This window comes from Mirounga angustirostris, unplaced genomic scaffold (assembly GCF_029215605.1).
Source record: "Mirounga angustirostris isolate CCGP_5_RB_7025 unplaced genomic scaffold, mMirAng1.0.hap1 SCAF_8, whole genome shotgun sequence".
Taxonomy (NCBI): Eukaryota; Metazoa; Chordata; class Mammalia; order Carnivora; family Phocidae; genus Mirounga; species Mirounga angustirostris.
The window spans coordinates 144,456,544-144,744,901 of record NW_026991716.1 but is presented as its reverse complement, the minus strand read 5'-3'; the positions used below and the strand labels follow the sequence as shown (position 1 = coordinate 144,744,901).

General features: G+C 51.3%; 1 protein-coding gene across 4 annotated transcripts; it reads right to left on the bottom strand.

The window, feature by feature from the left end:
- Positions 1 to 72,984: 72,984 nt before the first annotated feature.
- SMOC2 (SPARC related modular calcium binding 2) lies at positions 72,985 to 231,842 on the bottom strand. 4 transcript variants are annotated; one of them, XM_045865902.3, is made up of 13 exons: positions 231,624 to 231,842; positions 182,961 to 183,132; positions 170,752 to 170,858; positions 164,991 to 165,090; positions 153,982 to 154,029; positions 150,835 to 150,918; positions 149,291 to 149,365; positions 116,924 to 117,110; positions 111,822 to 111,904; positions 83,372 to 83,471; positions 81,284 to 81,558; positions 77,128 to 77,165; positions 72,985 to 74,426 (listed from the first exon to the last, which is right to left on the bottom strand). In XM_045865902.3, exons 1-13 carry the CDS (start codon positions 231,705 to 231,707, stop codon positions 74,409 to 74,411), a joined length of 1,371 nt encoding a protein of 456 aa, XP_045721858.1. In that variant the 5' UTR covers positions 231,708 to 231,842; the 3' UTR covers positions 72,985 to 74,408. The 4 variants fall into 4 exon arrangements, with proteins under 4 accessions (XP_045721858.1, XP_045721859.1, XP_064454442.1 ...); XM_045865903.3 differs by having other exon boundaries at positions 150,835 to 150,885; XM_064598372.1 differs by having other exon boundaries at positions 81,311 to 81,558; positions 231,624 to 231,841.
- Positions 231,843 to 288,358: the final 56,516 nt, after the last annotated feature.

The window sequence follows — 288,358 nt, the reverse complement described above, 5'->3', positions numbered from 1 at the left end:
AATGAGGTCATATGATACATGTCTTTCTCTGATTTACTTATTTCACTCAGCATAACACCATCCAGTTCCAATCACGTCATTGCAAATGGCAAGATCTCATTCCTTTTGATGGCTGCATAATATTCCATTGTATATATATACCACCTCTTCTTTATCCATTCATCTGTCGATGGACATCTTAGCTCTTTCCACAGTTTGGTTATTGTGGACATTGCTGCTATAAACATCGGGGTGCACGTACCCCTTTGGATCCCTACATTTGTATCTTTGGGGTAAATACCCAGTAGTGCAATTGCTGGATCATATGTTAGCTCTGTTTTCAACTTTTTGAGGAACCTCCATACTGTTTTTCAGAGTGGTTGCACCAGCTTGCATTCCCACCAACAGTGTAGGAGGGTTCCCCTTTCTCCGCATCCCCGCCAACATCTGTCGTTTCCTGACTTGTTAATTTTAGCCATTCTGACTGGTGTGAGGTGGTATCTCATTGAGGTTTTGATTTGGATTTCCCTGATGCCGAGCGATGTTGAGCACTTTTTCATGTGTCTGTTGGCCATTTGGATGTCTTCTTTGGAAAAATGTCTGTCATGTCTTCTGCCCATTTCTTGACTGGATTATTTGTTCTTTGGGTGTTGAGTTTGATAAGTTCTTTATAGATTTTGGATACTAGCCCTTTATCTGATATGTCATGGCCATGGATTTTAAGACTCAATTTTTTTAAGATCTCAATTGTCCACAAATTTATCCATAGATTTAATGTAACTCAGTCAAACCCTAGTAGTGTTTTTTACAGAACTTATTGAGCCGATTTTCAAATTTATTTAGAAATTTGAAGGAGACAAAACAGGCAAACTTCAAAACAAGCAATGTTGGAGGAGCCACACCAGGTGATTTCAGGACTTGCTACAAAGCCGCTGCATTTGAGACAATGACCACTGAAATAGGTCACAGGAGAAAAGGACTTTTTCAATAAACGTGTTTGACCATCTGTATAAACATGGAGAAAATTTAACTGCAACCCCTTTCTTAGAACCCTACAAACATGAACTCAAGATGAGTCATAAAAATTAAAACTATAAAGTTTCCAGAAGAAAACACAGAAATATCTTTTCATCATTCAAACGGGAAAGGTTCCTTAGGGTAGACACAAAAAGCACTACAGATAAAAGGAAAAGTTGATAGATGGGCCTTCATCAAAAACAAAAATAAAACAAAACAAACACTTCTGTTCATTAAGTGACATATTTAAGAAAATGACAAGGCAAGTGACAGAATGGGAGAAAATACTCACAAGGCATATATCTGATAGAGGTCTCATATTTAGAACATACAATGAGCTTCCACAAATAAATAATAAAAAGACAAACAATTCAATCAAAATGGGCAATAGCCTTGGACACTCCTCAAAGGAAGATACAAAGATTGCTAATAAACACTTGGAAACAGTATTAATCATCAGGGAAATTTCAATTAAAACTACAATGAGATACAATTTCACTAACCTCAGAATGGCTAAAATTTAAAACTGGTCGTATTAAATGTTGGTAAGGTTGTGGGGCAACCAGAATTCTTCTACATTGCTGACAGAGGTATGAAGTGGTTGAACCACTTTGGAAAACTGACAGAAATCTTACTCTTATGTTTTTATCCAAATGGAATAAAGATATCCACCCATAAAAGAACTTACATGATATTTTTTATAATAACCCAAACCAGAAACATCTCAAACTTCAGTGGGATTGAGGAGCAAGTGGTGGTATCTTCACATGATGGAACATGACTCAGCAGTAACTAGAATGAACCGATTCACATAACGACCTGTTTGAATCTCTAAAACACTGGAGTGGAAGAAGGCAGACACAGACGCATTCATACGGGGTACTTCCATATGTATGAAGTTCAGGAACAAGGAAATATCTTCTACAGTGCTGGAAAGCAGAAGAGGGGATGACCACGGAGGACGGGAATAGGGAATTCCTGGGATGACTGGCAGGTTCTACATCTTCACTGGGGTGGCGATTACATAGGCATATTGGTTTAGCAAGTTGTCACAGTCTTTGCACTTCATTGAACACAGATTTTATCTCAAAGTATAAGCTGGAGAAAGATATCTATAACTGGCAGGACATACCTACTTAAATTGCAGAAGCAATGCCTTCAATGATCAGAAAGAAAATGTGAAGGAAGAACACTAGGCAAAGAAATATGTCCTATTAGAAAGGAAGAACTAAGTTCAAGATTTTTCGGGACAGTTTGGGAAACTTATTTTGTAGGAAAAAATAATACTGCAGTGATTCATATCTTCATTTTTAGAAATTTAGACGTTACTGCCATGTTGAGGCATTACAAGAAGAATGACATTTTATTAGAGACAAAATGTCCGTTGTATGCAACTGACCACACAGGAACAACCAAAAACATTGCCTGTGGTTTGACTTTTGACTGTTGAAATGAAGTGCATGTCACATGTTATGAGCAAACCCTTAGCTGTAACGTTTTCCATCACTATGTCATGTAGCAGAATTATCCTACATAATCATATGAGCCACTTTACACACTCCACAATGGGTTTTAAGGTGTTTGCTGCCTGATATCTGAACCCTACTAGTTTCTGAGTCTTTTCTACCTAAAACAAGGGTCCCGCCAACTACATGGGATAATTTAATCTTGCTCTACATTTATTGCTAATTTGTGCCTACATTGCACAGCATTTTATTATGATTTATTTCTATTCAACACTATGTTGGTTCAGTCTCTCTAGAGTCTGGCACCTAACATTAAGCCTTGGTGTAAATGTTGGGATTTTACTTGCTGTCTCCCTGTGTAGACAGGTAGATAACTGAATTCTGTTCTTTACATTTCCTAGTGATTGGACTCCATCCTTCAGTGGACGGGTTCAATCCTCAACCCCAACCATGACCTGAACCATTACTCACATCCTTCTGTTTAGATCTTCTTTGATACCAATCCCTGACTTCACTTGGCTGTGGATATTTCTTTTTGGATGGTGGACAAAGTCCTCTTATTTCCTCACTTCACTTCTACACAGGGGCTACTACTTGAAATTTCCACCTCTGGTTTCTTCCCAGGTGTGATTTCCCCAGCTTCCTTGTAAACCTAGAAAATTAACCCCTGGCCTCACTGGGTCTGAGGCTTTCCTGAATTGTAACTGTGTTGCCCACATCCCAATAGGTGGCCTGAAGAGATGGTAGGAGAGGACAGAGCAGGGAAGAAGCGTCTGGTTTCCCAGCCACTGTCAAAACTATCCTCAGGGTCATATGTGCACCATAAGCCCAGAAAGATCCATGAAAGACAAATGTGACTGCCTCTTCCATCTCACTGTCTGCTCCTGTGTTATTCTTGTTCCTTTTTAAAAAGTATCTTGAATTTTCTTGGAAGATGAGAGAAGAAGGAAAAAAAAGAACAACTGGACTACTTTACAAACCTTCACAACAGAAGATACTGAAGAATTCCTCAAACCTGTAAGATGTCATGGTTGGTTGAGATTTTGTTTGGTTTTAAATTAGATGCCATCTATAGGCATCACTCTGTGATCATTGGCACAACAGTTATTTTCCTGATAAAGGGAAATTTATTAAGATATCTATGTATTCTTGGGTAGCTTAAAAAGTCCAGCTATTTACAAAGAAGCTTTCAGGAAATAAGACAAGGATAAATTATAATTACTTTAAATGTACATTTTGGCTAATAAATTGAGCTAATTTAGCCAAGGTTATTACTATTTTTTGATAGGTTGCATATATTTCTTTTTTAATTTTTAAATTTAAATTCAATTTAGTTAACATATAGTGTATTATTAGTTTCAGGGATAGAATTTAGTGATTCATCAGTTGCATATAACACCCAGTACCCTCCTTAATGCCGGTTACCCAGTTACCCCATTCCCCCACCCACCTGCCCGCCAGCAACCCTCAGTGCATTTCCTATAGTTAAGAGTCTCTTATGGTTTGTCTCCCTTTCTGCTTTTATCATATTTTATTTTTCCCACCCTTCCCCCTATGATCCTCTGTTTTCTCTCTTAAATTCCACATTTTAGTGAAATCATGTATTTGTTTTTCTTTGACTGACTTATTTCACTTAGCATAATACCCTCTAGTTTCAACCACGTTGTTGCAAATGGCAAGTAGTCCATTTGTTCTTCTTCATTCTTTTTGATGGCTGAGGAGTATTCTATTGCATATATATACCACATCTTCTTTATCTGTTCATCTGTTGATGGACATCTGGGCTCTTTCCATATTTGGCTATTGTGGATAGAACTACCCTATAACCCAGCAATTGCACTACTAGGTATTTATACAAAGGATACAAACATAGTGATTCAAAAAGGCACATGTAACCGAGGTTATTATTAATATGTGATGGGGTAGACTTACCTTTTGATTTTATGTATTAGCAACTAATATTTAATGAAGATATGTAGTATGATGCCATGTAGTGACTTTGTGGTGTTACAGTGCTACAATTCATTATAATTTGTCTCTGTAGTCGTATTGTGTTATTATGCAAGAATTACTTGAGTTTCTATTGAGGACAAGGCCCCCAATGCTTCATCATTCTTATGGAGCAGAATACTATCCCATGCTCTAGAGTTTCTGGAAGATACTGCAATGAAAATTAGAACCGCTTATACATTCTTTCAAATCTTGTATGTTGGATATTAAATGGTATGAACATATGCTTTTGTTCAAATATTTGTAATCACTGTTTCCAAAAGCTCATCTCTTAATTTCTCTTCACAGTGTTTCCCATTTGCCATGGTCCCCTCCATGTCATTGAAATAAATCTTGAGGCACCTGGGTGGCTCAGTTGGTTAAGTGTCTGAGTCTAGATTTTGGCTCAGGTCATGATCTCAGTGTCATAAGATGGAGACCTGTATAGGGCTCTGCACTCAGCAGGGAGTCAGCTTAAGATTCTATCCCTCTGCCTTTCCCCCAACTCTCTCTCTCTCTCTCTCTCTCTGTGTGTCTCAAATAAATAAATAGATCTTAAAAAAAAATCTTGTGAAGTCCTCAATAACTTCAACTTTTTTCATCTAATTAGTTCTCAGTACTCATCCTACACAACTTCTCTGAAGGATTTGACATAACTGATTAAGTCTCTTTGTTAAAAAATTCCTGTCTCCCTGTTTTTCTTCCTACCTTCTCAGTCTTTGCTATCACTTCTTCTTAACTTATCCTGCATATCCTAACCCCCAAATATGGGAGCAGTTCAGGTTCAGTCCTTGGCCCTGTGTTCTTCTCTACACTTACTCATTGAGTGTCTGATCCAGCATATTCATTGGACACCACCTGGACACTGCTGTCTTCTGGGTTATCTGCAACCCTCTGGTCTGTGTGCACATTCAATAAGGGATACAAACACTGCATTTCTTTCTTTCTTTTTTTTTTTTTTAAGATTTTATTTATTTATTTGACAGAGAAAGACACAGCGAGAGAGGGAACACAAACGGGGAGTGGGAGAGGGAGAAGCGGACTCCCTGCCGAGCAGGGAGCCCGATGCGGGACTTGATCCTGGGACTCCAGAATCATGACCTGAGCCGAAGGCAGTCGCTTAACCAACTGAGCCACCCAGGCGCCCACAAACACTGCATTTCTAACAGAGGCTCTTGACGTCCACTCCAACCGTGCCCTGTCCTTAGTCTTCCCCACATCAACAAATGACAACACCATTCTTCTGATAGCACAAGTCAAAACATCAAGTTTAATTCTTTAACACCTTGTCTTCTTGATAACCACCTATCTCATAACCAACTCAGTGTGTTCTGTTGGCTCACTTCCAAACTATGCACCCCATTTCACCCCTTCTCACACCTCTGCTGTCCTGCCCGGCTGCCATCATCTCTGAGCTGGCCTCCTGTGACACCCCCCGACGCCCCTGCTGCTCTGACCACCTGCAGTCAGCTCCCGCACAGCAGCCACGTGGTCTCCAGAAAGCATACACTAGGCATATCATCCTCTCATTTTCAAAGTTCAAGTGACTTCTTCCCCCAATCTGACTCAAACCCAGACTTTTCACCTTGGCCATGGGTTGCTTCTTTTACCTCATTTCCCACTGGGCAGCTTTGCCCCTGCCATCGTTATAGCTTCTCCTTCCTGGGACTCTGAAAAAGGCAAGCTGCACATTTCCACTGCCCAGCCTCGGCTGCCTCTGTTCCCTCTGTTGGGAATACTATTTTCCCAGATCTATGCATTGATTATCACCCCCCCACTCCACACACACACATACACGTTTAGGGCATGAGCTCTTTGAAGATGTGCTTGCTATGAACTGTTCTCTAAGCTCTTCATAGCTCAACACTGGGGACCTAATGCGTGCTTGATCAATCATTATTGATTCATATTGCAATTAATATTAGTTAATATTAATATTACTTAACATTTGCCAAGGGAATGGAAAGACATTCTTCATACCGACATGGACTCACTACAGTGGCTCTGGGCCAACCTTCGAAACAGTTGGCATATTCACTATTGCTGGAGATAATGCCTTGGTGAGGCGAGGGATGGGTGTAACCCAATGTGGAAACACACTCTCCTCTCTAGCAGTGGTCACCCAGTGAACATTCCCAGGTAGTTACAAGCATCTTGCCGGTGCTAATGGCAGCTTCTTCATTTTTTATGGGCAATTGGAAATGAGTAGCAGCTGAGACTGCAGTCAGGTACTATATAGCTAATGGCTTAAGATGGTGGGCAGGGCGGGGCTGGGAGCTGGGCAGGGCAGGCTGCTCCCGGAGGGATGAGAGGCTAAGGTCCAATAGGCTGCAGGACTGGAAGACCAAATATAAGGAGAGTTTGATGCTCAGTTGCGGATAGGTAGGAGTTGTTTTATTTTATTTTATTTTTTAATTCAGCTACCTTTAAAAATAGAGAGGGAGGGAAAGGAGGATGGAAGGAATGAAGGAAAGAAAGAAGGAAGGAAGGAAGGAAAAGAGAGGGAGAGTAAGGGATATTTTGACAAAAGAGAACTTATAAAACAATAAGAGCAGGACTTTTTTAGATGAAATTTATAAATGGAACAAAACTTAGACATCTTATTTAGAAAACTGTCTGAAATGTTAGATACAAAAACAAACAAAATGATAAGTATTTACCTGGAGAAACCCACACATGTAACTTCATGAACCTGAAAAATCAAACACCACACAGAGTTCTTTTTTACTGATACAACATGGAATCCGATTCCCTTAATTGAATTATTAAGATATATCTTATACAAAACTGCAATTATTAGGTAGTATCAATTCCAAGACAAGGAATATTGGTTAAATCAACAGATTTCCAACTTTGACATTATAAGGAGTCAATAAATGAATTTAATATATTTGGGCTAAAACAAAAAAAATAATGTGGATATTTACACTGTTTATTTGTAGAATTTGTAAAGCTGCTTAATAATCTCAATAACAATGTTTATCCTTATCTTTTTTATCTGAAGATAGTTAAATTTTGAATTTCGATTTACAATAGTTGCTATGAATTATCACAAGAAATGTGTCTGCTGACCTCTGAGAGATGAGAAGAAAGAATTACTTTCATCAAGGAGTAAAGATTCAACAGATACTGGTCTTTAATCTGAGTCTTTAAAATGGGGGTGGAGACATTGTTGAGGGTAGGAGGCCGTTTGGGAGGATGAAGGCATCAGCAGAGGAAGGAAGTGCTCAGCAAGGACTCACGTGTGTGGGTGACAGAAATTTAGAGTGTGTGAGGAAGGGCAGCCTGGACACATCCCATGAGAAATTCCTTTGTCATGGAAGACCTTGCATTCTCAGTTAGGAGTTTAAACTTTATCTGGTAGACCAAGCTCTTCAGAAGCAGGTCAGTCTTCCCTTGCCTCACCTCACCTGCCTGATGGCCATGGGCAGGATGTGGAGGCCCCAGGGCTGGAAGGGCCACTCTAGGGGATGAGTCGGGATGCCAAATCACTGCATTAAGAAAAGCTACCAGCAACGTGGGAAGTCCTTCACTGAACTTCTAATATATTGTTATCAACTGTTTTTCTTTTACACTGAAATGTTATGGCAACCACCATCACCCAAGCCAGCTACTAAGACACGCTGTCACCTCGTGCTCACAAGGTGGCTGTTTCAGTGCCAGGTTTATGAGACAAAGGACTGAAATGGACCTGACACTCAAGCCCCTCCTCTCAGGGACATCGGATTGAATCTCGTGGACAAAACTGGTTACGTGGCCACCACAGATTGCAAGAGATACTTTCACCTGGCCACAATGTCCCCCAAACACAATCAGGGTTCCGTGAGACCTGCACTTGGAAAATAACAGTGTCTGTTAAGCACGTTCTTCCAACAGAAGAAGCCCACCAGGGTGTCTGCTGGACATACTTTGCATTGCGTTCTCCTTCTATCACCCTCTGTACCCACGAGAGAAACATGGTGTATGGATCACATGGTGTTTTGAAGTCACTAGGTTAACAGGTAGAGATGAATCACTAACAAGAGGTATCTGCCCTGTCTCACACAAAAAAGTGATTATTTGATGTGTTTCTGTTTCCCTAACTAGATGTAGAGCAACAGGAGGCCAGGGGCCGCATCACCTTCTCTCTATCACCCAACAACCACTGAGTCCCTAGTGAGTGAACAATGAATTCAGGATGGGTGGTTAAGTGGGTAAACACGGTGGACGGACAGGAAACACACAGATGGGAAGATGCTGTGCGTCCCAGCTACAGGAGGGGGTCAGCAGATGATTAAATGCCTAGGCTGCATGGCTGTCTTGATAGTTATGTTTAAACAAGACTAAGCAGCACAGAAGGAGGAGTGGGCTTCCAGGATAAAGGAGACAGGACTTCACCATCCCCTTCACTGCCATTCCCTTATCAGTGCCTGGACTGCCATCTACAAATGCCACATGGCCGAGTGTTTCGGAGCCCAGCTCCAGGCGAGAGATGTTTGTACCATACCACTCAGCTCCGGATCAGGACCCTTTCATGTCCCCCAGCCTTCCCCCTGGGGCTGGACTGGCAGGAACTGTTGTGCAGACATAGGGATCTAGTGAGAAAACCAGGGAATGAATCCACCATCCTCCACATCAACCTGACTGATAAAGATGAGAAGAACATGAGATTATACCAAAGGAAAGATGGAACAAAGCCACGCTCTTGGCCGCATCTAAAGGGCGGGAGTGAGGAAGACTGCCCAGAAAGCCCATCAGAGTTGCCACATGCTAAGCCCGGACCTTCTGCCAAGTTGTCCGATATGGTGACCACTCATGACATTTGGCCATTTAAATTTAACTACAGGAAACATCAGTAAAATAAAAGATTCGGGTCCTCACTAGGCACATTTCAGATGCTTCAAGCATCGACATGTAGAACATCTCTACCTCTCCAGAATGGTCTGCCAGATGTCTCACCTCAGAACTTCACAGAATCAGAGGCAGCGCTTTTCCAGAACATGTGGCTAATGTCCTGGTCAAGATGGGGAGACTTGGGACTGGTGGTTAGGATTTCCAGGGGGGCCATCAGGGGCTTCCTAGTTCTTCCAACAGGAGACTCCTGGAGAGTACTTAATCCCTTTCTGGTTGACCCCACGTACAATGAATAAGCACTTACTAAATGTGCAATGTGGGGACTGCCACAGAACATCAAAGGTGGCTGGTTCTCATGAGGTACTGAGACCTCTGGTTTGTGTCATAAAAGAGTAACCTTATTTTCTTGTAAATCTGAGTTTAATTTTCAATTAAGTCACAATACCTCCTGTGGCGAAAATTTCACCTACTCACTTCCAAATAAAAACTGTCCAGTCATTGGACCTTGAGTCATTTCCATTGGAACTTAGCTGATTCAGAGGCTGGCTCCTGATTTCCTCCCAGCGTGATGTCTGGGTGTCTCCCATGTTTGCAGTGGGAAGAAACGTCTGGTCTGCTGCACTCCTGGGCATCCCCTGGGGTTGCTGAGAGAAATTCACACTGTCTAGCCTTTGGTCATTAGCATCCACTTCTGCCAAAGCTGCAAAATGCCCATGGTGCCCCTGCAGGCATGGGCATGGGTCCACCCAGGTCACGTGGACTCCTGTGCTGTCCAGCAGACCATCTCTGTCTCCCACTCCCCAGCCCCTCTCTGAGGGTGGGATTGTGTGGGGCTGTGGGTCACTGTAGTAGAACCTGCCCAGTCCCTGGTGAGGCCCCCCTCATTGCCACTTCTGTTCTGTGGCCACCGCACCAAGGGGACAGAGCTATTTAAGGGTTGCTTCTTGCTGCACTTCACCCAAGGAGAGGACAGGTCCCCTCAAACCTAACTCCCCTGTCCCAACCTAGTCAGTTCTTGTCACTTCCTCCAAACAAGGACTCAACTGTTTGGAGTGTTGGGGACGGGGCAGAGGGGACAGGGCCACTGCTCAGGACTCACACTGGTCTGCGCCGTCCCTCCCGCACTCCCCTTCTCCCTTCTGGGAAAATGTCCATCCAGTCTGTGAGAGCAGAGCAGTCTGGCTCCTCTTCTAACCCTTTGCAGCCTTCAGGACATACACTGTGCTCAGCTTTATTCCTGGATTAACTGCTTGAGGCCAAAATGCAAGGCTCTTGCAAATTAAAGTTGTTCCTACACAATCTGCAGGAGCCTGTCGGAGCTCAAAAGAATCCAAGTCTGAGACGTAGAGGCTGCATCGCATCCTGCCTTCACATGATGCTTCCGGAGACCCTGCAGGCCAGGGGCCCCCCACGAGAACAGCATGGTGGTGGATGGGTGGGGTACCAGGGAAGAAAGTGCGGTCGGTGTATGAGCGCGATCAGGCACCCGCTCACGAGCTAGATGCGCCTTTTATTACTGACCTCACTGGAAGCATATTTGCAAGATAGCTATTATTCTTTTTTTTTTTTTAAAGATTTTATTTATTTATTTGAGACAGAGAGAATGAGAGAGAGAGCACATGAGAGGGGGGAGGGTCAGAGGCAGAAGCAGGCTCCCTGCCGAGCAGGGAGCCTGATGCGGGACTCGATCCAGGGACTCCAGGATCATGACCTGAGCTGAAGGCAGTCGCTTAACCAACTGAGCCACCCAGGCGCCCGATAGCTATTATTCTTATAATCATGTAGAATAATTCTGGCCTATGGATTAAACAGCAATTTTTGTAATTCTCCTACACCAGGAGAGTCTCTGATGGCCCCTATCCCTGCCTGGAAATTCTCACAGTGGAGGGATCCGTTCTGCTTTTCTTTGGGTATTTCCCCAGTTTAGACAGAAGAAATATTTCAAATGGGATTCAAGACACAAGGTTAATTATGGTGTGAAGAGATTTAACAAAGCAAATTATTATGAATACCTTAATATGGGTTTTAAATTCATAAATAACAGCATTATTTTGCATTCTACATATTTTTCATGATTTTACCCATCATTTTCTGTATTGAGAATCTGTTTTACCTTAAAAAATGCAGACAGATCAGCATTGGCTGTGAGAACCAAAAACATATAGATTCATACATATCTGTAACTACAAAGATAAAAATCTTCTGATTTCTTTCATAATAAACTTATCAAAATCATAATCAATTTTTATCAAATGTATCAGACTAGTTATTTTGCCTTATGTCTTTATAGGTTTGCAAGTTTAAGATATTAACATATAAAAAATCCATCTTTTATTTAATGTAGACAGTGATTACAGGGCTCAGATGACTTCTCAGAATTTAAAAATGAATAACATAAGTAAAATGTGTGAAATGTATTTACACTGAATTAGAAAACCAAGTGCAGAGAGACCTATGCCTCGTCCCACTCTGTCCTGCATCACGGGTGTGGCACTGGGGGCTGGGTTATTGTACATATATTGGTTCTGGGCTGTGGGAAAAGAGAAAAATAAGTACCATGAGCATTCTTTAATAACTAACTGGCATAAATTTCACAGTTTCTAAAATAAACATAGCAATGCATAAACATTTCAAAATAGGGCTTTTTGTGTTTATTTCCAGCAGTGTGATGCAAAACACTGAGCAGGGACCACATCATCCTCTGTCCTCCGTGGTAGACAGAAGCCAAGCCACACTGAAGATCAGACTCGGCAGTAATTCTTGCCTTCCTCAAAATAAAAAACCTGAAATCCTATTAGTTTTTCCTATTAAATGGTAATCACAAAGTCCTTATTCAGATGTTCTCAGTAAAAGAATTAAAAAGGAAAAATATAAGGATAAAAACATTTAAAATTCATGAGTATACCCAGTTGCAATTTTTATTATTAAAATACCATTAAAATAGCACAAGGGGTTGTAAAATAGCCAAGTGCTTTCTCTCACTCTCCCAGCTAGGAACAAATATCTTTCAGTCTGATGTGATGAGGACACACATGAACCGCATTCTGATCACAAAAATCATTTGCTCTTCCTTCTCAGCCAGTATTTAGCAGATCACAAATTACCTGTTCTTTCTTCTTCAGGTGAAAGGAAACCTTGGTTATAACCTGCTTCATTTCCTTCAGATTCACATGTGTTAGAAGGCCAACCCTGCCCTTCTCAAACGTGAGCTGGGGCAGCGAGGGGTCCTGTGCAGACAGATCCGCAGACGCTCCCGTGCCCGTAGGTCAAGGTCAAGACTCAAGGGAGCCTGGAGACACAGTTAAACTCCATTGTACCCATGTGTCAGCACAGAAGGTTCTCGTCCAATTTCTCTTTCAATTTCTCTGCATATTTTGTCTTTATAGTGCTTTTCTCTTAGTTTGGGGAATTTGGAAACTGGAGTTTCAAAGGCATAAAGAAAATGTGTTAAGAAAATGCCTCTGATTACGAGGGGAGCTCATTTTGTGCAGTCAAGAGCTCTACTCTGAGCACGTAGGGGATTTGTGCACATTCAGATACATGTGGGACTGTGCCTCTGAATCACTTTGCCATCTCACCATCGCTACTTGTGGTTCCTAAGAAACGAGGTTGTTTGTATATAGGACACCCTGTGTGACGGGAGACTGGGGTGGGGGCCCCTCAGGCCCTAGGCAGGATATACAGATTTTCCACGTTGCCACATATCAGGCCTTAATGTCATCCCAGGATGGTGATAGGAGAACCTCAATGGAGAAATGTCATTTTTATCAAGTAAGCTGGAGAATGAAGCAGTTGATGTTATAATGTCTTTTAAATAAGCTTCTAAGGTCCCTGGCTTTCAGAGGTAGAACAGGCAATGGCTTCAGCCACCCCTGCTTATACTTACTCACCTTACAATGTTTTCGTTTGTTGGTCATTACCACAGATGATGAGCCAGAGGGGATAAAAAAAGAAGCAACCGACTCATTTATTTGCCTCAAAATCAAACCAAATATTTGTTTGAGGTTCCAAATATTTACATAACTTGCCCACTAATTTTTATTTTACTTCATGTTTTGCACATCCTTTTCCAGAACCACAATGCCCCTCACTCCACTTTATTTGTTGGTTTAAATGTCTTCTGCAGAGGGAAACAGTCACAGATGGACTTCTTGAAATGAGGACACTATTGTTCATTCGTGCCGAGTGAAAACACTTTATTTTTTCTCACCTTTTCAAATATTTTCCTTAAGCCTCATTTTTAGCATTATAAGTAGGATGTGTCTACACAATTTTTTTTTTTAATAGTTTATCCTGTTTGTGGATCACTGACTTCTTGAATCTGTAAAATGTTGTCTTGCACCATATTTGGGGAGGTTTCACAAGGACATGGTTTGACTTCCAGCATACATAAATAATCCACTAATTCAAATAATTGCTCTCCAAGCCTGGGACCCTCTCCCCCTGCCAATCTGGGCATACCAGGGATGTGGGTGTTAGACTTTGGATATTGTCCCCAGGGGTCCTACAGTTCTGCCACTGTTTCAGTTGTCTTTCCTCTCTGTGATGCACGTTGGATAATTGCTATGGGTCTATCTTCAAATTCACGAACTTTCCATTGTCTGCATTCCACGGATGAGCTCATCCAGGGAATTGTTTTATTTCACCTACTGTAAGTTTCAGTTCTGAAATTTCTGTTTCATTCTTTTTCATAGTTTCTCCTTCTTTCCTGAGAGCTTCTGACTTTCTCTTCAGTATCTACCCTGATATCAAGGAGTGTAGTTATGATAGGTAGTTGCCTTAAAGTCTTAGATAATTTCAATATCTGGGTCATCTTGGGATCAGCCTCTGTTGATTATCTTTTCCCTTGAATATTGGTTATCATTTTGTGACTCTTTGTATGTCAAATAAATTTGGCTTCTATCCTGGGTATTTTTTAATATTTGTTTTAAAATTTCTGGCTCCTGTTGAAATCCTCTGGAAAATGTTAAATTTCATGGGTTTTGTTTTAACGGGCAATCAGCCCTGTTAGGCTGGGACAGCCTCAGTTTTATGGGCAGAATTCCAGTCTCACCACCTGACCATCTTGCTGTGCGGAGTGGATGTGTCCTGTGCACTGGCCTCTCAGGGGTTTGTCCAGGATGTGGGCGATGGTCTCTGGTGTGGTTCAGTGCTCAAAGTTCAGTGCTTTACTGCAGTGTGTGGGTCTCTTCTGCACACATGTAGTTTGGAGGCCAGCCTAGGACTTGTGTCTGTTCGGACACAGACTTGGGAGGTTCCCTTGCCAAGGTGTGTCCTCTGACACTGCCCCCAGCTCTCACAGCCCTCGGGGTCTCCCCTTGGGGTGGGAGGCGGCTGTGTACAGCCACTTGGTGCAGCGGAGACAAGAGAAGAAACAATGAATCTTAGACTACTGGGGCCTCTTACCCAGTTTAATGTGGCTGGCCAGAAAGACAAGTTTTCTCTTAGGGTTATGGGTTCTCCTATTGTCACTGCTTCAGGGAGCCTGGGGCTTGAGCTGCCACAGGACAGGGCCAGTAGGGAAAAGACGCAGCCAAAAAAGGAAAGAAAAGGGAAAAGAAGAAAATAAATGATTTCCTCCCATACTCTTAGCTTCTCAGTCTCTTGACCCCACTCCCGGTCCTCAGACAGGTAGATGGTAAATCTCAAGACTTTGCTATCTGTGCCTGCCTGTTGCTCCTGACTAGGAAGTCCTTCACATCAAAGCTGGAACATAAAAAAGGAAAGTCAACCAGTGAGGCTTCTTGAACTGTGACTTCCCTCCATAATATAGCTGTTAATGAACATTCAGAGTCCTTGGGTAATTGCTTTTTGGATTTGTTAAAAAACAAAATTAACGGGCGCCTGGGTGGCTCAGTTGGTTAAGCGACTGCCTTCGGCTCAGGTCATGATCCTGGAGTCCCGGGATCGAGTCCCGCATCGGGCTCCCTGCTCGGCGGGGAGCCTGCTTCTCCCTCTGACCCTCCCCCCTCTCATGTGCTCTCTCTCATTCTCTCTCTCTCAAATAAATAAAATAAAATAAATAAAAATAAAAAATAAAATCAGTGGGCGCCTGCGTGGCTCAGTTGGTTAAGCGACTGCCTTCGGCTCAGGTCATGATCCTGGAGTCCCGGGATCGAGTCCCGCATCGGGCTCCCTGCTCAGCAGAGAATCTGCTTCTCCCTCTCCCGCTCCCCCCTCTTGTGCTCTTTCTCTCTCTCACTCTCTCTCTCAAATAAATAAATAAAATCTTTAAAAAACAAAACAAAACAAAATTAACTGAGTAAAATTGGTACATCTTATTGGCTTTATTAAACAATTCATGCACTGGGCAGCATCCCATCTAGCAAACAGAAAGGAGTTCCTAAGAGTGAAACACAATGAACATATTTCGTAGGCAGAAGGAGGCAGGAAAAAGACATTTGTAACTAAGAGTGAATTGGTTCAGTCAAGGTCACCTTCCTACAGGGACAGAAGGGGTCTAGCAGGCTGGTGACCCCACTAGCACTAACAAGGGGATGCCACATGGATATTCGGTGAGGGCTGACCCTGCAGTTCGGTTGGGTGTTAAGTCTTGGTTTGCTGATGTAGGACTTAACACAAGTGACTCCATTTGGGGCCTGTTGTTTCTTTCTTGACAGTTTTAATTAGTGGGGTGTTTGGGTTTGTTTTTTGTTTTGTTTTGGGTTTTTTTGGTGTTTTTTTTTTTAAGATTTTACTTATTTGTGAGAGAGACAATGAGAGACAGAGAGCATGAGAGGGAGGAGGGTCAGAGGGAGAAGCAGACTCCCTGCTGAGCAGGGAGCCTGATGTGGGACTCGATCCTGGGACTCCAGGATCATGACCTGAGCCGAAGGCAGTTGCTTAACCAACTGAGCCACCCAGGCGCCCTGGTGTTTTGTTTTGTTTTTATAATTAGTAGGAGAGGCAGGCTGCAGGGTTTGCTGCCTGGGCAACACCACAAGTATTTTTTCTCATATTCTAAACCTCTCAAGCTGTATCTATATATTGATTATGAACTACAGTTAGACTGTGGGAAGACAGGAAGGAAGGGAGGAAGGAAGGAAGGAAGGAGGGAAGGAAGGAAGGAAGGAAGGAAAGAAGGAAAATAAATAGAGAGGGAAGAGGGAGGAAGAAAAGCATTTGACGTTTTGGGGGGTAAAGGAGATCCAATGACATGTTCTCTCTCCTTCTCTATCTGGTGTAAAAAGGATGAGAGTATTGTCACCCTGAATGAGGAAGTCAAACCAAGGAAAATCTGAGTTTCTTCCTCTCACATGAAAATACAGATAAAAAGGAAGCCCGTCTGTGCTCACGAGTTCCGTGGCATATGGTCAGTATGTGCCATGCTGCATCGTGAGCCTGCTCCCCATCCAAAGAGACCAGACGGCCTGGGGACCCACAGCCCCTCAGAGTTTCAGTTTGCTCATTCGGGGGAAGTAGGTGATAACCCCCAGCCTCCTATCTGACCGTGGGGCTGTGAGAGTCCACGAGATGCCCTTTGACCTGCCACGTGGGATATAAAGAGATGCACATATAAGGTGCTTGAATAGACAACATACGTTGCCACACATGTGTGAAAGTGAGTGTCACCAAAGACACCAAACTTCGTTAGAGAGACCTTCCCTTGTGCACTGCCAGCAAGTCGGGGCCTGGGGTTGCTCAGGGCAGAGTTTTCCCTTGTGACAATTACTACCCTGACTTTAATATTAGCAAAGGGCTGTACGGCTTGTCATTGAGCGACCAATGAGGGGTCCTAGGCATACGTGAGGTGCTTCTCTTTTCAGCCAAGAAGGGTTATTGTCTCTCATTCCCGTTGACACTGAGAATGCTTACAAAGCAGCATTGCAAAATAGACCGATGCCTCGCTCTGCTCTCGCGCGGACCGCAGGGTGCTCCCAATCTGCCTGCCGAAGGGGTCTTAGCTGCAGTCAGACATACAAGGAGAAGAGAAAATGCAAAGCTCTGTCCAGAAGCATCACCCAAGTACACATCCAATGAGGAGGTTTGTAAAAATCCTTTCTGAAGTGATAACGTAACTCAGTACAAAGACTACGGGCGATCATAGCCTTTGCTTTGCGTAGATGCCACACGGGGATGCCTCCTTGTCTTTGTATTTGTTCGTGCGTCTGCTTCTAAGAGGCCCGTGACTGGCCCCTCCGAGGACGGTGCTGGGAGCCTGTCCACCACACACAGCGGAGCAGATCCTGAGGTTATAAAAACCAAAACGGAAACTGAGGACAGGATAGGTTTTTAACTGTCACAACACATGCCTTTAGTCAACTCTATACCTCTCCCAAAGTATTTACTGAACATCACAGAGTAATGTGTTTATTGGTTCAATACAGCTATGTCCACAGGACAACAATTAATTGCTTCAGTGAGATCAGTCATTTCTGTGAAAATAAATTAAAACCGTCATAGAACAAATTGTCGGGTTTGCCCATAACGACTTCTGTAACAAGGTAAACTAGGGTACATTAAAGAAATTAAGAGTTTATTTATTAAAAATCAATTCTAACGGGCCAGCGCCCAACCAGAAGTGGTTAGTAATGCTCCGCTCACGGGCGGAAGCCAAGCGAGGAACTGATGGAAGGGCTGCCGCTGAAAGCCCAGTTGGCTGTCGGTGATGGGTTGTCCTTACATTTTGATTTTGTGACCTTGAGGCATTTACAGGCTTCGATTTTGGTTTGCTTACATGGGCCACCAGGGCACCCACACCACCTCAGGCCAGTGTTCTCCTTGTTGAATTACATTAACACTTCAATCCTTTTTGTTTGCTTTCGGCTTTTGCAAAGCCGTACTCTTGGTCTGTACAATGGATTTACAGATTCACTGTGAATGCTTTTATACAGATGTTTCTCACAAAACTCACCCGGAAGAGTCAACCCTGAGTCCCTAAGTACTGACTGTTTGGCAGGTAAACTTTTACCCAACAAAATGTGCCATCAACAATGGTGTGTTTCGAGATCTTCTTGATTCTAAGAATATTAAATAAAATAAATGTTGTTGGAGTTTATTACTTAGAATAAGTACCCTTTTTATGAGAGACAATGGCTTGGTGTGGTTTACTTATCATCACAGGACCCTGCACAGATCTTCCTTTGCTGGTGTTGATTTTGCGTTCTGACTTCTGTTTTTATGAAAGATCTGCCTTTTTTGTTTTTTAAGTAGGTTCCACGCCCAGTGTGGAGTCAAGCATGGGGCTTGAATTCATGACCTGAGATCAAACCTCAGCTGAGATCGAGAATTAGACTTAACTGACTGAGTCACCCAGACGCCCCAAAAGATCTGTTTTTAAAAAAAGTAAAACTAGTATTGATGATATTTGATAGATCATCCATGTTCTTTGCGTCATGGAACAAAATATCTGCCCTGTACAAATCCAGTTTCTAGGGAACAAAGTACTGTTTTGTTTCATTTGATCTCTTGCAGATGAATTTGAAATGTTCTTATTCCCCAAAGAGGAAAAGTGTTTGCATAATTTCATAGAAAATTTAGAGATGCTGTACCACCCAAGTGAAATGTTTGATTCTGTTATCAGAAAGCACATGGGACTCCTGGGTGGATGCCTTCAATGTCCCACTCTTTGGTTTCTTTTTTCAAAAGTAGAATGATTATTTTTTATAACAGAAGACAAAAATTAAATAGATTAGCATTAAAGAAATACAAAATTCTAATTTGATTTGCTAACATGGGAGGGGCACTACTGCTCAGAGAACTTTCCAGGTCATAGGTGTGAGAACAGAGATAGGATGGGATCATGATGAGGGCCCCTGAGACATTTGCTGTAAGGGCCATGGGCTGCAGAGCTCACAGGACTCCAGGCAAATAAGAGGGGAGGAAATGAGTAAGACCTGCCAGTGCCGATCACGTTAACACATTTCTATGATTAATTTTCAGACTGAATCTTTGAGGCAAAATGAAACTCAGAGACATTCAGTAACAAGCCCCAGTTCATATTAGTTAATAAATGGACCAACGGACCAAGATTCACAGTGAATACCCCAAATTCAAATTCACTTATTTGAACACATACATGATATTTTAATTGTTCTGTGGCAAAATAAAGCAAAAGAATGCTAAATTTACTCAATGTAAAAAAATTATTGATACTTAAAATTTATACTTTCTCCTTTTTGGATTATTTTTTCCCTTTCAAATGAAATAATGATGATAATAGATTGCATTTCTTTATAATGTCTAATCAGTAAATAAATACAAATATGAACCATGTGTTGGTCTTCCAATTTATTAGGCAATTCTGAATGTCTGAGATCTCAACTTTAAGGAGCTGCCCATGTCTTATACTCGTGATATAAGCTATCTCTAACTAAGATCTATCTCAATCGACAACAGGCTTTTTTAGTTCAATCGGAATGCAAATGTGAGAATTATTTCTTCCATTGTATTCTGTGTGTTTAAAAAAAGACTATTCATACCTACTTTGGTACTATGAGTCAGAGACTTAGAATGCCACCCCAAAACTACACTCTTGGAATATGAAATAGTCTTCAAAGTCTCTAGAGAAAGAGCTCAAAAACACGGCATTGGCTTAAAACCACAATCATATTTTGCAGGAAAATATTTTTAGCTACAAAAAATAATTACTACTTTCTTGTACTTTCTTGGTAGAACCGCCCTCTCCACTTACAAAAACGTCGGGCAACCACTGAAATTCCTAATCAGAAGATCAAGATACTAAATCCATTTTTTAAAAATTTTTAATAAGATCATTGATTCATACAAAAACATGTATTTTTTTTTTCCTAGAAGACCATTTTGGTAAGTTTTTGAATCAGAATATTATTAGCTTTGTAATCCTGACTTTTCGCCCTATTCCTTTAAAGTGTGAGAAAAGTGCAGTCTTTCTCCCCGGTGACAAAGCCCCTTTCTCCCAGCGGCAGGCCTGGTGGCAGGGGCTGTGGCCTGGGCGCTGATCCTGGTGGGGCCGCCGGGGCCACCGTCCTCAGGCTCCACGCAGACGGCGCCAGGGCTGTGTAGCTCTCTCTGTTACAGAAGCTGCAAAACCAGGACAGGCACAGAGAAAATCTGGAGAGTCTCAAGTGAGAGAAAATTCTAGAATGATTTACGCGAGTACTTTTTCACTTCAGAGCAGAGTCCACGAACGCTGATTCCAGTCCAGCACTGGCGGGGATGGCACAGCCTGGAAGGCGCCCTGGGCGTGGGCAGGATGGGCCTGAGGGACACAGAGGAGGTGTCTGGGGGTCTGCTCGGCTCGGGGGGCCTTGCCCTGTTCGCTGTAACTCATCAAAAATGGAACCTCCCACCCGTGGCAAAGCCTCTGAGGTTTCCAAGGATACACACAAGCAACGTTTTGGTTTAAAAATGGAAAACTGAATTAAATGTTCATTTTTTTCCCCCCAATCTTACTCATTTCCATTCAGCCACATCAATTTTGCTTTTGGTCTTCTATGGAATTTAGGTTGAACTGGAAAATATTTGTGGTTAAGGCAAATATGATTTTATTGGAATCATCAGCAAAGGGCTCATCAGGAATGCTTCCCAACTATAAATGTTTAAACAGGCTTTACCTCCTGGAGGTTTCATCATTTCTCCTCACGCACCTTATGTTCACGACCCTAGGCTGTCTTCCCCGTGCCGTGATTTCTCTATTCCTTCCGGGAGAGACCTGCACGTGTGTGTAGGTCACGTAGCTAGACGGATCGCCGCCCTTGCTCCGAGAGCATAACCGAGTTGTTTTCCTAACACGAGTCTTTCCGAGCCTGCGCAGAGTCGTGCATCCTTCATCTGCTGGCAGCGGATGCGGTGTCGGGCGGGCACGTGCCTGGGCCCAGGCTCTGGGAGAGGTGAAGCTGCGGCTGTGTGTGGGGATGCTGGGCAAGGGGAGAGGACGCAGGAGGGAGAAGAGGGGGAGACAGGACCAGTGAAGGCTGGGGAAGGCAGGATGCACAGGCTTCTAGATAGGACTGCTTCCCGACACCTGGAAAACCTTGCCCCACAAGGCTGGCAGGGGGCTTTGTTACTGGATGCAAAGCAGGGGAGGGGCTGAGCTCTGCGGGGTGGGAAGGGGTCTGTCTGACCCGGGGGATGTGGAGGCAGAGACCCGGGAAGGAGACGGGGGCTCTGGGCAGTCGCAGTCTGTGAAGCTGGGAGCCAATCCCCGTCCCATTCTGAGTGGCTGGGGAGGGGAGTGGGGTGGCTGGTGGCCCTGTGATGGGCAGGAGGGGACCCACGGGCCTGCTGTCCTCACATGCTCGCCGCTAGGGGCTCTGCCCCCTCTTGTCGCTCGCTCTGTGCGCAGTAGGACCAGCCACACAGGGGAACCCCCAGGCTGCCCCTTGCCTGGCTCTTGGGATCCGAGTGTCTGGGCTGATGGCGGAAGCCGTCAGGAGGGGCGGACACAGCCTGTGCGTGTTCTGGGAGAGTCGTGTCCGCAGAAGGCACTCTGGGGCATTAACCCCAGCCACTGTGAATGTGATCGCGTTTGGAAACAGAATCTTTGCAGATGTGGTCAAGTTAGGATGGGCTCATCTGGACCCTGAACCGACATGACCGGGGTCCCTCCAGGAAGAGGAGATGAGGACCCCGGTACAGGGGGAGACAGAGGTCAGGGGTGCGGCCCAGCCAGCTACCCTCAGCCCCTGGAGCAGGAGGCTGCAGGAAGGAGCCTCCCCAGGGGCTCGGAAAGGGGCATGACCTGTGACCCGTTGGCTCCCGCCAGACCTCTGGCCTCCTGAACGAGCTTAAGAGAACAGATTTCGGTTGTTTCAGACCACACTTTGTGAGCTTCGTTTCTGCAGCCCAGGACCCTGGTACAGGTGTGACGACCGCACAGAAGGTGGCAAAGAGGGGGATAAGGCGATTCTGCGTCTCTCCTCGTCACTCACCCACAGAGCGTCATTTCCCACACCCTGAGTCATCCTGCTCCCAAATGCTGAAGTCGTGGGTATTTGTTGTACATACATTTACATTTTAAATTTTTTAAATGTGCATAGAAAAGTAGGTGTTTTATTGAAGAAAATCTTCTAAGAGCATCCACACGGTAAAAATAAATTGCTCTTACATCGCTGTTGGTAATGTGTCATGTAGTGTTCAACCGAGGGGTTTTTTTTTTGAGCAAACAACTAGACATGTTTATTGAACTGGTAGTTGTTTTCTTTGACACATGGGGTAACTCTTTGGTAGGATCGACAGCCACACCCAGCCCCCACCCCAGTGGAGTAATGGAGGTGAGGATTTCTTAGCGGACACACTCAGGCCTCAAGGACACACATGAACCTGATTATTAGGGAATAGTTTCCCCCATGGCATGAAGACTACAGTCTAAACAAGTGTTTCCCATTGTTTAGCACTTATTTTAAGTTGTAAAATGGAGATTTCTCTCGTTAACACTCATATACTCTTGATTATTGGGATTCCATGTTGGCAGCTCAGTGGTGGGTTGAGTTAAGAACGTTGTCTGATCTCCATTGACAGCAGTTGGTTGGTTGGTGGACACAATGTTCACTACCTGCGTCTTCTTTAAACCTATAAAACAGAAACCATGAAATCCATCTTCCTCACCTCAAGAAATGTGTGAAAAACAGATATAGTTGGTTCACAATCTTCCTTAAGCACCTAGAACCCTCCAACATGATAGAGGAGTCCGGGTTTCCACAGCCAAGACAAGGATGGGACCCGAGCTGGTTGAACGGAGGCTGGACCCGCGCCTGCACTGGGCTCTGGGCCCCAAGAGCTACTGGTGAACAAGGCGCTGACCGATGACCATTGGCCCCGGAGATGGGGGTCGGCCGCTGAGGCTGGGGAGATGGGAGCGGTGCTGCTTCTTCCTGGAATTTAGCGGGACTGGAAGTCCCCTCCGGCTGGAGCTGGGGGGCGGCCGGCCATGTCCCCCTCCCCTTCACTGCCAGCACCCTGTCACCTGAGTTGTCCCCGGACGGTCTTCAACTTCTTTGGGGAACAGAGATTTGTTGTTTGCTAGGTCTCCTTTTTTTATGTATATGCATGTAACTTTTTGAGATAATTGTCAAATTTTTGCTGTAGATTTGGCCACTTTTAGAGTCACATCAATGTATTCCAGGTGGTTCAGTTCAAGCCCTTCTTGGGTTGGTGGGTACTGTGACCAGCAGGCCCCTGCAGGGCCCTGGAAGGCGGCTGGCTCCTGCTGAGCTCTGGCCCCGAATCTGCTGTGTGTGTGAGTGTGTGTCAGCTTCCCCCTGTTTCTGCCTTTTCAGCACTTCTTTCTGACAATTTTCTGCTTTGCTCCAACCGACAGAGTCCATGCACAGAGTCCCAGAAGCTGCGTTCATAAAGGGACGGCAGGGGACAGCGAGTGGAGGTCAGAATTCAACAGTAGCTCCTAATCTTTCAGGCAGAGATTCTCCAAACACCAGGTGCCTGAAAACCTCCGGAGTTTGCTGAGGGGCGAGAGGTCGAGCTGCCCGGAGACCATCATGAAGGAGGGAGGGATCCGTGAGTTCCTCTGGCCTCCCCGTCCTGCCACACGTGGTCAGCGCTGCCGAGGACCGTCCCAGAGCCGTGACCACACTGACGGGGGCCCTGGCACCTCCTGGGCGCTGACAGACACGTGTGGCCCAGGAGGCCCCCCACTGGCTAGCGCAAACTTGGCGGTGACCACAGGTGACCATAAATTATAAGTGTCCTTCCTAATTACAGCTGAAGCATAAATAACGGTGTGCAGGGAGAGTGGTCAGCTGGGGCTGGGGCTCAGCCCGCCTCGCCCTTCTGGAAGTGTGGCCGCGGCCCCCTGCTCTCCTCCCCACGGCACACGGCACCCACTGCTCCTCACAGTGGTCGTGGAAGAAACGTGACGGCCGCTTTGTGGGTGACAGAGAGACAGAGACAGAGAGAGAGACAGAGACAGAGAGAGACAGGGAGCAGGAGACAGAGACAGAGAGCAGTCTGCGCATCACGCTGTTCGAGCCCGTGTGGCGGAGGATGGAAGGCACGTTGTGTGGGGCCCGCGGACTGTGTCTGGAACGTTGCTCTTCTCGGCACCCCCCACCCCAGGCATGAGAACATGGCCCCTCCCCCTGAGCCAGGACCGCCTCCGACGTCCTCCCAGCACCGAGCGCCTTCACGGCCCGGGAAGCCTGTCCTGGGGCCTCAGCAGGGGACACCCTCACGGGGCTGGTCCGAGCGGCCCCCCCCACCTCCACAGCACGGCGTCCTGCCCACCGTCCTCCCCGCCTGTTCTGAACAATGCAAATTGCTCCACAGGACCCCAGGATCGGCCTCCCTGTGGCACCTCCTGAGCTCATTTAGGGCGCGTGGCCTGTTGCGGGGGGGCCCGCGTCCAGCGCCCGGCACCGCTGGTCTGGTGTTAAGTGGGAAATACCATCGCCAGGTCGATCCTGTCACTCCCGTTACTTCCTGGGAAGAGTCAGCCTGCTTCGACACCAGAGAGCGCTGGAAAGACCCTTCTCGTCCCAGGCCTTCGTGTCTGTGTTCGGAGCTGGCCCCCCTGACCTCCCCAAGGTCACCTGGAGCCCCACTTGGGATCAGGGTCTGGCTCGGCGAGGAAGGAGGGGCCGGGCATGGAGTCTCTTGCTGGTGTCTCTTCCTCCGCAGGCGGGAACGGCACGACTTGAGCAGACGGTGTTGTTGAGGAGGTGGACGCTCCCCGTGTCACTCTGGACGGAGCAGAGGTGGGAAGCCTGCTGCACGTTCACACACACCGGGCCTCAGCACCCCTCGCGCCTGCCGCGGCCCCCCAGCCTCGCGCCTGGACCCCAGGTGCGCGGGGCCTCCACGCCAGGCACAAGCCGCAGCGGCCCTTATTGACTCTAAACAAAAGGAGAAATATTAAGGGGGAGGAGAAAAACGCTGACCAAAATGGATGTGTTTGCTTTTTCCATTTCAATCATATTGGGCTGAGAAAGAGCAATTATGGGAAACAGCAGGGAAACGAGCTTTTCTTGTAACTGTTCCCCTGATTCGCCGAAACGCTTCCACCGCACACAGGACCTGCTGCTCCCTGCGGAGGCACAGAAGCTGCAGGAACCCGGGTGGTCCGGGCCCTGGCCTCGTGGCCCCCAGCATTCTGAGACTGGCTGCACGTGTGGTTGGTACCAGGACAATTTGGGGTTTATGTAGTGTGGTTTAATTCACAAAAGAAAATTCCTTTAATCAGGCAAAGGGAATGCTGTCCTGCGCTGTGTGTGCACCGAGGACCCAGTCCGATGAGTCTGCTGCGTCTGTGGGGGGCTGGGGCCCCTCCCCGGCCCCTGCTGCAGACACAGATCTGCTGCGCCCCCGTCCCTCCACGCCTTCGCTGCAGGCTGGCCACCTGGGCTGGGCACGGGCTTCTCGTAGGAAACACACCTGTGCGGGGCCCCCGAGTCCACACAGGCCCAAAGCGCAATGTGGGCCGGTCCCATCACCTAGGTGCCAGGCGGGGCCTCCACCCCTCCTAAGACGCACGGGTGCAGGGGGTTGTGCCTTTGTCCCGAGCCTGCCTGGGGGCAGCGCGGCGAGGCGGGGGAGTCGGGTGTCCGATCTGCACCGGCCCCGTGTGGAAGGCCCCGGGAGCACCAGCCTCACAGGGAACCGTGCCGGTCGAGGCCCGACCCGCAGGACGCACCTGATGTGCGCAGGCCCGCCGTGGACGGGCGCGGGATGACAGGTGCCTCCCCAGAGCTTTATCCAGGTTGCCAGTGCCAGTTTTCAAACACTCTCGGCGGATGGCAGGGCAGCCTGGCGGCCAGGGCTCGGGCACCACAATATCCCCGGGTGGTCAGCGCACCGGCTCCCGAATGGCACACGTGACTTGTTTGTGTCGCAGACGGTGCTGCCGGGGTGCGTTCTCGGAGGAGTTGACCCTGCGGCCTCTGGACGGAGGGCTGCCTGGACACATCTGACAGGTAACCCCTGGCTTTGTGAGGTGGGAAACACATTGTCCCAGAAAAGCTTGTGCTGTTCTTAGGACGAAAGTTATTTCTACAAAACTCGTTGAATATAGGTGATGGCCTGCCTTTCTGGTAGGAGCTTGCCAAAACCTGGTAGGAGTGATGCCAAGGATAAAAGAGCAGAGAGAAGGAAACAGGGACTCCAGACTCTGAAACCCCCTCGCGTACCGAGGTGCCATCTTGGTCAGCAGCGGCGAGAAGGGGGCGGAGGTCTGGCCACGTCGGCTGCTGGGTGTCCTGTAAGAGCACTTGCTTTCCCCCAGTGGCGTTCAGAGGGAGGGCACAGAGGTGTTTAACCAGGAGAGAGGCCCCGGTGGTCAGAGTCACGTCCATGTGGCTGAACCTCTCACAGATGGGTTTAGGAAAAGATACTGGAAACATATACTAAGTTGGTTAAGAAGCAGAACTGGAAAGGGCGCCTGGGTGGCTCAGTTGGTTAAGCGACTGCCTTCGGCTCAGGTCATGATCCTGGAGTCCCGGGATCGAGTCCCGCATCGGGCTCCCTGCTCGGCAGGGAGTCTGCTTCTCCCTCTCTCACTCCCCCCTCTTGTGCTCTCTCGCTCTCTCTCTCAAATAAATAAATAAAATCTTAAAAAAAAAAAAAAAAAGAAGCAGAACTGGAAAGAGAGGAGCACCTCAACTTCAAACCCATTCTTTCCTCCATGCGTCTTGCTGATTGAACTACGTTTCTTCCTGGGCCGCCGGGGCGCGGGGAGGGCAGGACGCACGCTGGGCTCGGGCAAACCTCTGGGCTCACACAGCCGCTGCAGGACGTGCCCTCCAGGGGACTGTGCTGTCCGCGCTCCCGACGGGCTCACTGGTGGGCGCGCTTTGGGTCAAAGCAGGTGTGCCGTGGAAGAGGCACAGTCGTGTTCTGGCTTCTGTTCCCGGGGCCCCAAAGCGCTGCGGCCTCGGTCAGTGCGGGTGGAATGTGCACCAACAGGAGCGCGTACCCCCGGGGCCGTTTGCTGTGGCTCTTGACCTTCACCGCCTGAGTATTTGTTGACGGGATGGAAGCTGGGCACAGGCGGCGGGCTGTTTTTAGCCCGAGTGTCAGTCCTGGACCTTTAAAGCCCATCACAGACCGAAGGGTCCGTGAGGAATGTTCTCAAAGGTGTGCGGCGCCGCATGGCGGGCGGGGGCGTCCCTGAAGGAGGTGCAGCCTCGAGCCGCGTCATGGGGTGAGAGGCGAGAGCGGCCCGCACCAGGACCCTCGGACCTCGGAGCGCCCTCCGCTGAGCCCAGCTGGGGTCAGAGCGAGAGAGCTGGAGCCCGCACAGGGACATTTCCTCAGCCCACCGGGTCCTGTGAATTCCTCACTGTTCAGCTTCAACTCGAAAGGAGGTGCCCGAAGTCCTGTTACGACCTGGGGAGCCCTCTCCTTCTTTCTTCCAGGCTTGCAGCTTTCCCTTGTCTCTGCCCAACAGAAGTGGGAAAATGCCAGCCCCTTGTGCCTCAACCTGAGTTCTCAGTGTTCCTAAAAGACTCACGTTCCTGGAGGAATTTTAAGTGTTGTCATTTCAAATTGGTGCTAATCTATAGCAAATTATTTTTACTAGGTATAAAGACAAAACTTTTTTTCTGCAGTGGTAACCTGCATTTAAAAATATGTGAGTGAAATCATACGGTATTTGCCTTTCTCTGACTGACTTACCTCACTCAGCATCATACTCTCTAGCTCCATCCAAGTCTGCAGATGGCAAGATGTCATTCTTTCTGACGGCTGCGTAATAGTCCATCGTACATATGAACCACGTCTTCTTCATCCATTCGTCAGTCGATGGACGCTTGGGCTGCTTCCATAAGTTGGCTACTGTAGATAATGTTGCTGTAAATATTGGGGTGCATGTACCCCTTTGAACTAGTATTTTGTTTTCTTTGGGCAAAGTGGGTAGAGAAGAGTGGGAGACGCAGGCTTCCGGCTATGGAGTGAAGGAGTCACAGTGTGGGGAATATAGACGAGGACACTATAGGGGCGAGTGTGGGGACAGGAGGTGGACACACTCAGGGTGGGCACATCATAAGCTGTGAACTTGTCAGTCCCTGGGTTGTGCACCTGAAGCTAATGTAGCATTGTGTGTCAAGTATACTCAAATAAAAAAATGAATATATATATATATTAACACAGACTAACCTTAAGCTTCTTACATACTCTCAGGGGTTCTAGAGAACTTTCTCTATGAAAGGTCTATACGTGCTCTGAATTTAAAAAATGCTGTCTGTTGTATTCCCACAGACCCCATCCTCCTGGTCACTACTCGGCACTCAGCTGTTTCGGAACTGTGGGGTTGGGGTGATGGTCACCGAGAGCTGGTCGCCCGCCGAGGGCCGCGCGGCGGCCCCCGCGTGTGCTCGCTGCCCCGAGGGAGGTGGCGGCCTGGGAGCTTCCCGGGGCTGCCGCGCCATGAAAACCAGGCAGCTTCACACGACAGATATGTTGTCTTGCAGCTCTGGAGGCCCAAAGCCCCAAATCCAGGTGTGGGGACACATGTCCTCTCTGACGGCTCCGGTGAAGACGCTTACCTGCCTCTTCTCGCGCCTGGCGCACCGGCAGTCACGCTGTCCCTTGGCTTGTGGGCCCGTCCCTCCAGGCGCGTGACTCTTCTCCCCGCGTGCCTTCCGCCATCTGCCTCTGGGCAGGTCTGTGTCCGCGTCCAGATGTCTGCTGCCCATAAGGACTCAGTCACACTGCCTAAGAGCCCACCCTAATGACCTCGTCTTAATGTGGCCACCATCCCAACAAGGTCACGTTCTGAGGTTCTGGGGGTCTCCAACACATGAACGGGGGGCCCAGGTAAGGCTCTATTCCCCGGGGAAGAACCGAGGGTCAGAGTGTTTGTGTAATACCCTCCGCTGAGGCGACCGAGTCTGCGGAGGATGATAGCGACACCCTTGTCGTGACAGGCCCTGCCCGCTTCTGGATTCTGCAGGCCGCACGTGTGTCCCTGTGTGCACACAGAACCAGGCTCCCAACCTGGGGCACCAACCTCGTGCCCTGTTCTTGCGCCTGAGACTCGCGCTGTGCACTCGTGGACCGTTCACGGTGGAGGCTCTTCAAGCTCCAACCTGACGAGGAAACCTCTTTCTGACCCTGAGGTCTGGGCAGTGTCGGGAGTGTCTGTATAAGCCGCACGGAGACCCCGGGGCATGGCCGCCGCTGGGGGACACAGCCAGCCAGGCAGCGAGCGGTCCGTGGGGGCCTGGGCTGTGATCAGCTCTGCTTGGCCCTCTGAGGGCGCCCTGATGACACACCAACAGTGGGCACCCATTACGGGTGTGCAAGCGCATGCTGTCAGGGTCGGAGAGCCTAGGACATCTCCCTGCCCACACCTGTCGGCAGACCAGCGACTCAGTACTACTAACCATGGGAAGGAGGAGAAGGACAAGGAGGAGGACAGATCCACGGGTTTCCTCCTCTGCGGAAAACTGACCTGCGGGACAGGAGGGGCCGGACCCGCACAAGGACGCGCTCACGCTGCTTTCCAGGAGCACCGGCATCTCGGCCTCACACATTCTCCCCTCCCCGAAGTCACCCTGCGAACGTTTCACTCTTTGACGGGTAACCACAAGTGGATGAACACGGTAAACCAGTCCACACTAAGACAGCTAGCATGTTATCACGTGTCAATTCATGTTAGTCTGGTGACAAAGCCCGTGGCCCCACTTCAGGAAGCCCAGACGCTGCGGGGGTGGGGGGGAAGCAGGGGTAAAGAATCCTGAACACCTGGCCCCCGGCCCCAAACAGGTAGGCCTTCATCTGTGAAAACGACCAGCGCAGTGATCCAGTCAGATGGCTCCCATTCCATCCTCCTCCTCAGAAAAGAAAATACGGTTACCCCATTTGGTTTACTGAACGCCTCCAGCCATGACCTTTAGCCGCAGTGGGACAGCCGGCCTCACCCCGCCCAGCTCTGCAAAGGCCAAAGCAACATGACAGATAGAAAGCAAGTGTCTGAGCAGCCTGTTCAGCCGCCATCCCCAGAATCCTCTAAACAGAAACCCACCACCAAGGTACCAAGAGAGTATCGTACACATGAGCACCGATGCTTGTCCACTAGGTTCTACGGATTCTTCCTTCTGGACCCCACGGGCTTTGTCACTGATCAGAACCAGGTTCTGTCAGAGGAAGCACCGTGTGATTTCGGACATGTGGCATTCCTGTCATAGTTCTGGAAGGACGCTCCCATCCCTTCTTGTTGTTCTTTTTTTTTAAAAAAAGATTTTATTTATTTATTTGAGAGAGAGAGAGAGAATGAGAGAGAGCACGAGATGGGGGGGGTCAGAGGGAGAAGCAGGCTCCCCGCCAAGCAGGGAGCCCGATGCGGGATTCGATCCCGGGACTCCAGGATCATGACCTGAGCCGAAGGCAGTCACTTAACCAACCGAGCCACCCAGGCGCCCTCCTTGTTGCTCTTGTTTCTCATCCCCCACCTGTGGGAGCTCCTCCCGGCCTCCTGCACCTGCTGCACTGCCACACCTGGGAACGTGGCGCACGTGAGCTCCTGCCTGCACACCTGGGGACCGTCTGCCGCGCTCCTTTCTCCCCTGAGGCAGGCCGTGCACCTGCAAGGTGTCCGGAAGGAATGCAAGTGATCTTTGAAAACAATTGACTATTTTCTTCTCTGAAGCTTCTCAATGACTTTTCATTCTTGGAGAACAACCCTACCTCCTACAGCACACCTGCCGCCTTAAGGTGACCACAGTTCTGTGAAGCAGACATTTGAGAATGTGTTCCGTAAGGAAGACACTAGGTTAGGGGCTTATTGTTACCATCAGTGTGAATGAGGACACACTCAAACCTGTTCTGGGCTTTCTCTCCCAGGAGGGACCTCCGACAGGGGGACCGAGGGGGTGACCGTGGCCTCGCCACATCTGTGGCTGGGGGCCGTAACCAGGCATGGTCAACCGTGTGGGTTAAAACAACAGAAATTTGTTCTCCCACAGATGTGGAGGCCGGGAGTCTGAGACCAAGTGTGGGAAGCTCTGTGTAGATTCCCTCCTTGCCTTTCGAGCCCTGGGGGCAATTCCTGGCGTTCCTGGGCTTGAGGATGCTTCACGCCGTCTCTGCCTCCTCCACACAGGACTTCCACCGCGTGTGCGTCTGGGCCCAGACTTCCCATTTATAAGCACAACAGTCTTGCTGGACCAGGGCCACCCCAACAATCTCATCTTAACTTGAGCACATCTGCAAAGACCCTGTTTCCACATAGGGTCCCACGGCCAGGTCCTGGGGCCAGGTGGCCCCTCACGGCGATGCCCTCAGTCCTGCCTTCGGGGGCGGTTTCAGGCAAGCAGACCTGTGTCTTTCCCACAGCGTCTGTCGCTGCTCTCTCAGAGATCCCTAAAATCAAAACAAAGCAAAGAAGAATACTCCAGAAGGAAGCCCATATTTTTCTGTAACTTTTTACCTTAATAAACTAAAAAATCACACGAAGCAGCTAAAATGTGAATTTTAGCATCATTTCCTGTGAGCCGATGTCATGAGTCCAAACTTCTGCACAAGAACCTAATATTTGTGAACTTTGACCCCATAAAACTCTAGGATTCAAGAAAACGTCCATCAATCAGGTAAAGGCACGTGAGACTTGGCCACTACATTCCTTGTAGTTTTATGAAATAATAAGTTATTCACAAGTTCGATAAGAGGAAAGGGCCACTTCGTGATGGGACAGCCTCGGTGTCATACCGCCTGGAGAAAAACAGAGTCTGAGCATGTAGATACAGAATGATCTCAATTATACAAATATATGCATAAAAAGCCTGAAAGAAAATACATCCAAATGTTAACAGTAGTTCGCTCTGGGTGGCAGAAATAGGAGTCATTTAGATTTCTTCTGTATACTCTGTTGTATTTTCTTAATTCTCTACAGTAAATATAAATTATATTTATATAGAACAAAAAGGCAGGAAGCATTATTTCAAAATAAATACAGGTTATTTTCTGACAGCCACAAAAAAAGGGGAGGCAATCAGGACAATTTTGGCTTCTGATGGTTCTTCTTAACAAGCACATTGTGTGAGAGCCCGGGGATTGAAAGAAAGCCTCCGAAAATGCGCAGAGCAAGGCAAGTTGAGAAAAATCAGTGGAAAAAAAAAAATAGGGACTCTGGGGCCATCTTGAAACACTTACCTTTTATGTTTTAAAATGTTACTTGAGCAAAATGAGTCCGTGGGGGTGTGAGGGACAATGATGCATTATGTGGCATATGTGATAATGCATGTAACTGATCCATTTTCCGGCTGTGTGTATTTCAGAAATAAACATTTTAATGCCATGGTGCCATAGGACCTACCTGCCTCCGGATGCCGCGGGCCGCATGTGCGCTTCTCCAAGTGGGCGCCGTCCCCGCGCTCCTCCAGGTCGTGGGCACATGCGGCTCTTCCGGCCACGCTCCTGGGGTCGCTGCACGCCAGCCCCCGGCCACTCAGCCCCAGACGCCCTCTGGGACCAAAGTCCTCAGCCCATGGCCTTTCCTCTTCCTGGCACCAGGGGCACCAGGCGCCCCCAAGCCCACCCCACAGATGCCCCTCTCCCTCTGATCTCAACGGCAGCCTCCCCTGGGGGACGCGGACTGTGGATGAGGAGACCTAATGGTCCCTTCGAGAGCCGTCCCCGTGGCGCCCTGTCTCTCTGCAGCGAGGGCTCCCGCCATCCACCCAGGGCCTTGGCAAGTCAGCATGGAACACACCTGAAGTCCTTCTTTCGGTGCCAACAGAAGCTCTCACCTTAAAATAATGGTGGGCCCTGCTCCCCTGCTGCCTCCCCTTGACAACAGAACTGGGGGGAGCCTGGCGGCTTCTATTTCCTTCAGCCGCTTCATCTCCATCCTCACGGGGGCCCTGAAGCAAGGGCCCCCTCACCCTCCCTCCTCAGGCATGGTCCTCCCTGGCTGCCCTCCGGGTGGGTGGCACACAAGCCCCGGGGCCCGCCTCGTCCCCAGTTCTTCCCAGGGCCTCGCACCAGTGCTGGTCCAAGCGGCTTAAACCTGTCTCCTCACCCACGGCTCTCACGCTTGTATCCCCAGCCCTGACTGTACCCCAAGTACCAGACCGTCTACCCGCCACCGCCCCACTACCTCCACCCGGACAGCGAGTCTCCGAATGGCACGCTGTCCCCCTCCTCCACGTCCGCCTCTCCTGGGCCTGGGGGTTGGCTTCGGGCCTGGATCTCGAGCTGCACCCGCCCCGCACCTCCCAAGCTGCACGGACGGGGTCACAGAGGAGCATCGCCTGCTCTCCAAGTCCTGACGCTGAATCAGGACGACGGGATTTCCCGGAGCCGTCTTGAGTATACACTGAGTCCTTACGCTGAAAGCCCCGGGCACTGTGCCCGGCATACAGTAAGTGCTACCTAAGTGTTCACTCTTGATCACCATCACCATATTCTCCACCCAGTTCCTAAAGAAAAGCCTGACAGTCCTCCTTGAGATTCGCCCCATCCCCACCGCCCACGCCCAGCTCACCAGCAGAACCGCTCTGGACACCTCTCCACTCTGCAAGCCTCCGGGAACGGCCCCCACGCACTCCCCCAGGCGGCCCCAGCAGCAGGAGTCCTGGGCTCCTTCCCGAGCGGTGGGTGCGTCTCCCAGACAGTCCCCAAGCAGCTGTGTTTAAACACATGCTGTGACTGCCAAGCTCAAGCTGTGGGAGCTTGAGTTCTGTGGCCACAGCCCTCTCTTCGTGCCACGGCAGGGCCCTTCCCCTCCTGCACCCCGGCCCCCCGGCCCCCCATACGCTTGTCCCACGGTGTGGCCTTGGTGCCTGCTCGAACCTCTGCCTGGCACGACTTCCTAATTCCATACTGATCCCATCTTCCTTGAATTCAGGCCCAAAGTCACCTCCTCACAGAGGCCCTTCCTGATGACCCTGAAATCTCCCCCCGCCACCCATTAGTCCCGGCCCCACTGTCCTCCTATTTCCCGTTTCCCATTACCGCACTCTCTCCCACGTAGGTCCATTTGTGTGTCTGGGTGGTTTCTGTCTCTTTCCTCTGTAACGCCAATTCCTTAAGGTCGGAGACGTCTGGGGCATATGCTGCGGTGTCTCCAGCTCCTAGAGGAGAGCTTGGCCTGGGTGGGTGGGAGATGCTTGTTTGGGTGGGGGAGGGAGGACGGAGGACGGAGGAGGGAGGGACGACCCAATAGGAAGATGAAGAGCAATACCTGGGGGCCAGGCTTCCTCGCGGACTCTGCGTCCCCGCCGTCCCGCCACCGCCCTGCCTCGCCGCCCTGCTCTGCTCTCCGCAGCTCAGCTCCCCGTCAGTGCATTTGAACTTCATCTGCATTAGTCTGAAAACTGTCAAGTGCTGTTATCAGGGAAGAACTTTTAAAACCAGAAGGGACTTCTTCAATCCTGGTTTTGGGAAACAGTTCGTTGTGTTTGAAAACTCACGTGGTTATGAGCCTGGGTGTTATTCCGAGGCCGCAGACACCCGCAGACCTTCTGCTTCAGGGAGAAGCCTGAGCTTCCCTGAGAGCTGGCGGCCTGGAGTCTCGCTCAGAGCATCTGGGGCGACAGCCTGGCTTGCGCCCCAGGTGCCCAAGGTGGAGTGTTGTCACGTTCCCCGAGGACCAACCCCCTCGGCTTTTCCCTCCTGAAAAACCCTTTGTAACAAAGAAGTCTGTGTCGCTGGTTGAGACGAGCTTGTCACCTCCTCACGTCTGCAGGATGAGACGTCCGTCCCACTGGCGTGGACACTCAACAATTTGGGGGTCTTGAGAGACGTCGATCGATGCTTGCCAAAGTCCGCGGCCAACACAGCCGATGCACGATGCTTGCTCCTTACTGCACCTGCCGAGCCTCCCGCACGCCGGCTGTCCAGACCTGGGACTGGCAGGGGTGATGGGACACTGGGGTCGGGGTGACGGCGAGCCCTCCGGGCCGTACCCGTCACCCTGCAACACGGAAACGTCCGCACTCAGAGCCACTGGAGGTTGGGCGCATCTCACTCTGGAAGGGACTGTAGATACAAGTACACAATCCAGTTCTTTAAAAAACATGAACAAATAAAATCTGAGATGTTTTGAGTTCCAGGCTTGTTATCAGGATTTCCTAAGAGAAAGGTGTTTTTCTGAGACTTTGGGTCCCAGAGTTGGGGTTCTAGGGGCCAGGGGGCAGGGGTCTACCAAAATATATTTGCCGTTCAAACCCTTTCGCTATGGCCCTCGGGGTGGAAGGCGGACTCCATGCGCTCCCACCGTTTTTCATGTGCCCCCCTCCCCCAAGCAGTGCCATCGGCGACCCATGCCTCACACCCTGGGCTTCCTCACAGAATTGAGTTTGGAGAAGGGATGTCATGGCAGAGATGTCTGAAAAGCATGTCTGAAAAAGGGCTGATGATCTTTTTTTATTTTTTAAAGATTTTATGTATTTATTTTGAGAGAGAGAGAATGAGAGAGAGCACATGAGAGGGGGGAGGGTCAGAGGGAGAAGCAGACCCCCTGCTGAGCAGGGAGCCCGATGCGGGACTCGATCCCGGGACTCCAGGATCATGACCTGAGCCGAAGGCAGTCGCTTAACCAACTGAGCCACCCAGGCGCCCAGGGGCTGATGATCTTTAAGGTTGCATTTCATCCTGGGATTTGACCATCTTGTAGGTGGTTTCTTAGATACTCACCGTCAAGGATTTATTGTTTTCCAACCACAAGTGTCCACTCTGTCCCTTTGTCACCGAGCCGCCATGAAGGGCAGCTACGCTGGGCACCCGGCATCCCCGAAGACACACAGAGAGGGACAGTCACCCCAAATAACCTACAGGGAAGAAATCCACGTTTCCCTTCAAAGAAACTGCAGGTAGAAAATGGAAGGCTTCAGATGGCCTTTGAAACTAAAAGGTGTACTTTTTAATGAAAAGAGCTTAGAAATGCAAATTGCAGCGAGACTAGAAATGAGTAGGTGGCCACGGTCGGTCACTGTGCACGCTGGGCTCCGACTGGCTGCTGGGGTGGACAGGCCTCCGCCTGCACCGTGTCCAGAAACATTAGCTACAGAAGACGGGCCGTGGAGAGACACGGCTCCCGGGACTGACAAGTGCTGGGCACCCTGCTGTGGACACGGGGTAACGAGCACAAAGTTCTCATGGTGGCAGGGTGCCGTTGGAGAAGGAAGGATCGGAGTCTGGCGGGGCGGCCAGCGAGTGGAGCTGGGAACGGGACCCGGCCGCCCCGGTGCCTCTGGCGGGGAGGGCTGACTGATTTCTTTAATGTCGAAGGATTCCATGGACGTTGCTCAAAGCTCGTATTCGGCATCCGACCTCTGGAGCACCTGGAATATTCAGAAGGTCACTGTTGTTTTGTATGAGCCCTCTTCTTAAAGTTTATTTTTATTCAAAATTTAAAATTATTAAAAACAATTTAATTCCTAGATTTAATGTCTCATCGGAGCGAGTTTACTGAATTTCAGAGCAGTGTTTTCCAGCTTTCTCCAACAGTTTAGCCTTAAAGCACATTTGGCGCCTCTGGAGAGACATGAATTTTTCCTAGACAAGGTTTTTATGGTTTCATTTTGTAACATTTAACTACATGTTTGATGAAGAAACCACAAAACCTCATGAACCTAGATGCAATAATGTCAGATGGAATCCACTGATTCTGTTCTAGGCTTCAGCACAGCCATATGACTTTAGTCAAAACCATGCCAATTAAGACAAGAGCTGCACTGGAGGCCAAATGGAGGGTTTGGAGGCCGCGCCAGCCCGTGTGTGTGGGGGCCGTGGGGCCGCGTCCCACAGCCCCAGCCTGACTCGCTGCTGCCCGTGATGCCCTTTCTAGAAAGGCAGCCCACCCCGGGCTGCGACACGGCCCCAGTCGTGAGATTACAGAAAATTATCTTTAGGGCGCCTGGGTGGCTCAGTTGGTTAAGCGGCTGCCTTCGGCTCAGGTCATGATCCTGGAGTCCCGGGATCGAGTCCCACATCGGGCTCCCTGCTCAGCAGGGGGTCTGCTTCTCCCTCTGACCCTCCTCCCTCTTATGCTCTCTGTCTCTCATTCTCTCTCTCTCAAATAAATAAATAAAATCTTTAAAAAAAAAAGAAAATTATCTTTAATAAATGTTCCGGGAAGTATGAAAACCCAGCAGGCAGGATTTTTAGACCCAGCCAGAGCACCCGCCGCACCAGCGCTGTCCGCCCAGAACCTCGGGCCATGCCCGGCTGGCCCAGCTCCCTCGGAAGGGGAGGACAGAAAATGGGGGCACAAACACTCCGAAACTCCTGTTTCCAGGACGGTTGGGCACATGCTTTCCAAAGGCAAAAGCTCGTTGGAAAGCTCGCCTCCAATTATTAACACTGAGTTTGGCCGTTCCTGTGAGCAAATGGAACTTGGATCACAATCTGGATCTTCTGTGCACATAGCCCAGCTCGGGCTCGCTATGAAAACAGTGACCGCCCGGACACATGAGACCCTGTTCACACCTTGAAATTGCTGCACTCTTTTTAGGTCTAGGATCCCAGAGTGAGAAAGGTGGATTTGGACACCGGTTACTTGAGTTAGTGAGTGAGGAGATGTCCACACTATGCAGGGATCGGGACAGCATGTTCTAGCCACTGAGGCAGGGCTGGGGCCTAATTATGGGAGGAGAAGCTCTATGAATTTTACGTTTAGGTTACGAATTCCGGTACTCCGTCAGCTCCTCCTTGGGGCGCCCCCACCCCGCTGTGCCCCTGAAGCCTTGGGAAGAATCCCCTAAGATCTCACACTCTGGCAAGACTCAAGCTCAAGCCCTTCCCAGTGTGTCGGTCTGTCCGCTTTGCTCTTTCTCCCTGAACTCAGAAACGATCCCTTCACGCCCTAGAAATCTCGTTTCCAGCTAAGACCCTCCTGCTGGTCCTTCCATTCCTGTTCTGCGCTCTCAGGAATTCCATCCTTACGTGAAGAAGAGCAAGCAAGAACGTTTCCTTGACATTGAGTGAAAGGTAAGTCACGTTACGTGCTGTTCTCCTTAGCAGGCGAGAGTCGACTGTTCCAGCTTCAGGGAAGTCGGAGGCACCGTAAACTTGCATCATGCTCTGGCACAGACTCCAACATACAATCAGGATGTTACTGTCAAACCAAATGCAAAATCTAACTCATGCCAGGGTGCCTGGGTGGCTCAGTCGTTAAGCATCTGCCTTCGGCTCAGGTCATGGTCTCAGGGTCCTGGGATCGAGCCCTGCATTGGGCTCCCTGCTCAATGGGGAGCCTGCTTCTCCCTCTCCCTCTGCTGCTCCCCCTGCTCGTGCTCTCTCCCTCTCGCTCTCTCTCAAATAAATAAGTAAAATCTTTAAACATTTTCTTTAACTTGTGCTGTGCCATGGTAGGGAGCAGAAGGCCAACTGCAGAGCCAGTTTGCGTTGGGGGGACAAGGACGTGAGAGCTCAGGAACACTCAGAAAGGCGTGCACAAAGAAAAGCCCCTCCAGGAGACCGAACCCGTTGGCCGTGGGCGATGCTCTGTGGGGCAGCAGGCGTCAGGGGTGAGTGTGCACGAAGATGTGCCCTGTGATGGTTTAGTCTCCCATGAGCCAGCGTGCCGGCTGATAGACGCCGAGAAAGCAGGGCCCCTCTGAGGGCACCACCACCAACACCCTTCTCTTCAGGTCATCCAGGGGCTGCTCCCAGTTCAAAAACACCCCGTCATAGGTTTTGGTCATCCCCATCAGCATCCGGGTGGCATTTGACAACACTGACAAGTCCTTTTGGGATAATGATTCCCACTGATCCAGCTGTGGACCAGATATGGCAGGCACCAGCTGCTGTCCTTTTGATGAAGCTACAAGAGGACAGAGCTGTGTTTGGAGACCGGAACGCAGTCATGGTCACAGGCCACGCACGGCCGGAGCTCAGCAGAGCAGCCCGCCCTGCCCCCGCTACGGCACAAGGCCCCTTATCCAACTTCTCTGCGTCCTTGTTTTCCATGAAAATGGGTGGTCCCCACAGCGTTTGCCCCCCACCTGCCCGGCCCTCCCCTGGCACCTCCAGCCGGTCGGGCTGCCAGAGCGCAACACCACAGCTGGCCAGACACTCCCTGTTCCCACTGCTGAGGCTGGAAGGCCCAGACCAGAGGGCCGGCAGAGTCAGGGTCTGGTCTGGGCACGGTTCTGGTGCAGAGAGCCATCTTCTTGCCCGCCACGTCCTCATGTGGGGGAAGGGCAAAGGAGCTCTCCTGGGTCACTTATAAAGGCCCTGATCCCACTCGTGAGGGCCCCACCTCGTGACCTGCCCCCCCAACAAGCCCCACCTCCTCACACCGTCACGTCGGGGTTGAGGTTTTAACATGGGGATTCAGGACCCACAGCCTCTTTCCTGCATCAGGTCCCCTGCATGTCTCCGTGAGGCTGCCACCCCCAGTCCAGGCGTCCTGGTGACCGGTCACTGCACACAGCCCCCTGTCCTGTCAGCTCCGGCCTCTAGTCCACACTCGGCCTCATCTGTTCTCCAGGGAACCTTCTTTACATTCCGATTATGAACTGATTACATTCCGTTTCCTTGAAAGAGCATTCATTCTTATTTATGTTACAAAATAATAAGCCTAGACTTTCAAAATAATGATGTCAAGCACAGGTCCGCTATCCTAATAAATGTCAAAAAAGATAACGCAAAGAACAAGGCACGTAGTAATGTCACTTCTTAATTCCAAAAGCCCTGCTGTGGTCCATGTTCTAGTCAAAATAATGCGACCGCCTTGTCTTGCTGACCTGTGTTCATCATAAATACTGTTTTTCGAGTTCTTCGGATGGCCCTCCGTTGACCGCCATGACTTCCTTCTCACAACAGAAATACCAAATCATAGATAGGACTCCAGAGGGGTGCACGATAAATAAACAGGAAACCCCAGTGAGTTAAAGGGCGGCTCGGTTAAGTACGGATGCTATGATGGAGTAAACTGATGGGTTCAGTAAGTTTCTCGCCGAACTTACTCCCGGGGATGTGTTAATACTTTAGATACTGAAAGATTTAGAATTAAAGAGTAGATACAATGTGTGCTGTAATTTTTACAAGTCAATATTTTAATAACCACAATCATAAGGCCTTCCTTACATTTATTAACACACTTAAACTATTCTGGCACTCTTTTGAGTTCTATGAACTACTTAATCGATTAAATTTTTAATATTAAATTTTAAATTTTATTTATTAAAAATGTGGTGTCCCCACGAGCCTGTGGAGTAGGCTCGGTTTGCACTGCAGGTGCACGTTTGCTGGTGCATTTTCCCTGGCCGAGTCGCCACCATGTCCTTGCGCTCTGTGCCCAATGCCCAACGCTCCACCTTTCCTCACAATCACCCAGACCATTACAGCATTTAGTCACTGAGTCAAAGGGGCGACAAAAAAGAGAAATTTCCAGAAAAGTGCATAACACAAAATCTTTTTATTTAAATAACTTCCTTATTTTGTTAAAATGATCATGCCATTATAATAAGTCACAATGATACAGGGAAGACTTCTCCCCCAAAGTCATTGCCAAGAGGTAAGCAAAGAGCAAACTTTAGTATCCACCATGGTTTCCTCAAACCAGAAATTCGTCCTGGAAAGAGGTAGGGCCTGTGAAATCCTCTCATGATTTTGTGTCGTGTTCCTTTGGCTCTCCCTCCATCGTGTTTTGCTATGACTTAAGGGCGAGCTTAGAAGTAATGTTTCACACAAGAAGGGACAGCATTTGAGCGTCTTCTTGCACCTGTCTGTTTTCCTTCCCATTAAGTCCTTTCCTGGGGACCAGACAGGATCCTGTCCAGGGCGGAAGCAAACCACAGCCCCCTGGAGGCCCTTGTGCTCAGACCCGCGCTCCTCAGAGGAGGAAGCCTGCAAGCATATTTCGTTTCTGAAATCCTGGCCCTGGAGGGAGTGAAAGGGTTAAATCCGTATCCTTGAGCCTGGACCTCTCCCTCTAGGGCAGGACAGATGGGAGCAGGCGCATCCACAGTGAACCCCCGCCACCCCCTCGCCCGTGGGCCGTGTTGCCTAAACGTGTGGGCCGTGAGAACGCAGCTGCGTCCTGACTGAGGCTCCCCGACTCTTCAAAGGAAGCCCACAAACACCCGTATCATCCCACTCGGATCTGCACGCGGGCCATTGTTTAAATGACAAATGTGGAATTCCCTTTATATTCACAAAGTTCCATGTGCACATGCAACCGAAGCAGATGTAAAAATCACAAAGATCGAATAAAAGCCCTCGATGAAACCACTTCTTCATGTCTCAGAAAGTAAAACAACAGCTTCTAATAGAAACGCTGTTTTCATAATCATCTGTCAGAAAACCTTCGCCTGCAGCAAGCCGCGGAGCCCAGGAATGTAAGCTCAGAAAGCCTCATGAATCACTTGAGACATGCTCGCTTTGGCGGTGTCTGCGGAGAGCCGTTCCAGGTTTGGGCTCGCAGGTCCGGGAGGCGAGGTCAGACTCGGTGAAGAGGAGCAAGGGCTGCTTTGGAGGGGGGCACATCGAGAGCTGTGCGGGCAGGTCCCATGGAGGGCGGGCGACCCCAGCGCTCAGGGGCGCGGGGGGGTTGGGGGGTGCAGCCCCACAGGCACCTGGCCAGGCCGAGTCCTACTTCCAGACGCTGACCGCTTGTCACAGGCCAGCTTGGCGCCGGGGTTAAGAGAGTGTGGCTCCTGGGCCTGCCCGCTCCTCACGAAGGAGCCACCTTGGCCTCGCGGAACGAGGGTCCCAGCACATGTACACTAAGAACTTTTCTCAAGGTCCCCCTGGGCCTCTTCATCCTCCACAAACTGGGCAGGAGGAAAGGATGGCCCAGGCCATTCAGTGGGTCCGGAAGCATATTTGGGGAGGAATAAGAGTGGTTCGTTCAACGTGTCATTGCCAGACTTGCCACTATGTGTCCCCAAGGAGCATCCTGCTGGGTCACAGTGGGTGAGATCACCACGGGCCTTGACCACGTGCACCCAAAGCAATTTGCAAAACAAGATGGCGTTTTTAGCTCTTAACTCCATGTTCGCCATAGAGCTCATCTTTGCTGAGGCTCTAGGACAAGTCAGGTGAATAGATATTCTCCACTCCATAGTCAAAGGCACAGAGAGTGTTAAGAGACCCCAAATCCCCCAGAGCTGCCCGGATACGGTCTGTTCCTCAAGCAGCAGAGTCTTCCCCGGAACAATGATGTAAAAACTTCACCACCCCTCGCTCGATGCTCCCGTGCCCGGTCAGCTTCCTACAGCTGCGTGAAGAATTAGTGCTCTCGTCTGCAGGAGGGGGGCATCGAAGGAACCAGCCAGGGCCCAGCGGTGGCAGTGAGAGCCAGGACTCCACCCAAGCCAGTCCGCTCTACGCTAGAGCTCCCGCTGCCCATATCGGGCGTTCCGCCGCCGCTGCGACAGGCCACTAAGTGGCCACGGAAATGCCCCGGGACCGCTCGGCGATGCTATTTTTTGTCTGTAGTTAGGTGGGTTGGTTAACATGCACCTTTTAAAGACGAATTGTGGTCAGAAGAAAGGAGCCCGTTTCCTAGCCGCGGCTCTCCAAGCGAGGCAGGCGGCAGGCGGTGTCTCCCACGGTAACTCGGGGGCAGCCTGGCCATCCACGAAGCCAGAGGGCCTAGAATGAGGGGCTCCAAGCAGGCCCTCCACGGGTCAGGCCACTTGCGTTCGAAGACCGGGGGGTCCTCCACTGCCTGCGGCATGAAGTAAATTTCCACTGCTTACAGCTCCTTATAGTTTTCTCATCTGCAAAACACAGAGAATCATACCCATTCTAGAGACGCCCAGGGCATCGGAGACAATTAGCCGAGTGTCCTTCAGTGTCAGTGCTGCGTGCCGGGGGTGGGGGCGCGTCACTGTTCCGCAGTTTTGGGGGAGGCGAGTGCCTCAAAGCAGGGACCCATCGTAGAGCCTGTGGGGGCTTCTCTACAGGTCCTCGGCAAAAAAGCCGCTGACTGAGGGAATCCTTAAAACCAGTTTTCCTTCCTCGTGAAGATCACTGCCGTGCTCAGCGGGTCGCTGTGCGTCAGCCGAGGGGCAGTACCCGGGGTCTCCCGCGCCGACGCTTGAAAACAGCAGCATGCGGACCTCTGCCCTCCGGAAAGGACGTGCAGATGCCGGCCCCCCCGGCTGCAGCCGCTCCCCAAAGCAGCAGGCTCCGAGTCCCCAGCTGCCAGGCCTGCACGGGGTCACCTCAGACTTAGCCGGACAACTTCCCCTAAAGCACAGCAGTCCCAGAGGCCTAGCGAACACTGCCCAGGCCCCCGAGAGTCACAGCCACACCCCAACCCTCCTCACACCCTCATCTCACAGCTCTGACACCCCCACTTCACAGCCCACCTCATGCCTCCACCTCACACCCCCATGTAACACCCCCACCTCAGACCCCCACCTCACACCCCACCTCACCACCAACTCACACCCCCAACTCACATCTCTAACTCAATCCTACCTCATACCCCAACTCATACCCCACCTCACACCACCAATCACACCCCACCTCACACTCCCACCTCACACCCCCCTCACACCACACCTCACACCCCCACCTAACACCCCAACCTCACAGCTCTGACACCCCCACTTCACACCCCACCTCAGACCCCCACCTCACACCCCACCTCACCACCAACTCACACCCCCAACTCACATCTCTAACTCAATCCTACCTCATACCCCAACTCATACCCCACCTCACACCACCAATCACACCCCACCTCACACTCCCACATCACACCCCCCTCACACCACACCTCACATCCCCACCTCACACCCCTGTCTAAAACCCCAACCTCACACCCCACCTTACACACACACCTCACACCCCCACCTAACACCCCAACCTCACAGCTCTGACACCCCCACTTCACACCCCACCTCATGCCTCCACCTTACACCCCCATGCAACACCCCCACCTCAGACCCCCACCTCACACCCCACCTCACCGCCAACTCACACCCCCAACTCACATCTCTAACTCAATCCTACCTCATACCCCAACTCATACCCCACCTCACACCACCAATCACATCCCACCTCACACTCCCACCTCACACCCCCCTCACACCACACCTCACACCCCCACCTAACACCCCAACCTCACAGCTCTGACACCCCCACTTCACACCCCACCTCAGACCCCCACCTCACACCCCACCTCACCACCAACTCACACCCCCAACTTACACCTCTAACTCAATCCTACCTCATACTCCAACTCATACCCCACCTCACCCTCCCACCTCACACTCCCACCCCACACCCCCACCTCACACCCCCACCTCACAGCCCACCTCACACCCAACACAGACTCCCAGCTCATGCTCCCAGCCTGTTTTCTTTTTTCCTTCTTCCTGGTGTGTGTGGAGAATGCCTGTAGTTAAACATTTACCAGCCCCACTGCTTGTACCCCACAGCATGACCAGCCTTAGAAATGTGTACTTTTGCTTATGCCACGTGGAAAGCCCTCGTGTCCTCATGGTCTCACAGTATGAGTATTGTATAACTGTGGACGTTAGGAGAGGTTTGGACTATTGGTTTTAAACCAAAGATTGATGCCTTATTACCAAACCATTTTAGAGATAAAAATAATTATCTCAAACCTAAATTATTTTACCCTATCTTAATATGACCATCTTCATCGTGGATAAAAGAGCACTAAGTGACCCCAATTGATTGGCGCTATTCCAAGACCCGTTCTCCTTGGGAGTGAGTATAGATGAGTAGGTGTGGCCGATTGCAGTGACGTCTGCTCCTTTATCATTCTTGGGGTATTTTCCATCTACCCGCAGTGTCCTTCACTTAGGAGGGAAGACACCCCACTGTAGGCCTGGCACTGGGCCCTGTTTGGCCAACACTGTCTCAGCAGGAGTGACGCAGCCAAGGTCTCAAAGGCGCTTGTTCACGGGGCTCTCTCTTCTTCCACTGCCGGGAGAATGCACGCGTGTTAGCCTGCTGGAGGATGAGGCATGTGGAGCAGAGCCAGAGTGCTCTAGTGATCCTCGTAGCGGCGCCCTCCATCAGCACGTAGTCGGACATCCCAGACGTGTGAGCACGCCCACTGAGGTCAGCCGAGCTATCCCACCAACCACCATACACAGGAGCCATGTTCTCTTTGGCAGATGTCACCAAGTTGTGATGGTGTCCAGCTTTCTAGTCGCAGTACATGACTTACACGGTAGGGTTCTGCAGAGCTCTTCACTGCTGATTGGAGCCCAGTGCCCCTGACCGTTTTTAAAGACGATGCTGCCCTTATTTTTTTAATTGCTGCATGGAACAGGTATTTCCACATGCTCTCGTTTCTTTTACGGGCATCTTAGAAATGATTGCTTTACTTCCCACCTGATTTTCTTCTCTCCATAGTACAATATAATTTTTTCTTACTATTGACTTCCATTGAAATTCCCTTTTTTGTTGTTTTTTGCCTTTTTTCTGTCTTTTTCTCCAGTGTTGGCTGGTTAGTGCTATTACCTGTCTCATGTGCCCTTGCCTACTTGCTGGGAGTTCCCACCCTCCATTGTTTCCTCATCTGAATCAGTGACGGCCTCCAGCTCAGTTGAGCCCTAGTGTCTGCATTCATTCACTCTGATCTTTATTCTCAGGAAGAAAAAGTAAATAAACCTCATGCCATACCCGAGCCTGCCTCTTTAGTGAGGAAATAACATTCACACTAACATGTGCTTTCATAACAAACGGCAATTACCACAGGAAATCCGACGAAGGCCTGGAAAGACATGGGATCTCATCTGAACGAACACTGGGCTGCACAGTCGCCTCTCATCAGCACTGAGGACCAGAGGACGATATAACCGAGCTGCCCCTGCCCCGCGAACACGAGAGTGACGCTCTGCAGTCTGCACCACGTTACACACGGGTGAGGGCAGACAGCCAACAACCCGCTCCAAGTCTGCGACAGAGGTCCCAAACGCCGGCCTGGTTCGGTGATTTCAGATGGACAATAAGCCATATTTCTATGTGAGAGCAGAGGACAAAAATGGGACAAGAAGGAAAGAACCAGCACGAATGCTAATTTTCCACCTACCCTCTTGGTTCTTGGTTCTAACATAATAAGGAGAGTTTCATTTTTTAAATTTTCGCTCTTTAAGAGACGTTTCATGTAGGATTTTCTCAGTGGTTTTCTACGGTATGTGCTGACTAATGTTTACTTTGGGAAGGTGATGACTAGTTTAACTGATGCAAAATATATTTAAGAAAGAAAAGTTCTTGGGGAGCCTGGGTGCCTCAACTGGTTAAGCGTCTGCCTTCAGCTCAGGTCATGATCTCAGGGTCCTGGGATCGAGCCCCGCATCGAGCTCTCTGCTCAGCGGGAGCCTGCTTCTCCCTCTCCCTCTGATGCTCCCCCTACTTGTGTGTGTTCTCTCTCTCTGTGTGTCAAATAAATAAAATCTTAAAGAAAAAAAAAAAAGAAAGAAAAATTCTTTCAAAAATCAAATAAAAGACTGCAAAGCCACATAGAGTCAGGGTCATACCCACTTAGTTATCAATGCCACACCCACTTTACATCTCACATCCACACGTATGCACACACACTCACACCTACAGAGGTCAGTGGTCTCCTTGGGTATTTTTAAATACTCTTGTATGTTAGCAGTAAACATTCACTATCTCTTAACATTTCACAACTTGAGAAGTTCCCAGTATGTTTACAGGTCAAAAAAATTAAGCTTGCTCATTCAGCATTGACTTAAGAGTTAGCTGCTTCTCGTGCTTCTAGTGAGTGTCTTTACCAGTTCTGGTAAAGAAATGTGATAATTCCTAATAAGAAATACTTTGACTTTCAAAGGTATGCCCTCCACCTTCACTCCCTCGACTCATGCCCCAAAAGCAAGTAAGGACGTCAGCATCAGCAGCCAAAATTTATCACAAGAATAAGTGACTTAATGTTGATTTTAGAGTTCAGGAATTGCTGTCTCTTCTCACATAAAGAAAAGGTCCTGCAATCCAAGTAATTAATCCACCAGTCTGTTAAAATATTACAGTTTTACTACTTCTCAAAATAGACTTCTAAAGGTGACACAAGTCACACACGGTGGAGCAGGCTGTGACCTGTGGCACAGAAGGAGGTCGTGTGGGTACAAGACTGGCCATCAAACTATTTTCATTGGATTAATAGCAGCACATTGTGGTCTGGGACAGAATTATTCAGGGGACACTCAAAATTCAGTTTCCAACAAATTGTGCAGGGGTCAAACCTCAGCACTTGCGTGTCTTCCTAGGTCATGGGTTTGTCTTATTTACTCATCTAACGGCAAGCCAGCCTTGATGAGTAATTGTCAGCAAGATAATTGCATCACGTAATAGAATTAATTGAAAATATGAACTAGTTACAGTATTGAGGTTTATTAATTCCTAAAAACATTCCTTCAGAAATCTCTTTTATGCTTTATTAAATGGAATTGTATCTTCAAAACAAAGATGAGAATCTATACATAAATATTTACCAGTAAGGGAAACATACTGTTTTCAGAAAAAAAAAAACTGTGTTTTAATTTCTCATAACCTGATAATGTAAATCAGCTATGCATTCTCTAAGGAAACTTACACCAAGATGAAGAAATAACTATACTTAACATTGCAGAAATGAATTGAGAAGAAGAACTAAGAGTTCAGGCAAATGGGTCTGCTGAGCTCCATCACCTGTATCTTTGGAATTTGAAGGAAACCGATTCATTTTTGATTGCCAGAGAAATAATGAAAAAAAGAAAGATAATTTTCATGTTCCAAAATAAAATGAAATATGGTTCGACTTGGGGATTTGGAAACCTATCGCGTCATAGAGCATAGAAAATCTATGAAAAGATGTTGTTAACATAAAATAGAGAAAGGATGTGTAAAACCTTAGAACAGAACTGCGAAGATTTAGATTTCAGGTTCTATTAAGATCAGTACTTGAAGTCAGACCTCCTTCAGCTTCTTAAGTGATTCCCTGGGTCTTTTTGAAGGACTAATATATTTCCAAATCACCTCATGACCCAACACGTCCTAGCTCACTAGTACTGATAGGCAGAGCCCCGTCTACGCTGAGTACTGGGACAGGAAGCTGCGGGAGAAACCAGTAGGACTTGTCTTTTCCAACCAGGAAAGTATCAGACGCAGAGCAGATGACCTGCCAGCTACCCGCCCCCTCGGCCTGCTGGTCAAGGGAGAAGTGGTCCCCGGAGGGGCTGACATTCTTCCTTCTTCGAGAAGCTGGCTGGACTGCATTTCCCTGTGTAAGTCTCCACTTGGAGGAGCTTTCCCAACACTGAAGCCCATGCTTTTTGTATCCAGATCGTACTTGGTACCCCAACACCTCAGACCTTTGTGGTTGACACTCCTGATGCTTCTTGCCTCTTCCTCGTCCTCTGCTCACCCCTGGGGTACACGGAGCCTGGCTTCATTCTCGGGGCCACCAAAGTATGACCTTCCTATGCCTGCATTTTCAGTTGCCTTTCACTGAACACAGACTTCTTGGGTTGTGCTCCTTTCAGTCCAAAATCCATCAGGGGAATGTGCCCTTGGTAAGAGTGGGAGGGAAAAAGATATATATGTATATATTTATCTACAAACACTTACCACCCCAGGGAAACAAATTATTCCTTCCCTTCTTCTAAATATATGTATATATAAAATATACCCACAGAGGAAAAAATGTGTGTTTTTGAGCCAAACCATGAGGCAAACATTTTTATTCAGCCACATGAGTTGAAACAAAAGTTAAAACTGCAGTTGTACATTCAAAACGCACCAAGTGTGAGTGCAGATCTGAGCTCAACCGAACTGATTTTTCCTGGCCCGAGCCTGCCGTGGGTTGGGCACCATCGGGGAAACACGGGCTCCAGAGGGAGGTGTCCTCTGCCGGGGGCCATGATCCTGACCTGACCCCACCCCTGGACACACGCCTGGATGTGGGTCCTCCCCTTTGCTCCACAGCAAGACTGTATTACGGGTCTCTGTGATTCAAAGGAGATGTTTCTGAGCCCAGAGACTTGATCTCCCCCATTGTAAGGCCTGAAGAACGACTAATTACCTCTAGAGTTCCTAAAATTTTGCTAAAACCAACCTGCATACTACACTGGCGATGGGCCGGGGATGAACTAGCCTCATCAGTTACATACATATTTATCAGTAACTTGACTAGTTCTTGGCAATATACACCTGAAAAAGACAGGCCCTGCCCTACAGAATTTGTCCTCTGGGAGACACAAATCTATAAACAGTACATACAAAGAGTACAAAAGTCTCACCCAAACATGCAAGACTGGGATGGCAACATGAAGGGAGGGTTACAAGTTTTGCTGGAAGGCCCTCGAGCCAGGAGAATGGGGAACATCACTCCTCCAGATTTGGGGAGAACAATACTAATTTTACATTCAGCTGGGCCCTCGGTCATCCCACGCCTGCAACTGGGCTCGTGGCCAGCAGGGTTTGGGAATCGCAGGAGGACGTGGCGAGGTAAGACAGGGAGCGGTTGGAGTCATTCAGAACGCGTGAAAGATGGGTTGGTTCTCTATCGATTCTAGCAAATCGATGCTTCGGAGGCACGGTGCACGCCCGGAGAGGCAGTGGGGGTGTCCAGGTCAGCGGTCCCTGGGACACCAGGGCCCGGGCTGTTGGCGGTCACTGGACGTCAGCACCAGGGTGGCGTCTGCACCACCTACTCCAGCAGGCCTGTCACCTCTGCTCCCCCCGCGTCAGTGTGCACGTCCTCTGCAAACTCCTCTCTGTGCCTGAACACGGTGGACCCCGGTCCAGCGCTGGGCGTGCCCGCGCAGCCCACTGTGAGGGAGGCTGTGGGGCCACACGGCATCCCTGCTCCAGGCTCAGCGGCGGGGCTCAGCGGTGCTGCTGGACGGGATGGGGGACGATGGAGAGAAGCGCTGTCCTCGGGGGGGACAGATTATGGGACTCATGCCGCTGTGCGCCCCACCACCACCCCTGAGACCGGGGGCTGCCCCCAGAGGAAGTGGCAACCGACTTTCCACCCAGATGTGAAGGCGGCAGGTTCCGGACAAAGTCTCTAGGTCGCGGGATTGGGGCTGGAGGTGGACAGTCTCTTACCCACGCAGACCCCAACGACCAGATCGTCCCCCTGCCCCGTGGGGTTAGGTTTCCTGCACGCGGACACGCCTGGCCAGCCGGCCTACCGGGCGCCCTCGCTGGGCCAGCGCCAAGCGTCCCAGCACCCTCCCCGGGCCTCCCAGCTGTCCTGCCCTCAGCGTGTTTGCGACTTACGTCTTAATAAATTCTCCAAACTAAATACAGAGGGATTAAATACTATGATGTAGCAAATCTTTCCAGCCACATTTTTATGAATTGTTTGTTTTTCCCTCCTTGGAGGATAGAATTATAGTTCACATTAAAAACTGAAAATTGTTGGAATTTTCATTTCTCTTTTAATATGAATTTTTAAAATACTGTCTTAAATCGTTTTTAGTAACAAAGAGCATAAGAAAAACACCGCTTCCTTCGTGGCATCCCAGCAGTCTCTTCCACCAGTGCCTGATGGTGTCTCTGGGGCCAGATAGCTGCCACTCTGACTTTCCCTTCCCCGAGCTCCCCCGGGACAGCCGCCCGTGCCAGCCGCCAAGCTAAGGCGGCGAGAACCGGGCCGCGGCTCTCCAGGCCGTCGGGCTCCAGCATGTGGTTCTCATTTGGAGGCTGAGAAGCTTCAGTGTTCTCGGAGAGCTCCAAAGAAAAGCCGTCTCCCTGAAAACCAAGGAGCACAGTGAGAGGTGATGTCCTCAGGATCTCTGACAGCCAAGAGTGGCACAAAAAGGTGCATTCACTCACGCTCAGCTCTGACAGGATGTCCAAGGAGGCTGTCTGCTCAGAACAGCTCGCACCACCTGGACCCCCACCGGCGCCTGCCCCGGAGAACGTTGGCCCCCAGGGCCTCCAGAGTCAGATGAATAAACGCTTCATGAAAGTCAAGTGCATTCACATTCTTGCGAAATCTTCAAGCCCTAATTAGGCCTAATAGTCCCCAAGTTGCGAGCTCCTATGGAAACCCAAACCCATACTCACCTAGTGTGTGCAGACCAGCGGCCGTGGAAAATCACGCCTGGTGGGGGCGTAGGAATGACTGCCCCAGATTAAACTGAAGAGGTGACCAGGGCTTAGAGTGAACTGACCACCGACTGAATATTTGGTGCCTTTGCTGTTTTTATGAAATAACTGCATTTGGGAAGAGAAAAGCATAGTCTTCTCCACGAGATCTGCCTTATTTTCTTCATATGCATCAGTCAGCTGAGCAAACGCACAAGTGAATGGCATTTGGCCGCTCTGGTCCGTCTTAGATGGGGCGGAGGTGCAGGGCGCTGGAGAGATGCCCGGGGTGCCTGCAAGCTCGTGCAGCGGGGGACCTGCTAAGATCAGCCCGCCCCCGAGAGCCTGTGACCCGCAGCCCCAGCCAGCAGTCGGTGGTCGGAGTCATCTCCTGGGCTGGTGGCCCCTGGCTCCTGGGGGTCAGGGCTTTGACCCCCAGGACAGAGGAGGACAACCCAGTCGGCCTATGGAACATCACTTTGTCCCTAACATACTGACAGCAGGTTTGAGGGGTGGGATGACCTCTCCCAAGCAAAAGGCCCACGTGGACATGGCCTGGATTCTGGAGCATGGACTCAGTGTGGTCAGCCCACTGCGGCGGCCTGGAACCACTTCCCCACTGAAGAGAACGGTCTGTTACCCTGACTCCCCTGTGTGGTGCAGGCCGGCGGGGTGAGGTCACTTCACAGAGCTCTCCTCAGAGGGGCCTGGTGCATCAGGAGCCCAGCAGACACCCAAGGCCAGCCCCTGCAGGGGTCTTTGGAAATATAGGGCCAGGCTTCCATAATAGAAAGTACCAGGCTTTGCTTCCTAAAAAGGGGAAGGCACTCCTAGTAGTCAGGTAACCGCGATAGTAGTCGTTGTTTCAGGAACATCCATACTCCTTGTACGTTTCATTCCAATAGCACGATGCCCTTCACATGGGGATGGTGCCCACATTCCTAATGAGACCTGACGTCCCAGGTTAAGTACATTACTCAAAGTCGCACAAGTGGTTAGTGATGGATCTCAGGTTTCAACTAGACAGTGGTGTTAAAGATAAACATAAGGAACTGTATCCAAAAATTACAAGCCCTTGCAGTTACCAACTAAATCATGTGATGTCTCCAAGTGCCGTCACAATCACTGGTGAGTGTCCGCCTGGGTCAACAAGGTGAGCGGACTCCCTCAAGGGGAAGAAGCAAGCTGTATTTTAGGAAATCCTGTCATAAAATAAACAACAATGTTTATTTGGAAAAAGAAACTACACTCAAAGTAAAATTGGAAATGATATAGTGGGGGCTAGCGCTGCGCATGGCCAACGGAGCTCATTCCCCACGCCGTGGGGGCGGGGGCGCCTAGAATGAGGTGAGAAGAGACCGCCCCAGAACAACGGACAAAACACACCGATAGGGGTCACTGAAGAGCAAGCCCAAGGGGCTCAGACTAGAGGGAAGTGGCAATAAACATCTTTCTATAACTGAAAGATTGAGTACGTTGTGATGCACCATATTATAAAACGCCACGCCGCTGCTTTTTATAATTTTTAAATTTTTTTTTAAAGATTTTATTTATTTATTTGAGACAGAGAGAATGAGAGAGACAGCACATGAGAGGGGGGAGGGTCAGAGGGAGAAGCAGACCCCCCGCCGAGCAGGGAGCCCGATGCGGGACTCGATCCCGGGACTCCAGGATCATGACCTGAGCCGAAGGCAGTCGCTTAACCAACTGAGCCACCCAGGCGCCCTATAATTTTTAAATTTTGAAGTAATCACAGACACACAGGACGCAGAGGACTCCTCTGGTGGTTACATCCCATGTGACTCAAGTGCGCTGCAAAGACCAGGGCATTGAACTCCGCACAATATGTTTAGCTAGACTACCATCCTTACCCTAATTCTCCCGTTTCTGCAAGTGTTCTTTTCTGCATGGATGTATTTTGTGTGTAATTCTGCAACATTTTATCACATGTGTGGATTCACATCAACACCGCCATGATCAAGGTACAGAACTTTTCCACTGCAACAAAGAACACAGCTAATCTTCAGGTGGGTTGTGTCTGTATTTTTGAAGTAAGGAGACATCAAGGCGAAGACGTCTCAGGGTAACGCACAGGTCTGACCCCACGTGAGAAGGGAAAGTGCCTGAGCACATTCGTAGGACAACAGGGAGAGGAGGGAACAGAAGGAAGGAAAAGACATGTAACTTCTTCACGCACCTGATATTACCCTAACCTAAAATAAGCATTTTTTTTTTGATATGAGGTAAAAATATTAAAATTCAGTAAAGAAGAAAACAAAGCACTTACGGAACGGAAGGACACCTTCCACCTGGAATTTGGAACGCCGTGGGTGGAAAAGAGCCTCAGCCTCGTTGAGAACGCACAGCACCTTCTGTCAGGAATTTGCTCTGCGTGGGCGTTTTCAACAGAAAGTCATCCTGTGCTCTGAATGTTGCCTCTCCTGGAATGTTCCAGAAGGACACAAAGGCTGACAGAGTTTGTCTCCAGTATTGGCTCATGAGGGAAGCTGGCTTGCTCTGCAGACCAGAAGGCGCGGCGTCCCCATCCCAGGGTGAGAGCCCCTCCCTCCCACTGCACCCCGAGTTTGCACCCCACCGCGGCTCCGGGTCCCCAGAGGCTGACCGTTGTTTTTGAGTTCTGAAAGCTGGCTCCTATCGGGCGGGATCTGAAGGTTGCACGTTTTGCCTGGCTGCATGGAAGGTTTTCTTGTCATTTTGTTAGATTTCTGACTTAGCCACTTATTATATCTTGTCCTTCAGTGAGTTGAGTAGCCGTTTGTCCCTTTGTGTACACATGGTTTTTAATTTAGCCAAAAATCTTGCCTAGCTCTTCTTCAAGGTCCCAGCACTCTCTTTCTCCTTCCAAAACCTTACTGAGCACACTCGAGGACGATCCAAGTTAGTATTCACCTGAAGGAGAAGATACGGACTGTCTTAGGCGTATTCTTCCCCCAGGCATGTGAGCCTGTGATTATAGCATTTTGATCATTGAGTACACACAGGAGACATTATTTTATTTTTCAGAGTGAGGCTAGATCAATAGAGTGTCTTGTTCAAGGTAAATTAGTAAATTAGTAAATTAATTAGTGGCACAAATGAGACCGGACAACTTTCTCCATACTTTATCTTCCTCTGCGATATATTCTGCATATGGGCTTCAGGCTAGCTACAGAGCTTCAGTGAAAACATGTAGAGAAGAAAAATGTATTTAAAAAATAATTTTTGCAGGCCCACAGAATAAAATCATTTTAAAGATGTAAATTATTTATTAAACTTCATATTAATAAATAGAAACTCTGTAGTGGCTCTTAATAGGCTTGTAATGAAGTTCATTTTAAATTCCATCCAAAATGTTCCCAACATTACCACCATTAACTGGTCTTTTTCGTTCCCTTTTACTCTTCAGCATTAAACTCCATTTCTTTACTCTTTACCCACGTGTGTGTATGTACAGTTTGAGGGGGGTGGTGTCAGGTGGAGGAGAGGGTCTGGGAGTGAGGGGAGAAGCTACAGGGAAATGAAGGACCCCAGAGAGGAAATATGAAATGCCAGAGCGCTCCACTCCTAAGATAAGAATTCTGCCACCTGACACCTCTGAGCACGGCCGGCGCATTCCACACCGCACCCGGACCCTATGAAATGCCATCTGGAAGGAAAAAAGACATTCCTCTCTGAGCCCAGCTGGTGATCTGTTCAGAACCCTGGGCTCGAGGATGATGCCCACCACAGGCCCCTCGCCGGACAATGGGGGGTCATTGGGAAGGTTCCTGTCATCGACGGGTAAGCTCCTACAGGACGTGCAAATGCAGTGTGTTGATGCAGGGCACAGTTCAGCCCTGGTTCTCATTAACTGCATTTGCCACATTTGACGCAGACCAATACCCAGAAGATTAGGCTCTTCGGGAATTAGGCCTCTTTCCGATTCTGAACATTCAGTGTAAAGACAACAATTTAGGAAGTTTGCTAACTGCATCTAACTAGCACTATTTCATCATACCAAATCCATCAATAACTTTCCCCTTCTTTTCATTATCTCAAAGACTTTACAAGTCTGCTCTCTAATTCTATGAATTTACATGGAGAACAGACGTCTTAAGAAATGAAGAAAAAGCAAAATAAAGAAAAGAAAATGCATGCGTACATTAAAAGAACTTTTGAGGTATGTGAGCTAAAGACTAAAAAATGGGTTAAGAAGTGTTAATGTCTGTGGAATCACTCATCTTTTTGAAGTGATTTTTGATAAATATCTTTAAAATAAAATTTAAAAAATTAAAAAAAACTATATTGTGCGTGATGGCAACTAAGTAAAAGACAAACAGGCAATGTTCCCTCCTTGTCTGGGAAGCCAGCTCCATGCTCCTGTTATGCACTTCAGATAGGCCTTACCATTGTTTTAATTAATCAAAATACTAGTATTAATAGTTATTATTTACTGATGCAGATGGTTGACATCTTTCCCTATTTTCCTCACTTTACAAAATGGTTCAAAAAGAACATTTCTAAAACCAGAGGACAAAAGCGGTTAACATCACTTTAAAATCACTCTATATGTATATATATAAATACACCGACTTTCTCCTCTGGTTGCAAAGATGTTCATTCTTTTAAAAACTTAAAAAACAAACAAACAAACAAAAAAACCCACCTCCCTATTCTCCCCTCAAGTCAATTTCTGTGTTCCTGAAAACTCTTTATTTAAAACACAAAAACAAGCCTGCATCTTACGTCGGGGGAGGGGAGAAGTCCATCGTGCGGAAGGGAGGCCGTGTGCTGAGTGTGGAGGAGCTCCATGCCGTGCGTGTGCTTTCGGAGAACCCGCAGGCACGTTCCCGAATGCAGTAACTTTAGAGAGCCCCTCGCCACTCACAACCTGTGACCCCCCTCCCCCACGGACCGGCTGGACCCCTCCCCAAAGCTCAGGGGGACCGTGGGTGCAGCCAGGCCTATGACCTGGGCAGGGGATCGGGAAGGGCAGGAGCCGCGTGCCCGGGGCCCCGGGGCCAGCAGAGTCGGCTGAGCGCTCAGGAAGCAGGACGCGCACCAAGGACCGGGGAGCTCGCCTTCAGACACAGCGGTCCTCGGGCCACTGATGGGAGGCTGGGCTGTGTGGCGACGGGGGTCGGGGGGAGAATGACAGGTGTTCACGATGACTTCATGTCGGTCCACGTAAAAAGTGAATACCTCGTCATTCATGCAGAAGTTACAGAAATAAAAGAAATGATCTGGAAAGGCTTTTAAAAATATGTATGTTTAAAATCCTCAACGAGATCTGGTAGGAAGAGCAGGACGTCATGAGGGAAGGAGAACATGTCAACGTCTAGGCGGCGATAAAGGACGTATTTGCCCCAGGGCAGGGGAATAATATTTCCACAGTTCTCAGGAAAGATGTCCTCAGCCTAAAATACCTCCCAGCGAGGAGATCAGATGACAGCATGGTGACAGAGGGGGAAACTGAATTTACTGCTTGCAAAGAAAGCCCTGAGGAAGAATCACAAGCACACGCACGTGAGCAGAGCACGAAGACAACCGGAAGGGGTGAGAGAGATCACAGGGACGCGGTTCTGAGCAAAGTCATCGGCACTGCCTGACAGAGTGATGTCGTGTTTATGTTGAAAGGGGAACTTAAGGCATCGTGAGCACGGACGACTGGGGAGGCATCTTAGAGGCTGATTGAACCCCTTTCTGAAAAGAAGGTGGAGATACTGAATAGCTCAAAACTTGCCATTTGCAATGAAATCAAATATACTAAGCATGTTTAAGTAGCCATCAATGGGATGTGAACACTATCTGTGAATACTGGAACCAACAGGGGGACAGGCAGGGGGGTCTGGAGAAATGGGACCCTCCCGTTCCAACACAAGCCAGGAGGATGAGGAACAGAAGAAAAGAAGGTATAAAATGCAAAATAAAGTTATTTTTATTGCATCAGTAGTGACAAGAAAGATAAGTGTCTTACCTCATACAACAGAGAAAAAAATTGAATTGAAAAATTGAATTAAATTTTTAAAGAATTTAAATCTCCAGCTTCATGCTGCTTATTAGAGACAGTGTTGAGATAAGGAAACACAAAATAATTTGAAACTAAGCGGAAGGAAAACAACTCTGATACAACAATAATATCTGATAAAGTAAAATATATGGCAAAAGTACTAAGTGGATATGGAGGGTTTTATAGGTTGAATTGTGTCCCTCCCCAAAAAACATATGCTGAAATCCTAACCCCCGGGACCTCATAATGTGGAAAGGTTTTTTTTTACTATTATTTGCATGTATTTTGTTATTTGGAAATAAGGTTCTTACAGAAATGGTTAGGGTGGGCCCCGATCTCCTGTGACTGGTATCCTCCTGAGAACGGGGTTTTGGGACATAGGCAGGGAGAGAGGACGCTGCAAAGACACCGGGGGCTCCGGGTGAAGACCGGCCAGGGGCCCTGCAGCCCCGGCTCCCCCAAGCCCGTGCTCCCCGGAGCCCGCGCCGGGCCTCCCACGGCTCCCAGAGAGTGCAGGCTGCTTGGCGTCACCAGGTCCTGGAGCTCGGTCACGGCAGCCCTGGGAAGCCGAAGGGCGGGACACACTCCTTGCAGAGAGGAGAGCGGGGAAGAGCAGGCCGAGCACATCCCGCCTCCCAGCGCGGCTCTGGAGGTGTGAGCAGTGGCCGTGGCGTGGGGCGGAGGTCACACAGACAGACAGGCCGCGGGAGCGGCGAGCGTGAGAGGGCGGCCGCGGGAGGGAGGACACATGGGCGCGGCTCGCGGTGACAGTGGCCACGCCAGAGCGGGGGGAGACCAAGCCTCAGGATGAAAGGGGAACGAGAAACGAGCTCCTTAAATACACCCCTTGCTGGGGACGTCTGCAGAAGTCCAAGGTCCTGGAAGAAAAGGGACGCAGGACCTGCTCCAGACAGAAGGAAACCCGGGCGGGGGCAGCGCACGGACAGAAAGGAGTCCTTCTGTTGTTCTTCTGCTTGGCTGGACCCGCTGGAACCACCCACCACCCGCAGAATTTGAGTGGGGCCTGTGGGTCACGTGGTGGTCTGACGGTGGGTGAGTGCCCTTGTTTGGGCAACGTGGAGTGAGTGTGTAGGAGCGCTGGGACATCACGTCTGCAGCCTTCGCTCAAGGGTGTGAGTGAGTGCACACACGTGTTTTGTGTGTGTGTGTGTGTGTGTAGGAGGGCGATGAGCCAGATAAGACAAACGTGGAAAGAAGTTAACAACTGAGGAATTGTACTGAAGCGTCTGGCGGGGGAGGGTGTTCTATGTGCTGCTCTCTCAACTTTCCTGTTAGAAGTTATTTCAAAATAAAAAGTAATCAAGTAAAATGCAAAATAAACACTAACGTCAAAAGGAAGAAGAGAAAAACCCGGGCAGAAAGGAGGTCCTGACGAAGTCCAAGGTGGTTCTACGCACACGCTGCGTTTGCCAACAGCAGCAGAACGGCTTGGGGTCAACGTCAGCATCACCGTTACGCACCTGGGAGCCAGACGGCACGCTCCTGTGTTGACCGTCTGCGCAGAAGAGATGGCACCCTGTTGCATGATACTTGCACCCGAGCGGTTGAGGAACCGTGAGTTACCAAGATTAGTGTGACGCAGCACCAGGTCACTCCAGGGGCGAGTGGCCGTCGGGGCACGTACCGCACGAGGAGAAAGTGAGTGAGCTCACGGGGCGTCCGGCTCCGGGCTCGGCCTGGGTGCGGGGCTCCCCGCTGACCCGCTGTGCATGGCTGGGGTTGGCGGTTTCCTCCGGGCGCAGAGAAGCGTGTGTCGCCTCCATGGAGAGAGCAGGCTGCAGCCGCCTTCCTGCACACGCGCAGCTCCCCAACCTCATCCTAGGCTTTTGCTGCTTTTAAATGTATGTTCTATTTGCACCATTTTCTGACTTATTTATTTTCATTCCGCTGTTCTAAATATGTTTTGTGAGCTGTGGAGCAATTTTATATGGGACTGCCATCGACTGAGAAAACATATTTGTGCCTCTGACAGAAGGAAAAGCACCCCAAAGAAGTCGTTAAACCTCAGTGGGCTGCCTAATGTGTCAGGGTGACGGCGAGCCAGCACGCGATTCTCGTTCGGTAGCCGTCGACCCTTCGTCAGCGCCTCTGAGAATCGCAAGGTATCTTTTCTGGCTGGACGTTCGGGAGGTCGCGGAGAAGTAGTGTGTGTGCACCAACCCCACCCGGCCCACTTCGGCCTGAGCTGAGCCACCTTGGCTCCGGGACGACTGGTAGGCGCTCTCCAAACACTGCTGTTTGCGTGGCCCACGTGGAGCCGAGGACGGGTGGTCACTATTTTTCTCCCTAAATGTCTCTTCACATAGTTTGGATTCAGTAGGTTCTTTCCATGCAAGAGGGCTTTAAAGGAAAGTATGACTCATATGTTTCTAATTCTCTTATTCTTACTGAAACTTATCTAACGTTGCTTTGTAATGGTTATCTGATGTCTGAAAGTTTTTGAACTTTCAACTGTTTTCCCCAAGTCAGGACGTTATGCTCAGGAAAACAATTAGCTCAAAACCCTGCATATTTCAACTCTGAACTCACAAGGTTTGAAACGACTTTTGTGCGCAAGCGGATGGCATTCTCCACAAATAGCTGAGAATTCCATCATCGAATTCCAATTTTCTGTGTGGCCTGGTGGGCAAGAAACAAGGGTCCCCCAGGGACAAGTGGGCTGAGGAGCAGGAATCAATGTAATACATCACATAGATGAAGGTGCCTCACACAGACAGAGGTGCTTTTTCTCTTCCTTTTTATCTCTTTTGCAAAAAAAAAAGGGATTTTTACTCCAAATAAACTCTAGTGAGTTTATGTCTCTGATCCCCAGGGGGTTTCCTGTTAGAGTTCTGCGGTGCTCTCCACTGCAAATCCTGTCCTTGGTAACGTGTATGTCTGCACTGCCGAGGAGCTCTGGAAGCATCCGCAGACATGGAGAGAGCAAAGTTGAGACCACAGCACCCAGCTGTGGTGCCCATATTAACCTGGATGCCCAGACACGGAAGATCTCAAGACAGAACACTTGGGGTTGAGTCCTAGATGCTCCGATTTTTAACTCCACGACCTTGGACAAATAAATCAAACTTAACAAGCCCTGAATCTCTTCATTTGAAAAATGCAAATAATAATACACCGTCTGCTTCACCATGGAATTGGATGAGAGTACTTGAAAAAGGAAGTAATAGACCCAAGCACTCCACAAATACCAAGTTATGTGTTATTTCTGTCGTCTGCCTGTGGCCTCCCCACCTCCTCCCAGGCCCCGCTCTCCTGCCCACTAACGGCATCCCATCAGACTGGAGGTGGCCGGGGGTCCCCTGGGGGCCCCATCGGAGCTTCAGTGGCAACTTATGGCACAATCTGTGCTCAACAGACACTTTTCCTCACGGGTTCTGTGAACCGTTCTCAGGCACTGTGTTAGGCCCTCCCCAGCAAGATGGCAACAGGTGCTTGGGGGCTGTTGAATTAGTGCAGCTCTAGGCAGAGACCCTTTGCGTGTGATGTCCCCGCCCACCACTGTGGCTGAACCAGCTGCTACCCACCTGCTAGGTCCACACAGCAGGCACTTCCCCGGAGACATCCCTGGACTCCCAGGACAAAGACGTCTGGATGCCCCTCCCCTAGCGGAGTCACGAGGGCAAACTCCCCAGGATGTGCTCTGCACCTCGCTCAGAACCTGGGTGGCAATCGTACAAGACCAAGGATCAATGAGGTCGACCAGAAGTTCAATCAAGGTGGTATCACAGCCCAGCCACAGGCTCTGAGAAGCAATGCAAACCTTAATAAAGCACCAGAATTTGACATTTCAGATGCAGTTTAGCTTCCAAGTGACAATTAAAATTCTTACATGAATAAGCATGAGGAGCCCGGTTCACACTGGGAGCAGGAGAGACTGGTACGCAGGCTTTCTCTTCATGACGCACGACACCTCTTGTCAGCGGGATGAAGTAGCTCATGTTTATCAAGTATTTATGAGGGTTTGTTTCACTTGTCCCAAGACCTCACCCACCATCTAGACCCCCTTCAGGGCTTTGAAAGAGCCTCTGAAGATACACCGGAGTCAAAACTGGAAGGATCGGGGCAACTGGGTGACGTTCTCATTTTATGAGGAGCTTCTGTGTTGCTCTCTGAATGGGCGCTGACCAACCTGTCCTGCACTAGATGCAAGGCCAGCCCGGCTGCAGAATCCGCTTTGGGGACGACATCATGTTCGTAACTAAAACAGTCATGGAGAACATGCCAGCCTGGGGCCGGCGTGTTTCCAACGATGATGTTCACATATGAGTCCCGGGAAGCATTTGGGATTGATGGTGCATTTTAGAGTCCTTGAGTCTTTTTTTCTTGAGTTTCTATGTTCGGCTGGAAGGACGTCTTTGCAGCATGATCCCTAACGTGTCGACATCACGCCCACAGAGGACATGTCTGTGATCACACAACCTGTTGACCGTACTTCTGCTCTAAAAACAATCTCTCTCTACAACAGCCTTAAAGGCGGTTTGGAGGAAGAAAATCCACCCCTCCCCCAAATTCAGACTTGTTTCCTTGAGGAGTATGTCCCCTTCCTATTTTGCTCCTGCACCATCTCTGCCACATGAATGCTGAGACGCATTGGGTGGGGACCGGAGGTGAGGACCCTCGGTCCCCTGGGGAAGATGAGCTCGTCTGAGCCAAAGAAGGCAGGGAAGCTAAAATGACGGGAGTAATCCACCAAGAGTGGAGGAAGGATCCCCGTAACCAAGTGACAAGTGGGGAAAGTGGCAAAGGGAAGGGAGGGAGGCCACAGTGTGTGAATTCTGAGGACCCCTGGGTAATCTTGTGAAATTGTGTCCTCAGAATTACTCCACTTTGTGTTGAGGCAACTGGCCGTTCATCCACCTGCTCCCGCCCTTGATGGCTTCAGGGTTACCCAGAAGCCCCAGGTCCCGCCTCTAGTAGGTGGGGACGTTCCCGTGACAGAGAGGCACAGAGGACCCATCCTTGGTGTGTGGAGCTGTGTTCGTGGGAACCAGCTCACCTCGGCAACCTCAGCACTGGGCCAAGGGGTCCTGGGACCCGGGCAGCTGTCTGCGGTCACTACCCTGCTGACCTGTGAGAGCCTATCACCGGATGTGTCCACATAAAACCCCTTCTCCAAACCATGGAATAACATGACACAAAGACACAGAGCAGTCCCACGCAGCAGGTCATGCATGCAATCAGAGATCCGGGCCCAGACGTGGACTTTTCCCAACCTGTAAGTGACGAGAGACTCTGGTGACAGAGGCAGTTGCTATGCACCCTTGAAGGGGTCTGAGGCCCCGAATATTGCTCTCCTCTCCCCCAAGCTGATGGCATCTGGGGCAGAGAGGGTCTCACAGCTCATGGACAGCAGATGCCCATCTCCCTCCTACACACACAGGGACCTTTGAAGTTATTCTGTCCCTGTAATTTTGAACACACACTCTCTCTCTTTTTTTTTTTTAAGATTTATTTATTTATGAGAGATACAGAGAGCATGAGCAGAAGAGACAGAGGGGGAGGGAGAGAGAGAATCTTAAGCAGACTCCACACTGAGCGCAGAGCCCAATGGGGGGCTTGATCTCACGACCCTGAGATCATGACCTGAGCCAAAACCAAGAGTCGGATGCTCAACCGACTGAGCCACCCAGAGGCCCCTAAACACACTCTTCTGATGAATACAGAATTTGACTATACATAACACATCACACTTAACCACATTTATTCCAACCCTGGCTTAAGTAAAGGGCAGATCCAAGACATTCTTCATGGCTAAACACCAGCTCAACAGAAGAAACAATGAAATTACTAATAAACCCTTTCCATCACTAATTTCTTTCATCCATTTAAAAGAAAGTAATTGTAACCTTGACTCTTGCCCTCTAATGGGAATCCCATATCCCAAGCATGTAGCATCTGCAGAAGAAAGCCAGTGAAAATCTGAATGTTTTAGCTTAGCTGAGCTGAGGCTGCCTGACCTTTTTTTTACAATTCTTGTGCTACCCCTCCCGATTAAATGTTTCGATAAAATCTCAAGGCAATAGGGAGACCATTATTATTAGTTCACCTCTGGATCTTTAGCAGCACATGAGGTTTTCGGAGAGCATTTAAACATAAAAATAGACCTAAGAGAAACACGCATTAATGCTCATGTGATAATTCAAGCCGTATGCTTCACATTGTACACGGAGGATTGATGTCAACCAAAAACAAAGTTACATTTAAAACAATCGCAGCTGTCAATGAGCATTCATTCTACATTTGCATGTTTTAAGGAATTCCAGGGCAGAGAAATATGGAACTCATTGTCTTTTCTCTTGTGATCCCATAATACGGGGCAGCTTTTGATAGAACCCTCAAGAGTATTTGCGCTTTGTATGACTTGTGCTTCCTTCAGGCTTGTGTTCAATTGGTTGTTTTTAGTTAGAGATATTATGGAAACCCAGTGGACTTACATTGAGGGACGCTTCTGGGAACAATAAGAATAGGAAAGCCTGAACCTGATCACTGTGTCCAGAGGGGAGGAAAGGAACACACTGTTAGAAATCCATAACGAGATGATAGTCTTGATGGTCTTCCCATTTTACCAGGGACAGATGGATCCACTCAACTCAGCCGGGTGCTAACAGATCCCCATGCAAGATGCCAGGCTACACGCAGCCTGCTGCGCAGAGAGCAACTTCGAAGGTGGAGCTTGAAGTGCACTTGAAGGCAGAGTGGCCAGGGGAGGCAGCGGGGCTGGTGTCCCTGGCTGTAGGGCCCGCGTACCAAGGACACTGCAGATGGCGGGCACGCGGGCTTCATGGCTCATGAACACACTGGGAGGAGGTGCTCCTGTCTTCTTGGAACTTGGGCCATTCTCATTAGAAAACGTCTTACACTCTCTGCTTCTCTGGAGAAACTTCTCCTATGTGGCAATGCTCCCCGTTTGTAAACACTTCAGGGAGATGAAACCAGGCAGGACCTGCCGTATTCCTCAAGTTAAGAAAAATAATAAATACAGTGATGTAACAGGAGTTTCACCAGGAAGCACATTTCACTTTATTAGAAAATACGAATAATTGACAACCATTCAAACATAGTCCAGAGACTGGAAACAGTAGGAGGGACCCATGGGAAACAGAGGGATAAGGCAAGGCTGAGTTAATGGCTTACACAATAAAAATCCTTTCTTTCAGAAGAGTTTTCTAATTAAACACAAAAATGTCTTAATCTTTAACTGTTTCTATTGTAGTCATAAGGCATGTGCTTGAATCAAAGAATCAGCACGAGTTACACCAGCCGCTAAGCTCCGGATGGGAACAGCAGGTGCACCTCAGCAGCTGCGTGAGGGCAGGAGGCAGCTCCGAGGGCTGGGGGCTACCGTCCATTTGTTGCCTGCTTGGGTGCAGATCCCGTCAGCCCTGGGCCTCGGGGGCTTGCAGAAGCATGCGAGAAACCGAGTCTCTTCCGCTTGGCCTTGCAGTTAATGTGGCCTCGAGACCCCTCCTGCAGTGGCTGAGTGCTGGTTAGCGGGTTACCCCCGCTCTCTGCACAGTGAGGTGCAGGCTCCCCAAAGACGGGCTCTTTCTTCATGTCTTAGTTTTCCCCTGCTGCTGCTGGCAAGATCCTAACACATCATGGACTTTTCTGTCAGACAGACTGGACTTGAGCTCAAGTTCTGCCGTCTGGCCTCGCCATGTGAGCCGTGGAAGCCACGGGCCCCACACCCTGACCCCAGCGTCCCCATATGCCCGAAGTGCAAGTTCATCATGAGGTTTTGAATATCGAGTGGTCAGTCAGCAGGCAGCGGGCATAAATCATCACAGCTGTTTGTATTTGTGTAGTTATGGGAGGCCCTTTATTTTCCCAAGCGCCGTCTGCATCACGTCCCATTGAATCCACCCGGGCCGCACCAATCTGGGCGCAGTTTGCAGATGCAGAAACTGAGGTTCGGCCTCCTGGAGCAGAGGGCTCCAGAAAGGGATGGAGCTTCTTGGGAGCTGAAGGAGTCTTTGGGTTTGGTATTGGCAGGGAAAGACCACTGACATAGATAATGTCTTGCTCACAGGGTCCCCAAGCCTCAGTGCCGAGAGCCTCCAGCAGAGCAAGCTCTCAGTTGTGTGGCAAAGTCCGCCCAGGGTATCTCTGCCATAAAAGTGAGTTATGCAGGAACTTCTGCTTTTATTTTAAGAAATATTTATTTTTCTTAGCTATAGCACACAAAAATCTTTCAACCACCACCAAAAAGAAAAAAAAAAAAAAGTGAACACTCTGCTATTTCCTTCACCATTAATGTGTTTGCTAAATAAATAAGTAAAATGTATTCTATCAGCCAAATCTTCAAAGGATCTCCTAGTATAGAGAATAAGAGAAAAAAAATATTATGGAATTAAGTTTTGTTTAAAGTCTTAATATATAAAACTTACAAAGAGAAATTCATCTCTGTTGTGGTTCAGATTTCCTCATTCTGCTGAGATCTGCTATTCATTTGGAAATGTATGTTGGTTTCTCTTTAATTTTTCATTAAATGTTACCTAGGCTGCGTGCATCTCATGGGGACTAGGAGCTGGTCTTTACTACAGACGGTATGTCACTATGAAGGCGAGTGAGAGTCAGACGCACATGTGGAGGAGAGGAAAAGTCTCCAGGAACGCCTGAAGGACTTCGTAAGGAAGCGGGTTCTCTCCACACATTCAACCCTGTGTTGTCTGTGTTCGACCCTCCTCACTCGTCTGGCCCCTCTCCAACCTCCACACCTGTCCCTATTATCCATCAGTGCAAACACCATTCACCTCCTCCTCCAACTTGTATTCACTTCTTTACAGTACGTTATCCAAGGGTCTCACCTGGCCCTCTGAAGTTTACTTGAAACTTCTCACTTCTTGAATGCGTTTACATCCAAGTAGTCCATATGGAGAACCTATCATGGATTGAACTGTGTCCCCCCAAGATCCATAAGTGGAAGCCCAGACTGAGTGCTTAGTGCAGGTGACAGGGGGACACCAGGATCAGAGGAGGAAGGATGCTGAGAGTCAGCGGGGTCCATGGAGGGAAGGGTGTTGCACAGAGAGTGTCACCTGCTAAAAGAGAGGAAAAGGCACATCCCATCCACTGAACCATGGGGAGGGAGGGGAGGGATCCCAGAGATCTGTGTGATGGGGAAGGGGGAAACTGTGCCTGCAGCCATGAGGTGAGAGGCTGAGCAGCTGAAGGTGTTCAGGGTGGGAGCTGGGAGCCAGAGAAGGAGACGGGAAAGTGAAAGGAGTGGCTGGGGACCCAGGAGAAGTTGTGGCATCATCCTGGCGTAAATGAGAGACAAAGTCAAGACAGAACAACTCAGTATAACCAAACGGCGACATGAACTGGCATAATTTTGTGATTTTTCTCCAACCGTGCTCTACTGTGTGGGTGTGAGAGCAGAGGACCTCGATTCCTGGGTTCACTCAGTGCTGGAGCTTTGCCTGACAAAGGCAGAATGCTGTCATCGAGTTGAGGACATTTGCAGAGGGGTGAGTCTAAGGACAAGCCATGGAGGGCGGAACGTCAGGTCGCAAGCGGCAGAGGGGTGGGATGAATCTGTAGGATATTTTCAGGGGGCTGAGGGGCATTTCTGGGAACCAGGGACGTCCGGTGCCTGGATCTAGGGGTGAGGGTGAGAGCTGTCTCCCCTGTGTCTCGAGGAGGATGACCGCTATGGAGGAGGAAGGACTCACTGCAGAAACTAGCAGGGACCCGGCATTGGCGGAGTGAAGCTGTGAGCCAGGCACTAAAGTAGTCAATGGGAGTGAGTGAGAGCCCAGGATGCCCGGGATGGGCACCATGCTGGGGGAGACAGCGGGGAACTGGAGGTGGGGTCCTCAGGAGCGCTCCTGTGAGGAGGAGGGGTGGGGTGTGGCGGCTGTAAGAAGCCGGGACAGCCCTGACTTCCCCACTGGAACCGGCTTATCTGTAATCCATGAGACGGTCATTAATGTTCTCATTTTCAAGGGGGGGACCTGAAGTCCAGAGAGGCTAATATCCTGCCCAAGCTCACAGTCTACTAGAGCATTCCACTGGGTCACACACTGCCCTCCTCAAATCCACTGCCCACCTGCGGGAAGGATTGCAAACAACTTCTACTACCTTCTCTTTGAAAATGGAATCAATCGTCGATGAGCTTTCAGCAAAGGTGAGCCTCTGCCACGTTGGTCTATGAGAAAAGTTACCAAGGAGAGAGTTCTGTGGCTGTAAAAGAGAAAGATAGGCCAGGAGTATACCCAGTGTCCTTGGCATGCTCCTGGGGACGTTGGCAGTAAGCCCTTGGAATGATAACCGGAAGAGGTGCCCAGAGTTTGTGTGATTGGGGTCCACTGCCCGATCAGCACATGTTAGTCTGTCTCTAATTGATTGAAAATGCATCCAACTTATAATCAAATAAGAGTACTTTGGGCTCTCTGCCAGAGGGTATTAATCTATGGGGCTTTTCTACACCCTAAAGGTAGCCATCTGGGATTGTTAAGAGCTCCTCCTTTCCAAGTTCTGTTTACATGAATGGTTTTGCTTTTAATACTCAATGTGCGTTTCATCAACAAGATGGGATACAGCCCCGTGCCCCAGTCTCCAAAGAAGCCGGCTCTGCAAAACGGGGGTGTGTTTAGCATTAAATGAAAAGATAAGTTCTCCTACATTTTTTTCAAGCATGAGAGACTAAAGAACATGAAAAATAGCATGCCCGCTGCAAATTTATCAAATGCCCTTTCTGTGTCAGGTTAAGCATATGAAAAATACAAAAACCAAAAGAAAAAGTTGTTGTTAACTAAGATACACCTAAAGATAATGAAAATAAACTTGTTGGGAAGAAAATATATGGATTTAATTATGAAGAAGGTATTTATTTGATGTGAGCCCTGAAAATACAGAAAATTCTTTGGTAAATCTAACTTTTTGAAATGGTGACATAATCATGACCTAATTTAATGACATAATTGGTGTTTGCTAAAAGTGTGATGTACGGTTTTAGAAGTATATCCTTTACAGATACACTTGGCATGTGGATTCTTGGACTTAAAGGAAGAAATCATGGGTGGATGAATTCCTAGCAAATCTTACACATGAGGAATTCCCAAAGGCCCTTACGGGCATCTAGTGAATTACAACTGAGCCCCAGCAACACGTTGCAGGCAATCCAGACAAAAACACAAAAGTGGCAACTTCTAGAAATGAAAAACGGGTGAGATTGTTCAAAATTTGGTGAAACAAAAATCAAAGTGACTGACGAATGTGGAGAGCCGTTGTGAGGTGGGAATGGTGTCACAAGATGTGACTCTGTGCGATGCGGTGTGACCGACCTTGGGGTGGGGGGGTGACCCGCGGCAGGAAGCCGCCATGCCCCTCTCGCCGGGCTGGGACTTCAGTGGCTCGTGCTCACGGAGCAGCTTCCTCTCCAGAGTTTCCAATCTTCTGTTACTACTATTTTCCTGTCTCTGGAACATATTTTGATCATTGTAATTAATGACATAGATAGAATTTATTTCTAAATGTTTCACTCAATAGACCTATTTTCCGGGCACATATATTTGGAAAAATCAAAGATAACTACACCAAATACCGGCAGACAGGGATGAAGCAGATGACGTAGTCTTACATTTATTACTGAAAGTGTTCGTGGAATGCTGGGGCCATCTTGATCCGTCCACAGAGTAGTTTCTGAGAGCCTCTTTCGTGTGATGATTGCGTGCTTTGAGGAATGGTAAGTGTTGGAGTACAGGCCCCGCTTGGAGGACCTGACAAGACATCGTGGCATGCTCGGGAGGGACGCCATCCCCGGGCTCCGGTGTTTCTGGTTGGCTCCAGTTAAAAGCTGGTACGTGAGCAGGGCTCCCAGGAAGAACAGCCTTCCAGTGCAGGCTTGAAGATTGCAATGGGCACATCCTGCTTCTATTTTATCCCTCTTTCCCCAACTGGAGAAGGAGTTTAACGGGAGGCTCAGTGAGTATGCAGTCCGGTGTCAGAACGTCCGGAAGTCGCTGTCTGCAGAGACTCTTCAGATGCAACGAGGGAGGGATGTCGGTCCAGATGCCACTGATCAGAGCGGAACCGGCAATCAGAAGTGCTGTTCTCTTGTTTAAATTGTTTTTTATTTCAGTGCAGTAACACACAGTGTCATATTACTTTCAGGCATGCGGTATAACTATCCCGCAAATCTACACATTACTCAGTGTCATCACCATATATGGACTCTTAATCTCCTCAGTGCTATTTCTTTCAACATTAAAAGAAAAATCGACTACGAAACCAAATCCCAACTCCATCTTAAAACACATTTAAATTGCTTATTTTATCTTACTTTTTAGAAATATGCTTCTTTTATTAGAGCAAGGCTCAGTTAATAAAATTACCAGCCAAATTAGAAAGACCATTTTCTTCGATGAAAAAGTAAAATGCTCACCGTATTTTAAGTAATAAAACTGAGTTCTTCTATTGTAATACTCAAAGAATCATGAATATGTACCTTTAAACTAAAACATTCAGAGTGTTACCCCAAGGCACACTTACAAGATCCTTAGAAGCAATAAAAAGGCACCTTTCCTCTTAACTACAGTAGCCACAGTTAATTGAAAAGGCAATATAAACACAGGCTGGTAGGGAATATAAAAATTCCATCTTTTCAACAAAGAACCAACATAGTCACTGAGCATAATTTCCACTTTAATTCAGGGAAACAGAATATTTGTTCTGAAGTTAAAAAATTAATAACAAGAAGTATAAAACCTTTCTGCTAGGAAACACACATGAATTGAATTAAGTTGTCAACTTTATCAGTACTTAACCTCCAGACGTCCAGAGAAAATAGGCAAAAAAGAAGGTATTTATTTCACGTAAAGTATATAAGACAGAATAAAGGTTATTATGGGTGTACCATTAAATATCAGAGGGTGGCTGGGGCAAACATTGCTGACGCCTTCCCCCTCGGTGTTTCCAGTAGAACTCCCTTTTTGTCCCCGGCGGCAAATGCACGACTAGAAGTCTGAAGCCAGGGGTGCCGAGGACAGACGTTGGCGGAAGGACACTCATGGGAAGTCTACTGGATGGGCCCAGGGAGCTGTGAATGCCGCATTCAGCGGGCACAAGCCAGTGCCTGTGCCCTCCGCCCCCGCTGTGTCCACTGGCACGCAGACAAACGCGGGGGCCCGGCGGCAATGTGCCTGGACCAGCCTCACGCTGGGATGGCAGAGCGACCCCGAGGGGGCTGGCCCGTGCGGAGTCGGTCTGTCTGCTCGCGACGGGAGGAAAACGCCTCCTGCGCCACCGTGACCTGGCTTTCTATTCCGTTTCTTGTAAATGAAGTCAATTCCCAAGAATAAAATTCCCATATTTCCGCCCTGGGGGAGTTTCCCTCTGTAGGAATGACCTGCCATGTTTACCCCGATATGCGTTGCTCGGGGTTTCAGGTTCAAGTTTCCCTGTCCTTGATGCTTTTCTGAGGGGGAGATTCAGAACGCCTTGATACAAAACAGTCCTGACACATATGTTTGAGTTCATAATGCCATCAACTGAACGCCTGTTTTACACCAAACAGGTCACATTGTCGGTAAGTGGTGAAGCGTTCCCTTCTGTTGGTACAGTGCGGTCTGTGCTCTCTCTCGGTCCGATGTGGCACACTAACGTGCATCCCCTTCTGCCACACCTGTTTGGCTGCTCCACTGGACGCTGAGCACTGCTAGCAAGAGGTGCAGGTCCACTTGTGTGCTGGACTGCGGTCCAGGTGGCCGGCCTTCCCTACATAAGTAGGGCCCCGTATCCACACCTGCCATGGCCTCCTGGTGGGCAGCATGGCTTTCCCTGCCTTGTGACTCGCTCTGAGCCATGGGATGGGTGCTGGTGTGTCGACATGGGCAGACAGGTCACAAACTAAGGCCTGAATGCGTTTGTGTGGTTGGGTTTATTTTGCTTCACGCACAACCATGCAGGAACATGCCCCCGATGACCAACGAGCCCACAGAAGGTGAGGGAATGGGGCAGACCTGCACCAAGTGTGATGCATGCAGGAGAGTCAAGCTGAGCCCAGACTGGACTGCCAACCCCAGCCAACACGAAAAGTATGAACAGGAATAAACAGGGGCTGTTTTAAGCCCTGAGTTTTAGAGTGGCTTGCTCACAGCATATCAGTAAAGATGGCTAAAATAACTTTTTAGAGGAAGCAATACCAAAAATGGCTAAATATCTAATTAGTTAAAAATGCTTTTTACAATTTCGGTTTATGTAGTATTGTGTGATTAGGGAGAAAACATCATCACCATCATCACCACCATCATTACCATCATCATCACCGTCATCATCACCGTCATCATCACCATCATCGTCATCACCACCATCATCATCACCACCATCATCACCATCATCATCATCACCATCATCATCACCATCATCACCATCATCATCACCATCATCATCATCACCATCATCACCATCACCGTCATCATCACCATCATCATCACCATCACCATCACCACCACCATCATCACCAGCATCATCACCACCATCACTACCATCACCATCACCATCATCATCATCACCCATCACCATCATCATCATCATCACCCATCACCATCATCATCATCATCACCATAAGGCCCCATTCGTACATTCTGGGGCAGCTTTGTTGCTTGCATGATGTCTCTGTCCCCTTGGCAGTTTATGATTATGTCAATCATTTCTGCACATTGATTAAAAAAAAGCTGATGCCTTTCACCTGATAACTTTAAAAAATTCCAGGTGTAACATTCATAGGCCTGATTTGTAAGTCGGTCAGTACACTTCTAAAAAATCTCTAACTTGGAAGTTTTTGACAAGGATGCAGGAGACCATTTTTAAACATGAGCAGAGCTGGGGAGAGAGGCATCTATCGCTAAAAGCAGCTGCACTAGGTCTGTAAAGGAAAGAGATTTCTGTTTTAGATTTTGAAATCTTTATGCTCTACAATAAGAACCATCTGCTCCAGCCCACACTCACCGGCTCACTACCTTTTGGGCCCACCTTGACTCTCCTGCTTGTCTGCCTTTATTTGAGTTCTTTCAGCTCCCGTAAACCCCTTATCCTCACCTCCCTGCTCCAGAACCTGGTCCAGGCCTCACCCCATCCACAGGCATTTCCCGAGGGCTGTGTTTCCCCTAGCTCCATTCCCAGTGTCGTCTTTACTGCACAACTCACTTGCTAAGATTAGGTTTTAAAAGATGAGTCTTTTCTGAGTAGAGAAAAATGTGCAAGAGTAAAAACTTATCAGAAGGGAGGAGAGAATTCGAAAGGAAGCATGACTGCTTAAGACGCTCCTGCAATGGTCCAACTCAAACGTAAGAGCCTGGCCTAGGACTGGACACTGGGACTGGAGAGAAAGGGAGGGCTGACAGCCGTCAGGTTTCTGGTTGTGGGACCGCGTGAGTAGCAATAGCTCTGAATAAGGACCTTCTTGGTTCCTTATGTCGTCTGCCGTCTGCCGTAGCACCTGGCAGTAGGAGGTGAGTGAGTCAGTACTCGGTCAGTAGTCAGTGCTCAGTCAGTACTCGGTGAGTGAGTGAGTGAGGGAGGGACTGCTTCCCATGACAGGGCCCAAAACTACACCCTGTGTGCCAAGCCCTCAGCACGGCACAAACCCACTCGCATAATCCTCACCCGGAGGTGCCCGCCGCCACCCTCCCTGTTTTACGGAGCAGGACTAAAGCACAGGAAGTGGAAGTGGCTTGTCCCAAGTCACACAGCCAAGGAGCAGAGCCAGGATTCACTCACTCCAGCCCTTTGCCTCGTGACGTAGACAGCTTGAAGAGTCGGCAATTCTAAGAGGCTGTCTTTTGCTGGAAAGAAAACAGTAAGCAGAGTTTTGATAGCATATTTTATTTGGATCTAAGAAAAATGATTAAATTCAGAGTTCAGAAATATAAAGGATTGTCCAATAAATTTAGGATCATAACTGTTGCTTAAACAAAGACAACGCACACTTAGGCTGGTTTGTGGCTGCAGGGTTTCGGGCTTCACGTGCGCACAGTTTAAACAAGTAAGAAGCCTCATAAAATATCTTCATGCGTATGCACAGAGATCACTTTACATGACGTGCGTTAGGGAATTTGGGGCCATGAAGGTTATTTTTCCAGCCAAAGGCTGGAGCTGAAACAGCATCACTACTTGGCCCACACAGCCCTCGGACCGCCCTCCGAACGGCTCCATCGAGCCGGGGCGCTCGCTGGTGCCCGCTGGTTGTGCCCACGGGCCAGTCCTGCGGCTCACAGCGTGGGCAGTCGGCTCCGACCCTGTTCTCACAAGCACCGCTCGGGCGAAATTTCCTGAGGCCGGGAGAGAAGGGAGCTTGGGGCCTGCAGGCACTTGTCCTCGGCCGCCAAGAGCAGCGTCCAGCGCACAGCTTATGCGGGCTGAGCCTTCTCTAAGGAGGATGTCCCAAATCGGTTCAGGGGACCGTTTGACCTTCCAGCGGGCCCCAGAGCGGACCAGGGTAGGACGGGTAATGGTCACGTGTAAGAGAAGAAGCAGGGCAGACAAGCACTAAATCTACTGCCTGGTTACGCTGCCTCTGGACAGCCGGGGTAATTCTCTAGAACTTTACGGCGTGATTAATCCGAGCCCAGGCCAGAGCTCAAACAGAAGCTTGGAAAAGAAAAGCTGCACATCAGAGATAGGTGGACAAATGGTCTTTCCTACCAGGAAAGATGGCTTTCCTACCAGTTACCAGATGGCTTAGTGGTGACTCCTGGCGTGAACAAGATCTCTGGACAGCAAAACAAAACACACTAACACAAAATCCCAAGAAACAAACAAACCCATGCACTTGTTAGCGGCATGATGAGGACCGCAACAGGTGGCAAACTTCGATGGAAGCTTCCGACGTAGATTCAAAAATGCCGCGGGCACAGCGGATCTCAAAGGGGAGCGAATGTGGCGTGACTAGGAGTGACTGCCCTGGGTGGGGAGGAAGGCACAGGGTTGGGACCACGGGGCCTGTGGCTAAGAGTTCTACCATGTCAACATGTGTAGGATACAGAAATTAAGCTTAAAGCCATTCAACACACATCTCCACCAAGTGCCGATTTCCAAGGTCAAAAGAGGACACATACATTGTATGTGATTAGTTTTCTGAAGCCCTTCCATTTCACAGATTAAAGCAGTCTGTTTAAATATCTCATTTCTACAAAGTGAATTTACATTTAAAGTACAAAGTGCAAAGACTATGTGTTTTTGTTTTTTGTTTTTTGTTTTTTTTTAACTGGTTTTTGGTGAGGGAGTCTCCCACATGTCCAGGACCGCCTTGGATGTGTGAGCTGCTATCCTTGCTTCCTTGGCTGAAAAAAAAGAAAGAAACAGAGACATCATTAGGACGTTTCCACACCGCATCTGTGAAGACCAAGGCTTGCCTTCTGGGGATGACATAAGCCTACCTGTTGTCAACAGGGCAAAAGCAATATTTTAAAAAAGACACAAAAAGAAAGAGTGCTGGTTTGATAATTTGGGGCGTGAGGATTAATAAAAACACAATGCAAACATTAACTTCCAACACTTGCCTCCATCTCAGTGATCAGGAATATCAGGAAAAACATACTGGCTGAGAAAATTAGCATTTGCTTTAAATATTTTAAATAGATTCAGTACATCAAATGTTCTGTGCAGTCTCCCGTCACCTTGGATTTGTTATACAAAATAATCTTAGTAATCTAATTTATGCTTCAAGTTTGACAAAGGCATCATTGATTTTTAATTTTTCTTTTCATCTGTTCCATTTACAAGTCTCTCTCTCTCTAGGAAGAAATGCAACTTGAAAAGTTTGCTAAATACTGGAATTCTGCACCCTGACTGCCAATTAAAAGTAATTTGGAATGAAAAAAAAAAAAAGTGATTTGGAATGAAAAGGAAAAGCCATCTACAATCTTCTAGATCTATTTTCCCAAGTATACCGATTCCTATGATATAAATTGATCCCTGCTTTTGCTTCAGTATTTAAAATAACACTTAAACCTTTAGGAGGCTTCTGGGTTTGCCCTCCTCCCCTGATAAAGATACTAGTAGGTGCTCAGAAGAGAAAGGAGCATATCTCCTGCATGGAGCTAATGGGAAGTTCTGTTTTGATTTGTTATGGATAAAGATAAGCCATCAGCATATTCCTGGAAGTTCTGGAAGCACATCAGAACTGTTGGAGGAGGGGCGCCTGGGTGGCTCAGTGGGTTATATGTCTGCCTTCCGCTCAGGTGATGACCTGGGGTCCTGCGATCGAGCCCCATGTAGGGCTCCCTGTTCAGGGGTGAGTCTGCTTCTCCCTCTGCCTCTGTCCCTCCCCCCAGTTCATGCTGTCTCTCACCTCTCTCTGTCAAATAAATAAATAAAATCTTAAAAAAAAAAAAAGAACAGTTGGAGGACATGGGGCTGACATTTTAGCCCACATCCACGTCGGCGTGGGGGCACTGCTCTGGTCCCATCTGAGTCCTGCCGGGAAAGAGCGACCTCAAGAAAGACAGCTCGCTCTCTGAATCAGTACCAGCTCCTGGGCCCTCCTAGCTTCCCCTTGTTCAACGTTTCTTGTCTGGTTATTCATATAGTGAAAGATTTCAGTGCTTGGTACTATGTTTGACTCTTCAAAGACACATCCACATATTAAGGAGGGCACGTGTTGTGATGAGCACTGGGTGTCAGCAACTAATGAATCGTTGAGCACGACATGGAACACTAGTGATGGACTATACACTGGCTAACAGACATAAAAAAAAAAGAAGGAAAGGAAAGGAAAGGAAAGGAAAGGAAAGGAAAGGAAAGGAAAGGAAAGGAAAGGAAAGGAAAGGAAGGAAGAAAGAAAGAAAGAAAGAAAGAAAGAAAGAAAGAAACATCCACGGCCTCCATTATTACACCCGGGGCAAGCCACAGCTGCTTTCGCGAGGGACTGAATCCCGGGGTCACAGTTACAGTAACGGCTGGGAAGTCAGTCCATCCATCCAGACACCATAAAAAGAGCTGGAGAAACTGTCTGGCTCCTTTTTCTGGGAAACAGCTGACAAGGGAGGTTCGTGTCTTGAACAGTGTTTACTTACGGTCGAGAGCCCGGGTGGTGATCGTCACTACCGCGTAATGACAACCACCTGCGGGCACCTCAGCTGGGGTAATGGCTTTCAGACCTGCCCTGTTCTAAAGTGTAAGTGATTTGTGGTAGGATTTAAAAGTTAAAACTGTAAACACGTGCTAAACAAAGAAAACCCTATCACACATTGTTCCTAATGAAATGGTTTTAAATTACATCCAACGTGTGCTTTGGAGGTCTCTACTTAAACCCTACAACAAACACAGGGCTCGCTTTAGGAAATGTCGACCCGACATCAAACAGGTGCAGACAAAATAAAGTACAAATTGGCGAGTGGTCCTAAGAAGGGAGGATTTTGCCTTGGCTTTGAGGGAGGGAGCAATACATCCACTCCCGTTTACCCTCTGGAAAACATTCTCGACTTTGGATGGGTGTGGCATGGGGTGCTGGGGAGAGACAGCAATTTTAATTGCACATGCAATGATACGAGAGTCAGAAACACAGAAATATGTTTGTAAACACACACGGCAGGAAACTGGAAATCCCTTTTGGAGCAGAAGATTTGTCTCATTAAGATCCCCAGATGAAAAGAAAATGTTCACCTGAATGCCCAGAGGATCTCCTGTCCCTGCAATCTCCTTAACAAATTATAAAAAATAAATTGTAAATCCCTGGATAATTGTTTTAAAAAAAATTTTCCACAAAACAACAGGACTTGAAATTTTTTCTAAAAATAACAGAATGACTGAAATTTCAAATAATATAAAAAAAAGACAAAATCTTCAAGTTGATGATTTTGATGGAATTTTGCAAGACTCTTCTTGGTCTCACAGGGGTGTATATATGACAGGTTGCTTCTCCTGGATGGTTTCTTTTTTGGGAAGGTACTTTACTTACCAATTCTACAAGACACTGAGTTTTCATTGCCTATAATTAAACCGGCAAATTATTAATGCTAAGATACAAACTAGAATACTCACCTGTCTATTAGAGGCACTTTCAGCATTAGCTCTAGGGGCTAACAGGGAAACAAAAAAAGACACTATTAAAAACCAAATACTCTTCGGCTAATGAAAGTCTCAATACAATTTTTCAGGAAGGGACCAAAATCACTTTAGGGAAGCCTCATCAACCGGCAACCTTACTGACATGAGAAAACACACACACAGGGAAACAGCACGGATTCCCACCAGTGGCTTCTGCCACGATGTCCACACTTCCTAACAGTACAAATGCTCGCGTCCAACTACAGAAGAATGTTTCGTTTTACCAAAACTTGCAGAGCACTGTCTACAAACCAGAGACCTGTCTCACCCACGCGGAACTCCCCCTGGGGACAGGAGGCCCTGGGCAGTGTGCTACCTTGGTTCTTCGACATCTTTGGGTTTTTTATTTAAATCACGAGAAACTAACATGTGTGGCTCAAAGTAATTTTTCCAAATCCTTGAGGGAAATGGAAGGTGGAGGGAGATGCGTGAGATGCATGGTGTTTGCCCCGTGGCCTTGCCCCGTGGCCTCGCCACGTGGCCTGGGGTAGAAGAGCAGCCTCCCGCGGGCACTGCCAGGGCCCAGCCACGCGGCACTTGCCTTCCTCGCTGGAGCCCTTTCCTCCTCCCCGCCGGCTCCTCCGTCCCTTCCTGCCCGCCCAGAGTGCCACCCCCAGCAACACGGGGCCACGCGAGGCAAGGCCACATCAGTAGAAGAGGGAGACAAACACAGAGGGGAAAGGAGTGCGTGTTTCTCAGCCACACACGTGGCGTGGTGTTCCCGGACCGTCAGGAGTGTTTATGCCGTTGGTAACAACGCATACTGAGTGTTCAGGCGACCCCGCGGACAACAGTGCGTCCATCAGGCAGTAAGTCTGGAAGGGACGCAGCAAGCATGGCAATTTTGTTGAAAGAGAGAATTTGGTCAAAAATGAGTATTTCTTAATTGCTGAGTTTCTGTGTAATGGTCATTTTGGAGAATCATGAGGGAATGATGTAATGGTCTATGAATGTTTTTTCAGAAATATTTCCTTTCCTAGTTGTATCATTTCTCCATGGTTCCAGTTATTTTTTTTCTTTTCTGCTTTTTTTTGTAATAGTGAAAATTTAGATCAGATTTTCCAATAATATATCTTAGTTGCAATACTTTCAACGGAAAATCTTGTGTAATATCATAAATTAGGTGTGATTAGAAAATACATGGTGACTCCATCAAAAACTAATAATGGATTGTATGGCGACTAACATAACATAATAAAATTAAATTAAAATAAAAAAAAGAAAGTACATGGGTTATGACCCCATCTTGTAGTGAAACGTCATAACACACGCACATATTCGCGTACACGCACACAAACATTTCAGGGGAAGATACAGACTTGGGTCTCATTATGTCTAAGAAAAAAGTCACATGTGATCTGTTTTTTATTTAATTTCTGACTTTTTTTAGAATAAAACATGTACTGCTAAGTAGTGAGTAAAGATGAAGGAAATGAAAAGCACTGGTAACAGTCTGCATATTTAGAGCGCCCAAACTAACCCTCTCCTGAGTACTGAGGTTTTTCTGGCTTTTCAAAAGCAATTTCAAAGTACACAAGGCAGGACGAAAGAACGAATTGAAAATTGAAAAGGAAAATGTCAGTAGGAAAACAGTTGGAGAAATTCCTCCAGGAAAATAAGAGTTGCAAAATCCACTAATTATGAATCCAAATCCCCAATGCTCATTTTTGACCAAACTGCCACTTCTACCAAATTTTAGCTGGCTTTTTTTTTTTTTTTTTGGAAGGGAGTTCATGAGCTCTCCTTGGTTGCTAATATGACTATAAAACTCAGTTACATCCGTTGGCGTAGAGCGACCTGAGGAACCTAAGTGATGGATGTTTCTAGTGAAGGATGATGGTGTCAAGGGAGACCCTTCCTGGGCACAGGGGACGCACTCCCGCCCACTCCCTATGCCGGCCCGGTGCACAGACGTGCCCTGGACCCTCTCAAGACACGGCCAGCAGCGGACCAGCTGCACTGCCTGGAACACCTGCCGCCCTGCGAGTGGGCGGGTCCCTCAGCCTCTGTGCCAACACACACGTCCCGGATGGGCTTCTCCGCAGACCCACCCCAGCGGGGCAGCCAGCCTCCAGCCTGGAGCAGGACGGTCCCGGCCCGCAGTCTGCCTGACCCCTGAGCTACAGGAGATGCATGGCCCTGGAGGATGGGCAGCGGGGTCCGACGTCAGCCCAGCCACCGTGCAGCCCGCTGTTTCCTGCAGAATCTGAACCTGCACAGTCTCCACATTCAAGCTTCTGCTCCATGTTAGCCCGGGCCACCGGGAAGGAGCTGAGTCCAAACATCACAGTCAAGAGCTTCTATTCTCCACAGTTGTGCAGAACGCCTCCCGAGTAACCAAGGAGGTCAACTTGTCGGGAAAGGGCCTGTCTATCCTGGTGAATCCAGTCACAGGCCGGTTCTCTCCAGAGGAGGTACATCAATCATGCTTTTACTTTCTGATGCTTTCCCAGCAGGGGCCTTGCTGACCCTGGAGTGACTGCCCCTATCAGGGCAAGCCACTTCCTACAGACAGGAACACTCAGCCAGGAGCAAAGCAGCCCACCCACAGCCCCACACTCAACCCCCTCTGTGGGGCTCTCCCACTCTGGGCCACTAGCCCCTTGCCCTCATCACCCACAGAGCACGGACCAGACAGCTAGCCCCCCACCCTCATCATCCCAGAGCAGTGACCAGACAGCTAGCCCCACACCCTCATCACCCCAGAGCAGGGACCAGACAGCTAGCCCCCCGCCCTCATCACCCCCGAGCATGGACCGGACAGCTAGCCCCCCACCCTCATCACCCCCGAGCAGGGACCGGACAGCTAGCCCCCCTTACAACAATATGTGTTCGCCCAAACGAGGCTGTTCTCTGGGACATCACACAGCTATGGTGTTGGTCAGGCCGCCGCTTTCTCCAGTGGAGCGGGGTTAAACCGCTGGATTCTTAGATGCCGGAGGGGCCTGAGGGAGGACAGTGTCCCCAGTGCTGCCCCCCCCCCCCGGTCCCAGGGCCACACTTGCACAAACCGTCACACCCCAAGTCGTGCTCGGGCTCCTCTCCTGTAAACTGTAAGGCCTGCAGGGGGAGCCACGCGGGCGGCCCCGTATTTTTGCCACTGGCCTCTAGATACTTCCAGGATGGCAGGAAGTGCAGGTGGTCTCCGAGATCCTGCACACAAGTCTTCCAAATAAAGCCTAAGTTTTCTAAGATTGACTTCTCACGGAGACATTGACAAGGAGCATCTCACAATCACACAGATCCAACCTGGAACCCACTGAGCTGGATGGTGCTGAGTGACCATTGTGACAAGAACTGGGGATGCGGGACAAGTCAGAAGGAACTGGCCATGTGGGCCAGAGCTCGGGGCTCCGTGTTCCACAGCCGACCGGCGGACACGGATGGCCACGCTGAGCATGATGAACCAATGCCCCAGAGTCTACTCTACCCGGGTTTCTATTTCAGAGGTGGTGTCACCAAAATCGGTAACAGAAGAACGGAATCATAAAATACCGGTGATACCAGGGACCTCTGCAAACCCTCCCCAGCACCCACTGCACAAATGAGGAAACCGAGTCCAGCAGACACATGCATGCTGCCTGTGGAGGATGTTGGGGTCCTGCTGTTGTAGGGTTTCTCTCGACAACAGCTGGTTTGTTTGGCCATGCCCACCTTAAAAAGATGCACTCAACTGGTAAATCAGCTAAAACAATGTTTTCAGCCATCAACGTGGCTGGTTGGGATAACAGGAATTATTTAACTGCCTAGAAACAGGCCCGGATGTTCGGTTGGAGTCCACACACAGTGTTCTCGAGTGACTCCCGGTGGTTCCCAGACTTGCACTTCAGACACAGGGACGGCAGAACGTGTTTGCAAAGTCAGCCACCGTGGTCAGAGCAAAGAGGACTTGCCTCAGACAACACTCAGCTCCTCCCCTATGACCCGGCTTCCTTCTGACAGGTTACCGACGGTCTGTTATTACTTCTATGGACAAATGACCTACAAGTAAGCGGCACCCTCCGACCAAAAGGACGATCTACTCAGCCAGTCGAGCAGGTGTCAAGACCTGACGCATTGCAAAGCGCAAAACAACAAGAAAGGCTCTTACTGGGGCGCTTCTTTGCATTTGCTTTACCTTCTTCTTTCGTCACCCCGAGGCAGCCCATCAGCTCTTGCACGGAGATGGATTTGTCGTTATTCACGTCACAGTATTCGACAAACTTCTTCACACATTTTTTGGGTTTTGATTTTTTCCGAAGGAATCTCTTGAAGGGCTTAATCTCCTTCTTGCCAATGTCCCCACTGGAGTTTTTATCCAGTAGTTTGAAGTACCAATGGACCACTCTCTCCTCTAGTGTGTGGCTGGGGTTGGGTTCGGAGAGCCTGGAAGAGCACACAAGGTCGTCAGTCACACGGGCCAGCCGCCGCCTCCCCCGGCCCCTGGCCATCTACGGAAGGCACAGGTGCCCTCCAGCGCTCCCAGACGGGGCGCCCCGTGTGTCTCTCCTGCGGTGCTGATGCCTAAGCCTTTGCTGGTCCACCATCCATACAGCGATTTTGAAAGATAACTTAGAGAAAGGAATTTAGTAAGAATATTTCAGTTGGTTTCAAAATTGCAAATGGCACAATGAATTTCACGTGCTTATTACACACTTGGTGTTGGCCAAGTCTTTAAGGACAGAAGCCCCCTTGTCCCAGGTTCTGTGCTCCATGGAGTTGGCAGGTCAACTTGCATATCAACGCCCCCTACTAAACTCTGGGACCCCAAGGTTCTCAACTCCTTTAAATAGGATTCACTGGCATACCATTTTATACAGTAGGGGTACTGAAAGATGCAAATAAAAATACATCTTAAAGTGGTAACTAGACATTTTCCCTTGGATTAAAAATAAAAAGCTTGATATTTTAAGATATAAACAAATAAAAACTCTCCTAGAAGGTCTGCTTTGAGTCAAATCTTTGAAAATGTCCCACGTGTTAAAACGTGCCTTCGCACTAAGTGGAAGATGAACGCGTGGCAGCATCTGCTGGCCCTTCCTCCACTGACGTCCACGGCTAGATTCTACAGGCGCGGAGTAGAATGTGCTCCCCTGAGTGTGAAAACCTAACAGGTATGAGGCATCCTGATGCGACTGAGTATTTCCAGACTTTCAGAGGAGCTTCTGAGACAGCCATTCATTCATTGCCTTCAGATTAGAGCAATCTTTCCAAGAATATGTCAACTTGAAATGTAGGTCATTTTTTTTTTTTGCTTTATTAAGCTTGATTTACTGCTTGATTGTGACATTTTCTGTTAGCATTGCCTTTTTTTTCTCTCCTTGAATCTTACTCTTAAGGAGAGAGGTAGAGAGACAGCCTTTAGGAAGCTTTAGATCATGCAGAAGAGACGAGACCATCAAGGCTTTGCAGGCAGAGTGGGGAGGAAGGCCAGCGCTCTAAGGAAATAGGAAGATTCTCCCTCTGAAAAAAGCCTCTTGGAAGAAAAGCATAAACTACTGCTAATTCTCAGGGGGTCCAGGGCTCGCCATGCCACGCCCAGCAAAGCTGGGAGCACCCTCCCACCTGCAGGTAGCTACAGAACAGAAGAGTTTTGGGGATCTTACAGGAGCTCAGCTCAAAACCCCAGACCTACGCCATGTAGCACATCTGCCCCGCTTCCAGAGTTTCAGGAGTCACCCTCTGAGCAGTGTCCGTGTAAATAATGCCACTGATTGTGCATTTGAACCTTAAGATGTAAATCTTATGTTATATGGGTTTTTCTACAATAAATACATACTATGTTTAAAACCTGAATTCAAACACTTTAAATCCAAGTATTAAAATCTACTCGATAGCTCTAAAATGCAATTCTAAGGCTCGAAGCAATTGGAACGAGGGCCCCACATTCTGTTCCTCGCCCGCCTCCTGCTGGCCCGCCACCGCCTGACGGGACCACTGGGAATCCCAGGATCCGGCTCCTCCCACGGTGACATGGCCCTCGGCGGATTAACTGCATCATAGGGAAAACCTGCCGGACAAACCACCTCCAAACGCATGGAGCACTGTGAGGTTCTGGGAGGGGACCCTTTTCCCAGAGCCCTGCAGCGCCCTGAGAAGCTGAGCTGCCTGGGATGCCCTAACGGCTACACCCACTCCCAGCTTTCAGACCCTTGGGGCTTCTTCCCGGCTCCTCGCTCCATCACCGAATGTAACGCACCTGCCAGAGGAAGCGGGGTCGGAGACCGCGTGGACCATGTCAGTGGACAGTGCATCCAAAATGCTCGTCAGAAACTCATTCTTTTTGGCACCAGGACAACCTAAAAAAATAAAGTACATGTATTTTTTTTCATATTTCACAAAACCCACAGAGTAAGAGAGATCTTTCTCTGTAACGAAAAGAAATGTTTAATATTTGGAAGTCAGTGTGCTGGGGCACCTGAGTGAGCTCAGGTGAATGGTCATTTGAGCACATTGTAATACACATATAGATCTGGATCATAATTTTTTTAAAGATTTATGTATTTATTTGAGAGAGAGAGCGCGTGCATAGGCATGCGAGTGCGGGGAAGGGCAGAGGGAGAGGGAGAGAGTCCCCAAGCAGGCTTCCCGCTGAACGCAGAGCCCAGCCTCGATCTCATGACCCATGAGATCATGACCTGAGCCAAAACCAAGAGTCGGACGCTTAACCAGTTGAGCCACCAGGCGCCCCTTTTGGATCATAATTACTGTAAATGACAGGACCTAACACTCAATACATCACAACACGGGACGAAGAGATTCGCAGGCGCTAATCACCAGAGCAGTGGTTTCTGGGGGGTGCTACGACTAGCCAACGTTACATCTGAGGTCCTGGCACTTGGAAGCATCAGGAGGCGCCCCGAGGTCACACTGCTGGAGCAGGATGAGGCTGAGTCCTCTCCAGGTGAGCCAGAGTCCAGGGACCGCACAGGCTCAAGAGTATCTGAGTTCATGGGAAGCTGAGCTTCCTCCAACATACTTTACCTGCAAGACACCACCTGGCTGGCAACCCCTCTTTCCCACACACACGCCGCCGGGACGCCCCAAACTCCACACCGCGAACGCTATTCCCCATCCTGTTTCAGGAGGAGGACAAGAAGGGCAGGAGCGGGCCTGTCTTCTCTGGACTCGGGAGGAGGGGGCCTGGGTGGGACGGTGGTGCCCTGTTACGGCAGGCCGGTCATTCAGATACCAACATGCAACAGTAGGTCACATACGCTCTGGTTTCATCAATTTCCTTCTGACACTTGAGTTTTTGTTATTATTATGCAAGTACTTGTTAGCTGCCGATAGCAGGAATCTATTTACGTCGGTTCCCACTTCATTAAGTACACATGTCAGAAAACAGATGCGAGTCCTCACTGGGGAGAGGAGGAATGGTGAAACAAAGCTGTGTTTTCCCCTCTGATCCAGCTGAAAAGGTGGATTCTGCTCTATGGGGAAAATGCACAGTATTGGGAGAATGTTACTTTTTAAGAAAAAACAATGGTCTACTTAGCTCTTCCCTCGGGGAGGCTGTGGGAGTGTCGCTCGTGATCCGGAAACCTGGGGAACCTCCTGCAGCCACCTGCGCTCTGGCTGGGAGAGGACGGCGGCCTCAGCAGAGGCCGTCAGGGGCAGCGACTCTGCGAGCAGCAGGACCGGCGGCTGTCAGAACACAGAGGACCGGCAGACCGGGCTCCCTGCCCAGGAGCGTGAGGGGGGGCCTGCTGCACAGGAGAACCCCTCCAGCCCAGACAGGCATCCACGGGCAGGAGCGTCCGGGGGGTGAGCACGACCGACCGGCCCCAATGTCCCCGGCGCCCACAGAGGTGGATCCCTGGGATCCCTAGGGCGCGTTAGCCTCAAGACACCCAGGGAGGGATGAGCTGGGGATGAAGAAGATCCTGGGTTTCTGGGAAAAGCCTGGCATGTTGAATCGTGCTCAGCACGGAGCATGGTGCATATATTCTGCGGGGAGAGCATGACCTCGGTGGGGACACAGCCAGGTCGTTGTTTTGCTGCTGACTTAACCATATCCTGTAAATGAAGTAAAGCAGTGCATGGTTTCTAATTGGAAATGACAGGAAACAGGACTGAGGGCACGCAGAAGCTTTAGAATTCTTTAATGCACAAAGGGGTTAACATAAAAGCTTAATTTACTTTTCTAAAACAAGAAATATTAAATCAATCCTGCTAAAGAGCTTTCTTACTGTTCCATAAAACAGACTGAGTTGCACTGATCTTCCTGCATAGGTAAGGACTGTATTTTGCCATTGAGACGCTCTTTGGTCCAAAAAAGAACATTTTCCGCTTTTATGTGGAAAGACATTGAACTTCCTTTTAAATAAAGAAAATAAATCAAAACTGAGTTCGTCTCAGACAGACAAAGCCACCTCCCCTGCGAGGCCTTCCCAAGGCGAATTCCGTCCCCCAGCTGCGTCTCCCCCGTGGGTTGGCATTAGCAGGGACTGCACCCACAGGTCCCCTCGTGGGGGGCGTTCTGGCCACACCACGGCGCTCGCCTCACAGAGGGTTGTTGAGACCCCGGCAAAGGTGCTGGGCCCAATCAAACCAGACGGGGCCAGCGTCCCGAGTCCTGGCCTGACCTGGCGGGACCACGGGATCCTGATTTACCCCAGACTTTGGGAGCACCATGGCTACCACTCTAAGGATTATGCTAAGGATGCAAGGATGGGGGTGCCATGTCCAAATCAGTGGGGAAGGTGGGGCTTGTCACCACCAGGGTTCGGGGAACAGAGTCCCACAGGCCCTGCAGGTCAAGGGTCGGGTGGGGCTACAGGTCAGTTGGCCTGAGGGGCGGGAGTGGGGAGGCAGCCGGGGAGAGGGGCCCGGCCTCTGTTGAGTGTCCCTGTCCAGCCTCCGCCACCATGTTCAGTGACGACGTTTGAGAGCACTCTCCTCCTGGATGGAGAAGATTCCTCGTTCTATTCACCCTGGAGTGCTCTTCATCCCTGCACGATGGGGACTGTAGCTCAAAGCTATTTCCGAGACAAAAAGGCAAATGAAAATGTAAAACGAAAAGAAATCAGAAGAAAAAAGTTCAGAACTCTTTGAGGGACTTTTCACCCCATGGGAAGTGACAGAAGTACTGTGAAATGGACAAGGTCTCGAAAACGTACAAAAGCAGCCCAGGCCTGGGCAGGAGGGAGCTCGCCCCTAAGCCGCGGGGGCTTCTCCCACATCCCTGCCTCCGTCCCACTGGCCGCTGCTCGGGGGGCAGAGAGACGTTCTCGGGGCCTGCAGACCTGCTTGCTCACCCCGGCCTCTGGGGCCTCGGGGGGGCCGCGTGCCGACAGGAAGGCCACCCGACAACAACGCAGGGCCCTCACTGCATGGCTCTCCTCCTTCTCTCCCTGCACAGCTGCCCCCAGGGTGGCTCCACGGCCCCCCTAAAGCTTGTGTTGTTAAAAGCACAGCCCACAGGCTCCGACGTAACACCAAGTCACTGTTATGTGGGGACAGCTGTCCGCAGAGTGCGCTCTCCAGCCAAGCCTTGGCCCGGGGGGCACGGCACAGGGGCAGCCCCCCAGGAACTCAGGCACGGCGAACCTCACAGCCACTGGGAGACGCACATGTAGGGAGAGAGGAAACCAGACTGCCCTTCCCAAAGCTACAAGCAGAATTACTACGCCAATTTATTTACAAGTCTGTGGCAAAATCAAGCATGCCACTTAGCCTGAAGATGCTCTGTTGATCTCATTAATCTGCAGAATCAAGTAAAACCCTTGGCACCCAATTAGATTTCCACGAAAACGCTTGAGCGCTAATCCTGGTTTGGGGCCGCAGTGTGGACGCCAGACTGTCCAGCGGCCGCCGTCACTGGTCTCCCGGGCGGCCGCGCACCCAGGCTGCAGACGGGCTCAGCCGGCTGCCCCTGCCCTCCCCGCGCACCACGGGCTCTCAGGAGCCTGCTGTAGATTGTGATGTTTAAAAAATCATTTTATTAGCTGTCTTTCAAGATGAACGTGTTTCTCACTTTCTATGAAACGTCCTTATTTTTATTTTTATTTTATTTATTTATTATTTATTTTTTAATGAGAGACAGAGAGCATGAGAGGGAGGAGGGTCAGAGGGAGAAGCAGACTCCCTGCCGAGCAGGGAGCCCGATGCCGGACTCGATCCCGGGACTCCAGGATCATGACCTGAGCCGAAGGCAGTCGCCTAACCAACTGAGCCACCCAGGCGCCCCCGTCCTTATTTTTAAAAACAGAAGCTTTTTATCTAGAAATTATAGTTTCTTCTTTTCCCTTTTTCCTTCAAACAGACATTGATGCATCTTCAGGACTTCTCCCACAATCACATCAGAGAACCGCTCTCTGAATCAAAGCCAGCGTCCCCTTCCTTCCCGTCACCTGGCACGCTCGGGATGGCCACCGAGTGGTGAATGAGGGCCGTTTCCTCAGACTTCCATCAAAAGGAAGCATTATGTGGACATAACCCATATTTGAGGACCCATGTCTGCCAACACTGACCCACGGGTGATCACGTGGGCTCCCCGGCCACGGAAATGGGAAGGGGGCCGGGCCTCGCGCTTGGGTCCTGCATTTCAGTGTAAGTGGCCTTGTGGGGTGGGGTGTCAGGGGCACTGACACTAACTAATCAGCTTTCAAGCATCTATAAAGTTTTGGCTGCCTGGTTGCAGGTTTGTTATTTCACGTGCACAGGGAACGGATGCTTTGATACTCGTTGTTGAAAACACAAAATCTGGCAGAGAGAAGAAGGAAACGTCTAGAGCAGCCAGACAACACGGCTGCTGAAGTAAAACCATCTGAGACACGGAGAAGATGTGAGAGCAGAGACGCTCTGAATCCACGGCACTGCGCCGATTACAAACACCGCACCCTTCTTGCGCACAGCCCAGGTCGCGGCGGGAGCCCGAGCATCTGCAACAAAGCAGCGACCCAGAGCAGGGTAGGACGGGTGCGGATCCGCCGAGACTCGTGGGGTGCCTGGAGCCACAGGAAGAAGCTTGGGGGGATCTGTAGGATGACACAATCTGACCTCCCGTCTCTGAGTGTCCTGTGAGCACTGCGGAGGCCCAAGGGAGCCGGGCTCCCCCTGCGGTCCAGGGACGGGCTTCCTGAGACAGAGACGGTGTGGGGCCGCGGAGGCCTCCGGGGACGGATCAGGGGGAATCGGGGAGGACGCAGCACTCTGGGGGTTTCCAGCCTGGGTTAAATCAGGCCCCAACACAGCAAGTACGCAGAGAGCGTCCTCTGCAAGACGTGGGCTTCCGTTCACTGCTCGAAGCCCACCATGGTGGAGGGCCTCTGCCCTCTGCCCTGCAGACGCAGGAGGAAGCCACGGTCCAAGCTGGCTCGGGGTCTGAGTGCCCCTTCGAGATGACGGTGTCAGAGGCCTGGGGCTCCCGCCCCCAAGAAGCACGTCCTCCTTAAGCCTCTTGTGAGGCTCACGCCTACTCAGTTTCTAGAACCCAAACTCTGAGTTTCTAGAACTCAGTGAGGGTCCACGCTCCAATAAAAGCCTTCAGGAAGAAGCAGGAAACTTTGCAATTTTAAGATAAAAACAAAATCTCGACTGTAGTGTACTGACTCTAGTTTTTCTATCTTTCCTGTATTTACATATTTTATATACTTACTTCCATATTTCCTTACTTTCAACATTTTTTCATTATTCTAAACAGAGAGGCTCAAAGGCTCGCGACTGGGCTCTGATCAGTTAACAGTAACACATGTCGGAAATCAGCGTTGGATTGGAAGCCAGGGCCCGCGGGACTCTGGAATCACTCCCGTGAAGATGCGCACAGAGCCACCACCCACTAGGGGCCCTCCCCATCCCATCCTCGCCATTAAAGGGCTGGGCTGCGGAGGCCCTGGGGGTCCCTCGGCCTGTGACCTTCCAGAAATTCTTGGCCTCTGATTTTAATTCTCTCTTGGTTAGGTCATCTGAGTCTATAATGTGCACTAGGAATTTGAAGTAGTTGGTAAGTTAATTATGAATATTTATCTTAAAGACAAATGTTTACAGTTCCCAAATATTCCTACATTTCTTGAGGACAGCGCTATGTCACCCCGTTCACTCAATCACTGTCTGCTAACCATACGTTTGGGGCCAAGTGCCGACTTTACCCTCAAGAAGCTCATAAAACGAAGTGTGGGCGAGCACACACGGGGGTTCTCGGTGGCCTGAGTAATAAGGGGCACACCATCTCCATAGTCCTACCTTCAGGGGATGGCCCCACCACCTGCCGTGGAACTGGACACGTCTGTTTCTAGGTTTCAACGTCTGATAAATATTTTCACCAACTCTTAGGATTATCTTTATTGTCCTTTAGAGGCTTTCCTGGTTGAAGGCATGCTATTCTCTCTCCCCGTGTCACTCAGGAGAACAAAACAACTGCTTTCGGCTGAATTTTTTCCTGAGCAAAAATTTGTTGATGTTCCCAAACTGACAACATTTTTAAGACCACTAAAAATAAATAACTGTCCAATGTTTACTCTCAAAGCCTTTGAATCCCTACAGACTTCAGGAAGCCATCCTCACCCTCATGGGCACGTGACCCGACATCACATAACGGCCCCCCTTAACCCCAGTTCCTTAAAATGACAAAGCCTCAACAGGAGAGAGCACGCCTTTGTTCAAAGATAAGGCAACTGAGAAAGAGACGCTCAGAATCAACACGGAGTCAATGTCCAACCAGAACAAACTCCAACCACACGCCCAAGGCTCATATGCCCTTTGGAAACCGTGGTCCCTTGTGAATAAGCATAATGCGTGTCCACGGGAAACGATTTTGGTACTCTACTGTGTGCAGAAGCATCCTGCGTTTGAATCGGATCTCATTCACTGTCACACCCTCCATGAATGGATCGCATACCCTGGCTTGCATTTCTAAGACTACTTCTGAACTATTTCTGGAGATAACACTGCCTTCCTCTAGGAGCTAAGCCATGCTTGTCGCCATAAACGTAGCTGTGAATTAGAAAAGCCCTGAGGTCCACTATTACTACTACAGACCCGGAGGTAACAGCAGCCGCGGGTCTGAGCTTCCGCACGGTGGACAGCACCCTCAGAGCATGTGCCTGCGACCCGTCCAACGCGCTCAAACACGATGCCCTCTGGGTGAAGAGTGACGTGCCCTTCTGGGGCTACTCAACCGGGCAGAGGCCGGGCCAGGAGGAGGGTGACCCGGAGTGTGGGATGGGTCCGCTTTGTTTGCTCCCCAAGCAGGGCACGCACCCCCCAGCTGGCTGCCATTCTGAGAGGCAGCCGTCCCCTCTGAAAGCCTGGCATCCTCCTGGTCCGGGGCTGGAGGGAAGGAGTAAGCAGCGCGCTCCAGGCTCAGCGACAGGACAAACGTGCACCTCGTGGACAGTCCAGAACAGTTGGACTCTATCCAGGGGTTCAGGAACAGGCTCGCTTTCCTTTTTTTAACAGATGCAATTTAAGGAGTGCTTTCCATTCATACAGAGAAAACTTCCTTTCAAACTACTAGCTCCTTTAATTTTACTTCCAAAAGTTCGCTCTACGGTGTTACCGCTTCCATATCCATTGTGAGGAATTTAAGAAGGAACACAGGCTTGACAACAGGATACACCGCCCGTATATTTTAAAATCGAAACCTGGGCAAACTCTTCCTTCACCGTCATAAAAAATAAGCTTCCAACCTATGACGTGCTTGTAATTTACATTTTATAGCACCAATGACCTTGACTGGACCGCAGATGGAGTTCCCTGTCACTCAACTCCTAACGTAATGTCTGGTGACAGATGACCCCAGCCACCTCCGTGACAACGGGAGCCGGGCTGTGTGTGGGTGACTGCAGGTGAGGCCGCCAGACTCGGCGCTTCTCCCGGCTTCCTGGGGCACAGCAGCAGCAGGGCCTTTCCTGTCTCCGAAACAAGCAACAGAGCCGTGGCCGCCCCACAGCCTTTGAGCTCAAACACGACAGGTCCATTCTGTAAAACCACAATAGAGTCACGTTCAAATAATGCTCGGAAACCACCTGAAAGCCACCCGCACTTCTTAAAGAGGTGGGGGAAAGCAGAGGCGAGGCCGACCGGGGCCTGGAACTCCGGGAGGCTCAGCCCACGAGGGCGCCGCTGACAGGCTGCGCGGGAGACCTTCCCCGGGGCCTCGGGAAACCGGCCGCCCTCCCTTCCAGAACGAGGTGAGGGGCAGCGCTCTGAGAGCCCCGCTGAGAATCTCCCGGTCCCCGCGGCCACCCGCCTGCCAGCGTCATCACCGCCCACACGTGACGCGCCGTCACTCCACACCCTGAGCACCTGCTGAGCCAGGGGACAGACGCGCTATCGCGAACCTCGCAAGAACCCTGAGACGTGGGGGCACCCCCTCATTCCCTTCGCAGTAACAAGCAGACAGCCCCAGCAGGAGCGGGTGGGGGGCACACCGGGCTCAGACCCCCGGCCCCAGCAGGAGCGGGTGGGGGGCACATGGGGCTCAGACCCCCGGCCCCAGCAGGAGCGGGTGGGGGGCACACCGGGCTCAGACCCCCGGCCCCAGCAGGAGCGGGTGGGGGGCACACCGGGCTCAGACCCCCGGCCCCAGCAGGAGCGGGTGGGGGGCACATGGGGCTCAGACCCCCGGCCCCAGCAGGAGCGGGTGGGGGGCACACCGGGCTCAGACCCCCGGCCCCAGCAGGAGCGGGTGGGGGGCACACCGGGCTCAGACCCCCGGCCCCAGCAGGAGCGGGTGGGGGGCACATGGGGCTCAGACCCCCGGCCCCAGCAGGAGCGGGTGGGGGGCACACCGGGCTCAGACCCCCGGCCCCAGCAGGAGCGGGTGGGGGGCACACCGGGCTCCGGACCCCCGGCCCCAGCAGGAGCGGGTGGGGGGCACACCGGGCTCAGACCCCCGGCCCCAGCAGGAGCGGGTGGGGGGCACACCGGGCTCAGACCCCCGGCCCCAGCAGGAGCAGGTCGGGGGCACACCGGGCTCAGACCCCCGGCCCCAGCAGGAGCGGGTGGGGGGCAAACAGGGCTCCGAACCCCCAGCCTGCCTGCAGAGCCCGTGGCTCGAACCGCTGTTCTCCCTTCACACAGAAGCTCTATGCGGCCCCCACCCGAGGGCGTCGCAGATCTGGGAACTCGCTCCCGCACCTTGGCCCTTGCTGCTTGCTTCGCCCAGCTGCCCTGCATCCACCTCCTACACCGGGTCAGGCTGCCGTCCCGGCACGGATTCGCCTCCCACTGGCTTCCATGCAAGCGGCCGGCCGCTCCTGCTGCAACATCCTGGGCGCCATCTCTGGTTTGGGGTAGTTCTTAAACTATTACTGAATCTATCACATTTGGTTTTTCCCTTTCCTTAATAGAGTCCACGTGCATGCGGACGAGGGCCCTGTGTCTATGTCCCTGTGACCCCGAGGCCACACCTCAGAGCAGCGGTGCACAGACCACTTAACCAAGGACCTCCTTCTGGGGTTTGCCTTCCTGTTGCTTCTGAGATGTGTGGTTTGTCCCCAGAAATGAAGACATGGATCAAACTCTCTGGGGCACGTGTGAGATGGCTTCTGAAGTTTTCAAATTATCAAAAGACTTCCTATGTCTGCATTCCTCAATGTCCAAATGATTATCTGAACACAGCACGTGTCCCAGAGCCCATTTCCCACGTCACAACACCCTCTGATGCCCACAGAGAACAGACACACAAGGGAAAACTCTCCAAAGAAGACAAATGACATCATTCCGACTTAGGTTCTCCAAAGAGCAGCGGGAATTGGATTGGCCTGGTTGCTCACCAACATGCTCAGAATAAAAGAGAGAGAGAGCTCCTCATGTTTCTGAGCGGCCTCCATTCCAAGGGGAAGCTGGAACTGAAAGGTCGGCCCCTCCAGGCTTCGCTTTGGGCCACTTTTTCTCATTTCCAATGAAGATAAGATAACCTCTTCTCAAGTGAAAGAGGTCAGTGACTTGCCGCTTTGGGGTCAAGGCATTAAGTCAGTGGACTAGAGTCAATGTCTGTGAGCTCTGTGGGGGGCGCCCCAAGACCCTGCCTTTAGCTTTCTCATTTTCAAAAACCCTTGCAAAGGCATGAATGGAGAAAGACACGAATGTTCTGCGTATCAAACTTGGAAGTGCAAAAAACGAGGATGGGCTGTAATAGGCTAGACAGGAGAATTTTTAAAATCCTGATTCAAAACTATCATGGTGTCTGGACATGGAGTCAACACCAAACAAAACATGACAAAGTGGAAGCCTTGCGGTTTGACCGCGCAAATGCGGGACGTACGGTGTTTGAGACAACTGACAATCACTGATTTTAAAACGTTCAGTAAAAGGCAAATGGCCACACAACCTTACCCTCTTACCCACCAGCCCGCACGGAAGAGCATTCCATTCAGCAAGGAACAAAGGGAGAGCACGAGAAATGAGAGATCATTTCTATGCCTGACTTTCACTTTCATACTTTATCCTCACAAATAAATTGTCAAGGATCGACGTTATTGACATCTGGCACAGTTGCCTTGCGGACAATCTGTTCTCGTGCATAGAGGGCAGTTTTTAGGAATCGATCTAGTTAAGGGAGTACTGGCTATTGGGATGGAATATTAATATGGGATATTACTTCTTGTGTGCCTGAGTTAAGTCACTATTAACCAACTCAACCAACCACTCACCAACCAGATGCCACAAAGTCTCCTATCATTTCAAGGATTCAGACAACAATGTTTTAAGATTCTGGAATGATTAGGGCGCCTGGGTGGCTCAGTTGGTTAAGCAACTGCCTTCGGCTCAGGTCATGATCCTGGAGTTCCGAGATCGAGTCCCGCATCGGGCTCCCCGCTCAGTGGGGAGTCTGCTTCTCCCTCTGACCCTCTCCCCTCTCATGCTCTCTCTCACTCTCTCTCTCTCAAATAAATAAATAAAATCTTTAAAAAAAAAAAGATTCTGGAATGATTATTTTACTTCATATTTAGAAAGCATCCGGTCTGGAGATGCTGAGAGGGGAAAGGTGTTCACTCATGGCTCTTATGATTCACATCAATCTCTTAAAACTGTGTTTGTGATCCAGAGTTTATTTTGGTAGCTGGTTAGAGAGCAGCTCTGTCCTCCTGCTCTGCCATCATCATCATCATCACCCCCCGAGCCAGCCGTTATGAGCCTGGGTCGGGAGGCTGTGGGTCCAGCGCAGAATTTCTGGTAAAGGGCAGAATCCTTGAAGAAAAGATTACATATATGCTTCTCACTTGGCCCCACAATCAATGACTGCAACTGGAAATATTATCTTCCATAGGAAAAAAAAACAACAACCTAATAGTACAATGGGATATGAAAACAAAAATAAGGAAACCACACGGTTTCTGTCTTCCTTGAATATAAGCTCTTCCCAGACACGTTCTTAGGTGAATTAATTGTGAACCTGTATTTACACTTGTGCTTCGCTGCTCAAGGAGCTCACCATCCCCCCGCCCCCGAACACGGTGTATTCACTGCCCTATTCAATTCTTTCCCATTTTTAATAAAGTAGCTGAAAGCTGTTTTTCTCCAGGGACACTTACTGCCTAGTTCAGCTGACGTGACCCGTCTTCTCCTGCAAATTCCCGATGTCAGCAGCAGCCGTATACCTACTGGGACCAAGCTGGGTGCCAGATGCTTCATGCATTCCCGTGCTTTACAGGTCGGTTTTGCTGGGATGGCTTTGTGTTGAGTTGGGAAAATCAAGCTACGTGTGTTTGGATTCTTTCTACCCTACAAATCTCTGACGAGGCGGGGCTCTTGAAGGAAACAGCCTGAGCTGGATGTGAAAAGGACACCCCACCGACACACAGTTTATCCAGATGCCTGAGCCAAAGGACGCTGAGCCATGAGGTTTCGACGCGGACCAACCACAGGAGAGGCACCGACTCATGGCTTCCCAAAAGCCGACCGCCACCAAGTCACCTGCTGGTTTCGAGCAAACGATTGCGCTTTGGAAGGGAACAGGATCTGTGTGGGTCAGCTTCATGAACGCTGGGAACACCTACACTTCAGGAGGGTTTTAAGAATCACCGCATCAAGCCGCGGAACACAAAACAGCTCCCGGTCTGACTCACGCCCTCTGCTCCGCCCCTGCCCCGCGCACACGTATCGCAGCCCACCGAGCAGTGTGAGCAACCATCTCCGCCTCTTGAGGACTCCCGGGGTCCCCGGGGCTGTAGCACCAGGGTCTGACACACAGAAGGCGATGTGCCCCGACAGGAGAAACTCCAGCTGAATGACTTGTGTATCGTAGTCCCAGCTGCATTACAATTTCCCAGGTAACAAACATGGATTTAATCAACTCTTCAGAAACCAGCGCTCAGGGAGCCCACACACCCCAGATGAGCTGACACCCCTGAGGACCCCTGCCCAGAGCCCTTCTGAGGAGCACAGCCCGGGAGAACAATCTCCAGGCCCCTCCCATCTCAATTTTCAGACGGAAGAAAGGAAGAGAAGGCAGTGCCCGAGAACAGGGGTGCACCCCCACCCTGATATCCGGAATCTGGAGTGTGAGCGAGGTCACAGGCTGCATGCACAGCACCAGGCACCTGCAAGATCGAGCACCTGGTCCCAGGAAAAAAGGTGCAGACACGGCCGCCCCCACCCCCACCAGCAAGGTGGAGACCTTCGAGGACTCTCCCTGGGGCCCTGGTGACCTCAGTGCACCTCAATGACGGGCCTGCTTCCCACCTGCACCCCCACCGCACCGGGTCGGGAAGCTAGCGCTCTGCTCCTCCCAGCCGTCTGAACGCACTGGATGAGCCTGGATGAACACCCTCCCCGGCGGGCACGCCAGGCGGGACAGCGCGGCCAGAGAACCAGGTAAGAGAGCTCGGCGGGTATTTACGAAGGACAGACAGCACCAGACAGCGTGATCCCACCGCGTACCTAGCCTGAAGCTGATCTGACGGTGAACCTTCTGGAAGCCCGACTAAACGAACAAACACAGTGAGGAAGTGAGCACTTATGAAAAGGAATATGGTTCAAGGATAATTTATATTGGATCCACACCACGAGTTTCACATTTTCAGACTTAACGCTATTTCTCTAAATTACACACTCAAGTCATTTCTTAATGTTGAAACTGCATGTGTTTATTATCTCCTTACAGATTTTCCATGGGCTGGCCCTTCTAAACAGATGGTCACAAACTGCTGCCGACATGGAGAAACAGAAATCCAGTTTCATTTTGGAATGAAATGCTTTCACTCAATGCTTCAATGTTTATTTATATTTGTTCAGGGTATATTAATTTAAGGCAGAACTATTTTCAACAATCCAATATTTTTATTTGGGAGGTAGCCACAGAATGGCTAACTGTTCTCCCTGGAGGGTAACTGGATTTTATTGTTCTGTTTCCAAGAACTTTTGTAGGCACTTTGTTTCCCCAATATAACCGTGCCAGAGGTTGAACAGGGCCGCGTGCAAACTGCCTCACGGCCGCGCAAGAGCCCCCTCAAGGGGCAGCTCATCACAGCCCCACCTGCATGCACGGTGACGCCCACTGGATGCCCCCGGCTGCCCTCCCCTCGGGCCAGGACCACAGACCTTGAGCCAGAGCCCCCCGTGAACCCGCACAGCGACAGGGCCATCCATCAGCTTGGCGGGAATCCATCTTAGCCGAACTCCTTGCTTAGATTCAATCACATTGAACGACAACCAGCATCAGCCGATCCTGTACTTTGCAGTAAGAAACACGTTTCCCTCCTCAACACTCTGCCCACAGATCGTAACACAACCAGCACATCCCGGGGAGACTGTCTTTCTCGTGACTTCACTGCAATCTCATTGTGTACCCTTTACAGTACCTTTACTCTTCTAAAATGTAATAATGTCAGCAGATGAAGGCTATAGCTTTCGGCAGGACCATGCAGATGAAACGTGGTTTGAAAGGTAGGCATTGACCTGTGCAAACGTTCACTGCCGACTCCAGGGAGTTATGCTCAGCTTGCCAGGACACAGGCACCGGACCACGGTACAAGTCAATTTAAAATGAACGAGGAGGACATCAACACAGGGAGAACGCAAGGCTACTGAAAGTTGGTGGAAACTAGAGTCAGGTTAATATACAGAAGGCACGTCTGCTGTGGATCGAGTCCAGAGCTGACACAAAGAGGGAAGGAAACGCAGCATGAATCGGACAGCAGGGAGAGAAAATGCCACTTGCTGATACTGAAGCAAGAGAGGAAATCTTCCTGTGGCCAACGCATGAGCTGCGTAGTGAGGCCGGCCGCAGACCTGCTGATATCGTGACCAAGGACAGGGCTTCCGAAGGGTGTGCCCCCTGCAGCTTAGAGCGAGGCCCCAGATCTTACTAATCTTACTAGAGGAGCTCGGCTGCACATACACTCCCCTCCCTGCTTGCCCAAGGTTCCTGTGCAAAAAGATCAAGAATAGTGTCTATTTCTCTCATGCACATTTGTTATGTTTTCTCAGATTTTGATAAATACTGCTCTCCTCCAGATGTTAGGGGCCTGGAATGCATCTCTTCTCTGAAGTTGGTTAAATGAGGAACTGTTTGCTTTGAGAATCACATCAATTAGGAGTCTAACCATAACACACTGGATAGAAGAATATTCTTTACTTACAGCGGTGGCAGGCCAAAGTTCCCAAAAAGCCGTCTGGGGCCCACTCAAGCACACAGAACTGGGTGATCCAGATCCTGAGTCTCTAGGGCAGTATTTCCAGCCTAAAAGAGGCTGTGAGCAGGTGTAGCCAAAGGGGTCCTTCAGCCATGACTAAAATTCCTAGTGAATACGCTGGTTCTGGGTGGTGCAGCTTCCAGGGGAACTGTCCACGATGGTTGTGAGACACACGTGTGGGTAACAGAATGAGGTCGGCTGCTAACTAGATACCAGTAAAGGCTAATGTTTAGTTTTAGGATTACTGACCTTTAGCCCTTCTTTGTGGGCGATAATTAGAGAGTAGAGACCATTGCCTTTTATGGCCCCAAAAGGTGCAGACTGTCGTAGAAAGTTGCAGCCAACAAAGACGAAACCCACGTGGCCACAGGCACGTTTGTGCAAACGTTATGGCCAAGTCCTATTAAATGTGTCTATTCTGATTCCTTAATAGAATGTATATAAAAGTGCAGCTGTGTCCCAGACTTCCCTGAACTACCTCGAGTAATCTGAGCTGTGCCTGCAGAAATCTCTCACAAATGGCCAATTATTTCTGAAGAGGGAAAAGCAGAAGCTAAATAAGAATTCTGATTTTCGGAGTCCCTTCCTCTAGCCCCACGCGGCAGCGGCCTCCATCGCTGGGGTGGACGTGGCCGGCCCGACACCGGCCCCAGAGCACCACCGGGAGCAAGGCAGGCAGGCCCGCGCTGACTGACCCCGGCTCGTCTCACTTACGCTTGAGGGGATTTTCCCTCCAGAGCTAGACTTCTCTTCCTGACCAGCTGGAGGAACGCACCTCTTGAATGTGACGGGGCTTCATCCCCTGTCCTGGAATCTTGTCTCTGGTCGGGCTGTTTGGATGATTTCTCCAATGAGCAACGTCGCAGACTGTTGATTTTTACTGTTCCTAGCAAGGCAGCTCTTATCTCGACAGTGCCCGCAGACTATGAAAGCCAGAGCGATGTCTTCACTCCAGCGTCCAAGAAGGGTGTGACAGGGCTATTACACGTGTAAACACAGAATTCACTTTCTCCTCAGAGGGCTGCTTGCCTTCTGTGGTGAGAAAACCCAGGGCTCGCCTGTCTGCATTCTCTGCACCCACGAGCTGGCGTCCCCGACCAAGGAGCTGCAATGGGCGCACCACCGCACCTTGCAGAGGGAGGAGGGCAGGTCACATTCGCCTGCCCCAGGGCCTGGGATCACGGAGGGCTCAGCTCTCGGCCCGCCTTTGCTGTGTGTACACCCTCAACACTCAAAGGGAAAGGAAGCTTCCCAGGAGGTGGCACGCGAATCCAAGTGGCAAACTTAAGGCCAGCTCATTGCTTCCTACATCTGAGCCTGCCATTTACTTTTAATAGGTAAAGAAGAAAAAGCAGGAAAAATACAACCACGAAACCAAACGCCGTGACGAAAGGAGAATAGAAGCCCGATAACACAGACGAGAGCAGGACTCTAGTTCAAGAGGCACCCCACACTTGCTGGTGACCTCGCGCAAGTCACCTGACCTCTCTGGATCTCAAGGTCCTCACCTCAGAGCAGTGCCTGGACTGGCAGTTACCCAGGCCAACACCCTGCACTAGCATCCCATAATTTCTGCTGGGTGGAACCCGAACGGGCATAAGGGAAGGTGGGTCTCCTGGCCTATCACCCTCCAAGATCATCCTCCCAAAAATATGCTCATCATAAGCCAGAGCCAGAGCAAGATCCCAGCTCAGCCAAGGATGCTCAGCGTTCTCGGTGGCCTGGGAGCCCCAGGTATCTTGCTATGTCTAGCAGCAAACCCTACACAGGAGCCCCAGGGAAGAAAAGTGGGAGGACAGGGAGGAAGGTGCAGATCATTTGTACTGATTTTGGTAAGTTGAGCCTCATTCAAATTGGACATTGATAGTATTTGTAGTGATGATGGTGGTGATGATGGAGATGATGATGTTGATGATGGTGGTGATGGTGATGATGATGATGTTGATGATGATGTTGATGGTGATGGTGATGGTGATGATGATGTTGATGATGATGTTGATGGTGATGGTGATGATGGTGGTGATATTGATGATGATGTTGATGATGGTGGTGATGGTGATGATGATGGTGATGATGGTGGTGATGATGGTGATGATGGTGATGATGGTGGTGATGATGGTGATGATGATGTTGATGATGGTGGTGATGGTGATGATGGTGATGATGATGGTGATGGTGGTGATGGTGGTGATGGTGGTGATGATGGTGATGATGGTGATCGGTGATGATGATGATGATGATGGTGATGGTAGTGATGGTGGTGATGATGCTGGTGATGATGCTGGTGATGATGGTGGTGGTGATGGTGATGATGGTGATGGTGGTGATGATGATGGTGATAGTGATGATGGTGGTGATGATGATGATGTTGATGATGATGTTGATGTTGATGGTGATGGTGATGATGATGATGGTGGGGTAGTGATGTTGGTGTGTGTGTGTGTTCCATGGTGTGGGACAACAACTTTATTACAGTTTTATTTTGGTTCCTTTAATAATACATCACAGAAGGCATTCAATATAGCCCACCTTATTGTAAGTGCCATACTACAGAGAATTTTGTTCCATGTGTGTGCATGTGTGTGCATGTGTGTGCATGTGTGTGTGTGTGTGTGTAGCTCTGATCAGCTTCCACATGAGCTATAATAGGTAGCTCACTATACTACTGTGGTGAGGTCTCAGTTATACAGATTTGGGATATTTCATGACACTGTATTCATCTACAAAGAATAGATAAAGTGGCTGCCGTGAAGATTGAGTGAATTAATATACATGGAGCTTCTGCACTGATGCCCTCTGAGTTCTCAGTCAATATTCACAAGCACGAATGCTGTTTGGTTTTTGGTGCTATTGCTGTTTTGTCTTGGGCACCTCTGACTCACCATCCACAACTCTGTCAGTGATTTTCTTAATAAAAAATTAATTATACAAAACTTGTCCAAGATACAGTCCAAATTCCTTAATAGGACCTGATCTGAATCCTGCCAAACCTCCAGCCTGTTTCTCCTTTTAGAGTATCACATGGTGACCTCGGTTTGCTTCATGAATCCAGCTTCTCTGGCTTCATATATTTAAGGAATTCCATAGGAATGCCCCAGATGTAGGAGCCAGCAGATCATGAAAGGCCTCATTTAATCCATATTCATTTATGTAAAAATTGAGCTAAGTCACTGCCCAGATACATACGTTATGAAAATTAAAACCTTGTCTGTAGAGAGGGCTTCCAGAAAGATTGCTCATTCTAGTGTTTACTAAGGCTGGCTGCCAGGACACTCATTCTTGCTCAGAACCTGAGCAGGTCCTGCTTTCTGGAGTTGTCCTGGGCTCGGAGGGGGGAAGCGCTCTCATGAGCCCCAGAATAATGGCCTTCTGCATCCTGACTTCCCTCTTTATGGGCCACGTGTCCCAGGTGCAAAAGCAATCTGCTTCTTCTGTAAAGCATTTTGTATATCAGCTGCTCCTTTAGAAGGAGACTCTGTGTAGAGGCGTTGACATCAGAAACAATGCCATAAAGCAGAAGGGACTTTGAGTTAATGGTGGGAACACAGGATTGCAGTCACAGCTCTACTCTTGGTCGGCTCCCTCGACACAGGGCAACCACCTCACTTCTACTGAGTTGAGGTGAAGTGGTCAGAAGTCAGGCAGAAGTGGAGTCCAGGGCTGGCACATTCTGGGAAAATAGCATGTGCCAGAAAAGTTGGTTCACTTCGCAATAAAAAGCGATGTCAACAAATAACGTGTCATGTGCCATGACTGGAAAAAGAGGGGAGGGTCACAAGGAACGGGGATATGCACAGGTGTCTATTTGACACCCATTGTATTCCTCTCTTTGCTTCAAAAATAATTTCTCCACTAGAGAAATTACGAAGAAAAGATTGCTATTCCCTTGCATTTGAATTAACAAATTTAGCCTGCGTAGGTAACAAGCAGTTATTATTTAACAGTGTGAAGCGTTAAATAAAACATTGACTTCAGTGGACTTCTAGGGGCCCATCAAATGGTGCTACCAAGAGCTGTATTTCGTAGCAGACAATGCATGTATCTCTGGAGATTAAAAAAAAAAAAAGTCAGAAATCTAGGACTTCCTGAATTTAAGGAATCTCTGACGGCAATGCCATTCTGTAAAATCTGCCAGATTCTGACATGTCCGACTCTGAGCAGAGAGAGGGGCCTCAGTTTCCCCACTGGGAGCAGGGCATTATACACACCAAAGAATTTACTTAATTTAATAAGCAAAAGTGCAGAGAAAAGACGGGATGAGAACCCAAAGCTCTAAAACTAGTCTACTGAAAATCACTCCCGAAAAATTCATCTCAGGCATTTCTGAAAGTTATCTAACAACCAAGGGACAGTCCATTTATCCTTTTCTGTCAGAGGGAGAAGCCACTGATTTTTCTGAAAAATTGTTCTTGATTTGACAAGTCAGGAGAGAGCTGAGAATAAAATTAAATCATCGTGTCAGGGAAAGTATTCTAGAAGTTTCCATGGCCTGCTGTTATTCATTATAAACCAGGTTTTGAAAGTTTCCTACCATCGCTGGTCATCTGGGAGTGTCCAAGTAGCAAGACACAGGGCTTATGTATTTGAGCACTGTGGTCTCGGTTTGTCCACTGAAATTCTTAAAGAATTAAGTTATCAGGAAGAGTGCAACTTGATTTCTACCGTCAGCCATGCCATTTTCATTAGTTGGGCCTGCATTCTAAAAGTAATCACCCTGTGCTCTGGCCAATCTCCAGCTTTGATTGGATTTTGCCTGTGTCCGTTCCCTTTGGGATTTCTGGAAGAGAAGCAATTTTTCACTCCGACCCCCCAGCCCTGCTCGGTGTCGGCTCGATGATGCTCCCCAGACAGTCCTGACTCCAGGAGCACTACCTGGGGCGAGGGCGAAGTGTTCCTGACCTGGACACAAAACTTGGAACAGGGCTTTTAAGAATGATGATTCCATGACATTTTCAGGCATTAAGGGGAAATTTTATCGTGCACCAATCTATTTCCTTAATTTTCCTAATTGCGTAAAATGTTGCTGTCTTGTTTAAGAGCATCAGTCCCGGGAACATAAAACTGCAATCTTGGCTCCCAGACCATAGAGACCGGGTCTTAAGTGTCTCCGGCCCGGGGCCATCTGCACAATAGGATTGCCACCCACGAACATTTGCTCACAAAGCTAGCAAAGAAAGGAACTCTCGGTTATATAAGAACGTAAAACAGAGAAGGCCCAGCATAGTTTCGGGGCTCTGACCGGTTCTGGGTTTAAAAACAGGAGAACCAAGAGGATAAGGGAAAACTGTATGGGAGACCCGGTGAAGGGCTGGGAGGAAGACAGCCGAGCCGAAGGCATCTGCACAGCTTCCCTGGTGAAGAGGGACGAGCAGGGGCACACGGCAGCCCTTCGTTCCAGGCCTGCTCTCCGGGCGCCCGGGACCCGGCCTCGCCGAGCCCGCGGCCCAGACCCACAGGAGGAATGCTCGGGGTGCGCTCGGGAAGGGAGTGTGGGGAGCAGTGCCAGTGGCTGGCCCTTCCCACAGGACGACTCAAGATGTAGAACGTGGCAGAGCAGAGCTGTAGCTGTGGTACAAGGAATTCCCCAGCTGCGGCCGACGCCCAGTCACACCCGGGCGGGTTCTGGGGGACCTGACGCAGGCAGGGGCGCTGAGACCCCCGCTCTGGGTGTCGGGCCTGCACCGTGTACCACAGCCCATTACTGAAGTGAGTCTGTCACAGCAGCTCAGTGATTTGCTCACGGCAGGGGCTCGATAAAGTCAGACGAGCTACGAGGGACGCCGACGTCAATAAAGGGAGTTGTAGGCCAGTTAAAAGCGAATTTGTTATCTTCCAGTGTACCCCATACTTGGAAGGTTTTTTAAAGTGGTTATTTGGGACAAAACTGCTTATCGTAGAATAGCAGTTGTTTAACAACAAATTTAACTTACTTAATGGTGTTTGAGGACAGTCTGTCCTCCTCAGTTATTCAAACTGTCTCTGAAACGTTGCTTACACCATTAGTCAATCTGGCAGATGCTTTCCCATGATTAACGTGCATTTAACCTTATTCCCTCTCCCCTCTGCCGAATCATGACTTTCAAAGGAGCAGACCAACCAGGATTCGAAGCACTAATGTCTTTGATAGAACTCCCCTACCATCTGAGAGAATTTTTTAATCAGATTAAGCTCAGATTTCTTCTGGAAGAGCCGTGGGAGCGTGGTTCTGAGCCTCGGGCGTCTGCGTGAGCTGGTGCGCCCTGAGCTTTCCCGCGGCGGCAGGTGGGGGTCTGCCAACACCCGGGGCTCTGCGGTGACGGCAAACGCCTGGACATTTGGAAATGCTGTTACACTGGGGAATGAGACGTCAGCCTGGACACTGAATTTTAGAAATTTAAAACTTGAAAAAAAAACCCGCGAACCTCTTTTTAACCATCGGTCGGTGTGACTGGATTTCAGGAATCCTAGGTCACCAGTGTGGGTCTAGCCGCGGCTCAAGTGAGTTTTCAGTGGTCCTACCATGGCCTCGGCCGTGTGCCAGCCCAGGGGGCCACAGGGGAGAGCCCCGTGTCCCCTGGAGTGGAGCAGGAGTAGTCCTGACCCCTCAGACCGTCTGCGGACGACCCTGGACCGTGTCCGCGTCTCCTCTCGCCCTCCGGGTGGCCTTCCTGACCCGCTGCCATGTCCACTGGTGCCCTGCACTCCCAACCTGGCTCCTCGTGACCGGACGCAGGATGGAGTGTGTCAGCACCGGCCACGCCCAGCTCACTGGCAGGGCCCAGCGCAATCCTGAAAACGCGGGCCCTCGTGGTCAAAACCCTGAGGAAGCTCAAGCTGGCGGCAGTGAGCGGTTAAACCAGACGCAGACGGGGAAGCTGCCCAGGCCGCTCCCAGGAAGCCAGCCCTGCTGCTAATGAAATACTTCCATAAATATTTACGTCCCAACCAACCAGGGCCAGAAAACCTGTCCATCTTCTTGGACAGGAGATAAATGAGTGGATTACCTGCCCACAGATGTCAGATGATTCATGCTCTGGGGGACCCCGTTCACCTGGCAGCCAGGAGAGGGTGGCCAGCAGGTGAAGGCCAGCCTCGTGGGACGCAGTGGAGGGCAGACCCTCACGACGTCGCACGTCGGCTTCGAGACTCATGTGCCTCCTTTCCTGGAGCAGAGGATTCAGTAAGAGAGAGATGTGGGGCTCTTGGCAGGGAGAAGAGGGAAGTTGTGGGGTTGGCCACGGCGGGCCTCGCCTCCAGGACACGCATGCAGCTTCGGCATCTTCTGGTAGCAAGGGGCCCCTGTCCCCAGCAGCGGCACATGGTGGGTCCATGCCAGCAGCTGTGATCCAGGGATCGGAAACCCGCTGGGAGGCCACTTGGAGACCTGGCCAGGGAAGGAAGCTGAACGCAGAGGGTGAGACACGAGAGGATGCGCCATTGAAAACAAGGGGCCACATCCAAGTAGCTGTTAGGCTCAGGACAAGAGTGAGCGCGGCTTCTAATCAATGAGTCATGAAAGTCGATCTGAAAGGATAGGAAAGACACAGTCTCCCCACCCCCCTGCATTTCGTAAACTCCATTTTTATGCACAGATTTTCATGAGCTAGACCTTTCCACTTGCTTGCAGGCGCAGCCTGGCGCCCAGGAAGCCCCTCTTCATATTCTGTGGCTTAGCCAAGAAACAGCCTTCACACTCACTTTTTCTCATTCAGCTGTCGAAGTATAAATAAACGGAAAAAGTGCCCAACACCTCCTTGTAAGTAACTTCAAATTTCCAGCTGACCTTTATGAGTCTTTCCTCTGCGTGGTAAGGCCGAAAAAAAAAAAAAAAAAAGCCTTTGCTTTTTTAACTTGTCTTTATTCGTTCTTATTTTATTGTGAATGAGTAATTCCCACAATTTTCCACCAAGCCTCCTCCAGTGTCTCCTCATCTTAAAAATGGAGAAAAAAAATCAACTGAACTAAATAAATATCCTAATAAAAATCTCACTAAGAATTCTGCCAAGTGTGACACAATTAAGACCGTGTAGTTCCTGCCTCGCACACGCCTCCTGCCACACCCAGCATCCTATCTGCTCTCCTAAGAAACAGCGCAAGCATCCCGCTTTCCACAAGTTTGCGACACGCCTCTTCGCTTTCAGGAAAGACCCGCCTTAGAAGCTGTTTTCACTAACGGAAGGCGATCTGCAGACGGTGAGATGAAAAACGGAGAGACGCGCCCGCGGCGCCCACCGTTGGTCGGCAGCGGGCTCACCAGCAGGCACGGAGGCCGCGCTCACCGAGCACGAGCTCCCACCCCGGGGACCCAGCAGCATCTCCGCTCCAGCCCCAGAGCACTGGGCAGAGTCTGTGAGCATCCAGGCTTTATCTCCACCTATTTTGTGTCTTTTAGCAAGATGTATCCTCAGGTATCAGTCAGAAAAGCCTGACAGGTGAGTTTTTGGGTCTGGGAACACTCGGAAAGTCTTCCACATAAATTAATAGTAATGACTTCTTTACACTATTTAGTCTTACAGGAGATTTCACCAAGACGCCCTGCTTTCAGGTGGTAGGCAAAACAGAACTAAATAAAGGTCTCATTGAAGACATGTCCCTGTGTCCTTCAGGGCCTTGTGGGTAATTCTCTGAACACACCTGGGAGATGGAAGCAGCATCTCCGGATGTCCCCGCAGATACCATGCCTGACGGTCGCGTCTTCTCAATCACTGCCCCCCACCCCTTGTCCTGGGGTTCCTGCCTCACATGGAAAATACATGTGGGATTATAACAGAGTTTTCGCTCATGGCATCCTCTCCTAAACCTGGATTTAAGGGCCCATTTCTTCATCATGCATCCTACAGATTGCAATTTGCTTTTGAAGGTTTAGTAATCCTATTCACCTACAAATGTCATTTCACATTTAATCATCAAGCTCACTGGTCAAAAAAAAACCAAAATAAAGTAGCTCCGGTCTCTCTCCCAAGCATTGCGACTCAGTCCCTGGCCACATCCAGAAATCCAAACCCAAACTTCTCACCTGAGTTGACAAGCATGAATCGTTCACTGTGATGCCATTAGACAGCTCTTAACAGCAAAACCAAGTCCTGTCTCACACCCAGCGCCCCCTGCTCTGTCCTGGCCTGGCCTCTTAGCAGGCAGGTGGCAGGAAGCCTCTCTGAGCAGCCACTGAGCGTGGACGGTGCTGGGCAGACGAGCCCCGTGGACACAGGGCACGTGTGGTGACGCTGAGCTCACCCCATCTGCCGGGTAGAAGGCTGCCTATCTAAAATGAAAGACTTTGTTTCAGATAAAATTTGGGAGATGCATGTCTGTGAATTTGGTATTTGATTTGACACAAAAATCGTAGAAGTTGACATTTTTAATGGGTGAAATACTGACATCTCATATTTTCCTTGAAAGAGCCTTGAAGGCTGCGGGGTCCTCTGTGGAAGAAAGGTAAACACGGGGGTCTCCCGGGGTCCTGCAGTCCCTGCGAAGGGGCTAGGCTCAGGGTCCGGGTGTCCTTTTGTTCAGTGGAGTACAGCCACCATAGTCTTGTACTGGCTGCAGGCGCAGGATACCGCGATCCCACAACTCCGCACATCTCTCGGTGCTCCCCACGTCGGTGTGGTCACCAGCTGTCAGTAAACACTAGCACAGAACTACTGACCACACTCCCTGTGCTGGACTTTTCATCCCCGTGACTTACCTGTTTTGTGTTGGAAGTCTGTGCCTCTGAATCCCTTTATCTCCTTCACCCATCCCCGCTCACCTCTGCTCTGCTGACCAGATGGTTCTCTGTACGTAAGTCTGGTTTTTTGTTTGTCTCACATATATGAGTAAATCACACATATGAGTAAAATCATATGGTATATGTCATTCTCTGTCTGACTTATTTCACTTAACATCATAAGTATATAAAGAACTTACACAAGTTAACACCAGAAAAACAAATAATCTGATTAAAAATGGGCAAAGGACCTAAACAGACCTTTTTCCAAAGAAGACATACAGATGGCCAACAGACACATGGAAAGATGCCCAAGTGTTGGCAGGGATGTGGAGAAAGGGGAACCTTCTTACACTTGGTGGGAATGCAAGCTGGTGCAGCCACTCTGGAAACTATGGAGGTTCCTCAAAAACTTAAAAATAGAGCTACCCAGGACCCAGCAATTGCACTACTAGGTATTTACCCAAACAAAATGAAAACACTAAAACACTAATTTGGAAAGGTACATGCACCCCTATGTTTATTGCCGTTATCTACAACAGCCAAGACATGGATGCAGGCCCAGTGTCCACCCACAGGCGCGCGGATGAAGAAGAGGTGTGTGCACGCGGGCAAACACACACGGAGCGGAGCGTTACTCAGCCACAAAAAGGATGATCTCCTGCCATTTGCGACATGGATAGACCTAGACAGTCTAATTACCTTTGGAAAAATATCTTAAGCTATGCTCAGGGCAAGGTAAGGATCATTTTATGCTACCTCAGAAAATCATCATTAACTTTGAAAAAAATTAGAATAGTGCTAAAATATTACTTGGAAAATGCAGGGGTGCTTTTAGGGTTTCTCACAGAACCAAAGATTCCTCTACACCCGCAGTCACTGGGGGCCTTAAGAGAGGAGACTTTCGTGTCTGTAGACTCGAACAGACGCTGTGCTGTGGAGGGGGAGGGGTCCCCGTCGCTGGCAGGTGCGGCATCTCAGCGGGCTCCTGCCTCACCTGCATCTCGTGCCTGCAGTCGGTGCCCGTGTGACCTCTGGGGGCCTAGGGGCCACGGCTGTCAGTCTCGTCATGATGCTGCAGGTGCCGCCCAGAAGGGGCAGGTGGGGGAGAACATGCCCTTCCTCCGTCCACCTGGCGGCAAGCACGCGGAGGCCCAGCAGGAATGACGGGCTCTTACCCACCAGGCCGTCCTCCCCCCCGACGTTAGACCCCCCGGGTCCCTGAGACTCACACTGCGCACCCTTCCAATCAGCAAAACCACCCAGTACCACTCAGTACAGAACAGCCCAAGGCTTCGAGCAGGAGAAGAATCACGGCCGAGTGTCCTTCTCCGACAAACTTCCCGCGAGCCGTCTCCCGCAGGCTCCCTGCTGCGCCGGCTGGCGGGGCCCCTGGCGGCTCAGCTCCCCCTCTCGGAGGCCACGAGGGCGTGCGACACCGCACACAGCCCGCGGACCCCGGGTGCCTTGGGGACTTGTACGGTGGGCCGTGCCCCGCGGACAGGAGCCCAGGACAGCCTCCCTAAGAAGCTGCGTCCTGGAGGCCACACGGGGCCAGTGGGCCAGTGAAGGAGCGGCCCCGGGGGAGGGACCTGAGCAGGCCCGGGCTCAGAGAGCCCGGCATCTGGCTCCTGCGCTCCTGCAGAGGCGAGGGGGTGGGCAGGCTGGAGCACATGGGCTGGATATCGACCTTCCTCTATAGCGACATGCTGCCCGTCCCTCGGTGAGAGCTGTGGAAGGTCCTAACTACCCCAGAGACGGCGGGAATAAGCATCTGACAGTCAACAAACCCTCGAAACAAGTGGGCCACGTGGGAGAAGGTTATCAGCTCGGCTTGGAAAATAAAGGACCCTCGCTGGCTGGGACTTAGCCCCTGAAAATGAACACTGCACCTTTTAAGAAGAAAACGCATCTGCCTAAATGTGGCTCACGTGTGTGCCCACGGAGCTGCCACGGTGCTCTTCTGAAACAGTTTCCTCTCCACCAAGAACAGCCTCTCTCCTGGAGTCCTTCCAAGACCTGCTTGTTTTTTCCCTAATAAGGATAATTATCTCCAAAATATCAAAATGATGAAGTGGTCATGAGCGGTACCGAGCTGACCATTACACGGTTTGCATAAAGCGGCTTGTGTGCCTGGAGACTCTGTTTTTTATTTAAGGTATGGGCGAGGAGGGGCGTCTCTGCCAGGACAGCCTAATAATCCTGCTCCCACTAGGCCAGGGCCCGGCTTTCCTGCTCTGGGGACGCCTCCTCACCACGAGCTCCCGGACACCCAGACCGCACTCCTGACAGACCAGCCAGTGAGACGCCCCTTGCGTTTCTCAGTTGGACGAGCAGCTGCTCCCACAAGCCACCACCATCCCCGTCCTCAAATCAAGGGCCCGGTCTGGTGTTTAATGCGCTGGGTCCACCATGAAAAGAGCTTCCTAGCGAGCACGTCACTGCTAGGAAGGAACAGGAGAACTGCCTCTTGTCCCAGCACCTTTTACTAAGAGAGAGCAAAGCTAGACTGGACGTTCGTAAATGGACTGGGTTTCATATCGTATGTGTAAAAACCACCCACAGCTCGATTTCTGATTCTTTATCGAAAAGAAACCATTAAGAGTCTTGGACCCTTAGAGCCAAAGAACAGATTGTCTGATATTCGTGCAACATGATTAAGACCAGCTAAAACCAGCAAACATTCACTGAGGGCTCTGCATGCACCAGACGCCTGCTAGATTCATTGTTTCCTGTGAAGAAAAATCTCGTCCACCCACTGATAAGGCCTGACTTCAGAGGCAAGAGATTACAGCAGATGATGGAGGGGGAGAACTCCTCTGGTCTGAGAACATCAGGGAGCATGCAATCCAGCTGTTCACTGAGCTCCTTTCAAGGGTAAGACATCACGTATACAAAAGGTGCTTAACTAGGAATCCCCATGGGTGCTTGCAGTTGCTCCTTTGTGATCTCTGTCTCCCTCTCTCCCCATCCCCAGATGCAGGAAGGAGCCTGATCCGTGAGACGCACACACACTGACCACAGAGAGAAACAGGGTGGGACAAAAATCAGAAAAATAAAAAATCACAGGCTCCTTGAACCTGCATCACGAGGAAGTCACTGGAGAGACCCGTGGCCAGGAGACGGCCCCGCACGGGAACGTCTCAGAAGCAGCAAAGTCGCAGAAGCAGAGTCGTCTTCAGGTAGGAAAGCAGCCTTCGTCCCGCCCCTCCTCTTCCTCTGTCTCAGCTACTTTCATTCCCAGTGTTGCTCAACAGATTGGGACAGGTCTGGGTGATATTCTAGTCATTTCTACCTTCGTCCATAAACATCTTTACTCAGAATTGAAAACCCTCTTTCCCGATACTAGTGCAAATAAAGCAAGAACCCACTTTTCTAGTGGAATTTATCCGGACTTGGTATAAGACCAAGACCAAATATGTGCTCTGAACTAAGGACATTAGAGAATGGTTTTCACAGTGTCTGAGGCATTGGCTAAACACACACAATCTGGAGATATTTAAAAGAAAAAAAAAAGAACCAATTTTCTTTTAAATATCTGGAGATATTTAAAAGAAAAAAAAAAAGAGAACCAAAATGAAATAAAATAGCGACTAGCTTAGAAGCATCTTACAGATGCCATCAAATTCACCCCATGTGTCAGAGCTGTGTCTCTAAACTCCTTGATCTCATGAGATGAGCCAAACTGCGGGACGCTCGCCTGCCAGGCGGGCCGGGCCACCTCACTCACCGCCGCCACTCTTAATCCCACGTACATTCCTGGAGGGACTCGGGGTCCAACAAAGGCTTTAGGTTTAACTACTAAAATCACCATCGTTTTTGGTGTATCATAAACACTTTTGTGCTTTTTGATGAAAGATAACATCCATAAAACATTTTCTGTGAACGTATTTTTAAATTATAAGATTAAACTCACTGCCTCTGTTTAATTTTAAATACTTCTTTGTAATTAAACTCACTTGATACAAAGACTGAGCTCATGTTTTATTAAAACCTAAACTTCAGCTTCTCGAACTGTTGATTCTATTCAAAAGGAATGCCAGAAAATGACATTTGAATTATTGCTTTCTTTTAGGGAAAAGAATGAAAGGATCCTTTGGTTTAGAAGTTCTGATTTCAGGGGACATTGTCTGCTTCTCTGGGTCTCAGACTTGGCACTCAAGCGTTGCTGGCCATGGGTGCCGCCGACCTGCACGTGCCCTGGGCGTGCTCCCCGGGGCCCTCGCACGTCTGCTGACCGCAGGCCCTGGGGAGGAGGTCCCTGGTCGACGGCTCTGAGGCCACCGCCCCCCCCCACCGGGAACAGAGCTGGAGAGATTCTTTCTCGTTCTAAACCTGCAAGAAAGCTCAGAGCGGGGGTAGATGTCTCCACTCACCTTGCAGCTGACGGCCCTTGTACAAATCCCTTGTTTTGGTTGGGTGAGCCCTGGCTGTGTTATCGCATTTCGGCTGTTCGTACCTGTGAGGAGGGGAGGAAGGGAAAACGGGCTTGACACTCGGAAGGGGATGCTTTCTTCCGTTGCTCAGGCGCTCAAGCAAGCGCACCCGCCCTCGGCCTGCAGCACACGTGTGGCACCGACTTCTCCCGACTGAGGACCGTTTTCGACCTCTGTGACAATTTACTCTAATAAGCTTATTTTTCACAGTCAGTAGGAAGGAGCACACCGCACAGGGCTCTGCCTCGGCATCCAGTTTCTGAAACAAATCTTACGCAGGGGCTGCCGAACACCCCACCTCCGCACCTCTACCTGTTCCAGGACTCGACACGGTTCAGAGGGGAGGGGCCGGGGGGAGAGGAGGCCTGGGGTGCGGCCCAGGAAAGAAGGCAAAGTCTCAGAAGTTTAGATTTATGTATTACTGAAAGACCAGCTAAATCTTAAACTGATTCATGAAAGCTACAAAAGGTTGTCCCTGTATTAAGGGGAAGGGAAGGGAAGGGGAGGAAAGAGAGCGAGAGAGGGTGCTACGTGGCGCCCCATGTCCAGTGAACAGAAACTGCGGAGAAGGCCTGACAGGTGGGTCCTGACATGGGGGCAGGAGGTGTGGGTGCTGCGGACGCCCCCCTCACGAGAGCGGCTCCGTGGTGATTCTGGAGCGGACGGGACCCAGGGCCCCTCTCCCTCACGGGCTTCCCATGCAGGCCCAGGGCAACAGCGGGTGCTCTTGGGCGGGTCTTCGGAAACGCCTGTGGTCTGGGCACCGGGTACCACAGATGGGGAGACCCGGGCCACGTGGAGAACCGCCCCCGTCCAGTGGGGACACTGACGGAGAGAACCCGCCACCCCCAGCTCCCCATGTAGTCTGACGGGTGGACAGTGTGAGCCAGCAGGCAGGGCTGCAGGTGGAATGTTCTGGACTGAAGGCCTGCTGATTTCCAGGATGTGAACAGGTTCATTGGCTCCTCCCCACCCACTCTGCCCCATCTTCCTTTCTCACTCCCCAAGAAAGGGCTGGGAGCTCATACTTACTTCATAGGGATAAGTTCAGATTCTTATTTTTCCTTACTCTTTGTTTTCCCATCACGGGAAATAAAGGAGAAAGAAATGTCTCCCCGAGGGACACACTGTGAGTGTCCTTGCCCTGGTGGCCAGTCCTGGCGGGGCTGGCCGGCTGCGGCTGAAACGGAGCCAGGGGCCCCGCGCCCCTCCGGCCCCCCACCCGGAATAGCCTCTTGGATGCCAGAGAATGTAACACCCACTCCCGCAAACCTAATACGTCTTTTTGAAATGCTGTTTTTGAAATTAAAGAGTCCCTGACACACTCCAGCAAAGAGCTAAGCGGTCACGTTTTAACCAGTAGCCATTAGCTCATCTTCTTTTGAAATGCAGTGGGGTTCAGTACAGACAGCAGAGGGAACCACAGTCATGAGACTGTAAGGGGTGAGGGGACCCACGCCTCCCTGACCAGGGCGGCTCCTGTCCCCGCAGGGACATCGATGAGAGCCGAGCCTTTGCCACGAGAAAATGAGCGAAAGCAGTACGCTCACGGAGGGTCGCTCGTGTCCAGGGACACATGCTAAACCTGGAGAACGCTCACAGTTTCAGGCTCTGGGCCAGCGTCTGTGGGGTTGGAACAGGTCCGACTGGCACCTACGTTATAGCAGTGACATCTTCACAGCTGAAGGCCCGCGAAACGTGAGCTGTAAAAAGACAAGCAGGTGCCCCAGCTCCTGATGGATGACGTGGAAACTCAAGCGCCCGGCCATTCTTGGGGATGTCCCATTTGCAGGAGTACCAGAGTGCACCTCGGGGACGGCCGCGGGCTACTCTGTTGGGTTAGAAGCTGAACTAGTAACAGGAACTCTGTGCGGAGCCTCCAAAATGCTAGAAGTCAGCACCAGCATCCTTCACCTGGGTGATAAGAGGCCATATCGTTCTAAACCCCCATTCTGAATCTTTAACTTTGCAGCAACCTGGAAGCTAGCCACACTGGTCATTCTGGTTCTGTTCCAAACTTAACCTGGAGATGCCTTAAGAATCCCAGCACTATGCTGACATGAAAAATGTACATTTAAATGACAGTATTCTGCCTCTTTTAAAGAATACTGGGAAATGCCTTAACTTGCAGAAATGACAATCTCAAGAAATAGAACTAATGCCTTTGAAGTCTCAAATAAGAGAAATCCAAATTTAGTGTTGACATCCATCACATTCTTTTCAATAGTGTTTAACTTATTTGTATGAAAACAGTGAACACCCCATGACTATCTGCTTGCCCATCAGATGCCAGGCTTTCTGCCAGGGAGAAATGCGACGTCACGCTCACATGGCCACGTGCACTCGACCCCTGAGAGAGGCGGTCTGTGGAGTCAGGGGACGGGGCAGCCCCGAGGCGAGGTAAGAACAGCCTGAAGCCAGCAGCAGGTGGTGAGCCCTTCATCGGCCATCAAGACGGTGAAAGAGGAATCTCTCCGTTCTGGGAGCGAATGCAGTAGCTAGCAACCAGCTTGCTCCATGCTTAGCCTGACAGCCCGTTCCAGCTCTCCCCACGACCCAGCAGCAGCCGGGCTCGAACCTGCCCCTCTCCTCCCAGATCCTATTGTGCCAGGCACAGCAGGGGCTCGTCCAGGTACCTGGGCCCCAGCTCACAGGCAGTCTGTACACCGTGGCCAAGATGTTAATTTTGACACCAAAAAGCAGGAGGACCAGGATGCACTTCTGCCCCTGGTCCAACTCATGTTTCTACCCAGGTGATTATCCCAACTAGAGACTGTTAGGAGGAAGCTGCTGTCTACCTGGGCTGGCAAACAGCATACGTTTATTGTCCTCAGCACAGCCTACAACAAAATCCATGCATTTAAATTATCTTGCTTGGTGACATGAGGAAAAGGGAGCTGGCTTATAATGACAATGCATTTTATATTTATGGCTTCTGTCTTGGATTTTTATATTATTCTTCCCCATTGGCACATATAAATAGGATAATTGAGGGAGAAAACCTGAATCGTCTACCCAAATATAAAGCAAAACTATAAAGTATCTCCCTAGAACTGCTTATTTCAGGAAATCATAAGAAAGTAGCATGAATACAACAGAGGGTATTTAGGCAGGAGTACGGAGGACTTCCCGCGACTGTTCTGGCTGGTCACAGAGAACCAGCGGTAGGAGTGGGTTGGTGAAGCTGACCAGCAGCTTACCAGACAGCCCTTAATGTTGATAATTTTGACTGATTTCCCAACATCCATGTCTCCCTAGAGATCAATTTAAACTAATTCCATTTTTCTTGCCAGTGATGGGTTTAGTCATGGTCATATGATCCGATTCTGGCCAATAATCCATGCATTATATTTGCCAGGGGGCTTTTAGGGAAGGTTGTTTGGCTTCCTAAGAAAGAGAGAGGTGGGCGCTGTATGCTCTGAGCACTGTGGTGTCTAGATGAGATGCCCAGATCTCTGCAGCCATCCTGTGACCACGAGAAGAGTCTGTCCAAGGGCAAACACAACTGTGTCCTCAAGTGACATCACCAAATCACAGTGTCAACTGAAATGGAGTTTTCTCCATCTCTATAATTCTTACCTGAGGTAATAGAGTCCCTTGTTTATGCCTCCTTGTCAGATTTACCACTATTACAAATGAAAAACTTCCTAATTGATACACCCTACCTTTGGGCCAAAACAACTGGATTCTGGCTCAGGGCCCTCCACTGTGTGGGGCAGTGCTTACTCCCTCTGTCTGGACTGTGCTCCCACAGACATCGTCAGATTGCCCCCCAGCATCTTCAGGACTTGACTCCAACATGCTTTCCAGGGAGTGCCCCTGGCCATTCAATTCTAGTTGACCGGCCCCCCCGCCCCAGCATTGCCTCTCCTATTTCTGGAAGGAAGGAAGGAAGGAAGTAGGAAGGAAGGAAGGAAGAAGGAAGGAGGAAGGAAGGAAGGAAGGAAGGAGGAAGGAAGGAAGGAAGGAAGGAAGGAGGTAGGAAGGAAGGAAGGAGGAAGGAAGGAAGGCAGGAAGGAAGGAAGGAGGAAGGAAGGAAGGCAGGAAGGAAGGAAGAAGGGAGGAAGGAAGGAAGAAGGAAGGAAGGAAGGAAGAAGGAAGGAAGAAGGAAGGAAGGAAGGAAGAAGGAAGGAAGGAAGGAAGAAGGAAGGAAGGAAGGAAGAAGGAAGGAAGGAAGGAAGAAGGAAGGAAGGAAGGAAGGAAGGGAGGAAGGAAGGAAGGAAGGAAGGAAGCGTTGGCGAATGATGGATGGATGGATGGATGGAGTGTCTCCTCCTTGAGATGTCTCATGGTCACACTTGAAAAATTGGGGAAAATAATTCAGAAAGTGTCAAAATGCCTGTGCCCAGGTGCTAGAGATGAAACCAGTAGCTAAATTTGATAACTTTTGAGAGAGAATATTTTTGTACATTTGTAAATCACTCTATATAAATCTATGAACATCCAAAGATCAATTCATATAACAAAGAACTGCAAACACATCTTCACTCATGTTTTTACAAATTCCGTGAGTAGTTGGTGTGCTTTGGGTGTGATCATGCAACTGTTTGCTCAAACTCACACAAAACAGGAGTGAACAGATTTTTGGATCTCAGACCCGGACAGCGATTGCTGCTCTCGCCTTAGCACACCGTCTTTATCTTTGTGCTACGGAAAGCCATTTCAGCCTGTGTGGTGCTTGGCTCCCTTTGCCAAAACCAGAAGCTCAAGGAAGCTGCAGGTGATGTGTGAGAGCCCGCCACGCCGATCCCCGAGCCGGCCTTCACAATCCCAGCCTGCAGGAATAATAACGACAGCAGCAAACCTGGTGTAAAGACCTCAGCCTGCAGGCTCCCCGCTGTCATTCACACAGGAGCCCCCGGCGGCCGCCAGAGACGGTCTCCTCCAGCTTCTGATGGGCCCCCCGTGCAGGGGAGTGTGCGCACAGCCAGCGTGGCCCAGCGGCCAGGCGAGGTCTGGGTGCCGGGCGTCCACGTCAGCGGCACCCACAGGGGCCTGCCTTCCCCGTCTCCCCTGCCCCCGGCCCATGGGTGCAGCTTTACCTGGTAGATGTGCCGGGGATGGGGCGTCCAGTGTCCACCAGGACGCACCAGCAGTAGCCGGTGGAGGGGTGACACTGCACGGGCTTGTAGAGGCCGCCGTGGGCGCACTCGGGGATCACCACATTGTCGCTCTTGGGCTGCCTGGCCTCTTCCAGGGCCGACTGCTGCTCCTGGTCGCACGAGGACGCTGGGGGAGGAAAGGCAGAGGTGTGAGCACGCAGCACACAGGCAGTCCCACGCGGAGCCCCTGCGGGGAAGCGGGAAGGAGGGGGCAGGGGCTGGCCAGGCGGAGGGGCAGACAGCTCAGGAGGCAGGCAGGGCACGGCGGGCCCACGCGCCCCTGCGGCCATTCCCGTTACAGGTTCTGGACGCACGACTGGACTGCATGAAAATCAGGACGACACCAGCCGCCATCCGGGTCTCAGTCTGGCTTGTAAGTGCTGAGTCCATTTGCAAGCATTTTCAAACACTCTTTTGCAATCAGTGCTGGACCTAGAGTCATTTTCTACTTCTTTCAATGTTGTCACCAACTTTTATTTAAGATGATGCTGAAGCAGAGGGAGTGAAAGCCTACGCGCCCGGCTTATTTCTGAGCACAGTGGAATCCCGTCTCAGCAGACGGGGAGCCCAGGGCCACACGTGGCGGAAACAGCCCCAGGGTGTAGGTAGCACAGCGAATCCTAGAAATGACAGTGGAAACACTTGCTGTTATTCTGACAGCATCTAACACTCATGTAACAAAACAGCTGCAAGAGTTGTCCATGCACGAGAACTGCCCCCATTCATTTCATGGGTTTTCTCATTTAGCCCCTTGGTAGGTGAGAAAACAGAGGAATGCACAAGTCATGTGGGGAAGGCCGCGCAGTTAGGGAGGGGCTGGCCCAGAACGCAGATCCAGCCCGTCGAACTCAGAAGCACGCGGTCTGACTGCTCCGCCAGCCGGCGGCCCACTGCCTCTGGGACGACAGAAGTCTCACGCCGTCTGTGTAACACTGACTTAAATAAGCCATCTGCAAAACAGTACGGAGGTTCCTCAAAAAGTCAAATACAGAACTACTCGACCCAGCAATTGCACTTCCGGGTGTTTACCCAAAGGATATGAAAACACTAATTCGAGGACACCTGCACCCTGATGTTTATAGCAGTGTTATCAACAATAGCCAAACTATGGGGAGAGCCCAATGTCCACTGACTGATGAATGGTTAAAGAAGACGTGGTATATACACAATGGAATATTATTCAGCCATAAAAAAAGAATGAAACCTTTTTGCTGCATTTGCGATGATGGGGATGGAGCTAGAGAGTATGATGCTAAATGAAAGCAGTCAGTCAGAGAAAGACAAATACCTTATGATCTCACTCACATGTGGAATTTAAGAAACAAAACAAATGAACATGGGGGGGAAAGAGAGAGAGAAAAACCAAGAAGCAGACTCTTAACTATAGAGAACACACCAATGGTCACCAGAGGGGAGGGGGGTGGGGCATTGGGGGAAATAGGTGATGGGATGAAGGAGGGCACTTGTCGTGATGAGCACCAGGTGACGTATGGAAGTGATGAATCCCTATATTGTATACCTGAAACTAATGTAACACTGTATGTTAACTAACTGGAATTTAAATTAAAATTTGGAGGAAAAAAAGAAAGTTCTAAAAGTAAGCGTATCTCATGGGGTATTCACACTCTAGCATCACAACAAAGTGAGTCCTATCTACTCAGTATTCCTCCGATGGTAATGAGTTTGAGTCAAACAAAGTAAAACATGGAGAATCCTTTATCCTTCACTATAAAGTCACACGTGATTTTAAATATAATTTAGAAATAATCCACATATTCCAAATGTTCCTCTTCTGGATCCTTCCAGCCTAAATACATGACAATAAACATTAACACTGGCAAATTAAATCACCCTTCTCATACATTTTAAAGAAAATGTGGGCATGTGTCTCAGGTTTGTCTTTGGAGTGGGGTTTCTCCAGGTGTGGCCTCTGGACCACTGAGCAGGAAGCAGGTCGAACGAGCATCCGGAAGCATGGCCACTTGCCCTCTGACCCCAGGGGGCTTGAGGTCAAAGCCAGTCACAGAGCTGCCATGTCTCGGAGGCGGGACTGGTCCGGCCTCCCAGTCACAGAGGAGCTGCCGAGAACCGAGCCCTGAGTTCACGGTCACGCATGCGGCTAACCACAGAGCGGCTCTCCACCCCAGGGCCCACACACCCAAGAGCACACCCGCCCTCACCCGGAGCTGTCCTGTGGCGTCTAGAAACGACATTCGTTTGCTTTGACGTTTCTCCTTACAAAGGAAAATAAAATAGAATGAGGCACTGAGTGAATATATTTGATATAAAAATCTCTATAGCACTTTCCTGCTTATGAAGTGACTTTCCATAAATTATGCTTTAGTCTGCTTAGGAACCAGCTAGCTACAATTTACAGGGATTTTATGACTGTAAATGTGACATCAGCCAGGTGGAAACCACTGAGAGGCTGGGAAAGAACATGTTCCTTTGCCAGTGCCAGGAGGCTGGAGCCTGGAAGCAGGGCTGCACTCCGGCGGAGGATGAGCACCTGCTTCCAGCCCCGCCATGAGGTCGAGAGTTAGACGTGCAAAGCGTGACCACAGACCGTGTTTCAGAAGTGTTAGCTATTATTTCCACTACTCCCCAATGCTAAAAGAGTGTCTGACCTAGAACAGGCACTCAGTAAATTTCTTTTTAGATAATAAACCTGGTTATGATATTAATAGTTGGAAAACTATCCAGATTTTAGCTTCTCTAGCAGCTCCATGTACTACATGTGGGTAATCATACATGGAATTTTGTGATCAGTCCCTTACTGACATTACGAATGCTATTAGATTTTTTTTTAAAGATTTTATTTATTTATTTGAGACAGAGAGAATGAGAGACAGAGAGCATGAGAGGGAGGAGGGTCAGAGGGAGAAGCAGACTCCCTGCCGAGCAAGGAGCCCGATGCGGGACTCGATCCTGGGACTCCAGGATCATGACCTGAGCCGAAGGCAGTCGCTTAACCAACTGAGCCACCCAGGTGCCCGTTATTAGATTTTTTTAAACCATATATATTTCTGTATATGTACTAGAAAAACACAGAAATGTTGCCCCTTAGATCCTCCTCCATGTTCCTACTCGAAAAGTGTGCTCCCTCCCATGGCCTCCTAGACTGAACACAGCCTTCTGAAAACGCGGATGAGTGAGACTGAAGCTTAATTAATCATCATACCTGTCCAGATCCACATTTCGTAGGATAATCACAGAACCCATGAATCATCCAAATGTCACAGTAGGTGCCAAAATCATTTTCATGGATAAGAGAGAGAAGGAAGAAATTGGCCCTTGGGCGCTCAGCCCAGCTCGCGTTCCTAGCGGTGCATGCTCTGGTCGCGGTACAGAAAGCCTGGTATGGAGAGCCGTCCCAGCGGCCAGGGCTCCAGCCTGGTACCTGACAGCCGGTGCGCCCTGAGGCTGGTCTGCAGGGTCCTGCGCTGGGTCCAGCCGTGCCCACTCGGGCGCTGTCTGCCTGGCATGTGAGTATCGAGGAGGCTGGTGTATGGTCTCTGGGGCAGTCCAGACCACGGAACCCACTCCGGAACCCCGGGGAGCAGCTGTCTGAGCTGCCCTGCACTCTGCGAGGCCTCCAAGTATTTCCAATAAATTCCCTGTAGCTTTAGTTACCCAGAATCAGATTCTTTTATCTGTAAGTTAAGAACTTAAACAACAAAGTTTTGATCCTTGAACAGTCCGAACTTAGGGCTGGCATTTGGTTTCGATTTCTGAAGTAACACTAATGATCAGTGTGTCCGACACACACTGGTGGAAGACCCCCTCTGTGCCAGGCACTGTTCCAGGTGCTGGCGAGACAGCCCATGCAGGCGACCTCTAAATACACAAAAACAATTCGTGGCCACTCCATGCCTTATAACACCATCACCTGATTCTTTTAAAATTTTAATTTATTCCTTTTGAGTTCTGTCCTATTCTGTATACTCTAGATTTTGTTCATCAAATATGTAGAGACCTAAATAAAATCCAACCATGCGTTACATGGTTATCGTAAAGAAGCTTTCAATCTGACTCCAACTTGGAAATTGTCAAGAAGAAAATGACGGTGCTTTGATTTCTTGCTGCATTGTCCAGTAAGTCACCAATGGTCATGAGAAGTCACCAAGGAAAGCAGAGGTGAGCCACATCCCAGAGGCAGCTAGGTGTTGCTTTTCAGAAACCTGCAGAGTAGTTAGCCCAAGACTAGACGGACTTACGTCCTCAGGAGAATCAGCCGGTGCTGAGGACTGCTTTTCTAGCTGGCACCCCCGGGAAAATGCACCACTCATTATAGCATCCGCCTGGTTCTTTTTCGGGAATTTTATTAATGAACAGAATTTATGGTGTGATTATATGGGCACAAAATACTTTTCATGCTCCATCCAAGGACATACTGTACCTATAGAAATGGTTAGGGGAAATTCTTGAAATGTCCCTTTTGAGTATTTCACTTCATGTTTGCAGATTCATATAAGCAAAATAAGACTGATTAAATCAACAATCTCTTAAAATTTGCCAAGAATGTAAAATACAGAAGATAGTACAGCTGAGTCAGAAGGAAGTCCGTGCTTGTTTGCATAAACATCTTGGTTGGTCAGAAACGTTAACTGAAGCCATATTATTTGGTAAATCTGGCTCCACATGGGGAATTCAAACTTAGGGCAATGCAGTTATGGTTTCTGTCGGTGAAGGCCATAAGGGAGGAAGAAGATCTTCTTTAGACAAACTACTGACGACCCTTGGGAACAGAGGCTGAACAGAAGCATGATTTCTGCATTGGACAGTGGCCTTCCCACCAAGATGGCCCCAGCCCCAGGGAGCCTGACCACTGGTTCTACACCAGCTCACGTTGGGGCCACAGGAAGACGGCACAATCACCCCTTGTGCCATGAGGGACATCAAGCACTTACAAATGGAGGTAAATGGGGAGCAAAGCAGCGTAAGTAATATTTCACCACAATTCCGGAAGCTTTCAATCACTGAGACACACAGGAGAACAGCTTCAAAAGGGACCCAAAGAGACAGGTCTTGAGGAAGATCCAGAAACATGTCGATAAGACCCCACAAAGCATTAGAAGAGGACACAGGGAAGAGGGGCCTTTTCTGAGAGAACAGAACAGTGAGGATGGAAACAAGGAAACTCAGAAGGAGAGCCTGGCCCGAGGAATGTAGTGACCAGGCGAACGCCCTAAAACATGACATGGAGGTGACAATGTCTGCGGCCGGCCGGATCCATCAGGTTACAGAGGCCACCAAAGTTGGGTTTTTAAAATAATGGTATTATTAGAAGTTAGATTTAATCCATTCCAAGGAATGTCCATCAGTGGAGAAAAATAAAGTTTGGGATTCTGGAAAATAACTCAGCAAGAAAATAAAATAATTAACGCATACAAAATTCAAAGTATAATATCCAGTTTAATACAATAGACACAAATATTTCAGTTTTCTTTCCTATTCAGCAGGGCTTTATTGCTATAATTTTCTCTTACACTAAATGTTGAAGAGTTAATGTATAAAGGAAGACAGATTGAAAAAGAAAAAAAAAAAAACGAATAGAAGGAATTTTAATGTGAGGTCATAGAAAGGGCCAAGGAAGGTATGATGTGTCAGAAGTCACTGAATCTGTCCAAGAGAAACTGCCCAAAGAGAGTCCCCATTTGGGAAATATGCCACGGGAAGAAGAAAAGTTGAGATGTTATTTAGAACTGATGATTGGGTTGAATGGATAGTTTTCTAATTAAAGAGGTGGGGAAAAGAGCCTTGGGGATAAGTGAGGTTCCTGTTCCTGCAGAATTAGAAAGGGAGTAGAAGCTTCCCAGTGCAGCTGTGGGGGGATGGGGACAGGACAGGAGGGCGGTTCTGAGCCCTGCAGTGTCATCAGGGAAAAGGTCAGGTTTTGGAGTCGGAGTCAGGCTCCCAGCATTTCTGGGTCCCACAGTCTCTCGTCTGACCAATTTCAGCAAAAATCGAAACCCACGTCCTCATTTACGCCCATCCTGACTGTCTCCCAGGATGACTGTGACTTAGCACGGTGATGCATACAAAGTGATAGGTTCCATATGAACTTAAAGTGTTACCAATATCGAGTGCAAGATTTACATAACGCACAAGGCATAGAGACACAAAGATTAAGAAGAACAAGACTCGTAGCCCAAAAGAAAATTTAGATGCATTCAATATCATGCATGTAGATATTTTTAAAATCACATATACCAGCATCAGAATGGTGAAATACTAGATATTTCTGTAATTGGTGGATTCATCAACGCCCACGTTCACATGACATTATCCTACTACTGACCTGGCGCACCCAGTAATGATATATAAAGAAGCCTCAAGTTATTGATAGGTATTTCTGCTACATGTTCTGCACTTTCTGTGTCTGGTCATAGAGGAAACTCCTCAGCTCTCAACATTACACACACAATTCATCATGCCGCCAAATCCCAACATTCTCTACAGAAGAGCAGCCTTCCATTCAGTTTATCAGATCTGTTCTCATCCAGGCCACTGGTTTTCAGCAATCTAGATGGTTCTGCTCTTGCAATAACTTCATCGGCTGCCTCGCTGATCCTGTGAGCCCGTGTGGGAAGGCGTTAACTCTTCAACACAACTGCAGTGATTGCATTGGACTTCTTCCCTAGCTCACCCCACTTACTGCCGTATGGTTCTGAGCGGCCGTGCTCTCTCCGGCTCTTCGAGCTTGCTATGTGCGTGGCTCAGACGCATGACCTGCTGGGCCACACACTCCGTTCTGAGCAGACTCCTGAGAGGTAATTTGCACTTTGGAGATACTCTGCCTCAATAGTTTTCCATTAAAATATTAAACTAGAAACATGAGTACAATCCCAATTTGTTTCTACAGATTTTAATTTCTACAATCATTTAACAACTCTGTATTTTTAGAAAACTACCTCTGTAAACTCGGTTGGATTGAAAAAATTAGTTAATTTTAAAAATTATTTTATTTCCCAAACTAGCAATAGATTTTGGTGATTTAAAACGTGTCTGACAATGTGTTCAAATAATCTGACAACCGAGGGCAAATTAGATTATAACAAACAGCTGCAGGACATTTATGAACTTAAAGGGAGGAAAAAACCTCTTAATTGGTGATCTCACTAACTGTCTACCACTTGATTTTAGTATGACGATGCCCAAAGCATTTTTAAAGAAATCACATCCATTCTAAAAACAAAACAAACAAACAAAAGAAACAAAAAGAGACCTTTGGGTTTGGCTACATTTCAAGAATATGCAGGCTGCATATGTCAAGTTCTTTTGCCTAGCTCACCTCCTAAGAGTTTCACATTAATATTTAGGGTTCCATTGTTCACTTTCCAACAGGCACAGAATCCTGAAAAGCTCCTTAAAAAGCTAAGATACTTGAAACTATGTCTTTGCCCGTCCGCAAGTCCACCACCATAGACACGGAATTCTGACACCTGCAGCTCATCACGAGGTTCTAGTTACTTCTTCTTGACTCTGTTTCCCCCTTGTTCCGTTCTTAGTTATCTGTACACTTTGCAAGGACTCCACTCCTGGTCCCAAATCCTCCACAATGGAGTTGCTATTGTTTGTGTTGCTGGGGAGAGTGCTGCCCAGCTGTTGGCTGGTTGGTTGGTTGGTACTGTTGTTTTTTGTTAAGGGATGCTGTGCCCCTCTATCCATACAATAATCTGCTCTTGGAACATTCTGTTCTCTAAGATATACCTTGTTAATAAAGAATTCCATAAAATGGTTATTTAATAGTAACCAATACCCTTGGAGTTCTTCAGAAGCTATTTGCAGGTATTGAAAGTGTGCCTATCCATTACCCTAATCGTTCTTGCTCATTGTATTTACATTAACTCATATCTAATTTATACTGACAGATTCTATATTCTATTTACTCTCATCTAATTTATTTCTATAAATGAAGAGGCAATTCAGCAAATTTAAGATTCAAAGTCAGCATTGTTACTTAAATCTCTGGTAATCCTTCCGAAAATATGGCAGGCTGCGTAACATGAAATGGAGAAGATTAAACAAGATAAGGAGAAACACAGAGTCAAGACTCCATTTAGTCTGATCTGGCCTACAGCTTTAGGGAAGTCATGGGAATTACAGGAATCATTTGCCAAATGGTATCATACCAGTGTAACTCCTCATAAGATGGTCAGGGGAGCTAATGGAATAATACATGAGTGTATTTAGAAAGAAGGATAAGGTGTCTTGCAAAATTGAAGGGACTATTTAAAATACTAGAAATAATACTCAGTAACTCTTTCAGATATTTTAATAACATTATGCCCTACATTAAAATGTTTTCAGTTAGAGTAAAACTATCCATTTTTAGGCAAAGAAAATTTAGGTGTTCACTTTTATTAAGGTGAACCACTTTGTCAATTAAATGGCAAAACTCCCAGAAAACTGGTATTAGAAGAAAACCTTCTCTATCTGCTAAAAAGCATATATTTTAAAAACCCACAGCTAACATCAGATTTAATGATAAAAGACTGAACGTTTTCATTCTAAGATTGGAAATAGACTCACCACTTCTATTTGTCATTACACTGGGTACCGTAGGCAAGGCATTAAAGGTAAGAAATAGAAACACAGAAAGATTGGAAATAAAAATGTAGAACCTTCTTTAATCACATGAGATAGAATTATGCATGTAAGAAGGATCTAAAACCTCTACAAAGAAAAAAACTGCTAGATTTAATAAGCGAATATAGTGAAGTCTCAATGTATAATGTCAATATACAAAATCACCTGTCATTCTATGTAGTAGCAATGAATAACTAGAAGATAAAATTTTTAAATGGCATTTCCAATAACATCAAAAACATGAAATAAATTTATAAAAAGATGTGCAAGACATTGAAAAAGCGCTGATGAGGAAAATGAAAGGAAGCCAACACAAATGGAAAGAGATGTACCATGTTCGTGGGTCAGAAGACTCAGTGATGTTACAATGTTCATTCTTCCCAAATTGCTCTGTGGTTTCAACACAATTTCTATCAAAGTCCTAGGAAGCTCTGGGCCCCTGGGTGGCTCAGTCAGTTAAGCATCTGCCTTCAGCTCACGTCATGATCCCAGGGTCCTGGGATCAAGTCCCAAGGAGCCTGTTTCTCCCTCTGCCTCTGCCTCTCTGTTTCTCATGAACAAACAAATAAAATATTTTTAAAAAAAAGAAACAAGGGGATACATAGTACATTATGCTATTTATATGAAACTCTAGCCCAGGTAAAAGTAACACAGAATAATGGAATAATGGAATTCAAAACAGGAGTTACCTCTGAGAAGGCACTGACCCAGAAAGGCCTGAGGGAGCTTGCCCATGTGATGGAGACCATCTTGGTCTTGATGGAGTATGAGTTACATGGGCATTCCCACTTGTAAAAGCTCATCTCACCAAACACATCTCACTGGTCTGTGCATCTCACTATATATAATTTCCTCAATAAACAAAACAATACTTAAATGAGTTTTTAAGTAAAAAAAAAAAAACAAAACTTAAATGAGTTTTTAAGTAAAAAAAAAGTTTTTAAAATAAGAATAAAATAGGAATTCTAAGATATGAGAAAATATTGGTCACAATTTAAATGGCAGCATGTTCCTCCTTTTTTTGGTCTGTCTTATGATGGATAGTGGCTTGAATCAGTGATGTAGAAAATACATGTGAAAGCCCACAGCCAGTCCCCAGGAAGTGGTGCTTAATGAGTGTTTAGTCTTTTCCTTCCTTTTTCCAGTAGGACTTGGTGTCCCATTATCTATACATGCTACAAAACAAAGAACTCTTAGCATGAAATATGGCATAAAGAACAGGACGTGAGCATCTACAGGCTGAGTGGGACTCTAGACCTGTAGTGTTAACTTTGTCCATAATAACTCTTGGGCCTCCAAGTACTGACTTACTTGGTTAAAGAGAGTTTCCATTAAAAGCATGAATAAGACCAGCAGAAACTCTGCTGGGTCTCATGTCCAAAGGACCCTGACTAACTTTGGTGTGAATCTGTTCTGTAAGAGCCCCCAAGTTAGAAGCAATTTTCCTGTCTGGTCCGATGTGTCACATAAACAACCCCTGCATCGACCCCTCCTCCTCATTTCCCCCGTATGGTCCTCGGTGTCATCTGTAAGTGTCCTCTGCTGGCCCGCAATCTCATTATTATTGGTTGGCCCAACTCCCAAGTGTTCACAGGCCTGCAGCACTGCTCTGACGTGCATGGACGTGCTTGTTTACCTCTGAAAGCTCTGCCAAGTCCCAGTTACCACTTCAACCACAGCCTGGGAGGCTGGGAAGGCATTGTTTCCTCAGCTGATTCCCACACTCATCCCTGATGGTGTCTCAGCTCCTCCCGGGTCTCCCACTCAGGATAATTGCACACTAACTTCAGGAATCAATAGATGGCCTTGCTGGCCCATCCTTCCTCCCTCCCTATCAGCAGAGTTTCTGCAGCTTTTCCACACTGGCAGGGAGCCTTCTACTCTGTGAACTACCTGGCTTGTGGGATGTCTGTAAGCATCAAGCAAGCTGGGGCTCGGCAGGTGTGTGTGTTTGGACCTGCTTTCCTAGCTCTTGCTCCAAGAAGAACATTCCCATTTTCCCACTCAAGCAAGGAGGATGAGACATGTGGAGCAGAGCCCAGCCAAGATCAGTGCATGAGAAACAAACACTGATCATTTATTGCCACAAACATCCTGGGGTTATTTGTCATGAACCAGTAGCTCTCTATACAACAGTCATTCCAGTGTAAGCTTCCAAAACCAGTATCTCCCATTTTTTTGCATCTCCTCCATATTCAGAATTCTCTCAAAAAATATTCCTAATTAAGATACCAAATATTTTACTCCAAGCATTTTGTCACATCCCCTTGTTAGCTCATGACCCTTGCTTTTAATGTGCACACAGTTAATGACATGCTCACTGAGCAGACCTGTGCTCAGCAAACACAGTACAGGAGGCGCGGAGCTACACGTGACGATACGGGACCACGGGGGGAGGGTCCACGGCAGCAAGTGGACATGTAGGGCAGCAGAGACCTCACCTGGGGGGGCTCCTGGGCCAAGGTGAGGGACTCCCACAAGCATGGAAAGCCTTATAAGAATTTTAAAGACTGCTCTGATCATATTTGTGCTTTAAGAACCCTGGTGGCAAGCCCTTCAATAGAGGGCCAACTTATCTTACATTTCCTTACCTACCAGAGATAATGAGGCCTTACAATCTGAGGCTACAAGATACATGTGGGGTGAAGTAGTAAACCCTGCAAATATTAGTAAGCCCAGATAAAAATACATAGATGATTTAGCACAAATGCAATAAATGACTAAGGCCCAATTAAAGGTGTGTCTAGACCACTGTTCTTGGGAAGGCCAAGGATACCCCACTTTACCTCCTGAAGCACTCAGGTGTACATGCACACTGATCCGGTCAATACACTGGATCAGTGAGCCTCTCACCTCTGTTCTATTGTTTTAAAGTGTATATAAGTGCCACTGGGGCTCATAAAATATAAGGTACTCTCATAATACTGCATACACACTGCTTTGTGTGAATATATATGGTCTAACTTGTGGATATTGCAAGTTTCACTGCTACATAAAGGGAGGTCTGTGAAGTATTTTGAAGTTTAAAAAGGACTTCACATATTCAAGTATTTCAGAGATAAAATAAAAAGCAGTTTGTTCAGTAGAATCCCACTTATAAAAACCATGTGAATTTTGCACGTGAGCAGAGACTGGAGATTGATAGTTGATAACATTTAGTGGATATGTAGGACTACGAATTTTTCATGTATTAACTTCCTTAGTTACATGTTAATTCTATGAGGCGGGATTATTGTCATCATTTTACAAATTCAGTGACTGAATCAGAGAAGATAAATCATTTTCCCAGTCTAGGTAACGAGTGGCTGAGACTGGACTGGAACCAAGCCATCAGGACCCCAAAGTGCTGGTCTGGGGTGAGCTGAGTGATTTGCATTTCTGACAAGTTACCAGATAATGCTAAAACAGGCATATATTTTCATCTGTCACAGATGTATCAGAGTGGTTTCCATATTTTCTTAGAATTGAATCCCTGCTTTTTACTCATACTGTCTTCATCAGTCATGGAATTTTTGTGGTTTTCATTTTAACTATACAACACAGTTGATCAAAGAAGGCAAAAAATAAAAAAATGGAATAAAAAGAAATGCACCCTTACAATTTGATTTTCTAGAAATGGCAGATTGGGCCAAGGGAGACCTTGAAACTTACAGTACGAATGGAGTATAATTATCCACAGGTCCACTTTCAGGAAGATACCAAATGGGAGTCACAATGCTAAGGCTTTGCTCATGAGCCGCACGTATTTGTGACCAGTCATGCTATTTAATTCCAAAGGGAGGTTTTTCAGATTAGCTTTTAATCCAGGATCATTGCCTTAATATTTACAGACATTGCAGGCATGGAACTCAGCTTCTGCGTATTCTCCCGGAATCCTAGTAATAACAGAATGAGGGATATATATTCCCATCATGTATTTTACCAACAAAACAAAGGGAGGTTCTGAAAAGGTTTATGGCTTACTCCAGATGGCAAAGCTAGGAAAAGCTGAGTGGGAATCCATACTCAGGCTATGGCCCATAAACCCACGCACCAACCACGGTGCCCCCACCTCTCGCTGCCCTCTCTAGAAACGCCAACAGTAAACAGACAATATGGGAAGCCCACAGCCAAACTCATGTTTCCAAAAAAATAAAGATTTGGATGCAATTCATGGATCAGGTTTCTTTGGAAAGAAAATAGTGACCACAGGTGTCCATCCCGATTATTTTTCCCATATTTATTTCCCATAGCAACAGACCCAGACTCAAATAACTGTAGATCTAGAAGTCATTCCCAATCTGAAACATGAGGCGAAGGCCCCTGAGAGAGGAGGAAAGCGCAGCCCCGGAAGCCACGACAAGGACAAGCTGCCTCAGCTGGCTCTCAGAGCCCCTTGATGCTGAACGATCCTCAATCACATCCCTTCCCATCTGACCTCTCTCTATCTTCCCTGTGTCCCCAGTGTCTTCGGAGGGTTCATCCACAGTTAAAGGCAACTTCAAAGTTTTCTTTTCTTTTTTTTTTTTTAGGATTTTATTTATTTATTTGACAGACAGACACAGCGAGAGAGGGAACACAAGCAGGGGGAGTGGGAGAGGGAGAAGCAGGCGGGTACTCACAGATACTCAAAGATAATCATGAGTACTCACAGATACTCCCAGATACTGATGAACACTCACACATATTCACAGATACTCATGGATACTCATGAACGCTCATACATGGTCATAGATACTCATGGGTCCTCACAGATACTCAAAGATAATCACGAGTACTCACGGATGATCCCAGATACTGATGAACACTCACACATATTCACAGATACTCATAGATACTCATGAACGCTCATACCTGGTCATAGATACTCATGGGTACTCACAGATACTCAGATAGTCATGAGTACTCACCAATACTCCCAGATACTGATGAACACTCACACATATTCACAGATACTCATGGATACTCATGGATACTCATGAACGCTCATACCTGGTCATAGATACTCAAGGGTACTCACAGACACTCAGATAGTCATGAGTACTCACGGATGATCCCAGATACTGATGAACACTCACACATATTCACAGATACCCATGGATACTCAGAACGCTCATACCTGGTCATAGATACTCATGGGTACTCAGTTCAGAAACTGTTCTCATTCCACCTTATAGGTGAGGATCCTCATGACTCGCCCAGGCCCCCTCAGCTCCACTCAAGCACTGCTGGCACACGAATCAGACCATTCTACCCAGAGTGCAGCCACCAGCAGCACCTGGTAATTTCCCTCCATCCTAACCACCTGTGCAATAAGCACTGAAACCCCTCACGAGTTCCCCTCATGGACACAGGTGCAGGGAAGTTCAGTGGCTTCCTGAGGCTATGCAACAAGTCATGGTGGAAGCAGGACACAAGCCAAGCTGTTAATCCCGAGGCGACGTACTTCCACTTTCTCGGGAGCCCAAAATGTGGTTGAAAAGACTGAGCCAGTGGAGTCAGCTGTGGTCTCCCAGAAGCTGGCCTCTCAGTCCTGGGCTCAGCTCACAGGACAGGCAGGGATCCACTCCATCCACAATGCACTACTGTGTCATCACATCTGTGCCCTTGTCCAACTTTCTGTCCATGGCCTTGTTGCACAGTTGCACCTGACCCTAAGCTAGATCTGAGCACCATTCATGCCATGACAACCAGCTGATGACCGCTAGGGGTGGCTGGCGGGCATGCCAGGGCCAGCGGCAGGCCAGCGATGCCTCCCAGCCACAGGCAACCACTGGCAACCTCAGGGAGGCCAGAACACATGTATAAGGTCCTCTCCTCTGAGACTGGCTCCGTGAGAAATTCTGACATTCTTCAGTCACTTTTCTATTCACTGGACCCAAGAGAGCTAACGCAATTGAAACCAGAAGCATTTATGTAACTGGGGCAAGAGGGGAGAAAACTAAACGTCATGAAGTTTAAGTGCCAGCAAGCTCTTGAGGAGATGGAAACAGAGGCGCTCAGATCGAGTAAGACACCCTAACTGGACTTTGGCCCCAAGATATTTTTTTAAACATGGACAGATTTGAAAGGGCAAATGGCCATTTCAACACAAGTATCTCCAAGGATACAGAGGCTGGAATCTCCTTTTCAGGGTTTCTTTGTTCTCGGAAACCTTTAGAAAGGGCCCTTCCGGCTCTGCACATAACGTGCATCCCCCTACTTGCTTTTGGAGAAGCATCTAAATGGCCTGAATGTAGACGTTCGGGGCGAGGAGCCAAGAATTCTCATTAGGGATGGAAGCTTACATGTGTGGGTCCAAGATGGGCCTCAGGCTGATGAGTCTCTTCTTTCACCTCTGCCCCATGTCCTCAGGGGAACTCCCCTAATTCTCTGCACCAGCAAGGGACTTGCGTTGTCTGACCTCCCACTGTACTCAGCTTGTCCGCGTGTTTCTCCACACAGACAGGACTCCTCTGTTTGCCTGTGATGTGTCCACGTCTTGTCCCTGCTCTAGAGCAGCGGTTCTCAAAATGTGGCCCCAGGGCCCCCAGGGGATCCATGGGGTCAGAAGCGTTTCTGTAAAATATCAACGTGTCCTTTGCTTTTTGATTCTCACAAGTGACTTGTGGTGACACAGACAGGCTGTGTCCTCAGGTAGTAAACACTTGTCAGCTATAACACCGACCATAAATATCCGTAGCTACAACCCAGGTTAAGAAAAGCTCTTTGGGGTCCCCAATAAGGTTTAAGAATGTACAGGTTCTTACGCTAAAAAGTGAGAATGCTGCATTAGCCCACCAATTTAAGTTATTTGAGGAGAAGATCCTTGCGCTGGGCATGTGTCTATGGACTCTTCTAATAACGGCGAATCTGTGGAATGTTTGGGACCGGCCAGGCCCGCTCCACGCACCCGTCTAGCTGCTCAGCACAGCCGTGTATGTGGAGACCACTGTCCCCCCACAGGACAGTCTGAGAGCTTCAGCCTGACCCACACGTGGGCCACGCAGGGGAGCCCCGCACCTGCTGCCTGGCTGGTCTGTGGGCACGCGGCCCCCAGGCGTCGAAGGTCTGGCTGTGTCAGGCCCTGGAGAGCTGAGATCAGTGAGGTCACAGCGCTCGAGTGCGGTCCCTGGACAGAACCACAAGCTGGAGACGGGGCAGCCTCGCAGGAGGGCCGCCATCCCGAAGAGGGAGGCGGGTAGTTCTGGAGGTCGCCGGCCGAGGAGGAGCCAGATTATCGAGCTGTGTGTCCCCAAACAGGCAGCAGCCAGGGGAGCCGGCCCAACGCCCAGGCAGGTTTCCCTCGGCCACGGGGAAGGCCTCACACTGCCCAGCAGTTTATTTTTCAATGTTTATGGCTGGTTCAAATGGTTCTGCCTGTGTCTTGCTCTCCTCAGCGAAGCCAGGCCGTCGGCTTGGCTCTGCCTTCTTCGGGAAGACACCCAGCCTCCGACGGGCTTCTCCATCTTCCTCGTCAGGGGCAACGAACGGCAGGTCTTCGCGGGTCCATGTGGTCCTCCCGCTGCTGTGGGGAGGGTCCCCACGTCCCGGCAGAGGCGGCTCTGCCCCCTCACCCCAGCCATGCCCCTAGTGTGGGGACCTTAGCAGACACACTCGGAACCGAGGAGGGAAAGACGATCATCAAAGGCGAATCGAAAACACACATCTGATGTTCATTTTGTGACCTGATATCTACATTCATTTTCAGTCACAGAACAACTGTGTTTAGACGTGATGCCGAAGAATTAGGGAGCTCGTGGACCACCCGTCCCATCCTCGTGACGACTGACCCTGCTGGGCTGGCCCCCGGGGGTCACGGCCGGGCCCGGCCCCCCCACCCAGCCCCTTCTACTCACCTCCCCCAGACGCTCACCCTCCAGCGAGGCCAGAGGACCATGCACTCGCGCTCTCCCTGACAAGGGGAGAGAACCTAAACACACGTTTTGGCAGAAGTGTTCACACAGAGCTGAGTCTAAATATTTAACTTCTGCAGATCCCAGTGCACAGGAAAAGGCAAGTCTGGCACCGAGGCCCCTAATAAGGCAACGTTTGCTCCAGGGGATGCAAAGGGCAGCCGCCGGCCTCCTGGCCGCCTTCACACGCGCATCGCGCCCAGGGCGCCTGGGTGGTTAGGAAAGCAGAGCCCTCCTGGCGTCTGCAGCGACAGACCACGGAGCGCAGCCTCACGGCCGTCAGGGAAGCCAAGACCAGCGGTGAGAGCTGCGCTCTGCCTCTCGTCCCCGGGCCGCCACACAATTTCCCTGAGTGAGGGGCACAGAGTCTGACGCGCTCAGGAGCAAACCTGAGCTCTAAACAGTCAGCTGGAACATTCCAGAACCCATCTGTCCCCTTCATCTGCCCATGCCCAGGGCTGCATGTCGCTGACTCGCACGCTCCAGAGTGCTCCCACTCTTCTGAGTCCTGAAGTTTGAGGGAGTCTGAGTGCACAGGGCACGCATCACCTCCTCACGCCGTAGTCCTGTGCGCTTATGTCTCCTGTCCCCTCCCTGCTGCCCAAACTGTCCTGCTGACACTCAGGTCTGCAGTCACCCATCCCACTCTCCCCCTGCCCATCCTGCCGTGAGCCCCGTGACCCCCAGCACTGCTTCCCCAGCCTGGGCCGGTTCTCAGCTGCAGGGTGTGGGGGGCACATTGGTCACCCCACAGAAGCAGCTTGTCTTCGGAGAAGAGGCCCCAGAGCCCCTGGTGATGGCTGCTTCCTTTCCAGGCACCCCCTCCTAGTCTTGTAGGGTGAGGGGACCACTCCCCCAGCAGTCAGCCCGTGTAGTGGGCACCCACAGCCACCCTCTCCCCGCCTCCGGCAAGGGACCCCAGCACAGCCAGTGAGCATGCCCTATCCCTCCACCCCAGACTGGTTCAGGGCTGGACAGGTGACCCAAGATTGTCAGTTGAAAATAATTTCTGGGATTTCCATTTAAAAAAAAAAATCCACTAGATTTCTGGAAGTACGGTCGGAAAAACCCTGGAGCCACCAGAGCCCACACATGGAGAAGGGCTGCTTGATAACGAAGCAGGTGCAGAGACAGGGAGGGGGCAAGGGCCCCACAACCTGGAGTGAGCCCGAAGCCCCTTGAGCTGGAAACCAGGACACGCAGCAAACGGTCCACACTGCCTCTTTGTACGTCAGTGCTCGCTGCTGAAGCAGTGAGACAAATAGTCACCCTCCTTGCTGCCTCCCCAGCCTGACCACGCCAACTGGGGTCCCAGCGCCGGGAGCGTGGGCGTCCCCTGGGGGCCCACCAGGGATGCAGGTCCCCACCCCCACAGCGAACCAGAAACTGTACTCTGATGTGATTCCAGGTACCGCTCCTGCACGCCAAGGTTTACGCACCGTTTACGCAGGAGTAAATGGTCCAGAGGCCGTGCTACGGGCATCCAGAGCTCGGAAAACATGCGTCTCCTTCAGCCAGAGCGTGAGGAATCCTCAGGAAGTGTCTCCCACTCACATAATCACAAATGTGCAGACAATGGATCAAGAAATTTGTTCCTGGGGCGCCTGGGGGGCTCAGTCAATTAGGCGTCTGCCTTCGGCTCAGGTCATGATCCTGGGGCTCCCTGCTCAGCGGGGAGCCTGCTTCTCCCTCTGCCCCACCCCCGCTTGTGCTCTCTGTTTCTCAAATAAATAAGATCTTTTAAAAAAAGAAATTTGTTCCTTAAAGAATTGTTAATAATACCAAAATATTAACATCAGTATAAGAATCTTCTCTTGAGAAATAGATTCAGTAAACTGTGTCACATCATACAATGATGTGGAATAAAGCCATGAAAATAATACCATGGAAAAGCATCTCCCAAGTATTACTGTGCAAAACCATCATCTGGAGAACATTATAAAGCCTCAGATTCCTGGACCCGCAAGATGCAGACTCAGCAGACCAGCCCCGAGGCCTGCGTCTCCCCACTCACAGGGATGACTGTGGCTGGACCGTAAGAAGTCCCACGGCGGAACGATGTGTGGGGGCGCGGAAAATGCTCAGTGTCACCTGCGAAGTCCAAGCATGGCACATGCAGATGAGGATGCTGTACCCCCCAGTTATCACTGGATTAGGCATTCACAAGTTATTTTGTTTTATTTTCCTCTGTGCCAATATTTCCTATAATAAACACTTGAAAATTTTGTAGTAAGCAAGAAATGTTTCCAACTGCGAGTCTAAACACAGGCCCAGATGCTCCCAGGCAGAGCCCACTTGCAGGTGAAGTAAAGAGCAGCCCATGTGGGGTCTGCCAACAAAAACGAGTTGCTACAGGGGTTCTGCTTCATGCCCTGAACTTCCCTGCCCCCCATTCAGAGACACACCAAAGTGAGGGGTGAACGTCCCCACAAGCAAGATGCTCTTGGGAAAGATGAAGGCATGAAGAGAGAAAAGAAGAAAGATTTCCAAAAGAATACCCTGCCAAGAATATGTAAATAAGGCAGAAATAAATGCAAGGAAGCATTAGAAATGTTCCCACCAAAAATAGCAGTGTTACATTTTCCATCTATGACAGAGTGTTTAAAATACTAACTAGAATTATGTTATCTTCAATTGTCTCCTCGTCTTAAATGTTCTTTGCAAATTATTCTTTCTGGAGTCACATGGAGCCCTTCTGCCAGGTTTGCAAACACCCTACATGTCCTGATGGGAACAATGCCCATTATAGGTGCCGCCCCACCTCACACCACAGAACGTATTTCAGCGCTTCTTATCCCTGCAACATGGGGCACATCGCCGAGGAGCAGAAGCACAGCCGGCAGCCCATCAGGGACGCTGGGGAGGGTGGGCTTCCTCTAGCAAAGACCACGACTGAACGTGGGCAGCAAAGCTGTGAGTCGTGGGGAGCGGGGAGCATCCTGGGACCCACTGGGACCCCTCCGTCAGGATTTTTCAGCTTATTCAGAAGAGAGCGTGGCCGAGAGCTTGCATCTCCACAGCAGCTTCCTGTTCAACAAGTAACCTCCCCATCCTTGCTTCTGAGGCCTTTACTCACCATCAATCCCATTCCCAGCCGACTACTCACCCCGTTGCCGGTTTCTCCACATTTTTATGTCTCAGCACTGTTCTGGAGGCCAGAAGGAGATGCCCACAAATACACCTAACTGAAGTGTGAAAAAGCAGCAAAGACAATGTGGGGGGATCAGGACCGTCTTTTCAACAAAGACGCAACTGGACGTCCACAGGCAAAAAATGAGTCTAGACACAGACCTTCCACCCTTCACAAAAATGAGCTCAAAATGCATCACAGACGAAATGTAAAATGTAAAGCTATAGAATTTCTGGGAGATAGCACAGAGCAAGTCTGGATGACCTTGGGCTTGGTGAAGACTCTGGATGAGACAGAGGTGTGAGCCATGAAAGAGACGACTGATAGCCTGGACTTCATCAGGACAGACGCCGTCTGTCCTGCAAACAACACGTTGGCAGAATGAAGAGACAAGCCACAGAGAGAAAATATGTGCAAAACATGTATTGGATAAAAGACGGTGTCCAAAAGACATAAAGAACACTTAAAACTCAACAATAAGAAGACAACTTGAAAAAATGGGCAAAAGCCCTGAACAGACACCCCACCAGAGAAAAGACACCCAGCAGTCAAATAAGCACATGAAAAGGTGTTTGTTCAAAGTGATCTACTGACAGGTGCTGCATCCCATAACCCCACTTCCTGTGCAGCTTTGTTGTAACAAGCGGTTATCTCAAAACTTGAAGCAATGGCTTTAGCTACAACACCTCAGCAATCATGAGAACACATCACGACTGAAACATGCTTCAAATTAAAAAAAATCTTGAGCTAATAAAAAACTCTCTTCCCAACCAAGCATTTTAGAGAAAATGTTTTCTTTCTTCTTTTCTTTTTTTTTTTTTGTTTGTTTCAAAAACTAACTTCCAAAATGAAGAAAACATCCTCCTTTCTCTTGTGGCAGGGTAACACAAAACATGAAAACAAACTTATTTCCAAGTTTCCAGGCAAGAGAGAAAACACGGCCACTGGCCAGGACGAATCTTGGAAACCTCGCTTCCCAAGCTAAGGTCAAACAGTGGTGAGTAGCAGGAATGTGGTTAGAGAGAGCTCCTTCTCTTTCCATTCTTTGTCGAGTCCTATGTGGGAATGAAGACTCTGCTGTGTGTCACCAGCCTCTTCCCCGCGTCTCCCCAACACGCGCCCAGCAGGTGCGCCTTCTGGCAGGACCGACCCCGCGCACCGCCCTGCGTCCTGGGCGGTCTCGCTCTGCACCGGCCGAGTCGATTACTGACGGTAAAGTTGGCAATTCCTTTCACACCTTTAGCTGAACTAGAAATTTCATTTCTGAAACTAAAATTAAACCCACAATTATTCAATGACTAAACCCACAAATGTGCAAAGTAAAGGCTGGTTATCTATTGCAAGGATCTGTGCTAAAATCTCAGATGCTGCATTTCACCCACAGCAGGTATTACTGAGAATTGTACCGAAGTTGTGTGTCATCAACAGCTCACACATCAAGGGCCAGTGTGGGGATACGGGAGCATTTGGAGAAAGTCGCCACTGGCTTAAGTGGCCGACACATTTCGGTAGCTTCATAAAGTACGTGAACTTTTTCTTAGTTGACGTGAACTGTACTTGGTTGGTTTTCACAAAAATCGGGGGGGGGGGGGGGGTCACCAATTGAAAATAGTTATTTTATACAAAATATTTGTGGGGATGAAAGCAAAAGCTAAATTTGGGGGAAATTGTCAACTTTGTCTTCATCCATGTCACTGTGGCTCAAAGAGGACGCTCGTACCCAGGTGCACGATTGTTAGAATCATTCTTCTTTACAGACCACAAAGTCATTCCTGTTGTAAAGGAACTTCTTCACAGAAAGATACTAAGCATCTAGGGTGACCACAGAGAGAAGGATGAAGAGGTGTGGTTGAAGATGTACATCAACGGGAGACAATCCAGGGGTGAATTTTACCTCCATGCTGAGCCTTTTTACCAATAGGTTTTGCTTTTGGTGCAAAACATCCAAATGCAAGTCACACTAAAATAATCCTATATGTTTTGGACTGAGCTGTGTCCCCCCCAAATTCATATGTTAAAGCCCCAACCGCTCCCCAATGTGACTATATTTAGAGATAGGGTTTCTAATATAATCACCTTCTAAGGAGGTTTTGATTGAGGTTAAAGGAGGCCATGGGGGTGGGGCCCTGCCGTGATCTGGCTGGGGACCTCACAAGAAGAGGAAGGGAGCCCATGAGCGTGCACCCGCAGAGGAAAAGCCACACGAGCACCAGAGGGAAGGTGGCCGTCTGCACGCCCAGGAGGAGAGCCTCGTGGGGAGCCCACTCTGCTGCACCTGACTCCCAGCCTCCGAGACAGAGAGAAACTCTGTGGGGTTTCGTTATGACAGGCCTCGCAGACAAACAGACTGTGTTAACATCTGATTGTTGAACAAAGCCCAAGGAAACTTTCTCCACTAAGGTGAGCTACACGAAGGCCGAGCCCAGGGAAGTGTATTTACTGAGGGCAGGTGGACAGATCACATGTGCAATAGCAGGTTAAATGTGAATTAGGGTAAGTCTGTACCATGCAAAACTTAATGGTTTTTTTTTTTTTTTTCTTTTATAGCATTTCCTCTTACTCTTCCCTTATTCAGAGTTCCTGTTGGTGTAACTTCTAACCAGATTCACTTACTTTAAAGAAGAAGGAGGAGGGGGGGGGGGAGGAAGAAGAAAGGGAAGAGAAGAAGTTGTTCACAGCAAAGGGAGGAAATTATCCAGCGGGATTAACCTCAAGGTTCGGGTTAATCTCAGGTAAGAGGAAGATGCGCAGGCATGTGGGCGCACATGTGAGGCCTGCTGCTCCTGCGGCCACATCAGGGTGTGGGGCGTCTCCCGGGAGCCCCAGGGGTAGCTGCAGCTTGCTCTCTTCCCCGGACGGGGCTCAACTCCTACGGTTTCCTGAGGGCAGGACCAAAGCACGACCAACAGAAGAAAAACAGATGAAAGGGACTTCATCAGAAATAAAAGCCCTCGTGATTCAAAGGAGCCCATCGAGAAAGAAGTCACAGAACAGGATAAAATATTTGCAAATGAGGTATCTGATAAGAAACTTGAATCAAGAAAACATAAAGAAGTCTAACAACTCAGTGATAAAATGGCCAATAACCAAATATTTAAAATGCTCACAGGATTTGAATACACGTTTCTCCAAGGAAGATACACAAGTCGCCAATAAGCACATGAAAGGGTCCGTCTTTAGTTACTATGGAAAGGTGAGTCAAAACTGTAATAGTACGAGACAGCACACATCACCAAACGGCTGTAATTGTCCTAAAAAATGGAAAGTAACAAGTGCTGGAGAGGATGAGGAGAAACTGCAACCCTCCTGCGTTCCTGAGGATCCAAATCAGTACACTGACTCTGGCAGTTCCCACAGACATTCAGTCCAGAGTCACCGTACAGCCTAGCAATTCTACTCTCAGCTAGGCACTCGAAGGAGGGAAAACTACGTTCACCCAACAATGCACACACAGAAGATCAGAGCACCCTTGTTCATTTGCCAAAAAGCGGAAGCAACCCAATGTCCATCAGCTGATGAAGGGAAGCATAAGATGTGGGTCACCACTCCATGGAACATTATTCAGGCATGACCAGGGATGGCATGGAGACACTTGCGAGAGCTCGGGTGAGCCTCATGACCGGCACGCTGAGGGAAGGAAGCCAGGCTCGAGAGCCCACACCCGGCCTGACTCCACCTGCGTGAATGCACAGGGTGAGCACATCTACAGGGACAGAAGTAGATTAGTGTTACCCGGGGCTTGGGGTGGCCAAGGGGAGGGACTGCTAGTGGATATGGGGCTTGGGGTTTAGTTGGTATGATGAAATGTTCTAAAATTAGATGGTGATAGCTGCACAACCCAGAGACTCCACCGAAAACTTCAACTCTGTCCCATTTGGAAGAAAGATTTGCTGGTAGAAATAGTGTAGGGCTAGCAAAGCTCTATACTACTCACCCAAGACAAATAATTGCACACAGCTAGGGAGGGAGAGGCCACATGCGGACACGCTCGGATGAGGACAGCCATGGACAGAAGGCCCCCTCTGCTCTCCCTGTGGGCGAAGGCAGGAAATCTAATCTCGTTTAACTGTGAGTCATTTCCAAGAAGACCCTCTCTTGCTCATGAGCTGAACTGATTCTGATTTAGTCTTTAATCCACTGATGGGAAGACCATAGAGACAGATCATGGTTATCTGTTCTGTCAAATTTCTATTCCTAAGCATGAAAAACAAGGAGAGACATTTCATTCAAGCTCATCCTTCAAACCACATCAGGGTTCAAGACAACCCATGAATTTCACTGCAACCAGCAAACCCTCTCTCGGGGCATCTGTTATTTGTCCTGTCCTTACAATTTCTCGCTCCTGATTTCTCAGCATGGGTCTCTAGTAACTTTACAATGAACACACACGCACAGGATTCCCAAGGAGCATCCTCTTGTTATTTGCAAAGTCAGAGGCTGGCCTGAGATGTGAGCCACTGGGAACTAGTCCACCCTGGGACTGCTGACACGCATGACCCCACTGGCCGGCAGGGCTTTCACACCCGTGGTCCGACTCCTGCCTGGTCGGTCTCCACGCTCCGCTTTGAAGATGAGATGCTGACACACAGAGAGAGATGAGCTGATGAGGGTCACGCAGAGGGAACCCCAAACCAGCCCCAGTGACCTTCTGTGCCCTCAGGTCATCACAGAGGCCAAGGGAGGCTCTCGCAGCAGCTGAGATTCTGCTGGAAGAAAGGCCACAGCTAACTCGCAGCCACCCAGAGAAGGGACAGTCACCTGCTCTGTTTGCAGTGTTCCCACGCACACCATGTGTGTGCATGGCGCCCCAGAGCCCTTCACGGCACGCAGTGTACCTGCCTCTCTGCAGGCGCCTCCACTCACCCAGTGCATCCCCTACCCCGTAAATGGCAAGGAAGGGGCAGCTCTGCTTTCAGTTTCCAGAGTGAAGACGCTGACACCTTCCTTGTCCTCACACCTATGGCCCGTCCACCGGCCTGACACCTGCTTCTGCCCAGTGCTACTTCCCATCACGTCACTTCACTGGCCGCCCCCCGCCCCCAGAGTCCAGGCCTGCACCCGGTGAAGAGCTCACAGCAGGTGCACCACGGCCAGGCCGCCCAGTCTGCTCTCAAGCACAGGGACAACTTCCAGAGAATGGGACCAAAGTAATTTCATGGCAAGCCCACCGGCTTTGAAACCAAACACACCTGTCTGATCTGCAATGCAGCGGTAGGAAATCTGGAACCCCAAATCTGGGCTAAATCCAAGCATCTGCTACTTAGGGATTTTGGAGACACAAATTAGATTACATTATCCACTAAAACACAGGACACTTTGCCAGATGCATAGCTTTCTCTAAATTGTAGCTATGGTTCTATTTAATACCAGACCTCATCAATTCAATGGAGAAGTAGATGCACATCTTTACATGGTGAGAGCATGAAGCTTGGATAAACACACGGCCGGCATGTGTTTTCAAGCAGCTTGGGTGTGATGTGCTTGTTCTCATTACTATTTCCTGCACTCACATTGAAATGTTGCATCCCGGTTATTTAACCACAGTTTGGATACTGAAATCTAAGAATTACACATGCTTCAAATTAAAACTCCCCTTTACAATTGGAAAAATTGAATAAATTCAGTTATGCACACTTTTGGGTAGATTAATTAATATTTTTAAAAATAATATACTTTTACAGTCCACATTTAAAAGAAGTTACTGGATTTATTTTAATACTTAAATCTCTGCAAATAACCGAGATTTTATCACTTAAGAATCTAGTTGGTATCTTGATGTTATTGCAATCCTGTGTTTGAAAAACAGAATAAAAAGGAAAATGGGAGAACGAATACTTTAAAACTTAGGAACGATAAAGAAAACATAATGGGTATTACTTCTTCCCAAGGGAATGCAATTTACCATGATTTAAAGCAGAATCAAAAGATAATTATCTTCTGGCACTAATTTTAATATGTGCAATAAAACAAAAATTATCAACTCTGAAGAAAGCAGAAGAATGTTTCCACTGAGGGGGTCCCATAAAACTGTGGAACATCGTGGGCATCACGGACATCCCCTGGATGTAAAACAGAGCCGTTCTTAAGAGTTCAGGAGGGAGGAAACATTTTTCTCCCGAGTGGGAGGAGGACGTCAGAGAGGACGAAGCGGGCCCCACGTTTCCTCCCGCCCACAGGCACTACTTGAAAAGACCAGTGAAACCAGAGGCTTCTCAAGGCTGCCCACCCGGCCCCAGGCTGCGCTCTCCCCTGGGGTCTCCAAAGGGCCATCTCGGCACCCGGCTTTTGGAAGAGCCACAGGCCGAGAGAGAAAAGACACGCTGCACCGCCAACTTCGGATGCGAAACAGTGACAGACCACCAAGTGCCACGGAGTCTGCCCCATGGACCCTCCCTCGAAGCTGCTCGAAGAGGCTGCCGGTGTCCCGAGGCCCACGGCCCCCAGGGTTGGACGGCGCCCTGGGTCAGCGCCCCACTAGGGCTAAGCAGAGCGCTGTGACCTGGGCCCCGAGAGGAGAGCTCAGCCATCCGGGACCCACACGGGTGCTCACAGCTCCAGGGGCCAGGCTGCCTCTGTGCTCACGGCCGTGGGCAGCAACACTGTCTCCCACGGGGGCACGTCCCACGGCGGGTGCAGCTCAATCCACCAGCAGCCCCAGGTCATTAAAGGTAGCAGCCAGAAAGGTCAGCCTGTTGCCCCAACACAGAGAAAGGTCACGACCCCTCACCTTCCCCCAGAGCAGGGCAGCGGGCACACCCCTGATGCTGGGCCCACACCCTCCAACTGACCCGGACGTGACACACTGTGGGCCTGAGTCCCGCTTGCCCCCGGGCACAAGTCAGTGCCCACATTCGGGGAGGGACTTAACTGGAACGTGGGGGCCCCAAGCAAATAGCGGCAGGGTTCCCTCGGTCTTCCCTGAGAGGGCAACCGCGTCACTTGCCTGGCGATGCGGAGTTCACCCTCCGCCCCCCATGCCATGCCTGCACTTGACATCTGAGGCCCCCCGTCTTGCTGGGAGAAGCCCACTGAATTTTGAGGGCAACCTGCTTCACTCGGAGCCCGCCGATTTAAATGTTCATCTACAAAATACCATCTCAGAAATATCTAGGGTGTGGCCAGGCAGCTGGGCTCCACGTCAGTCAGAAGCTGCTGGGCCCTGGGGACTGGGAGATTTGGGCGTGCGGTTGGTCTCTCCACATTCAGGCTCCGGTCACAGGGGCAGGCCCGGGACTGCGTGGAGGCTGCTCGTGGGGCCTCGGTCGCAGGAATTCTGTCCTGAGATGCTGGTATGACGGACCCCCAGGGACCTCCTCCTGTGCCGGAGAGGGGGATGGGGCAGTTGCCCGTGACAGGGGAGTGTGAGCTCTAGGGCCCACGCGTCCTGGCAGCCCCCAGCTCAGGAACCCTGGACTGGACCAGCCTGGTGGGCACAGAGCTCAGGCTGGGTTTCCTGATGGGCTTAACAGCTCCCAGCATATAATTGTTTCCTCTCCAACTTGCAGAACCACTAGCCACTTGGTCTCTTGTCTCCCTGGCCGGTGATCACAGGTCCTTGGAGGCGGGACCGTCACCAAGGCAGGGAACACCGGAGGCCTGAAGGACAGAGGCTTCTCAGGCCAGGCCGAGGGCAGGAGCTGAGGCAGGAGGGCGGGGGCGCCGGGCGGGCCCTGAGCCGCATCACTGTGCAGACAACTCAGGCCACCAAGTCCGTCTCTGTTCCCCCCTGGGCTCTGCTTTTGCTTTGCTCCCCGCGGACTGTGTGGAAATGGAGCCCAGTGGAGCCGCTGCCCAAGGGAGCGCGTACCTGTTGCGCCACGAGGCTGACTCAGGGCAGAGGCGACAGCGCCCAGGCCCAGGTGGACGACTGCAGAATCCACCGGCGGGCCCCGAAACGACAGAACTCAGAGGAGAAGTAGGCGTAAAGTCTCCCACCAGACAGAACACCCTCGGGGCAACCCGCGGGGGCCGGGCCCACGGTGACAGGAAGGTGCAGGCCCCAGTCGCGCAGAGCTCGCCCGCCAGCAGAACGAGCCTGCCGGGGGCCTTCCCGCCGCGGGTCCAGGTCCTGCTCCTCACTCTGCTCTCACGGAGCCGAAGCCACAGACTGCAGCCGGGAGCTGACTTCCTGCTCCTCCAGGCAAGGGCAGTGCGAGCCGCACCCCAGGCCGGGGCCTCCAGCCTCCCCAGACCCTGTCCTCCTTCCAGAGGCCAATGGCTGGAGCCAGCTGGATGCTGTCCGCCGGTGGTCCTCCCCTCATCTCAGCTCCTGGACGCTCCGCGTGACGGCCCCCGGAAACAGATGCGGCCCTGGGCCTCCTGCGTCTCTCAGTCCCCGTAGCCCCCGTCACCCGTCTCTGCTTCACCCGGGAACTCTTGTGCAGCCAGGCAGCCAGGCCCTGCTGGAGGTGGGAAGCTTGAGGGGAGCTGGAGCCTCGCCAGGGTCAGTGGATACAACCCTCCAGGTTCTCAAATTAAAAACCACCTGTCGCCCCTGAGCAGCCCCTCCCGGGGAGAGGGTGCTCTGCGCTCCCCAGAGGTCCATCCACCCTCGTGCCCAGTGCAGGCCCACTCCCCTTTGAGCCCCAGCCCCCCTGGCCTGTTCCGAGGGCCAAGCGGACGGGGCAGGAGTGCACACGAGGGACTCGCACACAGCTCCCCTGCTCGAAGGAGGGAAGGACCGGCGGGAAGCGGTGAGCGGACGTCTGCCGACGCCCCCAAACCTCCAGCGCATCACACTGACCCGCAGAGTTTCTCCATTCCTTTTTTTAAAAAGATTTTATTTATTTATTTGAGAGAGAGCACGAGAGAACACAAGCAGGGGGAGCAGTAGTGGGAGACGGAGAAGCAGACTCCCCACTGAGCAGGGAGCCCGATGTGGGACCCTGGGATCATGACCTGAGCCGAAGGCAGACGCCTAACTGACTGAGCCACCCAGGTGCTCAGTACATTCTTAACTAAAACACAATTTTACGTTTTACTCATCGATGTATAATGATTCACATAATGGGAGCAATGCTCTTCTTGCTAAATGAATCACCAAGAGACCATTTCATTTATATTTATATTGAATTTTGATTAATAAAAGTACAGTGGTCAAACTGAACTTAAATTAATTCTCTTTTCTAGTTATTTATCTGGTTTTGTTGTTGTTGTTGTTGTTTGCTTCATTTAGTTTGTTTTAGGAAAAAATGTAATGATACCATCAGAGAGCCAATGGAACCTCTGATGGTAAAACTCTTTACTAATTTAATAGATAAACACTCCTTGAGTACCAACTATGTGTACATGTTCAAAGACAAGAGTACTACATTTTCCTCTGCAGGAAAGGTCCCTCCTAGCGAACTCCTTCACCGAACGCTCCAAGGTGTACTAACTACAGGCACACAATACACACTCATTATACAATCATATTCTATGTATTTAGTAGCAGAAGTAATATTCTATTATTTTAGCACAAACTCACGGGGAAAAAAATAGAGGGACTTTTAATTGATAAAGAAACATCAGAGCAAGAGAAATACATTCCCAGTCTGGCCTCTTCCGTGAAAGAGCATGAATAAGTAAGGACAAACAGCTAATTTTTAAAAAGAATACAGAATAATAAAACACAAATTATTTGTGCTTTATTAAATAAATGTGCCTACTTCTATCATAGAAGATCATTAGTAAAAGTATCTTTTAAAAATAAAAATTAGGGACGCCTGCGTGGCTCAGTCGGTTAAGCCTCTGACTTTTGATTTTGGCTCAGGTCATGGTCTCAGGAACCTGGGATGGAACCCGCATGGAGCCTGCTTGAGATTCTCTCTCCCTCTCTTTCAAAATAAAAAAATTAAAAATTAAAGAAATAAAAAATTAAAATTAAACACAAATGAAGCTCGTTTTACATTTGAAACCTCAAGAACAACAGTGGTTGTTATGCAAACCTTATGGCTGTTTGCTGTTTCACTGTTAGACTTAATTAATGAAATACTATTTTAATATTGTAAAATACCAATTTCGTCTTTTTTTGGACCCTCAGAAAGAACTTATATCTAGACAACTGACAGAATCCAGTAATTTCATGCCTCATGTCCATAAGTCAATTGAATGTCATCTTTTTGTGTTCTGCTCATTTAGGCTGACCTAAATCAAATTACAGTATAGGGTGACTTAGGTAAACTGGCATTTCCTGAAACATCATTTTCAGCCCCACCACGTATCGGCAGCCTGGCCTGCTGTTGGCCTGAAAAGAGCCCGTGATGAGTGAAACCCAGAGACGTGCTTGCTCCATGAGCTCACAAGCAACTTACTCTGTCAAAACCTGAAATCATGTCCTCTGACAACTCAAATGGCTTTTATAGAAAAACGCACATTACCAGGGACATTATTCAGAATAATTTTACATGTGTTCTTCAAGTTAAGCTTGGGGAATGCCACATTGCTTCTCCCATGAGAAGCTTCCAAGATCCACGGAAAACATACAACGTTTTGTTCATTCCCCATGCGCTAATCACACGCCACAGGGCAAACCTAATGAGATCACTTTTGGAATTAGGGTGACAAGACTGAACAAAACTAACTGCCCATTTCTACAATTCATAAGAGAAGGATGCATGTTGATATCTTTATACAATAGGAAAATCTTTTCCCAGTCACTTCTGAGAAAAAAAAGTCAAATTCTAGAAATATGACTTAGATTTCCCTGCCATTTGTACACATGTATCTGATAGTCAAACCTTTGGATTTTTCCCCCTCTCATCTCAGCCCTGCAGGACCTGTAGCTGGAAGGGGTGCGGGTCACGTCCTGGGCAGTAATAACGTAGCTGAGCGTTAAGATGTGGGGCCAGCACTCTGGAAAACAGTATGGAGGTTCCTCAAAAAGTTGAAAATAGAGCTACCATATGATCCAGCAATTGCACTACTGAGTATTTACCCCAAAGATACAAAAGTAGGGATCCGAAAGGGTACATGCACCCCGATGTTTATAGCAACAATGTCCACAATAGCAAAACTGTGGAAAGAGCCAAGATGTCCATCGACAGATGAATGGAAAAAGAAGATGTGGTATCTATATACAATGGAATATTATGCAGCCATCAAAAGGAATGAGATCTTGCCATTTGCAATGACGTGGATGGAACTGGAGGGTGTTATACTGAGCGAAATAAGTCAATCAGAGAAAGACATGTATCATATGACCTCACTGATATGAGGAATTCTTCATCTCAGGAATCAAACTGAGGTTTGCTGGATTGGTGCAGGGTGGGAGGGCTGGGGCAGCTGGGTGACAGACATTGGGGAGGGTATGTGCTATGGTGAGCACTGTGAATTGTGCAAGACTGTTGAATCTCAGTTCTGTACCTCTGAAACAAATAATGCAATATATGTTAAGAAAAAAAAAGAAGAAGAAGAAGATAGCAGGAGGGGAAGAATGAAGTGGGGGAAATCGGAGGGGGAGACGAACCATGAGAGACAATGGACTCTAAGAAACAAACTGAGGGTTCTAGAGGGGGGTGGGAGGATGGGTTAGCCCGGTGATGGGTATTAAAGAGGGCACGTTCTGCATGGAGCACTGGGTGTTATGCACAAACAGTGAATCATGGAACACTTCATCTAAAACTAATGATGTAATGTATGGTGATTAACATAACAATAAAAAATAAATAAATAAAAAGATGTGGGGCCAGAGGTAGTGAGGCAGTGAAAGGGAACGTCATGGGCAGAAGCCGCACAAGAACGCATCGGACATGTTCCGCGCCCACCCTCTGATTGTGCCTCTGCGGCCCATTCTTCGTGTTGCCTTCTGGGTGGTGAGTCAGTGACCGTTCCCACCATAGAGAGTCTGCCCTGGGGCTTCCAGGTGGCTGCAGAATAGCCAAGACTCGGGGCTTCCCATCAGGAGTCCTGGGGGTACGCCTAAGGGTGCAGTGGGGGAAGAGAATCAAACTATTCTTGGTATCCTGAACTTTGAGAAACCTTTTGAATTTTTTTTTTTCTGTAAATGGGCATTAAAACACTCTTGAAAGGAAAACATGTAACCACAGGTAATCAAGCTGTGGTTCTAAGGCTGCTTTTGTGAATGCTAATGGCTTTTACCTGAGGCCCATCACAGAACATTCCTGTTATTACAGAGTCTGTGGTCCCTTGGCAGCTGGATACTTTAAACCTGCAAGGACACTTTCTTTCAGTAAGTATTTATACAAAAAAATCATTTGAAAAGGCCAGAGGAAACACACACAATCCACTAAGCACAAAGATCACAGAAGGAGTCTGCTTTCACGAAACCAGCAAAAGTCACGAACCAGACAGGAGGCAACCCATCACCTCTCCAAACATCAAAACAGCTTTAAAACGTAAAAGTCTGCCAAACAGTCCTTTGTAGCAAATCAATCCATATAGTTTTGAGAATTTTGAACTAAATTAGCCAAGTGTTTGGACATCTCTGAAATTAGGTCAAAACCAAACACCTATTATCAAATACTTCTATTTTTATACCTGAAGCTATCATTTCCTTGACATTTTCAAAGAACCCTTTTAAAGAACTCAGAACATTTCATAAAAACACTAAAATCTGAACTATATTTTGGTGGTCAAGTCACAAGAATTATTTGCATGACTCATTGAAAACCGCAGAAAAAGAAGGACTACATGCTTAACTTCCAGAAAACAAAACCACTTCCTACGTCTATTAAAGCACTCCTCACAAAGTGACATTGGGCCCCCTTTTACCTGAATTCTTATTGGTTTTGTTCTGCCGACTTTTAACTTGTTCAGTCCAAAGTGTGGGGTAACGTGATGCGATATCTAATAAACCAAAACAAAATGATAATTATTTTTAATGCATCATGAAAACACAGTCTCTTAATTAAAGATCTCAGTAGGTAACCTAAAAGCCAAAAAATCAGTGTGCTCAATAAATACATATCGTACATTTTTAAAGAAACCCTTAAAATGATTACATATGTGAGACAAAAGGAAAGAATAATACACGTTTTTAAAAGTTGAGCATGTTTTTTTTTCCCCTTTCTTCATCCGGAAGTGTAAATAAAAGTTATATGGATCCAGACTGGCTCCACTTAAAAGAAATGGGTTTCAGAGAAAAGCCCTGACAGAAACAGACCCTCATGCAGTAAAGATGGGTATTCATGCAGGGGCGCCTGGGTGGCTCAGTCGTTAAGCGTCTGCCTTCGGCTCAGGTCATGATCCCGGGGTCCTGGGATCGATTCCCGCATCGGGCTCCCTGCTCCGCGGGAAGCCTGCTTCTCCCTCTCCCTTTCCCCCTGCTTGTGTTCCCTCTCTCGGTGTGCCTCTCTCTGTCAAATAAATAAATAAAATCTTTAAAAAAAAAAAAGATGGGTATTCATGCAACACAGGAGGTTTTGCTCAGGGAAGATTCACTACAAACTACAACGTGGAAGACACAATTCTGCATAAAGCATTTCAGGAACACATCCTTTTCTGCAATACCACTGAGCAAACCCCTGAGGGTCAGCCGTGTGCGTCAGTCACACTGAGGGCCTGAGAACCTGCGGCAGAGCTGTCCTCTGCAGCTCTCAGCCTGTGACCTCGACCCGTGACGTCAGCGTTCTTGTCTGTGAAGTGGCACCTGAGGACTCCTTGAGCTAATGACACATGTGGCAGACGTGAGCCTTTCCCATTCCCGTTCTCTGCAGAGCACCATGTAACTCTGCCTTCCAATTGCTGATTTATTTATCATGTGCATTCCTTACACTCTGCCTTCAAACCCTCATTCCTTTCAAACTGAGAATCTGTGACCCATTGGCAAATACCGAAGACAACTTATGAAAGGCTAAGAATAGGAAATCCATCCTTGCCATGATTACAAAGTTCAAAAACCCTTTAAAACACATGCACGCATGTGACCCCACACATCTCGTCTCATGCACCGCATTGTGGTGAACACATGATGGGAAAGACATGATATACGAACAGGGAACATGATGTATGTGTTACGCCCTTTTGAAATAAAACACTTTATGTTATCCAAATTATACAATTTCAACTCAAATTTTGATTCAAAAAAAAGACCTTTGGGTTGTGCTATATGAAAGCACCATGGCCACACTCACGAGCCTGCTCCAAAGTCAGAGGAAAGACAGCAGGAGCCCTCATAAAGTTGCAAGCGGCCAAATCCAGTCCACTTTGAGTGGACTCCCAGCAGCGTGACTCGCCCACACTTCCCAGGCCCATGCCTGCCCCGGTGCACACCCACTGTCCTCCCCCAGCCAGAGCCCGTTCTGTCCCGGGCTCACCTTCTTCATCTCCTTGAGGTTGAGTCTCCAGCGCTGGAGCTGTGGCATCATCTGAATTCAGAACGGAAAAGATTTGCAAGGAGACTACAATTATGAGAGTAAGTTCAGTAAGTGTGCATACAGGATGGAAGCTGAGGGCTTGCATACACCCCACACATCAACAAAAACCACCCCCCCAGGTGCACAGGTAAGCGGAGGGCAGGGGCTCCCTGAAACCGCACAGCAGCCTCGGTGAGCTGCCACGTAAAGGGAGTGCAGGCTGGGAACCGGGACCCTGAGGGAAGTGCTGGGCCAGTCCCTGGGAGCTGGAGCAGCTCAGACAGGTGAGGAAGACGCAGAAATAACATAAGCCAGGGAACATAGCATGGGAGGGGGCTCACGTCGGCAGAGTCAGCGAGTTGGGGTGACCAGAGGGACGGGCCGGGGCGGGCTGGCGGAAGCCAGATATCGTTGCTCTGCCCCCTGCCCCATTTTCCCAAGTGCAAGGCAAGGATCAAAGAATCATAACTGACTTGCTGCCCTGTGCACCCCTGCACCATCAGCCCCTCCGTCACCCCTGCAGGAACTGGAGGAAGGAACCCATGGAGGGACCAGAGTCAACGTCTCAGAGCTGGGGACAGGCGTGGGTTAGAATATCACTCTATATCATTTCTTTGGAGGCATAGATCCCAGTGGATAATCTTTATTTAATTTGTAGAAAAACTGACTGTGGGTTCCCTGGTAGGGCATAAAGTTCTAGAGAGTTCTGAGACATAGCAGGAAGACAAGGAGAATGAGCTGCTGGCAGTCGGCTCTGGATGAGCGGGGTCCCTGCCAGGGGTGCAGTCACAAGGCACTTTGTGGGGCTCCCAAGAGCCAGTCTGGTGCTTTTCACTCAAGCTTGCTCATGTGATTTTGTTATATAATAATTTCAGGATTAAAATACAATAAACAGTGGGAGAGATAAGGACCAGCCATAAGGCTTATCTGTGATTCATGACTTTCCCAGATGTCTGAAGAATAAAAATGAAGTTTCTCATAAATTCTTTTTGGGGGAAAACCAAAAAGCCTTTTTTTAAAATCTTTAACACAGAACAATCTTTTGGGGAAAAAAAGTTTCCTTTCTATCAGAACACTGAAAAAAAAAAGTAATGTTGCCTATTTGAGAAACCCAAGTTCTAATACTGATAGTAACTGTAAACCCATTGACCATTTTGTAATCTTCTTCCAGAAACTAAAATTAAACAGGGGACACAGCTATAGTATACTTAACATATTTAGAAGTCCTTTGAAATGACATCAATCAAGCACATTATTAGTGTTGGACATATTTACTGAGGCCTAGGCAGGTCACCACTGTGGGGCCACCAGCCTGTTCCCAAAATCCCTGGATCCGAGCCAACCTAAAAACTCAACCCAGCTCACTCACAGCGGTCGAGGCTCAGGGCACCACGGGGAGGATGACGCTGAGGGAGCTGCCACAGGTCTCCCTCAGCCCCCAACTCCGGCACCAGGGGCCCTCATGTCTCCCGGCCCTGGCCCTACCCCTGCTGTCAGCATGAACCCCCTCCACCACCGTCCACGCTCGGGGCCTGTGTGTAGTTCTGTCCCAATGTAACAAACACACCAGCACCTACTGAACTCCGCCTCAAGAAAATGAAACAAAACTGTGGAGAGCTGTGTGCTTTCTGTTTTCCCTACTAGAGTTTGCAAAGGCCTCGTTTTTATCCATAAGCCAGATGTGTGGCTGAATTTCAGGCATTTTTCTCTGTTGTGTACATGTCTGTAGATGAAGAGCCTTCAGCAAAAGGAATGTATTCCTGTGCCCACATACCGATTCCCTAGGGATTTTTTTTTTTTTTTTAACTTCTACAGCAGGTTCAACAATGTGTTGCAAGGCCCTGCATCAGGAAACCGCGTCTAAAGAAGCGTTTCCTTTTGTCAGCTCTGCCCTTGAGCATCTGACTGATGTTTGTAATCATGAATACTGTCCCTTCCTCCTCTCTAGAAAATACTGACATGCCCACCCTGGGACCTTACAGACCCAAATCCAAGCTGTTCATTTAGCATTCTTTTCCAAATGTAAGCCCTCACTCCGGCCAGCATTCTGACTCTGCCTGCAACTGTCTTTCCCCTAGAAAACGGGCTATCTTCCCCAATTATGAGGCTGCTCTACCCCACATCATACCCGTCCCCACGTCCACACCCTCCATGCCCACCCACCGCCTCCCCTTTCATGAGACTGCTCTGCCCACGCTCCCACCACGCCCCCTCACACACCATCCTCACAGGCTGGTGCTGTCCCAGGTGCCTATCCCCTGTGTTTATCTTCATGACTTAAGGGACCCCACCGTCCTCCGAGGAAGGGACAGTGTTTGCCACAGCCTCAGTGCATGCTTGTGGGAATGGACTTGAGTGAAACTCAGGTCTCCTTGGCTTTATATCACTTTCCTTTATTACTGGGTCATATACTATAACCTGCGTCAGAAAAAATAGAATTACCTAAAATTTTGGTACTAAAAATTTTTTATTTTGTCTTGAAAGCGATTTCTGACTTTAAAGGTTGATATAAGATAAAGGCAGAAAACACATCCCTGAGTCCACAGGACGATGACTGCGGGAAGGGCAAAGAGAAAACGTGGGGCTCGTGGAAGGCCCTGGGGGTGCACCACAGCCTGCGTGAGATGGACCAGGTGCTAGGAGTGGTTCCAGAAGCAGACGGCTAGCTGCTCTACCTGGTTCTTGTTGGCCCCAGTCCCAGAGCAGGTGACGGTCACAGGCGGGAAAGCGTACCCCTCTTTCTCATGAGGAAGCTTTGAAAGGTCTTTCTCAGAGGCCCACAGTGACTGCCATGCTCCACAGTTACATGCAGAACATCATGCTGGAGCCCTCCCCACAGGTACAGACAACAGGAGGCACCTGCCAGCATCAGGGGTCCCGGCACGAGCCACGCCTGAGAGGCCCTTACGTGGGGTGTGGGGGTTACCTGCCCAGCACCTGCAGGTCCCTGGCCATCCAAAGGGACAAATACATGTGTGCTGAATGAATAAGTAATTAACTGTGTCAGCTCTCCCTATCACGTAGTCCACATTCAAATTTTAACTTAAGGCATTGATTGAACTGGCTGTTATATATTATCATCATAGAAATTCATTTTAAGATAGTTACCTGTTTTTCCTGTGCCTTCCCGTTGGGGTACCTTTTCATTTATGGAACCTAAAGGGGGAAAATAAGGAATAAATTATTTTTGGCTCTCAAATGGTCATCAATAGTTGTTACGCAAATATTGGGTTCCACTTTGATTAGTTCACAGTGCTTGTCATTTCCTAGTTGAATTACACGAGCCATCTAGTACCCTGAGGTGACAACGTCATCTGCAGTCACAGGCCCTCAACTAGCAAACCGAAGATGAGTTCCTACTTCTGCTGCTAACTAGTTGGCCTTGTATATGAGGACATACACTCTAATATGCAATATATCATAGTTTCTTCACTTGAAAATTGTCCTAATCCCCTTAACATACATTGCCATATTGAGGCAGCAGAATGAATTAGATTTAAAAAGGGAAACATTTTTAAAATAATAAAAAGTTATGCGACCAAAGATAAATAAAACCCTGGTTTCAGCTGGATTTTGTCCTACGGGAAAGAAAACTGAGGAACTGCGTTTTTGTGGAAGAATGCTGGAAAAACATGAAGGGTGTCGAAATAATTCAGGAGAGCATGTCTAACATTTATGTTAAACTGAGAGGTTTGCATTACAAATGTGAGGTGTGGCTCTCTCTTCCCCATTAGCTCAAAACTGCAACAAGCATTAACTGTTTCCCTCACCATTATTACACCTACTCGAAGGAATAAAAAAAAAAAGAAAATTCTGTTCAGAATGAGTTTGGAGTTTACCTGCTGATTGTGTTCAGAATCGTCCATGCAGGATTCACTTAGAATTACCAGTCTCATGCTGGGGTGCACTCCTTAGCAAAAACATCTCACGACACAGAACGTGAAACCCATTAACTTGTTTTATAATTTTGAATGTGACATTGAAATACAAACCAACATTTATGCCAAAGATATAAACTGCATGACATTTAAGAATGTTTATCCTGTTTCTTGGAATTTAACAGTAATATAATAGGAAATGCAGCAGCAGTTCATCATAGGAAAGGATCTCACAGGACAGAGAAGTTAACACAACCTCGCACAGACCATTCATTCTCTCGAAAAACTGGCGGAAATCACATGAAGGTGACAGGTTCTCACATCTTTTCCCAAAATTAAGTCAGCAGGTTTACTTCAAGGAACAAAATGCACACACAATAAACCGTTCTCCAGCAGTGGGTCCACCGTGGACCTCCCACCCAGCTCGGGAGGAAACGCCCCCATTTCTCCTGCTGTGAGTCTAAGAATCAACTGAGTGACGCGCATTTGGAAGTTTCAGTCCTCCAGTGGACGGGAAGGACGCGGTGTGCCCACTTCCCAGCTGTTCCTTCTGCCTCCAGGCTTCAAAACACAGGATTCTACCTCGGCTAAGAACCCCCTGGCATAGAAAAAGGGCCCCAGTGTGTGGCCTTCTCTTAAAGCTTTTGGGGCCCTACTTTGCTTGCTTTTCCCTTCGAGCCTCTCTCCACAAATCCAGATTTCTTAAAGAGCTTAACTGTCCTTAGTCGTCAGCTTACTGTTATCATGTGTTTCTGCAATGAGTCAAAAAATGTTTTCTACTTTGGACTGGAAATGATAATATTTCAGTAATATTTCTGAATGTGACTATTCAGGTTTTAATATTCTGAGCTAAATGTAAATATCCTACATAGTCGTTTGATGCCCCACACGAGAGAGCCTCTCCACCGAATTAAAGCAGTATTTTGTGATCAGAGGGTTGAGGACCACAAGCTGTGGATTCGCAGGCTGAGGCCGACGCCCCGGGGGCATTCAGACAGTGTCTCCCTGCACCCTTGGGCACGCTTTCTCCCAGAACAACCACCACTGAGCTCTCTCACCAGCCCCTGAAATTCACTTGGTATTTACTCAAACCAGTCCACACAAAAATAATTCCATCTTGTTCTTAATAGTACGAAGTGATTTTAAAGCAGAGTCAAGTGTTCTTGGTAAGCTGCTCCATGATTCAAGTATTTTGCAACAGAATTTAAAGACGATCCAGACGTGCTCTTTATTTCATCTTCCTCTAGACAAAAAGCCTCCCTCAAACCTCACCTCCTTCCCTGCAATGTCCTGTCCCCAGGAACGTAGAAGAAAGCTGAACATCACTCTCCACACAGCAAAACGGCTATGCCAACTAGAATCCATGAACCCCAAACCGGAAAGCAGCTCTTACTCTTTCCTTACAGTTTTCTGAAGGATTTGCTGAAGAATCCCCAAGCATTTGGGACAGGTGAGATTCTAGGATGTAGGTGTGGAAAAGGGCTTCAAAGGGGGGACCTGGGAGACGGTGAACAGCTCTGTAAGCCACAGGCTGGTCGGCTGCACCTTCGAGACCTGACCCCTGCTCATGGACAGAAACACCGCTCCTCAGAGTCATCTCTCAAAGGACACAGTTGAATTCCCTCCATTGGTGAGATCTCAACCCTTTTAGGTGCTATTTTAAGACGTGGCTTTTTTAGCAATGAGGGTATGTGTTACCGGTGAAGGAAACCACAAAAACACAATGTGGGGGGATCAACACCTGCGGTTCCCGGGGAAATCATGTGAGCTGTAGTTCCGAGCACCTGGTTCAAATCCAGCTACACTCAGGCATCTCAACTTGTTGCCAGAACAGCCCCGCCGGAGGGTGCCATGTCTTGCTGAGCCTTGGTGGTCTCGGCAAGCTCCTTCCCCAGCTTTAGAACCAATGAAGGTGTGTGTGGCCCGGGCAGAAGGGAGAGGGTTAGTGACGTCGCCCACTGCAGGCGAGCACAGGTCCAACATGCAGAATGGATGGCTCCTTCCGGGCCCAGTTAAGCCACAGTGATTCATCCCTTTCTGGAAATCTCACATTCAAATGCAGATTTACGACACCACATGGTCTTGCTTCAGAAAAAAAAGAGACACAGAATGGGGGGAAAATAGACAGAGAAAAGGAATAGAAGGAACAGGGGCTCTGTTCCTCCTGCATCTTCTGGACACGCATCTCTTTGCTGGAACTCTGAGTGACCCAGTTGGTGCTGTGCTCTCTGAAAGCACACTCACTGCCCCCTCCAGGCCTTTCCTCCCGCCGCGGGACAAGCCAGCGGGCTTTCCTCAGGCCCTGGCTGGTTGTGTCTGCCCCTCATTCCCTGGTCAGAACAGCCTGCAGTGCCATGAATGATCCCGCAAACACCACAAGGCCTAGCGGTGCAGGGAGAAGGGCAGAACCTGGGCAGAGAACAAATTCACTACATGCCAGGAGGCTCCACCTGCCCCAGCCTCCATTCCCTCATCTGCAAAATGGGCAGTGTCAGGAGTATCTGCTCACTGGTTGAAGGAAACGGCAGAGAAACCAACAGGTAAGAGGCACACAATGAACGTTCACCTGAAACACCTCAGGCGCTCCGTCACCCGTCTGTGGTATATTCCACCTGTGACCTCTGTCCTCACATAGGAGTATTTTACATGCAGAGACGGTGACAGGGTCTGCGCATGACAGACACCAATGCTGTGTCCACTCAGAGTAAGCGGTCAGGCCGGGCACCAGTGAGCCCGGGTGATGGCACCCTCTCTCCGTGACCAGGTTCATTCATTCATTCAACACATGCTCATTGTGTGTGGCCGACAAACAATGCAAGAGATAAAGCACTAAAAAGTTTCATCTACTTTGCAGAGATAAGTGTGAAATGGAAATTACTGAAACAATGTATATATACTACAGTCGTGCACACAGCTATCCATACAGTTCTTACTGTGTGTTGGTCATTGTTCTAAGTACTTCACATCCATTAAGTCATTTACTGCTGACAACAACCCTATAAAGTAGGTACCATCATTATGCCCATTATACAGATGAGGAGATTGAGATCTGGGCAGGTGACTAACTGGCCCCAGGTCACCTAGCCAGCAAGTGACAGAGCCAGGATCTAAGTCTGCACCATTAGCCCTTGGGGGAGCTGAGCAGACAGGCAGGCCCCTGAAGAAGATGGAGGGGAGAACAGGCCCTTGGGAGGGGATAGCAGCGTGAGTCAAGAGCGAGGCCGGCAGGGCGGTGGGGCATGGCATGTCCAAGAGAATACTCCACAAGTGTGCTCTGCAAGCTACTCGTCCCCCTTATTCTGTGCACATCCTCTGTTTACGAGGACATACCTCCCCACATGGGGACTTTCCTATCATCTTGGCCTCCGCAGAATCTAGCGTGGTGCCCATGTATGGAAGACCCTGACTCAGAGTCAGGATGCCCGAGCGTGACCTGTGAAGGCTGACCCAACCTCTGCCAGCTCCAGTGGCCCCTCTGATCTCAGATCTGCTGACCCTCCTAGCAGCAAACAGGCCCAGTGGTGGAGAGTGAGGGCAGAAAGACTGAGCGTGAGATTTCTGTTAAGTGCCTGAGGAATCCTGGCTTTAAAAGATTCACAGAGAGGGGAGCCTGGGTGGCTCAATTAAGCATCTGACTCTTGATTTGGGCTCAAGTCATGTTGCTGGGCATGGAGCCTGCTTGGGATTCTCTCTCTCCCTCTGCCTCTGCCCCTCCCCCCCCCACTCTCGTGTGCGTGTGCGTGTGTGCGATTGCATGTGCATCCACCGTCTGGAAATTTTATCAGAAATTTTACATACCCTGTGTTGGCTATACCAAATTCTTATTTTATCTCATTAGGGATGTAAAATGAATTTCCTCAGGACTTCAAAAATTGTCGCAGTCGTCCCTGATGATTTGTATTTTTCTCGAGAGCAAATCTCGGCAGCCACAGTAACCCATGCTGGTTCTCACCCCCACGGCCCACAGGCTCCGTCCTCGTGCACCTTCTACTCTTGCTTAAAGCTGTCTGTTTTTATTCCGTTGCCAGTATGCACTGAAATATTTTACTTTACTATCACTTTTCAGGAAGAGAATTGTTAAGCCTAAATGAAAGCCAATTTGAGGGAAAAAAGGGCTCCTTCTGATTGGTAACCCTGCAGTTCACACAAAGCAACTCTGAATTTGCATTTCAATAATTTGTACAAAGAAATGCTCCAGAGACTTGAGAAGCCAGGTGTGGCTGTGTTGTTGATTTCAATACTTGGAAATGCAGTTGTTCTGGGTGTTTCTTTCAAATTCCTCAGCTGCACAGGTTCCTGCACTTAGCGCCAGGGAAATTCATTAGTGAAAAATGAAAAAAATAGTTAGCTTCTCTCTATCAAGTGAACATTTTCAGAAATGATTAGGATATTCATACAAACGTGAAGTGCCCCCATTTCCGGGAGAGGCCAGAACTGCAGGCATCACGGGCAAATTCGAGGATCACAGTTAAACTCACGTAGACGATGTACTGCGAGGAGATCTGATCTAACCCCAAGTCCTCCGTCATTCATGCTGGACCTTCCCAAACCCAACCGAGAAGTTGCTCAGATAAGCAATCAGCCCCAGGAAAGGACCACTAACCTGCTCATTCCTGTCCACAGAAATGCAACGCCTCCAGTAATGGACACCGAAGGAGAGAGAACACTTGACGTTATAAAACTTGCCAGGGAACGAGCAGGGCGGGAGAGCTGGCTTTCTGTCCCGCACCACGAGAAGGCACCGGAACGCGGGGAGTGGGGCTGTCAGGTTGAGCAGGATCTCCGTCCTGCTTGGGACAACTCTCCCCATAACCGTCCCTGGTTTAAGAAGGGGGTGGGGGGGCAGCTCTCAGGCGGGCCTCAGTCATGGACGCGGGACTTCTCCCCTCCTCTGCTCTGTATCCCCACGTCTGTAGCTGACTTCAAACACATACCTCAAGCTAAGCTACATACGAAGATTCTGGGGATATTGTAATACGAAGAATTCTTGCATGTAGGTTCAGCTTACAGTGTCTCAAACTGCTTTGTACTCATGCCAAGAATAAGCTCTTGGCCACGGTGCATAGTTACAGAAAGGAGATGAGATTAAAAACCCTAAAGCTATTTCCAAATAATAGCGAATAGGCGAGCTACAAAAATCCTCCCTTGGAGAAAAGTCCTTTGTTTCTGAGTTCTACTCCACCCCCAGCAATGTTAGTCTTCAAATCTTTAGAAGGAAGAAGAAAAGAAAAAGAAAAAAATCCTTACAGAATAAACATAAATCAGTGGTGCATAGACGGAGGCATGTTGACCTGGCCCCTTACCAGCACCGGGGATGGGGAAATGCTCGGTGGGCTCCCTATCATTTCCTTCATCCCCTGAGCCATCTCCCATGCAAGAGAAGACCCTGAGCAGAAAGCCATCTGCAGACCCAGGGGTATAAATCAACAGGGATTGGTGAGCATATAAATCTCCAAGCCATGAGCAAGAAACACCTGCTTTGAGGCAGGGCAAAGCCTGGAGTGCCTTTGGAGGCAGGTCAAAGAGCAGCTTCTTGGTACTAAATACTTCTCAAGGCAATGTGCTGTTTGCCATGGACATAAGCGCCCTCCCCCAGAAGGGAGAAAGCTCCTACCATCCTCCACGCTCACCTTCCGTGCTTGCCTCAGGAGCAAGCTCAGCAAGGAGGGAAGCAAGGAGCCACACTCTCAAGAATAAATGTGGGAACAAGATAGTTCTGCCCCATTGTTATGCCAGGCCAACGTGTCCCTCTTTTTCAGAACTGTCCTCACCTGTTCACATCCTCAGGCAGCAAGCCAACCTCTCCCAGCCCATGACATGTATGTCTGCAGGGCCCTCAACAGACCAAGGGCACCTTGCCTGGCAGATGCTCAATAGATTAATCAGGAAGGAAAGACGAGTGGATTCCTTGGGAGGAAGGTAACGTTGGATGCTCTCCGTGAGTTTCAAGGTGAACGGGCCACATACACTATGATTTACTAAAGCAGAATCTCATGACTCGTTAAGGGATCACCATGTTAGGCCATTCAGTCATTGGAAAGTGTGTGTCAACAGGGGTCTCGGGAGGGCAGGATCTGCCACCCCCAAACTTGCCCCTCCACGGAAGCCTCTGCCTTTCCCTGCCTGAGCGCCACTCATTCCGTGGCCATGGCTGGAAAGACAAGGCTGATGACTCACTAGCTGTGAAAATCTGAGCAGAGCACTCAGCCCAAGGGACAGTCCTTGATTCGTGTGGATTAAAGCCAGTGATGGGTTTTCAGAAGCATCGAGGAGCTGATGTGCTGGGTGGGGAACAGCACGTAGCTTCCTGTCCTCTAAGTACCTTGCCGGAGCCGGACAAAACCTCCATGTGCTCGTGGATCTCACACCTGGAGCTATACATATTCTAAGGAGTTCACAGCCCATGAATTTACACTATTGGATTTGGCAGAAAATGTGGGCTATGGAGACAAAAAAAGTTTTAAGTCCTAGCTCTGTAGCTTACGAGCACGGAGGCCTTGGGCAGAGTCCCCCACCTGTAAACTGGAAAGTAATAGCACTTCCTATCCGAGCTGCTGTGACTCCCGACGCCTGGCGGGTCCCCTCGCGCGCGGGCAGAGTGGTGACACTGACAGGGGACAGCAAGCCACCACCCCCTCTCCTCCAGAACATGGAGGACAGCAGACGGGAATGCCGGTCGCCCCCAAATCCTCACCTAGGTCTCTTCCACCCCATCCCTCCCATGCAGCCACGGTGCATCCTTTCTTCCCCACCCCTTTCCCTCCATCCATCCCCTCAGGTTGATGCATAACTTTGAGAAGGATTCAAATCAGTGTGCTACTTTCTCCAGGGACATCTGCATTTTTAACTCTTCAAATCTCTTTACATCTGTGGACTTCTGCACTCCTACCCATACACGTGCACGCACAGCCTGATAAACTATTGTCAAAGATCCAGAGAAGAAGCTTCCAGGGCAGGAGTCGCCACGCCCCACCCCCTCTCCAGTCAAAAGCCTCCCTTCCCACCTGCAACCGCTGACCTGATCCTACCATAACCCCTTCCTCACTGTCTTTGTGGCTCTCTACCCAAAGATGTTTCTCTAAGTGCTGGAGTTGAGCTTTGTCTGGTTTTGAATTTTAAATGGACTCGTGTGTTGTGTTCTGTGCCGTGGTGCTTCTGCTCAGGACCCCGCCGGAGCCGTGCGTCCTCACAAACCGAGCAAACCACGTGGTCCATGCATTCGGGTACCGTGGGCATCCAGCCGTTCCCCAGATCCGGTTGTCATCACAAACGTGGCTCTGGACGTTCCGTGCGTGTCTCCTGCTGCAAACATGAGTGCATGTCTCCGGAGCCACGGCGCATCCCGTCACCCACGCGTGGGGGGCAAGCAGATTCTGCACCCGTGGCGCCCCCAGCGGGGGAGGGTCTGTGCATCCGTGTCCTCACCAGCACACCACACATCACTTTTTCGTTGCTGCCAGTCAGGGTGGGGAGTGTGCGGAGGGGAATCTCACTGCAAAGTTCATTTGCATTTCCCTGGTACTAATGAGCCTACACACTTTCTCCTGTGTTCACGGGTCGTTAGGGTTTCCTCCTTTATAAAACTCTGTCTGTTCAGGAGTTTTGACCATTTTTCTGCTAGAGTGTCTCATCTAATTCTCCTTATCAATTTAGTAGGAATTTGGATATTTTGTATTAATGGCTTAAGAATACATAATTATGGAATAAAGGAATACTCCCCCTTTTGAAGGGCCTTCTGGGAGAAGTGAGAAGGTGGAGTGTTTGGGGGCAGGAGATCGGACACCTCGCTAACTCCTGGATGTCTGCTTTCCTCCCCACGGCTTGCCTCACCGTGTGTTTGCACATGTTCATTAATAAACACACACGTGCATGTTCTAAGCGATAGCTATTGTTTATAGCCACATTTTAAATCTCTTGTCACATTTTTATAGCGTGTATTTATAGGGTAAGCTTGGTGTGAACTCCAGGGCAAAAGATAACTGTTGAACCCTGAGGCTTACCTGATTTTAATAAAACGGATGAAAACCACTCCCATCGTTTACAGCGAGTGGGTAATGTGCACTAGGCATAGGACGCACCCGCTCATGTACCAGTGAAGAGACGAGGATGTACCTAGAGAACAAGCGCCTGGCTGTTTGCAGATGAAAAATGTGGTCATCCGTGGTGATGTCAGCATCACGATCCCATGCAGAGTCATGCCCTATCGCCCTGCTTGGCTGCGTTATTTGTGAGGCTCTGTCAACATCTGGGAAGAAGTTAAAGTACATTATGCAAAAGTTTGGCATAAAGTGTTCTTGCGTGTTTGTGTGTGTGTGAGAGAGAGGCTGTGTGGGGGTGTGTGTGTGACTGAGCACTATGAGTTTGTGTGTGCATCGTGCACGCGTGTGTAAGCGTACTCGTCCCGGAACTCTCCCCGGCCTCAGACATTCTCAACAATTCCCCAAAGTCTGCAGAGTTTCTGAGCACAGGCACCTGCTCTCCCACACCCACATTCCTGCAGAATAAAAGCATGATGCAGCGGGGGGGTGGTAGACCTTTTCCACGGTGCGCTGGAAGTTACAGAGCGTGTCTAGTATGAGCAGCTGTGAGGTGACCCAGCCCCGAACTGCCGCCCAGGACTGAAAAGAGACGCTCACTTGCAGACGGCGAGTCTGAGAGCAGAGCCCCCAGCCTTCACCGCAAGTCTGACCTGACCCACTGAGCCTTGCCCACAGTCCCCACGCAAGAAATACCAGACTTAATTTTAAGCACACTGTTTTCCATAATCCACCATGTGGGACCAAAAAGTCCACACGGACTGCAGCATTTCTATATAGTCAAATTATAATTTCTATAATTATAATTTCTGGTACCTGGTTGAAAAAATAATGTGTAATTGGACAGTACAGTGGTTTGATTCCAAAAACAAAGTACTATTTGGAGAATGTAGGAAATGCAGCCAATTTTGTACATGGCTTTCCAATAAAGATCTTTCAGACACAACTTAATTTTCTAACAGTATTGCTAAAATCACAGAAACGGGCATCCCCCCGGCTTTCTCCTTTGTAAAATAAGGCTGGGTGCCTAGTGGTGCCGCATGCCCAAAATAAAATGCATATATGACAATATCTCCCAGAATGAGGGACACACAGAGAGGGCGTGTGTTCATTTTCCTCTTTCTTTCATTTACTCAATGAGTTCATAAAAGAATTATTAGGTGCAAATGTTAGCTCACTAAAAATATTTGTCAGCAATTTTTAGCTCTTGAATTACCAAAGTTTTTTTTAAAATAAATATGTTCAAAAAAAATAAAATAAATATGTTTTAATTTCACATGATGCACACCCCGTGGCTTTTAAGTGATGACCAGTCACTGGAAATATTAGGTTTCATGTTACTGTTAATTACAGATGTCATCATGCTGAAGTGAGTTCTGGCCTGTGCCTTGGCTCCTGGTGTAAACGTCTGAATCATGAACAGAATTCCTAATTGTAAGATGTCTGACCTTTAAAAACAATTAAGTCTAAAAGTAAATCCTAAATGCAAATGTTTCAACATTTTACATGAAAAATCAGGAACATGCTCTGTGCTCTGTTATCACTGTGGCTGTTTCGACAGTTTAACTCAAGTCTAGTCTAGGAACCTTGATGCAAAGATCAGGAATCCCTCCGGAGACAGCCTGATAATCCCCCCACCCCGGCCAATTAATCACAACTCAAGCTGTGAAACATTCTCCAGGAAAGATGGCCAGTGTCATTTGTATCATTTTTGGTAAAATATTAAAGGAAAGCCGACCATTTCATAGGTTATAGTCCTGGCAGTATTAATGCCTTGGTGCATCAGGCCCTCTTATGAGTAGGAACACAAATAAACCATCTGGAAATGGACTCACAGAGAATGGTCCTCTTTTTCTTTGCAAACATACACATATAAAACCACAACTTTTTTCTTTGTCTTTTTTTTTTTTTGCCAAAGGAAACATGCGGTCGTCTCCCCTGCTGACTACAGTCCTTGTGGTCATTCCTAAAAAACTCAGAGCGGGAATCAAAGAGCCTATGAGCGCTCAGGCCAGATCCTCCGCTGGTAACACCGGCTTAGGAACAGTGTCCCCCGGGCCTGGGGCTTTGTCCCAGGCAGAACCCGCTTCCCGGGGCTCGCCGCGACCGCCCGCACCGGATTTCTCGAAGGGCGCGCAGACGCGGGCGGGTGACCGGCCAGACGGGCCGGCCCGGTGGGGGCTCGGCCGCGGCGCGGACCTACCCGGGCACCGCGGCGTCTTGCGGGCCACGGCCGTGCCGCTCACGGGCCTCCCGTTGGGCGTGACGCACCAGCAGTATCCGGTGTAGCTGTGACACTGCACCTGCGGGCGGCGGGGCGGGGACGGGGGGGGCGGTCAGCGCCGCCCCGACGCGCTGCCCCCCGCGCGCCCGCACCTCCGCGAGGACCCCCGGCCTGAGCCCGGGCCGCAGCGAGCGCGCCCCGCGACCGCCGCCCGAGTGCGGCTGCGGGCCAGGGCGCGGGCTGCCCGGCTGTGCGGGACGCCCGCCCTCCGAGCGCAGCCGCGCATCCTGCGGCCGCCGGACAGCTGGGCCCCAGGGCGTCCGGGGCACGCTCGGCCGCCCCCCGCTGCGCCGCGGCAGCCGGGAGGAGGGGGACGGCATCCCTCCCCACCCCGTCCCTGGCGTCCCTCCCACCCCCCGGGTCTCTCAGGCATCCCTCTGCCCCAGGGTGTCCCTGGCATCCCTCCTACCCCCCGGGGTCTCTCAGGCATCCCTCTGCCCCCAGGGTGTCCCCAGCATCCCTCCCACCCCCCGGGTCTCTCAGGCATCCCTCTGCCCCCAGGGTGTCCCCAGCATCCCTCCCACCCCCTGGGGGTCACTCAGGCATCCCTCTGTCCCCAGGGTGTCCCCAGCATCCCTCCCACCCCCTGGGGGTCACTCAGGCATCCCTCTGCCCCAGGGTGTCCCTGGCATCCCTCCTACCCCCCGGGGTCTCTCAGGCATCCCTCTGCCCCCAGGGTGTCCCCAGCATCCCTCCCACCCCCCGGGGGTCACTCAGGCATCCCTCTGTCCCCAGGGTGTCCCCAGCATCCCTCCCACCCCCTGGGGGTCACTCAGGCATCCCTCTGCCCCAGGGTGTCCCTGGCATCCCTCCTACCCCCCGGGGTCTCTCAGGCATCCCTCTGCCCCCAGGGTGTCCCTGGCATCCCTCCCACCCCCCGGGGGTCACTCAGGCATCCCTCTGTCCCCAGGGTGTCCCCAGCATCCCTCCCACCCCCTGGGGGTCACTCAGGCATCCCTCTGCCCCAGGGTGTCCCTGGCATCCCTCCTACCCCCCGGGGTCTCTCAGGCATCCCTCTGCCCCCAGGGTGTCCCCAGCATCCCTCCCACCCCCCGGGGGTCACTCAGGCATCCCTCTGTCCCCAGGGTGTCCCCAGCATCCCTCCCACCCCCTGGGGGTCACTCAGGCATCCCTCTGCCCCAGGGTGTCCCTGGCATCCCTCCTACCCCCCGGGGTCTCTCAGGCATCCCTCTGCCCCCAGGGTGTCCCCAGCATCCCTCCCACCCCCCGGGGGTCACTCAGGCATCCCTCTGTCCCCAGGGTGTCCCCAGCATCCCTCCCACCCCCTGGGGGTCACTCAGGCATCCCTCTGCCCCAGGGTGTCCCTGGCATCCCTCCTACCCCCCGGGGTCTCTCAGGCATCCCTCTGCCCCCAGGGTGTCCCCAGCATCCCTCCCACCCCCCGGGGGTCACTCAGGCATCCCTCTGTCCCCAGGGTGTCCCCAGCATCCCTCCCACCCCCTGGGGGTCACTCAGGCATCCCTCTGCCCCAGGGTGTCCCTGGCATCCCTCCTACCCCCCGGGGTCTCTCAGGCATCCCTCTGCCCCCAGGGTGTCCCCAGCATCCCTCCCACCCCCCGGGGGTCACTCAGGCATCCCTCTGTCCCCAGGGTGTCCCCAGCATCCCTCCCACCCCCTGGGGGTCACTCAGGCATCCCTCTGCCCCCAGGGTGTCCCTGGCATCCCTCCCACCCCCCGGGTCTCTCAGGCATCCCTCTGCCCCCAGGGTGTCCCCAGCATCCCTCCTACCCCCCAGGGGTCTCTCAGGCATCCCTCCCACACCCCCCGGGGTCTCTCAGGCATCCCTCTGCCCCCAGGGTGTCCCCAGCATCCCTCCTACCCCCCTGGGTCTCTCAGGCATCCCTCTGCCCCAGGGTATCCCCAGCATCCCTCCCACCCCCCGGGGGTCACTCAGGCATCCCACCACCCCCCCCCGGGGTCTCTTGGGCATCCCTCCCCACCCCCGTCCCTGGCGTCCCTCCCACCCCCCGGGTCTCTCAGGCATCCCTCTGCCCCCAGGGTGTCCCCGGCATCCCTCGCACACCCCCCCTGGGGTCTCTCAGGCATCCCTCTGCCCCCAGGGTGTCCCCAGCATCCCTCCTACCCCCCAGGGGTCTCTCAGGCATCCCTCCCACACCCCCCGGGGTCTCTCAGGCATCCCTCTGCCCCCAGGGTGTCCCTGGCATCCCTCCCACCCCCCGGGGGTCACTCAGGCATCCCTCTGTCCCCAGGGTGTCCCCAGCATCCCTCCCACCCCCTGGGGGTCACTCAGGCATCCCTCTGCCCCAGGGTGTCCCTGGCATCCCTCCTACCCCCCAGGGGTCTCTCAGGCATCCCTCTGCCCCCAGGGTGTCCCCAGCATCCCTCCTACCCCCCAGGGGTCTCTCAGGCATCCCTCCCACACCCCCCGGGGTCTCTCAGGCATCCCTCTGCCCCCAGGGTGTCCCTGGCATCCCTCCTACCCCCCTGGGTCTCTCAGGCATCCCTCTGCCCCCAGGGTGTCCCCGGCATCCCTCGCACACCCCCCCCCCGGGGTCTCTCAGGCATCCCTCTGCCCCAGGGTGTCCCTGGCATCCCTCCTACCCCCCGGGGTCTCTCAGGCATCCCTCTGCCCCCAGGGTGTCCCCAGCATCCCTCCCACCCCCCGGGGGTCACTCAGGCATCCCACCACCCCCCCCCCCCGGGGTCTCTTGGGCATCCCTCCCCACCCCCGTCCCTGGCGTCCCTCCCACCCCCCGGGTCTCTCAGGCATCCCTCTGCCCCAGGGTGTCCCTGGCATCCCTCCCACCCCCCCGGTCTCTCAGGCATCCCTCTGCCCCCAGGGTGTCCCCAGCATCCCTCCTACCCCCCAGGGGTCTCTCAGGCATCCCTCCCACACCCCCCGGGGTCTCTCAGGCATCCCTCTGCCCCCAGGGTGTCACCAGCATCCCTCCTACCCCCCTGGGTCTCTCAGGCATCCCTCTGCCCCAGGGTGTCCCCAGCATCCCTCCCACCCCCCGGGGGTCACTCAGGCATCCCACCACCCCCCCCCCGGGGTCTCTTGGGCATCCCTCCCCACCCCCGTCCCTGGCGTCCCTCCCACCCCCCGGGTCTCTCAGGCATCCCTCTGCCCCCAGGGTGTCCCCGGCATCCCTTGCACACCCCCCCTGGGGTCTCTCAGGCATCCCTCTGCCCCAGGGTGTCCCTGGCATCCCTCCTACCCCCCAGGGGTCTCTCAGGCATCCCTCTGCCCCCAGGGTGTCCCCAGCATCCCTCCTACCCCCCAGGGGTCTCTCAGGCATCCCTCCCACACCCCCCGGGGTCTCTCAGGCATCCCTCTGCCCCCAGGGTGTCCCTGGCATCCCTCCTACCCCCCTGGGTCTCTCAGGCATCCCTCTGCCCCCAGGGTGTCCCCAGCATCCCTCCCACCCCCCGGGGGTCACTCAGGCATCCCACCACCCCCCCCCGGGGTCTCTTGGGCATCCCTCCCCACCCCCGTCCCTGGCGTCCCTCCCACCCCCCGGGTCTCTCAGGCATCCCTCTGCCCCCAGGGTGTCCCCGGCATCCCTCGCACACCCCCCCTGGGGTCTCTCAGGCATCCCTCTGCCCCAGGGTGTCCCTGGCATCCCTCCTACCCCCCAGGGGTCTCTCAGGCATCCCTCTGTCCCCAGGGTGTCCCCAGCATCCCTCCTACCCCCCAGGGGTCTCTCAGGCATCCCTCCCACACCCCCCCGGGTCTCTCAGGCATCCCTCTGCCCCCAGGGTGTCCCTGGCATCCCTCCTACCCCCCAGGGGTCTCTCAGGCATCCCTCCCACACCCCCCCGGGGTCTCTCAGGCATCCCTCTGTCCCCAGGGTCTCCCCGGCATCCCTCCCACCCCCGCCGAGGTCTCCCAGGCATCCCACCCCCCCCACCCCCTGGGGTTTCTCAGGCATCTCTCCCCCTGCCCCGGGGGTCTATCAGGCATCCCTCTGCCCCCAGGGTTTCCTCAGCATCCCTCCCACCACCCCGGGGGTCTCTCGGGCATCCCTCCCCACCCCCGGGTCTCTCAGGCATCCCTCTGCCCCCAGGGTGTCCCTGGCATCCCCCCTACCCCCCAGGGGTCTCTCAGGCATCCCTCCCACACCCCCCCGGGGTCTCTCAGGCATCCCTCTGCCCCCAGGGCCTCCCCCCAGGGTCTCCCCGGCATCCCTCCCACACCCCCCCGGGGTCTCTCAGGCATCCCTCTGTCCCCAGGGTCTCCCCGGCATCCCTCCCACCCCCGCCGAGGTCTCCCAGGCATCCCACCCCCCCCCACCCCCTGGGGTTTCTCAGGCATCTCTCCCCCTGCCCCGGGGTCTCTCAGGCATCCCTCTGCCCCCAGGGTGTCCTCAGCATCCCTCCCACCCCCCAGGGGTCACTCAGGCATCCCACCCCCCCCCGGGGGTCTCTTGGGCATCCCTCCCCACCCCCGTCCCTGGCGTCCCTCCTGCTCTGCCCCCACCCCAGGGTCTCCCCGGAATCCCTCCCACACCCCCCCTGGGGTCTCTCAGGCATCCCTCGCACACACCCCCCCCAGGTCTCTCAGGCATCCCTCTGCCCCCAGGGTGTCCTCGGCATCCCTCCCACCCCCCGGGGGTCACTCAGGCATCCCACCACCACCCCGGGGGTCTCTCGGGCATCCCTCCCCACCCCCGGGTCTCTCAGGCATCCCTCTGCCCCTAGGGTGTCCCCAGCATCCCTCCCACCCCCCGGGTCTCTCAGGCATCCCTCTGCCCCCAGGGTGTCCTCGGCATCCCTCCCAGCCCCCGGGGGTCACTCAGGCATCCCACCACCCCCCCGGGGGTCTCTTGGGCATCCCTCCCCACCCCCGTCCCTGGCGTCCCTCCTGCTCTGCCCCCACCCCAGGGTCTCCCCGGAATCCCTCCCACACCCCCGCTGGGGTCTCTCAGGCATCCCTCCCACACACCCCCCCCAGGTCTCTCAGGCATCCCTCTGCCCCCAGGGTCTCCCCGGCATCCCTCCCACCCCCGCCGAGGTCTCCCAGGCATCCCACCCCCCCACCTCCTGGGGTTTCTCAGGCATCTCTCCCCCTGCCCCGGGGTCTCTCAGGCATCCCTCTGCCCCCAGGGTGTCCTCGGCATCCCTCCCACCCCCCGGGGGTCACTCAGGCATCCCACCACCACCCCGGGGGTCTCTCGGGCATCCCTCCCCACCCCCGGGTCTCTCAGGCATCCCTCTGCCCCTAGGGTGTCCCCAGCATCCCTCCCACCCCCCCAGGGGTCTCCCCAGCATCCCTCCCCCCCCTGGGGTCTCCCCGGCATCCCTCCCACCCCGCCCCACCCCAGGGTCTCTCAGGCATCCCTCTGCCCCCAGGGTGTCCCCGGCATCCTTCCAGCACGGGCTCCACCCTCAGAATTAAACTGAGCCTGGATCCTCAGAGGTGAGCTGGGTGCACAGGGGCTGACCCGCCTCACGGAGGGAGCCGTGCCAGACCAGTACGCAGTGAGTGACACAGGTGGACAGCGTGGCCCCAAGAGAGACACCTGCGCCCAGAAAGGCGTAAGTGAATTGGCTCGCACAACTGTCCGTGAAAGTCAGCCCTGTCAGTCACTCACTTCCAACATGGGCAGTGAGTTGTCCCCCTGGAGCCCCGGGCCCTCCTTCCCGCAGCCCCCGCCCCCGCTGCTCAGGTGCAGAAGCTGCAGGGCGAGCTGGTCACCTGGCTGTAGGTGCCGTCTTCGTTGCATTCCGGGATGAACACCTGCTGCAACTCCTTGCGGGCCTGCTCCTGGGTGTACTTCCTCTCGGCCACACACCTGGACACATCTGCAGGAAGGAGCCAAGCAGAAGGGCAGAGGTGTCACAGAACTGGGAGATGCAGATGCGTGAGTCACCGCAGCCGGTGGGGGGGCAGGGCAGAGGGTCCCCCGAGGAAGGACCACAGGCCTGCACAGTAAGAAGGGCGGGGTGCTCTCTGCTCTTAAGGAGCAGACACTGAGGCTCAGAGATGGCCGCCCTGCTTATCCCGTACAAGGTGGACTTTGCTGCCCGAAGGTGAAGACGTCCCCCTGTGGTCTGGCCAGCCGCAGACCGGCGTCTGTGGGTCCGAGGAGGTGTGTGAGCTCACCAGCTCCAGGACACACTGTGCGCCAGGGCTAGAAGCCCTGCTAAGACCAGACCCAACGCCGTGGCCCTCAGCCGCGAGGTCTGAAGCCCGCCTGGGCCAGGAAAGGACAGTGACCCTCCTGTCTGTCACACTACCCCAGAGCCTCAACGCCATACTGAGGTCCTGCACCCCCAAAAACTGCAAGTGGAAAATCTGACAGTAAGTCAGATAAAAAGTCAAACATCCTTAGCCCTCCCTCCACTCTGTCCCATATTTTCAGGCTTTTGGGTGAACATCACTATAACATAATTCAATAAAAAGTGCCACGTTCCTCCTGCTCCTCAAGGAGTGATCACCTGGGTCCCAATAAGTTCACAAAAAAGGGAGAGTCTAAACACACTGGAGTGTGTCTACCCTCTTTCTGGACTCCGGGGGTTTGGAGACAGACCCTCAAACCAAACACAGAGACGCGTGTGCGCGAGGGACGCGCTGGCCTAGGAGTGAGTCCCCTCTGTCATCCCCACAGCCTGCAGCAGCCTGCGTGCAACCTCTGGGACCAGAAGGTGTCGTAATTCCTGCTGTGAGCGCCCGCCGTCCAGTGACGCGCGGAGGTGTGAGCCCCCAGCCCCCCAGCACGGCGGGTGTAGCAGAGCGCACCCACGTGCACCGTGCACGGCCACGCACCCCAGGACGCCTCCACAAGCTCACATTCCCTTCCTCGGCCGCCATTCGAGGTCTCTCATCGGAGCCTTCAGACTTGAAAAGAATGGCTTTCCCAATCTTTCTAAAGTGTTTCCAGATTTAAATAACAAGTTGTCGAGATCTTAAAGGCCCTCTGGACTCCGAGAGATACTTCTTCAAACGTGTCCACTGGCCAACATCTTTAGATGGTGACTTTTGATTGCTGGTAGTTGAAACTCCTGGGTCGGACAGCATGCTATCTGGCCACCCGCTCCAGGGCCCTGGGCCGCGGCCACGGCTCCGGCGGCCTCCGCATGCTGAATATAGACTCTGCCTCTGAACAGACTCGTCCTGGGCTTCGGTGGGACCCTGGGCTGCAGGCTGTTCCACACACTGCAGAAAACAGCCTTTCATCCAGGCGCAGTGCTCAGGCCCTCATCTACAGTTTGGCCTGGCCAGCGAGCACTTGGCAACATGTGGTTTTAGTGCACTCTGTGTTTTAGCTGAGGACAAATCACTGCTTTGCTGGACTTCTGTCGTTTTTTTAGTATAACCTGTGGTTTGACTGTCTAAAAGGAAAAGTGATATGACTTCCAGCTTGCAAGGTCTCCACCAGGGTACAGATGGAATTACAAATCACTTCTAATATTTGAGCTATCATGGAGCATGCCAAAACAGCATAAATTTTCCAAACAACTCGTGGACCTTGTTCCTGGCTTGGATGCCTTCCTTCAAAGACTCTCCACTTACTTCTGATCAGCTAGTCCTCAAACAGGCAGCTCTCATCTCTGATGGAAGATTAAATTCTCAGCTTTCATCCGGCACGTTACTCACAGGAGGCAAGCCTGTGGCACAAAACTGTGGGGTCTATGTCAGCTGTCCCTTGAAAATCAAGGTGCCGTCTGCCTCCACCTCTTGCCTGCGCTCCTGACTCTAGATACCCTAAATCAGGGTCTTCACCATTGAGAAGGGTCAGCAGCCCACGAGGGCAATTCTATTGAAATATGCAAAAACACCAGGAACTTCACTCAAAATTAGTAATATCTCCAATTCTCTTTAGTTTGTTACTTGTTATATTGCAGTCAGAATACTCCACATGAGATCTACCTTTTTAGCAAGCAGTTCACTGTAGGTGCCGTGTCCCGTAGTGATCCTGGGTGGTTGACACTCTCCCCTGTGTCCTTAACATCACTTTAAACCCTTACACGGCTAACGTATACCCACTCGGGCTAAATCAAATGGCCCTCTTTACAGAAATCCCAGTAGTAAGCACAGCGAGATGAGAGGCGAGACTGGATGTTTTTCTGGGTGGTGACTCGGTCTGGAATGGCCACCACATGGTTCTGACTTTGAGCCTGGTGCTGTGTGCTGAGGTCCAGGCTGTCCTCGCTGCTGCATGCTCGCGGCCCAGCACAGGCCCTGCACAGACGGAGCTGGCCTCCAAACGGGGGAGCTGGACGAGCAGAGGCTACCAGACAAAGGAGACACACTCTCCTGGGGCGGTGGCCACAGAAATGCTGGTCCTATGCGTGACATGCCTTTTATGTGTATTGGCATCCAGTGAAGGCAGACACTGTGTTTCAGAGGTTGTAATATTTTATCCACCCATAATTTTGAAGGCCAGACTATGAGAAAAATTAAGGATTCTGTGCTACAAATCTCTTCGCATAAATAGAACGTTCTTTCCCTCCCTAATATAGGTGGCTGTGCTGTGATAAAAGGCCAGCAGAATGGGCAAGGTGACCCATCCACCCTCCTCCTCCGGGCAGTGAGGACAGCAGGGCCGTATGTCCGCCAGAACCATCCCTTGACCATAGCACTCCAGGGCTAGAGGGGAAAGGAACAGAGTTTCCTTTTTAAATGACTATTATCAGTTTAAATGCAGAGAGACAGAAACAAATTATAATGGGAAAACCTTTAGTCCATAACTGGGCTTGCCAAGTCATACAGGAAAAAAATTAGATACACCGCAAACTCTTGCAAGAATATATTAAAGTATTCAGACAGGTTTTACAACATTTATGCGGAAAACGACTGATGACAACCATCTGTACGGTAATTGATAACCATGAGCATCCAGGCATCGAAACAGACCCCTGCAAAACCGTCATCACTCTCCTTTAACCAAGTCTGCGTGCAACCTTCCCAGGACAGACAGGCCGACACTGTGCTGAGATTCTCCCGGTTCTGCTGAGGAACTAACACTCTGAGACTGTAGGTATTGCTAAAGCAGAGGGAAGATTTTTTTTTTCACGTAACATTCCAAAAAGCTCTCTTGTGTTTCTGATTGCAGCTTGAACGTGAAAGTGACGGTAGTACCTCTTGTCGTGTCCACTTTAGTCCATAAGGAAGGACGTTCCTAACATCAGACTTACTAGAACACCATAAAGGAGTTAAGGCAGACATGATCTGTGTAGGGTTTCAGCAAGAGACAAACACAGATATGATTAAAAAGTCCTCGAACACACCTGATGTCATGGCTATCTCAGAAAGCCCGCTGTGGGCAGGAAGAGGCATAGCTTCGACGCGGCAGGTGGCACTGACAAGGACTCAGCCTAAAGACCAGACAGAAGAGTCACTACGCACACATGTACACGCACAGATACACACATACATACATACACATGTGCACATGGGGATACACAGGCACGGAGATACGCACGTGTACACGCCCAAAGGGATATTCATGCACACACACACACCTATATCCTGCATAGACTTCTTTTATGGAAACATCTGTTTTAATGAAGAAAATAACAGCAGGCTAACAATTGATTTATAGTAACCCAAACACACCCTGAGACCAACGCTTTCTGTGGGTTCACAAAGCTCCTGGTGAAGCCACGGGAGACACCCAGGTTGCTCCGGCCTCCCAAAGACAATGCCACCAGAAGCCTAAGGGAATGGCAGGCAAGGGAGCTTCCCAGCCGGTTTCTTGACTCTCCACACGTAAATCAAGGCTTGTTAGGAGGAATCTTGGTGTTCATCTGATCCCACCGCCCTGTTTTACAGACGAGAAGGCTGGTGCAGACCGTGGCCAGTCGGTGAGAGAAACTAGCAGGTGCCTCGGTTCAGCACCCCTCACACGGGTCTGTGATTCTCGCACTGGAGTGGGCTGCAGGGCGCTAGAAAGCCTGCAGGTGCGGGCGCTGGCGGCTCCCCTCCCTGGGCCCAACCCAGCAGCGCGGGACTCTGAGCACCCAGTGGAGAACCAGGGAGAGAGCAGAGGAGACACAAGGAGTCAGACGCTGCAGGGCACTTACTGCTGCGAGGCATACACTACACCTTTAATAAAATTAATGTAAAAATAGAGGACATTTAGAGATGGCAACACCCAACCCAATGGGGGGTGATACACAGAAACCCCGCTCGAAAGCCTGGCTGATTTCAGGGATGACACGTGTGTGGCCTTCTACACTAGCGATGATGGTTTATCTGGAGAAAACCATGTATGTGTCACTCAGGGCTCTCGAAGGGAAAGAACAAGACGCTGAAACTCATCAAACGTAGCAGTTATTATGAATAAGAACCACTCATCTGTCCCTGTTAGGACACAATCTGCCTCCAAGCTGACACTGCATGTCCTGGCCCAAGTGCCGTGGGCTCGCCAGGGGCTCACCACGTGCTCACCGTGTGCTTGCCACGTGCTTGCCGTGTGCTCGCCGTGTGCTCACCGTAGCTCGCCAGGGGACCACTTGGGGGTGGGGGCTTTTGTGGCTCACGGAGACTGCAGCCTTGCTCAGGTGGTCACAACAAGGACCACAAGACGCTGGCAGCAAACTAGGGGGAGGAAACAAGGAGCATTCTGTAACGATGCTCCTTTCTTCAGTCCTGGCCCCAGGACGGCTGTTTTCTGACAGATATCCGTGATCACTTTGTTTCCAGAAATCTCAAAGTAGTTCTAATGCCTCCTGGCATTTAACTGTTCTCCTTCTTCCTTTTTTTCTGTTTTTTTATTCAATGCCAGAAATTTTGTTGAAAAGAAAGACAGCTCCAATGGTCTCAGATCAAAAGAAGTATTAATGTGTTCGCTAAGTTCTGAAAACACGAACTCCATAGATTTCTAAGAAAAATCTATCAGCATAAACCACTGCATTTCTATTCAAGGTCAACAGTTAGATCGTAATATCCAATTCATAAAATATTTTTATCCAACTTAATTAACTATGGACTAAAATATTTTAATGGTTGTTTTCAAACTAGTATATTCAAAATAGACAGGCCTAGGGCGCCTGGGTGGCTCAGTTGGTGAAGCGACTGCCTTCGGCTCAGGTCATGATCCTGGAGTCCCGGGATCGAGTCCCGCATTGGGCTCCCTGCTCGGCGGGGAGTCTGCTTCTCCCTCTGACCCTCTTTCCTCTCATGTGCTCTCTCTCATTCTCTCTCTCTCACATAAATAAATAAAATCTTAAAAAAAAAAATAGACAGGCCTATAGGACTCTCACTCTCCACCCACAGACCATGAAAATGCCCTCAAAATATGCAGTTTCCCATTTGTCAAATTGACACCATTGTGCACTAGCTTATTCCAACATCAGGAATAATTTAGAGGAAAAATCCAGGTGGTTATCGGTATCACGTGAAGTGGTGTAAGGGGACACTCGGTCTTGTGCTCCCTCCTTCCCACTCAGGGAAGCAAGCTTTTGACCTGGCTGTGTCGTCGAATCTGCCGTATTTGTGCCCACAGAGGACAGAGGAGGGTCACAGCCTAATCTGCCCTGTGGCCACGGGATCCCTGTCTCTGGGCCCCACCCACACCCCGGCTCACTTTACCTCCTCCCACCCCCAGGAACCACTTCCTCCCCGTTGGCACCTGGACAGGCGGGGGGTATTGCCTGCTGGACGTCAGGACGTGGCTGGTAAGCAGCTAGCAAAAGACGCCAGCCAGTGCAAGGAGCCCATCCTCGGAAGAGGCCCACCTCCCGCCATGAGCCAGGACCCAGGCCGAAGGTGCTTGTGCAGGAAATGTCGGATTGTGGTCTGGAAGCCCGTTTTCAGGGCGTCCCCCGCGTGGCACAGATTCATGTCACTCACAAGATGAGGGCTGTAAGGGGAGGCTCAGAGCCCCCGCCTGTGCCCTGAATCCACCACAGCAGAGGTGCACAATGCCCTGATATTTTATTTTGTTTATTATGTAGGCTCCGCACCCAGCACAGAACCCAACGCAGGGCTCGATCTCACGACCCTGAGATCCAGACCTGAGCTGAGCTCAAGACGCTTAGCCGACTGAGCCACCCAGGCGCCCCACCCAGTTATTTTTAAATAAACATGTGGCTAACAATGTCCCTCTAAAGTAACTTTAATATTTGCTACCCTTGTTCGCTAAAGCACCAAGTAAGCATGATTTTGAAATCTACGGGCATCTGTACATTCTTTTTATTTTTACCCTTTTGATTTAATTGAACCAGCTTTTGTGAGGTGAGTTTTAGTTCTACCCACTTCCCTTCACACATTTTCTGTGTCACAGATTTATGGGACGACATTTGTTCAGTGAGCTGAGTGAGAATCCCACCCAGGAGAATTAGCCAGAGCAAGTAGGCTGGGTCCAAACACAAAGAAGCGAACAAGGACGTTATCAAGAAGCAATCCAGCGTGGACCCCACAGCGGGCACAGCCAAGCTCTGAGTCGGGCTTCCACCCAGAGGACCTCTGGGTGGACGAGGTGCTCTGGCCTTGGTCTACCTGACCCAGCACAGTTGCCCACAGCGTGAGTGCTAATGCAGAGGCTTCACCTGGCACTTGCTCATGGCCTTCCAAGACAACAGCTCATTGGGGTTGTCGAAAGGAACGTGGCGGAGAAAAGAACGTTAACTCAAATGTTACCACCACCTCCACAGCATGTTGCCACAAGCGATGCCAGCCTGGGTGATTGCTTCTAGAAACTTCTCTGAAGATTAGAGCATCTGATACTTGAATTTATTCTTAAATCACTTCTCTAGTCTCAGCACAGATAACTGAGGTGCAAAACTACAATCGAGGCATCCGAATTTTTCTCAGATTGATGTGTTTAGAATAAGGACACACAAACTAGACACAGAACGGAAAGGAAGAGAAGTCCTTACATGGAAGCTTCTTCTTGGATGCCACTCTGAAGCCGTGATCCTGCTGCTTCCATGCTGAGGCCCACTGCAAATCATTTCTTTAAATTCCAGGATCGTTAACAGGCAGTTACAGGTGGACAATCTAATGATTCACCAATGCTGCACATGACTCAGTGCTCATCAGGGTAAGTTACCCTAATCCTCATCCGCTATTTCCCCCATCCCCAACCCACCTCCCCTCTGGTCACCAGCAGTGTGTTCTCTAGAGTTAAGAGTCTGCTTCTTGGTTTGACTCTCTCATTTTTTACTTTGCTCATTTGTCTAATTTCTTAAATTCCACACATGAGTGAGATCATATGGTATTTGTCTTTCTCTGACTGACTTATTTTGCTTAGCATAATACCCTCTACATCCATCCATGTCATTGCAAATGACAAGATTTCATTCATTTTTATGTCTGAGTAATATTCCATTCCAATATATATAAATATATATCACTTCTTTATCCATTCATCAGTCGATGGACACTGGGGCTGCTTCCATAATTTGACTACTGTGGACATTGCTGTTATAAACACTGGGGTGCATGTATCCCTTCAAATTAGTGTTTTTGTATTTTGGGGGGTAAATACCTAGTACTGCAATTGCTAGATCATAGGGTAGTTCTATTTTTACTTTTTGAGGAATCTCCATACTGTTTTCCAGAGTGGATGCACCAGCTTGCATTCCCACCAACAGTGCAAGAGGGTTTCCCTTTTTTCACATCCTTGGCAACACCTGTCATTTTGTGTGTTGTTAATTTTAGCCATTCTGACCAGCATGAGATGATATCTCACTGTGGTTTTGATTTGTATTTAGCTGATGATCACTGATGTTTAGCATCTGTTCATGTGTCTGTTGGCCATCTGGATGTCTTTTTTTGGAGAAATGTCTGTTCATATCTTCTGTCCATTTTTAATTGGATTATTTGGGGGTTTGGGTATTGAGTTGCAGAAGTTCTTTATATATTTGGATACTAATCCCTTATTGGATATGTCATTTGCAAGTATCTTCTCCCATTCAGTAGGTTGCCTTTGAGTTTCATTGATTGTTTCCTTCACTGTATAGAAGCTTTTTATTTTGATGAAATCCCAGTAGTTTATTTTGCTTTTGTTTCCCTTGCCTCAGGAGACATATCCAGAAAAATACAAATCATTTTAATCCCCAGACAACTGTCCGGGCACACCATCCTTCTTAGTAAAATGTGTGAGAACTCCAAGGGTGGTCTGTGTTGAAAAGCAATGTAGAACAAACCAGGAATGGTGGTTTCTGATGAGCAGAAGTCCTTTGGTTTAAATATTGCTTCTTCAAAATACATTTCATCTCCAGATATCTGGGCTAACTCAGTCTTTGTTGAGGACACAGTAAACAAATTTCTAGTGTTAGGGGGTGCAGTTTTGGAGGCTCTGGGTGTCCTGTTTTCATGGCCCCCATGATGGGTGAGCTGCACTCTGGGCCCAGGAGACCTCTTGTGTCACTTTGCCTCATGAGGTACAAGCTGTCTGGTCACTGCAAGTTCCTGAAACCCATGTGAGAGATCGTCGGAGGAGAGCCGGGTGGTGGGAACATCTGGGGTTCTGGAGAGTCTCACACGGGCCATTTTAGAGCATGGAGGAGGCCATCCACAGTCTAGATGATGTCATCATGAACTGAAGGTTCTTACAGAGCCCCTGAGTGCCTAGGAACTAGAAGTCAATCAAAGGCAGGGAGAGAGCCTGGCGGTCATGTAACAGGTGAAGTCCGTTCACGCTCATCCAGGGAGCCATTCTTTTTTTCTTTTTAAAGATTTTATTTATTTATTTGACAGAGGGAGACACAGCGGGAGAGGGAACACAAGCGGGGGTGGGGGTGGGAGAGGGAGAAGCAGGCTTCCCGCTGAGCAGGGAGCCTGATGTGGGGCGTCCAGGGAGCCATTCTTAACAAGGAATGTTAGTTTACCAAATGTACTCGTGCAGGCATACCTCATCTCCCTTTATCAGGCAGATACTCTGCCAACCGAAGGCTGGTGGCAGACCAGCATCGGGAAGTCAGCCAGCGCCATGTTTCCAACAGCATTTGTTCACTACCTGTCTCTGAGTCACATTTCCGTGCTTCTCGCAATATTTCAAAACCTTTTCATTATTATTGTATTTGTTTGGCGATCTGTGCTCAGTGATTACAAATTACTGAAAGCTCAGATAAGGGTTGTCATTTTTTACAAATAAAGTACTTTGTAAGTAAGGTATGCATGTTGTTTACTTAGACAAAATGATTTTGCACACTTAGTAGACTGCAGGATAGTGTAGACAGAACTCATGTGTGCACTGGGATACCAAAACATTGATCGGCCTCGTTTTATTGGGATACTCACTGCGCTCGGTGGTAGGGAGCCCAGCCCGCCGTTCTCTGAGGCGCGCCTGCACTGAGTAACTTCAGAATCTATTGGAAAATCTCAGGCTGGTGCTAAGCGATGATTTAACTTTAGAATCACACAGAATGAAGCTGCCTCAAGAGTATCGATTGTTTGCTTGAGTGAATGAAGTTTTCTTGTGTGTCTGTATCTCCATCAGGTGTATCTGAGGTTTTTCACTCAAGTTTTCTCCAAAGGAATCAGAAACAGCATATAGTTTACCGAAACCTAACGGCCACCGAGAAAACAGGTACAAGGACAAAATAGGGTTCAGAACGCTGGAGACTCAGGTGGATGGGATTTGATAAATTATATTCTACTGTTTTCTACAAGTGGGAATGGATATTTAAGGAGAAAAAAATCATTTTTCATTTACAAAAATCTTTTTTTAAAGGTATGTTCTGCTTTCTTCCATCCCACGAAGAAAGGCAGAGCAAGCCTGGCTACACCAGGAATCCAGCTTGCTGCCTCTGCATGTGACCCTTCCAAGATAGCTTTTATTGTGGATGGTACACACAAGGATATATAATTCAATTAAATAATTTCCAAGGCTGCTAATTCGAATTATCGCAACTTTTATGGAATTTTTCTATAGAAGGATATTTCATATCTGTGCTTTAACATTTTAAAAACTATTTTTCCCTACAAAAGTAAAATTTAATTTGTGAACCATATGGGTTCTGTTGAACAAAAATTACAGGTCTTTACTTTGAACGCACTGTTTTCTGCTTGGGCCAGAGTTGGAAGAAGCACCTTCCTGTGCGCCCGGTGGGCGGCAGCATCAGATCCCCGGTGTCTCTGGACTCTGGTATGACACCCCACCGCAGCGCCTCCATTTCAAGTATGAATCAAATACTTTGTTCCCTGCATTTTCATAAACTCAGTAACTTACTGAAACTGAATTAAAACCACGCTTCCCGTCTGGCAACAGCTGCTTCCTTCACCTCGGGCATCCCTCTGAGAGCAGGTCCAGGAGGACGCCTGTCGCGGCCGACGCCTGGGGGAGCCCAGAGCCTGCGCACCCGGCGAAGGCGCAGCGCAGCCACGGAGGAGCCGGGTGGCGCGGTACGGCGAGGGACGCGGTCTCAGCGCAAGTCAGCTTACCTCTGTCCCTCTTCTGCCTCAGCTCCCTTTGGCTTCCCATTTCCCCCTAAGGAAAAACTCCAACACCTGATACTCCAGGTCTCCATAGTGAGATCAACCCCTTGCCTCCCACCCCTCCTGGTGTCTCTGCTCGGCCTCAGTGCTGAGGTCATGGCCCCTTAACGAAAAGGAGGAAACACTCCTTCTGTGTGATTCCCACTCGGGGAGCTGCATCTGACCACAGGATAAGAAAGGGACTCGGTGTGCAGTGCTCTGCTGTCCCCTCACAGAGAGGACCTTCCCAGCTTCCCCAGCCGGAGGGCGTCCCACTCGCATCAGCTCATGTTCAGGCCTCTCTGTGGCCTTTAAATCCTAAGGGTCGGGCGCCTGGGTGGCTCAGTTGGTGAAGCGACTGCCTTCGGCTCAGGTCATGATCCTGGAGTCCCTGGATCGAGTCCCGCATCGGGCTCCCTGCTCGGCGAGGAGTCTGCTTCTCCCTCTGACCCTCTCCCCCTCATGCTCTCTCTCTCTCAAATAAATAAATAAAATCTTTAAAAAAAAAAAAAAACTATAAAAAATAAATAAATAAATCCTAAGGGTCTAAAATACTTAGACTCTGAACCAACCACGATGGTGGAAAGAAAGCCTTCGTGAATGTGTGACCATCAGTTATGGGCAGCACACACATACCCACGTGTGGTGCCTGTGGACACGGACCTGTCCCGGGCGAGCCCACGGCCCCAGCGTGGGCGCAGGTGCTGGTCGCTGTGGGGAGCCTGGGTCTGCCGGCAGAGCACCCCTGGGGGGTCAGCAGGAGCAGGCAAGGTGCCGACTCAGTCACGTGCAGAAGTGACTCAAACGTGTTCACCTCGGATATATCATATTATGAAGGAAGGAAGAGCAGGTTATTCAGAACGTGGCCAATCTGGAGCCGAGACACGGACCACCGTGGCCGACAGAGTTTCGCCTTGCTGTGGGATTGCTGGGCCAACAGCGAGACAGAGCGGAGCCTCCTCTCAAAGGCGATTTTACTCTGTGTGGTCTTTTTTCTTAAGGTAACAGCAAAAAGAAGGTAAATCTCTTTCTGAACGCGACTGTTTGTGTTGAAACATCAGCGTGCTTTGTTGAGTCAAAGCCTTCATTAACATAGGAAGTATTTCAATGTTTTGCTCTAAGCATGTTAGCTAAATCTAAATCTGATTCTTAAATCAGGATCATCAGAAATTACAGGTGTAAAATCAACGGGAAGGAAAATCACTGACAGTCGGTGCAGGTGCTGTATGCACGTCCCATCTGCAGAGAAACAAGACGGGGTGGAAGGAAGCGGTACTGACTGGTGAGAATCCTTTCTGAAGACTCAGATAAACGTATGTCCTGATAAAATATCCCAAAGAAAGAGCATTAAACAACTTTAAAAGATGCCTCTGCTCCTGAGACTCAGAAATTACTCTTCTTCCTTATACATTCTGAAAAAAAAAAAAACCCCACAAACCTAAAACCCTTGAGCTTTTACATATAAAAATTAGCAAAGATGAAAATAACATATATGGCCTTCCATGTTAATAACAGGCTGATGGCACCCAGCTTACCTCTGCAGTTTCCTCGATAAGCAATTTCTAGCTGAGGGTCTTTGCATTTGGCACGCTGGAACTCGCAGCGAGACAGGAAGGTCCTGCCGTCTGACGCGCAGAGGGGCTTCTGCGAGGAGCCCCCACAATCCAAGCTGCAATCCTTGTCTTTATCTTGATCGACTCGCAAAAACTTGGGGGAGAAAAAAAAAAAGAAGCCAGACAAACGTCAAGAGGCGTCCTGCAGAGCCGCAGAAAACAGAAGTCTGCCTGAGGCCATGGCGGGAATCCCTGAAGAATCTAAGCCCCGGGCAGTCAGGGATCTCGAGAACCGATCCTCTCCAAGCCAGCTACACTAAGTGGTGCACAAAACTGTGAATATCTGCAGTGGGATGTGCAGGAATTCTGTTTGACCGTCAATATTTGCCCTTCCGTTTGTAAATTAGCTTGCAAGTCCCCTCCTGCATGCTCCGTGTCTTACTGCCACCCTGGAAGTTACTCCCGAGAGTCAGGAGTCCACGGAGAGGACTGGGGGTGGGCTAACCCCTTCTTGCGTCCTTGCTTGAACTAGCTTACCGTCTTCTGAATCAACGCCTGGGCCCGGGGGCAGCTGCTGGTTTCCGTGACATGCCTAGCAGCACTGCACCCCATGCATGCATGCATTGCCCCAGCATCAAGTGGACGCAGAAGTCAGGGGCCTGCCCTCACCCAGCACTGCAGGTGCATGAGAGCACAGGACCACGTGAAGGAGCCCCTGAGATGGCCCAGCAGCCCCTCCATGGCTGCCCGCGCTCCCCCTCGCCTGCTCCAGGGTCCCCATCCTTGCCTTGGTTCCTCCTGATGCCCTGACACTCCACTGCAGAGCCAGCTGTGTCTTCCAGGGGCCCGTCTGCCCACACACCCCCCCCCCTTGGTGGACAATGCCACTCTGACCTGTCCAGTCCGCACACACCGGCGGAGCAGTGAACATGAAGCCGGGTCTCAGAAGACACTTGGGAAGGCTTTGTACTACAAGATAAATGGGATCTCCACGCAACTGTGGTCACTGATGGATGTATGCCCTGCCCCGAGGTGTTTTCTCTGATTGATGGAGCATTAGCAATTCATTAAAGGAAAGAAAGGAAGGGAAAAGTAGGAAACTGAGAGCTGTGGTTATTTTTTTTTTAAAGATTTTATTTATTTGTCAGAGAGAGAGCACAAGCAGGGTGAACGTCAGGCAGAGGCAGAGAGAGAAGCAGGCTTCCTGCTGAGCGGGGATCCCGACGCGGGGCTCGATCCCAGAACCCTGGGATCATGACCTGAGCTGAAGGCAGACGCTTCACCGACGGAGCCCCCCCAGTGCCCGAGGACTGTGGCCATGACCGAGTACCGCACAGTGGTGTTTGGCCCTCTGAGTACTGTGTGTATTGAATAGGTTTATTTGGCACGTTAGTCCCAGTAATATTTATGGAGGTAGAGAGAGCAGTGCTCAGAACAGGCTGTTCGGTCTCAGAGTCCAAGCTGGGGGAAAAGTAGGAATGAGGTTCAGAAGCTTAGGGACCCTCATCCACTTGTTCCCTCATCAGTACAAGGAAAACAGGAAATTCTCAAATTTAAGATACTTCATTCCTTAAAAGGTACCATACTTCTCCCGTGAAGCTCTGCAGGTCCTTGCAGGCACTGTTAACAGAGTAACCCAAAGCTGACCCTGAGACAGCGCGGAGGGAAGGAGGACTGAAGCTGGGACGGACCCCACAGGGAGTCCGGGCCAGGCCTCGCGCCCCTGACTGGGGTCCCGGGAGGGAAGGGCCAAGTGCACTGGCCAGGAGGGGGCTGGGGAAGGTGGTCATGTCTCCGACGTCTGGATGAAGGCTCCATTCAGGAGACAGGTGACGGCAGCTGGAGGCAGTGGGGTCTCCCCTCAGTGGGGCCTGGGGCCACGGCAGGGACACACTGTTCTAACTTGCTGGAGCTCAAGCAGCATGCCCTAATGTGTCCTGAGAATAAGCTGACTTGCTAAAATGATCTGTGCTTATTTTAGCCAAGAGGCAAGTGAAGACAGATCGTTGCTCTCTCACAGTTGTGCAAAACGTTCTTTTACTTAAAAATGGGCAAAGCAAGCCCATAAAAACGCTTGATTGAATTCTGTCTCTATAGAGTTTTAAGGCCTGGTTTTTTACTTTGCCCCAAATGTGTTCTAACTTTCCAGCCACAGAGGTGCGCCCCTGGGGGCCGCCCAGTTCCTGGGAGATGCTGACGCTTCAGCGTAGTGAAATTAGGAAGTGCGTCCACTGACATGTCGCCTCCAGTTTTGTGGAGGTTTCCCCCCTTGCCTTATTCTTCCTGCAAAGCTCTGGGGGGTTTGATAGACCTCCTCTGAAAACAGCATCATGCAGGAGAGAGACATAGAGACAGACAGAGGGATGGACAGAAAGACAGACAGAGACAGAGATACACAGAGAGAAAGAGAGACAGAAAGACAGAGAAACAGAGACAGAGAGGGGAAACAGAGAGAGGAGACAGAGAGACATTCAGAGACAGAGACAGACAGACAGAGCAGAGACAGAGACAGACAGAAAGAGACAGACAGACGGACAGAGATGGGAGACAGAGTGCATGTGAAGCAAGGAGCCCACCTGAGGCTGTGAGGTGCTCAGGACCAGCCCCGCCCCATAAGCCACGCCCATCCCTGTTTCAGTGGAAAGGTGCAGTCACCTAAATCCCACTAAATTCGATGTGTAAGAGGTGGTCTATTTGCATCTCCTAACCTGAGTTAGGAAATGCAGATTACTTATGGGAAGACATTGTAATTATCATTTTCTCTGAAGAGACAGACATCTACATCTTGCAAAAAAAAAAAAAAAAAAAGGCCTAGCATTCGGGCATTTGGAATTTGACCACAATTCTTTATAATTTAATAGTGTAGAACTAACAATGGAGCTTTTCTTTGTCAGAAATAAGAGAACACATGCTTTACGCACGTTTCTCCTCCCCCCTCTCACTTTGAACAGCAGTGACGTCCCAAGGCAGACTGTGCACAGAAGAAAATGAGCTTTTACTCAGCTCTACTCTTCAACCAACAAAGCCTGTTAAAGGAAAATAAAACAGCCCTATTTTAAAGAATTCACTGTTTATTAAAAGAACTTGGTTGAGGGTCTTCAAACTAGTTAAGATAAAAGGTAATTTGCCAAATTTAGAAAGAAAGCAGACATTGAGTGACACGAAGAAAGACCTCAGAGTGCCAGGGCTCCCCGTGTCTTTTATCTTGACAAAGCGGTGCTGTTTGCCATATGCAAGGACAGTGGTGGGAGGAAGCTGCAGAGGGCGCCCGCGCAATCCTGCGTGGAAAATAAGTAGGTCCGATGCAAACGATCAAAAACACGGTCTATATTTTGCTTACTAAAAAGCAAGGGTGTAAACCAGAGGGAAAGTTAGAACAAGACCCACACGTTGAAGAAACGGGTTAAAACACACTCTTTAAATATGCATGTGGATGGATTTTCCCACAGTGATATTGATTTAAGACTTTTTTTTTTTTTTTACTGTTTATGCTACGAGATAGCGTTAAGAAATAATTAACGTAGTTCTGCAGCTGTAGGATTCACAAAAGCAAGAACTTTCTAAATCAGAGACAACTGGAAAGTGAGTATAGCTTCTCAGTGTGTTTGCTTAATCTGCAGACGAGGCTCACCCTGGGGTTCAGGGGAACAGACACACGGCGAGGACATCAGTGAAGTGAGCACACCTGCTGGGATGTAAGAGGGAATAATTTTGAAAGCAACCAAGGGACAGGTAATGAGCACGGTCACAAATGCAAGCCTGTTCAAAGGAGCAATGTCTCCCTTTAAGCTCTGAGCTTTCTCGGATTCCAGGAAAGAGTTCCCTGCTTTTTTAGCAAACCGGAGAACTGAAATCGACGATGCCAACATAGAGATCTTACCCGTCTACAACCTGCACTTAAAGGATAAAGTGAAGCCAGAGGGTACTTGTTGCAGGGTGCTTCTCCCAGTGAGACCACCTTTGCAATCACTCACTCACGCCACGCACTAGAAGAAGTACAAGTCAAGTCAGATCCAGCTTCAACTGAACTTATTAAATAATTATTGAGTGACTGCTCTCTACCTCCTCTTGTCTCCAGGACAGTGGGATCCAAAGGAGGGCCTGCCCTTGTGGAGCTTACAATTTAAGGGGCAACAAGTCTGGGACCACGGATGATCACCAGGTCACCTGGGGCCACAGAGGATCACCATGTCACCTGGGCCCACAGAGGATCACCATGTCACTTGGGACCACAGAAGATCACCATGTCACCTGGAACCACAGAGGATCACCAGGTTGTCTGGGGTCACAGAGGATCACCATGTCACCTGGGCCCACAGAGGATCACCATGTCACCTGGGCCCACAGAGGATCACCATGTCACTTGGAACCACAGAAGATCACCATGTCACCTGGAACCACAGAGGATCACCAGGTTGTCTGGGGCCACAGAGGATCACCATGTCACCTGGTTCCACAGAGGATCACCAGGTGATCTGGGACCACAGAGGATCACCGTGTCACCTGGGACCACAGAGGATCACCATGTCAGCTTGGATCACAGAGGATCACCAGGTGATCTGGGACCACAGAGGATCAGCATGTCACCTGGGACCACAGAGGGATCACCAGGTCATCTGGGACCACCCATGATCACCAGGTCAAGAGGAGGTAGCAAGTTTTTCAAGGAACATGCAGGAAGCAGAGGAAGGGTCAGCCCTTCTCTCGGGGTCAATGCTGAGAGGGTGCCTGTGACAGGAGGACCCACTAGATGGGGCAACAGGTGTGGGACAGGGTGACACAGGGGCTGCAGTAGTGCTCTGAGTACTGAACCCCAGGAGGCTTGTCTACTTTGAGTGGGGAACTAAGACAGAGCTCTCAGGGCTTGAAAGCCTCCGGGGGAAACGCAGTCCCAACCTTCGAGAAGACGCTCAGGGATGAAGGTTCTGGATGCTTCTTACGGTCAGTAGTGACAGGGACAGTCCAGACTCACTGTGAGGAAAGCAGGAGCCTAGAAACTGTCATTTTTCTCTTTATTTGCCGTGCTGCCTTCACCGTTGGCATGGTGAAGTGCTCTTATAGAGTCCTTGCTGGCTTTCGGTCCCCTGACCCATTGTTTCATGGATTCTTCTAGCTCTCTGTGGACATCTCCTTCTCACGGTGAGGCTTTGGTCCCAGCCCACAGCTGAGGATGGGCATGCACTGTGCTGTTCTGCCTGCTCTGGGTATCTCTTCCCCTTTCCCCAAACACTTCTTTTTTGTTTGTTTTCCTCACCTGCTTCCACATCAATATTAATTTCAATATTCTTGTATTTTTTGCTTTTTGTTAGCACTTCTTGGAGATAAGTCAAGAAATCTCTTGGGTTATTAATTTTCCCAGTTCATGTTAATTTGAGATTCAGTGAGAACTTGGGTATCATAAAATCCTTCTTAACAAAAAATCATGTGGATGGTATTACCTTAATACAAGAACGATCTTTGGCAAAAACAAAAAAAATCACGTTAGTCAACACTCATCATTGTTCCCTAGTATCAGAATTGACTTGTCTGCACACGGCAGACTTTGACTCTGATTCCCTATAGAAGACTGCGTGGAGGGAATTTCCAGTCTCAGGGGTCACACCCCTACCTGAGGGTCTCAGCAGATTTCCTTCATGTCAAAGCATTTACAGAGGGCTCACTGGACCTTGGGTGCTATCTCTATTAGTTCAAGGGACAACCAAGTGCCACTCTCTTATCCAGAATCCCAGGAAGAATCAAGGGATATGCCAAATGTGTATGTCACAATTTACATGTTCTTCTCGGGCTACAGCCTCAGGAAACAGCACAAGGCTGGCATGTGGGGGACATTATAGTGGACACTCAACCAACAGTCCGGAACCCACGGGACACCACCTTTACAGGCTACAGAGGATGTAGGTTCATCCATGTGCCCTTGGCAACCCCACATAGGGTCTGGTCGACAGCTGGTGCTCAATAAATGCTTGTATATCGTAACTCTGTGGGACTCACTCCGGAATGGCTAGGGCAGACGGCAGGCGAAAGAGAAGGTATTGGAACACACTGATGCAGGGATACAAGAATGAGAGAGAGCCGAGGCCATGGACAGACACGTAAGCTCAGGAGGAAGCCACGGCCGGTGCTCTCTGCCGTGACTGCGTTAGAACAAACAGCCTGCTCTCCAACCAGACAGTCCGGCCGTCTGTCCGCCACCCTCCACGGCACACGCCTTATTTGACAGGCATCCCAGGCATCTCCGGACCCTGGCACACAAAAGCTCGGACCTCAGCTCTGCCCTTCAGGGGCAGCAAAAACAAACATCCTACCTGGAGAGCCATTCCCAATGACAGGATGAAAGTTTACATGAGAAGTGTCTGAAAGTAACAATAAAAGGGATTAAGCCGCTGCCAGATTCCACTTCCTAAACACCCCGGTCTGCACACGAGGATCCCCACCACCGGCAGCTGGCTCACCACACAGACCCCCGGCCTCCCCCGCAGAGCCCCTGATTTGCAGACCTGGGGTGGAACCTGGGAAGTCCGCGACTGATAAGCAGGTCACGTGGCCGCGCAGGAGGCGCCCACCGTCGGCATGGCTGGCACCCGGCCAGGTGGTGGTGGTCGCTGCTGGCTGTGATGGCCAAGCCCCCGTGTTCCGAGGGGGGGGGGGCATGTGACTCGTCACTTCCCCAGGAGCCCCCATGCTTTCTGAGGCAGTGGAAGGAGCAACAGATGGTTGCTCTTTCTCTTGGAGTCCTCGCTTTCCTTAGACTATCAAATGCATTTCATTGATAAAATGACATTTTCAAAGGCATTCAGGCCGGAGTTCCTTTTTTGAGGCTCCTGCTCATTTCGAAGCATTTAGAACAAATTACACTAAAACACATGTTAGAGAGTAACCTGCGAAGCCGGGGAATGCATCCAGAAGCAGAGATACCAGATCGTTTGTTCCCTGGCCAGACCTCAGTGGGGACCACGTGCTCTGCAGGGAAATCATTCCCACTGCAGGCACCACGAGGCAGGAATCAGGAACCAGGACACAAGCCTTGCTGGAAGCAACCAGCTCACGCTGCCGCAGGGAGATCACCACGGCACCCAGAAGCAGGCACGAGAAACAGGAGGTGCCAGGAAGCCTCAGGGATGCTTAGGACCATGTTTGCATGCTTTAATTGTTAGAGAATGAATACCTCATGTCAGGGCCAGGGACTCCGCTCTCTGAATGAAGACCAAGCAGGGCCCAGTTCTGGGTCCGCATCTAAACACCAGCGAGACCCACACGGCGTCCAAGATACCATCTGCATTCCTATTTCTCCCTGGGCTTGTGATCTCACTCTTTCTCAGACAAGACGAATGCACAAAAGGGATTCTGAAAGTAGGGATGCTTCCCTGCTAACAAGGGTCACGGGGCTCAAGATTGCCACGGGTCTGCTTCCTGTAGGGTTTTCCTGATAAGTCTGCGCACAAAGCAGGTTCTAACAAGGATTTGCCATGTGAATGAGCTGGACAGTGGGACGTTCCTGAGACAGCCCGTTTGTGTGCAGAACAGCAAAAATCCTGAGGGAGGTGGGTGCTCAACAATGCAGAGGGGACTTCTTGGAGGAAAAGAGGGGACAAGAGAAGACCTTCATCTCTCCCATACTCATCTCCACCAACCAACACAAATACCATACCCCGAGGTGAAAGAAACCGATGCAAAAGTCTGAGTCCCTTTCTCTGTGATAAACAGAACCAAATGCCCTGTGCTCACATCCAGGGGTCAGTGTGGATGGAATGCTGTCAGGGTCTGGAGGCTAGGTGGGGAGCTCTCGGGAACACAGGTGAAGAGACCAAGGCCCTCAGGGGACACCACACACAGGTACCTCATGCGACCAATGAAGAGACGGAGGGTCCCAGAGGAGGTCACCCAACTAGTCTGTGACACAACAAGAACCACACCAAGGACTCCGCCCCCAGGCCACTACTCTCCACCGCAAGCACACATGGCAGGGTCCTCAACCCGAGGGCGCCAGGGCTGCGTCGTCTCTCTCCAGGCCCTGGCCCCAGGGCTGCAGTATTCACCCAAAACACAGGACCAATTTTCTAAAAGAAGCCTCGGGGGGGATGCATGGAAGAGGGGCTGCCTTCCCGTCCCCCTCTCCAGTTTTCATCTTCTTCCGTCTTGAAGGGCATTCAGTGCTGGCTTGTGTCTGGCATCATCAGAAGTGGAAAACAGCTTATTCCCCCTCTCACCTTGGTTTACACATTAAATCAGATTCTTCACATTTTTTAACAGTCTTGGTTTATGTTACGAGATAGCCAAGGCATGAGATCCTTCCAAGGGAATTCTCTTCACAGTTCTTTGAAATGTAGCATCTGAAACCTCTAATGCAGTCATACCACCATCCAAAATTATCATCATTATTGAATGCATAAGTACAATCTCTGAGATAGGTGGAAATGGTTCTGGAAGCCCCACATTCACTAAAAGCTGGCTGCTTCTGTAGTCCATCATCTGACACCTCTCGCTGGAGCGTCTGTATTGCCCTCCCCCAGGTGCCAACACAGGAAGAACCAGCTCTCTGCTCTAATCTGCATGCTTCATACAACACCGTCCCCACACCACCTTCCCCAGGTGCCAACGCGGGAAGGACCCCCTCTCTGCTCTAATCTGCATGCTTCATACAACACCGTCCCCACACCACCTTCCCCAGGTGCCAACGCGGGAAGGACCCGCTCTCTGCTCTAATCTGCATGCTTAAAACAAGCAAAAAGTGTTTCAGTAGAATCTGAAGCCTGGAAAGCATGAGTCTGCATTCCACCGAAACCTTTGGAACACATAGCTTACTCTCATCTCAAGCTGTGCAGTCCAGTACAGAAACCGTTAGCCATGTGCAGCCATTATTACGGAAATTAACCAAATTAGATGAGACTTAAAATTCAGGTGCTCCTCATAGGGGAAGGGAGGGAAAAAGAAAACAAGACAAAATCAGAGAGGGAGAAAACCATAAGAGATTCTTAAGCCATAGGAGACTCGGGTAGGGGGATGGGGTAACTGGGTGATGGGCATGAAGGAGGGCACATGATGGAAAGAGCACTGGGTATTCTATGCAACTGATGAATCACTAAACTCTACCTCTGAAACTAAGAATACACTATGTGTTAATTAATTGGATTTAAATAAATTAAAAAAAATAAAATTCCAGTTTTCCTTCGCACAGCTGCTCTGAGTTCCCAGAGCCACCTGTGTGTGGGGCCGACAGCAGATGATGCTGTTTGCCTCCCTGAGGACGGCTCTTTTCGACACTGCCGTCGGCAAGCAGGGAGTAAAAGGGTGTCAATCCCTCATCTAGCTCCCTAAAGCTCACGTTTTTAGAACAGTTGCAAAAGGACAAATAAAAATCAATTCCGTGGCTATATTAATAATGAAACAAATCCAAAATGCTGAGAAAAGAATCTTCTTTTGAAAAAGTTATGTTGAAAGTCCACAACTTTAAGTACAGAGGAAAGAGAAATGCCTTCCTTACAGGGAAGAGGAAGTGGACGATCCCTGCAGAGGGGCTAGGGAGGTTTCTGAGGCCGTCACCGGCCACTGCAGGGCTGCAGGGAAAGAGCAGGAGTGGCGAGCAGAGCGAGGGGCAGCCGGGGGCCCGTGGGAAGGGGAGGAAACTCTTCCCTGGGGGGCCACGGGGCCACGCAAGCCCAGAGCGGCTGCAGCGGGGGCCCTGTGTGGTCTGAGTGAGCACAGAGACACACGCCCAGAGTCCACAGGCTGCTCGAAACCGCGGCTTCACTCGCGCTCCTGGGTCGCTGCCAACCAGGCGTCTTCTCTGTCCACGAGGCACCCGAAGCATCGCACACACGCCACCCACACTTTACAGACCAATTAAATGTCCTGAAGAGACAGAGAGAAAACTTTGGGGTTTTCCGAGGGAAATGTCAGAAGTCTGGAAGCAAGCGCCACAGCGTTGCCTGGAATCGCACAGATGGCCCTGGGTTAACGTCAGGCAGCGCCAGACAAGCTCATGAAAGAATCGAACGTGCCATCGTGGGTGTCCCAGAGCCCACAGCCTCCAGTCGGGGGAAGTGCACCCCAAAGTCCCGAGGGCTGGGAGTGAGGGAGTTTCCTGGATGTGCAGAGTCCCTAATTCCATGACTCATTTAGAGAGTGGAGTCCGCATCCACGCATGGGCTCTCCACATCCTCAGACACACCCTGGCTGATTAGCCTTGGAACTTGGGGGTCAGGAACCAGTGCTCTGATCCAGCCGGGCCAATGGACACCTGCGATTCCCAGAACCCCCAAACCCCTGGTCAGGGTCAGGGCAAATCAGCAGCTGCGCCCTTGGTGGCGTGGCTCAGGGACTGGGCTGCTCCAGCAGGGGCTGGGCTGGCTTTGGGGGGAAGAAGCACAGAACAGCAACGTTAGGAGAACTACACCCTCAGATGATGTCTGCTCCGAGGGCTGGGGCTTCCTGCCCCAGAGAATCAGTCACATCCCAAGTCAGAGCACTGCTAAGTTCCAACATCCTTATCAAGTTTTTCCCATCTTCTTAGCAGTGACGACGTGTCCAGGAAATATTTCTAGTGAAGGTTCATTTATCCAAGAAGATTTTGATGGGTTCTTTCCCTGGAGTAAAGCATTTCAGCGGAAGTCCAGAAAAATGCTAGGTGTTAAATTCGGGAAAACAGGAGAGGGAGGAAGAGAAGACTCTTATATCCCTGCAAGTCTCCTAAACAGGATGAAAGACGGGATTGCAATGGTGCCCGCCCCAGGGTCCAGCCTACTGGCCCCAGACGCCGCGCTCTGCCATCGCACCAAGAGTAAATCCACTGGGACCGCCTAAGAGGGGAAGCTACTCTGAGCAGCATCTGCTATGACTATTTAACAGCCTCGCCAAGATTTGGGCCGATATGCTTGGAATCTCGTCAAACCAAGAAAACAGTGAGGTTTATAATAGAAACAGAGACACACTTTAATTTAGGATTGTTCCAAAAGCATCAGAATGGTTCCACACTCATAACACTTGGAACCCACGGCTACTGACATGCAAAGCTCACAGAAGTGGCTGCTGCATGGAAACCAGTTACGTTTTCTGAAGGGTGACTCCTCCGTTAGGAGCTCGCGTCAAATAATCCTGGACGGCAAAAACCAGGGAGGACCCCAACAACAACAAAGGTGCTTAAAAACTAGAATGCGTGGCCGATGGAATAGGTTTTCTCAGCTGCCATTTAACTGGGGAAAGAAAACCAGGATTTATTCACTTTTCTGAAAAAAGAAATATATCTGCATTATCAACTTGCTCATCTATAATTAATTTTAACCAACCAGGGTGTAATATACCTAAAATTTTGATATTAATATATCAAACTAATACAATTTTAGGTGATGATACTATTGTAGGGCCAAATCTTATCACAGTGGTGTCCATTCTGAAGATATCTTTATACTTTGAACGTCATTTCCTGAAGTTTCCCTTTGGTTCTGGAAGCCTGGCATCCGTTGGAGTTCCACAGTATCTTGCACAAAGTGATGGGAATTGAGTTTTTAACAAACCTCTGCTGGTGAAGATCAATGTTCCAGCCAGTGTCCTTCACAGAGATCACTTCTGAGCATCTAAACATTCCATCAGTTTCATCTTTATTTCAATTTTCAAGGTCTTCCTTGGTAACTACCTTCCCACAATTTATGAAAGACTCAAGAAAACGTGCCGGGTGACACCAAATTTCCTCCTATAGAATCTGGTTTAACCCAGCAAGCCAGGCACAGCATGGGGAACGGGAGAAACGCCCCCCAGTGTGCCGATGGTGCTGGTGGAGAGCCGCGGGCCACGCTCGGGTGGAGGCGCTATTCCGTGGGGGGGACCAGTCCGCCACACGCATGCACCTCTCGCCGCTGTCTGCATGTGGTCTCTCCAAGCATGGCTGACCTGCGACCGCTGTCGTCCCCGAGCCCGGAGAGAAGCCTGTCCAGCTCAACCGACCTTACATGATTTGTAATGATGTTCCCTTCGTCTTGTGGTGCCTCGGGCGCTCACACGGCCCCTCCAGCCTCACCGTCTCCCCTCCAGCCCTGGACTGTCCCTGAAGGGGGAACCGGCCGGCTTCCCATGAACCAGATCTGAGCAGCGGCAGCTGTGAGAACCAGGTGTCTATGTGGGCACGGGTGGGTGCAGGTGGGTGCAGGCGGCTCTGCCTTCCAGCCTCGGGGAGAGTCTGGCTCTAAAACCTAAGGGGACTGGGAGGGGGCAGATGTAGGGAGAAATGACAGTCTTTCTTTGAGCCAAATCAACTTCACGCTTGAGTGCGTGCGCGGCCCATCTCCAAGAGGATGGGGTCCAGGCCACGAGGACTCCCTGAATGGCAAGCTAAAACTGCCATCGAAACACAGTGGGCATTTCCACTCGTGGTAGAAAGGGCCTTTTTTGCCTCCAAAAGGAATTCCCCTTCAACTACAACCTGCAATTTTTCACGCACAAGTAAAAGATGAGGAGACGTTATTCTGTTTGAATAAATTCATTGGTAATTCCAGAAGCAAATTCAATATCAGAATGAACTAAAATACAAAGAGATCAATTAATTGAAGGAATTTAATAAATTGGAAGACTGGCTTCTGGCAGGAGGATAGTGGTTCCCTGAAGGAGAGGGGATGCGGGATGGGCACCTGGTCCTCCGATGGCCACGCTGGTATTGCTCTGTAGTCAGCAACATCAAGATTTGCTCCAGAAAAGACCAAAGACGCCGAACAACACAGCTCACTCTCCCAGGTTTGTAAAACCACCTGGTTTTAGTCTCGCTAATACAGCCAACAGGGCAGTTGTTCTTTGAAAATACCAAAGTAAAATTACGTAAACCCAAACGGCTTTTCTGCGTCCGTGTCTGGTAAGATCAGAACATCCCTACGGCTCATACGTGCAGACATTTTAACTCCACTATCCAATCAGTGTTTTGGTTCAAGATTTCATGAATACTTTATTAGCACGAATAACAATTTAGGTCTTCAGACACAAACGCGCGGCCTGACTCCATCAGGCATCACTCAGGAGGATTTCTGGGCTCCCTGGCCCCACATGCTGGTTCTGAAAGAGACACCCTTCTTGCCCTGGACTCCCAAGCCAGTTCTCACGTGCTAGGGAAACTATCTTAGCATCGATAATTTCGCATAGACAAATTACGTTGTGACTTTGTTAAAATAAAGTCAGTTTGTGTTGAGCATTGTGCGTCTCTGGCTTCATCACTCCTCCTCCTCCAGCCTTAGCTGGACCCGGACCAAGAGCGCGGCCCTGCTCAGAGACAGATAGGGAAACTATTTGCCATGACCTGAGCTGACCCACCATGAACTCTACCGGATGATACAGAAATATTTCCCGTTGTCAGGAGCGACCACCCGGAGTTATGCAGGGTCACCCTTCATGAGGGAGACACGTCCCCTGCCCTGTTTAAGTGACATGTGAGCGCACTCCAGCAGATGCAGGAGGCTGCCCTCCACGTCCTACCCCAGTGTGAGTGGGGAGTGCAAACCCCAGACCCCATCGGCCCCGGCTGCCATGGGTGTGTGGCCACGGCAAGGGCGCCGAAGGGGACACATGCCACGTGAGAAGCTTGTGGCTCCCTAGCTGGGCCACGACACACCCATGGCACAGGATCTGAGTTTGCCACCTGCCATCCCAAAGCCTCCCGGGCCAGTGCCTGAGCTGCCCCGGGGACGGCTCTACCCCAATTTGAGGCAGACTTCATCATTTATAAAACCGGAGCATGAGGGCGCCTGGGTGGCTCAGTCGGTGAAGCTCCCGATTCTTGATCTCAGCTCAGATCATGATCTCAGGGTCCCGGGATCAAGCCCCACGTCCGGCTTCGTGCTGAGCGCAGAGCCTGCTTGGGGATCTGCTCTCCTTCTCCCTCTGCCCCTCCCCACTTGTGTGCGTGCTCTCTCTCAAAACTAAATAAAAATAAATGGGGGGCATGACAGGATTGCTCAGGTCCCACAAAGCTTTAAAGTCGGGAACCTCTTTCCGCCCACCACTTGTCTCCGAGGCCCACCGTGTGCTTCAGAGGGAGGTGGGCAGGCGCCCCCGGGCGGGAGCCATGCGCCCTACACTTGTTAGGTGTCGTCAGCCCCGCTCAGGGACTCTCACCCCCTGTGCAGCCACCTCCCCCGGCACACAACATTTTGTACACTGTGCAGGGTCCTGGCCCCTTCCGAGGACGCGTCCCTCTTCCCTCCTGGAGATGGAGCTGTGTGCTGGAGCGCCTGGAGCCGCTGACTGAGGGGCTGGGTCCCCTTCGCCTCCCCCTACCAGAGCACTCAGAAATCAGGCTGTCCCCTCACTGCCTCACGCACACGGACTCGCCCCAGACCCGTAAAAGCAAGGCTGCAGGTCAGAAGGCAACAGACGGAATCGGGTTTGTAGACACTGTTGTGGGCTGAGCGGTGTCCCCCTCCAGAAACATTCCATCTTAGCCCCGGTACCCGTGAATGTGACCATATCTGGAAATAGAGTGTTTGCTGACATGATCAATTGACGATGAGGTTACACTCAACTAGGGTGGCCCCTGCATCCAATCGCTGGTGTCAGGGGTTGAATTCTGTCCCCCAAAATCCATATGTGAAGTCCTAACTCCCACCACCCCAGAATGTGGCCTTGCTTGGAAATAGCTGTTACAGATGTAAGCAGTTAAGTTGAATTGAATCATGTTAAAGCAAGATAAGCCTTTACTCTGATAGGACTGTCGTCCTGTAAAACAGAGAAATCTGGACACACACACGCACATGGAGAGAATGCCGTGGGAAGATGAACGACTGCACACAGACACGAGAGGCCGGGCAGGGGCCTGGGGCAGATTCTCCCTCCCAGCCCAGAAGGACCCCCTGCGGACACTTCGCTCTCTGACTTCAGCCTCAGAACCGGGAGACAACAGACGTCTGTGGTCCACGGTCGTGTGTCACAGCAACCTGGGGACGCTAACAGACAGGCAACCTGGTAACAACAAAGGAGTGAAGTAACAGAACTGTGTTGTCACTGCAATGAAAAATGCCCCAGTCAAAATGATTGGGAAAATGTACTGCTTTACATATAAGAGATGCACAGATTACCCCAAAAATGCTCAAAAGGGTGAGGCGCCTGGGTGGCTCAGTCGTTAGGCGTCTGCCTTCGGCTCAGGTCACGGTCCCGGGGTCCTGAGATCGAGCCTCGCATCGCTCAGTGGGAAGCCTGCTTCTCCCTCTCCCGCTCCCCCTGCTTGTGTTCCCTCTCTCGCTATCTCTCTCTGTCAAATAAATGAATAAAATCCTTTTAAAAACACTCAAAAGAGGAAAGAGAGCTGCATCTATATGTAGATTTAGTGCCATGTATATGCATCTTCTTTGATCAATGGTTGCTCTTAAATTCAGGCTGTGTTTGCCTCCTTTGTAGGTATTATACTCCCAGGTGCCTGGGTAGCCCAATAAATGCTAAAATGCCTCCCTGTGCAGAACCAAGCTTCCCAGATCTTTTCTGCGTATTGTACTTTCTAAAGTACAGATGTTTGCAGGCCCAAGGAGAGGTAGTGGGCTGAATGGTTTAGAAGCCAGAGATGAGGGCACCTGCGTGGCTCAGTTGGTTAAGCAACTGCCTTCGGCTCAGGTCATGATTCCGGAGTCCTGGGATCGAGTCCCGTATCGGGCTCCCTGCTGAGCGGGGAGCCTGCTTCTCCCTCTGACCCTCTCCCTTCTCATGCTGTTTCTCTGTCTCTCTCTCTTTCTCTCAAATAAATAAATAAAATCTTAAAAAAAAAAAAAAAAAAGAAGCCAGAGATGGGCCACGCGTGTTTGCCAACAGCAATCCTAACGGCACCTGTGCCCAATGCCTAGCGGGAACAGACTGCTGAGGAGAGCGGGTCCTGGAGGGTGACAGGCGCCGGGAGCCGGGCGGCCCCCCTGGTGCCCGAGGGGGCAGAGCAGCCACAAACCCCAGAGCTGCACACCGAGAGGGGGGTGGCCAGAGGACCAGCCTCGCCTGTTACCAGGGAGAGTGTGACTCCGAGGACAGGCACCTCTGATGGCTCATCAGGGAGAAGAGGAGAAAATGAGACGAAGGGCAAAAGGTCCGCTCTGTATGGCTGAAGGAGGTGAGCAGTGATGTGGAGGAAGAAGGGGGCTGGGGCGCCGTGGACCACGGTCACCGTGGACGGGGGCAGTGAATGCCGCGGCGGGCGCTTGCTGTTTCTTCGGGAGCACTCTGCCCTGGCCAGCAGGTGCACAAACCGGGTCTCTGCAGGCGGTGGTCGTGCGGGTCTGCGGACCTGCCGGGGCCTCCTCGTCAGAATGCGCACATGCTCCCTGCCCCCGCGCCCAGCGGCTGCCTTCTGTCCGCTCACATGCGGCCCAGAAATGAACGAATTCGTTCACTGAAACACAACAAAACCACAAGCCCACTCTGGCCTGGCCTGGATATGGCGGCCGCAGACGTTTACGGAGGCCCCGAACACGCTAGAACGCACCCCGTGCGCGCTGCACCCACAGGCTGATACCATGAGGCTGGCGTTTGTGACTCTTGCACGAAAGGCCACTGTGAAGGCTGAGGGCTCGCCCAGGACCCCTGCTCTGTAATGAAAAGTTACCAGATGTGGACTTGGAGGGCAGAGTCGGAGCCAGGAGCCCTGGTTTGGTAAGACTCTGCAGACCGCAACAGAATCGGAGCAAACTAAGCAGGGAGTCCGGTTTTCGCAGCCGGGCCTCCGAGCGCTCTGCGCCTGATTCATCGGTGCTCACGATGGGTTTGGATGTCCTTGCGGCTCTGGGCAACGAGGCCCTCGGAGCATCTAGTGCAGACAAAAGCCCGCGCAGACCCCCACCTTGCGGCACTGTTCCCCGCGGTCTTCGTGCCGCGGCAGCAGGAGACAGCATGATGCAGCTCCTCTCCCCGGCCGTGTGTCCCCCCCGACGCAGTGGCCGGGCTCCCCTCAAGTGACACGGAAGTGCATGAACTGAGAGGCGCATGTGTGGGTCACAGTTCGGAGCTATCCGCGGGTGAAGATGAAATGCCACTTTCAGAGTCCACGGCTGGGACCTGATCTCCCTGTTCTGCCCTCAGACTTCTTCAGCGGCTCTGGAAACGGAACCCATTCCCGTGGCCGTATCCCTCCGGTGAACACTGAGCGGCCTCTTGGGCTGGACCCAGACTGGACCGGGGAGCCCACAGCGAGATGGGGAGAAGACAGGAGCTTAACGGCACAGCGCAAGCCCCTTGAGGAGGAATGGGGAGCACCCTCCCAAGTCTTGTCTTGGTTCCCAGACGTTCTGTGGCTCAGTTCATAGGTGCTAAGAATTACTCAGAATATTACAAAATTAACCTATTATGTGAAGTACTTTCAAATTTGATGAAGAGCCACAGGAACCTAGAGGGAAACTCCCGAATTTTATTATTAATACACAGAACCTACTAGCATTTTCCGTTTCCTGATTCCCTTTAGTCTGGGGAGCAGAGCTGCGTCCTCAATGTAGTTTATAAACACTTTGTAACATATTTATCAATGACCGACCACACATGACGATCTTGCCAGGACTCACAAATATAAATCAAGGACTGTGTCTTTAGTCGCTAATCAATGGCGAATCCTTCTCTGTAAACCTGAGTGGTTCAAAACCAGAGGTCCCCAGCATAGATGTGCCCGCTCTCTCTCGGAGCTCAGACACCCTGCACGACCACCCTCTGTCCCGCAGACAGCACTTGAAACTCGAAGACAGCTGGAGGGCTGAGCTGAAAGCTGTCTGCCTCAGATGAACCCCATTCCTGTCAACCTGTTGCCACACCAGGCATACGGACACTCCGTTCCAGCGGGTCACCTCCATCTGGCTCTCTAGAAACACTCTCCTACCCACCCCCTGCTGCTGGCCTACCCACGCCGACCTCCGCTACGGGGAGGAGTCCCATCTCTGAGGACTCAGCTAACTGTCTGGGTCCCCTATGCCATGGCTCACCAACCCAACCACAGTCACCCTTCCTTTATTCAAATGCCTTCAACCATTGACGTCCTAACTGCCTCAAGACAGAGGAAGTCCAGACTGTTCTCTTTTTATTCCAGGTCTTTACGCCTTTGTTCCCTGTAAGACGGAAGGTCTCCAAGGCCAGGAGCTGTGGTTTATGATGCCGTGCACCTTTCCTAACGTCCGGCGGTGAGCGCGCCCCGTGCATCACTCCTGACACCCCGCGGTGGGTGCACAGCAAGTGTAAGGCACACCGATGACGCGGACCCACTTTGCTTCACAGATGCTACCGGCCAGGAATCCTTATAACGAAGAATAGTGAATGTCCTCTGTGCTGTGCTGTTCCTCTGGGGGAGGAAACGAGAGGGGTGGGCCCAGGGGGAGTGTCTAGGGGCCACTTCCTCACGGAGAAGCCAGGCCCAGGAGACCCCAAGCAGTCTGTGAAGCACGACAACTCTTTGTAGAGTACACAGTGCTGGAGAAGTGTGACACGGTTGTGTTCCGTGTTTCAGTTTCCGTCTCATCCCAAAACAGCAAACATATTCGGGGAGAGCTCTTGAGAACATCCCACCCTCCCTCGTGCACATGCACACACACTCGCATGCGCACAGGCTCGCACGCACACACATGCACGCTCGTGCACACATGTGCATGTGCGTGTGCACACACGTGCCCGCACGCACACATGTGCATGTTGCATGCACACGCACACACACTCTCCCAGCGAGCTGCCGAACCCGCCACAGACGGCCAGGCGGACTGTGGTGAACTATAACATCTTCAGCACACGTGCATCTTGTTCCTTCATTTCCTCTTCCTGCTGGGCCCAGAGACGGACACAGAACAAAGAGAAAGGGCTCAGTTACACGTCCGTCACTTCCAACTGTCCTCTTCAACTCACTCGGTAGAGAAAAGAGGTTACAAAAATACTCATAGAAGAGAAATCAATGATTGGAAGTCCATCTAAATGCACACTGCATGACTAAGTACCACACAATGAGTCCAAAGTATACATTTTCACACTCTGTGACTGAACAGTTGAATAACAGTGATCTGGAGTCCAGATTCTTAGATCAAAAACCAAGAAAAGCAGATTTGCTGATTCTGAGCTGTAAACGGTGACTTGTTCCAAGTAGTTCCAAAAGCTTCAAGAGTTTCACAGACTCAGACACCCTGACTAATTCTAAGCATGTATTAGAAGCCTTTAAAATGTTGATGCACAAGTCCATACCCCAAATATATGTGAAGAAAAAAATCAGAAAAGCACACATTATGCACAGTATTGCTCATTGCAATCTTATTTCTTTTTTTTTTTAAGATTTTTTATTTATTTATTCTTCAAAGACAGAGAGAGAGAGAGAGAGAAGCAGAGGGAGAAGCAGGCTCCCAAGGAGCAGGGAGCCCGATGCGGGACTCGATCCCAGGACCCTGGGATCATGACCTGAGCCGAAGGCAGACGCTTAACCATCTGAGCCACCCAGGCGCCCTGCAATCTTATTTCTAATAGCAAAGTAAATCTGAAAGAACTAAATATCCAACCACAGAGGCTTAGATAAATAAATTACTATAAACCCATGCATCAGAAATGTAATATAATAATCCATCAAAAATCATGTAAAAGGTATAGAAACTATTTCCAAACAAAAAATATTTAAAATTTTAAAATACAAATTTTAAGAAGTGTGGAACAGATCCCAAGGCTACATACACTACACATAAACACACACACACACACACCCAACACACAGACACACACATCCACTACACAAAAGACCACAAACTATCAGTCCCGCAAAGTTTTATCATGTGTAGTCTCTGGGGAATGATAAAACGGGAGATGGACACACTCTTCTGTTTCCAAATTCCCACAGTGGATCTCGGCGACTGTTCTTTTTTAAAAAAACATTTTTTTAAAGATTTTATTTATTTTTTCATGAGAGACAGAGAGAGAGAGAGGCAGAGGGAGAAGCAGGCTCCCAAGGAGCAGGGAGCCCGATGTGGGACTCGATCCCGGGACCCTGGGATCATGACCTGAGCCGAAGGCAGACGCTTAACCATCTGAACCACCCAGGTGCCCCCCAAAATAACATTTTTAATACATGTTATTTTTAACCTATAAAATACTTCCAACCTAGGGAAAATATGTAACGATATGCCCATCACCCAGCGGACACATATTGGTAGGAAAGGAAGACAAAAGCATGAGTTATTAAAAGCAATAGCAAAAAATAAATACCCCAAACATCCATCAACACATCGAAGGCACATATTCTGTGCCTGTTGCAATACGTTCAGATTCTCATCTAACAAGTGATCGGTTGCATACAATGAACACTTCAGTCAAACACACATCCCTATCACCACCAGATCTGGACTGACTCCCCAAATCAGAAACGCAGCCGACTCTTTGGTATATTTCCAGCTGCCCCCTACAGTTTAGGATAGCTAAGAACACAACAGAAGTATCTGGGTTCAAGCCCTATTTTGGTCCGCTGCACCCACGAGCTCCTCTGTGTCCATGAACTGGAGTAACAGATCCCTCCCCACGGCTCTGCCGGGGGGTCGAGGGACACAGAACACACGAAGAGCCTGGCACCCAGTGTCATACCCCAGACACTAGTCATCACACCCCAAGACCCCCCCAAAGTCACCTGGTCCCAGATAACCTCCTGCTCCCGCCTGTCCTATCTGGTCTAGGGCACCAGCCCCACCCTCCTGTGACGTCCCAGCGCTTGGAGGGAGCCCAGCTCCCTGCCACCTGCAGCCCTCCATCCCAAGCCCACCCTCCCCTCTGCCCGGGACTTCATCTTCTCCTACCGGACAAGTGTCCTTCCTGCAATGAACCCCCTCCCGGGCCGCGGGCATCCGGCCAGCTGGGGTGCTGGTCCTCTCCATCCCCAAGCTAACTTCAGCCTCCCGTCCATCACCCTCAGGACACACCCCACCTTCCCAGGCTGGACCTCATCTCCTGCTCTTCTCCCAAGGCTTCCACAGGTTTTTACGGAACTGACCTCGTCTGCACATCCGACTCGCTCTCCTCGTGACTCACGGAGCAGAGTGGGATGCAGAGGGGATGAGCACTGGCACGCGCAGCCATTCCACAAATGTCTCAGAAATAAATAAGTAAGCAAGTGAGCCCAATCTGCTTCCACAGGGAGGAGGAAGGGAGGCATAAAACTGTGCTGTTTACACACGAGGCCAACGACCCTTCGTAAGTGTTGTCTCCAAACCCTGAGAGGAGCATGCTGTGAGGGGACCAAGAATTTTAGAAGCTAACAGGGTTAGATCCCGTGTCTTTCTGATTCCACATCTCCATCTCCACGGGTTTCTACAATAAGAACGATCTGACATGAGTCTGCAACACTCAAAGTCATCTAATCTGAAATTACAGCCAAATCTACCTTACATCCTTTACTTCCTTTTTTAAAAAATCTATTTAGAAGTGTATCTGAATCCTTACTCATAGGACTTGAAATTAGTTTTCTATGTAGTTAGCAATGTGGTATCATTTAAAAGTGAAATGACCCAGTAATACATCCCAATAACGAGGAAACCATGGTTTAACCTCGGAACCACCTCACGCACCTCTATATCCAAATGTTTGGAAAATGTTAAATGCTCAGAAAGCTGAGGAGATGCTTAGCTGATAACCTGGTCATTTGTTCCAGGTTTTCTAAATCAAATAGCAGCAGCTTAGCCTAAGTTGGTTACTTAGCCTAAGCTGGTTACTGTGCTTTACTGTGCATGTGAATGACCCCCCGGAGTTGTGCAGTGTGCTGCCTGGGCAGCTGTACACAGTGCTCTTGGTTGTGGAGCTCTTGCAAAGGCAGTTGCAGGTGCATCTGGAGTTTGGCTGGATGGATAAATTTGGAAATCATCAGATTGCAGATGGTGTTTAAAGACTAGGACATAGTGGCATTACCAAAACATAGGGTGTGCAGAGAGCAAAGGAGCCAGGACCAAGCACCAGACAGAGGACAGAGAGGGCTCAGTGCGGGACAGGGTGCCTGGACAGGAGGACCAGTCAGCACCGGGAACAAATCCAGGAGTGGGCGGCGACTGCAGGGCCCAGGGGAAACTTCAAAACGAGGAAGCCATGAGTTCATTCAACTTACCCTAAAGCCTCAGCCTCAGCCTCACCTCCCATGACATGGGGTCCAGGTGGGCAGTCAGCATCGCCCTCCCCGTGTACACAAACAGAGCAGATGATCAGGAGTTGGCTGTCCACGTACAAACCTGCAGGAAGGTCAGCCACGGCTGCGCTTCTTCTTCACCAGCCATCCCCTCACTGGGAGGTGCCCATGTGCTGAGGGAAGGAGCCACCCAGCCAGCAGGGGCCAGTTTGCTGGTGACCCAACACCCGGTCTGACGGCGCGTGTGCTTGTGTTGTTGTGTCATAGCAAGAGTGCAAAGGGACTCACCCAGACACACGCTCACACTTGCACACTCACACTCACACCCAGACACATGCTCACACCCACATGCTCACACTCACATGTTCACACACCGGACACACTCATACTCACACCCAGACCCGCGCTCACACTCAACCTAGACACATGCTCACACCCACATGCTCACACACACACCAAAAACATGCTCACACTCACATCCAGACACATTCACACCCACATGCTCACACTCACACCGAGACACATGCTCACACCCACATGTTCACACACCAGACACACACTCACATCCAGACACACTCATACTCACACCCAGACCCATGCTCACACTCACACATTCACATGCACACCCAGACCCACGCTCACACTCACACCCAGACACACGCTCACACTCACACATTCACATGCACACCCAGACCCATGCTCACACTCACACCCAGACACATGCTCACACCCACATGCTCACACACCAGAAACACACACTCACATCCAGACACACTCATACTCACACCCAGACCCACGGTCACACTCACACCAGAAACACGCTCACACTCACATCCAGACACACTCACACGCACATGCTTACACTCACACCCAGATACATGCTCACACTCACACCCAGATACATGCTCACATTCACACCCAGACACATGCTCACACCCACATGCTCACACACACACCAAAAACATGCTCACACTCACATCCAGACACATGCTCACACCCACATGCTCACACACCGGAAACACACTCACACTCACATCCAGACACACTCATACTCACACCCAGACCCACACACTCACACCCACACTCATACCCAGACACACGCTCACACTTTACCCTGACACACGTATACTCATACACCTGGACACATGCTCACACCCAGAGACATGTTCACTCACCCAGACACATGCTCACATCAAGGCACATGTTCACACCCAGACACACTCACGCTCACACCCAGACGTGTGCTCACCCCCACACACACATGCTTACACTCACACACCTCCAGGCGGGAGGAGGGAGAAAGTTGGCAGTGAGTGCACCAGACGCACTGAAGGGCAGCCAAGGTAACAAATATGGGCAGTGGGTACAAGAGAGGAAGCCCAACGGTGTTGATAAGAAGGGGCACCTGGGAGCACACCTGTCCTGCTGTACCTGGAGGGCCTGGACCGTTGAGGGTGCCATTTCATACTTTCTGGCAGCACTGAACCCAGGTAAGATGGGGAAGGTCTGCACAGTGTGGCCACCGCCCCGCCTGCATCCCTCCCAGGTGGGCCGCGGTGGCCTTGGCCTTTCTCCAGCCCTTCCCATCAGAACTGAGGGCAGCACCTGAGCTTCAGTCATGCTGAGGTGTGCGGACCAGACCGGACACCTGACGCAGCAGGGGAGAGAGGATTTGTAGTCCTGGGTAACAGCCAGGGGAGAGGCGATGGGTGCCTGCGTGCACGAGCCGTAACCTGCCCCAGGTGCCTGCCATCGCGGTTGGGGACCCTTGAAGGAGAGAGAGGACTGGGTGGGGCCAAAACGGGGGCGGGGGACAGCTTTCCAACACGTCACACGTATTCCAGTGAGATGTGAGAAGTCCCCCATCTGCCCTCCAGTGTTAGCTGAAAAGTGAAACACACAAAAAAGGGTTCTGTTCCTAAGAAAGCAACCTCTTCCTGCAGTGTGGCCTCGTCCATGCCTTGGAGGGAAAGAGCCTGCATTTCCATCTGTCTGCACAAAGGATGACATCTATAACCTAATTTGACAGAAGTCTTAATCATACGGTTACTGGCAAATCAAGACGCACAGACAACAGGGATCTGCTCTCATAGCAATGTGGAAAGTTTCATCGAAATACATGAGAGAGAGGGTTGCCTTCAGCAGCTGCTCCCAGAACTCAAGGTGGGGCCTCCGGCCCATCCCGCCATTCACATCGGCGCCCTTCTGTTTCTGAGAGGAGCACTTTAAAAAAATGATTTGCGCAGACAGAAATCTCTGCATTAACATAAGATTAAATAGGTACAGCAGAGTGTGTATAGAAGAAGCTCTGAGCATCTCACATTTGATATTTCTTCCCTATTTTATATTTTGGTAAAAATTATCCTGGAAGTACCTCAAAAGGCCATGGAGAGAAGCCAGACTTCTTGCTAATCTTCAGTGTCTTGGGATTTGTGGCCTTAGATGCATTTAATATGACTTCATTGAAAAATAGAATGTCAGAGAAACACTCTGTGGGATCCTGGAACAGAAATAGTTTTCAAAACTTTGATTATACTTGTTCAACACAGAGCAAACATGTCACAGGTGGCCAAGTTTAAAAATTGGATTTTTTTTTAAAACAATAAACTCTCCATGTGGCAAAGTGGGTTCACGGGCAGGTCCTTCTCATGAAAAGGAACAGATGCCCATAAAGGAAAGATGAGAGCCTTATTTCTGAAAGACACTCTATAGGAAGACTAACATTAAGTTGTAAGGATCCCCAGGAGATCCCACCTGAAAAGAGCGTGTTCTGGCTCCAGCCAATGGATCCTGTTTCGGGAACCCGGAGTGGATGTAGACGGGCATTTCTCTGCACACAGTGGGCGGTGCTCATGGATGTCAGCCCTCGCCCACACTGTGAGGAATTCTGCACGAGATCCTACACATGGTCGCGCGGGCCAGTTTTGAGGAAATGAATGCACATACAATTTTGTGTCTTTTCCGTGAGCACATAGAGCTTAGGGGACATTATTGTCTCAGTTAGCCCTCCAGCCCAGAGACAAGGAAAAAGACACATGCACAATTTCCTTGAATGGCCTGGAAATTTCCATTCAATTTTCTTGAAGGCATAAGAAAACATTTGCAATGAGACTGCAGGCCAGGAATCTTGGCAGTGCTCACAATGTGGTAGATGCTCTTTGTCTTCCTAAATGTCATCTCACGGAGCAGCTACGTTGGGAGGGAGCCTAATGCTCTGCTTATTTTTACTACAAAGGCATGTGATTGGGGTTTTGGTGCAGGCCTGAATTTGCACGGTGCTCTGAACTGCTAACGTTTGTTGATTTCAGGAAACCGTTTACAAACAGAAAGATTTAGAAAATCGCTTCTGTCTCCAAACCCTGACCCTTTGAATTCTAGGGCTCCCCTGCGCTCCACCAGCCCAACCCTAGTGTTTATGCAAACCAGCACGCATCTGTTTACAAAACATACTCAGTGCCCCCAGCGAAGTCCACCCGCTGTAGCTTTGCCAAACTTTTCCTCACCAGGGAAGGCACTGTTTAAGAATTTCCAGAGAAATGGAGATTTCAAAAGGCACTGCTGAAGTCACTTCCCTTGACGTCCCCGCGAGGGCCGGACACAACACCCTGGAAGGTGCGGCCTTACGTGGGATGGGATGAAGACTCGCTTACCAGTCGGGGGCCACGGAAGACCCCACCCACACTGGGGCCGTGGCTGCCCACGGGGGCAGCGCTGTCCTGGCCACCCCTGGCCTCGGTCCCCGAGGGGCACAAGACAGCTGCCGTGAGTGGAACCCCGGGACCCATCAGTGCAGGGCGGCCAGACCTGATTGTTACGGGGGCTTATACCATGGCTCCGGCTTCCTGTGAGACCACGGGAAAGCAGGGCCACCCACGAGCCCGCTCAGCCATTCCGCTACGGATGCAGCGGCTCCCAAACACATACCACGCACTGCACAAGTGAGCTCGGTGCGTGGGGAACTCCAGAGTCCTTGTGAAGCGGGGAAAGGTGGGGGTGGTTCTAGGTCTCCACAGAGCATCTACGCACTTTAGAGGAGAGCCTTGAAAGTCACTAACCCAAACAGCCACACACTTGTGAGCGTGTGCGTGCAGAAGCAGGCAGGGCCGGCCGAGAGGCCCACCTCCCGCACGCCTTACCTGCTCCAATCACTACGGCAAAGGGGAAGCCTGCAGGCTTCCATTCCTGGGCCTGGACACAACCCTGGGTCAATGTCCCGGCATTCTGTCTCCGGCTTCTGATTTTGTTCAGTGTTGGTACTGATCGACCGAGCATGTGCTCGTTGAACCAAGGAAGAGCAGGGGAGCACACCTGACAGCTTCCTGGAGTTACTCTTAAGGGGCAATTATTAATGAAATGCATCTGTTATTTAAGCAAAAAACGCAATCGTTGCTTTCTCAGAATATAGATGAGTCTGCAACTGGTTGCTGTAGATTCATTCCGTATGTAGTCTATCTTCTCACATAGGCACTACACAGAATTTAAGAAAAGTCTGGGGGTGCCTGGGTGGCTCAGTCGTTGAGCGTCTGCCTTCGGCTCAGGTCATGATCCCGGGGTCCTGGGATCGAGCCCCGCATCGGGCTCCATGCTATGCGGGGAGCCTGCTTCTCCCTCTCCCACTCCCCCTGCTTGTGCTCCCTCTCTCGCTGTTTCTCTCTCTGTCAAATAGATAAATAAAATCTTTAAAAAAAAAATTAAAAAAAAAAAAAGAAAAGTCTGAAAGAGAACCATCCACGGCAGAGCTGTCAAAAGGAGAATATCCTTGATCGATAGCAACAGTGTCTGAATAAACTCAGTAAGACACTGAAAGTAAAATACAATTTTCACAGCTTTGTTGAGATACATTCCACACATAATAAAGTTCATGTGGACAAGAGACAGTTTTCATTTCAGTCCAGTGCATGGGTTTGGGGGGTTGGTTCAGTTCAGGCCACATGGCCTCCAAGGGGTAGCTGGAGCTGCAGGACCCCCAGAGACATGACCCAGGTGCTCAGTGACCCACCCCGTGGTGCGGGGTCCTTGAGCGATTGGCTGAGACAATTCCCCACCAGAGACCCCCCTTCCTAAGAGGGTGGCGGACAGCAGCCCAGGCCCCAAGCCGGCCACACCACTCACCTCTGCCCGGCGCCACCCAGCACCTGCGGGGAGGCCCAGCCAGGAGGACGACTTTGCATCCGGCCTCCCATGCACCAGCGTCCTTCCCACGCCCAGCCCTGGCTGACAGGGACACAAACACACTGCAGGTGCACCCTGAGCCAGCAGGATTTCCAGAATTCGTCCTCTGGGACAAATACTATGAGAAGTATGCTTTCTTCTTGAGACTTCCGGAAACCGCCTCCAACGGAAGTTCCTTCCTTGCCTACGGACTGCACCAGCAGCCCCGCCACCAGCAGCCCCGGCCACCATCAGCCCAGGTCACCAGCAGCCCAGGTTACCAGCAGCCCTGGACACCAGCAGCCCCAGTCACCATCAGCTCGGGTCACCATCAGCTCGGGTCACCATCAGCCAAGGTCACCATCAGCCCAGGTCACCATCAGCCCCAGTCACCATCAGCTCGGGTCACCATCAGCCCCGGCCACCATCAGCTCGGGTCACCATCAGCTCGGGTCACCATCAGGCCCGGCCACCATCAGCCCAGGTCACCATCAGCCCCAGTCACCATCAGCCCTGGACACCAGTAGCCCCAGTCACCATCAGCCCCGGTCACCATCAGCTCGGGTCACCATCAGCTCGGGTCACCATCAGCCTCGGTCACCATCAGCCAAGGTCACCATCAGCTCAGGTCACCCTCCTGACCCAACCCAGCCCAGCTGAGGGGCTCTCGGAAGTTCTGGGGAAAGATGAAGGGCCTCTGAGCTTGCTCTCTCGCTGCCAAGAAGTCGAGCAAAGGCTGTTCTATCTACAGCCAAGAACTTAAAATATAAAATACTAAATTTAAAAAACCTACACAAAATGGCAGCTGCAGGATCGCCAACTACATGTTGCTGAGTAAAGGGTATATAAAGCAACATGGAAATCCACTTTTTATTAAAAATGGAACAGAAAGAATGTGTTGAAGCTTTGGCAAGAAGTGGCAGATTAAATGAAGCAGCAAGACCCTTAAAGGTTGGCCAGGCTCCTCTCTGAGGGGGCGCTCAGCTCCTATGCCTGCGGTCTGGTCTGGGGGGAGATAGACCAGAACCAAGTAGCCCAGCCCCTGGGGCGGGGCTTTCCCGTGGGGGGTGGGGGGTGGGGCCCGCCCCGCCCTGCCCCGCCCCGCTGGGCTTCAGCCCACCTGTGACCCCGTTGTGCCACGCGCGTCTTGGTGGCAGGAGGCTCACCAAGCACTTCTGTCCACACTCTGCAGTCCGAGCTCCCTTCCCTGGTACCTTAGCCTTTCTATTCCTCTCTCCGGTGGTTTTCTTGAACACGATATGGTCCCAGAGAGATCTATTTCTGCAGCAGCAGAATAAAGCTCACTAGTACAATCCTGGCGGAAGTCCAGAAACTTGGGAGAATACTACTACTTACAAGTTCAATAATAAAGGTTTAAAGTCCGTGGCGCACATTGTCTTCAGGTTTGTCTATTTGTGGTCTGGGGGACTGTCATCAGAGTGGGATCTCACACTGGCCTCTGACCTGCAGGTGCAGCGGGAAGGTGAAGGAGACATGGCATAAACCGACCCAACACCCGCGAAGCCAGGGAGAGCTGGGCCCGTCACCCGCTAACAGTCCCCAAATGGTTTTCATCCTGGGGCACTCGTGTACTCTTCCCCAGTGAGCATAATGCCCCCAGAGGGAGCACGGGACAAGCTGCTCCTCCAGCGGCCTCTGGTTGCATGACTGCCTGCTAGTCATTGTCCGCAGTTACCACGGGGCCAGCCTCCACAGCTGCTGCCCCCAGGAACCTGGGGTTCAAGTCCTAGGGACGCAGACCCCGACCCCAGCTCCATTCTACTCCATTCTAGCCAGCCTCTCTCCACGGAAACCCCTTCCCTGCAGACACAGCTGCCCCTCTGACCACCACACCCTGGCAATGCCCTGGGTCCCCCGCGCGGATGTCCCCCAAGATCACCTGAGAAGTGCTAGGATAGAGGAACTTTTCCAGGTTGGTGCTTGCTGCAAGCACGTGATATTACCCAGAAGTACCTTCCTCTTCCTTCTGCGATCCCAGACACCTCCTGCATCAGATGCGCCTCACTTCTGCAGGCTGCGTTCTCTCTCCCCAACTACCCATCCCTTCACATTCTGATACCAAATCCCTTCAAGCACCACATGCATTAAATGAAAAAGTCAAAACTGTCAGATTTGAGGATCCCCTCAAACCACTCAAAATAAGTGCTTTCCCCTTTATGTGATTAGAGAACAATCTTCACATACGTGAGAACCCAGTATGGCCAACAGGTACCAAGTGAAATTGCTTTGTTATAACTTACTAACTGTGAACTGCCTCAAGCTTTGATTTCTTTATGACTAATGTTCCTATTTACTAAAATGAGCTTATCCTTAAGGTAAATGTAGAGGGAAAATGTATATTACTTTATATTAAGCAGGTAATTCTCATCCTGCATTTTATGAGTTTCTGTTTCTCGAGTTTGGGTCAGAAGCATGTTTTAGGAACAGAGCACCTGAGAGCTGGGTGGGTGAGGGAAGGGCAGGGACTTGGAGGGAGCCCGTAAGAGTCACACACACTGCCCAGCAGGGCCAGACCCCAACAGTGTCCTCAGATAAAGGTGGGGACCTCCAAATGAGACACCTGCTTCGGCATTATAGATCACTACCAACATGGCTGAAGGTCACCCGAATTTTGGAAACTGTAGGAAGAGTAGTTTCTCTCACCCACTTAGCCCTCTTGCCAGGGACACACCCCCTTTCAGTCTCGCCGGGTCCCCGCACACAGAGCAGTGGGCAGAATGCACAATGTATGCTGGGAGCCCCTGAGGTCAGGTCATTTCCTAAGCTGATGTACCCCCATCACCCGAGCTTTTTCTCTCCCTATGACCTAAATTCACCTCCATTCCCTCCCTAAACATCTCTGCATCAATGCGGTCTACATGTCCACTGAATGTCCTAACTGTGTGATTCCATGTCAGTCACCAGAATCTACCTTTGGAATCACGAGATGAGAGCCTCACATGTGTGTCCAACATCGTGAGAGGTCGGGGCTCCAAACCGAGGGAGGAGGACAGGTGACCCCAGCCAGCAGAGAGCTCAGAGGAGCCCGAAATCCTCAGCACAAAGGCTGGGGGGTGGGGGAGGGCCCTGGAACATGGAGGCCGCATACCAGCCTGGAAAGGACCACGTAGTCTGCAGACACTGGGCAGTTCTAAGCCCCATGTGTTTTCCACCCCACTGCAAACACGAAATCTCCCCAAGGCCCCTCTGTCAGAGCTCAGCATGAACTTCAAAATATGGGAACAGTCTTCGTTGTACTTGACCGACTTGGAATCCCAAAGTTACCCAAGAAGCGGGCTCAAGTGACGGGCTCTGCTGACCCCAGTCACTCAGGCAGCCAAAAGTGTCAAAAGTTAGGGGAGGTGAGGGAAGGATAGCCGGGTGGGGTGAGGAGGTGCCACGTGCCATCTCCCCGCCAAGGGACTCCGTTTATCTGCATCGCAGTGTTGATCTAGAACACTATGCATTAGGTAACAGTGCCCCGAAAGAAACTAGAACATTTACCACTCGTGGAGAGTCAACACCATCAGGGGTGAGGAGCGGTGTTTCCAGGGAGCGGCCTCACTCCCCGCCGGGCGCGCCTTCACTTGCTGATTTACCAGGTTCGATTATGAGAACTATCTGTCTGCATGGGCTCCACCTTGTTAAATGTGCTAACAGAGATTTGAGTTTACACCCAAAATGCTTTAAACTGCATCAAAATTCAACACCAGGCTCTCAATAAATATTCAAAGAAAAACCAATATGATAGTGGAACAAAAAGCCACTAGAAGATGAAACCTTACTCAGGTTGCTTTAAGAGTAAGGGTGAGCCCCTAAAAGGTTATCCTGCACATTCCCATTTTAGTAGTCTCGAAAAAATACCCCAAAAGATTTATAAGCGATTCACTTGAACTTAGAGTATGCCCAACACCACAGGGGAAGGAGGTTAGATTTTCCTTATCCTTTCAACCAAAATACTATGTAAGCATGGGCATCTTACAGACAGATGTCAGGGCCCCCAGGGTCAACCGCAGCCCTTCCTGTGCTCACCCAGTGCACCGATCATCTCTCACCCTCATGCAACAAGCATTTACAGCAAAGAAAACCACAATGGCATTCACATAATTTTGCATCCTTAATTTTAAAAATAGACTCTACTAACACATTTCCACCAAAATAAGTCCTTCCTTTTTATGAATGCGATATGCCATGAGGGTTTGGGTGCTGAAATCATTTTTGCTAAAATTTGGCATTAGGTTTCCCTTTAAACATCAAGCCCACAAAGAGGGCGGCAGAAAGTTGGCAAAGCAGAGCCCACACACCTGTGCTGCCCCAGGTGCCCCAGGTGCCCCGACTCGGGCTGCTCATTATAAAATGGTGGCTGGTGAGCACGCCTCTAACCCCTTCCAACTCCCAGGCTGCTGAGATGACTCACTTTCTCCCTCGCCTTCCCCACCCCTCAACGCTACCAAGTAAAGACGTTAAAAATTCTCATCATAACCGTGTTTTTCAAAACCATGTGGGAAAGTCTTGAAGAGGACACAGCAACACAGAGCAGATGTGTTGGGTGGCACCATGTGGGTGGGCAGTGTTATTTCTCAAGATAGCTGTTATGTCATTATGTTGCTTCCAGAATTTCTTCTAATCTCCTAAGAAGGACGCCCCATCATGCCTTCCTAGAGAACGTCTCAGAGGACTGTGGTTTGGGGCATCCTCTAGCCGTTTAAATGTGTGCTCACTGGTCATGTGAGCACATCCACTGTGGTTTGAGGCAAATGTAGCGCCCCTGGGAAATCTTCTGGCACATCAGTCTGTCAAAGCAAACTCCACCTAATCACGCTACGTTTACACATCAGAAGGTAAGACTTCCAGGCGACTCCATAGGGTTCAAACTTGCAGCAAGAGAAACATGAACCCATGAAGCCTTCGGAAGTCAGCACCACTTGGGGGACACGCGTGAGGAGACGAGATGGGAGAGACAGGGAGAAGCCCCACAGGGACTCGGGATTGTCCCCACCACGACAACCTGGCTCCCAGACGGCCACAGCTCCCCACCCACGATGCCGCTGCGGATCCAGAACCTCCCGCAGGGCGCCATGGAGAGTTCTCCTCTGGCACCTGTGTGGAGAGCTTAGCCCAGATGCTGCAGCATGCTTCCTGCCTCTGCCCCAGATTCTTTGTCCAAAAAGCCAGTGGACTCTGACCTCGACAGCAGTGAGTCTGAGGAACACTTCATGGTCAACACAGCTCTAGCCCTTGGCTCTAAGACCCTCATCTGCAAACCTGCTTCCCAGCGAATCCACTGCACCAGGGACTCACCCTGGCCCGTGACTATTAGCTGTGTGACACAGGGCTTGGCACTCAATCCTTCTGTGCCCCAGTTCCTCACCGCAAAGTGGAACAGTTAGCACACCCACCGGATGGAACAGGGGAGTGAGTGCATGGCCCCGAATACAGTAAGCATCCTGCCGACTCGTATTTCTAATGCATCAGTCACAGCGAGGGGGGCACTTTGCAACTTCTGCTAAATTAAACTGCAAGATTATGCTGGTTTCCAAGATATAATTAATAAATTAGCTTTTAATTATTATAAAATGAGAGCAATAATAGCAATATGCCTAACTGAATGCCCCAGCTTTTCTGCAGCTTCCACACGGAGTTGAGCAGTAGACCAGCTCAAGGGTCAGGAAGGCTTCCTGGAGGAAGAGCTGCTGTTTGTAGAGAGTGAGGAGGCCAAAGCAAGCACACAACAAAACACAGGGTGTCCAGCAGGCCCGGCAGGTGGGGGAAGAGCGAGCACTCAGCGTGCAGGACTGAAAACAGCTGGGCAGGAGACCAGCACATGGAGGGGGATGGCCGCGCCCAGGAGGCTCAACTCCCTTCCAAGAGCTGGACTCTAGGCCAGGGCAGTGAAAGAAGGGCATGTTGACAGGGACAGCCAGCCCAGGGCACGGTGACTTCTTGTCCCGCGGAGGACCGAGCTCAGTAGCTGGCCCCACCCACCACCAGCAACAACCCAGGGTGCACAGCCAGACTGAGTCCTCCCACCCTCTGTTGCCCAGTCCGTAGGTGCCCAGTGAGGCGCCGTCCAGCCGGATTTTGTCCTCACAGCGTCCCTCCAGCACGAGTCCCATCTGTGTCCACTTTCGTGGCAGGTAAAAGGGTCGGCTATATGTTGTGCCCTGAACGTCGCCAAAGAAGAGACTGCAACACGAGGTGAGTTAGCCACGAAATGACTGACGATCCAGAGGAAATGGAGTAGGCATGTCCCTATTAGGCGATTCAAAATGTTCCTAAACAGAAGGAAAGAGAGCGAGAAGAAAAGCTTCTGGAAAGTCCAGAGCTTTCCCTCTGGTGGGCCTACTGTCGTCTGTCCCGCTGGGATCGTCCTGGGAGACAGGCCATGAGTCCTCGCCCCCGACAGCGGCCAGCGCCAGGCGGGCCGCGGGCCTCGGGCAGCGCTCACAGCAGGCTGGCCACGTCACCTCGGCCGCCCCTGGGGCGCTGGCGGCTTCAGCTCAACCGCATAGACACGGTTACACTCCGGCTGCTGCACATGGGCAGGCAGTGCCTCCGAGTCCCGCCACGCCGCCTGGCTTTGCCGCAAACCCAACCAGGCCACCCAGAGCAGGTTAACACCAGGGAAGGACCATCCCCTGGGACTGCCCACCAGTGGCCTCCGCCCGGAGGCCCATCCCCTCCACGCCCCGCCCCGCCCACCGCTCCTCTCTAGACCCCTCCAATCCCGTGCCACACCGGCCTCCCTCCATACCCCACCCACCCCGCCTCCACCCGCACCATGCCCCACCCTCTCCCTGCCCCGTCCCCCATGCCCCGCCCACACACCCTTCCACCTCCCATGCCCCACCCCCACCGCACCCCGCCTCCGCCACACCATGCCCCACCCCATGCCCCGCCCACACCACGCCCATCCCACCTCCGCCCACACTGTGTCCCACCCACTCCCCGCCCCATCTCCCCATGCCCCGCCCACACACCCTTCCACCTCCCATGCCCCACCCCCACCACACCCCGCCTCCGCCACACCATGCCCCACCCCCTGCCCCGCCCACACCACGCCCATCCCACCTCCGCCCACACTGTGTCCCACCCACTCCCCGCCCCATCTCCCCATGCCCCGCCCACACACCGTTCCACCTCCCATGCCCCACCCCCCACCCCCACCCCGCCTCCGCCACACCATGCCCCACCCTCTCCCTGCCCCGTCCCCCCATGCCCCGCCCACACACCCTTCCACCTCCCATGCCCCACCCCCCACACCCACCCTGCCTCCGCCACACCATGCCCCACCCCATGCCCCGCCCACACCACGCCCATCCCACCTCCGCCCACACTGTGTCCCACCCACTCCCCGCCCCATCTCCCCATGCCCCGCCCACACACCGTTCCACCTCCCATGCCCCACCCCCCACACCCACCCCGCCTCCGCCACACCATGCCCCGCCCACACCACGCCCACACCACACCATCCCACCTCCGCCCACACTATGTCCCACCCACTCCCCGCCCCATCTCCCCTGCGCCCCGCCCACATCCCTGCCTCCCATGCCCCGCCCACGCCACACCCGCACCACGCCCACCAGTCCTCCGCCCCCACCTACTCTCCCAGCCCCGCCTCCCCACACCCCACCCACTCCCCGCCCCCGCCTCCTCACGCCCCGCCCACACACCTCCCCCATGCAAGCCCCGCCCACACCACGCCCACACCCTCCCACCTCCGCCCACACTATGTCCCACCCACTCCCCGCCCCATCTCCCCTGCGCCCCGCCCACATCCCTGCCTCCCATGCCCCGCCCACGCCACACCCGCACCACGCCCACCAGTCCTCCGCCCCCACCTACTCTCCCAGCCCCGCCTCCCCACACCCCACCCACTCCCCGCCCCCGCCTCCTCACGCCCCGCCCACACACCTACCCCCATGCAAGCCCCGCCCACAACCCGCCTCCCAGGGCCCACACACAGGGTCTCCTCCCCAGTCACAAGTGTGACCATGTCCAGGCCACAAATGACCACATCATTCAAGGGTGATGTGTGGGACCAGCTTTCAGACAGCGCGGTGGCTTAGCAGCGCCCAGAAACCAGCCCTCACTTGCTGACACCCCGAAGAGAAACGAGTCCTTCCCAGCGCGGCCCGCGTGCCCACCTTCAGGTCCCACCCCACTGCCCTCCAGGGTCGTGCAGCACAGGGATCGGCGCCCTCAGGGCCGGGCCAGGGCGCTGCCGGCGCTTCACAGTTCAGAAAGCCACGTGCGCTTCTGCAGACACCCGGCTGCGGGGCGGGGCACAGGACGCACCCCGGTGTGCCCCTGCAGCCACCAAGCTGCAACACTTGGAATGCACGTCGGGCATCGCTTGTGTGACGTCAGGATGGCCTTTGGGGTTCTCTAACTCCTGCCCCCAGCACCCCCGCAGCACCATGGCTGCACCCCTGCCCCCAGCACCCCTCGCAGCACCATGGCTGCACCCCCGCCCCCAGCACCATGGCTGCACCCCCACCCCCAGCACCATGGCTGCACCCCCACCCCCAGCACCATGGCTGTACCCCCGCCCCCAGCACCATGGCTGCACCCCTGCCCCCAGCACCCCCTGCACACCATGGCTACACCCCTCCCCCCAGCACCATGGCTGCACCCCTGCCCCCAGCACCCCCTGCACACCATGGCTACACCCCTCCCCCCAGCACCATGGCTGCACCCCTGCCCCCAGCATCCCCTGCACACCATGGCTACACCCCTCCCCCCAGCACCATGGCTGCACCCCCGCCCCCAGCACCATGGCTGCACCCCCGCCCCCAGCACCATGGCTACACCCCTCCCCCCAGCACCATGGCTGCACCCCCGCCCCCAGCACCATGGCTGCACCCCCGCCCCCAGCACCATGGCTGCACCCCTGCCCCCAGCACCCCTCGCAGCATCATGGCTGCACCCCTGCCCCCAGCACCATGGCTGCACCCCCGCCCCCAGCACCATGGCTGCACCCCCGCCCCCAGCACCATGGCTGCACCCCTGCCCCCAGCACCATGGCTACACCCCTCCCCCCAGCACCATGGCTGCACCCCCGCCCCCAGCACCATGGCTGCACCCCCGCCCCCAGCACCATGGCTGCACCCCTGCCCCCAGCACCCCTCGCAGCATCATGGCTGCACCCCTGCCCCCAGCACCCCCTGCACACCATGGCTACACCCCCGCCCCCAGCCCCATGGCTGCACCCCTGCCCCCAGCACCATGGCTGCACCACCTGCCTGCACCCCTGCTCTGACACCCTGGGAGGGCCCCCTTAGCTCTCAGCCCACCCTCTCAGAGCACCTCCTGCTCTTCCCCTGACCCCTGCGCCCTGTGGGGGACCCTCATGAGGCCTCCTCACGCGTCCAGGCGCCTCTGTGCATAGAACACTCCCAGCACACTGGCTGCCACCCGGACCCTCAGGACTTGGGGGAGAGCCACCCCCAACGCTGCGAGGGGAGCGTTTCTGACAGCGACGACCCCTTCCCGGAGCCCCAGCCCACTGTCCACGGCTCCAGCAGGGCCACAGATCATGTGACGCACAACTGTCTTGTCTGCGGGACACTGTCCTGTCTGCCCTCCTGTCCTGGCTGGACAGTGACCTGTTTGTCCCCATCGTCTTGAGCCGACAACAGGCACCCAGGGGGGACTTCACGTCTCTCACACACCCTGGCCTTGGGGCACATCCAGACACTGAGCATGCTGTGCCACAACCTCACTCACACTTCACTGGGCCGCCCTTCCTTCTGCTCCTTCAGAGCACCCTCTGATCCACGGAACACGCGCTCAGAGAAGCCCACCAGCACGGGGAGGGGGTGCCGGCCTGCAGGGCGCCTCGCTCACATGCACCGCCCGCCCTCGCGCCCAAATGGGCACCTGCCTCCCCGCCCGCAGAGCCAAGACTGGACCAGCTCCACCACGCTCGCCCTTGGGGACACCCAGACAGCAGGGGTGCCAGGCCTAAGAGCCTAGCTCTCACAGCCCTAAACTTACAGTTCCCAGTGAAACTGAGAAACCCAGAAAGTAAAGAAGAAAAGGTCAAAAAAAAAAAAAAGTGATTTTTTAAAACAAAGCCTGGTTAGAATTTGGCTGAGTCGAGTTCTGGGTTGGTTCATGTATTCTTCTCGGACATTTCAGTTCACGGAGCCCGATGACATACAGGCTTTTCCATCTTCCCTGCGGGGAACAGGTGAACGGGCCTCCCTGGTGGGGGAAGAGGGAGCAAGGCTGGGGCCCGGGCCGGCGGGGCTGCAGGTGGTAGCCAGGGCCACAGCGAGGAGGACGAGGATGGCAGGGCACGACTCCATGCACTCCGGGCAGACTTCAGGAAACCCAAGGGCAGAGAGAGACAGAAATACAGACAGAGATAGAGAGAGACACAGAGATAGAAAGAGACAGAGACAGAGATGGAGACAGAAATAGAGAGACAGAAAGACCAAGAGCTTTAAAGAGAGAGACTGAGAGAGAGACAGAGACAGACAGAGAGTAACCTCTAACTCTACCTTTGATTTGCCAATTCAATTGTTTTGTTATTTTTTGTTAAATTTGGGGGTTAGGTAAGAAGAGCAAGGATGAGGTTTCGGGAAAAGGGCTGACAGGCCAGGCTGCCGCGGGAGGAAGGACGCACATGTTGCACAGTCTGGGCTGCTCTCTGGATGCGTCCTCCCGCCCCACCACCCTTCCTGAGGCAGACATCAGCACACACGGGGGGAGGTGCACCTGCTGGGGAAGCTCGTCAGGGGAACATGACCACCAGTGGACCTAGGGCTGGGCCTGGGCTCTGGGAGGCTGCTCACCCCCCCGGCCTGACCCCCCCAGAAGTCGCCCAAGGACACAGCCTCGAGATGGAGGTGTGATGTGAGCCTATGAGAACTGGTACCTGACTGCGCCCAGGCGGAGCCTCTTTACAAAATTTCCGACGCCGCAGGAGACAAGACACCAGAGCCCCTCGTGGCCTGGGCCACAGCCCAGGACCCCCGGAGCCCAGGGGCGGCCCCTCCGACCCAGCGGCAAGTGGCAGGGCTACCCGGGCCCCGCAGGAGCCTGGAAATGAGCCCCAGCTCTGATGAGGTCCAGCCTGTGGGAGGGACACCCCAGGACAGTGGGCATGGCCATCCTCCTGATGGCCTCCGGAAACAGAATCTGTGGGCGACTATAGCCACAGCGGAAGGAGACAGAAAGAAGAGCCCAAAATGAAGGAAGGGCAAGAAGCGGAGTTGTGAGTACGGCCAATAATGACTTCTCTGAACTTCCTTCAGAGTTTGGGGTACAAAGAAATGTGAGTGCTTTCTGAGCCTGCTGCCGTGAGAGGTCAGCGGGAGTCCGGAGGCACGAGGGCGCCCCGACACCTCGTGGGGAGCGGCTGGACCTGCTGCACTGCTGTGCTTTGAGGTCAGGACGCGTCGCGAGCTGGCACGTTGGAGAGCTTCCGTCCCCTGAGCACGATTTAGCAGGTGGGTGATCCCCGACTCGCTGAGTGAGTGGGTCCTGCAGCCGCGGGCAGCTGGGGTGCAGACAGCTCTGCTCGGGAGCCCCTCTTGTACCCCAGCAACACAGCACTCCTGCGCGATGGCCCAGTAACAGCCCTGCATTGAACGTGCTTATCCCAGACTTAAAGACAACTGCCAGAAACATCAGATAAAAACTGTCCCTGTTGCTTGATTCCCTGATTTAGCATCTCTGCCTCATGACCCAAATCTCTAGAACTGGAAAGGTGGATGTGGGGCCCAAACTCACACGAAGCGGCAGCAGCCCGTGAGGTCTTTTTGTTGTCAAGGTGGCAGAGGCTTTGCTGGTGGTCGAACCCCAAAGCCCACCCAGGAGCCCCCCAGCGCTGGAGCCAGGCTGCTCTTGGGCTCCCTCCGGTGGCGGATTCCGGGAACGTCCGGTAGGCTGCTGCCTACCAAGCGGCGGGTTGGCCGCACCTGTCCTTCAAGCAGGGTGTGAAAAGGAGCCCAGGCGCCAAGGGTGCCGGAGGAGGAGAGATCCACGACTCCACCTGGATTGTATCTCTGAATGAAAAGAATGATCCATCTGTGGCAACTCCCTCCAAAAGATAAATCTTTTAAGAATGAAGAATTGATTATCATGAGCACACATCCACAGATCCGGCGAAGCTACGACTTAGCAAACGTGTATGTTCAGGTCAGAGCTGTTACTCACTTTCCTTACCCTGAGGCATTTACAAAAATCTAAAATATATACACCCACGAAGTATGTATAGCGTCTTGGCAAGGATATTACAAGGACAAATGAGATACTATGGTAAGAGCACAGAAAGGGGGCTCTCTTGGGAGTGTCACAACGCACCACCCAGCAGAGGCGGTCATCCTGATGCTTAGAGAACATGCCCACGTCCAGGAGATACCCTGTGTACAAGGTGCTAGAATAGGGTGTGGAAGAATCAGGACTATTGGGAGCTGGTTGAATGACCTTATTCAATTCAAGTGTCAATTATCGGATTAGCACAAGCTTTTTAGAGTAAGGTTCACAGGAACGTGTACTTGGAAGTCCAAGGTAGTGTTTTCCTGATTTTTAAGTCATGGATTCTGAAGGGGGGTGAAGGAGGGGAAAGAAATACCCAGATCTCCCAGGACTTTTCCCCTGGAACAGTGAATCAGTGCAGCAAACGGACATACGCTCTGTGTCTCATCTTGTGGGAGTGAGTCCTGGCCTGTCCCTCCGGTGCGTCGAGGCCAACAACCTCTTACAGGAAGACAAAGGAGTGCTCAACAAATTTGCATGAGCCAGAGGGGACAGTCCCAGTCTAGGATAAGGGGGATCAGGATGCAAATCTGGTTGTAATAGGAATAACATATAAGATACCACTTACAAATTAAAAAAAAAAAAAAAAAGCAGCTACAGGGGGGACACCGGCTAAACAGAATCTCAAATTTAGAAAGTTACATAGAAAAGTTAGCCAAGCACCCACTGGCGCCTCTTACAAGGTTATGCTTTGCTGCCTAATGACCAACTGCTTCTACAGTCTTCTATCTAGACCGACCGCCACATTCCTGAAAGGATACTGATCAACCAGAGCTCAAAACGGAGCCTGTTCAGAAAGGAAACCGGGAGCCTCGGGCCATAAGGACCCCCGTAGAAGGGACAATGGCAGACACAGAGCAATGCTTAGCGGTCGCCTGGGGCACGTGGACAACTCCCTTTATCTTCAGAGTCCTCCAAGTGCTGGAGAGAGAGCCCAGGCGGGAGAAGCAAGGGGTCGGGGGACAGGAGGAAAGGCGTCTGGCCTCCAGAAGACCTAGTCATCTTCTGTAAACACCTACATGAGTGACCCATGGAAAACAGACGATGTAAATTCTTGCTGATTCAGTCATAGATGAATTTTTAAAGCTTACATGATTGATTCTCAGCCTGTATTAAAACCAAACTCCTTCCAGAGTTGCTACAGGTCCAAGAGAATCCTCCCGATGACAGATTGTATTCCCTGATGAATGGCATTGGATCAAGGCACCAGGATGTTTGTATTATCTCTTTTCAGTGTTTAAAACTTTGTGTGTGTCGGTTTCCCCAAAACGAAGGACTCTCTGGCCATGATGTCCTAGCACTCAGTTGTTTCCACAGGAGACAGGGGCCTCCTCTGTCCCCTTCCATCTCTCCCTCCTCTCCTCCTCCGTCCTCCTCCAGCCGCACGTCCTCGGGCAGCTGCCATGCCGGCCTGGGGCGGAGGCGTGGGGAGGTGAGCCCCGCCCCGCATGGAGCCTGGGCTGGACGGTTGTGCTGCTGGCCTGTTTGGGCTCAGCCGTCGAACAGGGAAGAATGTAACAGTTTATTAGAGCACTTAACGTGACGGATCTCTGAGCAGAAAGTAGGATGGGGGAGCATGACCTACGCTCTACCCTCTACCGAAGGTAATGGTGTGCCACAGAAAGGGTGCCAGGGGGACCTCTGCCGCAGCAGGTGACGCGCTGTCTGGAGCCCTAACCCCAGTTGGCTGGGAACCCCCACAGGACCATTCGTGGGGCCATCTCAACCCTGCCAGCCACACAGAACGGCAGAACACTAACTTCTGGTTTCCAAAGATCTATCTTTTTTAATTAATTTTAAATATACTTTAAATAACTTTGTGATTACACATGCCCAGTTCCCCTGTGGAAAGAATCAATACACCACAGAAGGCAAACAATGCACTAAATTCTGCTCTGAAACCTTCATTCAAATCTCACGAGTCGTTTTTAAAATTACAGGCATTCATGGAACTCATCATCTTATTTTGTAATTTCCATTTCAGGTTTCCAAGTGGTTGGCTCCTCTCAACGGGGCGACTGGAGCCCTAGGAAGGCCTTACCTCGACTGATGTCTAACGTGTGGCGGCGAAGCTTTGAGGGTGCCTCTGGGATAATTCTGTTCTTTGTGCACTTTTCCCGGTGTCACGGGACAGCTGGGGGCAGGGTCAGAGAGCGCAAGTCTGTGACAGGTGTGCGGGGACAGCTAACCGTGTGCACGGAGCTGCCCAGAGATGTGGAGAAAGGGCAAGTCTCCCTTCGGTTCTTCTCGCAACAGGCCAAACAAAGTGGTGAGAAAGGAGTGGAGAGAGGGAGAAAAAGGCAGCCGGGTGTAAATGGATGGGGACCGGGGTTAGGCCTGGGCCATGGGGGCCACAGCGGCCCCCGAGCCCTCACAGCTCTGGTGCAACTGCGGGAGTCTCGGGGAAAGGCTCCTGCCCAGGCCCACAGGCCAACGAGCTCATCGCAAACGGGGCCACACTAAAGCTGAGGAGGTTCCCTCAGAAATTAGAACCCTCGGTCGGCGCACTCAGGGATGCTCTTCCCGTCACCCCTCAGCGTGTGTGCAAACCTCTCCCAGCTACTGTCCACCAAAGCACGCTAGCTGCCTGATGGCCCTCACGGTCTGGGGCCACCAGAGCCGGAAGGTCTCCTCCTCGCGCTCCATGGGGCACTGTGCCCTCCCCTGCTGCCCAGGACGGGGCTGGGGCCGAGGGGAGCCCACCCTGACAGCATCCCAAGGCAGTCTTGGGGGGAGGCCCAAGAGAGCCTCGGTCACGCACACAGCCTCAGCACCACTCCAGAGTGCTACCCCTCCCCCCCGGCACGGAGCGCCTTGGCCTGGTCCAGGGAAGTGTCTATCATCTTGTCTGCCCCTTGCGGGCTGGGATGGGATGGACCGAGTCTTGGGAAGTCAGACAGGCTCCCCACATCCCAGGAGGGAAGTCAGCCGTCTATGATGCAGGCATCTCGTAGGACAGATTCCTTTGTTCCTGGTGCCTTGATTACTGAACAGAGCAGAAGACAAATGCACAAAACAGCCCCACTCGGGCAGGGCCAGCCTGTGTACCTCAGCATCATTTTGCCACCAAACCGATGAACTGGTTCTTTAAGTGACTAAAGTCTAACAAATCTGAGAACATCCAAAATGGAACGGGGCCTCATAGCCTGGGCCACACTCAAGTGTTCTGAACCCGTGATCAAACACACCGCAGATTATTGTGTTTACCTAAAACTCTTCATGCTTTCTGAAACTTCATTATTATCGGCAGAGACTTTGCCAGCAACCTCAAACCTTAAGAGTTGGCTCACCCCCCACCCCTGCAAAAACACTCTGCCCCAGACGTGGGCCTTGCTAACGGCTGGGTCAGTAACAAGATGCTGGGGATAGAGTGACAGCGAAGGCCCGCCCTCCGCAGCAGAGTGACCGCTGAGCGCTGAGCGCCAGGGCAGAGCAGAGGGGAGGCCCGCGCTCACAGGGGGAGAACGTGAGGGATGGACACTCAGAAGCCTCTGCGAAAATAGAAACAATAGCCTCACCGATGGCAGGTATCTTGAAGCGAAGGGGATTCACTGTGATTTGGGCAGAAGGAGAAAGGACAAAGACCACCAGGGAAAAGAAAGTAAAACAAAGGAAGACACATACTGGAGGTAGGAAGAACTCACTTACTGTATGGACGTTTTACCTTGTCTTAAGTGCCAGCCTCATGGGTTACATGCCGCATTATGTCATACACAATAAAATCTGAACATAATTGTGGTTTTAGTAGGCATTCTGAGACTGCCCCCATGTCAAAACTTCTAATTAAATTTAGCCAGATATTATAGTACGCAAGCTTCCATTTATAATTTCTTTTTTTTTTTAATTCTGACAATATAAATGCATTAACATTTTACGTGGCTCCAGTTTTCTTGTGTTTACGAATCTTTGCTCTTTGATTTTTCAGCCTGGGACTACAAAAACCACATAAGACCGTTATTAATACTTTTAGAATAATTTCTTCTCAGCCCACATAAAATTAGGATTTTATTTTCTGAATTCTTTCCTCTTGTGGGCTTCAGTTAAATATTTAATGCATCAAATGTTATTCAAACTCTAAGCACGTACAAATATTAATAGTGGGATCCCACCCCATTACCGACACCACCAATTAGCAAAACAGAAAGCGACCATTCTAGCTTTCTATAAATGAACTCAGAATGCTATTTCTCAATTTTTTTCTTCTTTAATTTCAAAATCTCACTGGAAGTCCATTGTTTTTAGTCTGTGTCTGTTATGTGGAGAATGGTATAGTTTTAATTCAAAAATACGTAAATGTGACCTTGCTCTCTATCCCAGTGCTCTGCTAATCCTAATAACAGCCCCTCTTCCTAATCCTGGAGGCTTGTGAAGGCTTCTTTTGATACAGAATTAGCTAGAAATCTGCTCTGTCCTGAACCATTGTCACATCAATGCCCATTTACTGCTCAATCCTGGCCCCTTCAGGGCCTGAAGTTGCTTATAGTTTTATTTTTGGTCTTGATTTCAAATCAGAACTAAAGTGACCCTCCAGATGTTGGGGTTCAGTTGCCATAAAGGGGCTTCTGGTTGGAAACCGCCAGTTGTGTTTACTTTCCTCCTCCCTGACCACCTCTGTGGTCGGTCTTCTGCTGACGAAGGAAACACAGCCTTCCCAGAGCATCACATGTGCTCAGGGCATTTGCAGTGGGAAGAGAACAAACACCCAGAATCATTGCCTGAAGAATCTGACCCTGAGTGGGCACAGAATCAAAACCGTATGGTGCACATTTCAGCCTCAGTGGCCAGAAACGCAGGAGCATTTTGGTGCTGATGTTCCCGTAACATCAATATCAGACCCTCTCATGGGCGTGTTAATGATGAAATATTTTAAAATTTATAGATGAGCAAATACTGTCTTTCCGTTTCCTTCCTTATCTTCCAAAGCAAAGAGATACTTACAGGGGCAGAAAACAGCCGTTTCGACTCTGTCCTCACACATCCCCCTGACCAGTGAGTCCTGAGTACGTTCCCTCCCCAGCGGAGGGATTACAACGTCCCTGAAGGTGACACAGAAATCGGTGCAGGGAACGCCCAACCCCCAAAGGAAGAACAACAAATCCAGGTTGAATGTGGAAATGGCTAGATGGGCTCAGGGCCCAGGGGCGGTTCCCTTGTGTCTCGAACGTGGGTGCAACAGGACATCTACGGATGGGTTGTGGTGAGCGCTGCATGAGCAGAACACACGAGTGGCCCCCTGCAGAGTGTGCAGCTCAGCGTGATCACAACCAAGTCCCGGATACGAGCCCGGGGCAGTGGCAACATCTGCTGGTCACAGGAAAAGGCGAGGCGTCTGCCTCTGAACTAGGGGCCAAACACCACTTAGTCGGTTCTAAAAGGAATCCACTGGCTCAATCTCAAGTACTGTGGGAAGGGGGTCAGGGAACATCACTGCCCCGGAAGACAACACGCAGGTGTAGGTTTACCGTCCATCTGCCGAAACCCATACAACCACACCTGCGGCAAAGTGAAAAGTGAAAGAACGGTGATCACAGGTGCACTCTGGAGAACAGAATTCTGTGCACCCAGATGACTTCTACTGCAAATTATTCCACAGTCTCAGCCGTTCACAGAAATAAAAAGAGGGGCGCCTGGGTGGCACCCCGTCGGATACGTGTCGGAGTCTGTTTGAGATTCTTTCCCCCTCCTCTCCCTCCCCCTCTATCCTCCCCCTGCTCTCTCAAATAAATAAATAAATAAATAAATAAATAAATAAATGAAATCTTTATTTTTTTTAAAAAAGAAAAGAACTAAAAAGAAAAAAATGTCAAGCATTCCCATGAAAAATGGACATGATCTGGCCTTAGAAACCTACTTCTTAAAGGAAGAAAGAGATGAGGACCCAATTAGGGCAGACCAAACATGCTTAACAACACCATCTGTTGACTGGCAATAACCCCAAAGTCTGACTGATGACCAGGAGATCATGCAAAGCCAGCAAAAAGTCATAAGAAAAATACAAAAGGGCCTTATGGTGCCATTTCTAAAGAATGACTTTGGTGGAAAAAAAAAAAAAAAAAGATAATTTCCAAGCAAAGCAGATTCTCTTAGTCTTGAACACCAAGTAGAAGCAGCGATCAAACCCGGGACCAGTCCGACAGCGCCACCCCAGACAAAGACCATCTGGCGTCAGGAGGGAGGAAGCCAGGTGTGACAAGCTTCTAACCCACAGAGGTGGAGGACTATCCCTGTTCCTAGGAGAACAGAAGGTGGGGTAGAAGGAGGTAGAGAGGAACCCGTGTTCTCTCCTCTGCCCGTCGATCCCTGCACAACTGACCCCAACTAAAGCCCATGGGCACGCCCAGAGCAAAGCGGTGTGCTGGAAGCATCTGTGATGGGTGACAACACCATGAACCCCATAGCCTCTCACCCGAAGGACACAGCAACAGAGCTGATGATTACACTATTCAAAACTACCCCGTATGGACCAGGGGCATGGGTGCCATCAGAAATAATGCTAATTGGAGAACTAACATATACTGGGCATATTAAAAGCCTTATCTTTAATCCTCACAGCATGCTAAGCAGACATTACTTTATCCCCACTTCACCGATAAGGAACCTGGAGATAAAGAAAGTTAAATAATGTGTCGAGAGTCAGTCACACATCTAGAAGACGCCCAGGCTCCCATGGGCAGCCGCTGCCTCTCTGACTGACTGAAGATCAGATGTAAATCTTGGAGAGGACATGAAAGATCCCCAAACACTAGGAGTGATTTGAAAAGAGATGATCACCGCAGGAGATCCAGCACATCTAACACTTCCTCGTGACCCCTCAGCCAACTTGCTGAATTCGTAGATCGTGGGGTGGGACAGGGAGGAATATGCCAAAATACTTGAGGGCTTTAAAATTTTCTTCTGGATGCGAAAGCATCATGCATTGTATTTGCAAATGTAGATTTAAGAAAAAATTGCAGTACAATATGGAGCATTGCCCCCACACTGGAATCCCCAGGCAGGCAGGCAGGGGTCTCTGAAGCCAGGAAAGACACAGAGCATCCCAAGAAGCAAAGGACAAGGGGCACCTGGGTGGCTCAGTCGTTAAGTGTCTGCCTTTGGCTCAGGTCATGATCCCAGGGTCCTGGGATCCAGCCCCACATCGAGCCCTGCATCGAGCCCCGCATCGGGCTCGCTGCTCAGCAGGAAGCCTGCTTCTCCCTCTCCCACTCCCCCTGCTTGTGTTCCCTCTCCCTGTGTCTCTCTCTGTCAAATAACTAAATTAAAAAAATTTGCAAAGGACAAGGGCTCCAGAGTGAGTCTTGCACTGAAGAGTGGCCAGGAGGGAAGAGACGAGAACCTACAGAGATTTAATAACTAACCATCTCACTTCTGCTTTTCCAGGGAGGTACCAACAGACCCAGGCGCTCCCGGAAAGCGGGCACACGGGAGTCTACATTTTCCACGTTCAGAAAATCCGTGGCAAGGGCAGGAAAGCTCCAGCTCTGGGAGAAAATGCCAGTGTCTTCTTTTGAGAATTGCTCTGCTCCCCTGTGGCCTTCAGCGTGCTCTGGGTGGGAGGCGTCTCCTGTTACGTGCCTGTGTACCTGTGTGTAGATGTACTGTGGATGTAGACACAGAGGAAGTAGAGTTTGATGGCCTCTCTGGGGTGATAAAAGTTCTGCAGGAAAGCTGAGCCTGTGGAAACCTCCTTAGAGCTTCCAGGGAGCAGTTTCTAATCTACAAGTCATTTGCAAGACACAAGGCAGGGACCCAAGGACTGCTCCAGAAGAATTTTAGGTATGAACAGTGAACTCACTAACTTCTTTCCCCCGGTACTGCTTGAAAAAAAAAGACAAAGAAAGAAAAGAAAAGAAAAGAAAAGAAAAGAAAGGAAGGAAGGAAGGGAAAGAGAAAGAAAGAAAGAAAGAAAGAAAGAAAGAGAAGAAGAAAGAAAGAAAGAAAGAAAGAAAGAAAGAAAGAAAGAAAGAAAGAAAGAAGAAAGAAAGAAGAAAGAAAGAAAGAAAGAAAGAAAGAAAGAAAGAAAGAAAGAAAGAAAGAAAGAAAGAAAGAAAAGAAAGAAAGAAAAGAAAGGAAGAAAAGAAAGAAAAGAAAGGAAGAAAGAGGCTCACAGGACTGCTTCCAATTTGCTGAAAAGCAGAACCAACCGGACCACAGCTCCTTTCAAACCTTAGGTATTTTCGATACAATAACCCCTTCAGGACAAGTCCCACTACTTAAAAGCATCTCTGCGCCAGAGGTGTTCTCTCCACCTTCGTGTTTTCCCAAGCACTTGTTCAGAAACACCTTTAAGTGGAATGTTTTCGTTTCTGCAGATTGCATTAATTACGGGTTTGCAAACACTGCAAGCCCATGAGGTCTGCCCGAGCTGGGGGCTGCAGACACCCAGCCTGGGCCGGCGGCCGGTGGCTTGGCTCGCGCCCTGCACACAGCTCCAGGCTTGGCGCTGCGCTCCGCCGGCCCAGGCTGTCGCGGAGACGTTTCAGCCAAGAAAGAAAAACACACAGCGGTCAACCGCCGAGACCCACGAGCTCCGGAGCGCGCCTGCCTGCGCGCAGCGCCCCGACCGAGGAGGACCCGGGAAGGGGACGGCAGGACGTGGAGACGCCTCGTCCCCCAACTTCTGCCTGCTCGCACGAGTGACAATAGGATTTATTTTACTGTCATCTGCTTCCTCCCAGATTCACGCGGGGAGGGGCTCTGGGACAGGCAGGCGAACCAAAGCGGGCTCAGGAGCAGGAACCACGACGGGCCCCTCCTTCCCGCAGCAAGCGGCCGCCGGGCCGCGCGGTGCCCACCGAGGCCGGAGCGATGGAGGGACGCGAGGCCGAGCGCGCTCCAGGCCCGACGGACAGCAGTGAGCGGGCGACCGGACCCCCGGTGGCGCGGCCCTCGGACGGTCCGCGGGGCGGCGCAGGCGTCCCCAGCCTTGTGGCCGCGCCTGGCCTGCCCACCCGTCAGCTGGAAGCGCAGGACCCCGAGAGCACCCCCACGCGGCGCTAGGACCCCAGGAGCCCGCGCAGCCGCCGGACCGGCCTGGGCCCCACCTGCTCGGCCCGCAGGCGGAGGCGGCGCCGGTCCCGAGGGCCACCTGCTGCGCCCCGCGCCGGCGCCCAGGCCGGAGGCGCAGGCGGGAACCGAGCTGGGGCGAGGCGGCCGGTCCCCGCGGGACGACTCACCGTGAGCGCCGAGAACTTCTGCGCGGGCGCCGGCGGGAGCAGCCCGGCGAGCAGGGGCAGCCAGCACAGCTGCGGGAGCAGCATGGTGACGCGCGCCGCACGGCGCTGGGAGCCGGGCGCAGCGGCCTGGCGGTGCTCCCCGCGCTCCGGGCGCCGCACTCCAGCAGCGGCCCTGGGCGTCCTGCGCGGCTCCGCCGGCCGCTGTCAAATAAGTGCAGAACTTCCCGGATCCTCCTCCTGGCCGCTCGCTCCCTCCCTCTCCTCCTCCAGCCCCACCCCCGCGCCGCCGCCGCCGCCGCCGCGCCCCGCTCGCTCGGCTCGGCTGCGCGCTCCGGCCGGGCCGCCCTGGGCGCGCGTCTGCGGGAGCGGGAGGTGGAGAGGGGCCAGCAGGGCCGCGCGCGGCTCGGTGCTGCGTGCGCGCTGGCTTCCCTGGGCCGGCGCGCGTGCACACGCGCACACGCGCGCACACACGCGTGCGCATCCTAGGAGAGTCCCAGGCACGCCCACAGGTGCGCGGAGCCCTCCTGGTGTCCCCGGGCACCGACCCGCTGGGTGCAAGACAGACCAGGCGCTTAACCCACCACTTTGCGCCTAGGTCCATCCCAGTCCCCAGAGTTCTCCTAGACCCCCCAGATTCTGACGCTACCTCACCCAGCCCGGAATGTCGCCTCTCGTATTGCTGATTGATGAGCTGGCTTTCCAGCAAAAGAAGCCATCAACACCACTTGGTCCAGGAAATGCCCGGAGGGCGGCTCGCCTTTGCCATTTTTCAGCAGGTTAATGCATTCGGGGACCAATTTTGGACTAGAGATTCATGATCTGACCGCAGTGACAGGGGACAAGTCTGGCGGGAATGTGGCTGTTTCTAGAGCCGCTCTGTCAAGGTGGCTCAGGTGTTTACGCAGGAAGCACAGTGGTGTAAAGGGTGCAAACTCCGCAGTGGGGACTGGTTGGAAACCAAGAGAATTTTGCACACCCAGTCTCTGGATAGTATCCATTGCAGACGACATTGCTGAAATAGTTTAGCCTTGGCTTACAACTTTACAGGGGGAAAAAAAAAAAAAAAGACTAATTCTGGCTCACACAGAAAACCCAAGAGTGAGGATTTTCAAGAACAATGCCTCAATTGACTTGTCAGGGGCACTGGGAAAAAGAACAAAACAGAAAATCCAAATCTGATTTTTAATCGGATGTTTAATCTGAAGCTTTGGCTAGAAAGGACCTGGGGAGGGGGTACTGAATCTCAGGGCTGCATCAGCAAATCCCATGACTGGTTACTGAGACAAAAGCAGTGTTATTCCAACCACAGGGCCCCACACTATGGAGAGGTCTTCCCACATCTAGCAGGAAAGTGATGGACACAGGATCAGGGAAGATGCAGAAGAAACGTATCTTCCTGAAAGCCACTACTAAGTCTCCTTCAGATTCCAGAGCCCTGAGAATCTGTTGAGTACTTAAACACATTCCTCCTGGCTTGAGGGCTCAGAAGGAAATTATAATAAAACTCCTGGGCCCTGAGAAACAGGTGAGCAAAGCAGCTGCAAATGATTACATAAATAAGGAATGCCATTAGGAAATGTTAATAAAAATTAAGGTAAAAATAAAGAAGTAAATACTGCATACCATGAATTGTAAGACCATCCAAAGAAGAAAATTTACAGTCAGGGCTGACATGAATCCTTTAAAAAGCACTTCCTACTAAAAATTCTATGTTTACTTTCTACTTTAGTTAGAGGACTGCTGATAGTTGAAATGTTGATTTGATATTGTGCACTTCTCCATAGAACTCAGAAGACTTGGACACATGTCCACTCATTCACCCTCATTGACTTCAAGGATGGCAGACAAGGAGACTTAATGATCCCCATTTTACAGATGAGAAATAAAAGCAAAGAGGCCAAATGCCTTAGCCAGATCTCACAGGCAGCAAGATCAGGACCAGCCCCGGATGCCAAACCCCGTAGTACTGGCAAGTCTGCTTCCTTTCCTTTGGAGGCGTGGGGGCCCAACGGGGGCAGAAGAGAACTTGGCTCTCAAAGCCTCTTATTCAAGAAAGATGTGTCAGCATGTCCATCACACATCACCTGCAGACCCTCCGGGAATTCCCGAAAGATAAATGCAATGGGTTTGTCTAAGTCTCTGACAGATGAGTCAGGGCTGGATCCTTCACAGACTCCCTAACAACTAGAAGAGCCGGTGGGCGCTGGATGCCAAGTGTCACGTTCTTAGAGATATTTGTGGTGGGGTCTGGAGACATGGTCAGTTTCCATTTTTATGGAGACAAACAATACGTTTATTTAAAACACTAGGTCATAGTTATGTCTGTCACTCTTAAGTCTCCAGAAAGTTATGACTGGCATGAATACCAGATAATCGCCCCCCATGAGTAAGGACACGGATATAAATATTTCAAAATTAAGACAGGAAATAACTCAATATTTTCCAAACAGTTCCTATAGGACAGACAAGTCTGTAGAAGAAGTTCCCTTCTCTTGGAAATGTGGGATTTTCAAAAGTAATAAATGGTGAGAGGTCATTCTAAAACATGCCTTCTGGATCCAGAATTTAAGTTCCTGTCACTGATGAAAGTTACGGTAAAGAAGAGTCCGAGAAACTAAAGACCTAGTATTCCCGCCAGGCTTAGATTTATAACCCACTTAGGCCGTTAACAAAACCCTTTATCAGGCACACCAGCTTACTTTGTTTATTTCTTTGACTATGCTAACGCTGCAGTAGGACTTTATTCTTATGATATAATTTAATTATTATTCTGGGTAACTTGTATTTGGCCAGAACACTTTCAGTCCGCTCCCTTTTCCACCTGCATATGCAGATGTGAGACATCTAACACAAGGTCTGCTGATCCTCAGGGTCAGCCTTCTGCCCGTCAGTCAGCTGCATAGAGCACACCCCACGTCACCAGCCACCTCCACTCACTTCCTTTATGAACAGCTTCTACTTAAGCCTGGCAAGAAGAATCTTCCCAGTTCATTCAGTTTCCCTTAGAGAGATTCTGAGTGCTTGTGATCTCACCTGGCAGTCCCTCGCCTCAGTCCTGGGCTCTTCATCCAATCCCCAACTCCAGAAATCTGTGTCAAAAAAAAGAGTTGCAGAGAGTCTGAGCTGACTGGTCAGGCAGACGCACAGTGCTGGGTAAGCTGGCCTCTGCAGTGACCGCCAGGCGTGAACAGCATCAGGGTCACAGTGTGTGGGGGAGCCCTTTGCCGAAATCAGAGGTTCTCCCCCTGTTTTTATGCATTTAAGGGACAGATCATTTGAATTTGTCTTTGTTCTCAATAAAATCATGTAGATAAGTTTATCCTTCCTTCCCAAGATGCTTTATAACAAGTTTTATGACAACACTTTGCAGGCACTTTATGGAAATTTTAAATAAATTGAAATATACTGGGTGTTTTATACACATGATCTAATTAACTCTTGCAGAAACTCTGCAAAGCGATTATTTTCCAGATGGTAATAAGGCGGCCCAGGGAGACTACAGGACCTGCCCCCGTTTGCACAACTAGTAAGAGGTAGGAGCAGAACTCAGCCTTCACCCACGGTCTAGGATCTTTCTTCCACATCAGTTGGCACCCCTGCGTGTGTGAGCTCAGATGCACAGTCAGTGGCTTGCACTGTTTCGCACATTGTTTAAGATCCACCACCAAACAAGTGGAAAAAAGCACATTACAGTCCTTCTTGATTTATTGGTAAGACTTTAACTAGAATGTTTTCCAAATTTAATGTTTCCAAAGAAAGACAAATTTGCTACAAAGCCAAATGCAAAACTGCTACTTTCATGGCGAGAACATTCCCTCTAAAGTTGACAGGAGATGCCTGAGCCATTTGAAAAGAAGTATTCCTGCTGCCAGAGATCGACTCAATCTACCCAACCGATCTACCATCAGGTCCCAACACGCCACACCACCAGCAGACACAGCACAAGCTTATTGAAATCTACTTGTTTCCATAATATCCAGAAGCTGTTTTTGCGTTCGTGAAACTACATTTATCAGTACACGAAACTTACAGAATGTATCAGTTACAGAGCTAAAAATAATGATTGTTTTAAAAGCCCATCACTATCAAGTCTAATGAAGGTGCAAAATGTGAGCCTGGAGAGGCCTAGAGCCAGTTAATGGCTCCAGGTGACGGAAACTGCCTTTGGGTTCTTCCTCCTTATTAACCACAGTCTAGGAGTCCCTTCCTCCTCTCTTCACATGAGAACTGCCTTTAGGGGGAAAAAAAGTTTTTAAATGGCAACAGAAATACGGCTTGCCAGAAACACTCTGCAGCGTGTGGACCACACAGGTGTGAGTTATACCGACAGAAAGCAGTGTAAGAAGATACCCCAATAAAGAAATCTTCCAATTACCTTCAACACCCCTCCCCCTTCCCTGGCCCAGCACACACGCCAGGATGGCGTCCCACCACACCCCGTGTTCTGCTGCAGCTCTAAGCAGAACATTAAAACGCATCTGCCCAAACTTAGTAGAAGGAAGGAAATAACAATGATTTGAGCAGAAATAAATGAAATAGATACTAAAAAGACAATAGAAATGATAGCTGAAACTATGCTGGTTCTTTAAGAAGATAAACAAAATGGGCAGATCTTAAGCTAGACTCACCAGGAAAAAAAGAGAGGGCTCGAATAAATAACATCATGAAAGAGGAGACATTACATCTCTGCCACAGAAATCATAAGAGATTATTATGAATAATTTTACACCAACAAACTGGACAACCTAGAAAAAATGGATGAGGTCCTAGAAACATACAAACTACCAAGACTGAATCATGATGAGACAGAAAATCTGAACAGATGGATTACTAGCAAGGAGATCGAATCATTAATCAAAAATCACCCAACAAACAAAAGTCGTGGACCAGATGGCTTTACTGGTGAATTCCACCAAATGTTCAAAGAAGAATGAATACCAATCCTTCTCAAACTCTCCAAAAACTAGAAGAGGAGGGACCTCTTTCAAACTAATTTTACAAGACCAGCATTACCCTGATACCAAAACCAGACAAAGGCACAAGAAAAGAGAATTACAGGCCAATATCCCTGATGAACAGAGATGCAAATATCTTGAACAAAATATTAGCAAACCGAATTCAATATTAAATTAAAGGGATCACACACCAAGATCAAGTGGGATTTATTCCAGGGATGCGAGGATGTTCAACATCCACACATAGGTCAATGTGGTCCACCATATTAACAAAATAAAGGATAAAGATCACATGATCAATGCAACAGATGCAGAAAAAGCATTTGACAAAATTTAATATCCGTTTACAATAAGAACTCTCAACAAAGAGGGTATAGAGAGAATGTACTTCAATATAATAAAGGCCATTATGACATGGCCACAGCCACATCATACTCAATGATGAAGACCTGAAGGCTTTTCCTCTAAGATCAGGAGCAAGACAACGATGCCCACTCTCACCACTTTGATTCAACACAGTACTGGAAGTCCTAGCCAGAGCAATTAGGCAAGAAAAAGAAATTAGAGGCATCCAAATTGGAAAGGGAGAAATAAATCTGTCACTATTTGCAGATTACATGGTTATTACCTATAGGGAACCCTAAAGACTCCATCAAAAAACTGTTAGAACTGATAAATGAATTCAGTGAAGTTGCAGGATTCAAGATCAATATATGGTAATTTGGAACGCTGATCAGCATGAGTGGTTGAAGCTTTTGGCAAAAAAAAAAAAAAAACAAAAACTCGAATTTCATTATTTATTTATTATTTATTATTTCAGTCCTTTATTTTTAGGATTTTTTTGTCATTTTAAGAATTTGTCAGGTTATTTTATGACACTTTGGCATTTTTTTTTAATATTTTTAATTTATTTCCACCTGTATAGAATACAGAAAACACTATCACTGGAAACATGCCACTATTTTGTCAGTCACTGTGAAAGGAAGCGACTCTTCTGAGAAATTCATGACACTGTCTTACAAGTGGCGTAGGGTCTGTGCCCCCCAGAGATGCCCCAGTATGGGGCAAAGAGCATGTGTTCACGTATAAACTCGGTCTGTCTGCTCTCTGCTGAGGGCACAATGGTGCTAGCTAGCAATGGGCATGGTCTGTACTTTGGTTTATTATTTTTATTCAAAGTAAGATCCATACATATGCATCAGAGCAAAAGAAAAAGAAAGAAAAGACGAATTCAGATGACACCAAGAGTTCTCCAATTAGTGACCGTGGTAGGAATGCACATATTTTCTCCTGCTTTCTCCAGAAATGCCTTCAAAGCAAGAGTAGTGGAGTTTTTAAAGCCATAAATCCATAAGGAGAAAGAGAACAGCAAGAGGTGACCAAGTGCAGGAAAACCGCAGAAGCTGGAAAGTAGAGGGGCAGGTGGCCGTAGAGAGAAGGCAAGCTGACCCTGTTAGGGAACCCTCAGACCCACGTCAGACTGTCAGATGGATGCAGCCCCAGGATGGCCTCTGTCCTTGTCCCACAGAGCAGAGAGAGAAGCCAGTGCCAGACCCCGGGACTGCTGGACACCTGTGACCGCCCAGGGCAAGGCCCAGAGATGCATGTGCAGGTGGTAGGCAGGGCCCTGTGAAAGATGCCGGAGGAGTGAGGCCGCTCGCTCCCTGGAGCACTGCAGGCAGGCCTGTACCCACCGGGAAGGGGTCTGGAAGAATCTTCTCCAGGGTGGCCAGTGGTGCACAGGGAAGACTAGGCGATCCTGACTGTGGGGTCTCCCTGGAGAGACAGGGAGCAGGCCAGCCACACACACTCAGAGCCACCAAACTATGACTAATGTCTCATGCACAATATGAGCGGACAGCAGGAACCATGAGGCAGGGGAGGGAAGACTGTCCTCGGAGAAACTGAGCCCAAAGCCAACCCAAGGAGCTGACACCTGCAGGAGAGAGGCCGGCATGGGGTTCTTGGGCCATATTCTGATACATGCCTCTGAGGAATATACACATCCAACAAGCAAGAACTGGCTGCTTTTGGTTCTTTTCAAAGCAATTGCAAAGAGGAAAAGGTAAATAAATAATCTCTTAGCATAGCAGAGATGGAAAATACGGTGCAATGATTGAAGAGACAGGTGAAGAAAACACAGCAAAACCACACCGCCCTGAAAACCAGGAGAGAAAACCAGGGGAGATCAGAGCCCCACGCGGGGAGAACATAGCCTCCCCCAGGAACGGGCCCTTGGGAAGGGGAGAGGAAGCAGGCCCGGGAGGACCTCCCTCCCCTTGCCCATCCCCCCCCACCTGTGCACCAGCCCAGTCTGGCCTTGAGGAACGTGGCACAAAGAAACAGCCACGGGCAGAGCCACCTGGGACAGGACAAAGCGTCCCCCCCAGGCTCCCTGACCGATTCTCAGATGGACACTGTCCCTCAATCCCAAGGTCCAACAGGTGGGACAGGTGCTAGGAAACCTGCTTCCTTGCCTGCCAAGAAGGGAGCCAGTGTGGCCACGGTGGAGAGTAAGCCACGTCTTCTGTCACAGCCGTCCTGAGGGACAGCTTTCAAGGACAGGCCAGCTCTGGGAAAGAGGTTTCCTGGGACCACCCCCGACCAAGATCTGGGGAAAGACAGGAGCTCCGAGGCCAGGAGCTGAAAGGCACCCCTGTTTCCCTATCCCTCCAAACAAGGCACAGAAGGGTAGAATGGGGGCCCCCTCCTCCAGCCTCCAGGGTGGGCAGGCGGACCCCAGGTGCTTCTCCTCCGAGCACTCTCGCCTCTCGCCTCTCCCGTGAGACCCTTTTGCACTCATAGGAGTTATACTGGTACAAAAACCTCAATAAGTCACACGCCCCAGTCTGGTTTGCTTGCTACTCTCTAGACGTAAAATTAGGCTCCTGACACTGATGGGGAAAAGCGAAGTCGTCACCATCAAACACACTGTTATGAGGCAGCCCCTCCGTCAGCCTCACTATCACCAGACCCATGCAGGGGGCGCTCGGGCAGAGGGAGGGGAAGGTGCACTCAGGGCAGTGCTGTGGCAGGTGCAGAGGGAGGCGGGGAAGGGCTGGGGGGACCCCTCCAGGACAAGACCCTGCAGCAGCAGGGCTCAGGAGAAGCAACGCCTCTGCCCCAGACTTCTAAGCAAATGGAAGCAAATTCCAGCACCTAAGCCAGGGAGCCTCACACCCATGTCCCGTCCCCGCTTGAACTGAACACCCCGTTCCTAAGACACAGAGGATCAAGGGAAGAAACGCTCTCGAGACCATGAACACAGTGGGCGCTTTCTGCCACCCTCTCCAGCTGGTGGCGCGTTCTACTGACCTTCCCGCTGACGGGCCTTCACCTGCAGCCGCTGGGCCCAAACCCCAGGGAGAGCTCGTTGAAGACTTCAGCTTTCCCCAGGATGCGCGGCCAGCAGCTACCAGCGTCCCTCACAACCCCCGAGGGCAAGCAGGGCCCCTGCACAGCCTGATCTCAAAGTGAAACTTGCTCTTTCTGGGCTCTCCACTCATCCAGAGCCCGTCTCCAGGTCCAGCCATGCTGGTCGGGAGGGCCTCCCAGCCAAGACCCCGAACCATGGGCATTGAAGTCGCTTCTCCTAGAGGCCACCTACCTAGCACAGAGAAAACCCCCAACAAAACAACTCCAGAACATTCCCAAACGGGGACAACATGTTTCGAGACGGAATGGGCCTCCAGTGCTCAGAAGAATGAAGGCAAACTGTGACCTCGAGGCACATCCTCAGGAGCCAGCAGGCTAGGACAGCAAAGACAACCCTCTTAACGGCCCCAAGCGAAGGAGACGTTTATCCACAGAGCAGGGGTTGGGGCTGTCTCAGCCTTCCCGGGGCAGGAGAGATGGAGGACACACGCACACACACGCACACACACGGCACACACACGCACACGCATGAGTGCCCACAGGTGCACATACACAACACACGTGTATACACACAAGTGCACGTGTACAGCCACATTCACACATGCGCACATACACATGTGCATAAGCGCACATAAACATGCAGACATACGTGCATGCGCACAACACATACACACATATGCACACGTATATGCGCTTGCACACGTGTGCACACGAGCACACAAACATACACGTGTGTGCCACCCAGCACACGTGCAGACACACACACCTGCACACAAACACATGCACGTGTGTACGCATGCATGCAAGGACACGTGTGCATTCACATACACACAGGGGTGCGTGCACCCCCGTGTGTGCAGACACGTATGTGCACACAAAACACATGTGCGTGTGCATGTCCACACGTGTGTATGCGTGCAGACACGTACACACCTGCTCACATGCACATGCACACATGCGTGCAAGCACATGCATACCCGCCAAATTCCTTTCAACTCAATCCTCTGAGAAAGTCCTGTGGCCAGAGTGCTGGACTCCATCCCAGTGCGGCTGCCCCTCTGCGTCTGGCCAGGGTCTGCGCTCGCCCCGTGCGCCCCTGTCAAAGACACCACCTGCTCAGGACCCAGGAATGCAAACAGAAGAGGGGTCCATCTAGCTGGTCACAAGTTTCAGGAAAAAAGCAAAGTTTTAAATAATTTTCCACACAATTACGGACACAGTGGAAAGCAGCTGGCTCGAAACAAGACGGGCTGATGCTCAGCGCAGAATGAAATCACCAGTCAGTCGGTCCTCTGCAGGGGACTGGGGAGGAGAGGAACACAGGGGTCCCAGCGGGATTAACATGCCACGGCATGCCGCGTGTTCAGCCCAAGCCCAGCTGCAGGGAAGCGGCAGTGCGGGCCTCCTTCCCTCATCCCTGGCCCCGCAGGGCACTCCCCTTCTTTCCCAAAACCAGTCTCCCTTCCTACAGCCCCTCAGCACTGCTCACGTCCTCAAAGGACTGCTCGTGCTTGTGAACAAACTTCCTCCGCTCCCCTGGAGGGCCATGAGGGAGAGCAGGGTGCGGTCTGCACCCCAGATGTTTGTCCTGTGAAGCCCCCAGCCCCAGCTATGGGTGTCGTCCTGGTCCCGCACCAGGCACCGTGTTTGCCGGGGCTCGGCCCGCAGGCCTCTGGAAGGCCCAGCAGCCAGCCGGCAGGATGGAGATGCAGGGGCGAGTGATCCGTCGCTGACATAAGCCCTCAGTAAAATCTCCCTGGCAGCTTGGCACACATCTAGAGTTTAAACTTCCCTCCAGGGCTTGGGCTTCTGGCCCTCAAGTTCTTGTCTGCACCCAACTCACAACGATGGACCTCCTTGCTGGTATCCAGTATTCTCCCTGCTGGCTCACCTCCACTCCTCAGCCTACTCCGGCTTGGGGAAAGGGTCCTTCGCCCCCCAGGCCAAAGACCACACTGTTTGTTGTTGAGTTGTCTGGGCACTCGTCGAAATCGAGACCTGGCTGGGTTTCCCCAGAATTTGGCTCCTGAGCCTCTCTGACTAACACGTCTGCTATGCTGGTTCCTTGAGCTGGTCCCATGAATCTACTGCCTTGGATGGAGCACCCACCCTCTGGGGCAATGCATCTTTTCACCGCCTCCCACCTGCTGCTGGGTCAGACCTTGTTACGACAAGTGGGACTCTGCCTCCCAGCTCCCTTCCGTGCTGTGACATCCCACGGCAGACGCTGGGTCCCGGGGTTCCCCGGGGCTGGGCCCATGCTCGCGGGGACATGTGCTCTCTGGGAATGGCGACTGAATCAGAACTAGAGTGCTGGGAGGTAGATGTCCCCGTGGCTTGAGTCGGAGGTAATCACAGAGGATGTGGGGCTTCAGCAGACTCTCAAAAGACAGGATTTCAGTAGGAAAAGGGGACTGGAGCCTTTCCATCTGCAGGAAGACAGCTGGTGTAGAAGCAAAGAAGATGCGTATGAGCAGAGGGGACGTGGTCGTGCAGATAGTGCGCCTGGGTGTCAGCTCAGACGCCACTGCGGTGAGCCTCCTACTGTCGGGAAAATTCTGGTTTTTTGTTTTTTTTTTTAATTTTATTTATTTATTTGAGAGAGAGAGAATGAGAGAGAGCACATGAGAGGGGGGAGGGTCGGAGGGAGAAGCAGACTCCCTGCAGAGCAGGGAGCCCGATGCGGGACTCGATCCAGGGACTCCAGGATCATGACCTGAGCCGAAGGCAGTCGCTTAACCAACTGAGCCACCCAGGCGCCCGAAAATTCTGGTTTTATGGCAAGCAGTAGAGAGTGGCTGTATGAGCCAGGGTTTTCTGGAGAAACAGACCGATCTACCTACTATCTATCTATCTATCTATCTATCTATCTATCTATCTATCTATCTATCATCTATCTATCTATCTATCATCTATCTATCATGTATCTATCAAGAGAGCGGTTGTGGGCACCTGGGTGGCTTAGTCCGTCGTTAAGCATCTGCCTTTGGCTCAGGTCATGGTCCCGGCGTCCTGGGATCGAGTCCCACGTCGGGCTCCCTGCTCAGCGGGGAGTCTGCCTCTCCCTCTGCCCCTCCCCCTGCTTCTGTTCTGCTTTGCTCTTGCTCTCGCTCTCTCTCGCTCTCTCTCTCTTTTGCTCTCGCTCTCTCTCTCGCAAAAAATATTTAAAAAAAATTTTTTTGAAAGGGAGAGAGTTTGACTGTAGGGACTTGGCACATTGGAAATCTGTTGGGCAGGCCGCGGCTGCCACCCCAGGGAGAGAGATGCTGCAGCTTGAGTAAGGCCGTCTGCAGGAGAAGCCCTTCCTTCTCGGGGAACCTCAGACTTCTCTTCGGGCCTTCAAGTGATTGGACGAGGCCCACCACATTATGGAAGGTCACCTACCTTACTCAGAGTCGACTGATTTAAATGCCAGTCTCATCTAGAAATAGCTTCACAGCAACGTCTAGAGGGGTGTTTGGCTGAACACCCAGGCATGTGGCCCGGCCAAGTGGACCCGTGCGGTCAGCCAGCTCAGTCACTGTGTGTTCCTGAGTTGGAAGTGACGTCCCCACACATGTCAGAGCGGACGCACGGCAGCGGTGGCTCTCAGTGGGAGAGCCACACTAGGTCCTTGCTGGGCCGGGGAGCCTGCCTTCCGAGGGAAGACAAGGCAGAGATGCTACAGTCAGGACAAGCTGGAGAGGACAGCTCACTTGGTAAATCATCTGCTTTGTCCTCTCCTGATGTTTCCTGTTCCCTAGGAGCTTGGAGGACAGAGCACAAAGAGTAACGGACTTCAGGAAGGCGGCACCACGGCGGGTCCTCTCTGGATATCCAGCGATGAGCCGGCCCGGACAAGGAAGACAGAACTGGTCATTATTGGCTTTAGCACCTGCCCTCCAGCAGGCCTGCGTCCCTTGGTAACACTAGGTAAGTGTGCCGTAGGAGCAAAGAACAGTGAATCTAAGTACCAGCGTGAAGGTCAAGGCCATGAAGCTACGCTGTGCCACGTGAGGACACATTTAGAGAAAAATAAGGCTGTGCTGACCAGCCAGGCCTGCTCCCCAGCAGAGGGAAGGAGCAGGACAGGAGGTGGCTCTCAGGGGTGGGGTGCTATGCTTCTTCATCCGGAAACTGCTTGTGTGCAGGCTCACTTTACTTCCAGCTGAATGTTCATGCTGGATGAAGCACTGCCTCTCACTTAACCCCCCCTCCCCAGGCTTTGGGTTCCTGGCCCCAGTAAATACCCGGCATTGTCCAAAAGCCTCCCGTGGATTGAGCTAGAGGACTAAGAACCGTTCACAGCTAGCGTGAGGGTTTTACATCCACGGCTACAGGGTAGACCGTTTCAGAGAGCCACACCGTATGGATGACATTCCTAAAGACTTTCATCCATTTCCGTTCACCAACCGAAGTTTTGTTGAGCATTTGAGGTTTCTCTTTGGAAACGTATAGTGAACAGGATGTTGCCCTGGTGGCGATTCATCACAGAGCATAATAAAATTAAGTGGACCCCAAAAATATCCACGGATCACGTATCTGGCAAAGGAAAGGGCTTATAACCAGAATACACAAAGAACTTGCAATACTCGACAGTTAAAAAAAAATCCAATTAAAAGTGGGCAAAATACATGCATAGATATTTCACCAAAGAAAATACACCCATGCAGATAAGCGCAGGGAAAGATGTCCAGCGTCATTAGACTTGGGGGAAATGCCACCTAACACTGCGGGCAGCCATCAGGGCACCATCAGAAAGGATGAAAAGTCCACGGTGGCAGTGACCAGGGCTGGAGGAGCTGACCTCTCAGTGCAGGCAGTCCCCAGACCAGTGTGACCATGGCAGCCGCGACCCACTCATCTCTCCACCCGAGCTCTGCAGGGCACAGCGACCAAACCTGAAATTCCTGTCTCCTGAGCATCTTGAATGATCCCCTCATCGGGTTCAACTCTCCACGTCCCCCTGGATGGTCTGCGGCTCCGAAGGGTCAGCGCGTGGAAACCCAGCGCCCCCCCACACTTTCCTTTCCTCTGACTTGTCCTTTTGGGCTCACTACTTGTACCCTACTTGGCTGCACAGGGTAACTTGTTCTGCCCAAATCGTCTCCTACGTCAGCATCTCTATCTGCACCAGCGTCCATGCTGCGCCCACTGCCCGGTGCTCCCTTCTCTGAGCCCGGCCGCCTCTCATCCACCGAGGCCCCAGGCCAGTGCCTTCAGGTACCCACAGCCGTGGAGAGAGCCCAGAGGCTCCCCCAAACACACTACATCAGTCACACTATGGGAAAGAGCCTCGCTTCCACGGTTTACCCACAGTGCCTCTTTCATACTTTATGTTATTATCGATTCGAAAACAAAAATAAATTAATTTTACATCCAATTGTGATGCAGGAGTCAGTGATTTTCCTGTTCAAATGTTTCCTGAGGACTGAAGACTTTTTGACTCAGCTCAGTTGGCTGGTAGGTTGCCTTGCCCTCTGACTGGCCCCCTTGCCCCCTGCTGCCCCCAGCCCTGGACATTTAAGGCCCCCCCTGCCCAGGCGACAGCCAAGCCCCAGTCCTGTCCGTGGCCGTATTTGGAAGGCCTCGGCTTCGGGTGGGATCCTGTCACGTGGACCCACGGCGGGGGCTGAGGGTTGCCCGTAGGGCGACAGGGTTCCCAGTCTGATGGCAGGTTCATCGTAAATTACGAAATCAAGTACTTCCATTTCCCCAGATGTCATGGGAGGAACATGTGTGCTGCCTCTTTTAATGTTACACTGGCCCCTGTTAAGGACCCGTGTCCCCAGAATTCACACTGAAATCCTGTGGGAGGTGGTGAGGTCCTGGGTGGAGCCCCAGGCATGGGATCGGCACCCGTAGGAGACCCCAGAGAGCCCCTGGGCCCGTCCCTCAGGGCACAGGAGAAGACGGTGTCTGTGAACGGACAAGCGGGTTCTCACCACACACGGGCTCTGCCGGCGCCTTGGCCTTGGACTCTGGCCTCAGAACCGCCAGAAGGAATGTCTGCTCTTCAGGCCGTCTGATGGGACGCGTTTCTGTGTTAGGGGCCAGCCCCACTTCCTGCACGCTAACCTGCCTGATGACAGCTGATGACCCCGAGGGACCATGGCCGCTTCCTGTCCTGTGTCTGGCACTTCCGGGGGCTCATTTCCAACCCCTGTGCTGTCCCCAGCCCCGGAGAGTTTGCTGGGAAGTGGGGGAACCCACTTGGGTCCGCTCCGCCGTGGGGCTATCGTCAGCCGCTCCTTAACCAAGTCCATCTCACTCCCGTGGCAGAGCCAACACCCGAGTTCCTCCCCAGGGCCTCCCTGCTCACTACCTCCCGCTGCGTCCTTGTCCTCGTCCTTGAGGGCCGCCCACGCGGTGGCTCGGATGCCACAGGACCTGCCTCACCTGTGCGGCTGAGAGCAACGTTTTCGGGAATTTTCCGGAGCTCCTCATCAGACACAAGGCAGGAAAGCTTCCACCAGCCCCGAGCCCCGAGGAACTGTCACCCCTAACATGGGCCCAGCAGAGCTCCCGGTAACTCAGGGAGGGGACTCCTGGACATGCAGTCCCCTTCCCTGCCAACGGGGTTTCTTGGGGTGACCTTGTGTTTCGGCGGCCACGGGGCTGCCCGCGCCTTCCCTTCCCCTGCGGCCTGCTGCCCCGCTCGGCCTCCCTTGCCTGCGGTCGTGTTCTCAGGACACTCAGGTGCACTTCTTGGCTGTAGGCGACAAGAGACTTCAGAAGATGTTTACTCCCTCCTAAAGCATTAGCAATCTCGTCGGAATGGGAGCACGGGCCCATGGGGACCCGCGCCTTCAGCCCGGGCTCGGAGCGCGTCCAGGGAAAGTGGAAACAAGGTCTGGATGGCCGGAGTGAATAGCGTTTCTGTTCAAGCCCAGCAGAGCCAATGCGTTCCGAGGAAGGCGCGAGAAAACCGCCTCCTCGCTGGCTTGGCCATGCAGAGAGTGCCAGGTGGGTAATTTTACCTTTCATCAGCAAATGAAAATTCTTGGCTCCTTTTACACCAATTCTGCCTCTTCTTTGGCCCACCTGGGACGTGTACAGCTTTTGACATGTCTTAAAGAAAGTTTGCTTTGCAGCACTGACGGGAATTTAGGGGGAGAACCCCGGGACTCATGACAGCTCGTTATGTGCCCGGAGCTCCCGCGTCCGTCCACACAGCTGAACCCGGAGCCTGGAGACACGCCAGGCCTGCTGTCTCCACTGCGGGGCCTCTCAGGTTCTGGAATGCTCCGACGCGAGCCTTTGATTCTGCACCATGTGAAGGCAGAGCCACGGTGCCCCCGGCGGCTGGAGTCTCTAATGGAGGCCTCAAAGAATCTTGCTCAGCATCTTTGGCAACCCCAGTCTCCCTGTTTTCATAGTGCCTTTCAGAAAGAAATGTTGAATTATCCCCCAGCATTGGGTAACATCTCTCTCTAAGATAGGTAGATAAGCTGTATGTGTGTGTGTGAGAGAGAGAGAGAGAGAGAAACAGAGAGAGAGGCAAAATGGGAAAATCTACTTAAATGGTAGAACTGTATTTTAATGTGTCTAATTCACGTCTGCACTTCGCTGTTCTTTTTGCTGAATTATTTGGCGTCTGACACTGCACTGGGTCCTTGCTGTTAGAGAGGGTCCCGCACACACGTGGGGACACGCACTGCGCCCGCGCTCTTCCAGCCAGGGGTGAGGCCGGACACACCCGAGGCGGACGCACGGACGCCTATGTGCACCCAGCAGCCCCCGCGGAGCCCCCTCGCCCTCCTCCAGGGAGACCGCACGTGGGTGTCAGCTGGTTGCCAGCCATAAGGGAAATCGGGGCAAGTCACCCCAGACTGCCTCCAAAGTGCTTCCTTTCGTCTGGAGGTGAGGAAGCTTCGTGGGAAATCATGCATTGCTTCAAGCCCAACTTTTAAAATATCTGAGAAATATCTAACGAAGAGTTCATGGGCCAGAGAAACAGTATTTTCATTATAAAGATGCATTTCTGTTTCGCTAGGAGCTTGGAGCGCGATCGCAAGCCCGGGTTCGGATGCGTGCAGCCTCTAGGTGCCAGGTGGTCTGGCAGAGACGGCGCCGGGGCCAGGAGCTGCTCCAGACGCAGGGAGGGCATCAGGGTCAGCGCTCGGTCAGCGCAGGGAGGGAGGCAAGGGGCAGGAGGGGAGAGGCGGCCCGTGCGGGCTCGCTGACGGAGAGGCCCGCAGCATGAGCGTGGAGCCCCCCGGCCACATGGCTGCCGCCGCCAGCCTCCACTTCCCCTCCGGGAAGGACGACGGAGAGAGCTGGCCTCAGCCTCAGAGGGTCCGGTTGGAGCGGCGGGCGAGTGGGAGGTCCCGGGAGGGGCGGGCCGCCTGCTGTATCTTGCAGGTTCGATGCTGGCACTTGACCGAGCCAAGACTCGGTTTCCCCTCATAGAATAAGGATGCCTGCACCTACCTGGCGGGTCCTGGTGAGGATGCCGTGGGTCCCTGGAGTCTTGGGAGCATAGTCACTGCTCAGAAAATCCCTGCTTCCCTGATGAGCATGCGTCTCCCCCCAGCGCGGGGCCCTTTCCCGTCAGGGAGGTGGCATCTGGCTCTGACTCCCCACCTTCTTTCTGCCCCCTCGCAGCTGCGCGCTCACGGAAAAGCTGGGGGCCACCCCCCCGAGAACCAGGCGCAAGGCTGACCCACGCACACACACAGGCCAAAGCCCCGGGGGAAGGACATCTCGAGAGCTGGCCAAGGTGGGAAGCGCAACTGGACTTCCCACCTGTGGACACCGCTCACCGTGGGGCTCGTACCATCCTGCGTACAGAAGCAGGATTTCCTGGTCTCTGCTTGGGGGCTCCCACCCTGGCACACGGGTCCCCTCTCAGGGCGTTACCCTTGGAACCCTCGACCCCGCCCAGGTGCTCCCTGTCTCCCGGGGGGGAGCAGGCTGGGGTCCCCCATGTGCAGGGGCATCCTGGGGACACGTGTTTACCCTCTCTGGCTGCAGGCTCTGGGCTCTCGGCAGACCCGCAGCCTCCGGGCGCCCCTCCTGCGCTCCTGCCCACACGGGGCCTGCTGTGAGATCCCAGATGCTCTGTGCCCGCAGCTACCCTAGCCCGCAGTTGGCCCAGTCTGTTAGATAATTGGGAGGCCCATGTGCCTACCCAGCAGGGCAGCGTCCCCGGCACCGGGGACAGGGACCCGGAGACACCAGAGAGAATCTGCGTGATGAACATTCTCGTGACAGCATGTTCCACCAGGGTAAGAGGCTGGCTAGCCTGGGAAGGCTGGGGAAGGGCTGGATTTCGAGCTGGGTCTTCAAGCGGCAGACACCGGTCGGCAAAGCCAGGCTGAGAATGCAGGACGTGCCAAGGTAAATATAACCCCTGCACAGTGGGTTCATAGTCTCGCCGTCCTCCCCGCTTGCGCGACTCCCGCACACAGAATAGACGACTGTGCTTCACCGGGTTTGCTCACAGACCCTCGTTATGATCCTATAGTCAGTGACTCATAACTCTCTGAAAACTTTTTGGCTGAGACTATTTAGTCTTGTTTTTTTTCCCCCAAAGAGGTGATTTTGTGTGAATGTTTAAGACGGAACAAAATTGTGTTTTATTTTTGAGTCATGAGAGAGAGTGTTTAAAAAAAGTCTTCTTTGCTCTCCCACGTAATTTCTACGTGGTGGAGCCAAATTGTGTAGATTCTGTGTGCTTCTGAGGAATGTCTGGGCCACTCCTGCTGTGACCCAGGGTCCTTGCGGCACGGCCTTCCTGGTGTCCACCCAAGGGCTGCAGCTCGCACGCCTTGCCCCCAGACGCGGACGATGTTCCTCAGATGTCCAAGGCTTTTGGAGTTCACAGGCGAAGATGCCTCGTGACAGCAAAAGAAGAGCTGAACTGGACATCGAAGGTCTCGTTTGGAAGTCCTTTCCTGAAGGGCCGCTGCCTCCACGACAGCGTGCGTGCCCGAGGGCGTGCCCGGATGTCTCCGCAGGTTGGCGCCGAATCCGGCGTCCCCAGCGTCCCTGGCATCCCCGGCGAGCTCGGGTGGGAGGCAGGTGACTGTGACCCCGTGAAGAGATAGCAGTGTCTGGGACGGAGTCTGCAACGTTGGGGACCGCGGAGGAGGAGAGTGGAGACGGGACCCCCGTGGGCCAGGAGCTCACCTGGCGGGCGGCAGGACCCCCGTCTGGGCTCCTCACTCTGGGACCAGGGCTTAGGGCTTGAGAAAACGGCTGCTACAGCAACTCCTGCCCACAAACCCCGAGGGCTCGTTTGGAAAGGGGGCGTGTGGTGCAACCATGCACACGCACTCAACTGCGGAATCGGAACCACATACTCTAACACGGGGGAGACTGTGAATTTCATGTTGTGGGTTTTTTTTTTTTTACCATAATTAAAAAGGAAAAAGGAAAAAGGAAGCAGAGCTCGTAGGAGACACCCGCGTTCAGAAGAGCCACAGCTGTCCCTACAGTCAGGAAAGGGAAACAGGGCCATGGCTTGAAATACCTGGCGGAGAATGACTTCCCACCTGGAACCCTGTACCAGACAGAGTGCGCATCCACAATAAAGGCACAGTGATCCCCAAACAGTTACTTCCTTTGGGTGATTTCTCGGGCGACCCTCTACCCAGACTGGGGAGCCAGTCAGGAAGGAGGAGACAGCGCTCAGGTGTGGGCAGGGGAGGGGAGGGAGGGGGAGGAGGAGGGAGCGGAGGGAAGAAAGGAGGGGGAGGGGGAAGGAAGGGAAAGGGGAGGGGTGGGGAGGGGAGGGGAGGAGTCGGGGGAAGCCCAAGGAGGGGACCTCCTAGGGGACAGGGCCCCCCCCACGGCATGTCTCCCTCAGAGTCCACTGAGCAGGCTGGGCTGGGCCACTTGTTACCCACCTGGCAAAAATGAGGACATCATTTCATCCGAACGCCCTTGTCACCGACCAAATTATGTGTCCCCCAAATTCCCACCTTGAAGCCCAAACCCCCGACGTGACTGGAGATGGGGCCTTTAGGAGGCAGGAAGGTCGGGTGAGGTCGTGAGGGTGGGCCCTGATGCTACTGCAGGGGACTGGTGTCCTTCCCAGCAGGGGGCCGCAGGGCCCTCCCCGCTGTGCCCCGTACCGAGGACTGGGGCGTCTGCCGGCCCGGGGACAGCTGTCTCCAGACCGCAGCCTCCGGGGCTGGGACAGAATAAGTCATACTGTTGAAGCCTTGGTCTGCGGTCCGTGGAGTGCGGTCGGGGGTGAGCTGACGCGCAGGAAAAACAGACTAGCTCACCTCTCTCTGTCCACGTTTCCGCCAAATTGTCCGGCACCTGGCTCAGGGTCGAGCCCTGAAGATGCCCCGCATTTTCCAGATTCTTAATGCCCTGACCACCACGCTCTAGCCACACTTCGCCCGCGCTCCACAGCCTGACACTGCCGCAGGCCCCAGACCCGATTTAGCGCCTGTCACCCAGGAGGCCCCAGCATGCACAGGACCGCGGGACCCATGCCGGCTCCTCCGTCCTTGCGGGAATCAGCCCTCATCAGCCCCACATCCATGCATTTCCAAATGACTATCCATAAAATCATAAGGTATTTGCTTATAAAGAAGAAGAGAGATTGCTTTAGAATCATTTATCTGGGAAGATGCCCTCTTTAGTCAAAACCCAGGGAAGCCGTAGAACCTCATCCCACTGCATGCACATATCAGAAAGCCCTTTAAACCAGACCCTTCCCAGAGAGAAAGTGTTCCCCATGTAACACATACGAAGACACAAATAACTAAGATTGAGAAATGTCATCTGTGACAGGACAGGCACCTGCCAGTCTGACCTGTGCCCAGCTACAGCCCGGAGCCGCAGGGTTCCCTGTGAGCTCCCCCTCAGGTCTGACGGGAGGAAGGTCAGCGCCACAGAGCCCGGGGGCCTGGGGCCTTCCCGCCCCGGACACACACAAGGACGTCAGCTGCCACGCAGCCCTGCGCGAGACAGACATTTCTCGGGGCACCCGCCTGGCCCATGCACAGAACCACGCTGCAGCAACGGGAGCATTTTTAGCTTTTCTTATAAATACGTGAGTTAAATTTTTATTAAATTGCCTATGATTCATTCCATAATTATGGTTCAGTACGACCTTGTGAATCGGTTAGTGTTTAATAGTTTCAGGATCGAAAAGAGAACTTTCAGGTATCATCAGGAGCCATCCCTGAAATAGAGAGACCAGCCCCAGCCCTTGAAATCACTAATCTCACCCCGGGCGGGGCAGACGATGCACCTTGTCACCTTGCACCAGGCCTGGTGAGACCCTCCTCCCTCTGCTGCCCACCTGCTCTTCTGCATTGCACACCGCGGCCTCCCTCTGCTGTCCCCAGTACCACTGTCCTCCCTCTGCGGTCCCCACAGGTATCACTGTTGTCCTCTGCAGTCCACTGGGTGATACCTTTTTCTACAAAACTACAAGGAGAAGTTAGGGGTACATGTGTTTTCCTCCAGTTTCCCAGTTTGCTCCCCAGTGACCCCATTTCAAGCGCAGCCGCTGCACGTCGCTAAGCCGACTCGGGGCTCACAGGCCTTCAGATGGATGCTCAGTTCAGGGAGAGCCAGCATGGCCTACTTGTCCCCCTTTGAGGAAGGCCAGTAGGGGCCGAAGCAGGCACCCTGGCCACAGCCACCCGCCCGGCTCCCGGACCAGCAACGTGTCCCCGTGGCCTGCCATCCTACTGGCCGCTGACCAACGATGTCTCACCGTGTGTGTTCTGTGACAGGGCCTCTCTGTCCGCCCCCCGTGCCCGGGGAAGCATTAGTGGGCGCGCTCGGCCAGGCACCTCCCCGGCCCTCTGAACCCCCAAAGCCCATATTGCCGCGGGCGGGCCGGGGCTGCAACTGTCCTGAGCCTTCTCTGTGCATCAAAATTCATTTCATTCTCAGAAAAGAATCGCTACGAACGTATTGCCTGGTTCCCTGTGAGGGATGACAACACGCCTGCCCGATTCACAGAGGGATTCGAACCCAGGCCATCCGGCTGCCCGGGTCCCGGGTCTGGTGTCACCTGGCAAACCGCGAGAGCCACCTTGGCAGTTTGAGCCGCTTCGCCGAGGTGGCCTGGAGCGCGGGCAGGAAGGGCAGGCGCCGGTGCCCGCAGGGGCTCAGGAGTGCTTACTGTCGTCGGTGCAGGAGGGGACATTTCGGTGAGGAGCCCGTGACCTGCCCGCGGCCGCAGATGTCCGCCAAGGACTTCTCCCAGAGGTGTGGCCGGCTGTCCACTGAGGGCCCGAAGAAGTCTTCCCTTTCACGGAGCGTCCGCGTGCCCGTCAAGCTCCATAAACCCTGGCCCCGAAGGGGTTTGGATCCCCATGTCCGAGGAAACATGCGGGTGACCGTCTGCGGAGCCGGCAGGCAGGGCACCCCCTCCCCAAGCATAAACACGGCCTCACTCCGGGGCCGTGCGGGGCAGGTTCTGCTAAGTGGTCAGCCACAAATTTGTTTTCTTTGAAGGAAATGAAAAACAATTTTTCTATTGTATACAACCAAAAATATACCACTTAATTCTAGTCTGATTCACTCTGCAGCAAATCTACCTCCCCACACGGGCCTCACCTCTTAGGGAGTAAAGTGAGGGCATGTCCTCCCTCCGAAGGACCCAGGGAGGCTCGGAGGAGTCCTTGGCATCTGTAATCCTGGGCCGTGCCCCTGAGGCCCACGTGCATGGGGGAGGCCCACTCCCGAGCCCCACGGAGGATTCTCTGAACCCTGAGGCTGGTCCCCAGCCCGCTCACCTCCCCCAAGCCTCCCTTGGTCTTAAGTCGTCACATTACCTTCCTGAGCTCTCTCTGAAAACAGCCACAGAGGCAGAGATTTTGCACACAGCAGGTCTTCAGTGAGGTTTCTTGGGTCATAGGATTAGGTTCCACAACGCAGGAGACAAATGTCGTATCAGCCTTGTTCTTTCGAAACTCTGATTTTGTAAATTATGAAAGCATTTATAAAAGCAATAATGAGCTTGCAGCAAGACAGTTCAGTGAGTGCAAAAAGACACCAAACAGAAAGTAAGTGCCGTGCCTCTCACCCGTCTGCTGCGGATCCACGTTCTTCTACCTCCATCATTGCAAATAACTCTTAGATATCACAAATATGCAGATGCCAGTAATTTCTGTCTCATTTTTTCACAGGTGATATGTCAACACATTTTAAAGGCCTGATTACTTGTACTTATACAAGTATCATGAACCCATCACCCGGCTCCCACCCCCCATAGGCAAGTAGGCCTCAGGGTCTTTTGTGTGTTTTTCCAGAGTTTCTTTAGGCACAAATAGACAAATGCACATGTGGATTCCTATTTTCAGCCTTTTTTATACGAAAAATATTGTAATGTGTCTACTGTCACGACCTTGTTTTTTACTGAACAATTAGCCTTGCGAAACTTTCCATACCGATGCCTGGAAACATCCCTTCAGTTCCAGAGCACGCCGCTGCCTGGCGGTTGACCTGGCCAGTCCCTCGCTCCTGGAGTCCGGGTGCCTGCAGATGCTCTCTGCACATCGTAGCACGTGATGTAGGGACACAGGACAAATGCCACAAGGGGGGGTTATCAGGTGGAGGCCATGGACATGCACCTGTAGCTTGCTGGATGGTGCTCTAAACAGCCCCTGAAAGGAAGGAGTGCATCTGCTTACTGACATATCCAGTTGACCCAGCTGTCCGCAGACTTAGGAAAGTTAAGGAATTTAACACATTTACATCATACCCCCATTTCCTCTTCGTCATCACTTAGCAGTTTTCGATAATTTCTATGTCTGATGCTGTGAATGTAGACTCTATCAATTGATTCCCCACTTTTAAATCTAAGGGAATGAGCTAATCTGGACTCCCCACCTTTCTTCCCTTCCCACCTTCCAGCATCTGTCACTTAGATCCTTCCTTCTATATGATCAGGTTGTAATCATGGCATCCTTTTCTATGCCCTAATGATTCTAAACATTGAAAAATATGAGTCTTCTGTATTTTATCATTTTATACAACGTATTCACTGCAGGATCAAGCAGCTTGACTCAAACAACTAGACTGTTTACAAGTTAATGCTTCTGCTATCAAGGCTAAACGGGCATTCCTTCCTTATACTCTTCCTACCGCACAAAATCACGTTGAACTGTAGCTTGCTTTATGCACTCGCCTATTCACTCAACAAGTAGTAATTGAGGATTTTCAGTGAGCCAGAGCTGGGTGTGCTGGAAGCAACAGATACAACACCCCCTTGGGGCTTGTATTTCAGTTGGGATTCACAGACACACACAGCAGTCAGGTGGAGGGAAATGCGGAAGAAGGAGTAAGAAACTGCCAGAGGCAAGAGCATTGCTTGTTGAGTAGGAAGCCAAGAAGGTATCACCTGAAAGGTGGCATCTGAGCAGAGACTTGAAGATGATGGTGAAGGAAAAGAGCCATTTAGACAGCAAGGCAAAGAGCTTTCCAGCCCCTGGGTCCGAAATGGCAAAGGGGCTGAGGCAGGAGTCTTCCCACTGCTAACAGAGTGTGAGATGACCGCCGTGGCTGGAATGGACACTGCAGAGGGGCAGAAGGAGATGTGGTAAGCTGTGGCCAAGATGCAGACCACTCAGTCTTGCATAGGTCATGCTAAGGTTTTTACGTTTTATTCTAATAGTGCTGAGAGTCCCTGGAGTGCTTTGACCAGGGGACTGACATTATGGGACTCACGTTTTTTAAAGATCATTCTGTTTTCTGTGTAGACAACAAAGTTTGTGCATGGAAGGCCGGCAGCGCGGGCATGGAACATGGGTGAGGGAGGAAGCAGGAGGAGCCACAGTGTCCCAAACAGATTGATGGTGGCTCCAGTCGATGTGGCAGTGAGGGTGTGAAGATTGGTTGGAGCCTGGATACATTTTAAAGGCAGAGCCAAGAGCACATCCTAACTGATGGAATGTGGAATATACGACAAAGCAAGGAATCATGGATAACAGATTTTTTACCTAAAGAACTGAAAGGATAGAGCTGTCCACTGGATGGAGTGACCCACTGACAATGGACCTGTGCTCTGATGATGGAGCTTTTCACTGATGATAGAGCTGCCTATGGATGATGGATACGCCCGTGGACAATGAGCTGCCCAAGGACAACAGATCTGCCATGGAAAATGGATCTGTCCATGGACAATGGATCTGCCCATGGATGATGGAGCTGCCCAAGGACAACAGATCTGCCCATGGACAATGGATCTGTCCATGGACAACAGATCTGCCCATGGGCAATGGATCTGCCCATGGATGATGGAGCTGCCCATGGATGATGGAGCTGTCCACTGATGGCGTAGGTTAGCCCATGGGAGGAGGAGCATGCAGGGTGAAGGGGATCATGGGTTGGGCCTATTAGACATGTAGGGAGAAATGTTGAGCAATCAGTTGAATACATGAATTTGTAATTTAGAACTGAGTGAGGTCTGGGCTAGAAATATAAATTTGGGAGTTTAAATATCCAGTGATATTTAAAGCCAAGAGGCTGGATGAGGTCACTGTGATGGTTAATTTTATGAGCAAACTTGACTGGGTCACAGGGAGCCCAGATATTTGGTCAAACATTCTGAGTGTGTCTGTGAGGATGTTTTAATGAGAGTAACCTCTGAACTGGTACACTGAGTAACATAGACTGTCTCCTAATGTGGGTGGGCTCCATCCAATCAGTCGAAGGAATGAGTAAAACAAAAAGGTGGACAGTCCCTCAAGTAAGAGAGAAGTCCACCTACCGGACTGCCTTGAGCTGGGACAGCAAACAGCAATCTTTCCTGCCTTCAGACCCCAACTGAAACATCAGCTCTCCTGGGTCTCCAGCTTATCACCCAGATCTTGAGACTTCTCAGCCTCTACCCTCCCATGAGCTGTCTCTGCCTCTGTCTCTCTCTCTCTCTCTCTCATCCCACACTTCCTCCCTCCTTGAGTTTTCTAATTATACCGACAGAGATCCAGGGAACACATGGGATGGGGTGGAAGGAACATAAAGTTAGATCAGGTCAAATTCATGGATGTGTGCTCACGGAGCAGAGAGGGCAATTAACGGTACAGCTCGGAGAGTGAAAAGGACTCTAACAGCTCGATTGGTCAGTTGGCTGAAACATGAGCCGGAAGGTGGCCCAGAGTGAACAAATTAGAAATGCCACACTTCGGTTTAATCTAGAGAAAGGGATTCAAAGGCTGGGGGCGCGAGTGTTCTCCCTTCTCTCTGGAAATGCACATTGCGGCATTCCACAGCAAGTTTGTCAGTCTGTTCCTTGGTTAGAGTATAAAACTGAGTATCTGTTGTTTTGAGTAGGCGAACCAGCATTTACTCATTTCCTGCAACATCTTGAACGCATTGTAGAAGAATGGATGGATTCCCTCTGTTCCCCAGCTGACACTTCTGACCTCAATCAGTCACCTGGAAAATACACTTTGCTGATCGTAAGAGACCTAAGTTGAGAAAATAAAGATAGATTAATGTATCCATTCCTGCTGTTGGAAAAACCCATGGGGCTCCTAGCGGTTTGGAGATGAATCTGTGTCAGCAGAACTAGAACACGCCTGTTTGTGACTCGCAGAATGGCTGCATTTATTGGCGGCTGTCGTCAGAATACTTTTGTGCCAAATACGTGTTTCGTTGCCCAGGCTACCGACATCAGGCAAATGCCCTAAGAACGCCTTGCTGGGAGATGTGCGTGGAGAGTTGTCATCCACGGTGGTATCTACACTCCTCTGGCACCGACCCTGAGCTCGGAGCCGTGCTGGCGGTGCTGGACCTTACTCGATCAGAAATTCCATCTCGTCAGAGACGCAGCCTTCAGAGAATTAGTTACCAGCTTCAGAAACATCTTTCGTTTGCTCTGACTAAATCACTTGCTCATCTCAGGGTTTTTATTTAACAGGAAATATGCAGTGCCTGACCTCAACAGGCCGGGATAAAAAGTCACTTGGAAATTCTCCCACGCCAACGCTCTGCAAACTCTATCAGAAGGACCTTTAAATGTGCCATTTACAAAAGAAAGTCTGTTTACCTTCTCTGGCTTGTCACACACCTCTATTGTTCAGAACATCCACCTCGAGGTAATGACGCATGTGTCCCCTCCAATCTGTTTATCCTTATGTACGAGTCCTAGCCCGTGATTAAATTTTTATGTCCATGACTGTACTATCTGGGAATAATTACATTCCCAAGACTTTCTTACGCAGAAATCCCCTGAGGAGGACACGGAGAGTCCAGTTTGTGGACATGAAGTTAAAGGCGTTTCTCTGAGTTCACTTCTGGTCTCAGCTTGATCAGGCTTCGGCGCCTTAGCCTTGGGTCTTTGTGGTAGAAAACCAGTCACGTGGCCTCCACAGCTCTGTGTGGACAAGCACAGGCCTGATCTGAGCGTGTCTCGAAGAAAACAGCTAATATTCTTGGTGTTCAGAACAGAATTAAGCACTTTATGTCCATTATCTAATTAAATGCTTATAACAATTGTATGAGTTAGAGACTGTCACTTACCCTTTCGGAGGAGGACACGGAGGACTCGAGGATGTTGTGGGTTGAACTGTGACCCCCCATAAGACGCACTGGAGTCCTGACCCTCATATATCTCCCTGAATGTGACCTTATTTGGAGATAAGGCCTTTAAAAAGGTGATCAAGTGACCACGAGGCCATTGGAGGCCCTATCCGATACGACTGGTGTGCTCAGATGAACACGTGGGGGGCACCATCTGGAGAGAGGAGGGGTGAGGGGTTGGGCCGCGAGCCGAGCTCGGCCAGGGACTGAGGCCCTGGACGCCGCTCCCTGAGCCTGCAGGGAGCACGGCCCTGCCCGCACCCAGAGCGCAGACTTGCAGCCTCCGGAACAGTGAGAGGGTGCATCTCCATCGTTCACTCTGTGGTGTTTCGTTATATTTGACCAAGCAGACGCGTACAAGGCCCCACATTGTTGAGGGGCAGCGTGGGATTCAGACACGATGGCTCGAGCATGCTCACTCAGCCTGATCACCTTCTTGGGACGATGACCTTGGCTGCTGGCTTTTTCCCACGTCCTCGCACCCACGCCTCATGCGGCACCGTCGCCCACGCTGCTCTGAGGGAGTCCCCCCCCCGACGGCAAAAGCTGCTGGCCCCTGGGGACCGCCCCGTCCAGGCCCGGACTGGGCCTTCTGGCTGGACTTCCAGGCTTCACTCTGGCTCTGCAGTTCACCACCACACGCGCCGACGCGTCTGCCTGTTTTCCAAAGCAGGAGCAGCGGGGGCGGTCGAGCTGAAGGAGAGGATAGGCCCTCTGGGGCTGGGCACAGGGGCTGGGGGGGCTGCTCCCTGTGCCTGCCTCAGTTGTCCTAGGTTGAAGATGCGTGGATGTTGCCCTCCCTCCACAATGCAGGACTCGAGAGCAGAGGCTCTTCCGTGACCAGAGCTTGTCTGTCGGGCAATATGACAAGGAGTCGGGGTAAGGAATTGAGAGGAAGAGAAGCACCTTCATAATTACAAAATTAGGCTTCAGCCCAAGAGTGAGGCGAAAAGTCGTGGAGGGAATGAAAGGAGAGTTACCTGCCCAGAGAACTGGGATCAGACCTCGTAAATCAGTGGATGAGGCTTTGAGGATGCACGATGCTGACTGGTGGAGAGAACGAAGAGGAAAATCTAGAGATGAGCAGGAGGCAAGTCCCCAGCCGCATCCAGAAGGTCACGGACAGTAATTTGACGCTCGACCCGTGGAGCGGATGAGGAAATAGCGCGTAACAAAGCTCCTTAAACAGCAGGACTCTCCTGCCTCCTGGTCTGGAGGCTGGAGGTGCGAGATCGAGGTGCGCAGACGGCTCCTTCTATGTGTGGGAGGCAGGGTCCCACGTCTGCTGGTCTGCTGGCCATGCTCTGCTGCTAGAGCATCAGCCTCGCACGCCCCCCCTTCTCCAAGTTCCCGCGGCGTCTTCCCGGCCGGTGTCTCTGGGACTCTTCACCTCATAAGGACACTCTACATCACCTATCTCTTCTTATCCAGTTCTATCTGAAATGGCCCTTTTTCCCAGTCAGGCCATGATCGCAGGGCTGGGGGCTCGGACTTGTACACATGAATTTGGGGGACAGCTACTTCTTGCTAAGGCAGATGGGTTTTGTGCCCAGTGGGTGAGGCCACCCAGCACCCTGGAAGGTTTGAGGTTTGGGCCCCACGCCGCGAGCTGGAAGGTCTTAGTTGTGCTGACCTGAAGGGAGAGGTCACGTGGAAGAGAGACTGGGGAGTCTACATGGCCCAGGGGAGCCTCTTGGAAGAGCCCGATTGGACCTGAGGCTGCAAGGAGAGAGAATGGACAGGTTTGGGGCAACCACATGTAGATCCTCCAGAGCGGACCCCTTAAATGTAACTGAGCATCACAAACTCATTGTCATTTCTGGGAGCGGATAGCATCTGAGGGCTGCATGCTGGTGCACCTGCTCACGTGTGGGCTCTTGCCACGCTCCACGTGGGGCAGGTGCTCTGTGCGGCCCCCGCACACTCGCTGATTCTCAGGGGGACCCCACAAAGAGACACAGTCAAGCCCCAAAGACGTAGGCTTGCCAGGATCATAGTGCAACTATGGGGGCCTTAGGCAGCTACGGAAGACCCAGGGCCGGCTGTTGGCCCAGCCACACTGAGCCCCGGCCCCCAGGTGTGGATGTCCCTCACAAATGCCACACGTAGGCTTCAGGGTGCAAGGGAGCCCAGGACGGAAGGCAGGGCTGGGCCCCCGCAAGGCACTCTCTCCAGACTTCCGAGACCTGTGCCTCACCAGGACTGGTGGACTGGTGGACAGGACCACCTCGAGACCCCTCCTGCCTGAACACTCCCACTCCCACACTTGCTTCTGGCACAGCTCAAAGGGAGACTCATTTGAGGCCAGCAAGAAAGAGCTCAGGGAAAGAGGGAGAGCCCTGTGCCCCTTGCTTGGAAAGTTGGGGGTTACTCGGGGCCCCCATCCGGGCTGCCATGTCCCCGGTTTACAGGACAACACTCAAACCGCAGAGAGTGAGTAGAGCACGGAGCTTTGGAAATAGATGACCCAACACTAATGTGACAGATAAGAGAGTAGGCAGTGAGGGGTAAGTTTTCTCAAAGCAAGAGGCCAGAGTGGAGGAGATGAGAGAGAAGCCTTCACACCAACTTCCTTCCCTGCAGCACCCCATCTTTTCCTTCACAGACTGCCAAAGGGTGAGATTAGAAGGGTAGGAAACACCTCCATGTCCCCAAATATTGACCTCTCTAAGCTAGTAAAATGTGAAATCTAAGTTTATGTTTTAGGTTAAGGTTTTATTTCTATGATGACTCTAGATGAAATAAAAATGTATCAAAACTCAGCTAGGATTTTGTTTGGCTGCATAGTACAAGAAGTCCTTATTCTCCTCCAAAGAAAAAGAGATAAGATCCAAGTATATTTCTCTCTTTCTCTCTCTCTATCTCACACACTCACACGCACACACACACACACATTAAAGCAGGCAATCCATGTTGTCTCCTCCCTTAGGATTTTTGTCTATCCTCAAGTTATCTCATGACCCAGGATGGCTGCTGAAACTCCAGCCATCACATCTGTGTTTCAGGTTTGAAGGAAGAGGAAACTGGCAAAGGGCAGTATCCTGATAGTCCACACAATACTATGCTCACAGCTGATTCCTTGGAGCTTAGTCATATGACTGGACTGGCTGCAGGGGGATGCTGAGTAAGGCCGCAGTTTAAGTGGACATATTGCCCAAGGCTCTGTTCCTGCAGAAGATGAGGCGGGGGGATGAAGGGGACGAGCCACCTGCACTGTGGGTCAGAGCATCAGGGCCTTTCCAGGGTGGCTTCCTATAAGTCTAGGGTCTTGGACTTAAAAGGACCTCCAGGGCGCCTGGGTGGCTCAGTTGGTTAAGCGACTGCCTTCGGCTCAGGTCATGATCCTGGAGTCCTGGGATCGAGTCCCGCATCGGGCTCCCTGCTCGGCAGGGAGTCTGCTTCTCCCTCTGACCCTCTTCCCTCTCATGCTCTCTGTCTCAAATAAATAAATAAAAAATCTTTAAAAAAAATAAAATAAAAAAAATAAAAGGACCTCAAAACCTGCCTAGTGTATCTGCTGCCTAAAGAGGGATTGCCCACAGTGTCCTGCAACAGTGTGTCCTCCAGAGGCCCCCTGGATGTTTCTGGTAAAGGGGACAGTGGAGGGTTTGGACAAAGCCATAGCTGGGTGCTCCTATCAGAGGTCCAGCCCTGCTGGCTTGTCTGCCCCGGTCCCACCGACCGTCAGCCTGGAGCGGTCCTTTGGGTCTTCTGTGTTCAGACCCTCATTTTCCAAGCATGTAGCTATTCGTCTGTGCTCCAGTTAAAATGCTGTCTTCCCGGCGTGGTCACCCAGCCCCGCTGTGTGTGCCTGATCCAAATCTGTCACGTGAGGGAGGCCAGTGCCACAGTAAAGGGAGGCCCTCCTCGGTTTATGGAGGAAAGGTGGAGAGCTTGGGCACCGGTGGGAAGCAAGGGGATGAGGGGCGTGTGGCCAAGGTGAGGGCAGAGCAGAGGCTCTGGACCAGACAGCACTGTTGCCCACCCCCAGCCCCTGCAGAGAACCGCCTGCAGGATCCAGTGGTCCCCTGGGGAACCCGCCCCTGACACTGTGGAGAGGTAGCTGCCTTCAGCTTAGATGGAGTTTGGCCCCCGCCATCCCAGTTGTGAAAGCATTTTAACAGCTCGACTTCGATGACAAGATTTGAGCAGGAGGTGAACCCAGCAAGGTGAGGTGAGGGTGAAGACAGGTGACCAGGCGGGTGAAGGGCAGGTGTACTGTGGGTGTGGGGCAGGTGAGGGGTGGGGGTCTGTGGGTGCGGGGCAGGTGAGGGGTGGGGGTCTGTGGGTGCGGGGCAGGTGAGGGGTGGGGGTCTGTGGGTGCGGGGCTGGTCAGGGGTGGGAGGTCTGGTGGGCACTGGGCACTTGAGAACTATCATTGATTCTCTCCTTCATTCATTCAAACAAACTGCCTCATGTGGACACCATCTGGGCTGAGTATGGTGGGAGATCTAAGCTGGGCACAGCAAGCCTCACTCTTGGATAAGGCCCTCCACTTGCGTGAGGACAAAACCTACAAACAGGGTGGATGTCACTCCTCTGACTAGGTCCCTAATTGGGTGAATCCAACAAAAGGAAAAATGTCCTGGGTGAGCCTGACCTCTCCTCCAACTAGCTCAAGTCCTCAAGGACTCAAAGACATTTGGGAGCCCCACACTTTCTTGCCTCCTTGAGCACAGAGCTACCCCTGAAACAAGTACCCTTTAGGGCCGCAGCTCTTAAACTTGATTGGGTCTGCCACCCAAGAAACCTGTTTAAAGATGGTGTTTCTGGGACCCCCCCCCCCGACTCTGAGAGTGGGCGGGGAGTGGGCAGGGGGCTGAGAGGTCCCTCTGACGAAGCCCCGGGCAGGTTGGAGGCAGATGGTGTGGGGACCACTCTCTGAGGAGCCCCGATGAGGGACTCCAAGACTGGGGACCCGGGATCCAATAGCAGGCTGCCTTACCCTCCATGATCAGCTTCTTTCTGCCGAAAATTTGTCATATTTTTTAAAAACTAACTTCTGAATAGTAATATTACAAACTAGGAACATTCAAAGAGAAAGTGTTCAATCTGCTCCAAAACTGAAAATCTCATTTCCCTGATGAGAGGGGTGACGGCCTCGCCCGGGGGGGCGGGGGGTGAAGGGGATGGGGCAGAGGCTGGTGTGCGCGTGGCCGCCCGGGTCGGCGGCAGGGCTGCCCTGGGCTCTGCAGGGACTGGCGGGTCGCTGCCCCAGGGCCGCATACAGAAAATGCTGTGCAGACCTGCAGAGAACGGGCATCTCATGAGAACGGCCGACTTGTGTCACACCTTGACTAGGAATGGTGTAAATTCCGATTGTCCTCGGTGGACTCGACACCTCTGCGGGCATCTTGCTGTGTGCTCGGCCCTTAAACGTTGAAAACGGCAGATCTGATCGAAGCCTCGCATCTGATTCTGATTTATTTGCATTTACCTCCTTGAAATATTAAAGCTCTTTAAGGTCAATGAGGGTGCTTAACGACCTTTTAATACTTCTCTCTTAAAAGCAGAAGTTGTGATTTGCCTGGTATGAACACATGCAAAACATCAAAAAAGTCCAAGTTTGGCCCTAAACCCTAAGTCTGCAATGATCAAGAGAGATTGTAAATGTGGCAAGTGTTTCCCTGGTTCCAATTTCCCACCCACGCCCGTGGGGTGCAGGACACACACAGTCCTGGCTGCTCACCTCGCTAAGAGCCACCGGGCTTTCCTGATGTGCAGAGCTCACCACAGACGCTCACATGTTCACACAGGTGCGTGCACACACACACTCAATGCACATACTCACATGCACGCATGCCCATGCTCACATGTGCACACACAGGTACACAATCACACATGCTCACTCACAGGGACATGCACACGAAAAAACAAATTAAATTCAGTTTCAAAGCTAACTGGGTGACTGCTCTGTCCTTGCTCCCTGCCCATCCAGAAGCTCAGCTCAGTGAAGCTGCCTCATCTTGTCCCTCATCTTGTCTTCAGCTTCCCATCGCCCCTCAAGGATTAACAAGACCCCCTGCTCTGTTCTGAAGCCCCTGCACCTGCCGGACCCCAGGGGAGGAGGGGAGGGCTGACAGAGGGAGAGGACAGCAGGGGTGGAGAAGGTGTGTGGTCGGCACATCCTCCCCAGAGCGGCAGGGAGAGGCAGGGACATCGCTGCCACCCGAAGTGTCACCAGACCACGTGCATCTGAAATCCGCCTTCTGCGGCCACCACACTGTACGGTTGTGAATGAGCGCCTGAGGAAACTGCCAGAGAATGCACAGTGGTTCGCTAGGAGGACTTTCAGAGAAGCTCCGGAGCTTCGCTTACAAAAGAAAATGTAGAGGTTGCCCTGACAATAGGGGATTGGTGAACTAAATCCCCATGCAAGCAGGGCAGAAAAACTTCCAAAATACAGTGATGAGAAACAGCGTGGTCTCCATGTTGTTTTGTTAGGCATGTTTACACAACACACCTGCATGTGAGCACTTGCACCTCGCTGTGTGCAGACCCCGCACAACCCTGCCTGTTTTCCTCACACTTCTGATCTCACAACGCGGTGGGTTCTTACTATTAATTTCACCACATCTTCAGAGCGAGCCACGGAGCCACAAAGTGCACTTCCCTCCGAGCCTTCAGTTCAGCTTCTTTGACCATGAGATGTGTGTGCGTGTGTGTTTGCACCCGTGTGTGCGTGAGTGCGTGTGTGCGTGTGTGGTAGCAAATGGAATAAACTTCGAGTCTTGGGTGTCAGAATTACCAAAGGGCCTCCCTCCCTCCCTCCTCCCTCCTCCCTGCCTCCCTCCCTCCTTCTTCCCTCCTCCCACCTCCCTGCCTTCCTGCCTCCCTTACTTTCTTCTTTCTCTCCTTCCTTCCTTCCCTCCTTCCCTCCTTCCTGCCCTGTGTTAGCTTTTCCTTTACTTACAGAAACACACATTGCTTTTGTCATCAGACACAAGGGAGGCTGATGATGGTCTTTAATTCTTGGCCCCACAGTGAGGGAGCCTGGTTGGGCCGGGAGGGGAGTGGTCCCTGCTTGGCTCCTGCATCCCAGGGGCATTAGCTCAGACCTCATCCTGGAGAATTCCGTGGGCGTGACAGCACAGAGATCTGGTTCTCTCGCTGACCCTGTGAGCGCTGAGGAGTCTCCCCCAGATGCAAGGGATGAAGGCTGCCAGGAACACAATCTCCCCTAGGTCAGGTGAGGGGGCTGCAGACACATCCTGAAATCCCGGAGCTCTTGACAGTGGCTGGCATTTCATCCCACTGAGAAGTGTCAGAGCAAGAGCCCCGGGGGGCCCACTGCCCTCCACAGTTCAGCTGGATGCATCCCAGGACTTCACGCTGCTCCAGAACCCACTCTGAAGTGGGACACGGCATCTTCAGCCCCGTGAGCAGGGCCTGGAGGCGGCTTCCGCCCTAAGCTGCCCGGCCACTAGCCCCTGCAGAGGCTGGCTTTGTCCCCACGCGTGGTTCACCCGTGCACGCAACGGAAGGCTCCATGTTCACTCAGCTTTCTAAGCCTATGTGTCTTAGTTTAGTTTGCCAGAAGTAGACCCAGAAACCAGGGTTTGGGGGCAAGAGGTTAACTTGGGAGTTGGCGCTGGGGAAACACTCACAGGGGTGCTGGGTGAACACACGTGGAGCAGGAAAGGATGTGGTGCTGGGGCCCCTGGGAGCAGGATGGAAGGTGCCCCGCGAGCTACCTCACGCAGGGTGCGTGGACGGGGATTCACAGACCTCTGCCCGCCCCTCGGCCGTTCCCGGGGCTGGTGCCCAGCGGGGCGAGCAGCCTCCCAGGAGGGTGCGCCTGCCCCCACCACGACCGCTGCAGAGCACCCCGTAAGCAAGGGCACTCAGCAGGGAGAAGCCTCCCCACGAAGAAGACTACCGTGTAATAATTGCTGGCAGTAACTTACTTTGCAGATGCACCCAGGATAGGAGATTAAAATACTTGGAAGAACAGAATAGTATTTTAATCTATCTTATTTCAAGGGCAGGGACCAAACCTATTTTTGATTTGCGAGGCCAGCAGAGCTTGAATGCGATGGGTGTTTTCTAAAAAGTAGGTTAGTGGGATGTGCCAGGCCTTTGCTTATCCCTGGACGTGGCTCGAGCATGTTCCGTCTATAACGTCTCAGATTTATACTGGCCTTTCAGCTTGGGTTTCTCAGCTCAGAAGTCACTTCCTGAGCAGCATCGTGAGGCCACGCTGAGCCATCCCGCAGGCCCCAGGCGGCCAGGCCTGGCAGCCGCTGCATGAACACAGCCTCCCAGAAGCCCAGCAGTTGTCAGGGGATTGAGCGGTCAGCTGATGTCTGTGCCGCTGAGACACGATGGGGCAAAGAGCATCTATTTTAGCGCCGTAAGTATACAGGAGCCATCTGAAGCTAAAGTAGGGGTTTCCAGACATTTTTTTAGCCTCAGATTCAGATTCCTTTCTTCAAAAGAAATCTCACCCAGAAATGTAAACACATGGAACACAGCAAGTAGGACAGTCCCTCGTGGTGGCGCAGGAGGCCCAGCCCAGACACTCTCCCGGGGACGTCCAGGGCTTGGAGGGGCCGTGGGGGTGCGGACACAGGCTCTGCGAGCGTCTGCCGGGGCCGCACTCACCAGCCCAGGAGCCGCCTCCTCCCCCGGGGCGTCCTGTCCTCCGTGGCCGCCCGCCCGTTGCCTGTGAGCCACGGCGAACAGAAAAGGGAAGGTGCCCGATATTCGCCCGCTCGCCTTTCTGTTCCCTGCAGCTCTGGGAGGGCAGGGAGCTGTCCCTCCCGTCCTTCCATCAACAGCTGGCAGCAGGACACCCGTCATGCCTCAGGCACTCACCAACGGACTTGTGGATTAAAGGAGACACGCTCGGGACCTGGCCCACCTTTGTTCCAGGCCACTGTTAGGTAACACACGTTTAAACCACACTTGAAGTCACGCTGCAGTGCCCAGGAACCTTCCGGGACGCGCTGGTGGCGGAGCCAGGAGGGCGTGGGGGGAGAGGGGGCATCGGTGGGAGACGCAGCCAGGCCTCGGCGGCTCACGGGTGGTGGGGGGCCAGGGTAGGCCTGCGGTCCTGCCCTTTGCAAAGTGCCTGCGACAAGTTAAAACTGGACGGAGAGCGCCTGCGGCTGAGCGAGGCCCGCGGAGTCCCGGAGCCAGGCGTCGAGGGCTCCATCAGATACAACAACCGAGCCATTCTCTGCAGGGTGGAGGGCCGCCCGGGGTCTGTCTCTGCGCCCCCTTTTTGTCTCGGTTTGGCTTAATTACGTGTTTGTGTCCCTGGAAATACTTTTGGATTCTGGGAATCAAGAAATGCAGAAAGTTCACCTGGGTTTAAGTCAGACCCTTCTCTTCTCCTGGCCTCATCCGCCCTCAAACAGAGAGGAACACCGTGGCGCAGCGTGGCTCCCAACCGGGCCATCGGTCAGCCCGCGTGTGCTCCCGGGCGGCCAGTCCTCCCGGCGCGGCTGCCAGGCCGCTGCGGGGGCTCCGTCACAGGCTTGCGCCCAGCGGGCCAGCCTCCGAGGGCGCCCGAGCAGGGGTAGGACTCCGCCAGCCAACTGGGGCCGGCTGTCGGCAGGCAGCGTCACCCGCCACGGCCAAGTGCGGGGTCTTGCACGACCTGGAGGTAAGAACGCCGCCGGTTTCGGAGAGGACGCGGGCGCCCTGGCCTCCGCCCTCGCGCACCTGCGCGGACACGGAGCCTCCCGCTGCACCCCTGCCCCGGCTCCGGAGCGGGTGCGTTCCCGGCTCCCCAGTTCTGGGGCCGGGGGGCGGGAGTCCTGGCACGGGGGCGGGGCCAGACGCGCACACCTGGCCTGGCACGCCCACCTCACCGCCAGCGGGGGGCCTGGGGGGCGGGGCCGGCCTGGGGGGGCGAGGGGCCCATCCCCCCCCCACCACCCACCCGCCTCTCGGGTCCAGCTACCAGTCCCACCTGCTCGCTGGGAGGGTGGGCGTGAATGGTCTTCCCATAAGGAGGGGGCTTCCCTCTCCCAACCCGAATCAAGGGACTTGTCTGGCTTTCCCTGCGGTGGTGCCGGGCTGCCGACTATCGGCCCCGCCGCGACCACGGGAGACGCAGAGCGGGTCTGGCGTGGGCTCTGCTCGCAAGGACCGCTGCGGGCGTCCCCCAGCCCTTCCCGCAGCACGAGGGGCGCCACGCGCCTGGGGTTCCCCCCAGCTGTGCTGTGCGTCCAAGGACAGACCGGCGCGAGCCCCGAAATGCTCGACGAGTCCGTTGCTGGGCGCCGCCTCTCCGTGGCCATTCCAGCGCTCCTCCGCCTGTGGGATGGGGTGCGTGGTCATGCCCGGTCCCTGGGGGTGGGCTCTGCCCGCCGCTAGTGCGGAAGGACTGTGGGGGCCCCTCCGAAGAGGGAGAGTGGGGGAAACACCCCTTTTATTACGGGTGTGCTGGTTTGCGGTGCAGAATTACAAACTTGCCTCGGCCGCTTCGGGGCGGAGGCCCCAGGGCGGGGGCAGCCCAGGCCCGCGCCCCACCGCGCCCCACCGCCCCCGGCGCACTCGGGCACCCGCGCGGGTGCAGACGTGCCGCGGCCCCTCTGCGGCCTCCGCTCCTCCAGTATTCCGCATGTCTTTCACATAACCTCGGTTTCATTAAAACCCCAGATGTATTTGGCCAACCGCATTTCCCTCCAATTTTTTAGCATGTATTTATCTCAAGGGAAATATAAGCCTTGCAGCCCGATTCACTCATGGTTCACCCGCGCGGGCTGCCGGCGGGTGGGGGCTTCTGCGGGTGCCCAGGGCTGGCCCTGAGTCCCCAAAGCGACCCAGCCGCCCCACCCGGGGCTCTGGGGGACACTCGGGCAGCCGTCCTGCCCGGGGGCGCGCTGACCACGCACAGAGGCCGGAGTACGTGCAGGGAGGGACAACACGTCTCCCAAATCTGAACGGGACCGAATTGTTATTGTTGTAACACCGAACCCATGATTTTCGAGGCGTTTCGACTTGGAGAAGCATGTTTTCTCCACCCTGACAGACAGAAAGCTCAGGTCCGACAGAAGCATGTGGGGAGGCGTGCGCCACGCGCCCCACGCCCGCGGCCCGCCACCTCCCCATGGAGGTGTCCCCTCAGGTAACACCTGCTCACCAGGAAGAAGAAGAAGGAGGTGAACTTTTACTGAAAACACTGAAGTGAATGGAGTGCCTCAGCACCAGCTGCTGGGTGAGGGTTTTGTGCCGGGAGGGCTGTCCTCTCCCCAGAGGCTGCAGCTGTGGTTGACCAAGGGCTTGCTGCCAGGGTCCCCAGTGCTGGGTCCTCCATCACCCCCTGTCCCTTGGGGCTGGCTCTCCTTCAAGGTGAGGGTCAGGGCCAGGAAAATCCCAGGCAGTGAAGGCATTGTGTGCCCAGAGCTCCTGACAAGGGGGTCACCCCATTCCGGAGAGGGGCCCCCACTTCCACACTCAGCTGTCTCATCCTGATGGCCTTGCTCCTGGACCGCGGGAGCTACCTCCCAGACTTCCCACGAACATCACCCCCCAGTTCCCCAGGAGAACCATCCCTTGCCATTATTTGAACATGTGCATATTTCGGGAAATGATCCACCACTGTTGCAGTTGGTCACGGGTTTGATAAGTGTACCATTCTGTGCTGTTACGCCCATGTGAAAATCACCCGGATGTCCCACTGCTCCCAATATTCCAGGTCCAAACTCCACCTGCTGGGTTATTTCTTGTCCTTAGAGGGAAATAGTTGGTTCAATCCTGGAGAAACCCACCAGTGCCTTTCCTGGAAAGCTCGACTCAGGTGCTAGGGGCTGGGACCCTCTGTCCTCCAACACACTGACCTTCCCATCAAGGGAAGGTCATCCTACCTGACTGCCAGGTAATGGCCTTCAGCAGACGTTGACGGCAAAGTGGCAGGAGGCAGGGATGCTGAAAAATACATTGTTCAGGGGAGGCTCCTCTGACGTTTTCAGAGGGGCCAGGCCCACTCAGATGGACACTGGTCCCGGCCACCGCACCGTGAGCTGAGGAAGAGGGAGGCTGGGGCTGGGGCAAACCTGGTCTTAAACCCCACTACAGGACTCCAGGTTTGTGGTATCAACAAGTGACTTACGCGCTATGAAGTATCTCTCTTCATTTGTAAAGCAGGGTCAGTAATACCTACTCACAGCTCTTAATTATTAAATTCAGCAGGATAATGAATGCAGGGTAGACGACAGGGTTCCTGGTATCCAGTGGGTGCCTACTCTATGTGGATTGTGGCCTCTGTCTCCTAAAACCTCCCTCCCACCAGTGCTCAGTGTCCTGTTTCTGCATGCCTGGCCTGACAGAGTCCCCACAGGGCACATCTGAGAGGAGGTCAGGCTTGTCCGGACCAGCCGCCCCTGCAGAGGGGTGTCCCACAGCTGCCAGCATGCAGAATATGACTTGGGGTCCATCATGGTCCGCATGATAGAGGCAGTTCCCACACGGTTGAGTTCACGGACCTCAGGTGAACTCCCTTCTAGAATTTTCTCCCCCATTTTACTACTGCACACCCACTCGGCAGTCTTGTGGACTTTGACCTTTACTTATGGCTTTGAGAATAAGTAATTCTGAGACGAGTTCACAGATTCATTCCTGGAGGCAGAGAAGTAGGGAACCCACAGGTGGGTGGGGAGCCATGTAAGCCCATCTCCCACCCCACATGTCCCCATTAGCAGAGAACTTAGGACAGAAAGTAGTGCCATTCCACCATAATGCCAGATTTCTCTTCCATCATATTTAGTGTGTTAACATGAATTTTGCTCCAAAAACTAGCAGCATCCATACATGTATATGCACATACGTGCCCATGTGCACACGCACATGGAGAATGCAGGCTGAGTGTCAAACTTTACTTAGCCTCTGATCAAAGCACCCACTCACTCTTGCATTCATTCCTTCCCTGTCTGTTCCAGAACCACCCAGCCAACGTCTACTGTGGCCAAGAATGCTCTGGGCCCCAGGGTTATGGGAAAACTAAGACATATTTCTCCTTCAAGGAGCTTCCAGTGGGGCTAAGATGCACAAGGAAACATGCCCTGAAATGTGCTGCCCAACCAGGGGAGGGGGAGGAATAAGGGAAGTGTTCTGAAATCTTACAGGAGGGAGCAGACACATCTGGGGGAGGAGTGCTGGACAAGCTTAGGAGAAAAAAGCCCATAGAGGAGATTGCAGGTCGGCTGTCTCCTTTCGAGACCCATTTATTCAACCTACCTTCACTGAACACTTCCTGGGAGCCAGGCGCCCGCCCTGAGGCTGCAAAAGGGAAAAGGCACTGTACTCTTAGAGTGTACCATCTGTGGAGGGACATGATGAGCAGTATTTGCAGGGCTCAGAGATGCGCACAGAAGAAGGTGAGACTTTCCTCGAGCCTGAGGCATGGTCTGACATCATCTGGGTGAAGCGGGGAGGCATGGTGCCCAGAGCACCACCCGGGAACTACCCCAAGGACTGGAGTGCTGGTCGACCACTCTCAGACCTGAGTCGTGCTGAAGGAGCCTTCCTGCTAATGGAGAGGGAGCGATCAAGAGTCTTTCAGAGCGGAGGCTCCTCGGAGGATGGACAGACTGTCACAATTCTGGGAGGAGAGAACAACGCCATCAAAAATAACTGGGCAGCAAACTCCTCGTGGGGAGCTCAGAGGCCCGACATGGCCAGGATCTGACACAGGCCCCCGGGTTGGAGTAAGATCTCCAAACAGTACTTTTAAACATCTACAATAATCCTTGGAGACATTACCTAACAGAGTGTTGGAAATTAGTAACATCACAGAGCAAGTGCATGCAGCCCGGGACAATGAGACCCAAATGGACAGAGAAGATTGGGGACCACTTCTAATTCATCTGCTTCACAGTGGGACCTCTGCTCAACCTTGCATCAGATGTCATTTTTGGTCCAGCTCCAAGATAACAACAAAAAGTTAAAAGCCCATCACTGTCCTGGGCAGGCACAATCTATTTCTGTATCTGCAGGTCACACGAACACCCTTGGTAGTCATCAGGCTGTGTGCCCACGAAGATTCCAGAAGCAGACAGTCGGGGGCACTTACAAGTGGTGTTATATATGAGCTCACTTCCTACTCAGTAGCCTGCCAATTTATAGAAGGATATCTGGTGCCCATGTGACCACAGCATGTGACTCGTGGACCCTTTATTTGATTCTTTAATTTCCTTCCAATGAATATCACTCACGGTCATGCTAAGTGCCCCCAATCTAAACCTTGGAGGTGGGTAACTTTCTAAATAAGAATCCTCAATCTGCCTTATTTCCCTTAGCATGATACCCTCTAGTTCAATGCATGTTGTCACAGATAGCAGGATCGCAACCTTTTTTGTGCACCCCCAGGCCACGCGGCTGGAAAATGTCCCATTGGTGGAGAGGGTCCCTGAGGCGTTCGGGGCCCGCACCCTAACCAGGCTGTGGGCTTGTATTCCAGGAGCCAGGAGCCGTGTTGCTGCATCTTCCGCACAAAGCACCAGGGGCTCGCCACTGTCCCCACCCCCGAGGGGAGGGCAGAGGGCCTGGGGGGGGGGGTCTTCGTTTCTAATTCAGCCCCACACCCATGCTGCTTTTTACACGAGCTCTTTGAGAGTTTTTTGGGGGGATTAAGTGGGTACTTTACTAAATTCAACAAATTACTTAGCATCTTGGGGTATGAAAACATAAAGCCAACAACAACAAAAAACCCCCGAGAGACGCCTTTATTTTACAAAAATGTATTTAACCATCTGCACACATACCAGGGCTACCTTGGTGGTACCAGCCTTTCATGTTTAAATTGTAACTACAGGAAGATTTTAACATCAGATTTGAGGAGGCCCCAGGAAAAAGATAGATCAGCTTAGATATCCTACATCATCAGGGCATGGACGCCATTACTTGATAAACGAAAGATGTTTACAAACAGACAAAGAAGGAGGGAAAACCACTTGTTTCCATTGCTTCAACGACACAGACCTGCTTATAGGGCCAGAGGGGCCAAGAGTCAGGATGCAGCATCAAACCTGCCACGTGGCTCCTGAACTAGGGCGATAAACGTCCGCCCCGCATCGCGGTGTGGGGTGATGGCACGTGGCAGAGAGAACCAGTCGCGCTCGCGGGCCAGGCGAGGCAGGCGAGTCCACACCTGGCACGACCCAGTCTGGGTCCCGTCTGGGGGTCACCCCACCCCGGAACAGCTCCTCCTTGGGAATTTTAAAAGGCGGCTCACAATGAAGCGTGGTTAGCCTGGCTTTTAAGATGCAAAACCTGATTCACGACTGAATCCCATCACTAAATATCCACGGGACATTTTCGAGGAAGAGTCCTCGCTCTTGTGCCGAGGATGCGGGTGCAGTGTCTGGCTGGGGGGCTCACCTTGGCTTCTCTATCTCCTCTGGCTTCGACGCAAAATAACGCTGCGCTGCGCCGCCATCAACATTCCCTGCTGTGACGGGCTGTCCCTAGACACAGCTCAGTACTGAACGGAGAGGTCACCCCGGCTCCCCGTGCCCGCCGGCCTCAGCAGAAACACAGGTGCCCCGAGTCCAGGACGTAGGGGAGGGCAGCAGGAGAGGGGGCAGGGGGCCCCTGGGGGCTGTTTGCTTCAGGAGACTGAGCGGGGAAGCAGGCTCAAGGCTTCCTGAATGAGGCCTCAGGGGCTGTGGACACCTGGCACGTATAACCGTTATCACCCCAGCACCTGCGAGATGTTTAGGGAAACTCACTCTCTCTAATCGGCACAGTTCCGTGAAGGACCCACTATTACACTCAGTCTGCAGATAAGAAAACTGAACCCTCCCGAGGTCGGGTGATTGTCCAAGTTCCCGAAACTACAAAGCAACAGCACCGAAATTCAAATCCACCTGGTCTGACCCTGCACCTGAGTGCCATCCCCTGGCCCGGTGACCTGTGCGGGACGGTGGCTTTGACCAACAGCGTGGGCTAGCGTGGGCTAGCGGACGGTCTGAGGCCGTGTCTGCTCTCCCGGCGAAACTGGTGGCTTTGCTCGGCTGGCCGGAGGGGCCGCCCGGGGCTCCCTCCTACCCCAGGGTTCTGTGGGTGAGCGACAGGCTTTCTTTCCTATGATGCAAGAGCCCATCCACCCCTGGCTCACAGGGTCCTGGCACCAGAGCCTTTTGGGCAAACATTATTCTTCGAAATCCCAAAATAAAACAGGCAGGAGCAGAGAGATCTTGTTGGGCATGCTGGTCTGGTTGGGGGCACGGCCAGACCTCTTCCAGGGGCCCCGCCTGAGACACTCTGAGAAATCCAGACGTTCAGAGGGACGCAGCTAGAAAACCTCTGCCCTGGGGCTCGAAAGGCAGTTGTGGCCTCTCAGCCGCCGCCTAGAGGGTGTGGATTTGGCGTGTGGTACAGGGCAGGACAGAGGAGCGACATGCCCAGGTTTCTGCGCTCACACCTGGCCCGCGGAGAGACATGCCCCACATCCCCTGAGCAGGAGTGAAGGAGGAGGTTCTCCAGCAGGCAACCCAACCCCACCTCGGGCACAGAGGAGTTGGGGACACGGGGGACCTTCAGCGACTGCAGGCTCCAGACGGACCCCCTTTCCACAAAATCCCTCCCACGGCAGCCTCTGCAAGGGGAGGGGGAGACGTCCACTCCCTGTGGGCATCCCAGGGCCTGGAGTCTCCCTTGGCGGCTCTGTCCCCTGGCTCCATGTGCCACACCCTGGTCATCACATGCCTGCCCAGCTGTGCCGGACCTGAGCCCCGACCCAGAGGCCACAGGAAATGGGACGCAGGGCAGCTCATGCAGCTGGAAGGACAGGGCAGTCCGTGGGAAGGAGTCGAGTTTCTCTCGAATTCCACTTATCTGGAGCACCCTGCTCTCAAGGCTGGTGTTTGGCTCAGTTCCCGCTTCAGGCCTGGGTTCAAGCCAGCGGCTCCTTTCTCCCTTCTGTTCGGCCCGAGCGGCTTCTGGGGAAGAGGTGATGAAGGTGCATCTGCAGAGTGTGTCCTGGGGCTGGAACCACTGGAGGGAGTGACCACAGGATGAGCCAAGAACCATAACCCTCCGTGTCACGTTCCCAACTGCCCACGTCCAGTGCCCGCCAATCCAGGCCAAGAGGGGACACAGGCCCAGAGCAGGTGGACCTTCGTGGCTCTGTCCCTGGCTTTCCACTGCTGTCCCGTGACTCAGGCATGGGCGGCTCGGTCCCTTCCCCCGCTGCGGACGCCCCGCACCCCCACGGAGAGCCACATCCTCTCTGGACTTGAACAAGTGTGTGAGAAAGAACAACTTAAACCACTTCTATGAAAACATTCGCCTAGTTTGCTGCCTGCAGTGGTTTAGGAGCGTTGAGTTTCTGTTGTTTCCATTCTTAGCGTGGGTTAAGTTCACTCAAAGAGCATATTAACGAGGTGGGGAGAAGCGCTGACTGGCCAACTAGCCGTGCGTCCTCGCGCAGGCAGGAGAGGCCCGGGGCCGCGCGCAGGTCTGGCGACCCGAGGGCAGAGACAGAGGCCCCCCGGGCGCAGGTTCCGGTCTCCGTACCGAAGCGCACAGGAAACCGCGGGCCGCGCCCGCACCCCTTCCTCTGGAGCTCGGCTCCTAATGCCCCATCTGGGCCACGACGGCTGAACGGAGCCACACCCCAAGCCGTTTCCCTTGAAGGGCCCCTTCCTCCACGTTCCTGAATTAAAAAGGGGGAAAAAAGAATTATCTTCTTCTGATGCTGTCAGTTTTCTGATGAAGGGGCAGCTGCGGATACCGGTCTTTCTGGGTAAACAAAACATCGCGTTTCTGGAAAGATGAATGCTGCGTGGGAACAAGTCAACACAGGTGCTCGGTAATTGCAGGAGGCAGGTGGGGGCTGTTTTCTCTTCCGTCAGAGCCAACCTTCCCCTGCGGCTCAGCCCCCCCGCCCCAGGCCCGCGCCCCGTCTGGCCGGGCAGGAAGCGCGCCTGGCACTCCGAGGTATTAAGCCTCCTTATCAATAACCGCCCGCCCAGCGGCTTATCCTGGCCGCCGGCACCTGTAGACCGATAAAGGGCGGTGGGAAGCGCTGCCATAAAGCGAACCATAAAAGTGAACGCGAGGGGGTGAATGGGGCTTTGTCACCTGTCAGGCGGCCAGTGTCGGCCGGGGACTTCCGGCCAGCCTCTCTGCAGAAGGGGCTCACGCACGGCAGCGGGCCGGGACCGGAGAGTTCCAGAACCGCCCGCCACCGACGCGAGACCCCAGAGTCACCCTGGCCTCGGGCCTCCTCCCACCTCTGGGTCCCACAGGCCTGGGGACAGTCCACACTGGGGTGAGCCTCAGACGGTCCACACTGTAGTGTCCCTTAGACGGTCCACACTGCGGTGTGCCTAGACGGTCCACGCTGTCGTGTGCCTCGGACGGTCCACACTGTGCTGTGCCTCAGACGGTCCACACTGTGGTGACCCTTAGACAGTCCACACTGCGGTGTGCCTAGACGGTCCACACTGGGGTGTGCCTCAGACGGTCCACATTGTGCTGTGCCTTAGAGGGTCCACACTGCGGTGTGCCTAGACGGTCCAGCTGTCGTGTGCCTCGGACGGTCCACACTGCGGTGTGCCTAGACGGTCCACACTGGGGTGTGCCTCAGACGGTCCACATTGTGCTGTGCCTTAGAGGGTCCACACTGCGGTGTGCCTAGACGGTCCACGCTGTCGTGTGCCTCGGACAGTCCACACTGGGGTGTGCCTCAGACGGTCCACACTGTAGTGTCCCTTAGACGGTCCACACTGTGGTGTGCAGATGGTCCACACTGTAGTGTGCCCCCGGCTAGGGTTCGCTCCCGATGCACACGGGCATGCAGGTGTGGTCTGTGTGCACACGCGTGTGTGTGAGTGCAGTTGTCCATCTCCATAGCCCCCGTGTCTTCGGACTGCTCGGCTGCTGTGTCTTCAGAGCGGTCATCGTCCGCAGCCCGGTCCCCACCGCTCTGCCCCGGGCTGCTGCTGGGGAGCGGAGTCTCCCTGCACCCTGGCCGGCCCACTTGCTCAGTGAGCCGATGGCCGCATGGGGCCTGCACGGAGCATCGGCTCGCACCCCTGGGCCCCTCCGAGCTGACGGAGGGGAGGTGGGCCCTCCAGCCACAAGCCAGCGGCTGGAAGCTGAGGTCAGCGGGGCGGTGGGCAGTGCAGCCTCGCCTGGGACCCGTTTCCCCAGAGGAGGACAGCGTGGGAAGCGGGGCACCTGCCAACAATCCTGGCTGCAGACAGCCAGAGGGGCCCTCCCTGCAGCCGCTGGATGCTGGGCCCCCGCCTCCAGAGCCGGGAGGCTGCGCTCTTACGCAGGAAGCTTGCCGGAGGAAGAGGAGGCCAGCAGCGGGAGCCGGATGTGTGCAGAGAAGGGAGGACGAGGCCCCAGGGTGCGTGAGGGACCTGGCCCCGGAAACATGGCAGGTGAACGGTGGACAGCGGGTGGAGCGCCGTGGCTCACAGCTCGGCGGCCTGGACGCACAGTGTGTGTAGGGACCAAAGCCGAGCCCCGGGCACGGCGCCCCGAGCGGGGCCCATCCACAGCCAGGGAGCAGCCCCACCACCAGCAGCAAGCTTCCCAAAGTCTCTGGAACGTCCGGTCCTGCATCGCCCTGCAAGTGTTTCATCGCCCTGGAAGGTGGACACCAGCTCTGCTTCCGTCCATCCTTCCAAAGAAGGAATGGCTACAGCCCCACACGGAGCCAGGGCCAGACTGAGGAGAGCGGGGCATGGAACACAGTCGTCAGGACGGAGGATGCTTAAAACAGCGTCTCACAGTCGGAACTGACGCGGAAATCCGTGCGGAGCAAGACTCCGAGTCAACCCAGGACCAGGACGACTGGTTTCTTTCTGTCTCAGGTGGTCCTGCTGCCCAGGCCCCCGTGAATTTACGAACAAACGGTGCCACTCGTCTTTGCCAGTCAGAAATGGCAACCTGAATAAGTCAGGGGGGGTGCATCTTGGCCCTTGTGGTCAGTGACCGGCCTGTCCACTCAAGGCCACCAGGCCACCCGCAGAGGCCCGTCCCCGCTCCCTGCCAGCAGCGTGCGCACCCCCGGGGCCAGGAGGGAGGCTCACGGTGCGGCGGGGCACCCCTGCGCCCGGCGGGGCTGCGGCCACCAGGGCTCTGTGCGGGACTTCACGGCCACCGCGGAGCCCGGTGGTCTGCCACCCCACGGTTCCTGCGCAGCTCCCGTGTCCAGGTGCATACTTCACGGAGCTCACGGGAAAGTGTGTAGGATCCTCGGGTGTGGGAGCAACATCATCCCCTGTGACCCCTTTGTCCACTTCAGATCAAGTTACATGACAGTAGAGTTTGGGGCTGGAACCCCAAGGTGGAACACAAGCACTTACGCTGACATTTTTAACGCAGGTGATTTTCCCATCACGCCCTGTAAACAATGATCTGTCACCTTGGCAATAAGGGGCACGTGGCTTCTCCCAAAGTAGAAACGTGGCCAAAGTCAGCCTGGGACTGGTCATATGATGCTCCCCTGAAAAGCAGGTCCATCAGCAATTTGGAGGGTCGTCCAAGGTTCCAGGCCTGACCCTGCGGGCAGTGAGCTGACCCCATGAACTCGGTGATCAGACTCAGGGGTGGGTGCTTTCCACTGGCCGGCTGCTGGGCAGGCGTCGGGCAGTGTGGCCTTCGGATTAGCTTTCCCGCAGAATCACCGGCTCCATGCTGGTGTGCATGTTCTCCTGCTGCGGCCTACGCTCCGCCTTCCACCCTGGGCACACGTGGGGTCAGCTGGGGCTTCTGCTTGTCCTCCTTGCCCGGGACAGAAAGGGGGTCTAGGCCGCCTTGCTTTCTCTGACCTGAGTATTCATAGCCAGCCAGCCCCGCAAACCAGCTTCATTTGCAGGACGTCTTCTAAACCACGGTTCCTGTGGGGCTCCCGTGTCCAGGTCCTGCAGGTCCTGTGAGAAGCCCCAGCTCCGCGGCCCCCCGCCCCCCGCCCCGGAGACCTTGGGAAGCCCCCACCAGCCCCAGGAACTTCTAGAGTCCCAGCGTCCCTTCTGTGGGCGCCTGCCCGGCTGCGGGCCTCGCGCGCATCCGGATCTTCCCGCGGCCTGAGGGGCTTCTGCCGCAGTTTGCTGTGGGGCGATTTCCAGCTGGATCAGCGGGGTTTGCAGGGAGGGTCCTCCACGTGCTGCGCGCAGGTCGGAGCCCTCGGTCTGAGGCTGCCCCCTGGCGGCTGGCCGCGGCTCTGCACGACCCAGCGCATGAACCCTGCGGTGTTTAAAGACTTGGGCGTAGTGGACACACGGTGTGACATGAGTTTGGGGTGTAGACACAAAAACTCGACAAGTTTATACGTTATCCCACGCTCACCGCAAGTGTGGCCACCACCTGTCCCCATACACACTGCTACAGCATCCTCGTCTATATTCCCCGTGCTGTGCCTTGTTCTCTCTCTAACTAGAAGCCTGTGCCTCCCACCCCCCCCGCCATCCATTTTCCCTCATCCCCTCATCCCCCTTCGCTCCGGCAACCATCCCTCTGTTCTGTGTCTTTATAGGTGTGACCTGATTTTTGTTTATGCATTTGCTTTGTTCTGTAGACTTCACACATATGTGAAATCACATGGTATCTGTGTTTCTCGGACTGACGGATTTCATTCGGCATGGTACCCTCTAGCTCCATCCACGCTGTTGTAAACAGCACAGTCTCATCCCTTTTGTGGCTACATAATATTCCATCGTGTGTACACCACACCTTACCTATCCATCCATCTGTTGATGGACACTTGGGCTGTTGCCACATCTTGGCTATTGTGAATAATGCTCCAATAAGCATAGGGGTGCTTTTTAAAACAACTTTTCAAAAACAACTCAACACTAAAACAAACAAACAATTCAATGAAAAAATGGGCAGAAGGCATGAACAGACACTTCTCCAAAGAAGACATGCAGACGGCCAACAGACACATGAAAAGATGCTCAACATCACTCATCACCAGGGAAATGAAATCAAAACCACAATGAGATACCACCTCCCACCGGTAGAAAGATGCACACATTCTCCGGGCTTTGAAAGTGCAAACAAGAAACCCCCTACACCCCTCTCCTGATGTAAATCCCCAAGGAGGTCTTGGAAGAGCTCCAGCAACATGAACTGAGCTAAAAGGGCAGCTTCATCTACGGAAGAACCTGAGTGCCGCACGGCCAGGCTGTTCCAGGCACGGGGGGGATGGGAAGGGGCAGAGGGCAGGGCCTCTCCTCCTGCACAGTGTGGGGGCAGGACTGGAGCCACGGACAGCCTGTGGGGGACAGGGCAGGGGTCTGGGCAGAGTGGGCAAGCGGCCCCTTGCTGGACGGCGGGAGAAGGCACCTCCACTGTGGCGGAGGGAGCAGCGGGCCAGGAGGAGCCCGCATTGGAAGTGGGGGGATGGTGCCCCTGAACGGACCCTGGGGAAGGCGTTCCGCCCTACCAGCTTGAACAGAGGAACACGGGGCCTTTGCTTTCCTTCAGCATAGACAGCTTCTGTGGCCCCTGGTGCCGGGACAGCGGGGGCCCGGAGTGGCCTCCGTCCCCTGAAGCCCCTGCTGGAGAGACACCATGGAGCCGACCTGGCTTCTCCCACCTGCAGGAACACTATGCCGCTCTGCAGGGAAGAAGCGCTTTGTGTGCGGAGAATAAAAACCCCTGAATGATTCCTGTTTCTCCAACTCTACTTTTAAGTTCAAAAGGAGCTAGAAAAGACAAATGGATGACAAATTCTTCTAACATGGAAGGGGCAAGAACAGGCTCGATCACCTCCAGCCAATGGGTAACCACACTGTTTTCTGCATCCGGGTCTCAGAGCCTCTCTTGCAAAACACTGGTCACTCCAACCCCACACTCCCTCCTCAGTTTTCATGGCAGTGGCCGGAAACTTGCCCCCAAAAATAAATAAGTAAAGCAGAATTGCAAAATACTTGGAGATTCACTGTGAGCCAGCAAGTCTGCAAGTAATTTTCAAGATGAAAATGAAAATAGTATTACTTTGAGTAGGGATGGGATTTGACTTCGTAAGGTCCAATTTGCACCTAGAGGCCCGGACGAAGAACAGAATTTTATTTTATTATTTTATTTTTTTAAAGATTTTATTTATTTATTTGAGAGAGAGAGAGAATGAGAGACAGAGAGCACGAGAGGGAAGAGGGCAGAGGGGGAAGCAGACCCCTTGCTGAGCAGGGAGCCCGATGCGGGACTCGATCCCGGGACTCCAGGATCATGACCTGAGCCGAAGGCAGTCGCTTAACCGACTGAGCCACCCAGGCGCCCCCGAAGAACAGAATTTTAATTTGCAGTGTCAGGCTCATCTTGGGCCCCTAACAGCATAAACCTGGTAAAGGGTATCAGTAACCTGACCGAGTTCTTTCCAGTTTCGGAGACCACGTTCATACCCGTCATCTTGGCGGAGGCTCCCTGCGCCCCTGCATGGAAGACATAGCATTCAAAGGCACCAAGATCCATCAAAGAGGCGGCTGAATGGAAGGAGTGAGACTGTCTGTCCCATGGCGTCTCTCCCATGGCAAGACAGGGGTCAGGCCAAACCTGAATGGGAATCCTGCTCCCCGTCTCCATCTCCCGCAGAGCGGCCGCACTTCCGGGCCTCCTCCTGTGCTGAGCACGGCTCCCGGGGACAGGGGCAGGGACTGCGTGAGGACCCGCAGATTGTGGGGGGGCAGGGGGTGACCAAGCACCACGGCTCCCACCTGGCAGCCCACCGGCTCTCGAGCACGCAGAGACTCCCAGCTCCCCAGAGCCCCCCAGACGCTTCTTGGTGCGTGTGAGGGTATCTGCCCCAGGGGCGCTTCTGCATGGGGTGCCTTCGGGGGCGGCCTTCTGAGGCAGGTCGGAGGGTGTCCCCAAACAGGGCTTGCGCTTCAGCCTCCTCCGGGTTCCCACTCCCCGCAGATCTGGAGCAGCGCGCTTTTCCTAAAATAACCTTCACGGAGCAGGTCTCTAATGTATCTTAAATGTTAAAGGTACTTTGTTTCTTCTCCATGTACAAAATACATATATGTGTTTTGCAACAAATGTAGTCAATAGAGAAAGTGTAAAAGAAAGGGGGAAACACCCTAAAGCCCCACAATGCGGCCAGGTCTGTTATTATACACATTTCCACCCAAATCCAGGGGATAATATACATTCTTTTCGTGGCCAGCTTGATTGACCTAAGGATACTCCCCACAGGCATGTCCATCACCCTTGAGTGGCTGCTTGCAGGCTGGGTAGTGAGGTCTGTAACCAGTCCTTTGCATCCTGGACAAGTGTCTCCGGCCTCGGAACTCAGAAGGGGGAGGAAGGCCACCAGGTGTGGCCAACAGTTGCCACCCTTCTCTGTCCCTCCGAATCTCATCTGCGACCCCAGGGCTCGCAGGCTGTTAGGGTGCAGCAAACGCAGGTGGCCCTAGACATGGCCCGTGTGGGTGGTGGTGGTCCCGTGGAGTGTCGGGGCCCACACACCGGCACCCACCCCCCAGGCCTCCGCGTCCTGTCCACTTACCTGTCTTACTGTTCCTAGACCGACGGGGTCATGGAAGGAATCCCCAGGGAGGGATCTAGGCTCTGCGCACTTCGCCCCGGGTGTGTGCAAACAGGTGCACCTGGGTCATTGATTTTAGTCCATCATTGAAGAGGGGGCTTCAGGCACTCCGGGGAGGACAGACTCAGACTCCGGGGCGCCAGGACCTTCCGCTCACAAGAGACTGCTTCCCAGGCCCACGACTTCTGTCAGGGGAGGTAGAAGGTTCTGTTGTCAAATGCAGAACTTCTGTATTTCCTTTTCATAGGGCTCAACAGTCAAGGAGAGCATCCAGTGCTCCTCCAGAGGAGGTCCGTGCTGGTGGGTTTGCCCACACTCCTGGGCCAGGCATGCACGGCGTTGAGCAAAGACGAGGGGCAGGCCGGCTGGGGGGGCAGCGGCAGAGGCCCTGGCTGGGAGCTGCACCGCATTCAGCTGTCAGGAGGCGTGTGGACCGAGGGGTGGTGTGAGTTCTGCCAGCAGCCTTGGAGCCTTGGCTTACCGTCCCACCATCCGGCTGACCATCCTTCTGTCCTGTGGAAAGACTGGGACATTCCAACCTGCCCCCACCCCCCACCCCCCAAGGCCACCCCTCTCTCCTGCCAGCCTCCCTCTGCTATCCAGTGGTCGGCCCCAGGGGGCGGCTCTGCACTTCCAGACGCCCTCTGGGATGGGCCTCAGAGCAGAGTCTGTCCAGGCTGCCTCGCAGTCCACACAGGCCCACGGGGGAGTGTCATGCAGTGCCTTTGGGGTCTTCCTGGGCCCCTCCTTTCAGGAAGGCAGAATGAAAGTGCCATGGGGGCCGTGAGTCTCAGCAGGGAGCCCAGCTCAGACTCAAGAGAAAGAAACCATATAACCCAGCATCCCCCGTGGAGCTGGCCCTCTGCCTGCGATGCCCGACCTGCACGCCCTGGCCCTGTCTGTACGAGTGCTCTCTGAGAAGCCCCTCGGAGTGACAGCAGGCCCCAGCCCAGCCTGAGGTCACGGTGTCATTCCAGATGCCTGCTCCTAGCTGCACTAAAGTCATCCACACAGGACAAGGGCTCCTTATCAGAGGCAGGAAACCCACTTGCACAGGGAAGTAGATGGAAGTCTTGGAGACAGAGGGAATAATTCGCTGGGAGAAACTGAGTGCCAGTCAGCAGGTGACTGCACCCTCGTAGGGACCACCCGCTGTCAGCCCCTCTTCAGGCCAGGCCTGCCACCGCATCCGGGAGGCTCGCCACCTTCCCTAGGAAAGAAATTCCTCCTCGTTGAATCCTAGGCTCGTCTCCCTGTCTGACCCAAACCAGAGGAAACACGTCAGATCTCCCCCAACAGAACTGTCACCATGTCAGCCAGAAGAATCCCCCTGAGGACACCTCACAGGCTCCAAGCTTCCCGAGGAAGAAGTAGGAGCTTGCTTACACCAGGATGGCTGAAGGAGGCCATGGGTAGGTCCCTCCATAAAGAGGAGCACCTTCCTGCTGAGACACACCCCACACTCCTTCCCGTGTGCCTTCCCTGTGGTCGCCCTCCAGCCAGATGTGGGCCAGATCCACCCCACTCATCCTTTCAACACGGAAACCATCAAACCAGATTTGGGGAGGACGCTCACCCTCTGAGTGCAGGACCATCTCCCAAGGACCATCTCCCCAGGAACACCTCCCAGGACCACACTCCAGGACCACCCGAAAGGACCACCCCCAAGGACCACCCCTCAGGACCATCTCCCCAGGATCACCCCCAGGACCATCTCCCCAGGACCACCTCCAGGACCACCCCCCAGGACCACCTTCCAGGACTACCCCCAGGACCATCTCCCCAGAACCACCCCAAGGACCATCTCCCCAGGACCATCCCCCAGGACCACCCCAAGGACCATCTCCCCAGGACCATCCCCCAGGACCACCCCCAGGACCATCTCCCCAGGACCATCCCTCCAGAACCACCCCAAAGGACCATGCCCCAGCACCACCCAGCAGGGCCACCCCTAGGACCACCCCCAATGACCACCCCCAGGACCATCTCCCCAGGACCACCCCCAGGGCCACCCCCCAGGACCAGCTCCCCAGGACCACCCCCCAGGACCACTTCTGATAGTCATTTCACAGGTAGGACCACGTTTCAAAGGTACTTTCTGTTTCCCGTGTATCTTCATTCAGTTGTTTCTAGTGGAGTAGGATCACTCCCCTGCTGGAGGTGATCGTGCTGCTTCCAGTCTGGTCACCGTACCGCAGTGGACGTCTCCTACAGTTGTGGCTACTGCCTCCCCGGTTGGAGGCCGCGAACGTGTCTTCTGATTCACCCCGACTTGTCAGTCACGTTTCCAAGACGACCGCGGTGGAAGGTGCTGGGGACCCCTCTCCTTCAGCCCTGCCCCTGGAGACCACCTCGCCCGGCCGGCTCCCTGCCCTACCTGCGCGAACCACCCCCACCCCGCCTCTCCGTCCAGGCCAAGGCTGCTCTGCCCGCCACAGCCCAGCACTTCGCTAGAAGCCAGACTGCTTTTCAACACCAGCAACCTCACTCAACAAAGCTCGATCTCACATGCCAGAGCATGTCTGACAAACAAAACATATTTCTATTACAAAATAAAGAGCATGTTCAAGAAAAGTGTCGGGCCTGCCGTCACCAACGCCTGCATCCCCTTTCCAATATTGGTTAAAATTTGAACCATCAACTTTGTAAATAAAAAAAGTTTTATTTTTTTTCACCCTGGGGAGTGGGGTGGTTCTTGATTGTCCTCAAAGAATGTCTTTTAATATTATGCACATTTAGAAGCACGCTTCTAAAGCACGGTCTCAAGCAATAAAGCACTCTTTGAAAGCATACGAGGACGCGCCGAACTCTCTTGAGTGCACGAAGTGACATGAAGTCCCGCGGGCGCTGCTCCATCCCACGGGGCTCATGTGAATGACATGACGTGACGGCTCTGAGATGGCGCACTGGGCCTTCTCCCTGGCACCGGCTCTCCTGAAGCTCGTGGACGGGAACGTGCTGGTGTCTGCAGCCCACGGCCCCCAGGGCAACAACGCATGTTTTCCTTTAGAGAAGGGAATTCCTTCTCCTGTCCTCACGTCTTCCCAGGCCACCAGCGCAGAGCCCCGACAAGAGAGCCCAAAGCCCCTTCTTGACCACTTTATTGGGGTACAATTAACATACCATAAACTGCACATTCAAAGTGTACAATTTGGTGTGTTTGGATGTGCGGACCCACACGTAGGGGCATGCAGGTGCAGACGGGGCTGAAGGAGACAGCACCGCAGGGCCAGTCACTGGGGCCGAGAGCCCTCGAGGAGCGGCCGCACAGGACACAGATGATCTCGGGTTGGGAGTCACCGAGACAGGCACGGGGTCTTGGGGTCGGTGGAGGCCGAGCCCGGTTTCCAGGGGGGTCTCCACACCCCACCAGTCCGGAGGGAAACCTGCTAGGTGACTGGTTCAGCCGGGGGCAGAGCATCAATCTCTGCGCTCCTAAACCACGCAGACAAGCTGAGCCTGGGGTCACAGGGAGACTCCAACTTAACAGCACCTTACAGATCCCTAGCCAGCCCCTCCTTCCATGATCTGGACGCAGCACCAAGACCAGAGGTGCAGGCTCCAGGAAGACGGCCCCGCCAGACCACTGCCCTGCTCGGGAGGAGAAGGGGGGTGCACCGTGAGTGTGTGTGTGTGTGTGTGTTTATGCACACGCACGTGGACATACACGTTCAGCATTAGTTCCAAGAAGAATCAATGGGGAAATAAATGGAAACTATTTAAGAGAAAAAAAGGTTCCCTTTAGGTGCAGGGAAGGGGCTGGGTAGAAGTGGGACTTCCCTGAGTTTTCCCTGCTTGTGGTTCCAACTTGAGAAGTATAGACATTTGTATATATAACATGGAATCAAAAACTAGCAGTTCTCAAAGCTGAAAACAAATGAAACTGATTCTAGTCCATGTTGGGAGCATAAATATGGGAAATTACCACAGGGAACTTTGTTTTCTTGACCACTTTATTGGGGTACAATTAACATACCATAAACTGCACATTCAAAGTGTACAATTTGGTGAGTTTGGATGTGCAGACCCACACATGAAACCATCGACGTGGTCAAGATAACAAACATGTGCCACCCTCAAAAGATTCCCCTGTCCCTTGGGGGTCCTCCAGACAGGACTGACCTGCCATGTCTCACCCAAGAGGAGATCACATTTTCTGGACTTTCATCTACACGGTCATGCCGTCAGTGCTCTGTTTGGGTCTGGCTCCTTTCGCTCAGTGGGGTTATCCTGAGGTCCATCCATTTTGGTTCTCGGATTGATAGTTTCATGGATTGCTGATAGTATCCCATTTTCTCAACATTCCACAATTTGCTTTTCGTCCACTCTACCCTCTGATAAGGATTTGGGATGTTTCCCGTTGTTCACCATTACGAATAAAGCTGCTACACTCTCTTCGTCCAGTCTTGGTATAGATACCTGCCTCCTTTTCTCTTAGGTGAACGCTAAGGAAGGGAATTGCTAAATTGTGTGGTAGGGGTCTTTAACTTTGAGAAAACACCAACCACGTTCTGTGGTTGCACCATCCTGCATCCCCACCAGTGTGTGCGAGTCCCGTGTGCAGGTCCCTTCCACACTGCCCTCAACACTGGATGTGGTCGTTTTTGCTGATGTTTGCCTCTCTAAGACATGTGTCATGGTGTCCCGTCATGGTTTCCATTTATGGAAACCTAACCATTAATGATGATGAGCATCTTTTTATGTGCTTCTTTGCCATCCATACATCTTCCTTGGAGAAGTGTCTGCTCACAATTTTTGCCCGACTTTTCAATGGGTTGTTTGTTTCTTACTGAGCATCGAGATTCCCTTAAACGCTCTTGAGATTCAAGTCCATTACCAGATATGAGATTTGCAAATATTTCCTTCTCCCAACAGCATCTTTCAAAGAGCAGAAGTTTCTTATTTTTAAAGAAGTTCAGTTTATCAACCTGAGTGTGGTGTGTGTGTGTATTTTATTTCGTTCTGTTTGAGATCACCCTCCGGTACCCTATCTAAGAAACCTGTGCTTACCTGGACAGCACAGAGATCTTCTGTTTTCCTCTGGGAGTTTATAGTATCAGGTTTTCCATTTCTCTCTCTCTGATCCCTTTGGAGTTAATTTTTGTATGTTGTGCAAGGCATGGATCAACGATTTCTTGCTTGTTTTTGGCATATGGATATACAGTTTTTCTAGCACTATTGATTGAAAAGATTCTCCTTATTCCACTGAACAGCCTTTAAACACTTTTCAAACATCAAATGTCCCTATATGCATGATCTACATCCACATCCTTGACTCCGTCCTGCTAATCCGTCTGTCCACCTCTCTGGCCATAGCATTGTGTCCTAATCGCTGTAGCTTCATAACAAGTCTTGAAATCAGGTAGCATTAGTTCTCAATTTTGTTTTTCTTTTTCAAATTTGTTTTGTTGTTCAAGATCCTTTGGATTTCCAAATGAATTTTAGGATCAGCTTGTCCA

What these genes read in the sequence shown, in the direction of transcription:
- SMOC2 (XM_045865902.3), bottom strand. Translation starts at nt 231,707, where the DNA reads ATGCTGCTCCCGCAGCTGTGCTGGCTGCCCCTGCTCGCCGGGCTGCTC. An exon ending in ACCTCAAGGAGATGAAGAAG is followed by an intron (nt 149,366 to 150,834) that starts GTGAGCCCGGGA and finishes TTGGTTTATTAG; the next exon opens with ATATCGCATCACGTTACCCC. An exon ending in GACCCCGCTTCCTCTGGCAG is followed by an intron (nt 81,559 to 83,371) that starts GTGCGTTACATT and finishes GTGCTCTTCCAG; the next exon opens with GCTCTCCGAACCCAACCCCA.